The sequence below is a fragment of the Capra hircus genome, chromosome 16 (assembly GCF_001704415.2).
Source record: "Capra hircus breed San Clemente chromosome 16, ASM170441v1, whole genome shotgun sequence".
Classification (NCBI taxonomy): Eukaryota; Metazoa; Chordata; class Mammalia; order Artiodactyla; family Bovidae; genus Capra; species Capra hircus.
Window position 1 is genome coordinate 35,688,879 of NC_030823.1, and position 288,358 is coordinate 35,977,236.

Here is a 288,358-nt window from a genome sequence, read left to right on the forward strand (position 1 = left end):
ATTCTAAGTGAAGTAAGCTAGACAGAGAAAGACAAGTACTGCAAGGTATTACTTACATGTGGAATCCTTTAAAAAAGTCAAGCTTATAAGGAGTAGAATGGTGGTTGCCAGGGGCTTGCTGGTAGAGGAAATAGGAAGAGGATGAAAGGTACTGTTAAGATGATTAAAATTTGAGGACCATCATTATAGCATGGTGACTACAGTCAATAACATTGTGTTGTATAATTGAAATTTGCTAAGATGGATCATCAAAAAAGCAAGAGAATTCCAGAAAAACATCTATTTCTGCTTTATTGACTATGCCAAAGCCTCTGGCTGTGTGGATCACAATAAACTGTGGAAAATTCTGAAAGAGATGGGAATACCAGACCATCTGACCTGCCTCTTGAGAAACCTATATGCAAGTCAGGAAGCAACAGTTAGAACTGGACATGGAACAACAGACTGGTTCCAAATAGGAAAAGGAGTACGTCAAGGCTGTATATTGTCACCCTGCTTATTTAACTTCTATGCAGAGTACATCATGAGAAATGCTGGGCTGGAAGAAGCACAAGCTGGAATCAAGACTGCTGGGAGAAATATCAGTAACCTCAGATATGCAGATGACACCACCCTTATGGCAGAAAGTGAAGAGGAACTAAAAAGCCCTAGAGGATTTTTTCATCTAGAATGAAAGTGAAAGAGGAAAGTGAAAAAGTTGGCTTAAAGATCAACATTCAGAAAACGAAGATCATGGCATCTGGTCCCATCACTTCATGGGAAATAGATGAGGAAACAGTGTCAGACTTTATTTTTGGGGGCTCCAACTTGAGAGTCCCTTGGACTGCAAGGAGATCCAACCAGTCCATTCTGAAGGAGATCAGCCCTGGGATTTCTTTGGAAGGAATGATGCTAAAGCTGAAACTCCAGTACTTTGGCCACCTCATGCAAAGAGTTGACGCATTGGAAAAGACTCTGATGCTGGGAGGGATTGGGGGCAGGAGGAGAACGGGATGACAGAGGATGAGATGGCTGGATGGCATCACAGACTCGATGAACGTGATTCTGAGTGAACTCCGGGAGATGGTGATGGACAGGGAGGCCTGGTGTGCTGCAATTCATGGGGTCGCAAAGAGTCAGACAAGACTGAGCGACTGAACTGAACTGAACTGAACATCACTTCAGATGGTGATTGCAGCCATGAAATTAAAAGATGCTCTCTCCTTGGAAGGAAAGTTATGACCAACCTAGATAGCACATTAGAAAGCAGAGACATTACTCTGCCAACAAAGGTCCATCTAGTCAAGGCTATGGTTTTTCCAGTGGTCATGTATGGATGTGAGAATTGGACTGTGAAGAAAGCTGAGCGCCAAAGAATTGATGCTTTTGAACTGTGGTGCTGGAGAAGACTCTTGCAAGTCCCTTGGACTTCAAGGGGATCCAAGCAGTCCATTCTAAAGGAGACTAGTCCTGGGTGTTCATTGGAAGGACTGATGCTGAGGCTGAAACTCCAATACTCTGGCCACCTCATGGGAAAAGTTAACTCATTGGAAAAGACTCTGATGCTGGGAGGGATTGGGAGCAGAAGGAGAAGGGACAACAGAGGATGAGATGACTGGATGGCATCACCAACTCGATACACATGAGTTTGGGTGAACTCCGGGTATTGGTGATGGACAAGGAAGCCTGGCATGCTGCGATTCATGGGGTCACAAAGAGTCGGACACGACTGAGCGACTGAGCTGAACTGAACTGAAGATTAGATCTTCAGTAGTCTCTTAAGAAAAAAAAAAGTAACTGTGAGGTGGTGGGGATGTTAATTAACTTAGTGGTGGGAATCCTTTTACAATGCACACATATATCAAACCAACATATACACTTTAAATATATTTCTGTTTTATTTTTCAACTATGCCTCAAAAATGAAAATTTTTAAACATAAAAATGAAAGTCAATGTTTTGTGGATGTTTGAAGCTTTTGAATACATTCATAATGCTCACCCCAGTCAGAGGGGCAATAGGTAACTCAGAGTTATTATCTGAAGAGGCTCCCAATGACTTACATCTCCTAGAAACACCTTTGTGTCGTGACATCCTACATTGAATCTAGACTGGCCTGTGACTTATGTGAATGAGTAGAATACAGCAGTAGTGAGGCTGTGCCGTTCTGGGCTTAGCTTTAAAAGGACTGGCAGCTTCTGCTTCCTACCTCTTGATCTCTTGCTTTGGGGAGCCTCTATCATGGTATAAGAAGTCTAGCTCAAGTGTTGGAGGCACCAAGTGAACAGACCATGTGGATAAGCCATGTAATGAGAGAATCTGAAACTACCTGGAGAGGGACAATGGACCAGCTGTCCCAACACTGAGGTCAGTCTCCTGATGACTAGAGACCCCAAGTAAAGTTAACTGTGCCGAGTCAGCCTACAGAATCAGGAGCAATAATAAATCCGTGGCTGTTTTAAGCACGAAGTTTTGGGGTGGTTTGTTCCACTAAAATAGATACCCTCACCAGTGATTCTCTCTCATGTGACTTAGAGGCTACCAGAAGGTTACCCAGTCTCACAGTATCTGTAAAACCGTGAGATGCCAAGTTCCCAAGGAAGGGAGTGCTTGAAAGGGGAAGGGAAAGGAGGAGGAGGAAGTGAGAAGTAGAGGCTGGGGCCATAAGGAGAAGGGAACTGAGAATTTCAGCTGTTTGCCTGGAGCCAGGTCTAGCAGGAACAACTGCATTTGGGCCAAGAATTCCAGTGATCTGTTCAACGGGTATTTGCCTTTTTTTAGGGGAGACTGGTTCCAAGTAGGAAAAGGAGTACATCAAGGCTGTATATTGTCACCCTGCTTATTTAACTTATACGTAGAATACATCATGAGAAATGCTGGGCTGGAAGAAGCACAAGCTGGAATCAAGATTCCCGGGAGAAATATCAATAACCTCAGATATGCAGATGACACCACCCTTATGGCAGAAAGTGAAGAGGAACTAAAAAGCCTCTTGATGAAAGTGAAAGAGGAGAGTGAAAAAGTTGGCTTAAAGCTCAACATTCAGAAAACGAAGATCATGGCATCTGGTCCCATCACTTCATGGGAAATAGATGGGGAAACAGTGGAAACAGTGCCAGACTTTATTTTCTTGGGCTCCAAAATCACTGTAGATGGTGATTGCAGCCATGAAATTAAAAGACACGTACTCCTTGGAAGGAAAGTTATGACCAACCTAGATAGCATATTCAAAAGCAGAGACATTACTTTGCCGACTAAGGTCTGTCTAGTCAAGGCTATGGTTTTTCCAGTGGTCATGTATGAATGTGAAGAAAGCAGAGCACCAAAGAATTGATGCTTTTGAACTGTGGTGTTGGAGAAGACTCTTGAGAGTCCCTTGGACTGCAAGGAGATCCAACCAGTCCATTCTGAAGGAGATCAGCCCTGGAATTTCTTTGGAAGGAATGATGCTAAAGTTGAAACTCCAGTACTCTGGCCACCTCATGCGAAGAGTTGACTCATTGGAAAAGACTCTGCTGTTGGGAGGGATTGGGGGCAGGAGGAGAAGGGGACGACAGAGGATGAGATGGCTGGATGGCATCACTGACTCGATGGATGTGAGTCTGAGTGAACTCCGGGAGTTGGTGATGGACAGGGAGGCCTGGCATGCTGTGATTCATGGGGTTGCAAAGAGTTGGACAGGACTGAGCGACTGAACTGAACTGAACTAAACTGAGGGAAGCCTATGTTTGAAACAGTGTGCCATGTATTTAATAGTACCAGCTAGAATGCAATTAAGGTTACACATTCAGCCATCCCATGTTTATTTTAGACCTGTCCTATTAACCTAACCCTGAACATCAATGTATGCAATCAGTCCCAAGGGAAACCAGGCCAGAGTCACAAGTCTGGCGGGACCGCTGAAAACATGCTTACTTTTATCTTTACTCCTGGAGGGTCAGAACAATCATTGTCATGTGAGGAAGACAGGGCATTTTAAATACTTGTTCTTTCATGCAGTAAGATTTTTTTTTTCCTCCATTGTCAAGATAAGCAAAACATTTAGAAATACTGTTTTTTTCCTATACTCTTAAATCATAGCTCTTTTAAGGGAAAATGTAGGAATGAAAGTTATCCGGGTTTATGAGTGGTTTAAGGAAGTAATACTTCTTTTATTAATGTGTATAGCATTTAAGAAAACTATAATGAAGAATGTTAATCATATGAATATTACTTTAGATATAATTTTTAATCAGTGAAATAAAAGCCTTTTCTTGTTGGTTCTTGGTGTTTTCCTATCTATATTCAAATTAATGCAGAAATAATAGTCATCATCTTACTTAGTGTTATCAGGAGTTATATCATAAAGGTTTCACATATAAAATTTTATTCTCTAATAGAAAAAAGAGAAATAATGGAAAATTTTTAATACTTAAAATAGCTACAAAATGCATTGCCCACTCTGAGTGGTTTGATATCATTAAGTCCCTCCTATCTTTTAAAATATTCAATTCTAGTAAATATCACAGCCAAAGAGTTCCAAACGAAGTGCAATACTCTGATTCCACGTTTTAGGAATGATGCGTATAAACCTGGAGATGATTGGTGGGCTGAAAAAGTTCTTCACATGTCCTCTGACATTATTATTTCCTTCAAAAATCTGAAAGCAAAATATGAGAAACTCTTTAATGATGGCATAATGAGTATGGAAATCTTATAACTGAAACTAACATAATATTGTACATCAACTGTATTTCAGTTAAAAAAATCTTACAGGTAATTTTTTGTCTATCAATGAACACATACAACTTATCACAAAGATGATCCTCAGTCAGTTATGAAATCTCACTCCAGACATGCCTCTTTAGGGATATCACCTCTCCAATGATCTGAGTTGAAATAGGAAAAAATAAAGAAATCTGATATGGTGCTGTGAAGCAGCCACAAATACATCTCCACCTTTAGCCTCCTTGTAGTTATGTGACTTTGAGCAAATTACTTATAGACTTTGATTTTCTGTTTTTTCCTCATTGGCCAAATGGAGATAATAGATTTTACCTAGTAGAAGTTGTTGTGAAGATTTTAAGAGCATGTCAACATATGACAAGTGTTTATTAAGCACCAGATAATAAGCATAAAAACGCAGGGTTGCATTTTATTTTAAATGTTAGTAATAGCTAATGATTATGGTTAGTTATTACTAACATTTCAAATAAAATGCAATCACACATTTTTATGTATTAATATCCTTTCTGTCATATGCCCTACATCCTCAACTAAACTGAGTTTGAGGTGTGCTTTTGTCATTCCCAGAAAGTTCCCCAAGATGTACACACATCAGAGACTGAGTCACTATTTGTTTATCAAAATGATGCTTACCCTACTATGAGAACATCCTGATACAGTGAGAAATAAACCAACCCAACAGAAACAAACCAGGGGTTTAGAGAGAGAAAGAGAGATTCAAACCCATTAACTAAGATAAGGGCCGGGTCCATGATGAGCACCCAGTAAACATCCATCCCCTACTCCTGTGTTCCCCTTCCTACTGGTTTCAGCCCAGTTCCCTTTCCTGGAATATTTGGCTCATCTCCTTAGCTTTGCCTCTAGTAAGATTTTAAATCCACATAGCTAGGAATTTAAGAGTGTGATGGAGTAGTTCATCTTGCAAGAAATTAATCTCCTCGTGGGGAAGGATAACAATTGTTTTCTGCCTAGTAACAGTATGGCACAGAAAGGAATATGGCCATAGGTATTTGATCAGACGTGAGTAACAAGTATAACTAAGCTAATGCTAAGATGGTAGGTTTTCTGCTGCTGCTAAGTCACTTCAGTCGTGTCCGACCCTTAGTGACCCCAAGGACTGCAGCCTACCAGGCTCCGTCCATGGGATTTTCCAGGCAACAGTACTGGAGTGGGGTGCCAATGCTAATATGGTAGGTTTTGTAGACCCCTGTTATAGATTGTACGTTTTTGTCCTTCCAAAATTCATGTCTTCAAACCCTCGTTCTCAATGAGGTGATATTGGCAGGTGGGGCCTTTGAAAGGTGATTAGGACTAGGAATGGGGGTAGGGCCTTCATGGCATCTCCCTCTGTGTGTGCACACACCGAGGAAGGCCATAGGAAGGCACAGCAAGGAAGACTGCCTGCACCAAAAACCTGCCCATGGTGGCACCCGGATCTAGGATTCTAGCCTCCAGAACTGTGTGGAATAAGTGCTTTTTGTTTGTCACCCAGGCTGTGGTAATTCATTACACAGCCCAAGCAGGCTGAGATGACCCTTTCTTTCACCATCTTCCTCAATCAGAGACAGTTAAACTTCACACCATCCCCTGTCGTTCTCATTATTTTGCAGGTGGCTCAGTCAAAACAGAAAGAAAGTATACATGGTCCCTGTCCCAAGACCAGGTCCAGGACTTAGAAGACGTAAGGAGTGATGCACATCAATGCACACTTATCAAACACAAGAGCTAGTTGCAAATTTGAGGTATTGGTCTCATCACAGCAGTTTTCAAATTGTTTTCTTTTTGCCAAGATCTCTCTGTACCTTGTCCACCATGGAGGATTTCTCCCTGTAAGGTTTCCAGTCCATGCCCTGGTCACTGTAGTGGATGGTGTAGCTCTTCACATACATTTCAGATGACAGAGACTTGCAACCTTGTGTTACAATCGCAGTTATCTTCTTGATTTTGAGCAGATCAATTTGTAACCACTGATTGTTGTTGTTTGCCTATGAAAATGATTAGAACAATGGGTAAGACAGAGGTTAAAACCTTTGCTTTTTTTTAGATCGAAATACTCAGAAATGCATTGAGGTCAAAGGATTTCTTTTCTGTCTCATCCCTGAGAATTCCCTTTCTCCTAGAATCCTCCCCTGTTCCTTCTCATTTATCATCAGCATGTTTAGAAACTTCTGAAATATTTTACCCATTGGACAATAGTTATTTGTTTACTTGTATTCCTTACTCTTTGAGGGCAGGGACTTAGCTTTGTTTCCAGGTACTAAACACAATGTATGGCACACAGATGGAGCTCAAAAAATAAATATATTTTATCTGAGGAAAAAAGTCAATTGCTAAATTATCTAAATATTTTCCTCTTAAGCAAGTTGGTTTAAAATACTATGATGGTATAGTATAAAATGCATTGCAGTATACATTAAGTGCAAATACTGTTTGATTCCCCTTACACGAGATGCCTAGAATGGTCAAAGTCATAGAGTCAGAAAGTATATTGATAGATGTCAGGGGCCATAGGGTGAGGAGGGGTGGGGAAGAGAAATAGGGAGTTAGTGTTTAATGGGGACAGAATTTCAGTCTAAGAAGGTGAAAAATTTGGGAGCTGGATGATGGTGAGAGTTGTACAATTATGTGAATGTACTTAGTTCACTGAACTGCACAGGTAAATACGGCTTAAAATAGTATGCTTTATATTATGCAACTTTTACCCCAATGAAAAGAAAAGAATTAAATACTATGATGATATTATTGACGTTATTTGGGAAAGAACTAGATAGTATACTTTCTCTTACTTATTTTAGAAAAGCCCCAGTTTTCTTTCCATTGATAATGTCAAATGTCAATAGGAGAAGAGGTCCAATTTCTTCTTTTCTGATATTTCAAATAAACATGTTATTTGAGAGACTTGATAAAGCTACACCCAGGGCTGGACATGCCATAGTAGTTGTCTTGTCTCTGGCCTAAACAAAATGCCTAATCACATGTTTGGCATTAGGTGCTTAGAGAAAGAAGATCAGAAAGACTAATTGAGTTTTGGAATAACTTGAGATTAATTTTCATCTTTGGGAGATTTATCCTGGCCCATAGTCTCATTTGGGCTTCCCTAGTGGCTCAGTGGTAAAGAATCCTCCTGCCAATGTGGATCGACGCAGGTTCAATCCCTGGGTAAGGAATATCCCCTGGAGGAGGAAATTGCAACCCACTCCAGTGTTCTTGCCTGGAGAATCCCATGGACAGAGGAGCCTGGTGGGCTGCAATCCCTGGGGTCTCAAAGAGTCAGACACGATTTAGCAACTAAACAACAATGTAGTGTTCAATTCTATATGAAATAACCAATATATATTTTCTCAACATCACTCATATATATATGGCTGTATGTGTATACACATATGCTACAATCACGTTACTGTATTTTTAAAGCAAATTAATTAAATGTACTGTATTAGATAATTTGGGCTAATTTTGTAACACACTGTAGTGACATCTGCTGGTGTTTTAGTGTGTTTTCAAGGTTGTGTAGAATTGATGCTTTTGAACTGTGGAGTTGGAGAAGACTCTTGAGAGTCCCTTGGACTGCAAGGACATCCAACCAATCCATTCTAAAGGATATCAATCCTGGCTGTTCTTTGGAAGGAATGATGCTAAAGCTGAAACTCCAATACTTTGGCCACCTCATGTGAAGAGTTGACTCATTGGAAAAGACTGATGCTGGGAGGGATTGGGGGCAGGAGGAGAAGGGGATGACAGAGGATGAGATGGTTGGATGGCATCACCTACTCGATGGACGTGAGTTTGTGTGAACTCTAGGAGTTGGTGAAAGACAGGGAGAGCTGGCATGCTGCAATTCATGGGGTCACAAAGAGTCGGACACTACTGAGCAACTGAAATGAACTGAAGGTTGTGTGAATGATACAGCATGCATATAAGTAACTAGAAGATTTTTGTAGGTATATATCTTTTTGTCTCTACCATAAAACAGATAGAGACACTTGTGCACATACCTGCACATGCCTGGTTTGGACTTTCAGCCTCTCTAAAGGAGCTCTATAAAAGACATTTTATACTAATTGATGGTTAAGTGAAACAAATAGTTCTGACCTAAAATTCCCTGGCTGCCTTGCATGGCATGTGGGATCTTAGTTCCCTAACCAGAGATCAAACCCATGCATCTGCAGGGAAAGTACAGGGTGCTTATCACTGGATTGCCAGGGAATTATTATTTTTTATTATCTTATTTATATTATGGGGCTTCCCTGGTGGCTCAGAGGTTAAAGCATCTGCCTGCAATGCAGGAGACCTGGGTTTGATCCCTGGGTCAGGAAGATACCCTGGAGAAGGAAATGGCAACCCACTCCAGTATTCTTGCCTGGAGAATCCAATGGACAGTGGAGCCTGGTGGGCTACAGTCCACGGGGTTGCAAAGAGTCGGACACGACTGAGCGATCTCACTTTCACTATTTATATTATAGGGCTTTTCTGGTAGCTCAGCTGGTAAAGAATCCGCCTGCATTGCAGGAGACCCCGGTTCAATTCCTGGGTCAGGAAGATCTGCTGGAGAAGGGATAGGCTACCCACTCCAGTATTCTTGGGTTTCCCTTGTGGCTCAGCTGGTAAAGAATCTTCCTGCAATGTGGGAGACCTGGGTTTGATCCCTGGGTTGGAAAGATCCCCTGGAGTAAGGGAACAGCTACCCACTCCAGTATTCTGGCCTGGAGAATTGCACTATACAGTCCATGGGGTCGCAGAGTCAGACACGACTGAGTGACTTTCACTTCACTATTTATATTATAGAAATTAAATAAAAATGTTATATAATACTGTCACTTTTATTAATTTCTGTGGGTCTCAGTTCTCCCCTTTTGCAAAATTGCAAAATGAGTACTTGGGTTGCTTCAGATGGTACAAGGACCACAGATCTGTTTATTTGGAGAGTGGGATTCCTGATTCTGCCACCAGGCTAAACTAAAATTATTTAACTTCCTTTGTGGTTAGGCTTGGCTACAATCCGCAGAGTCACAGACTGCAACCCATAGAGTCACAGGGTTGCACACGACTGAAGCAACTTAGCATGGATGCATGTGTTTAGACCTAAGAGGAAACTCTGGGCCAGATGCTTTGTAAAAACCCCTTGCCTTTCTAACATTCTGTGACTCTATGGTAGTTGAGAAATGAATTTCAGGGCACAGACATTGGTCCCTGAGACTATCCAAATGGAGTCTGTGCTAAGTCTCTTCAGTGCATCTGACTCTTTGTGACTCCATTGACTATAGCCCACCAGGCTCCTCTATCCTTGAGATTCTCCGGGCAAGAATACTGCAGTGGGCTGCCATGCCCTCCTCCAGGGGATCTTCCCAACCCAGGGATCAAACTTCCATCTCTTATGTCTCCTGCACTGGCAAGTGGATTCTTTACCACTAGGGCCACCTGGGAAGCCCTAAGATGGGGTCCAAACTCTTGTTTACTCCACTTGCACCAGACAACTCCCTTTTCCTTTCTGGTGGCCTAATTTAAGATTAGGACATGGGATTCTATAGAGAGTCCAGGGAACTGGAGTGTAGCTTTCTTAAGAGAGGGGCTTTCCTGAGCTATCAACTGATAGCTCAGTTGATAAAGAATCTGCCTACAATGCAGGAGACCCAGGTTCAATTCCTGGGTCAGAAAGATCCACTGGAAAAGGGATAGGCTACCCCCTCCAGTATTCTTGGGCTTCCCTTGTGGCTCAGCTGGTAAAGAATTTTTCTGCAACGCAGGAGACCTGGGTTCGATCACTGGGTTGGGAAGATCCCCTGGAGAAGCGAAAAGGCTCCAGTATTCTTGCCTGGAGAATTCCATGGACTGTATAGTTGGACATGACTGAGCGACTTTCACTTTCTTAAGAGAGAGCATTGCTGCTGCTGCTGCTGCTAAGTCGCTTCAGTCATGTCCGACTCTGTGCGACCCCAGAGACGGCAGCCTACCAGGCTCCCCCGTCCCTAGGATTCTCCAGGCAAGAACACTGGTGTGGGTTGCCATTTCCTTCTCCGATGCATGAAAGTGAAAAGTGAAAGTGAAGTCGCTCAGTCGTGTCTGACTCCTAGCAACTCCATGGACTGCAGCCTACCAGGCTCCTCCATTCATGGGATTTTCCAGGCAAGAGTACTGGAGTGGGTTGCCATTGCCTTCTCCAAGAGAGAGCATTAGGTGGATAGAAAATAGGGAACTTGGCTTACGTTGATTGACCGGACTGTTCTGATTTCTTATGGTTTTCTGATTTTCCAGGTCAGTTGAAGAATGAAATAAATATGAGTCAATATTAATAGTTACCCTAGAACTAAGTTACCTTAATTGCTCAATGGGCTAACATCTAGGGCAATATAACTCTCTGTGAGGTGTTTATAAAACTTAGATCACAGATTTAAAAACCTGGTTTGGCAGCATTTTATCATGTCACCATTGTAAAAGAATGTTACAGAGTTCTGAAAATACAGGAACAAAAAAATTTAAATGACACTCTTAAGAAAATAAAGGATAGTGCTAGATTGTGGAGGGAACCAAAGAAGAGAAGATGGTACAAATCTCAATCATTTACTGATAATGTAAGTTGTCTCAATCAGGAGCTGGCAAAATACAGCCCAAGGCCCAGTCTGGCCTACTGCCTGATTTTGTAAAGTTTTATTGGAACGCAGCCATGCTCATTCATTTACATATTGTTGATGACTGCTTCCTGCAACAGTGGTAGAGTTGAGTAATTATGACAGAGAATGTATGACTCACAAAGCCTAAAATATTATCTGGCCCTCTGCAGAAAAGTTTTGCCCGTCCCTAGTCTAAATCAAGACCACACAGATGATAACTTCTCTCTGAGCTAAAACTGTCAACACAACACACATCTTCGTTTTCAGACATAGTATCATACTCTGTAGAAACAAGGGAGGATCTTCTGGCTTCCCAGGTTCCCATGTTCCCTGGAGTGAGGGCCTATGCTTTCTTCAGAAAGACTAAGAGAACTCCATTCACAGGGGACAGTTTACCTTAGCTTGCCAGGCATTTACACGGCCCTGGGCATTAAGACGAGCAAGGAAGGGTCCCCAGTAATTTCCCCACCAAGACTTTTTAAACGAAGAAGCAGTGATTTGCTTGTTTTCTATCTTTCCACTTTCCATACCCAGCGGTGTGGAGCATCCTGTCAAGAGAAAAGTAATGTGATTATTTACATGCCACCGATAGTCCTTTGCTGTATTTTGTACTTCAGCGGAGACAAATAATATTACTGCTAAGTAACAACAAAACAACCATCACAGCAATGTTTTCCGTCTATACATGTATTACTTAATGCTCTTAAATAGCTCCATTTTACAAATGAAAAAACAAGCACAGCAAGAAAAAGAAACTTGACTAAAGTAACACTGGTCAAAGAATCAGAAACTAGATTTGAGCCCAGGCAGTCTGACATCAAATGCCATGTTCTAAACATCTAAACTCATTTCCCTCCTTCAGAGAATCATGGAAACTTTGGTCTCTGCTTTCAGGTAGACAATATTCCTAAGTTCAGTTCAGTTCAGTCGCTCAATCATGTCTGACTCTTTGCGACCCCATGAATCGCAGCACGCCAGGCCTCCCTGTCCATCACCATCTCCCGGAGTTCACTCAGACTCACGTCCATCGAGTCCGTGATGCCATCCAGCCATCTCATCCTCTGTCGTCCCCTTCTCCTCCTGCCCCCAATCCCTCCCAGCATCAGAGTCTTTTCCAATGAGTCAACTCTTCGCATGAGGTGGCCGAAGTACTGGAGTTTCAGCTTTAGCATCATTCCTTCCAAAGAAATCCCAGGGTTGATCTCCTTCAGAATGGACTGGTTGGATCTCCTTGCAGTCCAAGGCACTCTCAAGAGTCTTCTCCAACACCACAGTTCAAAAGCATCAATTCTTCAGCGCTCAGCCTTCTTCACAGTCCAACTCTCACATCCATACATGACCACAGGAAAAACCATAGCCTTGACTAGACGAACCTTAGTCGGCCAAGTAATGTCTCTGCTTCTGAATATACTATCTAGGTTGGTCATCACTTTTCTTCCAAGGAGTAAAACATCCATGTATATACATGAAAGTGAAAGTGTTAGTTGCTCAGTCATGTCCTACCCTTCACCAATTGGACTGTAGCCTGCCAGGCTCCTCTGTCCATGGGATTCTCCAGGCAAGAATACTGCAGTGGCTAACCATTCCCTTCTCCAGGAAATCTCAACCCAGGGATCAAACCCGGGTCTCCTACATTGCGGGCTGTTTCTTTACCATCTGAGCCACCCAGGAAGCCCCTATGTATAAAGTATCACAGAGACAAGACACTTTGTTCTTGCTAGTAAATCATGTAGACATTTTCTTGAAGTGATACCTTAATTTCTTCAAGAAAAAAGAGGCTTAAAAGAAGAATGTCTATCATAGATACTAATTATATAAACATCAAGAAAGTGAAGAGATCTTATAAGGAATGCTTCTTGTATAGAAAATGGAGGTTTTAAACAGACTAGCATTGTTGAATGTCACATTTTAGGGTAGCTTGACTCTATGACCTGAACAAACGACCAGTTCACATCATAGACCATATGGAAAGGAAAAAAATAATGACTTAAAGAGCTGTTTCAGGGCTTCCCACGTGGCTCAGTGGCAAAGAATCTGCCTGCTAATGCAGGAGATATGGGTTTGATCCCTGGGTTGGGAAGATCCCCCTGGAGGGAGAAATGGTAATCCACTCCAGTATTCTTGCCTGGAAAATTCCATGGACCAAGGAGCCTGATGAGCAGTTCATGGGGTCGTAAAGAATCAGACACAACTGAGCATGCACACGCTATACTATGGAGCTGTTTCAAGTTTTCCTGCTTATACAAAATTTGCATTTTATGTGGAGGATGTTATATACCATGGTTATCTGGGCATGGGTAAAATACCCTTTCCATATCCCTCATGAATATCAAGAGTTTATTGTATTATTGTCTGCTTTGATAAGAAACTGATTCCAAGGTTCAGTTACTTTCTCCACTGTGAGCTGTACTTTTCCCCTCTACCCTGAGAGAAGGTGCTGTACCTTCCCAGTAGGTGTGCTGCAGCAAGTTTTAGGTATGTTTGTATATTGATCTCCCTCCTCCCTCAGCCCTTGAGCAACTTGGTGGTGCCTGGATCAGCCAAGCCCAGGGTGGTCTGTTTCATTCTTTAACTGCGGACTGTGAGACTAAGGTTATATTCTATACATGCTTTTAAGTAAAAAATGTCAGAAAGTACCACTTTAAGAGAGAAGAATGTTTGATGAGCACCTTAAACATCTTATTATATATAGAAGAATTTTATTATTGCCATTTATGATTGCCTAGATTTATATGTACCACAGGTCACATTACATCCCTTGAAAAACTGAAACTTACTTAGAAAAGGCTTGGGTACCTACATAGAATGTGAAACAGAATACAGAGTTCAACCAACGTTTCAGGAAGTTGGGAAGCAGATTTAGTTCTCAAAAACAATTATTGAATACCTAATATATCCAGTAATGTTGCAAGACACTTTTATTATATTAAAGTCTGAGTGACCTGGTTGGAAGGCTTTTAGAAGGGTCAGACCCAGTTTGACTCTCAATTCTTATTGAAAGTGGGCTGGTGGAGGTCATGCTTTGCTAGGGTCCTTCTTTGGAGGGTCAGAGCAGTGTCCATATGGTCCAAACATTGTTCAGAGAGATGGTGCCTGCCCTCTGGCTGCTAGAACCAGCCTCAGTCTAGATCATTCCTTGAATGGAACCTGTGTTTTCTAGGAGCCTTAGTAATTGGAGAAAACTAAAAATTCTACTCATTCTCCCATATGCCCCAATTTTTGATTTGATGAATAGCAGTGAAAAAATGTCCATGGGGTCGCAAAGAGTTGGACACTACTGAGAGACTGAACTGAACTGAGCAAGAAAATAATGCATCTGTGTTCCTTACCATTAACCTCACAACCTTGCAGTTCCAATCGAAGGGCAGGTTTGTTATAGGATCTAGTTGGAGAGATCCTAATGTATCTAGCCACAACAGGTGGGTCAATCTGATTCTCTTTGATTGTAGAAGCATCTGAATTGCCACCAAAATACTAGAGGAAAAGAGGAAATTTTAGTTATGTAACAATTATCCATAAAGTGATTTTATAATAAAATTTCCATCCAATTTAATATTGTAATATTACGTTTTCAGGTAGCCTGAGTCAAATTAATTTGGTCTTAAAAGATAATTGGGAAGACTTCTACTTCAGGAAGATAGTATAGATGAATTTTGCCCTGTTCCTCCTACTGAGTACAATTGAAAACATAGATAGAAAGACTCTGAAAGGTGGAGAAGAGAAGGCAGACTGGCTAGAGTTCTCAGGACCCAAGGAACAACACGTTGTCAGTCCCCTGGGTTTTCTTTTTGCCTCATATACAGACTTATAAGTAAGGGAGCCGGGAATCAGGAGCCACCAATAGGTACAGACAAACATACAAACAAAAATAAAATAAACAGCGAAAGCATTTTTTCTCTGGCCTCAGGACCAGGAAAAGGCAGTCTAGCAAGACTGAAAACTTGTAGGCAACAACTGTTCTACTTTAAGCCAAACACCATAGGTCAGAAAACACTGTGTCCCCTTCCCTGCCAACAGCTGCAAAGGCTAGATGGGGAACCTAGACCCGCATGCTCATGAGACTGTAATGAGGCACCCCAACACTGTCACTGGAGTTGTGTCAGAGAAAACAAAATAGAGACCCCGGATTTCCATCTCTTCTGTCCTATAATAAGGCTCTCACTCTTGTAGTGTCAGTGGAGACCATTCCATCCCTACCTATTTGCAAGGAGGAGAGGGGTCCCAGCTCACGTGTCAACAGAGGAGGCCAAATGGAGAATGGACTGTGACCTCTACCTGGCAGTAAAGAGGCTGTGTCCCATCCCCCTTCCCTGGCAGAGCAGTGTCAGAAAGAGCCAAGGAAAATCAAAGATAAGAGCAGATATCAGTAGCATTGAAAATAGAAAAGCAATAGATAAGAGCAATCAAACAAAGGGCCAGTTCTTTTAAAAGATTAAAGAAAATTGGCAAATCTGTAATAAGACTGATAAAGCAAAAAAGAGAAGAGATTCATGTTACCAGTATCATAAGTGAAATAGGCAATATCACTACAGACCCTACACAAATCAAAAGGACAGTAAGGGGATAATACAAATAACCTGTACATGTATATTTAACATCTTAGAAGAAATGACTCAAGTGACTGAGAAAACACAAACTATCCCAATTCGCCCAAAATGAAATAGATAATCTGAATAACATGTAACTATTTAAAAAAATGAATTCATAATCTAAAAAGTCCCAGAAAAGAAATCTCCAGGTCCACGTGGCTTTTACTGGTGAATTATACCAAAAGTTTAAAGAATTAACATCAATACTAGATAATCTCTTCCAGAAAATAGAAGAGCATACCTAATTTATGTTATGAAACTAAAGGACAGTAGAAACAAAACTATGCACAGATAACCCTCGCAAACATAGATGCAAAAATCTTTAAGCTTTAATCTGTGTTCTCTCTGCAATACTGATTGCTAAGACTCATAATTTAAGGTTTTCATGATCTCTTCTGAGGTTATAGTGCAAATGATTTATTATAAGAAATAGCTAAATGATGACATAGAAGATAGTAAAATAGTAAACGATTCACAGAAAAAAATGAAAGTGATTCAGGGTTATTAGTATAATAATGGTGGACCGATCCTTGTACTCAGATAGCTTTCTTTGGAGAGAGGGGATAGGGAGGAGGGGAAGGATTGGGGTTGAAATAATTGGGTCATTGGGAATAACCCAGTGAGAAGATCCTTTGGAAGATCCAGCAGGGGAACGTCACTCCTCGGGCATGGCAGCAAAAAAAAAAAAAAGAAACATGGGAATCACTACCTCACAGCATTGCTCGTAGTAACACTACTATTTCCTTCACTTGGGGCTTCCTTCAGTTACACTGAACTAAAGAACAAAATAAAATGTGAGAGCGAAATCAAAAATCGGTGGCCCAATTTTAGCATGGGCTCTTTAAGGCACACAACCAGATATTCTGCTATATATCATCTGCCAATCTGAGAAGTTTGGATACTTAGTTTGATGATAAAGAGATTCTTCTTGCAAGTTTTATGGAGTTTTGAAATTTTAGAAGTTAAGGTTATTTTTTTAGTTTATAATATACAAACGCATCACTTTACCACTTTTCTTCATAAAACACTAAAAATGCCGTTTGTATTTATAACACCCAAAAGGTATTTTTCAAAAAGATATAGTAACCCTAGGCTTGGGAAGAAACAGCAGTGCCCACAGACCATCACATTCTTTGTGCTGTTCCCTTTGAAGATCCGCCAGTTTTTCTGATCAGAGCTGTAAGCCACACAGAACTCGGTAGTGTAGTAGGGCTTCAGGTAGTGTTTGGCGCCCTGGGTCTGGATCCCTGTGAGCAGGACTTCCTTTTGCATGTCTACCTGCAATATAGCAAAGCCACTGAGCAGAACTATCCTTGTCAACAAGTCACATACACACTGCCTGAAGTCACTGTACAGCTAACTTTCTTTAAAACAAAATAACAGCAATCAAACTAATAAAATGGCTAGGTGCAATCCATATTTGAACACAGGATACCTGAATTTGAACCCAAACTCAACCAGAAATTAGTTGTGTGTGACATTGGGAAGTTAGTTAATCCCTCCATATCTTAGTTTGTTTCATCTATAAAACCGGATATTGCTAGAACTGATGTCACAGGTTTTGAGTATGTAAAGTACTTAGAATGCTGCCTAGCACCTCGTAATTGCCATTTCCCCTAACAGCATTGCAAGAACGACAAGAAGAAATTATTAAACCACTGTCATTTTTATTATTACAATAGTAGTAACTATTATCAGGTTGGGGCTTCCCAGGTGGCTCAGGCAAGGCAGGAGCCAGGGGTTCAATCCTTGGGTCGGGAAGACCCCTAGAGGAGGAAATGGCAAACCACTCCAGTATTCTTGCCTGGAGAATCCCATGGACAGAGGAGCCTGGTGGGCCACAGTCCATGGGGTCGCAAAGAGTTGGACATGACTGAGCATGCATGCATTATCAGGTTAGTAAGACATACCTGGATCCAAGGTTGAGGGTTAAATTCTGTTGAAAGTTTTTCTGCGATCCAAGCATTGTATGATCCACCATTGTTTAATCTTGCTAATTTGGGTTCCCAATAACCTAAATACAAAGGAAGAAAATAATTTATTCAGAATTAAAATGAACATCCAACTAGCAATTTCTCAAGTGAATTTAGTCCCAGTGGAAAATCAGATTTCTAAAGGAACGTCGGTTTTAGTTAGGAAACCAGGCAATGGAAACAGGCCTCAGCTACTAAGTCAATCCCTGATGATGAAATCTTGGTTTCAGGCCTGTGCTTGGACAGCTGTCAACCACCACCCACCCCCTTTTCTTGAATATAGGTCATGTTTATTTTTTCTCAGTTTTGCTCATGTGGTTTCTGCTGAGTGTGCCTGCCTAACAGAAAGATATGGGGCAGATTTATGGGAGCCTCACAATCCTTTCCCCCTGGAGGAGGAAATGGCAACCTACTCCAGTATTCTCCAGTCCATGGAGAATCCCATGGACAGAGAGAGGGCTACAGTCCATAGGGTCACAAAGAGTCAGACATGACTGAACAGACTTAGCTTGTACACATGCATGATCCTTTACATTTGACCTCTTGATCTTGGCAAGAGTTTGAAGGCAAAGAGAGGAAATTGAGGAGTTTGTGATGCACAGTGGGTGAACAAAAAATTTCTTGAACAGATGAATGGTTGACACAGCAAAGAGGTCTATTAATGGGAGCTATATTATGTTGCCTGTAAGACCCTGTGGTTCTGGCTGGAATATTACACAGTTTAGTCCCATTGACACCTTTACAGTCTATAAAAAAATCAGTGATGAGTAAATTCTGCTTAGAAAATACACATAACAAAGTAAAGTTCCATGGCTAGAGATTATATCTCTGGGGGGTCAGTAATTAGATATTTTACTGCTCTCTTACTATCAAAATGTGGTAGAAAAAAGCCTTGAGGGGAGCAATGACCCATGGAGGAAGGGTCATCACATATGGTTTTGCAGGCTGTATACAGCACAACTGTGGGAGGTCCCTTTCACAGGCTATGACGCTACTACTTACCCCAAAACTCAGAAGCCTGGATCTGTGAGTCAGCTATCAGGCCAGTGCTTAGTCCCATTGGCATCTTACATTCTACAAGAAATAGAACAATGAATAAACTTTGCTTAGAAAGCACATATAACAAAGTAAAATCTCCATGGCTAAAGATATACCTCTTCTGGGTCAGTAATTAGTTTGTTTTCACCTATCTGTGTGGCAGCTGACTTAAATATGTCTGATCATAAAATCATAAACGCACTGGCAAGACTGATATTTAATAGAAATGAAAATTAATGACACCTTAGTGGAAAACAACTTATCCGGAAGTGCAAATAGTTTTTAAATTGATTTTCCATCTTTTTGTATCTTAAAATAAGCCATTTTACAATATTAAGTACTACCCTTCATAAGACTGTGTTCTCAAAACAAAGAAGAGAATGCTAGCCACTGAGCTATTTGGATGTTGACACAGTGCTTGGTACTCAACAGGTGCTTAATAAGTGCTGGCTAACTGGCTGGCTGGATTAGTGGATGGACAGATAGAAACTGTGTTTCTTGAATACCAAAATGCCAAGTTCAGTGACTATCTTGGTCATAGCTGAATTCCTGGTATCTTTCCCTTCCTCTACTCTAGAAATCTGGAGAATTTCTCACATGTGCTTTCCCATGGTTCACGAATCACAAAGGAGGATGCTTTATTTCGCTTCAGCAAATGAGAGGGATGCCTTTGGTTTGAACCATTTAGTTTAAGATTCCTGGCAGACTGATGTTTGCAGTATAGTCAGACTCTAGGTCAGAATAAAAGCAATTACTGCTACAGATCATGCCTCTGTTATGTCAGAGTTCTCAGAGTTGAATATTTCCAACCTAAAACTTGGTGATATTCTAGGAACAGGTACTCTTCTGCTAAAACAAAAAAATAATGTGGCTCTTAGATGATACCTCTGTCTACGATGAGAAATGGTGTCTGCATCCCTGCTCTCTGAATTTCTCCAACTTCTGTGTCTAGGAGCCACCAGCCAGGTTTTGATGCCTTCATTTCAAGAGTTTTAAATGAACCTAAAATAAAAGGCAACATTGCATACCCAAAGATTAACAGGCTAACACTGGTTGACTCCTATCAAAGAATCCTAAAATCTCTGCATAGCAAGTGATTTAGAATATAACTTGAGTTAGCCGTTTCTCTTTAGACAATATTACAGGTGTATCAAAACAAACAACAACACACACACACTCACTAAAAACAAATTGCCCTGGGACCTTAAAAAATCTCCAATACCCCTTACAAAAAGAAATTTTTCATTTATCTAAATGTCATGTTACAAGTTAACCCATACATAATGCAGTTTATCAAAGCAACCTTGAATGATAGTCATTGGGCCTCACAAATATTGTACATTTTTCCTTCTCTTCATTTTTCTAGTTTTTCTTTTTTACGTGAGAAAATAAAAATAAAACATCCTTCCCTCATGTTTCATTTTTTTCTATGAAGTTTACATTTTAGATAGAGGTGTACAAACATTGTTTCAAAAAAGCACTGAAAGAATGAAATTTCTGAAACCTCTGATTATTCATTCTGGTATTTAACATTTCCTACCACCAGTTAATACTTATATTCTATCGACTATGATTTGTGACCATTTCCTAGATTGTGAATAAAAAGTAATAGCTGATGGCCCTCCTCCTCAGACACACTAAAAAAAGATCTCCAGCCTTCTAATCTCTAATGCAGGTGTTAGGTGTGAAGATTTAAGTGGGCCAGTTCCCTGACCCACTTCTCCCAGGCTTGTGGAAGGGATAACTGATCTGGTAATACTTGGTGAGAAGTTAGGGGTGAGCCTGACCTAACCCTTTCTGTCCCTGATTTTAATAGAGTGGCTTCTGATAGCTTTGTTAATGAGAAACTGGTGTGTTGCAAACAGAATCCCCTTTTCCCCCCGTGTGTGAGAGTGCTAAGTCGCTTCAGTCATTCTTTCTGTAGTGTCCTATTGGGGTGTGTCAAACTAAAGGCTGAAGGGCCTGAGTTTGCTAATGACCCTTAGCAGCAGGACAATCCCATTTTCCAGGGTGTATGCCAGCAATAAGTACATTCCTTATTCCAAACACAAGAAACTACATACACTGTAATTATTTTTGTTTGTTCAGCAGATTTGTTCAGCACTTGTTTCACGTGTTCAACCCTTCTGAGTGTGCGCAGCCCCAGATAGGCAGAAGTTTCAAGGAACCTCCTGCTGTGAGGCTCCAGCTTACTCCGTGTGTGATTTGTTGTTGTTTTAGTTGCTCTCCTGCTGCTGCTGCTAAGTCACTTCAATCGTGTCCGACTCCGTGCAACCCCATAGACGGCAGCCCGCCAGGCTCCCCCGTCCCTGGGATTCTCCAGGCAAGAACACTGGAGTGGGCTGCCATTTCCTTCTCCAATTTTAGTCGCTCAGTTTTGTCCAATTCTTTTATGACCCCATGGACTGTAGCCCACAAGGCTCCTCTGTCATGGAATTCTCCAGGCAAGAATACTGGAGTGGGCTGCCATGCCCTCATCCAGGGGATCTTCCCAACCCAGGGATCAAACCCATTTATCCTGCATTGGTAGGCGGGTTCTTTACCCCTTGCGCCACCTGGGGAGTCTCTCTTCCCCCATCCTTAACCACATCGGGCCTGTTTGGACTAGTGTGCCTACTTCTGAGGCTGATTCACACAGCAACTTCCCCACTCAAAATCCTATCAAGGAATTGCCTTGACTAGCTTCTCAGATACCATTTGTGGAAGGTAGGCTGCTTATTAAAAATGCAGACTGCTGGGTTCCTGCTCAAGTTCCACCAGATCAAAGCATCTGCATTTTAACCAGCTTTGTAAGTTTTTATTATGCCTACTACAGTTTGAGGATCAATGGCACCAAACACACTCCTACTCACACAGCTACAATCAATACACACCTACAAGCAATTCGCTGGGAAATAAAAATCATTTTTGATGGTTGTAGTTTGTTTAAATCTAGTCATTATTTTGCATATGAAAAGATTTAAATACTAATTTTTCTTTGGCTTTTATAATCATTTAAAAATATATTCTTCACTTCATAAGTCAGTTTAAGATTCAGATTTCGACAGCCCAAAGATATCAGAGTGATAAGACTGAGGAGTAGAATTCAAGAACACTGAAATCCTGGTTAGTCTCTGATTTCTGCCCAACAGAATGTTTTAGATGCCTGATCCTTGTGGGATTCATTTTGTAATCTGCTTAAGACCCGGCCTGCTTGACACATAATAGCTTGGGAGAACCTGCACTAAACACAGCATCTCTGTAGAACCAAGCTGGTCTGGAGATTTAGTCTGCGCTGTGCTGCAAACAGCGCAGACGCTGGCTGAGTCTTCTGTACTCTGCTGCAGTTTTGGAATATAGCTTTGCCCAGGATCCATGTCAGAGCCCATGCATGACTGCTTTGGAAGGAGATGCACAAAGAGGGAATGGGAGAGAGTTACAGATGCTAAGTTACAGCCTCGCCATTTGTTACTGGGACCTTTTTCCACTGCCAAGAATTTTACCAGGCATAAGGGGCCAAACCCCTAACTGGTGCTGTTGAGTGCCGTTTTCTAGCAAGGTCTGGCCATGAAAGTGAACCACGTGAATGTCTCGGGAGCCGCCTAAGTTCAGCAGGTGCAGCCTCACCCACTCTTGCTCATACATTCTCAGGCCGGGCAAGTTGTAGATCATCCCATTGATGGCTGAAAGGACAGAAAGTTGCAGTCAATTAGAAATCTGTGTCTACCAGGAGAGAGGCTGGTAAGGAAATATAGGGCCTTCCACTCACCACCCATCTTCTTTATTAGTCGCATGCTACCCACCCCCCAACCCTGCCCAGGCATGGTAAGGGACCTCCTACAGTTCCTAATATCAGTGAGAGACTGAAACGGAACCACTTCTCCTCCTCACACCAGCCTGAGGCAGAAGTGTGGGTGAGTCCCCTTTCAAAGCAGTTTATCACTCTTTTCCTCAAATTTACATGTTTCCTGTTCTGTGCTTTATCCATTTATTCTTTACATTTATAATATGAATTCCCCTGGGCTACTTAAAAAGATAAGGACTAATCTGGGCAGATAAGTGAAGTCTAGTCTTCAGAGAAAAGAAGGTAAGTAAGGGGATATGCAGTGTATCACCCTAAGGCCTCTGAAATTCAGAAAGAGTTCCAGGCAAAGTTAGGAAGCTGCACTTTATCTCTGTTGGACCCACCAACCTTAGAGATTCATGTTTATCCTCTCATTTGTCTGCGTGCTCCTCTGCCCCTTTCCCAGCTGGGATGTCCAGGGTTCTCAGACTTTATCAACTCTCCCCTCACTGAAGGGTGTATGTTTTTAAGCATCTGATAAACCTGGTCATCTTAAAAAAGAATGCATATAAAATTTTAATGATAAAGCTTAGGGCCACCTTGCACTTAATTGGGACTGAAGTGAGGGAAGTTTTGCTGGTGGTGATAGCTGTTGTTGTTTATTCTTCTAAAGTTAAAGGAACTATTGTGGAATTTCAGGAACCAAGCAAATGAATTTTTGGAGGGAGAAGAGTTGAGATCATTTTGGCCCCCTTAAAATTATATCAGGTATGAGAGCACCTGTCTACATCCTCATGACATCAGCCTCACCTCCTCATCTTAGTGACTAGATCTCCTAAAAATAAAGGTTATCTCCAGCAGTTATTAGGTCAAACCATTACATTAGGATAGAGAAGAAAAGATGCTCAAAGTATCAAGTGCTCAATAAACATTTGCTGAATTTAGCTGAGTGATAGAGTTCATTCATTCGTTTATTAATTCAGCACATAGTTACTTAGTGCATACTGCAGAGGCCAGGCATAGGTGGTCTGCTTATCAAATACCCTGATAAGTTCGACAGTAGAAGATTACCAAATTACAGCAATTTAGATGACATTACATTTAAAACTAAAATTAAACAGGATGCATTTTAGTCTTTCCTTGAATAATCAGGAAGCAGGGCCTCGAGGGTACTCAGCAAGTAAAGGACATAACCACAAGACAGCCTGCCTGCTTCTGCAGTCTGTGCTTTCCCACTGGGTTGAGAGGTTTTCAGAGGAAATGCTTCCTACCTTGAGACCAAGCACCTTGGGCTGAAAGGCCTAGAGATGGTAGGAGAAGAGAAAAGAAAGCTCTGCCTGGAGTCTCTTGGTCAGCTCTCAATCGACTCTATTCTAGACTGCATAATAGAATTTTTTACACTTGTGTGACAAGCAGAGTCCAGAGGGTGGGGTTTTGGAGCAGATTGTAAATCATATTGTTTTCTTACAGGTGAGATCAGATTGAATTCTACAATTGTAGAAGTTTAATTAGGAAAAATAAGCTAAAAAGGGGTAGCCTAAGTAGGTAAATGGAGTGGGAGAGGGAGCATAGACCAGCTTAGCCTTGATAACTGGCTGGGAGAGGTGGCAGTGAATTGAATATTGCTTATAATGTCTTTTTTTTTTTTAATTCTTGAAGCAATAGCAACTTTCTTCTTTACTATTACATTGAATAACTGACCCATCACCCAAAGCACAGGACCTTCCTGATCAGAAATCTCATAGCAATCACCTCTATTCATCAAACTCTGAAAACAGGATCTTCATTTGTTTTCTAATTCCTAAATTCTTTAGAAATTTAGGATTTCTAAATCCTAATTACTTAGGATATCGTTGTTCACCATATCCTAAATTCTGCCTTTCCCTAAAACTGTAATTCCACTGCCAATTTACTGACTAAATTCCCAAATGGATTTCAGAGTAAATATACTTTTCCCTCTTTTCCCACCCAAATGCTGTCTTGGCACTCTTCCTCCATTACCTGGCTACCTAGTTTCCTAAATCGCTTTCTTCTCATATTCTTTGAGTTCCACCTGTGAACTGCTGAGAGTTACAAATATGACAGCCATTCTTATTTTGGAAGTATGTGTGGGCGATCACTTCTACATAAATAATTGATCCCTTAGAGATCAAGAAACAGATTTATTAACTGTTTAATTGCAGAACAATACTAATTCCTTTCCCGTCTATGTTACCAGCTGAAGCCCAGTGACTTCTGTTGTTTGGTTTGGGTTTGTTTTACAGCAGCGTTGTGTGCTATCTTTCAGATTTTGTCTGCTCTCTTTCACCTACACTGCCACCTGGCAGGTGACATCAGCCTCGTAGACATTTAAGGATCTGGTTTTAGTTAGAGCTCCTGTTTCCACAGAAGCATCTTATATCTGATTTTGAGAAGACCTGTGGGCAGGAATCACTGTCACCCAGTAAATTGGTTCAGAGATGAGATCAAAGTCAGAGGAAAATACCATGAAACTCATGGGAGTTTTTGACTTCAGAGGATGCGTGTCTCCAAGACCTTGTGGGCTTCTTGTCATAATACCAGCTCTTCTTTTCATCAAAGACCATAAAAAGTAGGACAAATTCTCTCATGTCCACAGGCATGTTGGTCTCCTTATGAAGTGTCCCTTTCCGGCAGATCAGAAGAGGCCCTATCAAGCCTGAATGGATATCTTTTTCCTGGAAGACAGTAAGAGCAGACAGCACACATTCACGGTTTCTCACGATTTTCTTTGCTCTTCTGACAATCACCTTCTCAGAGGCTCTGGAAGATTATAAATGAATTATAGCTTAATAAACCTGGATATTTATTGTCTTCATTCTGTGCTCATATTGCCTTCCTCTGATTAATCCCTTATTTCAACATGGTAGTAATGATAACTATGGTGACGATAATGATAGGGATACTATTATAAATACTATTTATTGAGTATCTGTTAGGTTAAATATTTTCCCTGTAGTATCTTATTTAATTCTGACAACAATCCTATATGGTAAAAAATAAATCCATTGATTGAACAAATATTACCAAGTGCCTACTCTACATGCTCTGTGCGGCTGCCTCCTTTTTAACTCTGGGAACAGTGGCTGAGAGAGATCAAGTAACTTTCCTAGGGCTACACAGTAAGTGATAGGACAGAAATTGAAATCTAAGTCTATGCTGTCTCTGCCACCATCAAAATGGAGGAATCTTGAATTTATAGTTCTTTCATTTAAAAACAAGAAAAAGCAGGAGATGGCTTTCTCAAGGAAAGCTTCTTCAAGGAAATTGCAGATAAACATCTTCCTCCGTAAAGCAGTCACTCTAACTGGGGCTAACCATTTAAGTAATCCTTCCTCCTTTCCACTGAACAAATGCTTCTCACTGTCTTCTGAAGATCTGCATGGTGAGTCCCTGGTTTTGGCAGCAGTTGACTGTGGACCCTGATCCTTACACATGCCTCATGTAAAGCAGGACAGATATTTACTAGGAAATCGTGACATTCCATTTGATGGACTCAACGTAGGGGAACGACAAAAATTTTCAGTGGCTATGCTTACTGGGTTCACTGCTGAGTAGTAGGCCCAAGCCCGACAGGCAGATCCAGGGTTTTCTGGCCCGGATCGTGTAGTGGCGTGCCATACATAGGTATAAGTGCTATTGGGCTGAATAGCATTGTCTTCCTTAAACCATTCAGGAGAGTCATCTTCATAAGTCTTTCCTTCTGATGATTTTTCATAGGAAAGCCCATGGGCATGAAGAGAATATGGTCTGGATGCTAAATTTTTAAAACGAACCTAAAAAGAAAGGGATGATTCACAAATGTATTTAAGCTTAATAAAGCCCAACCCCCCAGATGTCAGCATTATGGGCTAAACTGGATGGCTATTCAGTTGAATCTAAGATATATTGAATGCTTAGAATTGCAAAGTAATTTTTGTGTATTATTTAATCTAATTTTACAACCATCCAATGAGATAGGGCCCATGTAGTTTTCTCCAGAAACACCAAAACAGGTTTGTTTTTAGGCTCAAAGATTATCTACAAATGACATGATAAAGATAGGTGCTACAGATCTGAAAATGAATGAGGCTTTGGTTTTACTCACAATAAGATTTCAAGCTACTGGTGTAAAGAGATATGTACATGTGAATTCCAGTTAAAAATATGGAGACAAAAGGTACTGTAAACAAAGTATGGATGGGATTTGGTGGGAATGCCTGGGAGGAGCAATTCAGTTGAATGTTTAGGAGAGCTTGGGAGAATTAAAGAAAGTTTCTTCAGAGAGATGGAATTGGCCTATATAGAATGAACAGGAACTTGGCAGGGGAAGAAATAAAATTGTGAGATCATTTTTTTTCTTGAAGAGTGGAAAGTGAGTTGGTAAGCAGTCTTGAAAAGAAATGTAGTTATTTGTTAATTGTAGAAAATAAATAAGTCACCTATAGCTTTCTTGCCATTTCCATCTCTACAGCCCTCTGGTGCTTGTGGAAATTCCTCTGATGATCTTATCAATGCTCGAAAGATAACTTACTTGTATAACATCATCCACTTCAGCTCTAATGACTGGACCAAGTATGCCAAGATGTTCTTCATACTCCCCCTGAGGATCAAGTTTGGTAAAAGTGCTATCAAGGTACTTTCGGAAAACTACTTTCTTGTATACGGTGTCCTCTGGAACATCATCAGTGTCTTCACTGAAATGAAAGTAATAGCATTTGTTTAAAAGAACAAATTAAAGACCATTCAAAGAATTGAGGACATTCTCTGTTTCTGAACATAGCATCTAGTATAAACAAGATATTTGAAAATATTTAATGAACAAATGAATTAAAATATAAGTGACTAAAATCATAAGCCAGTAAATATCATTTAGCTCCCATCTCACATATTGTTTCTAAGCATATTCTCCTATGACCCTTTAGACTGGATCAAATCTCTCTCTAACACTCCCTAAATTTCTACAAAGTTACTGTAGTATATATAGTAAATCCCTGTAGTATTCTTATAGGGTTTCTAGAGTATATATAGTAAATTATATATTATTTATTTGTGAGATTATCTATTAAAATCTGACTCTACCATTAGAGTGAAAGCCCTGTGAGATCAGGGACTGTGCTTATCTTGCTTATAATTTTTATTTCCAGTGCCTAGCAAGGTACCTGGCTAATAGTAAGCAGATATTTATTTTATGTATTAATGAATAAGGCTTCCCAGGTGGCTCAGCAGTAAAGAATCTGCCTGCCAAAGCAGGAGAAGGGGCTGTATCCCTGGGTTGGGAGGATCCCCTGGAGGAGGAAATGGCAACCCACTCCAATATTCTTGCCTGGAAAATCCCATGGACAGAGGAGCTTGGTGGGCTACAGTCCATGGATGTCGCAAAGAGTCAAGCACAACTTAGTCACTAAACAACAACAACTCCAATTAATGAATGACAAATATAATCAGATATCAACATAGCAGATTTTAATTTTAAAAGTAGAGAAAGTCATGCAATGGAATAGTGCCAGGGTTTGGGACAGGCAGATGATAATGGTCAGTTGATTTAGAGGGTCACCTCTGTAAAGGCCACTGGATGGGTAGGTGTTTTATATTCTGAAAGTAGCCACTCTCCCCACATTTGCTTTTGCTAGATCACATCATTCTGTATGTGGTTTACCAGCTCAGTCTGGGGCTAGAGCATATCAGATTTTCCTACTGAATATTAAATTTCCCTAGAGTCTGGGTGGTTTAGTCGCTAAGTTGTATTCAACTTTTGCGACCCCAGATAGAGGAGCTTGACAGGCTACAGTCCATGGGATTCTCCAGACAAAAATACTGGAATGGGTTGCCATTTCCTTCTCCAAGAATCTGGGAAACAGGCCAGAAGCTCACCCATGAATCTCATAGTATTTGTTATACAATACAAGCCATTATTAGAGAATCCCATTCTGCCTACTTTCTAGTCTTGCTATACTAGTAATCCCATGCTTCCAGACTCTAAGCATGGTATACAGTCCCCTAGAACATACATGAATGTGTGTGCTAAGTCGTTTCAGTCATGTCTGACTCTTTGTGACCTGATGGACTGTGGCTGGCCAGGCTTCTCTGTCCATGGGATTCTCCCAGGCGACACACATGAGGTTTTGAAGGAACTGGTTTCATGTCTTTACATTCTAGAAAACCTTACTCCCTCAGGAACTTGCTTAGCAATCCCCAGATAAACTACTTATTCTCATATAGTAAAGGGTGTTACAGTTAAATAGGAAGTCACGGGAGAAAGTCTCTTAAACTCAGAGTTTTAATATGGAAATGTCTGGCACCAGACGTTAACTGGCACCAGATTAATGAAATAATTTCTCTGAATCACACCATGTGTTGTGTTTGCTTACTCTAGTTGCATTCTGATTTTAATTTATTAGGGTAACAGCTAGCTTTTGTGAAAGCTATGAGCTATATTTAGACAGTATAAATATGGCCATCAGCTACCATGTCATCAGCTATACCCAAGAATTTGTAGTTGCTTTTTGTACCCCTTTCTCTTCTTTCTCTGTCTTGTCATCCCAGAATATAGTACCCAGTCCAATGTGGTTTTCCATAATTGAGAAAATTAAAATGAAAACTAACTTTAAAAAATGCATGTCAATCCATTAAAAACTCTCTGTTGTAAGTCAGTCCACTTAAAAAATTGCATCAACTTCTTCAACTCTATGGTTGAAAAGTGGCTAGAACCCTAAAATGTTAGAGCTGAAGCAGATCTTGGGACCTACTTTGTGTAACTGCTTGTTAAAAAGACTGCAAATATCCCAATCACCTAGGAGTGGCTTAAAACTTTTGAAGGTTTCTCACTGCTCTTGGAAAAACATTGAAATTCTTCCCAGGGCCCACAAAGCCTAGTAGTATCTTATCTCTGCAGAGCTAGCCAAACACTTTCTTAGCACACACCCTCATCTTGAGCTCCAGCTACAGAGGCCTTTAGTCTCAGGGCTTCCTCCTTCCCCAGGGCCTTCATCATGCTGTTTTCTCTGTCTAGAATGCTCTCCCCTCTCCACTTTCTGTTCATTTTCAGATCTCAACTCAAATGTCACGTTTTCAGTCAGACTTCCCACTTCTCATATCACCATTGATCACCTTTCCTTATTGGTCTTCATCATGGTTAATTTTTTTACACTTATTTATATGAGTGCTTGGTTCATATCTACCTGCCCAACTAGACACAAGTTCCATCAGAGCAGGAATCATTTGCGTTTATATTCTCTTTTACCGTCTCAGCACTTAGCACAATGCCTAGGAGAGAATAAGCCCTCATTAAGGAGTTATTGGACTTCCCAGGTGGCACTAATGGTAAAGAACCTGCTCGTCAATGTAGGAGACATAAGAGATGCAAGTTCAATTCCTGGGTCGGGGAGATCCCTTGGAGGAGAGCATGGCAACCCACTCCAGTATTCTTGCCTAGGGAATTCCATGGAGAGAGGAGCCTGGCAGGCTACAGTCCATGGGGTCATAAAGAATCAGACACGACTGAGCACACACACACACACAAAGAATTATTAACTGAGTGATGTTATAAACCAAGTTAAAATAAAAGTTCCAATCAAGATGAATCATAATCTAATGAATGGCTCAATCGAGGGCATAAACTTGCTTTTTGCTTCTAAGCTACTTTATACCCTTTACCTCTGCAACTGGAATCACATGGAATTTGACTTAATCTTCATCAAGATGGTATATACTTCATACTGATCAGTTAACAATTTAAAAATATTTTTGTTAAGTAATGGCAAAAGGAGATTTCTACATCACAAATTTAGATTTGAAGCCAACTTCAGTGAAATCATATTGATTATCCTATAGCTATTGATAAGTCGCTTCCCAGGTGGTGCTAGTGGTAAAGAATCTGCCTACCAAAACAGGAGACACAGAAGATGCAGTTTCAATCCCTAGGTGGGGGAAGATCCCTGGAGGAAGAATGGCAACCCACTCCAGTATTCTGCCTAGGAAATCCCATGAACAAAGAGCCTGGCAAGCTATAGTCCATGGGATCACAAAGAGTCAGACATGACTCAGCAACTAAACAACAACAACATCGATAGATTGGGCTCTGCACTGGAGCAAGAAGGAGTAGGAATATATTTGATGAGAAAAGAAAAGAGAGGAGGGTGCTGATTTAAGTACAGCATATCAAAGACTTCTCACAGAGATGGCTCTTGTGTTGTCCAGATGTCACCTGAAGTGGAAAAGCTTATCTTGACATTGACAATGGAAACAGTATAAGCCAAGTTGCACTGTATAGGGGAACTAAATTATACTTAGCACGATTTGTCCAAAATCATCTTCTTAGACTGTTGTAATTACTTTTTTTAGCATTAGTGGAAAAAATGAGAATATAAGAACTGGTCAAACCTTTGCGCAAATTTTGAATAATCCCAGGATATTTCTTCAGCTGCAATGTAATAATTTTTTCTGTTTCCATTGTTGCTGCGGAGGTACCATGCTGCAATGTTGTCAGGATTTCTGGAGGAGCTGATATCTGTCCTAAGATCAGTTTGGTAAGGGTCATTATAGGCTACAAATTCAAATTCACCATAGCCTTCTTCACTGCTCTCTTCCTTCTGCCCTGGAATAATTTCAATATAATCTCCATCATCTCTACTGAGGCCTACTACAACCAGTGGATTAAATTCTTCTGGTATAAAAGTGTTATTTAGTGTGGAGTCTGGTGGAGGAGATGGCATCTGACCAATATCTGCATAAAGGAAAGTCTGACCAAATTCTGGAAGAGACAATGACTGACTTGATTCAGAAGTGTGGGATGTCTGATCAAGATCTAGAGGAGGTGATGTCTGCTTGAGATCAAGCTGGCCAAGGTCTGGAGAGAGAGACTCCTGGCTGAGGTCTGGAGAAAGGGCTGTCCGGCCTAGGTCTGGAGAGAGAGACTCCTGGCTGAGGTCTGGAAGGTCTGGAGAGAGAGACTCCTGGCTGAGGTCTGGAAGGTCTGGAGAGAGAGACTCCTGGCTGAGGTCTGGAGAGAGGGCCGTCTGGCCAAGGTCTGGAGAGAGAGACTCCTGGCTGAGGTCTGGAGAGAGGGCCGTCTGGCCAAGGTCTGGAGAGAGAGACTCCTGGCTGAGGTCTGGAGAGAGGCCCGTCTGGCCAAGGTCTGGAGAGAGAGACTCCTGGCTGAGGCCTGGAGAGAGGTCTGTCTGGCCAAGGTCTGGAGAGAGAGACTCCTGGCTGAGGTCTGGAGAGAGGCCCATCTGGCCAAGGTCTGGAGAGAGAGACTCCTGGCCAAGGTCTGGGGTAGGGGCCATCTGGCCAAGGTCTGGGGAGATGGATGGTTGACTGAGGTCTAGAGAGGTAGCTGTCTGCCAGACTTCAAGTTCCAAGGAAGGGAAAATTTGACTCACATCAATAGGGATGGCCTTGTTTCTTAGGTCATAGTTGGGTATCTGGCTGGGCTGTGTGGGAGGAGATCTGTTACTGTGGGCTGTAGTAGAATGTGTTGGATCAGAGTCTTGAATAGGGAATGTTTGATAGTGTTCCTCTGGGCTCACTGTCGGATTAAGATCTGGAGGGGAGCTAGTCTGACTGGTGTCATTTGGTGAGGTCTGGTCATGATCAGGAAGTGAGGCTGCAAGGCTAAGATTCATAGAGGGGAATGTCTGATTGAGGTCTATGGAAAGAGATGTTTCATTGGACGCATGGAGTAACAATGAATGATTATGTCTTCTGTCTGAAAATGAGGCATTGACCTCTCCTCTCAGAGGGTGAAAACTCCTTGGAGATAGAGGAACATGGTATGCAGGCTTCTCTTCCTTTTTCTTTCTTCGTGTCCTAATTAATGGAAGGCCTTCCTTCAGTCTACTATTTCTTCTATCCTGTCTGTCTTGTAGAGGTTTACGTCTAGTTACCAAAAATGTTGGGTGGCCACTCTGCTTTCCATGACTGTTTTTGAAAGGGATGTTTTCTCCCCAAGTCCTTGAGGCATTCTGGGGGCTGTTTGGCAACTTATTAACAGTCTTGTTTTCATTAGCATCTTGGATTATTTCATAACTGCCTTTCTCAGAAACCAAATGCCATTCTCCATTCAGAATCTTAGATGGATCCTTTTGTTGTAAGAGTAACAGATCACTGGGAATGTCCTCCCAGAGCCCCATTCTGGAAGCAGAAGAGTTGTCTTGGCTTAAACGTGTCCTGGTTTTATGTGCTGGGGATTCTGTCTGGGAGAACCTGTGCTTTGCTGCTCGGCCTCTTCCTACCTGGAATCTTTGATGTTTGGCAGGTTTTTGATTTTTGAATCCTGTGCCAAATGGAAGTAGGCTTATCCCTGTGACATCTGAGAGTGGAAGATCTTCTCTATGGTCTTCAGAATAAGGGCTGGAATGCTCTGCCATGGGAGGGTTGAGAGTTGAGTTCTTATCTAAGCCAGCGTGTTCCAGCGCGGGACCAGCCGCAGGGGCTTCCAGGTGCAGAAGAGTTTTCAGAGGTTCTGCAAAGTTGTTGGCAATAAGCCTGCTAACATTTCTTGGGGAAGAAGAATTTGAACCAAGATATCTGTTGGCACTTGGAGGAATGAATTCAGAGTCTTTCTCCAGAGCTAGGGCGGTAAGATTGAGCTCATCTTTCTCCTGATTCAGTGATGAATTTCTGAATGACCTAAGACCTAGAATTGAAGCCAGTTCTTCCTGGTAATCAGAGTCAGCATCATTTTCATCTTTGATTTCTGAAGAATCATGCATTTTCCTTGTAGTCATGGCTGTAGATCCTGAAGGTTCATATATAATCTCATAGGAGTCATCATCATCATTCCGGATACACTTAGCATCCCTGAACCTCAGCCGTAGTTTTTTGCTTCTTGGATTGGAATTCATGGTGGTTAACATCCAAGTTCCTACAAAAGAGAAACAAACAGAATAGAGAACTCTGAGGACAGAAAAAGATATTTAAAACCCTATGGTCCATTGTAGCAGATAATTTCCTGTGAACTTTCATCAGGGATACTGTGGTCTGTGGACTGCAATTGGTCTGTGGACTGCAATTGATCTGTGAACTGCTGGTTACTGTTCCACAGTGACATAAGGAATGAAATCGAGAGGAAAGGGTATAGGAAACCTTTTTGTAATCTGACATTTCCATGACATCCAACCGTGTGATCAGCACATTGATCTCATTTGACAGAATATGGACCCAAAATATTGGTCGGTGCAGATTAGGGAGAAAAACTTTCAGCACAAATAGTTTGAGAGTCCCTGTTTTAGAATATATTCAAAAAGAGATGAATCAAGAATGAAATGTGCGTGTATGCTAAGTCACTTCAGTCGTGTCCGACTCTGTGTGATGCTATGGACTATAGCCTGCCAGGTTCCTCTGTCCATGGAACTCTCCAGGCAAGAATACTTGAGTGGGTTGCCATGCCCTTGGGGGATCTTCCCAACTCAGGGATCAAGCCCAGGTCTCTTATGTCTCCTGCATTGGCAGGCGAGTTCTTTACCACTGAGCCACCTGGGAAGCCCAAGAATGAAGTGGTCTTTGAATATCAAAGCTCTTGTGAGTTGCACATTTTGTTAGAGAGCTGAAGTTAGGTGAAAGATGATGAAATAAGAAACATCTTATTGTTTCTATTGTTTCCCAAGAAATAAGAAACATCTAGATATTTCTAAGGAATAAATAATTCAAGTGGATCCAGGACAATACTGAATCTCTTTGAAATGGTATGCGATTTCCTGGCAAACCTTCCATAGATATAACATGTTGATTGTCTACTGAGTCCTAGGCGTTTGGTGCATATTACAATGAATGTCAGAGCAACTCTGTAAAGTGTTATTATTCTGTTTTTCAGATTAATAAACTGAGGCTCAGTGAGGTGGAGTAACTTGTCCAAGGTTAAACAGATATCAAATGGCAGAGCAGGTTTTGAACCTGGATCTGATGAACTCCAAAGCCCATGACAGCTATCGTGAAGCCCACCTCTAAGGTACTATATTGGATTATTGCTAACCCTAGTGTGGGATGGCTGTCTTAAAAAGCTGAAAAAGGCATTTGGTAAAAGAAATGTGCTGTGGCTGAATGCTCACACTTTCTTCTGAAAGTGATGCCTGATCCTTTTATTGTTATTATCTTTGCTTCTCATTCAGCCCAGAGAAGGATAAATGAAATGCACATAAAGAACTGGACCCATTTGAGTAATCAATTCCCCCAACAGAAATCATGAATAGTATTGAAAGGAAAGCCCATCAGGAATCAGAGAGAGAAGCCCAGGAAGTGTGGTAGTCTGAAGAGCTGCAGCAGACCAGGCAGAGCAGAGGATCCCCTCTAAATATCCAAGTCTTACCAACATTATCCATTGTGACAGTCACGGACTCCCCCTGCATGGGGAAAAGGGTCAAGGTGTCCTCGTGCCTCTTTCCATAGATGAATGAGTGCCCAGTGAAGTGAATGGTCAAAAGGTCATTCTGGGTTCCCACACTGCAGAAGTGCCACTGGACGGTGTCATCAAAGCAGAACCCTAATGTGGGTATACTCTCAGGCACATAGCCATTAATAGCTGAAAGAGTGAAATCTGTTAAAACATCAGGCCTATACCAACAAAAGGGAATGTGGCTAATGATAACCCAATGATACTCTGGTTGTGTCTTAGTGATTATATGGGATAAGCTTTACCAGATTGAACATCAAACACAGACTTTTCAAATGAGAACTTATTCTTTAAAGTTAGCTAAGGGAGAAGGGTCAGGATAAAAACAAAGCCTTTCATTCACATTGATTTATTCATTCATTTGTTAAGTGTATATTTTATACTCTAGGTCTGCTTTCAAAGATATTCTGAGGGTCAACTTAGAATATTATCTAGAGTAATTTTACCTGGAGAAAAAGCATAATATAAGAAAGTCAAATTCTTGAAGCATTAGTTATTGAATACAAGTAATTATCCCTAAAAACGAAGACTGTTTAGCATATTTTGCAGTTTTTATTGCTCCATCTTAGCATTTATATAATCTCTAGTTTGCACTCAGCTATCAAGTTCAGACATTTTCATCCTCTTTCAATGGGATACATTTTTAGGCAGTATCAGTATTTACATATATACTAAGCATGTTAATAAAATCACAGATGATTTCTGTGAGGGCAGGGTCTATGTCTGCCAGGGTTACCACTATAACCCTCATCCTAGTATAATTCATGGCACTAAGTGAGTACTTAAATACTTATCACATAGCTGACCTAATATGTTTTTACTTTGTACCTGATTCTGGAAGCTTTTCTAAATGGTCTATAGCTGCACTAATATGGTAGCCACTAGCCACTCGTGACTATTGGGCACTTGAAATATGGATAATCTGGATTGAGACGTGCTGTGAGTATAAAATACGCACTGGATTTCCAAGACTTAGCAAGAAATAAAGTAAATCTCTTTAATTTTCATATTGATTATATGTTTAAATGATAATATTTGCAATATATTAAATAAAATGTATTACTAAAACAAACATCACCTTTCTCTCTTTAATGTTAACATGTCTACTAGAAAATTTTAAATTGTATTTATGGCTCATATATAATTTCAAATGGACAGCACTGGTCTAGAACTATGACAGGTTTGCTGCCAAAATGAAATTAAGCTAAAAAAGCTGAGGCTGACTCCCTGTTCAGAGTTATTTTCCTGGTAACTGCCAGTTCTAATAATCGTCAAATGTCAGTCATCTGAAATTCTATGAACAGATTGTGGAGAAATTGTCCTCCTTTCTGTGATTACTTATGAGAGAAAATGAGTTCAGTGACTCCCAGCTCTGAGGAAAGGGACCCTGGCCCTTGTGGAGAAGTTTGCTTCCAGCTGGCTCAGTGAAATTTCTCCCAGACTTCCCATAGCAGTGGCTTTGAGCACGGACTTTAAAATTACAGAAAAGCCTGCTGAATCTTGACTCAGATTATTCTTTCTGTTCTGTGCTTCTTGCTGCTCACTTCAAACCTCTTCACGGATTGGCTTTCTAAGACTCTTGGCTCCCTGTTTGCATTTTGCTTAGTTTGATTTGACAGTCTAGCTTTAGATCATTTCCCTTGTTTCTGCCCTGGGCATAAAGACTGTTCACCTTGCCCCCAGTCTAAAATCCTCAGACACCTCTGACCAAGGCCTCGTCCCTCACCCACCCCCACCCTTCACCCTGTTCTTCCCAGCTCAGAGCATGTGTTCATGCACATGTGCTCATGCACCCACAGACACACATGCACAGACACACACACACACACACACACACACACACACATTTGAAGCAAGAAACCAACAGGGTGTCGAAGGATAACAAGCATTGACCTCCTGCTATAAAAAGATTTCTTTATCACCCAGTAATTTCATCACCAAATTCCTGGACTGGAAGTGAGACTAAGAGGTGAGTGGATTCTAATTCACACCTCTGCCTCTTGATACAGTCACACTTCAGCCATGGGAATAAAAAACTGATGGACAAAAAGAGTGCTCCGACTTACTACTCATGATGTTTGACTCATAAAACTTGGGGTCATCACGTTTCACCTTCTCAGGATTTTCACAAAACTTGTAGATGTTGTCTTCAATGTACCAGCTCTTGTTCTCATCAAACACAGCAAACACAGCCTGCTGCTCAATGTCTGCTGCCCTCTGGAGGATAAAAGTGCGGTGTTCAGTGATTAGCATCCTAGTCTATGGATTCCCTACAATACTGAGTTCTCAGAAACCAAAAGTACACAGGTCTCGGGGCCCGTGGAGCCACAAATTCAGACATCTGTGGGCCCATTGTGAACAAAGCCCTGTGAGAGTCACTTTTACCAGGCGATGTCTCACTGAGCCCCGAAACAGCTCTGCAAAAATTTTTGGAAGGAATAACACGGTTTTGATGAAAGGAAAAAATAAAGAGAAACTAAGTGACTTGCTTATCATGTAGCCAGTATGGACAGATCTGGAATTTGAAACAAACAAAAAGTACTGTTATAGCACTGTAGACTTGTCTTCTCCAGTAGAGTCCATATAAGACTTACCTAAGAAATAAATAAGCCAATAAAGTAACTAAAGGAATAAGCCTTGTTATATTCACGCTAAAGAGGGACTACTAAATATTCTCTGTTCTTCAGAAGCAAAAGCCCCGTTATTTAACAAGGAGAACTACTCTATTCCCATCAGAAGTTCTCAATTTCTGAAAGGTTACTTCAGAGACAAAGTACCTGTATGCCTCGTTTATCCAAGGATCTGCTCTTACAAATTAGAAGAAGCCCTATCAGTCCAGAAGCAAGGTCCCTTGTGACGTCCACATTACTGTAGTATGGTCTTGTTAAGCACTGAGCATCGTTTTCTGTGGGTTCATCAGATTCTAGGATGTTCCACTTATAAGTGTAGGTTTCCCCTGGTTGAACTGCTCTGATCATGGTGTTGCTGCCTAAAAGAAAATACATTCAAAATTAGTTTTGATTATTCAAAATTATTTCATGGAAAAAATAAATAAGTAGAAAATGAATGAGTAATTTAAAATAATTGAGCTCTGAATAGAATCAGTGTTGAGAAAGGGATATACTCTTTATATTAAGCTCCATTTGATAGAATTCTGAATTGTTGTTGCTGTTTAGTCTCTAAGTCATATGCGACTCTTTTATGACCCTAGGCCCACCAGGCTCTTCCGACCATGGGATTTTCCAGGCAACAATACTGGAGTGGGTTGCCATTTCCTCCTCCAGTGGATTTTCCTGACACAGGGATTGAACCTGTGTCTCCTGAGGCTCCTGCATTGGCAGGCACATTCTTTACCACTGAGCCTCCTGGGAGATGTCCAGAACTCAGGGTCAGTCAGTTCAGTCAGTTCAGTCGCTCAGTCATGTCCGGCTCTTTGCGACCCCATGAATCGCAGCACGCCAGGCCTCCCTGTCCATCACCAATTCCTGGAGTTCACCCAAACTCATGTGCATCGAGTCGGTGATGCCATCCAGCCATCTCATCCTCTGTCGTCCCCTTCTCCTCCTGCCCCCAATCCCTCCCAGCATCAGGGTCTTTTCCAATGAGTCAACTCTTCACATGAGGTGGCCAAAGTATTGGAGTTTCAGCATCAGTCCTTCCAACGAATACCCAGGACTGATCTCCTTTAGGATGGACTGGTTGGATCTCCTTTAGGATGGACTGGTTGGATCTCCTTGCAGTCCAAAGGACTCTCAAGAGTCTTCTCCAACACCACAGTTCAAAAGCATCAATTCTTCAGCTCTCAGCTTTCTTTACAGTCCAACTCTCACATCCATATATGCCCACTGGAAAAACCTGACTAGATGGACCTTTGTGAACAAAGTAACGTATCTGCTTTTGAATACGCTATCTAGGTTGGTCATAACTTTCCTTCCAAGGAGTAAGCGTCTTTTAATTTCATGGCTGCAATCACCATCTGCAGTGATTTTGGAGCCCCCCCAAAATAAAGTCTGACACTGTTTCCACTGTTTCCCCATCTAATTCCATGAAATGATGGGACCAGATGCCATGATCTTCGTTTTCTGAATGTGGAGCTTTAAGCCAACTTTTTCACTCTCCTCTTTCACTTTCATCAAGAGGCTTTTTAGTTCCTCTTCACTTTCTGCCATAAGGGTGGTGTCATCTGCATATCTGAGGTTATTGATATTTCTCCTGGCAATCTTGATTCCAGCTTGTGCTTCTTCCAGCCCAACATTTCTCATGATGTATTCTGCATAGAAGTTCAATAAGCAGGGTGACACTATACAGCCTTGAAGTACTCCTTTTCCTATTTGGAACCAGTCTGTTGTTCCATGTCCAGTTCTAACTGTTGCTTCCTGACCTGCATATAGGTTTCTCAAGAGGCAGATCAGGTGATCTGGTATTCCCATCTCTTTCAGAATTTTCCACATTTTATTCTGGATAGCTTGTAGCTATTAGATATTGGTTCACTTGAGGCTGCTTATTACACTAACAAAGGACACCATACTTTATAGTCATCAGAATAAACAAAATCCCTGAAGTGAGCAGTGTTTGGTTATGTTTCTGAGGATACCCCTACATGTATACTGGGGCTTCCCAGGCAGCACTAGGGGTAAAGAACCTGCCTGTCAATGCAGGGGACACAGGAGATGCGGGTTCCATCCCTGGGTTGGGAAGATCCCCTGAAGGAGGGCATGAAAACCCACTCCAGTATTTTTGCCTAGAGAATCCCATGAACAGAGGAGCCTGGCAGGCTATAGTCATTAGGGTCACAAAGAGTCTCAGACACTGAAGCGCCTTAGCACACACACTACATGTGTACTATCTGATGGTACAAGTTATACTAACAGGCAAGAAGGATAGTAGGACTAAATATGACAGTCTCTCAGAGGTCAGTATTTCATTCAGTAGACGTGAAAGATTCACACCTGAGGTTGAGGAAGCGTTGACTTCATCATCATAAGGAGAGAAGGTCACACCGTGAGGGTAAATGCTGTAGGCGCGGCTGGCCATATTTTTGAACACGATCTACAAAATTAATTCAAATCCATTATTTCAGGATTTAGGGTCAATCATGAGAATAGACAATGCTAGCTTTGCATATTTACTTGTGGGATGGTGCGTATGTGTGTGTGTGTCTTTATGTGAATGCAAACTAATAACTGTGTATGTGAGGGGCAACCTCTCCCCATCACCTGACAGATGCATTTGAGAGAGCTCCACTTACATAGTAAGGTGGAAAACGGAAAGAGAAGTCTGACCTTTGGAGTAGCGTTTTCCTCACGGTACATCACCCTCTCCAAGTTGAGCCCCATCTCCCTTCCCTGTCCTTTTGGCTTGGACCACATCTGCCTTTGAATCTGCTCCTTCCCTTCTCCAGTCTGCCAGATCTCCCAAACCCGTGTCCTTGATGCCATCTTCTTCTTTCTTTAATACTTGTTTATTATTTACATGGCTGCACCAGCTCTTAGATGGGGCCTATAGGATCTTCAGTCTTCTAGGCATACAGAGTCTTATAACTGCAGCATTCAAACTCTTAGTTGTGGCACATGGATTCTAGTTCCCTGACCAGGGATCGAACCCGGGTCCCCTGCACTGGAAGTGCTGTGTCGTAGCTACTGGACTACCAGGGAAGTCCCTCAAAAAACATCTTCTTGATGGGGCATAGCAAATAGCCAGATCTTGAATTTCCAATGAGGCATCTTTATACTTTCTAAGAGCACCTAAAAGGGATCAGAAATGAGGGAAGGAAGAGAGAAACAGAGAAAGGTGGCTTTCTGCCCTTTGGTTATTATTATTTTTTTAATGAACAGAATTGGCTTTGTCTGCAGATATGGCTCAGATGGTAAAGCATCTCTCTACAATGTGGGAGACCTGGGTTCAATCCCTGGGTCGGGAAGATGCCCTGGAGAAGGAAATGGCAACCCACTCCAGTACTATTGCCTGGAAAATCCCATGGACAGAGGAGCCTGGTAGGCTACAGTCCATGGTGTCACAAAGAGTCAGACACGACTGAGCGACTTCACTCATCCTCTTAGTTCATTTCCATGAAGAGATGAAGGAAGCAGCTTCATCACACAGGAGTCCTAATTAGCCTCCTTAATCTGAAAAAACAATGTTAATCTTATCTTCTACTTGGTTGCTTGCCAAAGCATTTGGGTCATCCTTAATCTGCAGATTATATTCATCCTAGAATCTAGCCAAAGATTGCAACTTTTAATTCTCTGCTGTCTAGTTCTTACCAAAAGATAAGATGATGACATGATACAACATGTAAAGAAATCAGCCTGAGGAACACTCAGTGTTCCTGACATACCAAAATTTACGTTCATCAGAGACCAATCATCAGAGAACTACATGCTTAGACCACATTGATGAATTGTTTTCATTCAATTTGGTTATGTTCTCAGCTATAATGAGAAACATTTTTAAAAGCTATGCAACTTTTAGGAAGTGGAAGAAGATGGCCGAGGAATAAGCAGGGAGATCACCTGTCCCCCCAACAAATACATCAAAAACTCATGAAAATATGGAACAACTCCTACAAAGTAACCTCTAAATGATAGCAGAAGACCCCAAGGCCTCCAAAAAGAAATCAAACCAATATTGTAAAGAATCATCAATCAATTAAAAACAAATATAATTAAATAAAAAGCTATGCAGCTTTTAAATTTATCATACCAGTTGTAGATGGGTCAAGGATTCCATCTGCCACATCACACAGCATGCTCTTTTTAAGCATCCATAGGATAACTTTCTCTAAGTCTCAATAACAGGGGAAATTGTACTTCTTTTATGACTACTGTGAATCTTGCCTGACCTATTTACCTGTTTATTTTGGCTGCTAGAAAGCCTAGGACAAAATTTGCAGATATTGTAGGAGCATATGGTATGTGTTTCATCATACTTATCCTTGGCTTTATTTTCTTTGTCCCCACATTATCCTTCACCTCAGTTACATTGGCTCCTTGGTTTATTCCTTTATAATCTGATCGACTATTTTAGATGATTTGTATTATGAGATAGGCTACAATAAACGCAAATATGAAAAAGAATTAAAACCACATTTGAATTAAAAATTACATGGACACGTTAAAAAAATAAATAACCAGTACTTATCATCTGTTTTTCACTATTCAAGTTCTTCCATGGTTCTGTATTTCTGTGACTTACTTTCAGTGTGTCTCTGACCTGGGCTCTGATAATAGGGCCCAAGATCCCATCTCCTTCACTACTGGGATCCTCCAGGCGTTTGGTGAAGGAGTCATCTTGGTACTGTTTGTAGACAACCTTCTTATAATGTTTTCCAATTCGGTTTGAGAAATTATCCAAATGCAGAGATCTGTATTTTCTTAAAATGAAATAAAGTTCAAAAGATTAAACAGTTTTCTCAAGTAGAGACCCCAATAGGATGGGAGACACCCTTATGTTTAGAAGTTCTGCTCTTGAATTAGATAAAATGCTAGTTTTCTTGGCGGGGGTGGGGGTGGGGGTGGGGGTGGGGGAGGGTGGGGGGGTGGGGGAGGGTGGGGGGGTGGGGCAGGGAGGGAAACCTTAGTGTGATTTGCAAAGTCCTGATAGCTTCTCTCTAGTTGGAAAACTGGAAACCTCTTATCTGTCTCCTCCACCATTGATAAAGTCATAATCTTGGTTAGAAGCAGCTACTTACATCTTCCTATCTCTCCAGTTTCTAGAGTAGCTATCTCTGAAAGGTCTACTTGGATGAAAGGATAAGATACACTATGAATTTTTCTTAGGTATCACTTAATTTATAGTATCCTGCTGGCTTTCCTACGGGCTCGCATGGTGGCTAAGAATTTCAGTGGTAAAGAATCTGCCTGCCAATGAAGGGGATGTGGATTTGATGCCTGGGTTGGGAAGATCCCCTGGAGAGAAATGGCAACCCACTCCAGTATTCTTATCTGGAAAATTCCACAGTCAGAGGAGCCTGGAGGGCTACAGTCCATAGGGTTGCAAAAGACTCAGACACAACTTAGTGACTAAAACAACAAGCAATTGGCTTTCCAGGTATTTCTCCATCTCTAAAAGAACACATTCCCACTCTGGGAAGCTTCTCCTGTCTTTATTAAACATAGTTCTGTACTGTTGGGCTATCCCTTCTACCATCCACCCAATCCTGGTGCCAACTGAAAACCAACTGCCTTCACCTGTCTTCTGTAGCTACTGCAATAAATGATTTAGGGGAGGTAACATGAACTACTTTCCCCCTTGGTCCTTTTTATTGCCTTTGTTTGTAAAGGCAGATTTCCATAATAGAGTTTATCCATTTTATGGATTTATTCTATACAACATTTTCTAAATACTTATCTGCATTCATTTCAAGTAAATAATTCCAGAGCATCTTTATGCAAATATGACTTGCAGATATAACTATTCTTATCCTCTCATGCCTCTAACAAAAGGGAGCTATTTGCATATTCTGTACCATACCTTGAATTTTTTGTTGCATTTTCCAGCTTTATTGAAATATAACTGACAAATGTATGTATCTGAGATTTACAACATAATGATTTGTATATGAGTATATGAGATTATCACAATCAAGCTAATAACCACTTCTATCACCTCACCTAGTTGCTTATTTTTTTAATTTTGATAACACTTAAGATCTACTGTCTTAACAAATTTCAAGAATATTATACAATGTTATTAACTATGGTGTTACTAACTATAGTTAATATATTATGCTCTATATTAGGTCTCCAGAGCTCATTCATTTTAAAACTGAAAATTGGTATGCTTTGATCAACTTCTCCCATTCCCTCTCCCCTCTCAGCCCCTGGCAACCACCACTATACTCTCTGCTTCCATGAGTTCAACTTTAGATTCTGCATACGTCATTCTGTGTCTGGAGTATTTCACTTAGCCTAATGTCCTGCAGGTTCATCCATATTATTGCACATGGCAGGATTTCCTTCTTTTTTAAGGCTGAATAATATTCAATTATTACACAGATAATTGTAACATACATACACATCTATATCTCCACTGATAGGCACTTAGGTTGTTTCCACGTTTAAGCTGCCATGATTAGCACTGCAGTGGACATGGGAGTACAGGCATCTCTTTGATAGTATATACATTTCCTTTGGATATATACCCAGAAGTGAGATTGCAGGATCATACAGTAAATCTATTTTTAATTTTTTGAGGAAGTTCCTTACTATTTTCCACAAGTAAAAGTGTTAGTCACTCCGTTGTGTCTGACTCTTTACAGCCCCATGGGCTTCCAGGTTCTTCTGTCCATGGGGATTCTCCAGGCAAGAATACTGGAGTGGGTTGCCATTCTCTTCTCCAGGGGATCTTCTTGACCCAGGGATTGAACCTAGCTCTCCTGCATTACAGGCAGTTTCTTTACCGTCTGAGCCACCAGGGAAGCCTGTTTTCCATAAAGGCTGCACCAATTTATATTTTCATCAACAGTATACAAGGATTCCTTTTCTCTGTACCCTCGTCAACACTTGTTACCTCTTTTGCGTGCTAGTCATCCTCACAGGTGTGAGGTGATGTCTCATCAAGGATATGATTTTTCCCTGATGATTCGTGATGCTGGACACCTTTTCATATACCTATTGGCCATTTGTATGTTTTCTGTAGGGAAAATGTCAGTTTAAGTACTTTGCCCATTTTTTAATCAGGCTATTTTCATTTGTTTATTTTGCCATTGAATTACATGAGTTCCTTGTATAGTGTGGAAAAACCTGAATAAGCTTTTTGGCCAACCCAGTATTTTGGCTATTAACCTGTTATCAGATACATGGTTTGCTGAGATTTTCTCCCATTCTGTTGGTTACCTTTTCATTTTGTTGTTTCTTTTGCAGAAGCTTTTCGGTTTGATGTAGCTCCGCTTGTTTATTTTTGTTTTTGTTACCTGTGCTTCTGGTGTCGTAGCCAAAAACATCATTGCTGAGACCACTGTCAAAGAGCTTCTTTGTTTTGTTTTCTTCCAGGAGTTTTATGGTTTCAGATATTACATTTAAGTTTTTAATTTATTTTTACTTAGCTTTTGTATATGTTATATGTAATAAGCTAAGGGTCTAATTTTATTCTTTTGCATGTGAATATCCAGTTTTCCCAGCATCATTTATTGAAGAGACTATCCTTTCCCCATTGTGTATGTTTAGTGCCCTTGTCAAAGATTAATTGACTATACATGCATATATTTATTCTGAGTCCTTGCTTCTGTTCATTTGGTCCATGTGTCTGTTTTTATGACTTTATTTTTCTGTTTGATAACTATAGCTTTGTGATATAGTTTGAAATCAGGAGGTGTGATCATAGTTTATGGTAATTTCAATGTGGTACTGAATTCAGTTTACTAATATTTTGATAACTTGGCATTTATGTTCATCAAGGATATTGGCCTGTAATTTTTTTCTTATAAAGTCCTTATCTAGCTTTGGTATAAGAGTAATGCTGGCCTTGTAAAATAAGTTTGGAAATGTTCCCTACTCTTTAATATTTGGAAAGAGTTTGAGGATTCATGTATGATATACTTGTGAAGCCATCTGGCTCTGGGCTTCTTTTATTTCAAGGTTTTTGATTACTGATTCGATCTTCTTACTTGTTGATCTGTTCAGGTTTTCTGTTTCTTTTTGATTCAGTCTTGGTAGAGTGCATGTTTCTAGGATCATTTTCCCTTTCTGCTACTGATCCCATTTGTTGGCATATATTGTTTGTAGTAGTCTCTTGTGTTCCTTTGTATTTCTGTGGTATCCCCTTGTTGGGGGATACAAGTAGGGGAATCTGCTCTTCTACCATCTTGTTCCCTCGACTTATTAATTTAAAAATATCTCTTGGAGAACTTTTTGTATTAGTAGAGAGAAAATGTTTGCATCCTTTTTAAAACAGATACCTAGTATTCCATTGTGTGAATACACTCATACATTCCTATTGAGGGACATTATAGGCTGTTTCAGGCCTTCCCTGGTAGCTCAGATGGTAAAGAATCTGCCTGCAATGCAGGAGACCCAGGTTCAATCTCTGGGTCTGGAAGATTCCCTGGAGGAGGAAATGGATACCCACTCCAGTATTCTTGCCTGGGAAATCCCATGGAAGGAGGATCTTGGTGGGCTACAGTCCATGGGGTCACAAAGAGTCAGACACGACTGAGCAACTTTCACTTTCATAGGTTGTTTCCAAGCCTTTGCTACTACTGACAGTGCAGCTGTGAACATCCTGTACATACTTCATTTCATCTGTAAGCAACTATATGAATCTGTATAGTAAATTCCCAGAGTGGGATTGCTGGGTCAAAAGATATATGCATTTGTAATTTTAATACATACTGCCAAATTATCTTCTAGAATGGTTTTCCAGTTCACTCTTTCACCAGTAATACATGATAGAGCTTGTTTCTGACAGTCTTGCTACTAGGTTATTTCATCTGAACTTGTGAGTCTGATGCTAGGTGAAAGACAATATTCCACAGAAGTTTATTAATAATTTGCATATCTCTCTTGAGTGAGCTTGAGTGTTTTTCAAGTGTTTAAGAGCTATTAGAATTTCTAATTTTCTTAATCCAGCTCTCCCATTTCCTAATCTCTAAAATAAATACGAGCTGTTTCTAATTGTGGAGTTAAAGCTCTTAGACAGGTTTACTACACTGCTTGACAATAGGAAGCATTCAACAAGTGGTAGCTGCTATTATTGTTGTTGTTGTTCCTATTACTATAGTTATTATAGTTATTATCATGCTGAGTTCTCTTGGTGAGTATGGAGTAATTTCAGTTTGACTTGAAAATGAAATCCAATACACGTATTTCCTTGAAAGCTGTCAACTCATGACATTTCACCCTATGGATCAAGGACCCTATGAGTCTAGGACACTATAGACCATGTCATGAACATTTGCACAGTAGTAAGAACCCCTCCAAACTCACTTGTCCATGCTTGCTGGTATTATAGGTGCATAGTCCCAAATGACTTCCTCTGCAGCGATGAAGTATTCCCACCTCTTAATGTGCCGCCTCTGGTCTCGAGTTAGTTTCCTAGGATTTCTGGTTTTCTTTGCACAGTTTTTAATGTCTATGAAAGCCTGCATTCCAGCTGAGTTAGAACGTAAGGAAAATGGAAGAATTTGAGAGAAGAAATAAAGGCTGATAGAAATGCAAATCTTTGAAATAAATTTGTGGAAGTTTTCAATAATAACAGTGAATATAGTACTTAGAAAACTTTTGAACATTTTGGTTTGAAACTGTTTTAGTACAGTGAGGAAAGCAAGAATAAAAAGCAAAGGAAAGAGAGAGAATGAGTTAGGGGGAAAAAACTGGAAAGGTTTTCTTTCTACTTCTCAAGGGAGAAAAATTTTGTGTAATTTCCAGACTCTTATTATTATTATTATTTTTACTTTACAATATTGTATTGGTTTTGCCATACATCTTAAAACTTCATGACTTAGATCTTATCAATTTCTCACTTTTCCTATCATCTGTAAAATTAAGATAATATTAATACTAATATATACTGTATGAAATTGTAAAAAGACAAAAGTACCTAAACTCAGTAATGTTAGTTTTATTATTTCATTGTTATTTGGGACTCTATCTTCCAGGAATATTGTGACAATTCATTACTTCAAATATAATTTTGACCACTCAGTTTGAACAAAAACTGAAATGATCCCAGAAGTGTCTCTTTTTTGTATGTCTTGCTTTTATACACATTATTTTGGAAACACAATGATTTCCTATAGTGATATTTACTTTTATATACAGGAACCTTTCTCCTAACAGTTTTAAAGCAACAATGTGCAATAGAGCATTCTTTTGTTTACCTGATAGCATATAACAACCTAAGTTGATTTTTTTTCCCACCAGAATTCACTGATGTCCTTTAAAATCTTCAGCTGGTTAGATTCTGCTTTGTGCTCATCTTGTTATGAAAGACAATGTTTTCATGTTAAAACTTTTGCACTATCCATAACTTGGTCTTTCTGTAAATTTACAGAAGTTTGGCTGGAATACCCCAAGAAAGAATATCTGCACGTATGTTTCTGTTTCCTTCCTCTTTTCTCCTTTCAAGGAAGTAGAGATCTTGTTGGCTTTTGCATCATTTTAAAAAATCTTTGTCAATTTTTCTACTTCCTCCATCCCCAACTAACAAGTTATATGTCTAAGAGCAAAGTATCTAAATTTTGTTTTGGAGGACCAAGAAATGTTATGTCTGGAGCGTGGGCAGCTTGTAAGGAGAAAGAAGAATGAGAGAGTTAGTGCCTAGGTAGGAAGAAAGAAGGATCCTGCATTCATAAGCAAGACTTGTGGAAGAATTTCTTGCCTTGAAAATGTTTGGGGATGAGAGAAGCTATGGTCCACCTTCCCTCAGGGCTCACGGTCATGTTCGCAGTTGTGGACGTGGCGCTGACGAGAGTGATGGCTGAGATCTTACGACGGTTCTGCTCCAGGACCTGACCATTGAAATGGATGGAGAACAGTTCTGGCCCAGAGCTCATTCCAATCAGATGCCAACTGATGTGGTCATGGGCACAGACTGTTATATCTGAGGGAGAGATGGGGGCCGATACAGGTCATCAGCAGTCTGTGATCAAAGAATTCACTCACCAGATACATTTTGAGCATCTGCTTTGCATCAGGCCTTATGCAAGATTCTGGGGGTATAAACACTCCCACTACGGTACCTTCCCTAGAAAAGCAGACATCTGAGTCACGAGCAAACAAGCAGTCCCAACTCACTGCAGTAAGTGGTACTAAGAGCCCAGAGATGGGGGATGTTAGCTCAGAAACACAGGGACTGCTAAGATCCAAAGAGAGAGGCAAGTAGGTGACCAACACTTCCGGTTTACCAAGGACAGAGGGATTCCCAGAATACAGAACTTTCAATTTTAGAATTGAGAAAGTCCTGGGCAAGCTTGAGTAGTTGGTCACTCTACAACCAACCTGGGCTCAGCTGGAGTTGCCAGAGCCTCCAATAGGGCTGAGTTTAAGGGCCAAACCTCCAATAGGGCTGAGTTTAGGGGTCAAGTTTAAGTGAAGATACTTTAAGGAGTTTATACTGTTTCTTTGGGCTTCCAAAGTGGTGCTTAGTAGTGGTAAAGAACCTGCCTGCCAATGCAGGAGACATAAGGGATGGAAGTTTGATCCCTGGGTTGGGAAGATCCCCTGGAGCAGGGCACAGCAACCCATTCCAGTATTCTTGCCTGGAAAATCCCATGGACAGAGGAGCCATGGGGTCACAAAGAGTCAGACACGACTGAAGTGACTTAGCAAGCATGCACTGTTTCTTTACCCACTGATTGATTATTTTAATGACAAGGCAATGAGTTACTCTGTGGGTTATAGGATCTCCTTAATATGCAGTGGGTAAATCCTCATTATACTGGGTCGTTGGGAGTGTTTCATGGATGGAGTAATGAGAACTGAGTACAAAAGCTGTTTGGCTCCTTCTTTGCTCCCACAGTGACCATGAAAATGCTAATTTGCTCTGCAGGAGATTCCAACCTTGGCATCTATCCTTGGCTTGGGTTTTAAATTTCAGGTCTATAATCACTTGATATTAGATTGTGGGGCCATGATTCAGTCCCTTACACAAAGAGGGGCTGAGGGCTTGTCTGTTTTAGACCATTGTAACAAGACCATTTCCTGGTATCATGGGTGAGAACAAGAAGCTGGAAGGTAGGAGGCTTTGGTGGAGGAATTTATCTATCTCAAATCAATGCTCATATTGGTTTGAGCCTTTTATACATCTGTGCTGGCATTTATCATCGTTTTTCAATTTATACTGCTCCATAAGGCAGTTTAACAAGCATTAACTTTTCTGTTTCTACTAATGACATTTCCCTATGTTGCCCTTCTTAACCCCAACTACTCTGTCTTTTTCAACTATAAGTTCTTAAGTTCTATGCCCACATAGAGTTATTAATCGCTATTTTTTTTCATATGGGTTACTTTGGCTTCTCTGCATTTGCACAGACAATTTACTCTTCCAGGACACAGATACAGTTTCTCTTTTTACCACTCCCCTTAACGCCCATAGTACTAGACATGCTATGTTATCTGTAAAAAAACATTCTTGAGTACCCTCTGCACCGGGATAGATGATTAACTCATTTTTGTAAGAAAGTACATTGAGACAGTTAACTGCCAAAAAAACCGACACTAAGGTAGAGAAGTGAGCAAGGTGTGAGGTCAGATGTGCTCAGTTAACTAAGTTTAAACTCTGAATCAAAACCCAGGGTCACCTGAGTATAAAGACCTGACTTGGAAGATGGAATCAAATGAAATGGAACACAATTTAAAAGCAATATCCAGACCTCAACTCTTGACAAGTTTTATTTTTAGTAAGAGAAGCCGTTTGTGATTTTCAGATATAGAGAGTAGCTTCTGAGAAGCTTAGTGCTTTGAAACATAGTTTATTTAATAAAGTAATATGTTCACTTCTCCCATTTTTCCTCCACAGGGTCTTTGATTCTAGGTTATTTCTATCAGAGAGAAGCAGAGGTGGTTTAGATGAGGGTCAATTTTTTTTCTCTTAACAATAGTTATAATTTTGCTTTTTCATAAGAGTCTACATGCAAATGAAGAGAAAAATATCCCACATGTCACTGAATATTATTCATCGTCTTTCGCAATGCTGGTAGTATGTTCATATACTGGATCTTTCTCCTAGTCGCCTAGTCATCTTCACTGTGTCTTCATTGCATGACTTTTCCTGCTGGGGACTGACCTTGAATTCTGTCCTCTAAGGCTTCCTCTCTGGAGGAAGGTATGGTCACTGTGCAGCAGGAGCCACACAATTCACTGAAGAAGACCAAGGTGATATCCTGGAGGTCTTCTTGGAAATGCAGGTGAAACCTGCTCAGAGCATGATATCTAGTAAGATCACATGCTTCTCTTAGCTTCTAATTTGTCTGTTGTACTTGCTAGTTTTTTTGTTTTCTTTTTGTTGTTTTTAAATAGGATGATAAAATCTTGAGAACTACTAAACTAGATACATGACCTTTCAGATCAGAAGTTAAAAAAAATAGTACAGTCAACTTCCCTAGGGCCTTAGCGAAACAATGGGACCAATGTTTCAACTAGTTTTTCAGCACAGCCTGTGTATTACCTGGTATCGTCCCATTCACATAGCCATTGACTGTGTACATTAAGGATGATGTCTGGTTCCAGCTTTTACTTTCATCAAACACAGCAAACATCAGTACATGTTGCTTGTCAAACATTTTCTGAATTCCATCCTCGGTTAGGGCGCCTGTGAAAAAAGACATAGTTTTAATAACATCCAAGTTAGAAGACTCTAGCTATTCCTAGATGGCAGTGTTTTAGATAAGCAGCCAATCATACTAATGTCTACTGTGAAACATTCTTATTAAAAATAGCATCCATCAAGTAGTAATGATTGAACACTTATTAAAATCCTGGTACCACCTGTTTCCTCTGACATCTGATAGCCTTGAGGAATGGGACTTTAAAGGTCAATTTGATCTGACACAGAGAGAAAACATTTGATGACTGTCAAGACTTTAGTAAAGTAGCCATTTCTTCCAGTGTCAATAAATCAATACATAGGTCCCATAGCTCATCTGGTAAAAGCATCACACTCTAAGTTTAATAGAGCCATCTTGCTAGTATCTGTAATGAGACATAGAGAATTGGTTGAGAGGGTCAAGATTAATCTATTCTCATGAGGGGAAAAAATGCAGCTGATAATAAAATGAAATAAGAGACTTTTATAAGTTTAAAATCTTTTCCAGTGTCATCACAGTATCTTCTGTATACCAGGCAATGAAAAAATATATTTGTGTACTGAATAAATGAATTAGGAATGTTATATAGGTTTGGTATGTGTATATGGATAGACAGATGGTGAATCCATAATATTGTTTTCCACAGTGAAATTTGTTGTGGTTGTTTATTTTAATAAAAGATGGGATAAATTCTTTGGGGTAAAATAATCCAAGCTTACTCCTTAAGACTCCCAGCCAGTGAAATTTCTTATAAAGTCAATTGAGTGTGTTTGAAACCTACCACCCAAAGTGTTCAGCTTGTTTACAAGAAAGAAACTTAGAGTTTTGTGTATTTATAGACCAAATTACCAACCCAAACCTCAGGTATATTAATTGAAATTCTTTCCAAGGACTCTCAGCAGAGTATATAGGCTGCTGTATACTTTCAGAAAGAGTTGGCCTTGAGGTAAATGTTACAAATCGTATGGGCATGGCAGCAGAACACACTCTCAGACAAAGATTTACCTGGGAGAGACTCCCAGGACCAAGATGAAGGAAGGATTGAAGAAAGAGAAGATTCCACCCTTCCAATACCAGAGTCAAACAATGATCTGGCTTCTGCACCCTTCTCTTAATTTATGAAAAGATCCCAAGGCACTTTCCAACCTCATTTCATGACAGTGCTCCTTACCAGTCCAACATCTTTGTTGTCATTGAATTTTTTTTTACCTTTCTTACAAATAAGCAGAGGTCCAATCAGTCCAGAGTTGAAGTCCTCTACCAGATTTACATAGGAGTAATAGATGTGTGTGAGGCATGGAGGGTCATCGTGGGTGGGCCCACTGTCCTCACTGATACTCCACTCATAGGTATATTCTTGGCCTGGAGCTACAGCATCATCCATCTTCTCCACGGGGAGTGTGTGGTCAGAGTAAGACGCACCTGGAGAAGTAAAAGCCATGAGAACATCTGAAGAGTTTCTGAGACTTTTGCACTACTCTCAAGCTGCAGGAACATAAGCTTTCAATGAAGATGTTTGTGCCTTTCTATAGTAAACCTTCATCATGTGGAAAGATTCACTTAGATCCACTTCTATGTCTGTGTAATTATAAAAACTCTGAGTCTATGGTGATCTGAAGTGAACAAGAAATTTTACTTGTACATTATTTAAAGGTTAGCAAGTTAATTTTCCAGTGTGTCGAAATAATTATTATTTAAATGTAATCAAAGAATTAAGTAACCTTTGATCAGGAAATCATCACAGAATATGAGGATGGGCTGTATCTTCTCTATGATGCTTGACAAGACAGCCAATATTTTTAAAATTCTTAAATTTTTCATTGAAGTATAGTTGATTTATAATGCTATGTTAGTTTCTGGTGAATAGAAAAATGATTCTGTTATATATGTATGTCTTTTTAAATATTATTTCCCATTATAGTTTATTAAGGATATTGAAAATAGTTATCTGTGCTGTACAGTAGGACCTTGTTGTCGTATTTATTTTATATATAGTAGTTTGTATCTGCTAACCCCAAACTCCTAATTTATTGTTCTCCTACTCTCTTTCCCCTTTGGTTACCATAAGCCTGTTTTCTGTCTGAGTCTATTTTGTAAAAATGTTCATTTGCATCATATTTCAGATTTTCACATACAAGTAATATCATATTTGTCTTTCTCTGTTTGACTTACTTCACTTAGTATGATAATCTCTAGGTTCATCCATGTTTATGCTGATGACTTTCTTTCATTCTTTTTTATGGCTGGGCAGTATTCTATTGTATGTATGTATAGATAGATAGATGTATATATACCTCATCTTTATCCATTCTGTCAGTGGACATTTAGATTGCTTCCATGGCTTGGGTATTGCAAATAGTACCTCTATGAATATTAGGGTACATGTATCTTTTCAAATTAGAGTTTTATCTGGATATATGTCCAAAGTAGGATTGCTGTATCATACGGCAACTCTATTTTTAGTTTTTTGAGGAACCTCTGTGCTGTGTTTCATAGTGGCTGCACCAGTCTACACTGCCACCAACAGTGTAGGTGGGTTCCCTTTTCTCTAAACCCTCTCTAGCATTTGTTACTTGTGAACTTTTTGATAATGGCCACTTTGACCTGGGTGAGGCGATAGCTCAGTGTGTTTTGATTTGCATTTCTCTGATAATTAGTGATGTTGAACACCTTTTCATGTGCCTATTGGCCACTTGCACATTTTCTTTGGAAAAATGTCTATTTAGGTCTGCCCATTTTTTGCTTTCTTTTTTTTTTTTTTTAATTTGGTCATTGAGTTGTATGAGCTGTCTATACATTTTGGAGATTGCAGATATTTTTGCAAATATTTTCTCCCAGTCCATAAGTAAGATATATTCAGCTGCCTGTTAGCATGGGTTGTAAGTACACTCACATCTACTTATACACTGTTTCACTCTGTGTTTCATGTCTTCTTTCCGAATGATGCCACTCTGAGCCCTTTTATCACATCTCTATCATCTGATTATCCCAATTCTTTCCCCGGAGTCTCAGAGTCTAGCAGTCGAGTTGTTCTTGTGATTATGAAATGTATCTACCCTCTGAAGTTTACATGCTTTACTTCAGTCCTTTGTGTACCTAGAAGGCCCACCAGTAAGACTTTCATGTGTATTCAACGTTCCATACTGGTGGGAGATGGGGGAGGATGTAGAAATGGTCTTCCTTATTGAAGAAAGGGAACTGTGATGCTCAAGAGTAAAAGCAGAGCAGAGGTTGGGTGGTGTTTTCAGCAACAAAAGGAAGATGTGGCTAGAGATGGAGCAAGTGAGGACAGGAAGGGCAGAGGTAGATGTCGGACAGCAAGAGGGAAGAGCAGTTTCTTCTGAGGAATTCCTCATTTAATTAGGTGACAGTTTCACATCATCGACTGGTACCAGAATTTCTCTTTGGGATTCAGTTATCTTTGTTTAGTACAACAGTCAATAAATTCCTTGAGGTGGAAGGTAAGACCATTAGAGTGTAAATGTGAGTAGAAATTAAGGATCAGAGAAAAGGGCTAAAATGTTTAACATGATGGAGCAAAAGGCCAGTGGAAACTACTCTAACTGAAATGGCTGCACTTTGGGAAAACAAATGGTTAATTTCTTTTCTTCCCCTCCCCCTTTCCTGTTCCTTTTCTTCTCCTCTTTATTCCTCCCCCCTTCTCTCTCTCCCTCACTCTTTCATCATCTTTACCGAGGTATAAATTACAAACAATGCAATTCACCAATTTTAAGTACAATATTTGCTAAATTTGGATAAATATGTACAGTTCTATAGCTACCATCACTATGGAGGTCCAGGACAATTCCATCACTCCAAGAAGTTTCCATGTACCATTTGTAGTCAATACCTTCCCCTACTCTCTGGACACAGGCAACTGCTGATTTGCTTTCTGTCTCTACGTTTTGCTTTCCTCATGTGAATTTGCATGGAATCAGCATATATTTGGGCTCGCCAGATGGGTGTGGGAAACAGCATCTGCGTTCATCAGCAGTGGGACATTCAGCTGCTGCAGGAGCATGTACTGCTGTACCACGTGAGCTTCTAAGCATGGAAATCATAAGATAGAAGAGTTGAGTAGTTATATCTAGATTTACTGACCCACTGTCCACAGGACACCATTCAATGTATGAAAGATAGTGCAACCAAATGAAATAATATCATAGTCATGATTTCATTTGCCTTAGAGATAAGAAATAAAGATGTACTTTAATACCCTTAGAAGCTGCCAGTTATTGTTGGTGATTAAGCTTGTGTCATAGAGGGGAAAAAAAGACTAGTTGTGGATGGACCATAAAGTCTTTTGAAGACGGAAACTGAATCAGTTACTATAAGCTCAACACAAATCCAATTGTGTCAACTCATTCCATCAAACTTTAAAGGGTTTTGTCTTACCCACAGGATAAAGACTAAGTGTGTTGCTAAGGCAGCTGAAATCATCCATGAGTTTACCCAGTCTGCCTATCCAGTAACATCTCCCTTTATACCTCTATGTTGTGCATATTTTATAATCCACAGCAATGTACTATCTCTAAAATATACTCCAAGTTTGCACTTTCTCTGTGTCTCTCTACAGCCATCACTGTAGGACAAGTCTAGACTTGAGAATTAGCCTGTTAACTGGTCACTGGGATTCTGGCATAAGAGGAATCCCACAATCTATTTCCCAGCCTGTACACAGAAGGATCCCTTAAAACCACAGATCTTACTTTGCCATGTTCCTGCTTAAAATCCTGACAATGACCTCTTATTTATCAAAATCCCTAACAGCAACCACAGGTCCATTTATCATCTAGCCCTCTTTTCTCTCCATGCTCAACATGTGTGACTTTGCTCCTTGCTTACTGTGTATCAGTCACACTCGGACCGTCTTTTAGCTTCCCAGACATGCCAAATCGTGTCCTAGCTCAGAATCTTTGCAGATATTATTCCCTTTGCCTAGAATGTTCTTCCTCCCTTTCTTTCTTTGGATAAATGTGCGCTTATCCTTCAGATGTCAACTTAAATGTAAGCTTGCTTCTTCCTTGATTTCTGATTGTACTGTGTCTTTTTTTCTTTTATAGCACTCATCACAATTTATAATTAAATATATGTATAATTATATGATTAATTTCTTTTTTCCTAAGAGATAATAATTAACTGTACCATGCACATTTCTATCACTAGAATATGAACAATTCAAAACAGGTGCTGGATTATACTTCTTTTAGTATCTCTGATGCTTTTATAGTACCTGGCATGGAGCAGGTGCTCAATGAACTTATTGAACTCTTAAGATTTAAGGTTCCTATGGGCTAGAAGCAAGATCATCAAGTCTAAGCTCATGTGTACATCTGTTAAAATTCCATAGTGTTAAAACAAATCAGATATCAACTTTAACTATATGGAGATATTATGTAAGAATCTGGATTGCTTGTTTCTGTTAAAGAATAGAGACTTCCTGGTAGCTCAGCTGGTAAAGAATCCACCTGCAATGCAGAAGACCCCAGTTTGATTCATGAGTCAGAAAGATCCGCTGGAGAAGGGATAGGATACCCACTCCAGTATTCTTGGGCTTCCCTGGTGGCTCAGCTGGTAAAGAATCCACCTGCAATGTGGGAGACCTGAGTTTTATCCCTGGGTTGGGAAGATCCCTGGAGAAGGGATAACAACAAATAAAACCTAGAGATCAAGGTGACAGTGGGACAAATTTCTGCATAGAATTTGGCTGGATCTGAGTCCTGGCTGCCCCCTGCAGTTGGACACTGGCTATCTGATCACCAGTCTCTACTGGACTCAGTTTTTCATTGAATTTCCTTCCTTGCTGCTGTTGGCATCTATGTTTGTGACCCTTGGGCTAGTGAAAAGTTTAACATAGGACTCTTGTATCTTTTGCCCCCGCTCCCCACAAAGGATATCCTTTTGACACTGATAACCAATATTTAATAGGTTGAACTTTCATTCTGTTGATACAAAGGATGTGAGTGTTAAAATTATCAAGAGTTGAGATGTTAAAAGCTGAAATAGCTTCCTGTGAGTAATCATTATTCCAGCCTAAAGCCAAAAGAAAAAAAGACTTTATGGGGAAGAGTCTCTGCTAACGAACACAATGAACTACCTCTGGAAAGTTGCAAAACAGCTTTGGTAACAGAGCACAACCAGGACTGATAAGGAGATTTGCCATCTCAGGTCAAACTTTGTCTATTGACCGGAATTTGCATGGCAACTTGTTGACTGACACTATGTTGAATCAAGCATGATGACCCTTATTCAATGCTTCATGCTTTGTGACCTCAGGAAGTGAAAAAAATGAAGTTTCTGGACATAATGCTTCCCCTGTTCCAACTGTGATTCTACTGTATGGATTTCTCTAGTGGAAAATAGCATTCATAAGCTCTCGAAAGGATAAAATGTGATATTGTTTGTAGGGTGAGAGAGAACTTTTGAAGTTTTTCCTTTCTTTCTCTGGATCAACATATTTCAAACTTCAGATACCAACCTATATTTCAGCTTATTCATTCCATGATCTCTGATATATATCATATAATTTCACAAATACTTATTTAAAATTGTGATGATACTATAATTAAAATACTTGTGAAATTATATGATTAATGGTATCATCTCCCTGCTAGGTTATGGGAGAAAATACATGAGTTTAGGAGCTAGACTTGAAATATCTTGGTTGCACCACTTGCTGTCTGAATTTGGGGAAATTGCAGCCTTAGTTTTCTCATTCATAACTTAATGTAATCATTTTGTAGCAATAATAGTTCTTTGTTGATGGGTTCTGAGGACTGAAAAATACATGCAAAATATCTGGCACTTAATCAGTGTTATGGCAACCTGTGCTAATATTTTTGAATTTTGGTTATGTCCTTTCTCAGCTATTTTTTTTTAAATTGGAGGATAACTGCTTTACAATATTGTATTGGGTGCTGCTGTATGTGAATCAGTCATAATTATACATATATTCTCTCCCTCTTGAGCTTCCCATCCCACTCCTGCTGCTGCTGCTAAGTCACTCCAGTCGTGTCTGACTCTGTGCGACCCCATAGACGGCAGCCCACCAGGCTCCCCCATCCCTGGGATCCTCCAGGCAAGAACACTGGAGTGGGTTGCCATTTCCGTCTCCACTGCATGAAAGTGAAAAGTGAAAGTGAAGTCGCTCAGTCGTGTCTGACCCTCAGCGACCGCATGGACTGCAGTCTTCCAGACTCCTCCATCCATGGGATTTTCCAGGCAAGAGTTCTGGAGTGGGGTGTCATTGCCTTCTCCGCATCCCACTCCTAGGCATTTTTTAAACTGACATTGCCTCTTCCACTTTTGAAGAAATGAACTTCATAGTTCTGATACAATTTATCTTGTTCTTAAAGTCTCTTAATATATTAATCAGCAAATTTAGTAAGTTTCAGAGCAAGCAGAAAATAACATGTAGTCTTTACTTTCTAATCTGGTCCTCAGTTTCTCAGTTTAGTTCAGTGATTATTGCTATCATAAACATCTATGTCCCAGGCTCTGGGTTAGGTGCCAGGGCACAAATATAAAGAAGATAGCTTGGGACCCTAAGGAGCTCACAGCCTAGTTAATAGCAGACTACAAGCAAGTGCCCTGATTGTGTTGGATTTCATTTCTAGGTTTCTTCTAGGGCCACTTCAATGGAGAAACCATGATCAGAATACCATGATCAGATAAGTTCATCCCTAATGAGACCAATCATAAAATTATCTAAGAATCACTGAAGAGGTTCCAACACATGCTAGATAGAGCAGTGTAACTGATTATCCAACAATATCACACTTAATTTAAAATGGTCAGGGTTTCATATCTAAGTTTATTTGAACACATGGTGGTTTTTAATGTCTGCTTTGTTGACCAGAGTAAATTACCGAAAATTTCAGATTCACTTGTTAGTTAAACACAGGATAAATTTCAGGTAACTGAATGAATGATTACAAGGTGAAATATGGGCATCTTGAAACAAATCTGTATATAGGAATAGATCCTGTAATTAAACTGAGTGAGGATTACGAATGTGATAGTTTGGGGATAATTTTTCACTGCTTTAATTCTTTTCACTTTAAAGTATTTTATTTTACTTTTCATCTAGAATAAAACAAGCAAGTTGTATCTTTGATTTTTGTAAGGTATATACCATGACATATGAAATAGAAATGGCTATATAAAGGAAGCATTAATGAACTATATTTTTGGCAAATCTGACTTTGACTTTATAATCAAAATAAAAAGTTTAAAACTCTTAACCGAAAGGAGGAGAACTATCCAGCAAAGACTATTAGGCTAGAGGACAAAAAGCCCTTGTTCAGCTTCCTGCTAGAATAAATTCTTTACACAAGGGTGACCTTTTATTTTATAGTTTTCTCAATTCTGTTCATTTCCTGCTCCATCTATAGTCAGCTTTGTGATTACACTTGTCAAGATGAACTAATTATTTGCCAAGAGACTCTCAGGATTTTTTTTCTCCAAATGTAAAATAGTGTGTACAAGCTTTGGAAAAGTGAAGTTACATAAAGGGCCACTTTGGTCACCCACTAGGGAGCCTTTCCTCTCCATTTAATAAACTCAGTGAACTGTCTGGTGTGCACTTAAATATTCAGAACATTCTTTTAGAGACTATAATTTAGGCACTGAGCACATTAGAGTGCTGATGGTTTGTAAAGAGCCTGATTTCATTGCACAGGGCCTGCAAGTCTTTTGAAGGAGAAAGACTTGCATGCTTGTCACATTTTTTAGACTTACAAGAATTATTATCAATATATTAGCCCTTACAATTTGTTTCAGATATTTCCTATATACTCAAAGAAGCATCTGCAGGAGGCCAAAATATCCAGAGCAAAGTGAAAAATGTAATTGACTGCATTATGTCAAGCATTGGAATGTTTTGAAAAATTTGAGAGGACTAAGTTTTCACATAGAGAATTTGGCAACACTTAGATGCAAAGAACAATCTCTGGTGGAAAAGTTACTTACTTGTTTATGTATTATTTGAGAAATTAGCTTACCAACAGATAGCTGAACATTATAGAACTCATTTTGTTGTGTAGTATTCACAGTGCAACTCACACATTTAAATTGTGAGCATATAAGTCAAAGAATAATATTAATATTCCCTCAGAAACAAACTGTTAAAGGGAACTGTCCAAAACAGCTTCAGAAATCTTACTGGACAACAAAATTTGCTCAAGGGTGTAGCACTGTGATCAAATAGTTCAGCACGTACTAGCTACAGAATTTCTGATATTTTAGCCTCAGATTGAAATTCTTTTAGTGATAAAAAGTTTAAAATCAGGTACAGTTGCAGATATTAATATTTTCTTTACTGGTTTAAAAACATATCCCTATCAAATACATTTCTAAAAGAAATTTTCTTATAAGTATTTTTATAAATCACAATTTATCCTGTCAAAAGAGCTGCCCATCCTTGCCCTACGTAACGTTGTACACCTGGGGCGGGGGGGGCATGCAACTGGAAGTAAGTTGAAAACACCATGCTGCAACTTGGCGTTTATGTCACATGCCATCAGTTTTTGGAGGAAAGGCCATCATGAGACTTCCACACTAAATACAGTAACGTCTTTCCTGGCCTGGACTCATATTTCCAGTCATCTCCTAACAAAAGCATAGTCTAGAATTTAAAAAAGCAACGAAGTTCCTGGACAACCGAAATAAATGTAACAAAATCCATGAATGAAAGCACAGGTCTTTATCTGTGACAATGCCATAGACAATGCGCTTCCCTGGTGGCTCAGCTGGTAAAGAACCCACCTACAATGTGGGAGACCTGGGTTCAGTCCCTGGGTTGGGAAGATCCCCTGGAGAAGGGAAAGGCTACCCGCTCCAGTATTCTGGCCTGGAGAATTCCATGGACTGTGTAGTCCATGGGGTGGCAAAGAGTCACATACAACTGAGCGACTTTCACTCACCATAGATAACATAGGTCTTCATTTCGAGTCTGTTTACTCTTAGAATACACACAATTCTAAAATTTGTGAATATTTGTAAAATCTCATAGTAGATTGGAAGTAATGGTTTAGGAAGGGATTAGAATTTTACTCCTCATCTTCTGTTTTAAAAAAGTCTGGGAAAGTATAACATTTAGAAAGAGTTCTATCCAGAGTGATTTTATTTTTTTATTATTTTTTTTAATTTTACAATATTGTATTGTTTTTGCCATACATCAACATGAATCTGCCACAGGTATACACGTGTTTCCCATCCTGAAGCTCCCTCACTCCTCCCTCCCCATACCATCCCTCTGAGTCGTCCCAGTGCACGAGCCCCAAGCATCCAGTATCATGCATCGAACCTGGACTGGCAATTCAGGCATTTCATATATGATATTATACATGTTTCAATTCCGTTCTCCCAAATTTTAAAAAGTATCTTAACACTTAAAGTAAACCTCAAACTATCCGGAAAATGTTATTACTCAAAACAATTCATGCCTTATGCACTCTGGATAACTGAAGTTTTCTGTGCAATTTTAGTTCCTTCTGTCATCTGAATTCTATTATAGAATTTTATTTCATTTGCTTAGAAATAAAAAGATGAGTACTATGTGCCAAAAACTTGACATATACTGTGACTAATCCTTGCAATAACTTTAGTTGGGAGGAATTGCTACCTCCTTTTATAGAAATGAAACCGAGGCTTAGTGATAAAGGCAATTGCCTAGTCAAATTTAGGGTTCAAATCCAGGGGTTATTCTGGCTCTAAAGCCAGCATTCTTTCCATGGCTCTTTTTCTTCTAGCTAATGTCAGTAGGTCTCCAAATCTTTGGTGGGGCTCAAGGATTAATTTCCAGATAAAGAAGATTTCTGTCTAGGTTGGATCATTCACTGGTTAGCCCAAGCAACCACAAAGACTGTCTTCTCTTAAGCCATTTATATTGTTTCAACCTCCCACCATTCATCTCTCGAGTATCTACCTCTGAGATAAGGGAATCTGGATTCTCTTGTAGTTGACTCAGCATATGGTTAATTTATTTCCACTCCTGAGAAAATAGTACAAACCATAGAAGGAGGCTATAAGACGTAGGGTAAGTGTCAGACATGAAAAAAGAGAGGTTTTATTCTAACAGAGGACACAATAAAATGAATAGAAGGCTTGCCTTTTTATTTTTTACCACAAAGGACAGACCAATCTTTTTAGTCTGTTTACTAGATTTGTATCTCATTTCCAAGATAAAATTGGACTTTTCCCATTAATCTGTGTTTACCTTTCTCAGATTCATGAAACCAGGGGCAATAACCAAGTGACCAATGGAAGTGGTGGGAACATTTTAAAACAACTGCTCATAAATTATTCTGGCAGGAGGGGAGTGCAAGGACAAATAAATAGTAAAGAAAGAGCATAATGTTGCAAGGTTCATTCTCTGTGCAAACAGCTTAGGTGGAGTACAAAGTCTGTAACACTTAACTCTTCCCACATCTGAAATAGAACCTGCCTGGAACATTTTGAGTGTTCTCCCCTTGTGCATGGATTGCCGAATTCCTGATGCAGTCATCTGGAATACTTATAAGTAGGTGAAATTCTTCTTCACTATGTCATTATGCCATTACGTGCTACCTCACCCAGAGTTTTGCAAAGTGGCTAAGATGCCTGAAATTTCAATTAATGCTTCATTGTTTTTCCTCAAGCCAAAGATGAAGTGATAATGCCAATGGTCCTGGGGAGGTTAGTTCATTGACATTATCAGGATGAGTTTGATAGGAATTTACATAGGAAATAATAAATAAAAAGTCACTTTCTAATCCATATGTGTTGTGTGCTTAGTCACTCAGTCCTGTCTGACTCTTTGTGACCCCACAGACTGTAGCCTGCCAGGCTCCTCTGTCCATGGAGATTATCCAGGCAAGAATACTGGAGTGAGTTTCCATGCCGTCTTCCAGGGGATCTTCCCAACCCAGGGATTGAACCCAGGTCTCCCACACTGCAGGCAGATTCTTTGCCATCTGAGTCACCAGGGAAGCCCAAGAATACTGGAGTTGGTAGCCTATCCCTTCTCCAGGGGATCTTTCTGACCCAGGGATCAAACCAGATCCCCAGCATTGTGGGCAGATTTTTTACCCTCTGAGCCACCAGGGAAGCCCTCTAATCGTATACTGTCAGGTAAATATTAAGTTATTTGAACATATTTCAAATAACATTTTTAATTGAGATAAAATTGACATTATAACATAATTTAAAGACATTTTAATTGAATTACTTCTATCATCATAAAATTATCAAGTGCTTATTATTTGTTAATGTTTATCAAGTGCTTATTTTATATACAGGGCTTCCCAGGTGGCCTGGAGAAGGAAATGGCAACCCACTCCAGTATTCTTGCCTGGAAAATCCCATAAAGGAGAAGCCTGGCAACCTACAATCCATTAGTTCTTAAAGAGCTGGACATGACTGAGCAACTTCACTTTCTTTCACCTTCCCAGGTGACACCAGTGGTAAAGAACCTGCCTGCCAATGTCCAGTCCCTGGGTGGGGAAGGTCCCCTGGAGGAGCGCATGGCAATCCACCCCAGAATTCTTGCCTGGAGAATATGCAAGGCATTGTTCTGATATTTCTTGACCACAAACATATATGAGATAGATACGATTACAATCTCCATTTTACAGATGAGAAAGACGAGGCACAAAGAGGTAGAGTTACTTGCCAAAAGTCACACAGCTAATAAATGTCTGAGCCAGAATGTACAGGGTGTCTAGTTCCAGACCTACAATGTAAACCGCTCTCCTACTTAGTTCTTCTCTTCAAAGGTATAATGGCTGGCATACATGGGGAAAAGATTTGTGAATCATGAAAAGTTAAAATTTATTTTTAAATGGTGTTATACCAACATCTATTGTAGTATGGATAATTTTACATTAGTCCCTAACAAAACTCTACTCTGCTTATTGTGGTCTGAACATCAGCGTAATGGAAATAATCAGAACAATATCAGCAATAGGTACTTACCATTCTGTAGCTGATGTGGTCCCTTTAATTTCCACCATATCGATGATCTTCACCATCACTGTCATCATTTACCAGGGACTTACCAGGTTCCGGGGAACCATATTTAGTACATTACCTAAATGATCTCATTTGTTTCTCAAAGCTATCTTATGGAATAAGTATAACCATTCCCATTTTAGAGATGAGAAAACTGAAACTCAGAGATGCTATACTCATAGAATCAGAAATTGTAAAGCTGGAATTTGAACCTAAGTATGCCTTTAAAGTTTATGTTCTTAACCACTTCAGTATGTCCAAAATTTCGATACTACATCTATTACCATCATCACCATCGAATATCACTTATTAGATGCTACCTATGTGCCAGGGTAGCCCTGTGTCAGACTAGCCCTATGTCACTGTTTCAAACTATGGCTCATGGACCAAATCCAGCCAGCTGCCTATTTTTTGTAAATAAAATTTTATTGGGACACAGCCATGTGCATCCATTTACATATTGTCTGTGGCTGCTTTTATACTAAATGGTAGAGTTGAGTAGTTGCAACATAGATTCTATGACTCTCAAAGCCCAAAGTATTTACTGGCTCTTCACAAAAAAGTTTTTGAATCCCTGCCTTAACCCATCTTGCAATATTATTATTCTCATTTTGCAGAGGAACATATTGGAGTTCATAAAGATTAGATAACCTACCCATCCAACTATTCAAAAATAAGAACATAGCAAAAAAAACTGAGGTCTAGATGACTCCAGAAGTTTTTCACTTTCTCCTCAGAAATCTACAAAGGCACAATTTTTATTATTACCAGTTATAGGAAAGGAGATTTCTCTTAACTTAGTTAACAATATGGTTCAAAATGTTTGACACTGGTGGTAAAAGAGTTGTACATTTTCCCATGTCAGAGGGATATGATGTTAAATTCCTCTTACCTTCTGAGAATTTAGTGTACTTAATTCCTTGAGGATGGATGCTTAAGGGCTTGTGTGCTTTATTCTTAAAGTGAACTTTCATGATGTCTCCAACTTCAGCATACAAAGTAGGCCCAAGAAGTCCTATGAAAACAAGGATTTAAAATATGTCTGTATTCAGGATTACTAAGACAGCTGCTCGGAGAAGGCAATGGCACTCCACTCCAGTACTCTTGCCTGGAAAATCCCATGGATGGAGGAGCCTGGTAGGCTGCAGTCCATGGAGTCACGAAGAGTCGGACATGACTGAGCGACTTCCCTTTCACTTTTCTCTTTCATGCATTGGAGGAGGAAATGGCAGCCCACTCCAGTGTTCTTGCCTGGAGAATCCTGGGGACAGGGGAGCCTGGTGGGCTTCTGTCTATGGGGTCGCACAGAGTCGGACATGACTGAAGCAACTTAGCAGCAGTAGCAGCAGCAAGACAGAGCTGCTAAGCAAGAAAAGCGTGCAGAAAACCCCACAGGTGATTGCTATCATTCCTCTCAGTCTTGAGGCTGACAAGCTTATCTTCAATCTAGAAGGCTTTCCCAGCTCATTACCTCTGTATTCCATGCAGGCAGATAAGGATGGGAAGGTAGAAATACATGGCTTGGGCCCAAAGCCAGTTAAGAAAATAGAAGAAATAGTTCTGATCATGTCCACCCATTCTGATTCACTGTCATTCCTGGAGAGACTGCCATCTTGAGTCAAGAAAGGGTGAGGTGAGAGAAGGCACCTGACTACTTCAGATCTCTCTGAGGTGGGAGACCTCAGAGACCTAAATGAAGTCAGGGAGCAGAACCGACCATTCTCTGGCCCTGAGGCAAGTTCAGAGTCCCAAGGCAGGAGTGAGCTTGATGTATCCAAAGAACAGACCATTGGTGTGGCCAGAGTGAGAAAAGTTAGGGTCACCCCCTATGGGCCATGGTAGGGACTTTGGATTTTCTTCTAAGTGAAATGGAAAATTACTGAGCTTTGTGCAGCCGAGAGACATGGTCTCATATGTTTTAAAGTTAATCCTGCATGTACACACCGCTATATTTAAAATGGATAACCAACAAAGACCTACTGTATAGCACAGGGAACTCTGCTCAATATGATGTGGTAGCCTGGGTGGGAGGGGAGTTTGGGGGAGAATGAATACACATTTATGTATGGCTGAGTCCTTTTGCTGTCCACTTGAAACTATCGCAACATTGTTAATTCCCTATACCCCAATACAAAATAAAAAGTGGTTTTTTTTAAAAAGTTCATCCTAAAAAAAAAAAATCGCAAGAAAGATTTGTCCTAGCTGCTGGGTAGAAAATATTCTGTGTAGTGACAACAGTGGACACAGCCCAGGTGGAATAGACTAGAGATAATGCTGTGTTGGGCCAGCATGTGCAGCAGTGAAGCAGGAAAAAGAGGTTAGATTCTGGGCATTTTGACAGTAGAGCCAGCAAATTTGCTGAGGGGTTAGATGTAGCCACTGAGAGAGAGGTCAAGGGTGATCCTAAGGGTTTTGATCTAAGCAACTGGATAAGTGATGTTAGCAGTTATTTGATGGGGAGCACAGCAGGGACAGCAGATTGAGGTGCAGAAATCAGCAGTGAGGCTTCACTTACTACATGCCAGGTGCTGTGCTAGGTCCTGGGGACACATGGATTAATATGTGACTGTCCTTGTCCTCAGGAGCTCACAGGCTCATTTGGAGGTAGACGTATGGTAGGAGCTACTGCTGAGATATGGGCAAAATGCTACAGGAGAAGAAAGGATGAAGGACCAACTCTGTCTGTGGAGTTAGGGGAAGAGTTGATATTTGACTCAGCTTTCTGAAGAGTCACATGTTACAGTTTCCCAAAGTGTAATCCTTGGATGTTTCTGCATCAAGAATCAGCGAGGGCTGAACTAAAAGGCAGATTCTCAAGTAAGTACTCTCTCAGCCCCAGTGAACCTGAGTCTCTCTGGAGGTGGGGTCCGGGAATCTGCATTTTAGAGGTGTGCTCCTGAGTTGATTCTGATGTCCTTCAAAGCTTGAAGACTTGTTGCCAAAAGCCCTTTTCCAGACAGTTGACTGTTCTCACTTCCAAGCCATCCATAAGCTCTCGTGGGGTTGGCTTCTGCCCATTAGGAATCACGGGAGCAGGAGAAGGAAGTTACGGTAGTCATGGAATTCAGCTAGCATTTGTCTACCATGGAGATAATTGTAACTGTCCCTCTTGATATATTTAAGCATTCTAAGTCTTTACATTAAACCTTCCAGCATATCTTTAAGGTTGTTATTAAGATACTTATTTTACAGATGAAGAAACTGAACCTCAGAGCATTTAAATATCTCGCCCAATACTATACAGCTAATTAGAGGCAGAGCCATAATTTAACCTTAAATCTGTCTGACTCTAAATGCTAAGCTTTTAACCACCTCTTTTTATTGCATCTTGTAGTTATTCATTCTTTTAAGAAATATTGAGTGCTCACATTATCCTAGGTGTCAGAATTGGAATGGTGAGTAAAACAGATGTACCCCCTGCCTTCAAAGATAATAGAAGGCAAGATAGATTTTAACAAATGGTCACACAAGTATTTAATTGCAAACTGTGGTTCATATTGTGAAAGAAAAGAATAAGATTCTCTGCAGGGCATTTGACAGGGGCTTCTAGGCTATTCTTAGAGGAAAGAAGGGGATCAGAGTTGGAAAATGCTTCTCTAAGGAAGTGAGGTATGAAGATATAGATGTTGTTACTTTCTCAAGGCCCTGTTTTCTGGAGACTGTTCTGTCTTACCCTTTCCCTGTGTGCTCTTTCTCATGCCCTTAGGACAGATATCTTGGCTGACACGTCAGCCTCGATAGGCGGTGTTCTGCACGCAGAACAAACTTCCTTATCTTCAAAGCCTTACTATATGACTCCCTTGTCCAAAAAGGGGACTTTATAAACATACACTCAGCGTTTTCTCGGACAAATGCTCTTTCGTGAGCTGTCTGCGTACACCGTCTCTTCTAATCCTGTGTAGTTGTGAAAATTAATTCAATACGACACCACCACAGTGAGACGTTAACTGAAGCCCAAAGGCAAAGAGGCAAAGGGATGGACAAGAGTGGTCCAGGGAGTGGGACTAGCGTATACAAAGGCACTGAGGTGCCAGCACACTGGCCTATTCAGAGAACTGGCAGATAGCCACGGGAAGGCAGAGCTTTGTTGGTAAGAGAGAAAGGCAGAAAGTGAAGCCAAAGGCATGATCAGAGGCCTCATCACACAGGGCCTTGTAGACCTCTCAGAGTTTTGCCTCTGAATAGTATCTGGAAGCAGGGGTGCAACATGGACCAGTGACCAGCTGCATTTGTGAGAAACCAGAGTGAAGGTTGAGAGTTAAACGCGGAAGGCTCCAGGAGAGAGATGTTGGTAACTTAGTTCAAGGTTAGGACAATGGAGATGATAAGGAGAGAACCTATTAGAGAGCTGTTTAGATCACACTGTCAGGACTTGATGGGTTGCATGTAGAGTAGGGGGTGAGCGAGATCAAGTAGCCATGGATGGCTGCTGAGGTTCTGGTGTGGAGGGCTGGGTGGATGAGAAGGCCATTTCCTGAAACAGAGGACACTGTGGCAGAGTTTTATTTAGGGGGGGCGGGTGGGGGGGTGTAATAGGCAGGATAATGCCCTCCCACATCCTAATCCCTGGGACCTGTAAATATGCTATCTTATATGGCAGAATAGATTCTGTGGGTGTGATTAAGTAAGGAAATTGAGATGGGGAAGGTTTCTTGGATTATCCAGGTGGGCCCAACGTAATCATAAAGGTCCTCAGAAAAGAGAAGCAGGAGTATCTGAGTTAGCAACTAGAAGATGCTACCTGCTGGCTTTGAAGAAGGAGGAAGGGGCCATGAGCCCATGGAAGCAGGTGGCTTCTATCAGTAGTAACGGGGAAAGGAAAGGAAGTAATTCTCCCAGAAGCCTCCAGAAGGAACAGAGTTCTTCAAACACCTTGATTTTAACTCAGTGAAACTCATTTGGACTTCTGGCCTCAGGAATTTTAAGATAACAAATTTGTATTGTTTTAAACCACTAAGTTTGTGGTAATTTGCTACAGCAATGATAGGAAGCTAATTTTCCCTTAGCAATGAGAAAATGATCTTTGAGACAGTCATCCTATGTTTCCACCCACTGTTGTCTTATTCCACTCCCTGAGCTCCAAGTCCTAGAGTTTACACTGACCTTGTGCCAGAAGCTTTTTGTTTGTGTTTTTATGTTAGTTCTGCATAGGACCATGGAGTCCACAGAGCTGAATCCTCATCTGAGAGATAGTTACAAAGCCTGGGAAGCGGGTGGGAAGAGTGGCATGTCCAAGGCCAGTCAGTGATTGGTGGCATTGCTAGCACTAGAACTCAGGTCTCTAGACTCTTGAACCAAAGCTTTCTTTTACCACCTTCTGCAGGGCAGGTCATCTCCCTCACTTTCTTGGAATAGTACCCATGTCTGCACTGTTCTTCACTCCTGGCCATAGCTGACTCCACTGACTGACCCCTCTTTTCTGGCTGATACTCTCAGGCCTAGCTCCCAACAGAAGCCCCCACTGGCTACTCCCACCTGCCCAGAATGCCCATGAGCCAAGTCAGGTGCTGACTGCTGTCACATGGTCCACTGCAATTTGTTACCATGGATGCCTTGCTCGGTTGATTTGTTTGTTGGCATCACATGGCTGCACATGCTCGATGCCCAGAATAAGTCTTCTAAGTTATTTAACCTCTTACTGCAATGAGTGGTTAGGAATATTTGTTTAGCCTCCTTATCTACTTCTTCAGAATTAAAGCAAAACAAAGGGGTATTTTTATAAATGCAAACCAAATACCTTCATGCATGGAGGCAAACACGGCTGAATGTTGTTTGAGCTGCCATTTAGAGCCTCCATAAACCAGATGGTCTAAGGCCTTCCCTGCCTTTTGTTTGGTGCCCAGTGTCAAATTGGGGGAAAGAGTGGCCTGTCTTGGGATCATAGGAAGGTAGCACAACCTGTACCCAATTTCATGCAGTTTTGGAATGAAAACTGCAGGAGGTAAGCTAACCCAATCCCTTGCTCTCAGGTGAATAATGTGTTGCAGAACACAGGGCAGCCCATTGTTGCTACTATTATAAAACTCCTTTGGGGGACAAACATTTCATAATCCTCCTTGAAAATACAGAGACTCAAAACTAGTCATTATAAAGCCCCAGACAGGATTCCTAAAAATGAGCCCGGCCCCTCCACCTGTCCATGTGTCTATAAACCTCACTGCAGAGGCATCTCTTCAAAATTCCTGTCCAGCAGCTTGACCCCACCTGCAATTACAAAAACTTCTGGGCTCATGCTACAGAAATGCAGCACATGGCTAGAATCATACCCACCAGATGAGTGGAGCAGAAAATAAGGGAAAGACACAGAGAACACAGAACTAGGCAATGGAGGGGGGAAGCCCATGCAGTCAATGGCAGTGTTCACACCAGATCTTATTAAAAAATCTGAGACTTTTCATTTACACAGATTTTCCCTCTTGTATCCACTATTAGTGGAGAAGAAAATGGCAACCCACTCCAGTATTCTTGTCTGGGAAATTCCATGGACAGAGAAGCCTGGCGGGCTATAGTCCATGGGGTCACAAAAGAGTTGGGCATGGCTTAGCAGCTAAACAGAGTCTTCCCTGGTGGCTCAGATGGTAAAAGCATCTGCCTGCAATGCGGGAGACCTGGGTTCGATCCCTGGGTTCGATCCCTGGGTTGGGAAGATCTCCTGAAGAAGAAAACGGCAACCGACTCCAGTACTCTTGCCTGGAAAATCCCACGGACGGAGGAGCCTGGTAGGCCATAGTCCATGGGGTCGCAAAGAGTCAGACACGACTGAGTGACTTCACTTTCACTTTCACTTTAGCAACTAAACAACAACAGGCAACTCTTATAGGGATATAGAAGTGGATAAGATACAACCCCTGTGCTCCAGGGGTTCATAATTAAGCAACTTTGGGCTTTCAGGAAGAGGTTACATAAAAATAGATATTAAAATTGCTCAGAACTCACATAAAACAAATATGAGATATACAAGTGTTGACAGAAAAGTAATGTTTTAAGTGTCCTAGGCTTAAACATAAATCAGCTATCAAGCTCTACTTCTAATGAGATTGAATCAGGAAATCACTACAAAATTAATCATCTCAAAGGATTTAGACCACAGTATTCTCCTCTTCAAAAATAATCAGTGCCTACACATTGGGCTTCCCTGGTGGCTCAGAGGTTAAAGCGTCTGCCTGGAATGCAGGAGACCTGGGGTTTGATCCCTGGGTCGGGAAGATCCCCTGGAGAAGGAAATTGCAACCCACTCCAGTACTCTTGCCTGGAGAATCCCATGGAGGGAGGAGCCTGGTAAGCTACAGTCCATGGGGTCACAGAGAGTCAGACACGACTGAGCGACTTCACTTTCTTTCACTTTTCACACATCACCTAAAAGACAGCCTCCAGTCTGGCACTGGTCCTTCTACCCCTTACTGCACTCAGCAAGTGGCTAACAAAGCTTAGACAAATTCAGTTCACTTGGCAAAAGCCACAAAAAAGAGAACTCTGAATATCTGCCCAATTTCTCTTTTTCCAGGCATAATGAGTATGTTTCCCAGCTCGTTTTCCCTTACCCACTACAATTTAATTTCATTAAATAGTTCTTAAGTATTTATTGTACGTACTAAGCTTAAAGCTGGATCTATTAAAAAAAATATTACAGAGTCTATAGAGGACAGAAGATTCTTTAAGTTCCTGCCCCAAAACTACAAGCAATTTTTAGTAAACTTATTAATAAAAGGTTGCTTACCTAGTCCCCCCCCCAGCCAGTTCCCCCGTGAGAGCAGTATCTCTTCTTCCTCAGGCCGATCCAGCCCAGCTTTGAATCCCATCGCTTCCTGTTTCTTCTGAGGCTGGTTCTTTCAGTTATTCTCCCTCAGATGTTTTATCCTCTCCTTTTCTTTAGGATTCTTCCCTTGGGCACTTAGAGATTTTAAGTCACTCTCATTCTTTTTTAAAATAAAACTCTTGGACTTCCCTGGTGGTTCCATTGCTAAGACTCTGCGCTGCCAATGCACGTGGCCTGGGTTCAATATCTGGTCAGGGAACTAGATCCTCGTGCCGCAACCAAGATCTCGCATGCTGCAAAGAAGATCAAAGAGCCCTCGTGCCATACCTAAGACCCAATGCAGCCAAATAAGTAAATTAAAAATGAAACAAAACTCTTAAAATATCCTTTAACCTCTCATTTCCTCCCAGAACTACCCTATCTCTCCTCCCATTTGGAGCCAAGTTTCAGGAAAGAATTGTCTATGTAAGTTCCTCCTCCTTCCATTTCCTTATATTCCAGTCACTTCCATTCGATTTCTGTAACCAGAGGAAGTGGCACCTGGGACACCAGGTAATGACAGAGTTTCGAGAAGGGAGAGCATTACATGTCCTAGTAATGCTAAGTGGTAAAATAAGTGGACAGCACCCAATGGTCTGGTATCTCGAGGTCATTATTGTTGTCTTCAGTGTCTCAGTTGTTTCCGACTCTTTGTGACCCCACGGACTGTAGCCCTCCAGGCTCTTCTGTCCATGGGGTTTCCCAGGAAAGAACACTGGAGTGAGTTGCCATTTCCTTTTCCAGGGGATCTTCCTGCACCAGGGATCAAACCCACATTTCCTCATTGGCAGGCAGGTTCTTTACTGCTGAACCACGGGCGAAGTCCCATCTCAGCGGTCATGGGTGCCCTTTTTTGAGAGTAATTTCATATGATAGAGAATGAAATGCACTAATCACGCAGGAAGTTGGTAGTAAAAGAGGGAAGAAAAGGCAGGCAGAGTCAAGGGCAGACTTTTTTTTTCTTCTAGGTGGTGGTTAACCTGGACAAAAATTGTGTCGTTTGATTTTTGAGGATTTTTGACAGAAGGGAAGGCTCCAGCTAGGAAAAATTGAATATGAAGAGAGATCTAAAGAGGAGGCATGACAGTGAATAAAAGATGTACAAGGATCAGTCTGGGGAAAATGACAGGTCTTCACCTGGTTGGGGGTGGGGGGAGTGAAGTGAAGTCTCTCAGTCGTGTCTGACTCTTTGCGACCCCATGGACTGTAGCCTACTGGGCTGCTCCGTCTATGGGATTTTCCAGGCAAGAATACTGGAGTGGGTTGCCATTTCCTTCTCCAGAGGATCTTCCCGATCCAGGGATTGAACCCAGGTTCCCCGCAGGATAGGCAGACGCTTTACCGTCTGAGTATGTGTGAATTATCAACTGGGGGACCTAACTGGAGGACGTTGTCTCTTAATGGCCTTTATCAGTCCTGTGAACTATGTTACCATATTCACCACGTTTGAGATCCCAGAAACCCATTCAGCCTACTTAATTGAAAAAGAGTTGAGGAAAAGAAGAAATTTTTCTTTAAAAATTATAGCTATTATGCATATCACACTAAATAAAAAAGAGATGGGAAGGATAGATGCAAAAAAAAAATCAGCCATATACAGTTCCTTTAAATGAATTTCAGGACCCACCAAATAATCATTTGCTAAAGTTCATTTGTGCTCATTAAACTAGACCTTAAGCTCCACGAAGGCAGGAGATGCATCTGTCTTGTCCACCATGACATCCATAGTGCCTATTTCAATGCCCAGCCCACAGTAGGTGCTCTTTAAGAGTTTGCTAGACAAATGAATAAAAATTCAAACACTTAAAAGTTGTGTTTAGCTTTTTTAAATCAATGTTAAAAACAGTTGTCTTCATAGGCATGTGACCCATGAAATTGCGCAGGGCCCCATGCTCAGAAGGGCCCCCAGCTTGGCTTAATGCTTTGTTGTCACTGTTTTGAAATTCTCAATACTGTGAATAAGAGCCCTACAAATTATGTAGTCACACTGGTTAAGAACAACAAAAACACATTTCTGTAAAATATCTCTAAATGTATATTTTAGATATATGTGAATATCAAATTAGCCATAGAGTTTTATCTTTAAAATTTAAAAATATATTTCAGGCTTACCTGAAGTTCTGGATTGTGGTTTTTCTTTCTGAAAATATGCTTCATACTCCCTGTAGACAATTTTCTTAAAGGAGGTTTCAAAAGGTTTCGAACTGGAAAGAAAATACATTTGAAAGGCTTTGTATGACATCTACTCACAGTACAACAAAATAGATCTCTCATGTCCTCAAACCTTTACTAGAAATAACAGTATTTTTTAACTGCATTTCAGAAACCCCAGGTCTTATAAATATGAACAATAAGTGAAGTTAATAAAATAATTATTGATGTCTTCAAGAATATTCTATTGTGATAACCATTCTTCCACAAATTTAGCTTGCATTAACCAACCCTATTACTCAGATCAAACTTCTAAAAAAGAATCCAAACTTTAGGCTTATATTTTAAGTGATTAAAGATATGGCCAAATTCCTTATGAATAAATATATGAGCTGCTTTTCAACTCTTCATTCATATACAGTTTTAAGCTGCTGGTGTTAGTTGCTCAGTCATGTCTGACTCTTTGTGACCCCATGGACTGTAGCCCAGCAGGCTGCTCTGTCCATGGAATTCTCTAGACAAAAGTACTGGAGTGGTTTGCCATTTTCTTCTCCAGGATTCTTCTCAACCCAGGGATTGAACCTGCATCTCCTGCATTGCAGGCAGATTGTTTACCACCTGAGCCACCAGGGAAGCCCAAGCTGCTGGAGAACACTGTCAAAAGCTGTCGATTTAATGGACTCTTTCTTGCTCAGAAGTTGAAGATGGCTAATGGAGTCAAAGCCCTGGGATTCATATAGGAAACAAACAAATGACAAAACTAAGTTTAAGTAACTTGCCTGAGGAGAAACAGTTGATAATGGCAAAACCGAGATTCAAAAACTACTGTCCGATCGGTCATCCCTGGTATCTGTGGGGGTTGGTTCCACAACACCCCTGTGCCAGCTCTAAACCCTTTGTAGGTATCAGTTTATTTAAAACTGCAGATGTTCAAGTCCCTTCTATAAAAGTACAGTTAGCCGGCTGTACCTGCAGCTTTCATATCCACAGATGCACAGGGCCAGTTGTTTCCATGGTTAAGAATTCAGAGAGGAAAGCAGGGAGAGTACTGGGATAATATCCATCCTTTCCTTCTGTGTCTCTAAAGATGGACACATCATTGCCATCCTTGTCTTAAACTCAAAGGCAAAGGGAAAGATAATAGTAGTAGTGTTAGTTGCTCAGCCATCTCTGACTCTTTGCAACCCCATGGACTGCAGCTCACCGGGCCCCTCTGTCCATGTGATTCCCCAGTCTAGAATACTGGAGTGGATAGCCATTCCCTGCTCCAGGGGATTTTTCCAGCCCAGGGATCAAACCCAGAACTCCTGCATTGCTGGCAGATTCTTTACCATCTGAGCCATCAGGGGAGTCCAAAAGGAAAGATAATTGGGGGAAATTTCTTACAGATGTGTAAACCAGTTGCCCATATTGGCTTTTAATCCAGAGAGTGGCCCAGTATAATTAGGTCTTAACAGAGAAAGATACTAATCACATTTGCTATGATGTTTATGTAGCACAGAGGCTAAGAAAACTTTTTTTATGTTCAGAGTGTCTGGGTTTGAATCCTCTATCTACCCCTTGTTACCTGTATAACCTTGAAAAGTTTATTTAATCCATTTTTGCCTCTGTTTCTGTAATTGTGAGCTGGGACCACCAGTAAAACCTCCTTCAAGGATTATTACGAGTTTTAAATAAACTGATACCTATAAAGGGTTTAGAGCTCGCACATTGCAAATATTCAATGCATGTTAGCTAGTAATATCTTAAAAGTGTAATTAAAGTTGATTTTTCACTTTCAAGTTTTCCCAGCAAGCAGAAAAATCTGTAATTTTAGTAGTTCTCATAATTTTAAAATGTGGGATACAAGAACTGTGTTAATATTTGAAGGCAGAGTTAAAAGAGGCATGCGTAAGTATTTTTGGAAAGGCTAGCTATAGAAGGTGGTAAGTTCTCAGTCACTGGAAGCATTCAAGTAGAAACTAGACAATTATTTACTAATTGCTTTGGGTGCTTTGAGTTTGGGGAAAAGTAGGAAGTTAAAACATGCAAGTTTAAAATTAATTAAATGACCTCTTAAGAGTTTATAGAGCCCAAGAACCCTAGGATTGTATGTTAGTGTCCAAATGTGGAGGTCCTTTTTCTTGGAAGGGTGCAATTGAAACGTGTTTCCTGTCCCTAACCATAGATCTTTAAATACAGGAGTACAGGTGACAGTATAAAATCTTTACTAAGAAAAATCAGTCTTTTATGTAATTTTAATAGAGGTGTGCATCCTACTATGTTTCCCTGTGTATATTGTGTGTGCATACTGAGGTATATTTATTTTTAATTTGAACAACTGAATTGCTATTGGAAAATAATCAGTCTGAGCAGAAAGTTAAAGATGAATTCAAACAATATGCGTGATGAATTTTCCATTTATGAGAATTCTTTAAAGATGATTTATTAATAATAAAATCATATAAAGCTTAAACCCTTGACAGACCAATGTACATTTATTTTTTTCAATATCTGTTACTATATGCATGCAAGTGATTGAACATATTTCCTTAGGGAAATTTTCAAAAATATTCACTTTAGCTCCAGAGCAAGAATAAAAGATATATTTCACCACTAAAAGGCACTGCCCTGCCAGTATTACATGAAATAAGGAAAGATCTTTGCTTGGTGCTAAAATACACTTTAGGAAAGGATGGATGTTGATTTCTTTATAGTGAGTATCATTAGCTCTCAGTGTAGGACAATTCAAAACAAGTTCTTAGTTTAAGCAGCCAGATATACAGGTTTAATTTTTCACATAGATGTACTAGACCAACACAATACTGTAAAGCAATTTTCCTTCAATTAAAAATAAATAAAATTTAAAAAAAGAAATACTAGAAAGAAATGATATGATTTGAGGTTTGAAAATAGTGACAGTTGATCTGGATTATCACTGTTTGGTTTTGACTCAGTAGTTGATACCAGAGGAGTAACTGTTCCCAGAATTCTGGAAACTCAATCACAGAGTGAGAGGATAGGATGACCAATCACAGCTTCTTTTGAGAACTCACCATGTAAATCAGGGTGTTGCCCTATGTGATTCTGCCTCCTCCAACATTCAGCTTGTTATTGCCCTATGTGATTCGGCCTTCAATATTCAATTTGTTATTCTCATTGTTGATTGCAGAAGAAAGAACAAACTCCCAAGTATAAGCAGGCATAAAGCATGACATAGGAAAGCCAGCATCCAAGCTAGTGTTCTACCCATCAGCAGGAAAATAGATGTTGGAAAGACTATTTCTTTTGGGGTTTTTGTTAGTATCACCTTTCTAAGGGTGTGGGTGTGACCTAGATTATCACCTTGAAATACAATATTTTAAATGATTTGTTTTTAAGAGGGACTTACTACTACAAGACCAAGCTGCCACACCCTCCAAAATAATCCAGTTACAGAGAAAAGATTTTGAAAGGGTTAATGTTATGCACTAAAAGGCTTAAAACATCACAATACTTTCCTGGCAGATTGCTTTGGTTTCGAAATTGTAAAAGAGGAACACATCTTTCACAATCATTTAAACTGTGATGTTAAGTTAAAAAAAAAATCTTAGTTACACTAAGAGGTTTACTATTCAGAGAAATACTGAGTAGAAATACTGTGATTTGTTTAATTTCTGGGAAATCTTATTTCTAATCTTTCAGTTAGGAAAAGAGTTTGCAACTCAGATACAGATTTATTATTTAACTCTTGTCTTAGTTACATAGGCCTTTTAATAGTGACTCTTATCAAAATAGCCAGAGTAGACCATATCCCAGGGACTGATAAAGAATGAGAGAAGAATGAAGAGTCGTGTGAAACAGAAAAAAAGGTAAAAGAAAAACAATGTTGCATTTTTATGAATCGATGATGTTTTGAAAGTCATTTATAAGAAGGCAACAAAAGTTTGGCAGTTGTTACTGAATAATCTGTTTATAATAAAGTTACAAGGTACACATCTTTAGTTTTAGAAGATGAAGCTAAGTGCATATGGAATAAATAGTATGTACCTAGAAGTTTTGTGTTCGACTCTTTTGAGACTGGATGGACTATAGTCCAGGCTCTTCTGTCCATGGGATTTCCCAAGCAAGAATACTGGAGTGGGATGCCATTTGCTTCTTCAGAGGATTTTCCCGACCCAGGGGTCGAAACCAAGTCTCCTGCATTGCAGGAAGATTCTTCACCATCTGAGCCACCAGGGAAGCCCTTCCTAAAAATACTAAACTACTAAAAATCTGGAACAGGAGTTTGCAGCAAGGGCTAATGAAGAGGTAGGTGCCTGGTGCTTTTGAATCAATCAATATATGAAACCAACAATCAATGATACTAACTAAATTATATCAACAACAAGCTCTTGAAAGCAGTATCTAGGCAAACAATATTTTCTGTAACCACTGTATTATTTATTAGAGGCAAAATGAACACCCACCAATTTTATTCATTAAACCCTCCTATTAATTGTATTTACCTATCTGAAGTTAACCACACACACACACACACACACACACACAGCTATGGAATTGCAAAAGGAATGTTCTCTAAAAGAAACAGATTATCCTTCCCGGAGAAGCCCATACAGACACCCCACCTGCCTTACCTAAGGTGTGTGGACTCGGGTCGGTAGTTCCATCTGATGCTCTGAGCAGCTACGTAGAACTGCCTTAGCCTCGCTGCTTCAGCCCCTAGGTTCCCCCAGCCTGCCCAGCTGGTGCCTAGGACCACGAGGACCCAGAAGCCAGGGCAAGCGAGGAGCATGGTTCCTTTCCTTCTCTTGCCTGCCGCCGCCACCCCGGGGGTGGATAGGGCTGCCTCTGCGAGGCTGTCGGCGGTCCGAGCTGCAGTGAGCTCCCGGAGGCTGCGGGTGGCAGTGTCCTCCTCCTCGTCAACTCCCCCAGGCGCCGCTGATGGCTATAACCCGGGCTGTCCCCACCTCCTCAGACCTTTCTAGGCTGAGGGTTGGCTAGGTCACTGCCCCAGATGACAGGAGGTATTAGGAAGAGCCAGCGAGTTAGTGACTGTTTTACCACGGGTGAAGGAAATGCGGTGATGGAGGTTCTATCAGCCAGGGCAGTGCTCAGGGATTCATGAGAGGGGGTAAAACTGTCTCCCACACTTCCATCTGCTCAGCCCACTGCCCAGGAACCCCTCACCAGCCCCAGCCACCAAAAAAGCTGCCTAGGGCAGAGTTCACACTTGCCAGACCGTCTGCAGTTCCCATCGTGGTGGGACCCAAAATCCTTAACCACGCTACTCTCCTTCTAATCTGAGGAAGAGGGCATTATGCCCTGTTACTGGGCACAGATAGACCGTATTTTCAGGTGGTGAGGAAGCAAGGGGGTGATCACATGAATGGGGCCTGATGGCCTGGCTCACTTCACTAACTTCTACCCATGCACAGTTCTGTCTTGATTCAATATTGTGTTCGTTTCAGCTGTACAGCAAAGTGATACATATATGGGTTTCCCAGGTGGCTCAGCAGTTAAGAATCCGTCTGCCAATGCAGGAGATGCAGGTTCAATCCCTGGGTGGGGAAGATCCCCTAGAGAAGGAAAATGGCAACCCACTCTAGTAACTAATTTCCATGCCTGGGAAATTCCATAGACAGAGGAGCCTAGCAGGCTACAGTCCATAGGGTCACAGAGTCAGATACAAGTTAGTGACTAAACAACAGCATAAATGTATATAATCTCTTTTAGATTCTTTTCCATTATAGGTTGTTATTGAGTATGGTTCCCTGTGCTAGGCAGTAGGTCCTTGTTGTTTATCTATTTTATACATGGTTAGTTATATATTTTAATCCCAAATTCCTAATTTATCCCTCCCTTCTCCCCTTTTGGTATTCATTGTTTGATTTCTGGGTCTGGGGGTCTGTTTCTGTTTTGTAAATAAGTTCATTTGTGCCATTTTTTTTTTAAGATTCCACATGTAAGTGATATTATATGCCATCTGTCTTTGTTGCACAGTTCTGTCTTGATAAGGGCCTGTGGCCACCTAAGGCAGAGACAAAAAAGAGGGTTTAAAGAGTTTCACTGGGAGAATCAGACCAGATTTCAATCCCACTTAGTAGCTGTGTTCTCTTGGTTAAGTTACACAGCCTCTCTGATCTCAGTTTTGACATCAGGAGAATAAGGATGATAATAATAATTTTCCCCAATAGGGTGGTTGGGAGGATAAAGGAACACTGTGAAGTATGTAATTCCTAGCAGTTGGAAAGCACACAGCACATGTTGTTACTATGATTATATCTTTTCTTCCTCCAGGGCTCCTTACATATTTCAAAGGATCTGGCTGTTTCTCATGGCTTTAAGATATGATTTTGCTATGTATAGAGAATCTGAGAATTATCTTGTCTGAAGCATCATTATGACTTACCCCGGGCTCCCTGCATCTACTTGCCTCCAAGCTTCTATGACTTGTCTCAGGGGCTTCCCTGGTGGCTCAGTGGTAAAAAAATCCACCTGTCAATGCAGGAGACGTGGGTTCAATCTCTGGATTGGGAAGATCCCCTGGAGAAGGAAATGGCAACCCACTCCAGTATTCTTGCCTGGAAAGTCCCATGGACAGAGGATTTGTTGCAATAGTTCTCAATAAATTGTAATCTAGCACCTCCCATGGAATCTCCATGATGTCAGGCTCCTCAACAACCTCTGTCTTTGCTTCTTGGCTGACATTATTTGATCTACTAAGAATGCCATTCTCTTACTCTTCACTGTCCACTCTGTAAATTGCAATCAGAGTCTCACCTATTGCCTTGATTCGGGGACAAACTGACTTTTCCATTTTATGAATTCTTACCACACTCTTCAAATAACATACTTATTACTCTCAGTCACTTTGTATTGGTGTCTCTTGTGTCCCCAATTACATTATCAGCTATTGAAGAACAGGAACGGTGCCATATCCTTTTTCATCTAAAATATCAGTGCTTTACAAAGCTGGTAAGCCATCAGAATTCCCTGGGGGGGGATTTTTACAAAATATAGATTCTGACTCAGGACACAGGGCTGATAATCATCCTCCTATAATACTGAGCCTAAGTAAGTAAGTGTTAGTCGCTTAGTTGTGGCTGGCTCTTTGCCACCCCGTGTACTGCAGCCCACCAGGCAATGATACTGGAGTGGGTTGCCATTTCCTTCTCCAGGGGGTCTTCCCGACCCAGGGATCGGACCCGGGCCTCCTGCACTGCAGGCAGATTCTTTACCAACTGAGCTATAAAGGAAGCCCTAATACTGAGCCTAGTGATCAGCATAAAGTGAGCAGTCAGAGGTGCTGTGGGCACTTTCATGTGAGTGAAACCTTTTAAAAGCAGTGTGTCCCTGAATCTTGAGGTTACTACCAAAATTCTTGCAAAACCTTGTAACCTTTAGTTAGACTGTTTCACCATTTTTATTTGAGTGTTTTATTTGCATTTTTATTTGCATGTTTACCTAGTCTGTGTGACATGTTCATTGCCTCACTTTTCACAGAAAGGACAGCTATATTGTTTGGCTCTGTATTTTTTGTATCAGTTTCAGATAAGTACTGTGTACCTTTTAATAACGTATTTATTAAATATGTGAATCAAAGAATGGGTGAAACACATTCAGGTGATGAAGACTTTTCTGCTTCTCTAATTTTCTTCTTGTGTGTTTAGGGCGGTGGTAAGATACGTATTTGCGATCCTAGTCTCGAGTTTGTAATTGGGACAACCGTGATTGTGTATTACATTAATGTCAACAAAGTGATGGATACAGACTTTATTCAGCAAAATATCAAACACTAGAACACGGCATTTAGGGAATCCTTTTAACTAGACATTCAAGGATTGGTCTCTGGGTCCTCAGGGGGAGAGTGACAGCGGAGTTCCCTGTCACTGACATGTACCTTCCTGTCTGGGGCACCAGTCTTCTGCGGCATCTGCAGCCTCTGGTGCCATCCAGAGGCCTCTCTTGGAGCTTCAAGGAAGTCCAAAAGGCTTCACCAACAGCAAGCACTGAAGACCCAGGAAATCCTATAGAAATTCCCTTAAGTCAGAGACACCTCCTGCCTTCCAGCAAAGTAGAGGAGAACCTCCTCCAGTCCAAAAATAAAGAGGCATTTTTATTTTTCCAGTTTGGTCTTCTGCTGAGTCAGATGCTCTGGACTCTAGCTAATTAGTACCGCAAGTGACAGCTAGGCCAAAGCCCACAGACCATCGCAGGAAGACTCAGTCCCAGCTTCTGAGGCTTGTGTTGGAGGAAGAGGAAATGGAGCAGGAAGGGGTGGTGGGTGGAGAATTGGGGCTTGTGGTCCAGTCCTTCTGCTCTGGTGCAGAACAAATCTAAAGGAAATTCCATGTCCTTTATTCACAAGTATTTACAGAAAACTGCAGCAAATACTCAACAGTTATAATCAAGTCTTTTCGGGAAAGCTGATGTTCAAGAATAGGATCCTGTGGGGGTTGGACGAGGTCACCAAGACAAGGACAGGTCTCTGAAAATGACAGCAAAAATTCAAATTATCGTATTTTCCTGAAAAAGATCAAAGAAAGCTCTCATTATATGTACCCTCTACAGCTTTGTATAATCTTTTTCTAGTTTACAGATATTCTGTCATCTAGGCTATTTAGGAAACTTAATCACTCACTGAGCTTTTTGGGAGAAAGACGGTATTATCATATATGGTATATATGATATTATATGATAATATAACATTATATGATAATATGATATTATTTTTGATAATTATATGATAATATCATATTTTTTCCCAGCAGGTTGCATAGGGAATTAGCTCCATAAAGTTCATAAAATTTTTCTAATTGTCATGATTTCTGGTGATCAAGCAAGGCTACAGTATCAGTACCATCTAGCAGCCAGTAATGGGAATGTCATACATCCTGAAATAAGTTATGTCTATTTAGAACATTTATATCCTGGAGTAAATGGAAATCCTCCTGTATACTCACTTTCTATTGTCACTCTTCTGCTATACCTGTCTCCCACTGCCAACACAATTTCCTGCATAGTTTGAACTTTAATACACGCTTAAAGTGTAACTCCTGATTATATAAAGAAAAGGCAACCTTTATATTCTTCCTTTTTCTACTGTCTATTTCCTTCAAAAATACCTCCATAGGCAACTTACCTTAAGGGCTTGGGTCAAATGCAGCATTTGTAAAAACTCCGTATGTTCCTAGGTGGCTAAAGAACAGAAACACAAAGATGAACTTGCCATGTGATGGTTTTTCCTTGACCCCAGTCCTTCACATAGTTCATCCAGAGACCGTGAAACACCACCCACCCCCGAAATTCTCTGATTTTAGAGGGAAAGAAGAGGAAAAATCAAAGAGATTTTCAAGATCCCGATTAACTGTTCTGGGTAATTTTCTTTGCACTTCATACCCAAGTTATTGTTGATACTTTAGGTACTGAATACCTGCTCTGACCCCTGCTGTAGCCTCTTCCCAGTGAGAGGAAATCCTTTTAAAATTCTACCCTTAATACTTGATCATATGGCAATAGTTTTCAAAGAATGATAGTACTGCTCCCTATAGCACTTTTTTAAAAATTTTCTTAATGAGCAAGACTTATTATTGACATTTAGGCAGGGGCTAAGGATGCTGGATGTCCTAAAATGCCCAAGGCACAAAAGAATTGTCTTATACACTCCACACAACTTTAGAAAAGCTACTCAACATTCTTGGAGGTGAAAAATCTCTGAGCCTAGAACTGAACGGCTTTGCATATAGATGTTAAGTTTTTTGTGTGTATCTTTTAAAATGCAATTACCATCTGAATTAAGAGAAGATGATAACAGGTTTTCTGACTCTTTGCCAGAATAGTTCATCATTTTAAAAAATCAGGTTGGTGTTGACAACACTTCTGATACTGTTTGACTCACTAATAGAATATTCCTGTCCCCTGACCTTTATGACTGTTGCCTTCATAGTGATTCTATTTGAATGAAGGTACAAGTATCTGATGGATGACCTCATAGCATCTGCTAGTGTGGTGCCCCAGTTCCAGTGTGTTATTTCCATGTCACTTTCCCTTGTATCTTGTATTTCTCCTTTATATTATCATTAGGGCACTTAGTGATTTTTTAAAAATATTATATATTGCTGGGACATATTACTGGTAAATTTTGCTTCAGAATTAGTCTAGGGGACGTTGCCAGAGATTGTTTCATAAAAGCCATGTCTGTATAGTCATTCTGACATACAGTGAATTAATAATTCATAGCGTGAATTAAACAGTCAAACTAGAAAAACTTAACCATAAAACATTTCCATCTTACCTTTGAGGGTTCAAGGGGCTTTTTCCATCATCTGAAATAAGCAAGAAGACACAGAAGATTGGTTTAAAAGAAGAAAAATGAGATGAAGGGGAAAGGTCATCAGCAATAGGGATTATTGGGGTAAGTCAGCAGACTGATTTCCAGGCGGGCTTATTATAAGAGACTTATTGGGAACAATCCCTCCCTGACATGTGGGACCTGTTTTAGGCTAAATTAAACATTCAGCAGTATGCAATTCCAGAGTCCACTCATCTTCTTCTCTTCTCTTTCTCTAACAACCTGTCCTCCTACCTCTGGTCCCTGACTTCATCCCCTTGGCTACTCTTGGTGTCGTTGAGACCGTCGGTTCTCAAAACCCATTTTGTTGGCACTTGAGGCCCTCTATGTTTGCATTCTGTCCATACTCTCTTAATCATTATTTGGTGGTGGTTTAGTCACTAAGCCGTGTGCGACTCTTGTGACCCCGTTTACTGTAGCCTGTTAGACTCCTCTGTCCATGGGATTTTCCAGGCAAGAATACTGGAGTGGGTTGTCATTTCTTTCTCCAAGGGATCTTCCCGACCCAGGAATCCAATCCGGGTCTCCTGCATTGCAGGCAGATTCTTTACCAACTGAGCTTGGGCAAGATAGTTGCATAAACAAACCCAAACCAACATAACAGTGGGTGTTTTCCTTCCCTGATCATATATACTATCGAGGGCCTCCTGTCATAATCCAGACACTGAACTCTGATCATGGAAACTTTAAAAATGGCAGCATGTTTGTCAATCATCCCATGGGTAGATAAAAAGGGGAAAGGATCTCATGCCTAAATACATTTAGAAAATATTAGGTGAAATGAAAAAGAACAAGTGTATTTATTACAGGGCATGATTGAGCTTTCAGTGTGATAATGAGGGTGCACTTTGAATTTGCAGGAGAGGGACATAGTATGCAGGCTTTTCCTAGTATTTGAACTTGGAATCCTAGAAAGTTTAAAATCAAAGTGGGACAGATCAGAACATTCCATCCCCACAAATGAATTTTTTTATTATATAGATATTAGAGGATGGGTGGTGGCTGATCCCTCTCCATAGTTTAGAGGGTTCACTGGAAATATCTCAAAACTAAAGAAAGAATTTGGGGAAGATGCAGGAACAGGATTCTTACATGGTGATGGAGATTAGGATCAGGGTCTTAGGAGCTCTTGCCTCTGCCTTCTGGATTAGGTTAAGCAGGCACAGATGTTGCATGGAGGGACTGGCTGTAGATTTTTGGTCTTTAAGCAGAGTTACTGTTAATCTGTTGTCCTATTCACTCACTCACAGGAGAGTATATGAAGGAACTTTGGAAAATCAGCCTAATGCAATGGTGGCTTTGTGAAGGGAGAGAGCATGAGGATAGGGAACAAGCAGTTCTTCTGAGCAGTGAAGAATAGGTGTTGAAATTTCAATTCCAGGAGAGTGCTGGCAAGCGCTTTTAACATAGCCACTTTCTGTCCCTGGATTTGAGCATTCCTGACCCCTTTGATACCCCCAGTTTCATGAGGAAAGATGGGCAGCCTCATTAGCTTATTTGAAGAGGCTTCTTTATGTCAGAAAGAGACAAAACCATATTATATCACTTAAATGTGAAATCTAAAATATCACACAAATGAACTTATCTACAAAACAGACTCACAAACATAGAAAACAGACTTGTGATTGCCAAGGGGGAGGATGGGAGGATAAGGGATGAACTGGGAATTTGGGGTTGGTAGCTGCCAACTATTACATATAAATGAATAAACAACATCCTACTGTATAGAATAGGGAACTGTATCCAATCTCCTGGGATAAACCATGATGGAAAAGGATATTTTAAAAAGAATGTATATATGTTTAAAAATGAGTCACTTAGCTGTATAGATTGGCACAACATTGTAAATCAACTGTACTTCAATTTACAAAAAAGAAGAAAAAAAAAAAGAAGAGGCTTCTCAACTTACGGACAGGTTGAGCATCTCAGGCAGACAATGAAAGGATGTTTGAACTCTTAAGGGAGGGTTCTCTTTTTTTATTCCTAGGCTACAGCTATCTTTTGATGAACAATCAGAGAAACAGTTTCCCTTACAGATAATCTTCATCCATTTGGGTCACTTTCTTGCGTCAATCCTGAATTAGCTCTACAAGTTTTCATGAGCACATATACATCTCTTAGCTTTCATACCGAGTCATTACTAAAGCAGCAGCTCTTTTGCACTTCCAGCTTTGTTTTTCACTTCCTCCACTAGTGGTTTTTTTTTTTTTTTTTCCAATTCTGGTGCAATAAACTATTGAACGTAGTATTTTCCGTTAGTTTGACCTTTAAGATCTTGTAACATGCCATTTTCTCTGCTGTAACTCTATTTTGACTTTTTCCTTTGACAAAATCCATCCCTCTTAGTCTTCAAAGTTAAACTTAAAAGAGCCTTTTCTGCCCAATCAATCTGGGTGGGACCCTTCTATTTTGTATTCCAAGAGTAGTCAGGTAGCACTTTTGCTCTGATGCACTTGATACACTTCAGTACTAGCATTGATTTAACTTGTCCAAGTCACCTACTGAATTATACACTCCTTAATATCAAGAACCATCATTCTGGGTTACACTACCTAATCAGTTGACCAATAAATGGCTATTGTGTGAAAGAATGAATGAATGAAGTATAACTCCTTTCTAGTTAGTTTTGGCAATAACTAAGGTTACGTAGACCAGAAGCCCCCAAGTGTCAGTATGCACACTGGCCTCATAAAATCTTAGTAGGTGGAGTTAGGGTGAGGAGAAACTTTTAAAAAATTCAGACTTCCAGGCTCATCTCCAGATCACCATTATATGAGGATCTGTGTTTTCTTTTTTTTTTTTTCCTCCCTAAATTTGACTCTGATGGGAGTTGGTTCTCAAGACCACTTAACTTGGCCTTGTTTTTTTTTAATGCAAATGTTTTCAGACATGAACTACTGAAGTTGTGCTTTCACTGCCTTGCCCCAAATCACAAGAAGAAAATGAGGAGAATACTGTTTCCAATTTACCTTTTTGTCTGCGACGCCTTCTTAGCAGAGCCAGGAGTATCGAACTCGTCACTAAGCCTGTTGTACCAGCTGCTGCTCCACCAACATAAGTCAGGGCTTCCTGGATAGTCAGTGGCCCTGCTGCAAAACAGACACACACACACGTGTGAGACATAAGAAGTGTTTTGTGCAGAAGACCATCATTCCCCCAGAAGGGCCCCAACAACGCTAAGGTGTGAGATCGAATAAGTCCTCCAAGGTCCTGGCAGTGCTAACAACCCAGCACAAAAAGCCTGGAAGTCATAAGTCACTTCAACAGAATGGGACACAAGCAGGACTTGATTTTCTTCCTAATGCTTAAATATCAAACATAATTTCCAAGGAGTCAAGGTACGGAATCAAGAAATGGAATTAGATGATTAAATGGGAGTTTGGACAAACAAAATAAACTGGGTAATTTGAGGGGGAAGGTAATTAAAGATTCATTTTTATGACAAAAAGTAGTTACAACAAGCTACTAGAGGGGAAAAAATGGGAGGAGATGAAATAAACCTTACAAGCAGAGCTTGATTAAGGAAGACATATGACACAACTGAGCGACTGAACTGAACTGAACTGAACTGAACTGATGGTATTTGGGGAAGGTATATGGTAAACAAAGGTCTTCTGAGATAATGAGTTAGGATTCTTCATTAAATAACCTTCAGTTTAAAACATCTTGAAACTTCAAGATATATTAGGTTGGCCAAGAAGTTCATTTGGATATTTCTATAAGATCTTATGGAAAAACCTAACTGGACTTGTTGACCAATCCAACACTATACAAAGACTATAAGGAAATGAGAGGATTCATTTCACATTGAAAAAGTAGTGGTGATTGTTTACACAGAGTCACTACATTTGATTCCCACTGCACTGCATAAGATTCAGAGATTCTGTTTGATTCATTGTGAAACAATTATTAAATGCAGGGGAAACCCAGTGATAGAAAGTGAGACCACTGTTAAACACACAGAGGAGAAAAACTGATTTCATTATTTTCCATATCAAAGCGACTTCCTAACCTGTATGAGACATATACCTTGGCAGGTTGGCATGGTCGTTGACCACTGACCATTCTCTTGGCATGCTGTTCTTTCTGAGCCATTAAGTAATTGACCCTCGGGGCAATGGAAGCTGCAGGTCGATCCATAGCTGAAATTTCCCCAAGGGTTGGAGCAGTTCATCACTATTGGCTCAGTAACAGGTAGCTTGGAGCATTTGACAGCTGCAGAAGAAAAAAGAATGTAGGAAAAGCGAACATACAGAGTGAACATAAAAGAGATTATGGTTTCATATGAAACACGGCTAGGGTTGCCCAGAGATGTGGTGCAATACAAAAGATCAGAAAGGACAGGAGCTGTTTTTGACATTCCCACAAGTTCTTCCAACATCAAACGTACTGAGATATACACCCAAAGAATGATAGCCGAAGAACCAAGGAGGGCACGAAGTGCCGATTCAGTAAATAAACTTCCAGGGCATTGATCAGTCTTGCCCACGAAAATACTATTTATAGAATTTTGCTTCTCAAAAATACTGTTGTCCTAAATATTATTATTACTACCACTGGCAATTAACTTCCATGTCAGCACATATTTCTTGAGATAACAATTGTTCAGCATACCTGGCCTCTGAAAGTTTGAAAGAAGTAGAGACCACCATTCTCTTTAAACTGTTTTTCAGGGCATTTCAGGATACTCTCCCAAATTTGTGTACAGAGAATGAAATTTAACTCAAAGTTGACTCAGGAAACTGAACTTAACAAATGTTGTTGGGCAGTACTGACATTTGCAAAGCACTCTTCTGTGCTTCATAGAGAATACAATGAAGAGACACAGTGCTTCATGCATGGGGTAAGGTAACATTCATAATTTATCTTTTTAATTGGGTTCCAGTTATGAAATATAGAATGTTTACAGGGCCATATCCTTAATAGAATTGTACCTTGTAACTCACAATTCATATAGCTGGTTTCATGTTCAGCATGCTAAGGCTCCAACACATTTTGTCATTTCCATGTTTCTTCCTTTAGGAGTACCAGAGCATTAGCTTGTGAAGAAGGGGAAACATGATATGCCTGTTGCTCATTACTTCTAACTGGGATTGGTATGGGTTTCATGGAGGAGCTGACACTTGAAGTGGTCACTGGCACTGGATAGGATTTTGACAGGCATGGACAATGCCTAGCATGCTAGAAGATAGCATTGGAGCTGCCTGCTATGTTTCGCCTTACCTCTGCACGTGGGAGCTACTGCTGTCCATTGTCTGGAAGGTCTGCATTGGAGAGCACTCTCTCCCATGAGTGTGAATCCAGCTTTGCATCCAAAGTGGCAAGTGGTATTCAAACCAAAGTTCCTCAGATGATGCTGACAGGACATTGTTCCCTGGTTTGGCGCGATGAGGGATGGGCATCGCACCCCTGGAGCAGGAGCTGATACCGTGTCCACTGTGAAAAGAAAATGTTTCAATTTGCAGAGTTCCCAGCTAAGAGGAGCACAACAGAGTTAAGACTGACATACAGTAACTGTCTTCTGGTCCTTTCATAATCAGGGAGGTTCTGGCAATAGCTCCTTAAGGAAGTTAAGGAAAACTATTAAAATCAGGAATGGACAGCCAGTAGCTTCCCTGGTGGCTCAGCAGTAAAGAATCTGCCTGCAATGCAGGAGATACGGGTTCCATCCCTGGTGCGGGAAGATCCCCTAGAGAACAAAATGGCATCCACTCCAGTATTCTTGCATACAAATTCCCATGAACAGAGGAACCTGGCAGGCTACGATCCATGAGCTCACAAAAGAGTCAGACAAAACCTAGCAACTAAACCATCCACCACCATAGAAAACCAGATGAAAACAATTATCTAAAATTGCTCTTAAAGAGACGATTCTCCTGGCCAGAAGAATTTGGGGAGAGGATGTCAATGTTACTTATATTAAGAAGAAAACCAACCCCCCCTCAAAAAAAAACCAGAATAATGGGTGTAGAAATATGAAAATTCGGCAAAATATGCATAGACCAATTGCTTGCCCATTGCTGCTTTATTGGGAGGTGTTCATTATCTTCAGGCCAAAGGTCAACATGAAATGTGAAGTGAGAAAGATGCCACTGGCTCTGTCGTTAACTTGCCACGTGGCAGAGAGATGACAACTGACCTCTCCCCACTTTAGTTCCTTGATTTGAAACATTTGACCAGTAACTCCACCCCTAGTGCTCTGCTGGTGACGAAGAAATGGAAACCATTCAATGGACCCAACAAAGCTCTTTGAGAAAAAGAGGCCCAAAATTATGAAAGAAAATTTGTGCTTAAAAATCAGTATATCTTTTATTCACAAATATGAAAAAGTCCTGCCACTCCTTGTATATTTTTAAAATCCATAGGCTATGTTTCCTGTATCCCAATAGATAACCCACTTCATGACAGAAGTGAAACTTTCACAATAATAATAATAATATTATGTGTACCTGCCACATAGTAAGAGTGTATGTATTTGTTATTTTTGTTGAGGAAATTTCTAGAAGAAGTGCTGTCTTGCAAGGATACAAGGCATGTATCTTTTACCTTTGCAGGTTGGTGGGGGTGCTGTCCATCTCCCAGAAGCTGTGCACTCAACATGGTTGGACCCCTCCAGCTTCAAGCCCTCGTTACAGGAGAAATGGCAGATGGAGCCAACGATGAATTCTCCACGAGTGTCAGGACAGTCCAGGCTTCCCTGCTCAGGGGCAGATAGTTCCGGACACTTGCTGGCTAGAGAACCAAATCAAGAATGTCACAATCTCCAAATTGATCTGGAAACCCTGTTTTACACCCAATTAATTCATTCATGTTTTCATCAAATTGCACTACCACTGTGTTTTGCTAGGTAGCAGACATTTCACAACAGGCACAAGTCATGAAGTGCAGAGGGCAGGGGGAAGGATGGTGGGTTTGCAAAGAGGAGTATAGGGAGAGATTCTAAAAATGAGTCAAGGGTTTAAGCAGTCAGACTCAAGAATTCACCATTTCATCCTCTTTTCTCTAAACCTTTTGCTTCAGAGACCTTGTGGCCTCCCTGACTCTCACTATTCTCTTTGTATAAGGGCAGTCCAGGGTTTCATTTCCGTCCTTCCTTCTGCCTGAAACTCCTTCCAGTTAGATATCCTGCTGTCTCCAAAAATTCAGCACATCTACACCTGCAATGATCATGTTCTGTCCTAAACTACTATTCCTTCTATTTGGATCCTCAGGCTTTCTTTTCTTGGCACAGGTAAGTGCAAAACCTCCTGGTCAAGCTAAGATATTCCCTAGGAATTCCCTTAACTGACCTCATGTGTTCTTGCCTCTGGGCTTTGGCTCCCACTACCCTAAATTTCTTTCAATTTTCATTGAATAAAATCCCCAGCCATCCTCTGGGATCCAATCAAAGACAGCCTTTCCAAAGCCTCTTCTGATCACTGCAGCCTGAAGTCTTCTCCTCTGAACACATCAGTGTTTCTGTTTGAATTCTCATGCTATCATATCACATGTCAACTCTTCCCTCTTCTCCTGGATGGAAAGCTCCTAAACCTGAGAATCATAAATCTTTGTGTCTCCCCCAATCACACCAAGAGGTGGTGCTCAACAACCATATGCCAAGTGTATGAGTAAATGAATTTACTATTTCCCTCAAAAACTATTTTTATAAATTTATTGAAGTTACATATTTGTCTTAGGATCATGTCTTTCTCTCAGTGACATTCTCTGACATGAGACTATTATTTATCTACAAATATTGGGTTATTAGAGCTTTCCTGGTAGCTCAGCTGGTAAAGAATCTACCTGCAATGCAGGAGACCCCAGTTTGATTCCTGGGTCAGGAAGATCCCCTGGAGAAGGGATAGGCTACCCACTCCAGTATTCTTGGGCTTCCCTGGTGCCTCAACTGGAAAAGAATCCACCTGCAATGCCAGAGACCTGGGTTCGATCCCTGGGTTGGGAAGATCCCCTGGAGAAGGAAACGGCTACCCACCCCAGTATTCTGACCTGGAGAATTCCATGGACTGTAGAGTCCATGGGGTCGCAAAGAGTTGAACATGACTGAGCAACTTTCACTCACGTTGGGTTATTGCCAAATTAAGTGACTGTTCTTTCTTTAAATCCGAGGCTATCTGAAAGCTATGCCTTGGTCAGATAAAGCTCATTTTGCTTAGCTGTTTTGCTTTTTTTAAAAAAAAAAAAAAAAAACCCTCTTGAAGCCCTGTGCAATGCCTCATGGAAAAGTATTGGTTTTTACATGCTGGCCTACGTTTTTTGGGAGTGGGCTGTTCACTGAAGGACTGTGGATCCTGATTGTGTGAAACCATTCAGATAGCCAAAATGACATACTTAATTTCAGTTTAGAACTATGAAATTTTTGAGTAATTAATGAATCCATGCCTGGCAGATCAATTATGTTTATTAAACATTTATTATCTACTGGTATATGTCATAGATATTAAATCATTTATGAACATTTTCCCTCAAATAGCTTTTTCAGAATCTCCCAGAAAATACATGTCAGCTATACCCCAAACAAAAGTGCCTAACACAGAGTAGAGGGGGTCTAAAAATATTTGTTAAAAGAATGAACATTAGTAAGCACAATTTAATTTGGATGCATTCTGACAAGTGTTTTTACATGATATGAAAAGAAACAAGAGGAGTTCCTGTTTTTAAGAATTGACTTAAATGACCCCTAGCATACAAAGAGAATTCCACAGCATTAAATCTACTTGGGGGATATGCTTTGGTCTCAGTTCTATGAGTCTTTTTCTGCCAAGGTTATAAACACAGCCTTTTGTGTCTAGGAAAGTTTCTGAACCCTCTTCTGTAAACATAAACCTTGTCAAATCAAAGGCCCCTAAGGAGGATTTGACTCACTTGCACAAGGAAGCCTGTTTTCCGGTCTGAGGGGCAGACTTGATGAGGTACGTGGAAGCCTATTCCAGATCTGGAAAGTGGTGGGCACTCAGCAATCAGGGGCTGAATTAAATCTGAGGAAGTTGGTGGAGTGAAGGGGCCTCATGCAGAGGTAGAGGAAGAGATTTTTACCAAGGGATGACCTCTCTGGGTAACAACAAAAAGTAGTCATATTCTTGAGCCTACTCTGGAGCTTTATTAAAAACTTAGTACAAGAATAGGAAACGGATAAGAGCTGCTTTTATCACTATACTTAAAGCTCTATTTTCATGGACTTCAAAGCAATGCTGTCTATTGAAATGGTCTTCACTGATGTTTTCTATGATTGGTGATGCAGGTGAATGTGATGGCATGTGAATTCATGATTAGTGGGTTCACTGACATCCTATCATCAACTGATAAAATATTGCTTTATATTATTTTAATTTTAATGAATTCTTTGTCTCTGTATATTATTATTATTTTCTAGCTTGAGTCAAATGTAGTTTTGTCATGAAATTTTTGGAAAGAAAAAATAGTGTACATAATAATATTCATTGGGTTGGTGGTTCTAAACTCAAGCTTTGAAAATAAAGACTGGGAATCTTCACAGAGTCAGATAAAGGTTGGAGGAGTGGAGAAATGAAACAGAGACATGAGCCAGGCCGGAGCTTAGAGGGCACCAGTCTGCTGTATTTTAGATCTTGGATGAGCAGGGGTGTGGCAGAAGGACAGCGCCAGGATTGGACTCAAAACCAGGACCCACACCTCCCCATCAAGGTGAGGTTGGTCATTAGGGGTCAGGTCCAGCAGTTGAACAGGGTCTCCAGAGAGTCAATGACAACGTGATTGAGGGAACAGTCATCATATCAGGATAGTGGCCCAACAGCCAGGAAGGTAGGGAACAGAGCAACTAGATGGGAGCAACTCAGTACCGTTTATGTTCAGGGAAAGGAATTCAGGTCCTGGTGGGTAAAGGCAAGGGGGAAGATTAGGAAATGCAGGCGGAGCTCAAGTCCTAGAGAGCCCAGGAAACTGACATTCTAACAGAAAGGGAAATATCTGTGGACTCACTCAGAAAAATGGAGCCCCATTTTGCACCATGAGACTGTGCTCCACTTGCCACACCACCCCTATGTACTTGGTAGCCCTCAATCCCCTCTGATAAGAGTCCAGGACTCTGCAGAACACCATGTGAAAATCAGAGTTCACTGCTGAAAGTTTCAAAATTCATGGACTCAGGCATATGGGAAAAGAAGAGGAACTCTTTGCCTAAATCTAGAGCCTAAATTTGGAGAATGAGATAGAAACACAGGTCCAAAAGCCAGAGCTAACTATCAGGTTCAGACCAGGTTGGCAGTTCCAAAGCCCATAGCTCACTAAAGCTGCTGCCCATGGTCAAGTTTGGTTTTAGACACTGGGCAGGGCCAGGCCTGAAATGTCACCTCTTGAGGAGAAAAGGAGGTAGAAAAGAGTCAGGAGAAATGGGGGCTTCAGAGATCACAGATTTTACAACCATGTTGATTGCAATGTATGATTTAAAACTTTCATGAGAAAAACAAAAACAAAAAACTTCAGTGAGGTATTTCTTATATCTCAGGGTTTTCTTTTTTTTTTTATTTTAATTTTTTAGCCTTAAAACAGAATGGGGAAAAATAGAACTCATGATAAATGCCCATGGAATAAACAAATGAGTGATTGAGAAATCTGTGATGAAGCACAAGCCCTAAAGATATCAGCTATCAAAGTCCTAGATTCCTTGGATGGCTTGTAGTGGGCTTCTTTTTTTTTTTTTTTTTTGGACAATAGATGATAGCATTTTGGACTTCCCAGGTGGCACAGTGGTAAAGAATCTGCCTGCTGATGCAGGATACACAAGATACATGGATTAGACCCCTGGGTTGGGAAGATCTCTTGAAGGAGGAAATGGCAACCCACTCCAGTATTCTTGCCTGGAAAATTCCATGGACAGAGACCCATGGACAAAGGAGCCTAGCAGGCTACAGTCCATGGAGTCACAAAGAGTCAGACAAGACAGCACACGCGTGTGCACAGTAGCGTTTTATGTGCTTTAGCCTGCAGAATCCTTGTCCAGGGGAAGAGCCTCAGAGGTGTCCTTGTCCACTCCTCTCCTTTTGGAATTGAGAATATCAGGGTGTGGCATGATCTTCTATGTGACTCCATAACTTCAGGGAAGAGCAATACAAGTCTTTGGATATTAATCTAGTGCTCATTCCACAAGAAGGAATAAGAAAGAATGAATATTTAGCTCTTTTCACTACTAGATTTCTAGAAACATACTCACTCATTTGATCACTCATTTTAGTTCATTTTAGTTCAACTAAAGTTCATTTTAGAACAACTGCTACTGCAGTTGCTGCTGCAACTAGACAAGAGCAGTGGAATTTATGAATGACTATCATTGCAGATGGGGACTGCAGCCATGAAATTAAAAGACGCTTGCTCCTTGGAAAAAAAGTTATGACCAACCTAGACAGCATATTAAAAAGCATAGACATTACTTTGCCAACAAAGGTCCATCTAGTCAAAGCTATGATTTGTCCAGTAGTCATGTATGGTTGTGAGAGTTGGACCATAAAGAAGGCTGAGCAGCAAAGAATTGATGCTTTGGAACTGTGGTATTGGAGAAGGCTCTTGAGAGTTCCTTGGACTGCAAGGAGATCCAACCTGTTAATCCTAAAGGAAATCAGTCCTGAATATTCACTGGAAGGACTGATGTTGAAGCTGAAACTCCAATACTTTGACCACCTGATGTGAAGAACTGACTCATATGAAAAGACCCTGATGCTGGGAAATATTGAGGGCAGGGGGAGAAAGGGACAACAGAGGATGAAATGGTTGGATGGCATCACTGACGCAATAGACATGAGTTTGGTAGGCGCTGGGAGTTGGTGATGGACAGGGAAGCCTGGTATGCTGCAGTCTATGGGGTCGCAGAGTCGAACAGCACTGAGCGACTGAACTGAGCTGAGCTGACCTGGGATTTAGAAACTGGCCACTGGGTGGCAGTGTAGTGTAGAGGTAAAAGCTCTAGTCCTGTAATCAGGCTAAACCTGGGTTTGAATCCTAACTGCACACTTTGTAAAAGCTAAGATGTAGCACACACATCTTTGCCAGCTATTTATCTTCTCAAGCCTCATTTCTTCATCTTTAAAACAGGGATAATGATAACCATGTTAAGGATTGTGTGTATTGAATGCAAAAATGCAAATGTAATTGCTTGTACTTATGCAAACAATAAAAATTAGCTATTATTGCTGGTTTTATTATTCCTGACTATAGTACATGGAATAATAGAACAAAAGAACCAAAAAATGGTGACTTTTTTTTTCCTTTGAGTATATTGCTTTTATTCTGGGTTTCATATGTTACAGGTAAAAAAATGCTGTATACTTGCTTATTCCTGCAACTTAAATTGTGTAATGTCTATTTTTAAAAATTTATTTAATTGGAAGATAATTGTTTTACAATGTTGTGTTGGTTTCTGCCACACATGAATCAGCCATAGGTATACATAATGTTCCCTCCCTCTTGAGCCTGCCTCCCGTCTACCACCCCATCCTAGCCCTCTAGGTTGAGCAAAATGATGATGTTTGAAAGTAAACATGAGCAATAAATGCATCAGTTTGCAAACTTCTACTTTAGAGCACACTATCTCTGGTGGCTCAGATGGTAAAGAATCTGTCTGCAATGCAGAAGACCCAGGTTCAAGCCCTTGGTTGGGAAGATCCCCTGGAAAAGGGAACAGCTACCCACTTCAGTATTCTTGACTGGAGAATCTCTGTAGACAGAGGAGCCTGGCAGACTACAGTCCATGCGGTCACAAAGGGTCAGACGCAACTGAGTGATTAACAGTTTCACTTTCATATACCAGATATGTGTCAGCCAGATGTTTCAGGGGAATCAGATAAGATCTGGCCATTGCCTTTGAGGATCCACTAATTCGTTGTCAATAAGGCTTGGGTTTGAATAAATTTAATCAGCAAATGAGAAGATTCAGTTCAACAGATACTTGTCACACACCTACATTTTTTTTTCTGTCTAGCTGCTGTAGGACATGCAAAGGTGAAGTTGGGACAGTCCCTGCCCTCAGGGAGCTTGTAATCCATATGGAACTGGAGCAAGGAGAGGCTATACACAAATCGTTAGACTGAGACCCTCGAGGGGCTGGGATGGAATCACACCCACTCTGAGGTCAGCTCAGTGTCTGGAGCTTAGCAATGCTCAGTGAAGGAGGATGTCGGAATGAATAAGAGTGTAGTACGAAAATTCTTTACAATGAAGTAAAAGTCCCAGTGACATAGCTGAGCTTCGTCACTAATAGTATGAATTTCCATAAATTACCTAATCTCTGAGCCTCTATTTTCTCATCCATAAAATGGCGATAATATTGCCTATCCTCATTATTTCAGGATTGTGATAAACATCAAACATCACAATGACACTGAAATACATTATGGAACTATGAAATGGTTAAAGTTATTGTAACAAGAATACTCGAGGTGGGGAAGCTTTTGGTCTAGATTGTTATGCCTTGAAGAGAAGGCTTTCTTTAGCTTGAGGTTTACATGAACTCCTGATGATGAGGCTCCATTCTATACTGGTACCTGAGGAGCCATAAGAAAGGGTAAACCCATGGTCCTACCTTCACATGTTGGTGGGGAGCCCGTCCAGTGTCCAGATGGAGTACAGTCCAGTCTTTCTGGTCCGGATAAAGAGAATCCCTCATGACAGGTGAACCAGCATGTGGACTTATAACTGGAACCTCCAAGAGGTTGGACACAAGTCTTTTCTCCATTCTGAGGGTTTGGCAGAGGTGCACAGGTAACAGCTAGCATGGGCATAGACAAGGAGGAGAGAGGAGATTGTTTTAGAACACAGCCACTTAAATCAGTGTGTGTGTGTGTGTGTGTGTGTGTGTGTGTGTGTGTGTGTGTGTGTGTCCTTAACAGACCAGTGCAGTACTGGGTTAGAATGATTGTTTAAATTGCATGATGCTAGTCACCAGTTAGACGTCCTGAATGTGTGAAACGGCAGCTGACAGTGGGTTGGTATTCTGAAACGCTTACCCCTAAAGAGATTTAAAGGAGCTTTAGGGGTGATTTAAAAGGATGCTGGCACTTTGTTGGGAAAGATGGTGATGGTGATGCAGCTCATGTTAGTTACCCCTGGATGAGAGTGGGAGTGACTGCTTCCTTGACACTTTCTTCAGAGGTAGACCCAATAACATTGCCAGAAAACAATGACAAGTGATTGGAAATAGGGAAATGGAGTGAAATACTTTCTCCTCTTCCAAAATTTCCTTCCCCCAACCAAGTGATGAACTCTGGGTCCAAAACTTGCCTCTGTTACTCACTGGCAGTGCATCTCTGGACAATAAACATACTGAACCTCAGTTGCTTCATCTATGAAATGGGGAAAATAACAATCTTTGCTTTGCGGAGAACCTCAAATTTATTATATAAAATAATAAGTTAACAAAATATAGGCAAAAATTAAATTAAAAAATCATGACACAAGGTAGGCAAATAATGGAACTGGCCATCTGCAAATGCTCTTTCCACCAGTCTCATCCTGTAATGACCAGCAGCAAATGACTCTACCTGTCTACTTACAAAAAATGGTCAATAAGATATCACAGTTCTTTGCCACAGTTTATCCATGTGGAGTTTGTGGTGCTAGAGGATTTGATTTGGTTAGAGATCATGCTCTGTGACTTTCGGCCAGTCCCTTAACCTCTCTGAATTTCCATATGTTTATTCACCTTTAAAATCTGGATAATAGCATTACATAGTTCTCAGGATTTTTATAAGGTTCAAAAATGAAAACACTATGTATGCAAATGTTAATGGCTGCCAAGATATCCCTCAGCCAATTAATGAAATAAAACTCAATTAAACACGCTAGCTTTTAAAAAAATGAAAACATGGTTTAAGGTGTTTCTTCTGCATTCTTTGGCCTGATTGGGTCGTGTGTGGCTTTAGACCAGAGACAGTGGTAGTGTGGATGAACCAGGGCTGTCTTTCAGCCACAGATTTGAACTGCTTGAGGCTTTGTGAGCATTTTCTGCACCTCTCTCTTCCCTTCTTCTCTCCAGCTACATCCCCCATCTCATCCATTTGTCCAAAGACCTGGTATTTTCCACCGCTTGAAAAGTCTTTCTGTATTCGGTGTGGGGGTGAGGAGAGGGGAGAGGAGACAAGCCAAGCAGGACAAGTGTGGTGCGATGAGTGTTGGTGCATGAGTCTGTGTGCTGCTCTATTGTGACTCTGCCTTCTGATAGCTGGGGTGGGAAGGTGGGTGTGGGGGTGTGGCATTGGAAAAGGAAACTGATAACACATTTGGGGCACATTACAACAGCTAGTAGGTTGCAAGCCTCATGGTACCTTCCTGCCCAGACCACATTTGGGTATTTCACATGATGCTCGCTCAGCAGCAAGAGGAGAAAGTTCAGTCAGAGTAAACAAAGAACTAAAAGCGGAAGGGAACTAGAAGGTCACAGGAAGCCGTGGTGAGTGTCAGCCTCCCTCCTGTGAAACACCCACAGGCAGGCCAGTATGGAGCAATGAACTGTAATCTGTGCCCTGCACAGCCCAAGGCTGTCCGGAAAGGTGCTGTGCACTGGAACGCCCTCAGGGACTCCCAGGTTCTTCCCTACAGTCGTGCGGACTTTGTAGTGTATCCAGGCTTCAGCGTAGCCAGGGTGAGAGCTGAGGGGCCAAGGTCACAAGCCTCAGCCTGGTCTCTGCAGACCCAGCTCGGAAGGTGGGCTCAGCCTTAGCCCCCGGGGCTTGCCAGGCTCTCTTGTGTCTGGGGATAAAGACCATGCAGCTCTGTTGAGCTGGTCAGCCCCTTTGCTCATTCATTGGTTCACTCTGTGTTGACCTAACTTAATAGTAGTGTGCGTGTATGTGTGCTTGTGTGTGCTTATGTGTGACCTGAATAGCAAGTGGTTTCCTTTTTATTAAAAACATGTATCTGTCTGCTTTTACTCATGTTGAAAGCGGGCACAAAGCGAAAAGCAAAGGCAAATGATGCAGAATTGTCTAGTATTTTACCTATCTAATTTTATTATTAAGCTTATATATGCCTCATAAAAATACTAATTGTGTGGAGGGGAAAGTGGGAAAACATTGGAGGAATTTATACAATAATAGAGAAATATAACCAGTGTCTATTTTAGGGTGGGGTATTTTGGGGACAGTATGTAAGAAGATTTTTTTGTTTATTTTTCTAGAGCTTTTATAAATACAAATGTTATCTTTTAAAGGTAAGTAATGTTAGTCGCTCAGTCATGCCCAACTCTTTGCGACCCCATGGACTGTAGCCCACCAGGCTCCTCTGTCTCTGAGATTTTCCAGGCAAGGATACTGGAGTGGGTTACCATTTCCTTCTCCAGGGGATCTTCCCAACCCAGGGATCGAACCCAAGTCTCCTGCACTGCAGGCAGATTCTTTACCTACTGAGCTACAAGAGAAGCTTTTATAAATACAAATGTTATCTTTTAAAGGTAGGGTTTGACATAAATATAAGTAAATAATTGGATAGAAAAAGGAATGGGGAGTATAAAAAGTATACATCTATCTTTCAATTTCCAAACCCAGATGATCAGAACCAGTTCCATTTCACTCAATAACTGGCTTTATTTTATATCAGGTGAAATGCAGACATATATGATTATAGTGAATAGGTACTTTTTTTCTTCCGAGAATCCTGTGACTTTGCATGTGTAGATTAGTTTCTTTCTGTTTTAATCACTCTTCACTTTACTCTAAGTGGGTTTCTCCAATCTTGTTTGCAGCCAGGCACCTGTAAATGCTGCCCCTCCCCTTCTCCTATTAAACCCATGCGCTACCTGCCATTCCACCACTACACTCTGTGTTTCCTAGGATTAAAGTGCCAGATTACTCTTGGAACAACATCATGGGACTGTCTTTTTCCCTGGCCTTGTTTCCAGCGACTATCTTTAGCCAAGTGAGACCAGCGAACCTAGTTCATGATAGGGACCTTCAGCCCATGCCCCTGTCCTGCCGTCGGACATCCTGTCGCTTGTGGTATCTGCCAGCCCCTCAAGGCCTCTGCGCGTGGGATCCCCATGTGACCTGATAACAAGGGCTTCCTGATGATAGTGTTTATTCATTTTCTAGTCCATTTCAAGCTTCTGTCCCCTAGACAGTTACTACCTTTTAAATATAGCTTTTAAAAATAACTACAATTTGTTTCTAAGACACTGGAAAGAGTTCATCCTACCTTGGCATTCTGGAAAAGGAGCATCCCAGTTCCCTGTATCCAGGCATTGCAGCACACTTGCTCCCACCAGGAATGAACCTTCATCGCAGGTGAAGCTACAGGTCGACTGGTACCTAAAGTCACCAAAGGGATGCGAGCAGTTCACCCGGGCCTTGTTTGAGGTCGGAAGATCCTGGCACTGCAATGCTAAGGAGGGAGGAAGTAGGGAGTGAGGAAGGAGTAATACACAAGTACTCATTGATTCCCACCCCTTAACTCTTTCTAATGCCGACAAGAAAGATCTCTGAATTGGGCATGTTTAACCAGGAGGATGAGAAAAGTATCATATAGTCACAATGCCAGTTGAATGACTTTATGAGGAAACGCTGAGTCATTGTTAAGCATTTGATAATATGCATCCATAGTTTTAAAAATATTGTAATTTTGGACCCAAGAATCGATGCTAAGTATGTAATAAGATGCATATCAAAAATCATTTTGGAGAAGTTTTATCATATCATTTGTGAGAGCAAATACTGAAAACAAACATAAATACCACTAAATTTTTATCATTTATCATAAGTGAAAGTCACTCAGTCATGTCCGACTCTTTGTGACTCCATGAACTATACAGTCCATGGAATTCTCCAGACCAGAATACTGGAGTGGGTAGCCTTTCCCTTCTCCAGGGGATCTTCCCAACCCAGGGATCAAACCCAGGTCTCCTGCATTGCAGGTGGCTTCTTTACCAGCTAAGCCACCAGAGAAGCCCTTTTTTTTTTTTTTATCATATGTGAGAGAAAAATATTGAAAACAAACATAACTGCCACTAGTTAGAGGCTGAAAATTAACTATGGTGGAGCCATGAAAGGAATATGATCTATTGCACCTTGAAAAGATATGAGACGTATCTCAATGTACAATGTTAGGTGAAAAAGCAGAATAAAAATTATATGTACACTATGATCTCAGTCATATGAAGTAGATGGCTTTAAATGGAGAGAACACCTGTATTTTATATATAAGTCTTTTCTCATCTTTAAAATGGGAGCAATAATTTTAACAACCTCATGGAGTTAAATTAAAATGCTCAATAAATATTGTATATTGCCATTATTACTAATAGTAGTAGTAGCAGCAGCAGTAGTATCAGTAGCAGTCATAGTCTTAAAATTGTTCTAGCTATGCGTCAGGTGCTGACCCAGCCTGTCAGAGTGGAGAATGCTAGGAAGGCCTATCAGGGGAGTTACTGCAGCCATGTAACTGGATGCTTAAGAGAATAAGCCCGTTTTCTATTATCTGCCTGCAGACAAGAATGGCTCCAGTGACCCCTAAAGAACCCCTCCCTTTTTTTTTAATTCCAGTACATTTTATTCTGAGAAAATAGCCCATACAAATTTCCCCAGTATTTGATTTTAAAAGGATAGGAGTTTTGAGAAAGTCTGACTCTAAATGTGGATGTCATCTATGATATATGTGACTAGTTGGAACCTTCACTGCTTTATCTCAGGAATCAGTTCTTTACTGAGAGCTCATTGCATGTCAAACATAATATGAAAGTAACACTTTAATTAAAGACAAGGTTGGAGTATTCAACCTTATATTTTAAAGATACCTATCCAACTAAGAATACAAGTGATTACACTTCTTGAGTACTTAAGAATCATAATGTGTTTATTTGTTCGTTTGCTTGTTCAATCGCTAAGACGTGTCTGGCTCTTTCAACTCAATGTTGAAACCCATCAGGCTCCTCTATCCGTGGGATCCACCACGCAAGGACACTGGAGTAGGTTGCCATTTCCTTCTCCAGGGCGTCCCCCCGAATCAGGGATTGAACCCCCATCTCCTGAACTGCAGGCTGACTCCCCACCACTGAGCCACCTGGGGAGCCCAGTTTGCTTATTATTGTGTATTACATAATGACAGAATGAACTTATCTCTGATTTTGAAAGAACGAACAATATGGTATTACTGTCTCTGCTCTACTTTTTAATGTAGATATTGAGCATTCGATATATTTTAGTACAGTTATCTCTAGAAATATTTTACTGCTTTGCCACATTATTATTACTTATGTGCAGGAGCAGTCTGGTGCTAAAGGACATGCCTCTTGACCAGATAAAGAAAAATTCTAGAAACAAGTGGAAACAAGAAACTTCAGCTAATGCATTTTCATCCCTTTAGATTTTAACCTGGCTTGTTCATTAAAAATAGATGGGACAAAAGTAACAAACATATATTTGGTAACCACTCCCTTTTAAGCAAGTCGCAGTGCTCTCTGTGTCTTTGTCTCTCAGACAATAGATCGATCCCATTGCCCTCCCTAAGCCTCACCATCATAGTGCGTAGTGATCTAGTCCTCTACTGCCTCACTTTTTTTTTTCCATTTTTTAACTGTAGTAAAATACACATTGCATAAAACCTATCTTTTACCAGTGAACCATTTCTAAGTGTAAAGTCCAAAGGTATTAAGTATATTCATAGTTTTGTGCAACCATCAACACCATCCATCTCCAAAACATTCTTCTTTACCTCCAACTGAAACTCTGTATTCATTAAACAGTAACTACCTATACCCACTCCCTCCAGTCCCCAGCAACAACCATTTTAATACTTTTTGTCTCATTGATTTTGACTACTCTAAGTACCTCCCATATGTGGAATCATTGAGTACTTGTCTTGGTGACTGGCTTACTACCCTCAGCTTAATGTCCTTGAATTCATCCACATTGTAGCATGTGTCAGAAAAGTGAAAGTGTTAGTCACTCAGTCATGTCCGACTCTTTGTGACCCCATGGACTGTAGCCCGCCAGGCTCCTCTGTCCATGGGATTCTCCAGGCAAGAATACTGGAGTGGGTTGCCATTCCCTTCTCCAGGGAATCCCTACCCAAGGATTGAACCTGAGTCTCCTGCATTGCAGGCAGATTCTTTACCATCTAAACTACCAGGGAAACCAGAGTCTCCTTCCATTTTAAGGCTGAATAATATTCCATTGTATGGATATATCACACTTTTCCTTATCCATTCATCTGTGTGAGACACTTGGGTTTCTTCCATATTTTAACTATTATGAATAGTGCTGCTATGAACATGGGTGTATACATCTCTCTTCAAGATCTTGCTTTCAAACCACTGCCTCATTTTAAAATCAGGGTATACTTCGACCCAGGAAATTCACATAAATTGCTTGGGATCTCACATAAGATGCTATTAATAGTATTTCACTTCTGGGACATAAATTCTGTGTGGGGTTCCCCCTTGTAAAAGAAAATAATCCTAGTGGCTTCCCTATTTTGTTCTTCAAGAGCCAAATGTTGAGAACAGGAGCTATTTAAAGGAGATGATTTTGTAAAATCAGATCAGAGACATATGATTTACAAAGTAATGTTATTATCATTATTTTACCTACATTTATGAAGCTCATGCAGTTTTAACCTTGCATTTACACACTTTAATCCACAACCACTAGTGAGGTGGGTAGGTAAGGCAAATGTTAGTACCTTTACTTTGCAGGTGACACTGAGTTTCAGAGAGACCAAGAGCTTGTTGTCAGGACATGATGGAACTGGACTAAGTCTTGTCATTACTCTGGCACTGTACCAGCTGTTCCTCATGTATCATTCCTCTGTCTCAACCCCCTCTCCTTCATGCTAACTCACCACATCTGTGTCGATCAATGTAGCTCTCACCTTGCATTTCAGGATGCTGTAATGAACATGTCCCCAAGACTGCCTTCACCCACTACTGCATCTGAGTGCCCAGCACAAAGGGTCTGGCACAGGATAGATGCTCAGTGAACGTTGGAGCAATAACTGAATGACAGAACTAAATGCAGATGCTGACGCCTGTAATAAGCTGAAAGGCATGGAAGCAGCATGATGATGTCACAGTATACCTTGACAGACTGGGGCTGGAGCTGTCCACTCTCCTGAATCAGCACATCGAACTGTGTCAGCTCCTCTCAGCGTGAAACCCTCAGCACAACGAAAGCTACAGCTGGTGTTGTACTGAAATGCTCTCGGAGACGGGGAGCAATCCATGCTTCCATGGACAGGACTCTCCAGGGGCTCACAGGCAATGGCTAAATGGAAATAGTGATTGTCAGAAACTGGGCAGTGGAAGGGCTCAATTCTTTTGCGAAACAGCCCCTCAAGAGATCGTGCATCTTTTTGACTCACATTGTCAGTATATTCAGAACCCCAAATCATCCTTTTTCCAAATGGGGAATCTTCCTGGAGCACCTTCCCTTCCCCTCCCCTTCTTTGCCTGGATTTCTCACCTGCCCTTCAAGTCTCAGCTTACACTACACTTTGCTTAAGAAACCTTCCCTGCCCATCCCAGCTCGGGGTAGAACCCCTTCCAGCATGCTAACACAGCCCCTGTGCTTGAGCTGTTCATGCCCTATTATAACTCTGCCCCTTAGACTGCAGTCTCCTTGTGGCTGATGTCAATCATCCAGAGTTGTATCCCAGAGCCTGGCAGTGTTTGGGACATTGAAGGTACTCTTTAAATATTCATTGGAAATATTTGTGAAAATTGTATCTGTACGGAGGAGATATAGCCAGACTGAACTTTTAAGGAAAAAGCTAAAACAACATAGCTTATTGTTGACACTCTTATACCCAGCCCAATAAAAGGATTATAAATGAGCCTTGTTTCTGGAACACAGGATGTCATCCTAAACAGACTTCGGTTGCCAAGTGAGTGTGCAGCCCAAGGTCAGTTCCTGAGCATAATTAAGTCCCAAGTGACCTCAGTTCTGATAAAGGCTGATTTCCTCATGCTCTTCCTTGACAAAGAATTTCATCTCCAGAATATTCCTGGAGTTTTTCAGAATACAAAGACTGCACACACTGACCTTAGACCTCTAGGCTTTACAGAATCAGGGTTTTTAAGTTCCAAAGATCCTCTAGCGTTTCTCTCTAACTTTGCAGGTTAAAAGTGAGGTTTAGAAATTTTAAGTGACATCCCTAAGGTCTCACCGTAGACAGTAATAGAGCTGGGCTTATAATTCAGGTCTTCCAGGAATTCACTTATCCAGTATTTAATTTCCAGCTATGCTATTCCCCATTTTTGCTTGATAAGATACAATTGGTGTGAGGTGTGAGGCAGTTGCGCAGAACGCAGTTTTGTGGTATTAGATACCTGCCTTGGATTGTATCACAGCCTCTCTTTCAGTGCGGTGTTCCTCTGATCCTTTGTTAAAGACTGCCACCAGGGACTATGATGAGCAATCTGTCTATGTGTCCTGATAGCCAGTGTTCTGACTCTGTCTGAAGTATAGCAGGGACACTGACCCACAGCTTCTAGACACGTGAGCCAGGCAGGGAAAAAAGAGGCAGAAACAAAGGCTCTCTTCGAGGTACTTTATACATACTATTTAATTGTATACTTTTTATATGCTTCACCCTTATTAAAGCTCCTTGAAATTCATAGTTCATTTCACAGAAGCCGCTTACAATTCATAGCTCATTTTACAGAGGAGAAAACCATCCCTCCTGGGGGCTGAACAACCCATTTCAGGATCAGAGCCTGGAAAAGATCATACTGATATTAAAAGCGCTTGATCCTCCCTGCTGTGTCATGACTCCTTGCCTAAATACACAGCATGAACTTATACTTCCCAGTGGACTGGGGGCTGCTGATGAAAAAATCCTACCCTTGAAGGCTGGCAAGGGTGGGGTCCCCCAGCCAGGGCCAAGGCAGAAGTTTGTCCTTGCCTCTCACTCGATGGCAAGGTTTGCATTCAAATTTGCAGCTAGAGCCACTGCAAGGGAAACGAGGGGATGGACACAGTCCAGGATTCCTTCGGTAGGGGCTTCCAGGAACTCGCACTGCATAGCTGGCCAGAATCACCAAGGCCATAGAGAAAGGTACTGAGGAAGGAGAAGAACCATGCTCACAGCTGGGAGAGCAATGGTAAAACCACCTCTGAAAATCTAAGTGGATCTAGGAATCTGTAAGGGTCAGGAGATCCTAATGATGTTTGTCCAGACTTGTAGAACCAAGCTTCAGGAGGACCTTAATCTCTTTAAAATAAAAGTTTCTTTCAAGACTCCTTTGTCAAATGTCCTCTAACCCCTTTACTGCTAGAAACCTCTCCTGGTAGGTCTTCTAGCATCTTCTTACAGATGGAGATGTCTCCGTTCCATCTTGGGTGAAATTTATGAATGAGCTCATTCTGAAATTACTTGAGGGCAGTGAGTTTTGGGGAGAGGAGAACTTCTAAATTTTGTTTACAGTCAATAGTAAAATCAGCTTCTTGTTCTTCTAGAGCCTGACACTCCTTTCCTATCCCAGATGAACCCAGTCTAGCTGTGTGTGTGTGTGTGTGTGTGTGTGTGTGTGTATGTGTGTGTGTGTATGTGTTAGTCGCTCAGTCGTGTTGCTTGACATGACTGAGTCTCTTGACTCTTTGCAACGCCATGGACTGTAGCCCATCAGCTTCCTCTATCCATGCAATTTTCTAGGCAGGAATACAGGAGCGGGTAGCTTCTCCTTTCTCCAGGGGATCTTCCAAGCCCAGGGATCAAACCTGGGTCTCTTGCACTGCAAGTGTATTCTTTACTATCTGAGCCACAAGGGAAGCCCCAGTCCAGCTGAGTGGTAGGTAAAAGGAGAGTCAAGTTGTGATTCAGGCTGGTTTCATCTGTGCTCCCAGCAAGAACCAGGTGCAGTGAACATTATACATACCCAACCTTTTGGAACTTACCTTTACACACTGGAGCTGGGGCTGTCCACACCCCCAAGGCTGTGCAGTGCACTACCTCTGGCCCAACTAATGTGAATCCCTCTTCGCAGCTGAAGCTGCAGCTGGACTGGTGCTGGAATGCTTTTGCGGAATGGAAACAGCTCATGCTTCCTTGCTCCGGAGACTTCAGAGCCGGGCACTGGACAGCTAAAAACAACCACGGAGCAATAGCATGAGGCCTGGTGTCCTGCCCAGCACCTTGGAAACCTTAGGATGCTGCAACAGCTGTGCGTGTGTGGTGTGTGTGTGTGTGTGTGTGTGTGTCTGTGTGCATGCACTCAGTCATGTCCAACTCTTTGTGACCCCATGGGTGCTCCTCTGTCCAAGGAATTTTCCAGGCAAGAATACTGGAGCAGGATGCCGTTTCCTATGCCAATGGATCTTCCCAACCCAGGGGTCGAATCTGTTGTGTCTTTTTCGTCTTCTGCATTGGCAGGCAGGTTCTTTAACCACAGCACCACCTAGAAAGCCAGCAATAGCTGTCTACATCTTCCCGAAGTGTTAGGCAAGGTGCTGAACTTGGTTGGTAAAATGGTACTTTCAGTTGCTGTTTGGAAAGACCTAAACATCCTTGCTCTGTTTACTTTTTAAAGAAGCAAGGTGAAATTCTCAAATTAATAATACCCAGCCCTTGAATCATTATTGTATCTGTTCACTTTGCAATGAAAAAAGGGAGAGGGACCTTTTTGTAATGCTTTTGCATGAGAATCAAGAATTAAACTCCCTCACTCCTCAGATGAAAATTGAAACTAGTGTGACTCTGGTTGATGGGCCATAGTAATAAGCCCAGTGTCCCATTTAGTGTAGATCTTCTTGTTTTTCAAATGGTGAAAGCCTCTTGTCCCCTCTGACATTTTAGTTGTCAACGAGGATGGAAAAGAATTGGGTGTACATACCTACACACTGTGGGGGTGAATTCGTCCAGATTCCAGAAGCCAAGCACTCCAGCTCCCTAGGTCTGTTCAGCGTGTACCCTTCAGCGCAGTGGAAGCTGCACTGTGATTTGAAAGAGAAGTTTCCAAGAGGGTGGCTGCAGTTCATGTGCACATTTTGAGGAAGGTCAAATTCGCCACACTCTCTGACTGTAAGGACAAAATATAAATTTCCTTCTTTGCATACTGAAAGACAATGTCAGGTTTGCTAAAAGCTGAGACTGTTTGTATAACCCATCTGAATCAATCTCCCTGGACTTCTAACCTAACCTGTTCATCTTTACTTTGTTCCTTTGTATTGATTTGTTTTGTTTGTTTAGTTGCTCAGTCATGTTCGACTCTTTTTGCAACCCCATGAACTATATTCTGCCAGGCTCCTCTGTTCACGGAATTTTCCAGGCAAGAATACTTTTGCAACCCCATGAACTATATTCTGCCAGGCTCCTCTGTTCGTGGAATTTTCCAGGCCAGAATACTGGAGTGGGCTGCCATTTCCTTCCTGACCCAGGGATTGAACCCACATCTCCTGCATTGGCAGGTTGGCAGGTGGATTCTTTACCACTGAGCCACCTGGGAAGCTCTTGTATTGGTTGCATCTTGGGAAATGATCATATTTTCACTGGTGTTTATTCCCAGCAAACAAAATTAGCCTGAAAGAGTTCTCTTTGTTTTACTGCCCTTACATTTTCCTTTTAAATTTTGAAATTTTAGGAGGACGTGTTCACTCTAAAAATAAAGTAGTTTAACCCTGAGTGTGTGATTGGCCAGTCTGAGTGGGGCAGACTGACAGATGGTGAAGAGAGGACTAGCCTGTACCCACTGGAGAGCCTCCAACATGACAGTTTACTTCCTGGCATCACCTCTAGCACAAGACCATGGACCACGTTGCTATCAACAAAATAAGGGGCTCACCATATTCACACTCCGGTCCATAGAATCCAGGGTAACAGGAGCAGGTGTAGTTCCCAATGGTCTCAATGCACTCTCCTTGCTTGCTGCAGGACATGTCCTGGCAGGAGGCTGCATGGATACAGAAGGGTCAGAATCACAGGCATTCCTAGGAGGTACGAAGAAAAGCTGGTTTCTTATTCCAAGTCTTACCCCAACTTGGGTAACCTCAAGCTAGCCAGACAACAGAAAACCACAACCTCCCCCGGAGAGCCAGCCTGTTCCCTGTGAAGCGTGCCGTAGGAGCCTGCTGGAGCATTGCTTGGCTTCTATTTTTTAAATTTTTGATTAGAGGATAGTTGCTTTACAATGTTGCATTGGTTTCTGCCATACAGCAGTGTGAATGAGCCATAAGTATACATATGTCCCCTCCCTCCCGAGCCTCCCTCCCATGCCCCACCACCCCACCACATCCCACCCCTCTAGGTTGTTATAGAGCACTGGGCTGAGCTCCCTGTGTCGTACAGCAACTTCCCACCAGCTATCTATGTTACATATGGAAATGGATATGTTTCAGTGCTACTCTCTCAATTTGTCCCCCCGCCCCCCACCACCATGCCCCCACTGTATCCACAAGTCTGCATCTCTATTCCTGCCCTTACTGGTTCATCAGTACTGCCTGACGTCTGTTTTAGGCTGTATTTAATGTGGCCTAAAGAGGGGTTGCCATTTGGGGACACAGAGGGACAAATGGAGCTACCAGTACATGGATAGACAGAGAAGCTCCTCTGTGTGGTACAAAATAGGTTGTGGCTCTTAACCAATCACATTCATAAAGTTGTATTATTATGGAAGCTCCTATCACAGATATCACAGCATGGAGGTTAGGAACTGGATGAGGGGTGGCAGGGGTCACACTTACACGATCAGAACCCATGCCCCATCCCCTACTATTATGTGACCTCAAGCAAGTTCCTTATTTGAGTCCAACCTGTCCAAAGTTAGGGCCAAAGCCTTTCCACTTTTTGCCTGCATTAAGTCTATGCCCAGCACCACACGGCAGAGGAGTTGAATGGGATGTTTACGACCTTCTCATGATCAAAGACAAATGATCTTATAGGGAGCTGTGTCATAGGTCTGAATATATGAGATTTAGGTGGTGCAGAGCATGACTGGCCTGCCAGGCCCTCCTCCCTAAGTCTATGCCACTCGGACGACAGAATGGAGAAGGACAGAGTTTCCCTCCTGCAAGAGACTCTTTGAGGGCATAGGCGCTGTGCACCTGTGCACCTGTGGCGGATTCGTATTAGAAATGATACTACAAAAGCACTGAGTGTCTGTGTGGATGAGGTCACAGCTGGGAACAGGTCTGTGGCTAGGCTGTTTCCTGATAGTGTTTCCTAAGCCTGGCCACACGCTTGTCCACACTGGGGTCTATCACAAGAGGAAATCCATATGTCACACAGTGGGTTGTGCTGTTTGACCTCTATGTTCCCTCTCAACTCTCAGACACTGTAGCTCTCTAAGCTGTGCAAGGTTCTACAGCAGTAAGTTCCCACGGCAGCCAGTGAGTTTGATGAAGCTGCACTGAACCACTGGGAAGCATTTCAAGTAACGAGAAGATGCAGAAGGGACTTCCCTGGTGGACCAGTGGTTTAAGACTCTGTGCTTGCAGTGCAAGGGGCCTGGCTTTGATCCCTAGTCAGAGAGCTGATCCCTCATGCCCTAGCTAAAAGATTCTGCATCCCACATTTAAGACAGCATTCAGCCAAATAAAAAATAACGACAGAGAGAGAAGATGCAGAATGCAGCAGTAGCGCCTAGGTAGAAGTTTGGGCCGTGTTTTCCCTCCTACTCACCTTGACCTACCAGTGCCCTACAGTGACACCTGCCTGCCCTATGCTCTTGAAACATAAAAGTTTTGTTCTGACTGTAGCTTCCTCAGGCTCTCAGAACTCTAGGAATGCAAAAACAGCCAGGTTCTGTATTCTACTCCATGTCAGGGTTTCCAGGCACATTAGTAACGTATATACTTCTTGGACCTCCAGGAAAGAACATAATGGCGATTCAATGAATCATTCTTTTTTTTGACACCTTGTTCTGAGGTGTAGCAAATCATTCAGGGAATTATTCAACTTAGTTCTCTTGTTGCAGGGTAGCATATGTATCTATTTCTCATCTATCTCCCACAGAGAACTGATGGTTCCCTCCATGCTTTACTTCTTGGATGGAAAAATATCAGTGATAGTGGCTGCCTAGCGTATTGTGTTAGTAGAGATGGAGGCCACCTGTGTTCAGGTGAAATGGTATCAATTAGTGACATCTGCCATCATCGCAGGCTAGACAGTGGCATTGTTCCATATCATTCATGCCAGTAATGTTCAATCTCTGTTCTTACTTGTAACATTTTGCAAGTGTTTTTGAGGAAGACTGTCTTGCAGATATGGATGCTGAAGTTCGAATAGGGAGGGGAAGCAGTGGCATATTGCAACATCCTCGTGGCAGCCAAGACCATCTGATCAGAGTGGGTTTAGGGAGCTAAAGCCCAGGAAAAGTAGGGAGCTGACTAGGAGATCAGTAGGATGAGCTAGCATTCTGGTAATGTCCATCTTGGCCTATAAAAAACAGGTCATTGTTTTCTTTGCTAATATAATAATAAATAAGTTACTTATAAAATGAGATCCGTCTACATGACAATGCGTGTATGGATGTGTTTCCCCTTGGCTAGAAAGCTGTGTGAGGAAAGAGAGAAAGTACAGGGAATACTCTATACTCTGTGTTCTGTTCCATTACTGCTGAGGGCTTCTGAGGGGAGGTGTTTATAATCTAACATAATTTAGAACATACACAGCAGAGGGTGTGTCTGGTAGATCATTTATTGAGGAAGAAGCTTCAGAGTACTCAGTACTCACTTGCCCAGGGCAACCCATACTCTCCCGGGCTATAGTGTTCCTGTGCTATCCAGGGCAGGGGATGGGAAGTCACTCCATCAGAGATATGGAGTCATTTCTGGCATGAAGTGTGTGACTACCGGAAGACCAAGCTTTCACACATGTCTGCTCACTCTGGAACCTGGACGGTAGAGGACCAAATATATTCACAGGATCTCACCTTCAGTTACCTCTTACCTTTCCTCACCTCTCACCTCCTAGCAAAGTCAAATAGACCCGGAGATATGCTGTTGTTGGAGGGAATCTGTAAAGCATCGTCATCCTTGGTTATGTTCTCAAATTGTCTCCCAAGAATGTCAAGCCAAGGGTATGGTCACATATGTGGCTAAAAATACCACCTTGGAGTCAATGTGAATTTGAAACTGGCTCCATCATCAAGGGGACTTCCCTCGTAGCTCAGTTGGTAAAGACTCTGCCTGCAGTGCAGGAGACCCAAGTTCAATTCCTGGGTCAGAAAGATCCCCTGGAGAAGGAAATGGCAACCCACTCCAGTGTTCTTGCCTAGAGAATCCCATGGACAGAGGAGCCTGGCAGGCTACAGTCCATGGGGTCACAAGAGTCGGACATAACTTAGTGACTAAACACCTCCCCCTCAACATCAAGGAACTTAGAACCTTGGGCAGATTCCTGAATAGCTCTGAGCCTTTCCCTCATTGGCTAAAGGAGAGCTGTATCTGGAGCTGATTGGTGAGGTTTTCATGAGGAAGAAACACAGCAAATACTAAATGGACTAATGACATAAACGAATAATAATGCTTGGAACATACTGATGATCTGTAGGTATTAGTTCCAACTGTATCTCCTAGAGACAAGGCCAAATTCTCAAACTATACAGTCTCTTATTCTAGGGCCCAGTGATACTGAAAAGCTCTGGACATAAATTTTAGGAGACCAAAACTTCCTGAGCATCTGTTTTGGCCATTATAAACTATAAGGGTGGACCGAATGATATTAAAATTTCCTTCTGGCTTCAAAAGGCCAGTTCTGTCTAATTCTGATCTTATATTCTTCAAGATGCTCAATAATGCTGCTTGACCGACAGTTCACTCTTTGTTCCCAAGTCCCTGACTTTCAGACTCAATGTTATTGATTTGGGGGCTATATTAATGAACCAGGGAAGGCATTTTTTTTTTTAAACAGGTAGATTTTAGAGTCAAGAAGCCCCTACCTCTATAGCAGAGTGCTCGCTTTCTTTTCCCGCAGGGCTCATCATTCCACTTGCCGGGGGCTGACGGACTCTTGATGTAGATCTCCACACAGTCCTGGTTGTTCTTCTTGTTGTTAGGCTCGTTGTCAGCCCAGTTCTCAGCCTCCTCAGTGAGAGTCTTCTTGGTTCCCACCCAGGTCCATTTATTGTCGATCTTTCGAATACCAATCCAGTAGTAAGAGTTGTAGTAAGGTATGGTCTCATTGAGATAAGCAATCTCATTTTTATTCTGGATGGCCACTAAATCCGTGTAGTACTTCTGGCAGAATGCCCGGGAATAATTCCATGAATATGGTTTATCACTGTAGTGGTAGGTCCATGCTGATACTTCTTTCTGGGTCATTAGCTCTAAGTAAAGGAGAGTGAGGATCAAGTTAGCATCCCTAATGAGGAAGAGGTTGTGAGCATAAGCGTACTTCTGTATAGTCAGATGAGTCTGACTAGACGAGAAATACCAAAAGCATGATCCTTTTATGTCTAATCTAGTTGTTTTTAGGAAAAAGAATGGTTTCCACCTTTTAGTTAAAAGCGTTGATACACTTTAAGTCAGAATAAGAAAATGTGCTCTTCTAGATGGAGAAGGCAATGGCACCCCACTCCAGTACTCTTGCCTGGAAAATCCCATGGACGGAGGAGCCTGGTAGGCTGCAGTCCATGGGGTCGCTAGGAGTCGGACATGACCGAGCGACTTCTCTTTCACTTTTCACTTTCATGCATTGGAGAAGGAAATGGCAAGCCACTGCAGTGTTCTTGCCTGGAGAATCCCAGGGACGGGGGAGCCTGGTGGGCTGCCGTCTACGGGGTCGCACAGAGTCGGACACGACTGAAGCGACTTAGCAGCAGCAGCGGCAGCAGACTCGTGGACGCAGTGGAGGAAGGAGAAGGTGGGACGAATTGAGAGAGTAGCATGGAAACATACTCATTTGTGTGTATAAAATAGATTGCTAGTGAAGTTTCTGTATAACACAGGGCGTTCAGCTCAGTGCTCTGTGATGATGTAGAGGCGTGGGAGGGGAGGGGTGGGAAGGAGGTTCAAGGTGGGGGAGGATATATGTCTATTTATGGCTGGTTCACATTGTTGAATGCCAGAAACCAATACAACATTGTAAAGCAACTATCCTCCAATTAAAAATAAGTTTTAAAAAAAGAATAAGAAAGTGTCCTCTCCTGAGGATCTTTAGTATTAATATTAAAGATTTGGAATCACAAAGTACCGGCATTGAAAGGGATCTTAGGGGCCTTCTAACCTCCTTTTAGAAATGGAGGAGATGTTAAATACTTTGCCCAAGCCCAAATTAAAGTGAAAGTGAAGTCACTCAGTCATGTCCAACTCTTTGTGACCCCATGGACTGTAGCCTACCAGACTCCTCCATCCATGGGATTTTCCAGGCAAGAGTACTGGAGTGGGGTACCATTTAAATGACATGTCAAATGTCTTGATGGCTGCCCCATATCTACAGGTACTACCTCTTCACGTGGGAAATAAGATGCTTTATGATCTGGAGCCTACCTGCTAGTCCAGCCTCATCACCCACCATATTTACTTTTCTTTAGCAAAAACAGAAGTCACCCACTTCCATGCCTTTGCACATGCTCTTCCTTCTCCTCTGGCTCCCCTTTTCTGCTTAGGCTGGGTAAACTTTTCCTCCACCTACTTTCCATGACTCCTCCGGGGGGCTTGGTGTTCCTTCTTTCAGGCACCCTGTCTCTATCTGCACCTCTCTTACTGCCAGGTGTTATAACATCTGTTTGTATGACATGGGCCACACCTGCTAGATTGTGAATCCTAATAGGGGTCTCTTTTTACCTCTGGATTCTTAACACCAAGCAAAGAGCTTGGCACTACTCAGGCATTCCCTGCATACTTGTTGAGTAAAAATACCAGGTTTGTGGCGGAGGCTCATGGTATCTCCTGGGTTGCAATTTTACACTCATCCTACTATGCTGGGCTGTTTCCCTTTGATAAATTACTCTACTTCCTCCATCTCTGCTTACTCACTTGTTAAAATAGTGCTTAAAACAGGCCTTTAAAAGAAATGTATATGAAATCAAATGAAATAAAGAATGTGCCCTTCCAAAGTATAAAGAGGGTTAGGACACAAAGTAGTGTTAACCTAGCCAGTGGGAGCTCACCCCCACCAGAAGAGGCCAGTTCCCAAGTGAAGAGGTGCACAGGGTAAGCAATCAGGCCTGGAAATGGCTCTTTTTCCTGTTTATGAGGGCTTGCTCCTAATCAACCCTCTCCTCAGCTGCCCACATGAGAGTCGGTTCTGTTTGCCTTCCCTCACAGGCACCTCTATTGCATTGTTTTGCTATAAGACTTTATTCTGATATCACCAGGGCTAGATTCTGACTTGCATAGAATTTTGCCTTCAGAATCCCCTTCCTCAGTAATAAAATTAAAACTTTTATAACTGCATTGGTTTAAAGATGAACATATTAGTATTGCACATGAAAACATTTTCTTTGACCTAGAAGAAAATTATTTCTAAAGAAATTACAGCATTTTTGTGGCTCTCTAAAAGTAATGCAGGCCTGTGTCTATTGAGTCTAATGCATAAATTGGCCATAGGTGTATTTTTGTATGTTCTCCCTGAAGCCTTTTCTACCAATATGGTGGTGTTTGTTGGGTGCATTTCCCCTCATCCAGGAATCTGGGCTTGGACAGTTTTCCCATGCCTCACAACTGGCTACCATCCTTAACTTTGCCCATTTGGAGAAGTTACCCTAATCTCTGAGGACCAGGTGAAAGGTGAGCATAAAGTTTACCGAAGATCAGGATACTGAAGCAAAGGAGTTGGATAGATCTGAAGACCACTCTCTGAAATCTCCAGCTCCAGATGGCTTTGGGGCAGCTGGCCTGAAATAAGAAAACTTCCTTTTAGTGTCCATGTGCGATCAATGTGGCCAACCACTTCTACTTAACAAGGATGGTCTTGAGTGACCTGTCCGTTTCCATTAGTGGGCGGCTCAAGCCTTCTTCTCAATTTTTATTTCTCGCTGCTCTGCTTAAGTCCTCCCCTAGTTGAAGATTGCATCAAGGCTCAGAACAGACTTAATTTCTCATTCATTCAATAAATATTTATTGAGTAACAACTGGTTGCCACTAGTATTTTCTTTTATGATGTATTTTGCAGTATCATGTTAAAAATGCTATCATTATTATTATGCAATAATCTCCCTTTAAAAACTGGTATGCCATACTCAAGAATAATAGGAAGTCTCACAAAACCTCCCTGATCCACACAGCTGTCTGGCCTGTACTCTGATGCACAGAACATCAATTAATCATGCTGCACTATGCCATCTATTCTGTATTATTGATCTATGTTTTCTTCCTTTACTGTTTTAATATATGTCTATAATATTATTCAGTGCTTAATGCATGTATGTAGACATATATAATTTTTATTAATAAATGAATAATAAACTTACTCACCTTGAATCTATAGCAAGGATGACTTCTCATAACCTCCCTTATGTTGGGATTTCATCAAATCTGTTAACATGTTTAAAGTGTTTTTGACTGTGTGGATCACAACAAACTGTGGAAAATTCTTAAAAAGATGGGAATACCAGACCACCTGACCTGCCTCCTGAGAAATCTGTATGCAGGTCAAGAAGCAACAGTTAGAACTGGACATGGGACAACAGACTGGTTCCAAATCGGAAAAGGGGAATGTCAAGCCTGCATATTGTCACCCTGCTTATTTAACTTATATATAGAGTACATCACACAAAATGCCAGGCTGGATGAAGCACAGGCTGGAATCAAGATTGCCAGGGGAAATATCAATAACCTCACATATGCAAATGACACCACCTTTATGGCAGAAAGCAAAGAAGAACTAAAGAGCCTCTTGATGAAAGTGAAAGAGGAGAGTGAAAAAATTGGTTTAAAACTCAACATTCAGAAAACGAAGATCATGGCATCTGGACCCATCACTTCATGGGAAACAGATGGGGAAGCAATGGAAACAGTGTCAGACTTTATTTTTCTGGGCTCCAAAATCACTGTAGCTGGTGACTGAAGCTATGAAATTAAAAAGAGCCTGATCCTTGGAAGAAAAGTATGACCAACCTAGACAGCATATTAACAAGCAGAGACATTACTTTATCAGCAAAGGTCCACCTAGCCAAAGCTATGGTTTTTCCAGTAGTCATGTATGGATGTGAAAGTTGGATCATAAAGAAAGCTGAGCACCAAAGAATTGATGCTTTTGAACTATGGTGTTGGAGAAGACTCTTGAGAGTCCTGTGGACTGCAAGGAGATCCAACCAGTCCATCCTAAAGGAAATCAGTCCTGAATATTCATTGGAAGGACTGATGTTGAAGCTGAAACCCCAATACTTTGGCCACTTGATGCAAAGAACTGACTCACTGAAAAAGACCCTGATGCTGGAAAAGATTGAGGGCAGGAGGAGAAGGGGACGACAAAGGATGAGATGGCTGGATGGCATCACCGACTCAATGGGCATGAGTTTGGGTGAGCTCTGGGAGTTGGTGATGGACAGGGAAGCCTGCTGTGCTATGATTCATGGGGTCGCAAAGAGTTGGGCACAGCTGACTGACTGAACTGAACTGATAGTGTTTTTAGACAAATAAGTTCTGGAGATGCTCACCCAGCACCCTCCTGTTACACATGAGAATACTGAAGGTTGGTAGTGTTGAAAGCAACACATGGAAAATGACAGAAGCAGAGCCTAACTTTGAAATAAGAACTTTTGCCACTCTACTTTTTTGCTTTTCGAAATCTCCAGGTTTTCAAACCCACCCTGAGTTGCTGTTGTAGATGATGGAATATGTGACATGCCCGAGCCTGGTTGCCACATCTGTGCTCATCCAGGGCCACCCCAGCAAAACCACCAACATAAAAATCATGTATTTGTTTTCTACTGAAGCTATGCTGCTCTCCCAGCCAGACTGCTAACTGAAACCCTTCCTAGATAGAAATTCTCAACTGCCACAGTCAGGCTCCAGAGATGGATGATGTAGGGTCTATGGGGTAAGTGGTGGTTGCGGTGGTAGCGTATGTGTGTGTGTGTGTGCGCACGTGCACACAGTGTATATGTACTGTTGACTCCAGCCAGACCAGACAGTGTGGAGCATGTAACACAAATCAGTGCAAATCTTCCAGACAGTGGAGTTATCTTTGTATAAGAAGCCTGGCACTTTTCTATCTAGAGTTTCTGAATATTGGCTTTGATAAGCAGGCATGCTTTGTGTTCTTACTAGAATGCTAATCAACTGGCCACTGCAGGACCTATTATCAGGCGTTGACAGTATCATAATGTTATGATTTACGGTGCTGTTTCTTTGCATAGGAAGTATGGTGATAATTCCCTTAGTAGGAACTTAATCCCATAGAGGTCTCTGTGGGTTATATTGTATCACCAGTTATTGTTACACCACTTTCAATTCAGTACCCATTGAGTGTCATGCCAGGTGCTATAGCAGCAATCTTCAAACCAGAATGAGCCTGGCTTCCCAAGGGGTACATAGCAGGGAGAATTTAAGTAAATCTCTGTTCAGATTCCCAACTTTATCTTCAACATGTACTCTTCCCTAAAACCAATCTGCCTACAAATGTATCTACTTCTTCCATTTTACAAAAGAAATCACACCTTTTGTAACCTGACTCTTACTTATCATTAGGCCTGGTCTCTGTATGTAAAAGACATCCAGTATGCCAAACAGAAACCATCCAAAGTATCGATGTAGATCTGACAACTTGAATGCTTCAAATGATAGTGAAACAAATCCTTTTCATGTCAAGGAGTCTTCCATTTTTCTCTTTTCATTAACTTGATTGGGACATGAAACTTGGAAGGAGTTCAAAAAATTGAGAGACATCATTATAAGAAGATTCCATTTACTTATTCAAATGAATAAAGGTCCTTAATGTTTAATAAAGTCCTTACAAAATGAAATATAGGAATAGAATTGAGGTGAACTTGTTTGATTATATCAATAAATAATATTCACACAAGGTTACATGGATAGGGAAAAAGCCCCTCTCCTTATGTAGAGATGTGTCTTCAATACCATTTTAAATATGGAAGTTTAAGTTACTTATTAAAACTTGCAGTATGTTTATGCTATTTTAAAATTGTGTACTAAAAGTAATTGTCATGCTAACTCGATCAAAAAGGAAAACATTTAACACATAGAGATTTATGATTAAAATTGAATCTTTTACATTTCAACTTAATTATATTTTTATTTATATAAAAATATATGATATAGTTATCAATCAAATAAGCTTAAAATGTATTAGGTTAAAATTCTGTACAGGAAATGAAATAGAAATAGATATTAAAGAAGAGACAACAAAAAAGAAAAAAATATTAACTTCCCTATTATTAGGAACTAGTTTGTGTTTTTTTTAAGTGATAAGTGTTATCAGATCACTGTGGTATTTTATTCCATTGGATAATCTCTAGGAAATGATGTAACATTTATTGTGAAAGGCCAATTTTTAGAATTCACTGGAAATTCCATCTTTTATTTTAAAACTTATGATTAAAAATTTAGCTCTCCACTTAGAAGGGTTCAAGAGGTTATATAATTTTCCAGGATTTTGATGGGGGACAAGTACAGAAGCAAAAATATTGCTGGTGAAGAGTGCAGTAACGTAGCTAATGAGATTCAATATTTGCCTTTGAATCTGCTGGCTTTCTCCCAGGTAGACCAGAGGGTTGTAGTGTTTATCATCTAGGGGCTGCTCTTCCTGTGCCCCGAGAAAGTGGTTTTCTTCCTGTAGAGAGTATTTCTACAGGTTTCTCTGGCTTTGGGGCCAGCTCAAGGAAGAGTGTTGGAACAGTGAGCCAGTGAGGCTCCTACCCCCATCTCCATTTCCAAGTCCACCCACTGTCCCAGCAGAACCATTTTATGTCTTAAGTTGTTTGTATAAACTTTCAATATGGTTTGGTTTAGCAAAATAGAGACAGAGAGAGAGAAAGAGAGTGTGTGCTGGTTTTAAACTTTTTAAGATTTTAGAGGACTGGCAATTGCTTCTGATTAAGACACATCACCTGAGAAAGGAAAACGCAAGTCATTGTGTGTCTCCCGCTTCAATCTGACTATGCTTTTCTGTGTTCTAAAATCAGGATTATACCAAGAATCACCTCTCATTCTATAAGAGCGGCAGGAGACTGTAAGGATGACTACCAAGTCAATTAAGGATTTCTCCAGCCTTCTCTAGCAGGTCTGGGACTACCGTCACTGCCTACCACTGAGACTCAGTGAGTTCAGATGACCTGCCGATGCTTGCTCCCTGGAATGTATGTTGGCTTAGCACAGTGATTCTTTTTTTTTTTCCTCCTAAATTTAATTTTTATTTTATCTTGGAATATAGTTGATTTAAAATATTATGTTAGTTTCAAGTGTACAGCAAAGTGATTCAGTTATGGATATACATATATCCCTTCTTTTTCAGATTCTTTTCCCATATAGGTCATTACGGAGTACTGAGTAGAGTTCCCTGCGCTATACAATAGATCTTTGTTGGTTATCCTTTTTATATGTATAAAGCACAGTGATTCTTATTCTTACAGAACTCATGAACTCCTTTGAAAGTCTGATAAAAGCCATAATCAGGATTCTTTTTTAAAAATTGCACACTTGCAATTTTTCAGACAATTTCAGAATAACCTCTGTGATATCTGTAAGACGGCTCCTTGACTCATTGGCAACTCCTTGACTCCTTGACTCCTTGACAAGCATTTGGTGTGTGGGTGTGGAAGATGAATGATGTTTAAAAGCCCTCCTTTGAGCAATCATTTTCCTCTGAAACTGGCTTGGGGTGAGGACGCTTTCTCACATTTGTCCCTACTTTCATTGTCACCTTTACGACAAGGCAGCGCTAGATCGAGGATGGTGAAGAGTTAAGGGCTCTGTCTTGGTGTCTGTGACTAAACAAGTGCTGAAACACCAGGAAATACCTCCTGAGGAGAAGCAGCCGTGTGCTCTGTTCATTTTTATTTTAATATTCTTTGGCAGCCTACATCAAATCGGAAGTCACTGGGAAGGAGTCTGAGACCGGGTTATTGGAATAATATCCTGTGCCTGTGTAAACCTTCATGAAAGCTGCTTTCCACTGTGCTTGTCTTTAATTTTACTTTCCAAAGAATTAAAAGTGAGTGTGGGGTGAAGAGAGAGGCAGAGACAAAGTAGAAGGAGCAGGAAGTGTTTCTTTTCCCTCAACCCTTGCATAGAGCTTTTAGATGCCAGTAGTGATCCCATGTCTGCCAGCATGCTGGGTGGCTGACAAAGTTGGCAGGAAAGGTACCGCAGAAAGGTGGTTCTGTTCTCCTGCCTATGTTGTAGACCACAGCCTTGCACTTTAGAGGCAAAACCTTCAGGGTCTCTCCCTAGACCCCCTGTCTTCTGCTTAGGTCCTGTCTGATTCTTCTCCTTCCTCTACATTTCAGTTTTATTAATTTCCTTGCCTCCTCTTTCTTCCTCAACTCTTAGTCCCCTCCAAAACTGCTCCTGCTGACTTTACCACTGACATCCCAATGACCAAACCCAATGCAGTCTTTCCATCATTATCTTCCTTGACCATTCTGTAGCAATAAATATCACTACTTCCTTTTGCTTAAAATGCTTCCCTGATTCTTCTCTTGCTTCTATTCTGACATCTTAAGTGATTGTTCTCAGTCTTCTCCTGAATCCACGTCAACTCTGCCTTCACTTACAGAGACAGAGATTACCCTGGGTTCCTGTCTCCAGGACCCTCTTCTCATCAGTCTTTTGCTTTCCTGAGGCCTCCTTATGGTCATCTGCATGTCAGTGGCTCTCCTTCAGCATCTCCACCTCGACTTTCCTCCTGAGCATGAAGTCTGCAATCCAAATGCAGAAGAAACCTATTTGCACTCAGCTGGAGGGAGCAGCTGGCAGAGCCATCTTAGGACAAGGGCTATGACTTACATCTGAACCCCAGCCATAGTAGAGAACAGATGCTTACTGCTTAGTAAATGTGTTATGGAGGGCTCCCCTGGTGGCTCAGTGGTAAAGAATCTGTCTGCCAATGCAGGGATTGAACTAGGAAGATCCCGCATGCCACGGAGCAACTAAACCTGTGTGCTGCAGTTATCGAGCCTGTGGTCTTGAGCCTGGGAATCGCAACAAGATGAGTCACTACAATGAGAACCTGTGCACTGCAGCAAAGAGTAGCCCCCTCTCCCCAACCTGCTCTCTGCAACTCGAGAAAAACCTGCAGAACAACGAAGACCCAGCACAACCATAGATAAATAAATAAAATGATATTAAAAATATGTTACAGATGAATAAATGAACGAATAAGTGAAAAAATAGCAAGGGAATGACTGAAAGTAAAATGGAAGCATGCTGAATGGAAAAATGTTGGGAGAATGTGATAATTAGAATTAAGTACAATAGGGTTACAGCAGTGATTGTATCAAATTTAAAAGTGTATTGTATGGGAGGTGGGAGGGAGGTTCAAGAGAGAGGGGACATATGTACACCTGTTGGCTAATTCATATTGATATAGGGCAGAAATCAAACCAATATTGTAAAGAAGTCCTCCTTCAATTAAAAAAAAAGTGTGGTTAGATAGAGTATGAGAAGGTTGTACAAAAAATATGTTCTAGGCACTTTGTCTCATTCTCTTGGAGTGTTAGAGAAACAAGGGCATGATGGCTCACGTCCCATGTGAGAGAACAGAGGAGCAGGACTCACTCACTGAACTCCATGTGGGTGGCTTTGGGGCCAGCTCAAGGAAGTGTGTTGGGACAGTGGCCAGTGGAGGAGAGGTAGAGATTCAGGACCTACCATAGCTGGTGTGTCTCGAGAAAGCCTGGAGAAGCATCAGATAGCAGCAGCTCTTAGAAGAGGGAGAGGAGACAGCAAATTCCATGTTAACTTTCTGGAGTGGGTGTGTCCCTTTGAAAGGCTCCGCACCAAAGAGGGCTCATATAAAGTATGCATGTTCTTATCATTAACAGTATCCCTGACCCAAGCCCCACAGCCTACTTGCCCACAGAGACCCTCAAGTCCTCCATCAAGTAGGACCGGGGAAGGAAGACCAAGGATCCCTTCACATCAATCTGCCATCAGACCCGATGGACTCTACCTTCTGGCGAGCTACCTGGCCATTCTCCAGGTTTCCACTCTACTGCTGCTGCACTAATTCAGACCTTATCACTTCTTTCCCGGACCAGAGAAATCATCTTCCCCTTGATCTCTTCTTCTCAAGTTTACCCATCTCCAGTTCTTTTATCTCTAAGGCCATCAGAATGATATTCCTAACACAAAATCTGATCGTATTGCTTCACTACTTAAAGTCCATCAGATGTTTCTATTCCCTGAACAAATTCTTAAGATGACATTTCGAGGCTTTTCAAGATGAGGCTTCTTCTTATTTATCTAGTCTCATCTCCTGCCATTACTCCTCAATTACCCCTCTCCTCCACCACAATTCTACCATGCATTAATAACAAGACATCTTGTACTTTTCAGAATACACTGTATGTTCCCTATGTTCTTTTTATGCCCAGAGCACCCTCTCCCTCTGTGGGTGCCTAGCTCTAGTAGACCAGGAATCTCCTCCTTAAAGGAGCCTTCCCCATACTAACCTCTTCCTCCTCACACCAAGATAGGCATGTCCTTGTATTGCCTGTGTTCTTTCCCAATACTTATTTCAATAACTATCGATTTATTAAGTGCCTACAATGTGCCGGGTACTGTTCCAGGCAATGGTATTAAAATGATTAAAAAGATAGAGTTCCTGTCCTCATGAAATGTACATTCTATGGAAGACAGACAATGAAGCAAACACGAATACATATACAACAGTGCTGAACAAGTTAACATAAAAAACAGAAGATAGTGAAAAGGGGTAGTTAGAGACTTAAAGCCAGGTTATGTGATGGAATGACGGGGTAGTGATATTAGACAGGAGGGAGGTCAGGGAAGACCTCTCTAAAAAGGTGACATTTAGACTGAGAGCAGAATGCCTGGAAGAAAGCCGAGAGAAACAGGAGGAAGAGCATTAAAGCTAGAAGGAAATGCTAATACAGAGGCTTTAAAGTGGAAGGAAAGTGTGGAGTGTTCAAAGGACAGGAAGAAAGCAGAGCAGCTGGAATGGAATGAACAAGGGGAAGCAAAGGATGAGATGGTGCTGAGGACAGATCACTCTGGGCTTTGGCAACCAAAACAAGGAGATGAAATTTTTGTTCTAAGTGCAAGTCAAGTGGGGCAGCAAGCAGGTTTTAAGAGTGGGAGTGATGTGGTCTGATTGCTGCTGAAAATTGGGAAGTCCTGGGGGTTAGCTGAAAAGGAGTTGGTTCATGGCCAAATCGTGTGAGTCAGAAATATTGGTTGCAGAAGGGATCCAACTGCCAGGCTTTTGAACAGAGAAGCATCCTGAGTAGATGGTGTTTCTCTCTTTCTCTTTGGAAAAATTTGTGGCAATAATCTGTAGACTTTCAAATTGAAAATGTAATAAGTCCGTGCTCAGTCTCTGAGTCATGTTTGACTCTTTATGACCCCATGGACTTCAGCCCACCAGGCTCCTCTGTCCCTGGGATTTCCCAGGATTTCCATGGGATTTCCCTTCTCCAGCAAGTCTACAGGTGATTTTAAACAAATTATTTCTCTTCAACATTTATTTACATGTATTTCTAGCATACTGCTAGGTACATGGTGGGGCACCAATGAATATTTGCAAATGTTGGGTATTATCTACAAAATCAGTCGGTTTTGTCTTAGAAATTTCCTATGGGAAGGAAAGAAAATTAAAGAGGGTCAATAGGAATGGAAAAGCGGTAGGAAGATATGAGAGTCATTGAGGAAATAGAGTTATGAAAGTTCTTGGTGGCAGAGTAGAGATTTTCTAGGTAGTACAGCTGATCATATAATTTCCCTTAAGTTTCTGGGTGGTGGTGGTAATATAGCATAGCTTTTAGTGGCCCTAGCCTAAAGGCAGAAAATGAAACAGTGAAACAAAGAGATCTAAAAGCCAAATAACCAATAGAAATAAAGACAGGAAGGAACCCAGGACATCAAAACTAAGAATCAAAGCATACGTATATATTTAAATCAGACTCCTGATCACCATTATATAGGGTGAAATATTAACATTAAAAATAAAGTAGCATAATTAAAAGATTTTAAGTCATCTGGACCATCACTGAACTATATCTCTAAAATACAAAGGATTCATTTTGTATATTTGACTTTATAAAATTTCTATTTTGCTTTTCAATCCGGGAAATGAATTACTTAGAAGACAATGTAATAAATACCATTTATGAAACACCATATGCTACCCTCTAGGGTCAGGTCTAGGGTCTTTTCCCAGGGCTGCCTGTTGAGTAGTAAGTCACTTTGATGTTTGGGGGTTTGATTAATAAGTTTCCATTTATAAAATTCTGAAGCTGAACTTTCTAAGACCTAGCAGCCAGCCCAGGAGAATGTGAACCATTTATTTATGTTTTGAAAAATAGGTAATGAAAGGAAGAGTAAGAACTAGAGTTAACAGACCTAAAATGGTTAAAAGGCATAGATGAAAGTGAACCCAGACCTCTTCTTTAGCCTACTGATACTCTAACGCTGGCATAATTTAACTGTAAGTTCCCCATTTAGAGCTCCCACATTCTGAGATCCATCTGGTTGAAAATGCACCAGCAGATAAACTTTAATATGTTTCCTCATGTCCTAGGGTTAATTGAAGCCATTCTGGACTTGAAGTTGAATTTACATGCAGAGTTTGGTGTTCCCGAATCCCAGGAGACAAATGTTCTCCAGGGCAAAGAAAGAGGTCTTGTCTCTGGAATGTTTAAAACAATTCCAGGGCTGGAGTTGTTAGCACTTCATTGCAGAGTCCCAGCCTAGTTTCAAGAAGCCAATGGAGAAACTTCTGAGCTTAAAACACAGGAGGTGAAAGGATGGGGTTCTTAGACATGGAAGTTTGGGGACCCCCTGCAGTTATCCATAAAGCTCAATGTTTATGTGGATGTCTGGCATTTCATCTGGGAAAGGATTTGCACCTTTCTTCAGAATCTCAAAGAACTCCATGATTTAACATTCCTCTAAAATGAGGATCCCAGGGAGAATAGATGGAAGAAAGAAATAGCTGTTCATTTGTTTAAGTTGACCAATTCAGGAAAAATATGCAAGAGATAAAGAGATAAAAGAAATCTACATTCTTACATCACTGGAGTTCACACTCAGAACAGACTCAAACTCCTTCCTCTTCTTTTCATCATCCTCTTATTGCTGTTCAACCCAACCTGGAAAATCCTCACTAAAGTGTTTAAAAATCGTTCTATAGTAAAGCAAAGAAATGGAGCTGAAGTGAATATAAGCACTACTTTCTTCTGGTATTCCATAGAAAGGGGCTCAAAAACAGGGACAGTCTGCTTCCTCTCTAGCCACAGACTAAAGGATTTTAGACCCTAGGACTGTATGAGATACACCTCATAAGTCAAGGGTAAAACTATGTGTTTGTGTCTTATTTAATGAGTTAAGAATGCCCTTTTCCTTGGATCTTTCCTGGATTTCAGATCCTACAAAATCCCGAGATCTTCTCTTTCTCATAACAATAATATCTAACATCTGCTAACCCATAACTATGTGCCAGGCTCAGACCTACTTGTTTTTCAGCTTATTTAATTCCCACAGTGATGCTACAAAGTAAAGTACTATTATTCTGTCCATTTTACAGATGAGAAAACTGAGTCACTAGCAAGACTGAGAGTTGTGGCAGAAACAGAAACTGTGTGGCTAGTCCACATCAGTCCTAGCAGACTCCTAGGGTACAGAAAAAGAAATGGGAGAGCTGGGATGAGAAACCATTTGACTGTAGCCTTATACCAGGGCACTTACTCAGCCTTGCCTTCAACCCAGACAGAGGAGCAATCCTGGAGAAGAGTTGAGGGTTAACCAGGATTTGCTCCAAGAGAGTCCCTATAAGCCCTGCTAGGAAAGACAGTAGCTGTGGAGCAAGAGGACAGAAATTCAGATCCCGACCACATCCAGTCCAACAGTGCACCTTAGGTCAAACACCTAGCCTCTCTGTAAGGCACAGCAGCTTCATTTGTAACATGGACATAGCAACTCAAAAGGTTGCTGGGAGTGTCAAAGTGGGCAGCAGGTTTTGAAATTCTTACAAACTCCATGGGGCTACTCAATGCAAACATCCATAACTACTGCTATTCCACATTTTAGGAATCTTTATCTGCCTGTCTCAACCCCAAACCTCTTCCACCCAACCACTTCCCGTAGCAAAAAGAAATGAACTTACCATCTCTCTTGTGACACGGCTGGCTTTCTGCTGTCTGTCCAGCCCCGACTTCTTATAATCTCGCTGCCACCCCTCAGCCGTCAGGCTGTTTAGAAAAGCACTTCCTATTCACTTTCCTGAAAGTCACCACAGCCCTTCCCACGAAGTTAAAATGTTGATAATATGGGAGCAATGTTGGCAACTTAGAAATAACAGTCACTGAGGAAGGGGGAGGGAGGGGGGTACAGACTTCCATGGGAGGTGGTCTGAAGACAGACGGGGGCAAGTGTGAATCACTCCTGGACATTCCAGGATGGGTAGTGCAGGAATCATACCCACGTTCCCCAGTGGTCAGGTTTCCTTGATATGACCTGTGATAAGTTATCCAATTTAAGGTCATATATCAGAAAACACACTTGGTCTTAATCATTAATGTAAATTTTCCAGTTACTGTAAAATCTCAGTAAATGTTTTCTATTCCAGCAGCTTTCTGAGCAAAAATAGTTACCGAAAAAAAAAAAAAAAAAGGTGGAAAAGGGAAAGCCACTGAGGGTTTTCTGGCATCTGGAGGGATTGTTAGAGTTTTGGAGTAAGATATAAAACAGACATGGGTCATTATTAGAAGGGAACTTCTGCTTCTTAAATTAGAAAAAAGAAAATATGAAAATGGTTAGTGTTGGGCAAGTAAAAGACTCTGTAGCAGAGTGGTTAAGACTTGGGCTCTTTGGGTCAACTGCCTGAGACCCCTCTTGGCTCCATGTGTGGCTGTCCTCTAGGCAAAAATGCTTAAACTCTCTATGCCTCTTTTTTTTTTTTTAAACTGTGAAATAGAATGGTACTAGAACTTACCTTACAGAGTTGTTATGTGATTAAATGAGTTGATATGTGGAGTGTTTGAAATAATAACTAGCCCACAGTTGGCACTCAATGAATATAGGCTATTATTACTTTCAGATATGCCATCAGACAGTAAAACCAAGTATCAAGCATTTAATGTCAAGTCAGAAAACTATAACTACAGTTTATCCCTTCAGAATTCAGTTGTGCAGTAGTGGGTGTTATTTTTCATTCACTACATGATTATTATGCCGTATATTATTATTATACTACATGGGGCTTCCCTGGTAGCTCAGATGGTAAAGAGTCTGCCTGCAGTTTGGGAAACCCAGGTTCGATCCTTGGGTCAGGAAGATCCCCAGGAGAAGGAAATGGCAACCCACTCCAGTACTCTTGCCTGGAAAATCCCATGGATGGTGGAACCTGGTAGGCTACAGTTCATGGGGTCGCAAAGAATTGGACACGACTGAGCAACTTCACTTCACATGATTATTACAGCTTGTAAGTAGGCATCTCATGGACTGATTGAAAGTGGAATAAAATGGAAAAATCTGGAAGTGCAACGATAAAGATGATTTAAGGACCTTGGAGCTGCATTTGAATTTAGGAGTTTGGAATGAAGAGGAAAGGGTTAACACATGGTAGAAATAGAAAGCCTAGTAAAGGAGGCAGTGATGGAGGAATGGAAACAGGGGAACAAGGGATGTTGAGAGATAGGAAAGCACAGGGATCTTTGAGGAGCGTGATGCAAGGGTTCAGAGCCAGACTGCCTGGCTCCATCACCAACAATCTGTGTGACCTGAGGAGGTATTTTCCTCCTGTGACTCAGTTCCCTCAACTATACTAACAAATAAGGATAACAGTCACCAGTCATCATCACCACATGGAATTGTTTGGACAGTTAAATGGATTTACACTTGAAGTGCTCAAAACAATACCTGGCACAGTGCAAGTGCAGTGGATGCGTTCACTATTTTTTTTCCTAGACTTGCCTTGCCTTCCTCCTATTCTTATTTTTACACTCTAGACTCTCTTTTTGACATTGCTTCACTTAAAAACATTTCTCAGAAGAATGTGAGGGAAGACACTAGATAAACTCTAGGTTCTATCAACAATATGTTTTAAGTGGGATAATGTTAAATTGTAAGGGGTGTGAGGGAAGTAGAAAAGACTTCCAAGGAATAGGAATGGAAGGAAAATACCATTGACTGTTTAAAAGCTGTTCAAACCGAAACCATTTGCTCAAATGGATTTAGTCTAGCAGAAAAATCTATATTTAGTGGCCACTAAAAACATGATGATTCTAAGATAATCTGATTAATAGTATTTCTTCTATGTTCCATACATGTTTTCTCGTCTTGTATTGTACTAGAAATTCCCAAAGGATGGAACCTCTTTTTATATTAGCCTTGCTTCTCCTGTAGTATCTAGCAGAGAGCAATCAGACACCTAACAAATACTTGTTGATTCATTGATTAGATCTATGACTCTGGGTAGACACAATAAAAGTGTCCCCTTCATCTTCTTCTCTAATTTCTGTTTATATTATTTCAGTGATGCTTTTATATACACAGTAAATAGTTGAACTGTCCTGGTGGCACAGTGGAAAGAATTTGCCTGCCAAGGCAGGAGACACAGGTTCAATCCCTGATCCAGGGAGATTCCACATGCTGCCAAGCAACTAAGCCTGTGTACCACAACTACTGAGCCTGCACTCTAGAGACTGTGCTCTGAAACAAGAGAAACTGCTGTGATGAGAAGTGCGTGCACTGAAAGGAAGTGTACACCTTGCTTGCCACAAATAAAGAAAGCCCGTGCAAAGTAACAAAGACCCAGCACAGCCATAAAATTAAAAAGAAAAAAACAAAAAAACTCAAATCCTGGATACATCAGGAGTACACCTTAAGACACAGAAGTGCATGCAGGACACCAGCTGAGAGCAGACAGGAGTACCTGACCAGCAGAAAAGAATATATAGACCCATGCAAAACTCGAGATCAAGCCCTGAGCCTTTGGAGTGGGAGCACTGACTCCAACACCCTAGACTACCAGAGAACTAACCTTAGGGAGTATGAAATAGTGAGAAATCACACAAAGGAAACCTCTTGAATACAAGACGTGGCATCACCCAACCACCAATAGCACCCTGTGCAGGACACTGCATCTAAACAACAAACAAACCAAAATACAAACCAAATCATCAGCAGACAGGATTACCATCTCACTCAGGCTTGCCCATCAGAGGAAAAACAAACAAACAGAAACAGAAACGCTCAGCATAAATCTCACCCTAGACAAAGCTTACACAAACCACTGGACCAACCTTAGAGGGCAGAAACTAAAAGGAAGCCTGGGAATAGGAGACCTCAAACACAATACATTAAAAAAAAAAAGTGCAAATGCAGAGAAATACTGCACAAATGAATGAACCAATCAGAAACACAGAAGTCCAAATAAATGAAGAGGAAATAGGCAAACTACCTGAAAAAGAATTCAGAATAATTCTGAAAAAGAATTCAGATAATAAAGATCATCAAAAACCTTGAAAACAAAATGGAGAAAATGCACGGATCAATTAACAAAGACAAAAAGAATTAAAGAATAAACATACAGAGACAAATAACACAGTTACTGAAATTAAAAATACTCTAGAAGGAATCAGTAGCAGAATATCTGAAGCAGAAGAATGAATCATTGAGCTGGAAGATAAAATGGTGGAAGTGACTTCTGAAGAGCAGAATAAAGTAAAATGAATAAAGTAAAAAGAACTGAGGAGAGTCTCAGAGACCTCTGGGACAATATCAAAGGCACCAATATTCGAATTATAGGAGTCCAGAAGAAGATGAGAAAAAGAAAGGGAATGAGAAAATATTTGAAGAGAATTATAGTTGAAAATTTCCCCAACATGGAAAAGGAAATAGTCAATCAAGTCCAAGAGGCACAAAGAGTCCCATACAGGGTAAGCCCAAGGAGAAACACACCAAGACACATACTAATCAAACTAACAAAGACTAAATACAAGGAAAGAATATTAAAAGCAGCAAGGGATTAGCAACAAGTAACATTCAAGGGAAATCCCATACACTTAACAGCTGATCTTTGAGCAGAAACTCTGCAGGCCAGAAGGGAATGACAGGATATATTTACAGTACTGAAAGGGAAAAATCTATAACCAAGATTACTGTACCTGGCAAAGACCTCATTCAAAATTGATGGAGAAATCAGTCAATTTTGCTTCTCAGATGAGCAAAAGTTAAAAGAATTCAGTACCACCAAACCAGCTTTACAACAAATGTTAAAGGGACTTATATAGTCAAGAGATAAAGAGAAGAAAACAGATCTACAAAATCAACCCCAAACAATGAAGAAAATGGCAATAGGAACAGATATATAAATAATTACTTTAAATGTAAATAGACTAAATGCTGCAACCAAAAGACAGACTGGCTGAATGGATACAAAAACAAGACCCATATATATGCTGTCTACAAGAAACCCACTTCAGACCTCAAGACACATGTAGACTGAAAGTGAGAGGATGGAAAAAGATATTCCATGAAAATGGGAAGCAAAAGAAAGCTGGAGTAGCAATCCTCGTATCAGACAAAATAGACCTTAAAATAAAGAATATAACAAGAGATAAGGAAGGGCACTACATAACGATCAAGGGATCAATCCAAGATTTAGACACAACAATTGTAAATATCTATGCACCCAACATAGGAGCTCCTCAATACATGAGACAAACACTAACAGACATAAAAGGAGAAGTTGACAGTAACGCAATTATAGTAGGAGACTTTGACACTCCACTCACACCAATGGACAGATCATCAAAACAGAAAATTAATAAGGAAACACAAGTCTTAAATGATATGTTAGATGAGATGGATCTCATTGACATCTTCAGGACATTCCATCCAAATGCAGAAGAATACACCTTCTTCTCAAGTGCACATGGAACATTTTCCAGGATAGACCACATCTTGGGGTCACAAATCAAACCTCAGTAAATTTAAGAAAATTGAAATCATATCAAGCATCTTCTCCAACCACACGCTATGAGACTAGATATCAATTACAAGAAAAAACCTGTAAGAAACACAAACACATAGAGATGAAACAACATGTTTCTAAGTAACCATCAGGTTACTGAAGAAACCAAAAGGGAAATCAAGACATTTCTAGAAACAAATGACAATGAAAACACAACTCAAAACCTAAGGGGTGCAGGAAAGCAGTTCTAAGAGGAAAGTTTATAGCAACACAATCCTACCTTAAGAAACAAGAAAAACATGGAATAGACAGCCTAACTTTACACCTAAAACAACTGAAAAAAGAAGAACGAAAAACCCCCAAAATTAGCAGAAGGAAAGAAATCATAAAGATCTGAGCAGAAATAAATGTAAAAGAAATGAAAGAAGCAATAGTAAAGATTAAAAAAAATAAAAGCTGGTTCTTTGAGAAGATAAACAAAATTGATAAACCTTTATCCAGACTCATCAAGAAAAAAGAGAGAAGAATCAAATCAACAAAATTAGAAATGAAAAAGGAGCGGTTACAACAGACAATGCAGAAATACAAAGGATATAAGAGACTATTATGAACAACTATATGGCAATAAAATGGATAACCTGGAGGAAATGTACGGTTTATTAGAAAAGTTCAAACTTCCAAGACTGAACCAGGAAGAAATAGAAATTATGAACAACCCAATTACACATACTGAAATTGAAGCTGTGATCAAAAATCTCCCAAAAACCAAAATCCCAGGACCAGATGGCTTCACAGGAGAATTTTATCAAACATTTAGAGAAGAGCTAATGCCTATCCTTCTAAAACTCTTTCAAAAAATTGCAGAGGAAGGAACACTTCCAAACTCATTCTATGAGGCCACCATCACCCCAATACCAAAACCAAAGAAAACCCCTCAAAAAAACTACAGACCAAAATCACCAATGAACATAGATGCAAAAATCCTCAACTAAATTTTAGCAAACAGAATTCAGCAACACATCAAAAAGTTCATACACTATGATCAAGTTGGATTTATTCTGGGAATGCAAGGATTCTTCAATATAAGCAAATGAATCAATGTGATACCCCATATTATCAAATTGAAAGATAAAAACCATATGATCATCTCAATAGATGCAGAAAAAGCCTTTGACAAAATTCAGCACCCATTTATGATTAAAACTCTTCAAAAAATGACCATAGAAGGAACCTACCTCAACACAGTAAAAGCCATAAATGATAGCCTACAGCAAACATTATTCTGAATGGTGAGAAACTGAACGCATTCCCCCTAAAATTAGGAACAAGATGAGTGTGTCCACTTTCACCACTGTTATTTGACATAGTTCTGGAAGGCCCAGCCATAGCCACCAAGAAGAAAAAGATGTAAAAGGAGTCCGTATTGGAAAAGAAGAAGTATGCTCTCACTGTTTGCAGATGACATGATACTGCCCATAGAAAACCCTAAAGATAGTATCAGAAAATTACTAGGGCTAATCAGTGAATTTAGCAAAGTCACAGGATGCAAGATCAATACACAGAGATCACTTTCATATCTATATACTAACAATGAAAAATCAAAAAGCAATGTTAAGGAATCAATCCCATTCTTCATTGCAACAAAAAGAATTAAATATTGAGGAATAAATTTACCTAAGGACAAAAAAGAACTGTAAACAGAAAATTATAAGACACTAAAGAAAGAAATCAAAGACAACATAAACAGATGAAGAGATAGTCCACATTCCTGGGTAGGAAGAATCAATATTGTGAAAATGACTGTAGTACCAAATGCAATCTAAAGATTCTATGCGATCCCTATCAAATTATCAAAGGCATTATTCACAGAACTAGAACAAAAAAAATTTCACAAATCATATGGAAACACAAAAGACCCTGAATAGCCAAAGCAGTCCTGAGAAAGAAGAATGGAGCTGGAGGAATCAACCTTCCTGACTTCAGATTATACTACAAAGCTACAGTCATCAAGACAGTATGGTACTGGCTCAAAAACAGAAATATACACCAATGGAACAAGATATAAAGCCCAGAAATAAACCCATGCACCTATGGGTACCTTCTTTTTGACAACGGAGACAAGAATATACAATGGGGCAAAGACAGCCTCTTCAATAAATGGTGCTGGGAAGACTGGACAGCTACATGTAAAAGAATGAAATTAGAACACTTCCTAACACCATACACAAAGATAAACTCAAAATGGATTAAAGACCTAAATATAAGACCAGAAACTATAAACTCTTAGAGGAAAACATAGGCAGAACACTTGATGACATAAATCAAAGCAAGATCCTCTAGGATCTACCTCCTAGCATAGTGGAAATAAAAACAGAAGTAAACAAATGGGACCTCATTAAACTTAAAAGCTTTTGCACAGCAAAGTAAACTATAAGCAAGGTGAAAAGACAGCCCTCAGAATGGGAGAAAATAATAGCAACTGAAACAACTGACAAATGATTAATTTCCAAAATATACAAGCAGCTCATACAACTCAATGCCAGAAAAATAAACAACCCAATCAAAAAGTGGGAAAATGATCTAAACAGACATTTCTCCAAAGAAGACATACAGATGGCTAACAAACATGAAAAGATGCTGAACATTGTTCATTATTAGAGAAATGCAAATCAAAACCACAATGAGATATTGCCTCACACCGGTCAGAATGGCCATCATCAAAAAGTCTACAAACAGTAAATGCTGGAGAGGGTATGGAGAAAAGGGAATGCTCTTGCACTGTTGGTGGGAATGTAAATTGATACAGCCACTATGGAAGACAGTATGGAGATTCCTTAAAAAACTAGGAATAAAGTCACCATATGACCCAGCAGTCCTACTCCTAAGCATATATCATGAGGAAACCAGGGTTGAAAAAGACACATGTATCCCATTGTTCATTGCAGCATGATTTACAATGGCTAGAACATAGAAGCAATCTAGATGCCCATAGACAGATGAATGGATAAAGAAGTTGTGGTACATATACACAAAGAACATTCTGGGCCAGTTGAGGCTTGGAGCAGCCTGGGAGCTACCAGACAAGCACAGTGGTTGGACGGTGGTGAAGGAGTCTGGGGACTTAGGGAGCACCTAGACCATGCCAGATCTCACAGGCCATGTTAAAGTTGTATCATCATGTGTAGCATCTGTCATTGGGTCAAACAGAAGACAGTTAATTTCTCAGGGAAGTTCCACCTGCACAGCTGGTCCTCTGCACAGAGAAGGGTCCTTTCTACAGAATAGTCCATAGGATGACAAGTTAGAACTTCAAAAAAGAATATATTACTTTTCCCACTTTTGGTTAATATAATACATGTTTGTTGTAAAGAAAAGCATGGAGAAGGGGAAAATATCATCCAAAGTACTGTCACCAGTGGAATTGGAATCACATTGTATATTTGGCACAGTGCTTTTTTTCATTTGATAATATATCATACTCTTTTTTGATGTAATATTTTTTCTCTAGTTACAACTAAAAAGAAAAAAAAAAAAAACCCTGCATGTCTGTTACTCCCCTGATGGCTGACGCAGTCAGGGACAAAGATGTTATCTCTCCTCACATAGTTTTTGAAAGATAATCTGACACACATTTCATGAACAGCTAACTCTTCCTGCTGAAGTTCTATTTAATTTGGTCTGTGGTATTCTAAGTATTTTGTGTCTCTATCTTGCTCTCCAGTTTTTGAAAGGGAAGGAAAGGCAAAGGAATCAGTCATCTGGGCAAAGGTCTCAAACAGCAAACATGAATGTTCATAAAACTGTCTACCCTGCTGCTGCAAAGTCGCTTCAGTCGTGTCTGACTCTGTGCAACCCCATGGACTGCAGCCTACCAGGCTCCTCTGTCCATGGGATTTTCCAGGAAAGAGTACTGGAGTGGGTTACGATTGCCTTCTCCTGTCTACCCACATAACCTTAAATAAAAGTCAGCGTCTCAGGACACACTCCACATTACCCTATTTATAACTACTTAGCCCCATCCAGGGTTTCATTTATTTGTTCTACACATATTTATAGGGCCTATTCTGTGTAATCATCTAAGCTACTCTCTGGAGACATACAAATAAGATACAGTCCTGGACTTCCCTGGTGATCCAGCGGTTAGTAATCCTCCTGCCAATGTGGGGGGCATGAATTTGGTCATTGGTCCAGGAAGATTCTATATATCAAGCGGCAGCTAAGCCCATGTACCACAAGAGAAGCCATTGCAATGAGAAGCCCATGCTTTGAAACTATAAAATTGCTGCTCACCATAACTAGAGAAAGCTCACACACAGCAACGAAGACCCAGAGCAGCCAAAAAAGAAAAAAAAAGAAGCCATATTAAAAAAAAAAAAAAAAAGCAGTCTTGGTCCTGATGGAACTCAAAGACCAAATGAAAAGATGAATATAGAAATTTAATTGTAACAATATGGAGGAGACTGTGTATACATATGTGCGAGTCCCACAAAAGGACATCTACCTCAGTCTGATGGTGGCAGTGGACAGGTAATTGGAAAGGATGCTTAGAGAAGGTGACCCTTGAGCTGAGTAAAATAAGTCAGATCCTTTTGTGCAAGCTCAATGGTTGGACATGCATGTACAAAAATACTCTAAACCCAGCAGATGAATTAGGAAGTGGTTTCTGTATTAAAAGTATTTTTATTCTTCGAGGAGCATATGTGTCTGGGGCCCTTTGATTACCAGAAGGCTGTGATAACCACAGAAGGGTTATCACCCTACAGTTGAACACTAAAAACACAATTAAATGGGTGACCTGTCTGTACATAAATACCATGGATAGTCTCTCACAGTCACTGAGGAAGTGAAACAGAGATATTGTTACATTTTTAGTTACTATTATGGAGCCCCTGTTTTAAAGCCTGTATATCATTGAATTCCCATAACAGTCTTATGGGTTAGTTCCATCTGAAGAACTGGCTCATCTACTCAGAGATTATGATATACATTTTGTTAAAAAGTAAATTGCAACTTAGAGGATTATAGCATGCCAGAGCTGATAAATGAAGAAGAGGGGGTTCAAACTCAAGTTTAGCTGAAATGACCATACTAAAATGTGGGTTTTCTATTAAATTCATTAAAAAGCACTTTCTGGAAAAAGAAGTGGTCTTTCTGACCCCCTTCTCTTGATTTTCTGGTGAATATTCCATGCATGAACTCTGGTAATTAAAGATGAATCAAGAGTAAAACTAAATCAAGCTACTTCTTGTATCAAGATAACAGCTTCACACGTTCTCCAGGTTGATTTCCCCTACCATGTTCTAGAGACAAGAGCACCAAATCCAGAATAAAAATACAAATTTAGCATTCAAAATACCACCTCTAGTTCAGAAAAGTACTCCTCCAGTTAATTAAGTTTTTTATTTAAGGATTAAGCAATTTGTGCAGTCAGGCCTCTCAGACTAATATCCAGCATTCCCATCAATACGCATTTATTGAATGTCTGTTACATGTAGGATGTTGTTCTAGGACTTGGGACTTCACAAATTTATGACACTTGGTCTGCTAAGTCTGCATGGAAAGCTGCCTCTAGGACCTTTCAATCTAGCTGGAGATATAAGCCAGATGCAAAGAAAGGAGAAAAGCCTAAATGAGAGAGTGCATGCCCAGGAGGATAATTAGGGCCACCGGGGTTCAGGAGAGAGCAGCTATGAGCTAGGGAGCATGGAGGATACAGAACTGGAGATGCATCTTGTGGTTTCTGCTCCAAACCCACAAGTTGAGGTGAGGTCAGCCTCACATGGCTCACACAAACAGACAGCTTGTTCTATCACATTTGACTCTGAACAACTGCAAAGTATTAATTCATGTTTCATGTGTAATTTACCATTGGCTCTTGGTATCCATGGTCCTTCCACATTCGGTTGGGGATTCAGCCAACAACAGTCCATGTAACACTGTAGTATTTACTACTGAAAAATATCTGCATATAAGAGGATCCAGCCAGCTCAAATCTATATTATTCAAGGGTCAAGTGTATTTCTTAAAGTGCTAATATTTATTGGGTTTTAGAAATTTAACAACTTCAGATTAAGAAGAGAGGAATTGCAGGGGAGAAATGTGTTCTACACTTCCAACACAGATACAGACAAACACACACATATGTACACACACTGTACACACACTTTTTTTTAATTAAAGAGTATTATTTTTAACTATGGGAGCTTCCCACATGGCTTAGTGGTAAAGAATCTGCATGCCAATGCAGGAGACGTAGGAGACATGGGTTCTATCCCTGAATCGGAATGACAACCCACTCCAGTATTGTTGCCTGGAGGATCTGATGGTCAGAGGAACCTGTTGGGTTACCGTCCATAGGGTCACAAAGAGTCAGACACAACTGAAGTGACTGAGCACACACATACACACATTTTTTACTGTAATGAATGTATGAATCTGGTGAATATACAAGTTTTCCTTTTTCTTTATTGCTTGCCCCTCTTGTAAGTTCTTAAAGTCAGATTCAAATGTATCTCCTTCTTTGAGACCATAGACGTGTACTGGCAGGAAGAGTCTGAACCCTATTAAGGGGCCAGCGTCAGGCCAATTCCAGCTTAAGGCTGAGTGCATGTAGACTGAATGAGGGAGACCCTAGGGGGCAGAGACTGGGAAGTCTGGGACCAAATCCTGGAGGAGATCAGGAGCCAAAACCCTGAGGCTACCAACAGCATCAAGGCTAAATGGTAGGAGAGGAGGCCAAGAGAGACTGGGCAGACAGACTAGAATGCAAGAGAGGAGCCTACAGTCTTTCTTGGTTGGCTTAAGTGCAGGAAGGTCAGAATGGGCAGGCAGGTCAATGAAGGTAAACACCATCTGCTTCACTCCAAAAGGAAATTTTCGCAAAGGATTTGGAGAACAGGAGTGATTCTGGTTTGGCGTCAGCAGTAACTCTTCAAGTACTTGAAGGACTGCTGTGTGGAAAAGGACCTATATTTTCTGTGACACCTGACGTGACCGGCATGGGACCAGCACACAGCTAAAGGCTGTATAGGCAGCGGCAGGCTCTGTAAGAAAAGCAAGGCTATGGCCTTTCATCTGAGTGCCAGGTACCCTGGGCAACCACAAGTCCCTCCTCTGCTGGTTGGGCCTGAACCCCATCCTCCCTCAGAAGGCTGTAAGTTTCTCCAGTGAGGCACCGTGTCTTAGTCACTTTTGTAACCTCTGGCTCTCAGTGTACTTACTAAAAACCTGTTCAAGTCACGTCAGATTCCTGGCATCTGAGATGCTTTCTCTCTCAGCCAGCCATCTATTCAGAGCAGTAATACCGTCTTTGCCTGTAACACTCAGCGCTCTTCCATAGCCCTGGTTGGACGGGCACCCTCTCCACAGCCTGTGTTAGCCCATAGCTCACAGAATGTTCTTGCATTCAGAGCCATGAACCCCTTGTCCTCTCCCACCACACGCTTTTCAGTTGAACAAAAATATATAGAATTGAAGAAGTACTAGGTCTTTTTTCTTTTTCTTTAACAGATAGATTGTGTGTGTGTGTTCAGGTGCTAAGTTGTGTCTGACTCTTTGTGAGCCCATGGACTGCAGCACACGGGTATTGTGGGAAATGACTCCCTGAACAGTATCTCTGCTCTGAAACTGGGACTCAGAAGAGCCTGCTTGTGCAGTCTGACCAAGCGAGTTCTTACACAGAGAACGTAGATTTCCCAGGCATAATTAGAACAAAGGCAGCTTTAACTGTGGCTTCCACTGGTCTGAGGGTCCCTGAGTGAGTCCTATAGGTAATTTTGAATTATGCTTCAAAGTTATTTACACGTAAATTTTAAAATTGCTTCCTTTCCTTGTGAATATCTTTGTTATAAAAATATGTAATTTATTGAAATACATGTAAATTCTGGCAGTGGAATCTATTAAACAATAGATTATCATAAAATAGAGAAATGGGAAAAAGGCAGCTGTATAAAATCATTTAGCTGGAAGTAATCAAATCAAGTCCAATTTTTTAATCTTCAAATAATCCCGTTTCTGGCTCCTGATAAAAGGGAATTGTCTTACCAAGAGTTATAATAGTCTCCTAGGGATTTTGCTCTCCTTTAACAATAAAGAGACAGGAAAAGGTGTCATTTGAGGTTTTAATTTGGCTGACTCATTCGTGAGTAAACTATGTGTACTAAGTGTTCTCTTTCTATAGCTAGAGCTTGTTGTTTTACTCTGTTATTACAGTAAATTATGATTTTTAGCTCTTCTGTCAATGTAATTAATAAAACTTTCCACAGGAAAAGGCTTTTCAGTTCAGCTCAGTTCAGTCGCTCAGTCGTGTCCAACTCTGCAACCCCATGAATCGCAGCATGCCAGGCCACCCTGTTCATCACCATCTCCCAGAGTTCACTCAGACTCACGTCCATCGAGTCCATGATGCCATCCAGCCATCTCATCCTCTATTGTCCCCTTCTCCTGCCCCCTATCCCTGCCAGCATCAGAGTTTTTTCCAATGAGTCAACTCTTCTCATGAGGTGGCCAAAGTACTGGAGTTTCAGCTTTAGCATCAGTCCTTCCAATGAACACCTAGGACTGATCTCCTTTAGAAGGTACTGGCTGGATCTCCTTGCAGACCAAGGGACTCTCAAGAGTCTTCTCCAACACCACAGTTCAAAAGAATCAATTCTTCGGCGCTCAGCCTTCTTCACAGTCCAACTCTCACATCCGTACATGACCACAGGAAAAACCATAGCCTTGACTAAACGGACCTTAGTCGGCAAAGTAATGTCTCTGCTTTTGAATATACTATCTAGGTTGGTCATAACTTTTCTTCCAAGAAGTAAGCGTCTTTTAATTTCATGGCTGCAGTCACCATCTGCAGTGATTTTGGAGCCCCCCAAAATAAAGTCTGACACTGTTTCCACTGTTTCCCCATCTGTTTCCCATGAAGTGATGGGACCGGATGTCATGATCTTTGTTTTCTGAATGTTGAGCTTTAAGCCAACTTTTCCCCTCCCTTCTTTCACTTTCATCAAGAGGCTTTTTAGTTCCTCTTCACTTTCTGCCATAAGGGTGGTGTCATCTGCATAGCTGAGGTTATTGATATTTCTCCCGGCAATCTTGATTCCAGCTTGTGTTTCTTCCAGCCCAGCGTTTCTCATGATGTACTCTGCATATAAGTTAAATAAGCAGGGTGACAGTATACATCCTTGACATACTCCTTTTCCTATTTGGAACCAGTCTGTTGTTCCATGTCCAGTTCTAACTGTTGCTTCCTGACCTGCATACAGATTTCTCAAGAGGCAGGTTAGGTGGTCTGGTATTCCCATCTCTTTCAGAATTTTCCACATTTTATTGTGATCCACACAGTCAAAGGCTTTGGCATAGCCAATAAAGAGAAATAGATGTTTTTCTGGAACTCTCTAGCTTTTTCCATGATCCAGCAGATGTTGGCAATTTGATCTCTGGTTCCTCTGCCTTTTCTAAAACCAGCTTGAACATCAGGGAGTTCACGGTTCACGTATTGCTGATGAAAATATAAAAGTAATATATTCTCTTATAAAGGATCCCTGCCATGCTGCTGCTGCTATTGCTGCTAAGTCGCTTCAGTCGTGTCCAACTCTGCGCTACCCCACAGACAGTGGCTCCCCCATCCCTGGGATTCTCGAGGCAAGAACACTGGAGTGGGTTGCCATTTCCTTCTCCAATACAGAAAGTCTTTAAAGAAAAGTGAAAATCATCCATTATATCACCTCACCCAAAGACAACCACTATTAACTTGGTAGGCTTTCAGAATTTTTTAATTCATATATTCAGAAAAATTTTTTGACAAAACTAAATTACAGTTGTATTTTTATATTTTGGTTCTCAAAACTAAATCATTAAGGACATCTTTTCTTAGTAATAAAATATATACCTACATCAGCCTTCATAAGGGCTGCATAATATTCCATTATATAATATACCATAACTTATTTAAAATATCCCATATTGATAAAAATCTTGCTATCATAAATAATACTAAAAAGCATAGTAGGATATTTATCTTGGCTATATTTGTCCTATAATTTTTCTAGGAAAATTACTAGAAGTGGATTTACTAGGGCAAAACCTATGTGCATTTAAAATGTTGACAGAAACTATTTCATCATTCTCCAGATAAAAATATAAATTTGAATTCTATCACTAGTAGTGTATGAAACTTTTCATTTCTTCAGTTTTGCTCTAATGCTCACTTTATCAATTTTATAATTTAAGTAACTTGGCCAAACTGATAAATAACTACCAATTTAAGAAACTTCACCAAACTGGTAAATAACTACAACAAAAATCTAATTTTTCTAATTTTTATGAAAATTTTAAAAATTTTCTAAATTTTATGAATTTTTCTCATTTTTCTAATTTTTATTTTAGATTACTGTGAGTTTACCTAATCTGTAGTATTTTGAGACTATAATACAAAAAACTGGGACACTTTCCACTTAACAAGCTTGGGGACTTTGGTACAGTCACTGGCAGTGAGGTATGAATGGTGGCAGGCTCAACAGAGATGAAAAACATCAGAAAATATATATGTCCAAGACATAAACATGAATGAACTGCTCCATGGGTTTTTGGCTGCTGCTTTTGTAGTTATTCAGTTCTTGCCCATTTTTAAAAGATTATGTTATTTCTGGGGACTGCATTGTTAGACTTAAAGAGGAGAATTCAGATAAATGTGTGAACCTGAATAATTAAAAAAAACAAAACTCCATAAATACTCTGGAATACTTGGCACCCAAATATCTTGGTTATCAAAATGAGTCATTGAACAAAATACATATTAACTCCAGCTGTGATATTAAACAACAAAATATAATAAAGAAATGGAAAAACAGCAACTATATAAAGTCACTTAGCTGAAAGTAATCACATCAAGTCTGAGTTTTTGAGGCTCAAATAATTCTATGGATACTGGCCCTTGATAGATGAGATGGAATTGTTTTTCTCAGAGATTTCTCAGAGGTTTCATACCTTCCCTGAAGATTTACTTATGAGATGATGGGGACCCTGCATAACTCTAAATGAAACACTGGGGTCCTACTACTGCAAGGCAAGTTTAGGACTAGATGTTATTATCCGAGGGATGGAGTGGTTCTTTCTGAACAAAGTGGTCTGCTGGTAATCACTAAACACCTTTTAGGTTGAATCCATTTTTTTCCAGTCTACTTTACTCAGAATGTCGAGCTTTCAGTAGTCGGTTTTCAATAAATACCTGAGTTGTGTGGCCTTGGGCAAGTGGCTCATATTCCCTTAGTTCAACTTTCCTTATGTGAACTATGTAAACAATGAAGAGGTTACATAATGCACCGTGACCAACTGGGATTTCCCCCAGGAAGGCAAAATTGTTTTAACATTAGAAAATCAGTTATGAAATTCTCCGTATTAAGAGATTAAAGAAGAAAAGCATGTAAACTTCTCAATATACACAAAAATGTTCAGTGAAATTCAACATCCATTTATTTAAAAACCATTAGAATATTAGGAAACTTCTGTAATGTAATGTGTTATCTAAAAGAAAATCCTTAATAAGCATTATACTGAGTAGTGAAACACTGTAAACCTTCCCTTTAAGATCAGTAGTAAGACAACATCCCACTGTTTCCACTATTCAGTATTGCACTAGATGGCTTAGACAAGAAATAAAAAACAAAGATTACTCTAATTTCATTCTTTTACATGTAGCTGTCCAGTTTTTACAGTACCATTTATTGAAGACATTGTCTTTTCATCATTGTATATTCTTGCCTCTTATGTTGCAGATTGACCATAAATACATGGGCTTCTTTCTGGGCTGTCTGTTCTGTCCCATTGATCTATGTGACTGTTTTCCTGTCAGTGCCATACTGTTTTGATTACTAGAGTTTTGTATTATAGTCTGAAGTCAGGAAGCATGATTTCTCAGGCTCTGTTCTTCTTTCTCAAAAATCTTTTGGCTATTCAGGGTCTTTTTGTTTCCATACAAATTTTAAAGTCAGTTCTGTGAAAAATATCATTGGTCTTTTGGTAGGGATTGCACTGAATGTAGGTTGCCTTGAATAATAAGGTCTTTTGGCAATATTAATTCTCCCTATCCAAGAACGTGGTATATCTTTCCATCTGTTTATATTATCTTAAGTTTCTTTCATCAATGTCTTCCAGTTTACCAAGTATAGGCCTTTTACCTCCTCAGGTAGGTTTATTCCTAGATATTGTATTCTTTTTGACCCAATGGTAAATGAGATTGTTTTCTTAATTTCTTTTCCTGACAGTTTGTTGTTAGTGTATAGAAATGCAGCAGATTTCTATATATTGATTTTTTAATTTTTTTCTTGAAGGATAATTGCTTTACAGAATTTTGTTGGTTTCTGTCAAATCTCAATATGAATCAGCCATAGGTATACATATATCCTCTCCCTTTTGAACCTCCACCTATCTCCCTCCCCATCCCACCCCTCTAGGTTGATACAGAGCCCCTGTTTGAGTTTCCTGAGCCATACAGCAAATTCCCGTTGGCTACCTATTTTACATATGCTAATGTAAGTTTCCATGTTACTCTTTCCATACATCTCACCCTCTCCTCCCCTCTCCCCATGTCCTTAAGTCTATTTTCTCTGTCTGTTTCTCCATTGAGCCCTGTAAATAAGTTCTTCAGTAACATTCTTCTAGATTCCATATATATGTATTAGAATATGATATTATTCTTTCTCTTTCTGACTCACTTCACTCTGTATAACAAGTTCTAGTTCATCCACCTCATCAGAACTGACTCAAATGCATTCCTTTTTACGGCTGAGTAATATTCCATTGTGTATATGTGCAACAGCTTCTTTATCCATTCATCTGTTGATGGATATCTAGGTTGCATCCATGTTCTAGCTATTGTAAATAGTGCTGCAGTGAACAATGGGATATATGTGTCTTTTTCAACCCTGGTTTCCTCAGGGTATATGCTTAGGAGTGGGATTGCTGGGTCATATGGTAGTTTTATTCCATACCATCTTCCATAGTGGCTGTATCAATTTACATTCCCACCAACAGTGCAAGAGCGTTCCCTCTTCTCCACACCCTCTCCAGCATTTACTGTTTGTAGACATTTTGATCATGGCCATTCTGACTGGTGTAAGGTGATATCTCATTGTGGTTTTGATTTGCATTTCTCTAATAATGAATAATGTTCAGCATCTTTTCATGTGTTTGTTAGCCATCTGTATGTCTTCTTTGGAGAAATGTCTGTTTAGGTCCTTCTCCCACTCTTTGATTGGATTCTTTGTTTTCCTGGTATTGATTTGTATGAGCTGCTTGTACATTTTGGAAATTAATTCTCTATCAGTTGTTTCAGTTGCTATTATTTTCTCCAGTTCTGAGGGTTGTCTTTTCATCTTGCTTATACTTTTCTTTACTGTACAAAAGCTTTTAAGTTTAATCAGGTCCCACTTGTTTACTTTTGTTTCTATTTCCGCCACTCTAGGAGGTGGGTCCTAGAGGATCTTGTTTTGCTTTATGTCACCAAGTGTTCTGCCTATGTTTTCCTCTAAGACTTTTATAGTTTCTGGTCTTACATTAGGTCTTTAGTCCATTTTGAGTTTATCTTTGTGTATGTTGTTAGGAAGTGTTCTAATTTCATTCTTTTACATGTAGCTCCATCAGTTTTCCTAGCACCATTTATTGAAGAGGCTGTCTTTGCCCATTGTATATTCTTGCCTCCTTTGTCAAAAACAAGTCACCCATAGGTGCATGGGTCTATTTCTGGCCTTTCTATGTTGTTCCATTGGTGTATATTTTTATATTTGTGCCAGTACCATATGTCTTGATGACTGTAGCTTTGTAGTATAATCTGAAGTCAGGAGGGTTGATTCCTCCAGCTCCATTCTTCTTCCTCAGGACTGCTTTGGCTATTCAGAGTCTTTTGTGTTTCCATATAAATTGCAAAATTTTTTTGTTCTAGTTCTGTGAAAAATGCCTTTGGTAATTGGATAGGGATTGCGTTGAATCTGTAGATTGTGTTTGGTAGTATAGGCATTTTCACAATGTTGATTCTTCGTACCCAGGAACATGGAATATCTCTCCATCTGTTTATGTAGTCTTTGATTCTTTCATTAGTGTCTTATCATTTTCTGTGTACAGTTCTTTTGTGTCCTTAGGTAAGTTTATTCCTAGATATTTAATTCTTTTTGTTGCAATGGTGGATGCAATTGATTTCTTAATTTCTCTTTCTGATTTTTCATGTTAGTATATAGAAATGCAAGTGATTTGTGTATATTGATTTTGTATCCTGAGATTTTGATAAATTCACTAATTATCCCTAGGAATTTTATGATGCTATCTTTAGGGTTTTCTATGGGCAGTATCTGAGTATCATGTTATCTGTTATTGCTGAGCTAGGACTTCCAGAACTATGTTGAATAACAGTGGTGAAAGTGGACACCCTAATCTTGTTTCTAATATTAGGGGGAATGCATTCTGTTTCTCACCATTGAGAATAATGTTTGCTGTAGGATTATCAGAGTAGGCCTTCACTATATTGAGTTAGGTTCCCTCTACACCCATTTTTTTAAGAGTTTTAATCATAAATGGGTGCTGAATTTTGTCAAAGGCTTTTTCTGCATCTATTGAGATGATCATATGGTTTTTATCTTTCAATTTGATAATATGGTGTATCACATTGGTTTGTGTATATTGAAGAATTCTTTCATCTCTGGAATAAACCCAACTTGACCATGGTGTATGAGTTTTTGATGTGTTGCTGAATTCTGTTTGCTAAAATTTTGTTAAGGACTTTTGCGTCTATGTTCATGAGAGATATTGGCCTGTAATTGTGTGTGTGTGTGTGTGTGTGTGTTGTCTTTGTGTATCAGGGTGATGGTGGCCTCATAGAATGAGTTTGGAAGTGTTCCTTCCTCTGCAATTTTTTGAAAGAGTTTTAGAAGGATAGGCATTAGCTCTTCTCTAAATGTATGATAAAATTCTCCTGTGAAGCCATTTGGTCCTGGGATTTTGGTTTTTGGGAGATTTTTGATCACAGCTTCAATTTCAGTACTTGTAATTGGGTTGTTCATAGTTTCTATTTCTTCCTTGTTCAGTCTTGGAAGATTGAACTTTTCTAAGAATCTGTTCATTTCCTCCAGGTTATCCATTTTATTGCCATATAGTTGTTCATAATAGTCTCTTATAATCCTTTGTATTTCTGCATTGTCTGTTGTAACCTCTCCTTTTTCATTTCTAATTTTGTCGATTTGATTCTTCTCTCTGTTTTTCTTGATGAGTCTGGATAAAGGTTTATCAATTTTGTTTATCTTCTTAAAGAACCAGCTTTTATTTTTTTTAATCTTTACTATTGCTTCTTTCATTTATTTTTCATTTATTTCTGCTCAGATCTTTATGATTTCTTTCCTTCTGCTAATTTTGGAGGTTTTGTTCTTATTTTTCCAGTTGTTTTAGGTGTAAAGTTAGGCTGTCTATTCCATGTTTTTCTTGTTTCTTGAGGTAGGATTGTATTGCTATAAACTTTCCTCTTAGAACTGTTTTCCTGCACCCCTTAGGTTTTGAGTTGTGCTTTCATTGTTATTTGTTTCTAGAAATGTTTTGATTTCCCTTTTGATTTCTTCAGTAACCTGATGGTTATTTAGAAACATGTTGTTTCATCTCTATGTGTTTGTGTTTCTTACAGTTTTTTTCTTGTAATTGATATCTAGTCTCATAGCGTGTGGTTGGAGAAGATGCTTGATATGATTTCAATTTTCTTAAATTTACTGAGGTTTGATTTGTGACCCCAAGATGTGGTCTATCCTGGAAAATGTTCCATGTGCACTTGAGAAGAAGATGTATTCTTCTGCATTTGGATGGAATGTCCTGAAGATGTCAATGAGATCCATCTCATCTAACATATCATTTAAGACTTGTGTTTCCTTATTAATTTTCTGTTTTGATGATCTGTCCATTGGTGTGAGTGGAGTGTCAAAGTCTCCTACTATAATTGTGTTACTGTCAACTTCTCCTTTTATGTCTGTTAGTGTTTGTCTCATGTATTGAGGAGCTCCTATGTTGGGTGCATAGATATTTACAATTGTTGTGTCTAAATCTTGGATTGATCCCTTGATCGTTATGTAGTGCCCTTCCTTATCTCTTGTTATATTCTTTATTTTAAGGTCTATTTTGTCTGATACGAGGATTGCTACTCCAGCTTTCTTTTGCTTCCCATTTTCATGGAATATCTTTTTCCATCCTCTCACTTTCAGTCTACATGTGTCTTGAGGTCTGAAGTGGGTTTCTTGTAGACAGCATATGTATGGGTCTTATTTTTGTATCCATTCAGCCAGTCTATATCTTTTGGTTGCAGCATTTAGTCTATTTACATTTAAAGTAATTATTTATATATCTGTTCCTATTGCCATTTTCTTCATTGGTTGGGGTTGATTTTGTAGCTCTGTTTTCTTCTCTTTATCTCTTGACTATATAAGTCCCTTTAACATTTGTTGTAAAGCTGATTTGGTGGTACTGAATTCTTTTAACTTTTGCTCACCTGAGAAGCAAAATTGACTGATTTCTCCATCAATTTTGAATGAGGTCTTTGCCAGGCACAGTAAGCTTGGTTATAGATTTTTCCCTTTCAGTACTGTAAATATATGCTGTCATTCCCTTCTGGCCTGCAGAGTTTCTGCTCAAAGATCAGCTGTTAAGTGTATGGGATTTCCCTTGAATGTTACTTGTTGCTTCTCCCTTGCTGCTTTCAATATTCTTTCCTTGTATTTAGTCTTTGTTAGTTTGATTAGTATGTGTCTTGGTGTGTTTCTCCTTGGGCTTACCCTGTATGGGACTCTTTGTGCCTCTTGGACTTGATTGACTATTTCCTTTTCCATGTTGGGGAAATTTTCAACTATAATCTCTTCAAATATTTTCTCATTCCCTTTCTTTTTCTCATCTTCTTCTGGACTCCTATAATTCGAATATTGGTGCCTTTGATATTGTCCCAGAGGTCTCTGAGACTCTCCTCAGTTCTTTTTACTTTATTCATTTTACTTTATTCTGCTCTTCAGAAGTCACTTCCACCATTTTATCTTCCAGCTCAATGATTCATTCTTCTGCTTCAGATATTCTGCTACTGATTCCTTCTAGAGTATTTTTAATTTCAGTAACTGTGTTATTTGTCTCTGTATGTTTATTCTTTAATTCTTTTTTTTTATTTTAAATTTTTATTCTTACTTTATTTTACTTCACAATACTGTATTGGTTTTGGCATACATTGACATGAATCACCAGTCTATGTTCGATGCAGGATGCAGGATGCTTGGGGCTGGTGCACGGGGATGATCCGGAGGGATGATGTGGGGTGGGAGGTGGGAGGGGGGTTCATGTTTGGGTGCTCATGTATTCTTTAATTCTTTTAGGTCTTTTTAAATTGATCCTTACATTTTCTCTGTTTTTTTTTCAAGGTTTTTGATGATCTTTACTATCATTATTCTGAATTCTTTTTCAGGTAGTTTGCCTATTTCCTCTTCATTTATTTGGACTTCTGTGTTTCTGATTGGGTCGTTCATTTGTGTAGTATTTCTCTGCCTTTTCACTTTTTAAAAAAACTTATTGTGTTTGAGGTCTCCTATTCCCAGGCTTCAAGGTTGAATTCTTTCTTCCTTTTAGTTTCTGCCCTCTAAGGTTGGTCTAGTGGTTTGTGTAAGCTTTGTCTAGGGTGAGATTTGTGCTGAGCTTTTCTGTTTCTGTTTGTTTATTTTTCCTCTGATGGGCAAGAGTGAGTGAGATGGTAATCTGTCTGCTGATGATTGGGTTTGTATTTTTTTCCTTGTTGTTTAGATGAGGCATCCTGCACAGGGTACTACTGGTTGGGTGATGCTGGGTCTTTTATTCCAGTGGCTTCCTTTGTGTGAGTTCTCACTATTTGATACTACCTGGGGTTAATTCTCTGGTAGTCTAGGATCTGGAGTGAGTGCTCCCACTCCAAATGCTCTGGGTTTGATTTCTGGTCAGAAACGAAGATTCCACAAGTGGTTATGGCATTAAGTGAGATTAAAACAAATATCAAAAACAAGAAACCAAAGGTGAACCCCAAACAAATAACAGTTACAAAATCAGGCAAATAATAATTAAAATAATGCTGCTGCTGCTGCTGCTAAGTCACTTCAGTCGTCTCTGACTCTGTGCGACCCCATAGACGGCAGCCCACCAGGCTCCTCCATCCCCAGGATTCTCCCAGCAAGAACACTGGAGTGGGTTGCCATTTCCTTCTCCAATGCATGAAAGTGAAAAGTGAAAGTGAAGTCGCTCAGCGGTGTCCAGCTCTTTGCAATGCTATGGACTGTAGCCTACCAGGCTCCTCCATCCATGGGATTTTCCAGGCAAGAGTACTGGAGTGGGGTGCCATTTCCTTCTCCAATTAAAATAATGGAACATACACATATACATATACGCCCATGAGGAAAGTCAAAACAGTCCAACAAAAATAAAGTAGAGTAGATTGTCTCAGTAAACAAAGGAAATCAAAATTTATATTTATCAGTTAACAAAACTAACTAAAGTACAAACTGGAAAATGAAACTAAAACAAGGTACAAAGTAGGGAATAAGGCAATGAAAACAAAACTAACAAATATGTTGAAAGAAAGAAAAGAAAGAAAGAATAGATGTCCAAAATTAAATAGAGGTAGATAAAGAAGACTCAACGGACGTGAGTCTGAGTGAACTCAGGGAGAGGGTGATTAACAGGGAGGCCTGGCGTGCTGTGATTCATGGGGTCACAAAGAGTCGGACACGACTGAGTGACTGAACTGAACTGAAAGAAGATTTATATGATTAAAGATTAATTGCAAGGAGGAAAGAACAGTAGGAAAGGCAAACAAAGGAATAAATGTAGAAAAAATATATGTTTTAAAAAATGAAAATTATAAAGTAGAAAAAAAGAAAGAAAAAGCGGGGAAAAAGAAGAAAAACTCCACAGAACTGCAGAAGCCCAACGTAGAGGCAGAGGTTTATAACAACATAAAAAGTGTTGCTGAACATACACATATATATAAATTCCCATATGGAAAATCAAAACAGTCCAACAAAAATAAAATACATTAGGTTGAGGCGGTGAACAAAGAAAACCAAAAATTGTATCTATCAGAACAAAACTAACTAAAGCACAAACTGGAAAACAAAACTAAAGCAAGATGCCAATTGGGGAATAAAACAATGAAAATAAAACTAATAAATATGTTAAGAGGAAAGGAAAGAAAGAAAAGGAAGAATAGATATGAAAATTTAAACAGAGGTAGATAAGGAAGTACTGCACTTCAGACTCTTTTGTTGACCATGATGGCTACTCCATTTCTTCTAAGGGATTCCTGCCTACAGTAGTAGATATAATGGTCATCTGAATTAAATGCACCCATTCCAGTCCATTTTAGTTCACTGATTCCTAGAATGTCGATGTTCACTCTTGCCATCTTCTGTCCCTGCTTATTTAACTTTTATGCACAGTACATCATGAGAAACACTGGGCCGGAAGAAGCACAAGCTGGAATCAAGATTGCTGGGAGAAATATCAGTAACCTCAGATATGCGGATGACACCGCCCTTATGGCAAAAAGTGAAGAGGAACTAAAGATTCTCTTGATGAAAGTGAAAGAGGAGAGTGAAAAAGTTGGCCTAAAGCTCAACATTCAGAAAACTAAGATCATGGCATCTGGTCCCATCACTTCATGGAAAATAGATGGGGAAACAGTGGAAACACTGTCAGACTTTATTTTCTTGGGCTCCAAAATCACTGCAGATGGTGACTGCAGCCATGAAATTAAAAGACCCTTACTCCTTGGAAGGAAAGCTATGACCAACCTAGATAGCATATTAAAAATCAGAGACACTACTTTGCCAACAAAGGTGCATCTAGTCAAGGCTATGGTTTTTCCTGTGGTCATGTATGGATGTGAGAGTTGGACTGTGAAGAAGGCTGAGCACCGAAGAATTGATGCTTTTGAACTGTGGTATTGGAGAAGACTCTTGAGAGTCCCTTGGACTGCAAGGAGATCCAACCAGTCCATTCTAAAGGAGATCAGCCCTGGGTGTTCATTGGAAAGACTGATTCTGAAGCTGAAACTCCAATACTTTGGCCACCTCATGCAAAGAGTTGACTCATTGGAAAAGACTCTGATGCTGGAAGGGATTGGGGTCAGGAGGAGAAGGGGACGACAGAGGATGAGATGTCTGGATGGCATCACCGACTCGATGCACATGAGTTTGACTAAACTCTGGGCGTTGTTGATGGACAGGGAGGCCTGGTATGCTGCGATTCATGGGGTCACAAATAGTCGGACACGACTGAGCGACTGAACTGAACTGAAGATAAGGAAGATTTATATACATTAAAGATTAACTGCAGGGAGAAAAGAACCATAAGAAAAGCACACAGAGGAATAAATGTAGAAAAAATAGTAATAGGTTTTAAAACAGAGAAAAAAAGAAAAAGAAAACTCCACAGAACTGCAAAAGCCCAACATAGAGGCAGAGGTTTATAACAACAATAAAAAATGTGACTGAGGAAAAAAAAATCTCAAAAGCTTAATTAGATTTAATCGTGCCAACAAAATTGACAACTACAACAGAGGGGGGATAAGGGGGTGGGGAAGAAAAAAATCCGAACAATCTACAGAACAAGTCAAAGCATAAGCATAATGAATGTTTTTCTTGAGTCATTGCTGTTAGAGTCCTTTCCCTTGCTGGGAGTCATAGTCCACCTCACCTCCCTAGGGTGCCCTCCAACACTGTGTTGATCTCTGGACCTGCTATGGGGGCCGCTCAGATTCTAATCTGGTCCTACTCCTATGTGTTCTTGTCTTCAGTGTTCACAGATATCAGAACTAGTACATTTTCTTTTGTGAGAGCTCTCAATGACTTTTGTATATTCCTTAGACAGAGTCAGCCTAGTTGATCATGTGAATTTAATCTGCAGCTTATACAGCTAGTAGGAAGGTTTTGGGTCTTCTTCCTTAGCCACACTGCCCCTGGGTTTCAATTGTGATTTTATTTCCACTTCTACATGTGGGTCATCCACTGGGGTTTGCTCCTGAGGCTGCCCTGGAGGACTTGGGTTTGCCCCTGTGAGGGCCAGGTGTGGAGGTGGTGCATCTACTTGGGTCGCAGGGGTTCTGGCAGCACCAGGTACTCAGGGGAGTTGGTGGCTAGGGCAGCAGGAACTATAGTGCTCTAGAAGGGTATGGCAACCAGTATTTGCCAATACACTCCAGTATTCTTGCCTGGAGAACCCCCCTCCCTGACAGAGAAGCCTGGCAGGCCACAGTCTACAGGGTCTCAAAGAGTCAGATACTACTGAAGCGACCCTGTGAGCAAAGATGCAAGACTTTTTTTGCCTGTGGCAGCTCTGCTCTAGTGAGGGTTGAGCACAGAGGTGGCACAGCTGCTTGACTTGCCAGGACCCTGGCAGCGCCAAGTGTGCAGGGACACAGACTGCCACCGCCGCAGGAGTTATGTCTCTATCAGAGTCTTTTTTCAAGCCTCTTGTAGCTGGAGATAGGAAGATCTCTTTGGCCAGTCTTTCTCCATAGCTCCTCCTGTTCAGGCACTTTAGATGGCTCCCTTGCCTGGGGTCCTTCTCTTCTTCAGTGCGTCAGGCACTTAGAGGGCCCCCCTGTGGCTGGGGTTCCATTCTGTAGATCGGCTCATCAGACACTTAAAGGGGCACCTGGGTGGGGTCCTACTTTGTAGTTCATTACATCAGTCACTTAAAGGAGCACCCTTTAAGGGCAGACACTTACTTAACGGGCACCCTGGGTGGGGTCCTACTCTGTAGTTCAGTGCGGTCAGGCGTTTGATGGGCCAGCCTCTCTATTGTTCACTGCGGATGCTGGTGTGTGGATGCAGAGAAGCTGTGGTGATGGCTCCACCCACTACGTGTGACTCAGCAGTATTGCCTTGCTTCCATGGCTGCCCAGCTTTCCTCTACAGGCATCTCCCACCACAGTCTCCTCCTTCACATCCCCTCTATCCGTCTCTCCACAGTCAACAGCAGCCTTTGCCCAGGGATTACTCCACAATCCCTAAACTCCAGCTCCCAGCTGCTGCGCCTTCCAGGGAACCTGTGTCCCTGTCTGGGGTATGTATGGCTGCGACAAGTACTATCTGATTCTCATTCCATTTAGGCTGCCACAGATCAGCTGTTGCACTTTCAGCCGTAAATGTTTCTCCTCTGACTCAGACAATTGCCCCAGTGTTGGGATTGGACCCCTGCTTCAGTGCCCCCACCAGTGGAGGGCTGGTCCAGTCCTACTAACACTCCTGTTTTCCCCTACTTCCTTCATCCTACTGAGTTTTGCATGACTCTATATATTCTTTTCCACTTGTCAGGTCCTCCTGTCTGCTCTCATCTGGTGTTCTGCATGCACTTCTGTGTCTGCAGGTGTATTCCTGATGTATCCATGGAGAGAGACGTATTCCACGTCCACCTGCCCCTCTGCCATCTTGTTCTCTCTTCTGTATATTAATTTTGTATCCTACAACTTTACTGAATTCATTTGTAAGCTCTGATAGTTTTCTGGTGGCATCTTTAGAATTTTCCATGTGTAGTATCAAATCATCTGCAAATAGTGACAATTTTACTTCTTCTTTTCCAATTAGAATTCCATTTATTTCTTTTTCTTCTCTGATTGCTATAGCTAGGACTTCCAATACTGCCTTGAACAAAAATGGCAAGAGTGAACATCCTAGTCTTATTCCTGATCTGAAAGGAACTTTTCACCATTGAGTATAGTAACTGTGGGTTTGTCATGAATGGCCTTTATCTTGTTGAAGTATGTTCTTTCTATACCCACTTTCTGGACACTTTTTATCATAAATGGATGCTTAATTTTATCAAAAGCATTTTCTTTATCTATTGAGGTGATCATATGATTGCTGTTCTTCAGTTTGTCAATGTGATCTGCTATTTGCAACAATGTTGAGGGACTTGGAGGGTATGGTGCAAAGTGAAGTCAGGCAGAGAAAGACAAATACTGTATGATATCACTTACATGTGGAATGTTTAAAAAGTACAGTAAACTAGTGAATGTAACAAAAAAGAAACAGACTCACAGCTATAAAAAACAAATTAGTGTTTACCAGTGTGGAGAGCAAAGAGGGGAGGGACAACATGGAGCTAGGGGGTTAAAAGTAAAAACTGCTGCTGCTGCTACTGCTGCTAAGTCACTTCAGTCGTGTCCGACTCTGTGCGACCCCATAGATGGCAGCCCACTAGGCTCCCCCGTCCCTGGGACTCTCCAGGCAAGAATACTGGAGTGGGTTGCCATTTCCTTCTCCAATGCATGAAAGTGAAAAGTGAAAGTCGCTCAGTCCTGTCTGACTCTTAGCGACCCCATGGACTGCAGCCTACCAGGCTCTTCCATCCATGGGATTTTCCAGGCAAGAATACTGGAGTGGGGTGCCATTGCCTTCTCTGAGAGTTGTCCCAGGCCCCACTGTACATGAGGAGCAGGGTTTGGCTTGGTGGCCCTCCCCTTACCTCATGCCCCACTGCCTTAAATAGGTCTGCAGAACCTAACATTTCTGTTCTTCAGACATTTCTGTGTTAAATACTAATAAAAGCTTACAAATCCACAGGGAAATCAAAGTAAAACAATTCTGGTTTAACAGAAATAATCTAGTAACAATAAAAGTTCAATTAAATAAGCACACTAACGGTTCTGGGTGCTACCATAATAAATGTACATAGGAACAGCTTTTTGTCTTCACTGTACAAAAGCAATGTATACATGTCTTAGGAACCTGGTCAAGACTCAGCTTTTTATTTTCCTGATGTGTTATTCTGCTGTTGCTGCTCTGCCAGGGCTTGCTGAAAGTGCATCTGCTTCCAGGAATAGTGCTGCCAGTGCAGAATTTGCTGCTCATCAATAAATTTCGCACACTGAGCATTCACCAGCTCCTTGCAGAAGTGTTCGTACTGGAGCAGTTCTAACATGTGAAACTACCAGGTATCAAATAAGTTGCAAGGATATATTGTACAACACAAGGAATATAGGCAATATTTTATAATTATAGATGGAGTATAATCTTTAAAAATTGTGAGTCAATATATAATAACAATAACTATATAATATTGTACATTATAGTTTTTAAAAAGACCGGGAATAAAAGGAAAAAAGATATAAGGACTTGAGAGTGAGAAACAAAATCATCTTTATTTGCAAATGATATAATTGAGTAGAAAAACCTCAGTGAAATTACAGATAAGTTATTAGGACTGATGACAATTTTAAGAGGTGACTCAATAAGCAAATAATATACAAAGTTAAGCTGCAATTCTAAGCATCAACACAAAGAACCAGAAAATGTGATGTTTTTGTAAAAAGGCCTTACAATATTATAAAAGTTTTCGATTCCTAGGAATAAATCTAACAAAAGATGTGTGTAGCCTTATAGCAAAAAACTATAAAGCTTTATTGAAAAAATTACAGAAAACATAAATGTATATTTGTGAGTCATAAAATATAAATACTCCTAAAATTAATCTAATCCTATATAACTCTAATTTTAATAAAAATCTCAGTGGATTTTTTTGTTATAGAGCTTTTATTAATTTAATAACTGTTTACTGATTACCTAGTCCTTGCCAGATGCTGTACTAGGCATGATAGAATATAGCAATCCTTATCCTTATGGACCATCGTCTAGAGGGAAAAACTGACTTAGAACGAGCCAACATTAGTATGCGATATTGATTTTAGGCTGTGTGCATGACATTTTGCTGATGATAAAATTGAAGCTTAAGCACATTAGTTGCCTTGTTCAGGGTTGTAGAGCTGATACCAGACCCTCTTCTTAAATCAAAGTCATGGAGTCTGACTTCAAAGATCCAGTTCTCCTCATGTCACCACACAGGTTTCCAAGCTCCCCTTTGGCTAAAAGTTCAGCCACTGCATATTCCCCTGTATATCTTTATGGAGCCACAGATGCTCCTGAAACATCCACAGAGTATACATGACCTGGGCACAAAGCTGTGTAAGAGTTGGAGCAGCAACAAAGTGCATGCAGTGTTCACGTATGCTGGCGCCACTGGGCTCTATGTTTAGACATAGTTGGCAGCTGCCGTGATGTGATTTCAAGGATGTTCCTCTAAAAGCTCTCCTTCCTGGATTATCTCAGTTTTTGAAAAATTCCACAATTGGAGAGTCAGGCTCTAGGATTTCTAGGAAGATTGTGCAATAAGGGAAAATGTCAGCAACCTTCTTGTCTCCAATGCTGTTACTTTAGTGGGGCTTTTTTTTTTTTCCAGTAACTATGGTAATAATGACACAAAGGCTCAACCTTATATCATAACTAAGATTTTGCCACAGCCTGGCTTTATCTCCTGTAACTTGCCTAACCTTAGTACCCAAATGCATTGTGAAGGGAACATCTTTGCAAAACCATGCTTCAGAAATGGGATCTGAGACCTGTTCCCCCAGTCCTAACTAAAGAAACCCTGTAATTCACCTGGCTGCAGTCCTGGGCTACTACCCCATCTCACCTTCTACCTTAACCTTGCTGTAGGAAGCTTCAGTAGGTAATTTAAGGCAAGTGCTTAAAACTCTCTTTTCAGGTTTCTGAATGACAGTGAATACCAATAAGTCAAATTGATGGAGACTAAATAGGAAGGAGAAGAAATGCTTCTAATAAATAAGAATCAAGCCAAGAGCTGAGAAAAGCCTTTCTCTAGAGAGTGTTTTAATTCATAAACCTGAAAAATCAGGAGATTATTTTAAATAACTGGTTGTTTATTATGTCCAGTGAGAAAAAAGGAGAATATGGCATCAGGGACAGGTGTGAGAAAAAAACAAGCTCAGCAACATGTGATGGAGCAAAGAAAATAATGGCTGTAAACTGTAAAACTGTAAAAAGCAGAATTGTTACTGCAGAAAAGCAAATCCAAAAGACAATGTCTAGATTGTAATGATCAAGAAGTTGTCTCTTCAATCAGACAGGTTTGGCTTTAATTGAATTACAGTTCTGCCACTTGTCAGCTGTCTGACCTTCTGAAATTTATTAGAGCTCCACACATCATTCATAAAATAAAAATAATGGAGGATTAAATAAGATAATGCATTTACAGTGCTTCATGTAGTACCCAGCACATAGCAAATGCTCAAAAAACTAATGCCTATTATTATTTTTATTCTAACCAGTAAAGTTGACATTTATTCTTTGGATTTAGGCATTCAGGATCCACTGCTAAAATGCTAATATCCCTGGGAAAGGTAGGTATTATTATTATTGTTGAGCATCTGCTTTGAACAAGGCAAGTTGATCAAATAACTAACTAAAAAGGAGGAAGAAACACCAGTATTTTGAAGGCCTGTACCAGGCAGCCCGGGACTCCCACCAGGTGAGCTGCAGGGTTTCATTAGCCTGCAGTTGGGGTACCAGGGTAAGGTGTGTTTCCCTGATGTGACCATGGTAACATCAGGTCAAGGAAGACAGAGGGAGAACACCAGTTTTCCGGCTCTTCCCATGACCATGCACGTGACTGCCCTCACCATTGTGGAAGAATGCTGATGGTATTAGCAGACCACACTCTTTCGTGTGGAATTACAAATTTTTTTCCATCCCCTATAGAAGATTCATAGTCTCACTAGGGTTTCCTTCATCTTACTAGGTTTGTCAACGCATATTTCCCTCCCTGGTGGTGGTGGTTTAGTCACTTAGTCGTGTCCTACTCTTGCGACCCCATGGACTGTAGCCTGCCAGGCTCCTCTCTGTCCATGAGATTCTCCAGGCAAGAATACTGGAGTGGATTGCCATTTCCTTCTCCAATCCTTCTCCTTATGGAGATAGTTAATCTCCAAGTATCTCTGACAGAAAGACACAATTTCCCAAGAAAGGTCATAGCATGGTCTAGGAAAATTGCCTTATTCATACTAGCTCTAAGATCCCAACTGGGTTGATAAGTGATGGAGAAACAGTGGGAAACGACTGAGTTAAGTAATTTTTAGGTGGTGTGTATCTACTGGTAAAGAAGAGGGTCATAATCCCAGGCGTCTCAGTGAGCAATAGGAAACTGCAGATGATGATAAGGAGACTGGGGCGGGACTAGAAGCCAATTTAAACCACGTCACACCTGGGCCTGGTTCCAACTTTCTCTGGAGCAGCGAGATGGCAGCATCTTTTCCTGTCTTCAAGTACCTAGGGACTTACACAGGAAGTTAGTTACACTGGCCTGGCAAACTTGGATGACAAACAGTGGATTTGCTGTGTTTCCCCCACAATGTTATATTTCCCCTGCTAACATCTCCCATTGTGGAAAACTCCAAACGAATGAAAATTAACGGGAATCCAACATTTTCCTTTCTATAGTGAAAAGTTTCCTTAATAAACTCCTTTAGGAAACTCCATGTCAAGGGGTTAGGGAATTGGAGAAAGAAAGCCTAAACACCACTACAAAATTATTTTTAGCTCTATGTGTTGAAAATGAATATATAACGAAAAACTGTTGTGCATACAACATGTTGCCTATAAAGCAATGACAATGAGCAATCTATACACCACAATATGGATGAGTCTCATAGATGAAATGCTGAGTGAAAGAAACCAACTGAAAAAGAGAACTTACTGAAAGATCCTATAGATAGAAATAAAAAACAGGTTGGAACAATCTGTGCTGTTAGATGTTGGGAGAGGGTTTACCTTGAGGCATTACCTTTTACTCTTAAGAGGTAATGAAGGGAAGATCCTCGGGTCTGGTAATGATGTTTCTTGATCTGAGTGCTAACTACACGGAAGTGTTCAGTTGGTGAAAATTCACCAAGCAGTACATTCTTCGGTGTGTCTGTGTGCTAAGTTGCTTCAGTGGTGTCTGACTCTTTGCAACTCTATGGCTGGAGCCTGCCAGCCTCCTCTGTCCGTGGAATTCTCCAGGAGGGTTTCTGTGCCCTCCTTGGTACATTCTTGACATGTACCCATTGTCAGGTGTATTTTATACTTTGAAAAAGTTCAAACAGTAATTAAAAGTCAAAACTACCTAAGTTAGCCTCAGCATTCTGGCTTGATCATGGTTTCATCTTTCTAAAAGAGAAGCCATCAATCACTTGAAGAATGGGCAAATTTAGGGGGATATCAGAAGGGGAAATTTTCAGAATTTAGGTTTATTGGATCATTTATTGAGTCATTAGGTTTATAGGATTATTTTCAACAGATCATAGCAACATGGGCGTATTCCTCTATGCCAGCCCTTAAGGAATCAGAGCACTTTGTCCTTTTCTTCTGAAAAACAACCTCTGCTTCTATTACCTGAAAAAGCATTTAACCACAATTGGTAAACAGGTGGGCTTCCCTGGTAGCTCAGCTAGTAAAGAATCCTGATAACTCAGCTGGTAAAGAATTCACCTGCAAAGTGGGAGACCTGGGTTCGATCCCTGAGTTGGGAAGATCCCCTGGAGAAGGGAAAGGTTACCCACTCCAGTATTCTGGCCTGAAGAATTCCATGGACTGTATAGTCCATGGGGCCTCAGATTCAGACACGACTGAGCAACTTTCACTTCTGAATGGTTACAAGGCTTTGGCTTTTCCTTGTAACATACTTCCCATGAAGATAGGTGTTTACTGCTGTTTATCTTATTTGTTTTAAATCAAACTTTTTGAATTAAAAAATTTGAGTGTAATGTGAGATCTTCTGAAGCCAGAGGACTCATTCAATTTAGTGATTTTTATGTATTTTCACACAGAGGTGAATCATGGAAAGGTTTTTTCATTGTGAATTTTTTTTTCCCCTTGGACATCAGGTTCTCCCCACTCCTGCCCCACAAAGCCCCAGTGAAGGATAATTTCTTAATCAAAACCCAGTTTTTATAGCATTTTCTCAATTAAAAGGATACTAGCATTTTTTATAATGATAAAATTAATAGATGATTCTTTTTTAAAAAAATTATATATTACAAAAAAACCACAATAATAAAATTTTTAAAGTTGCTTGAACTCCTAGAAAATAGTGGTTAAGAATTTGATATAAAATAAATATGCATACATATTCCTAAACTTCTTTCCCTTTTAAATGCATGTATGGATTTTAATAAAAAGTGAGTCTAATGCCCTTTGAATTAAAATGCATACATTACCTGCTTTCACACTGTGCCTTTCTTTTATAGCCTTTATTATAGCAGTCATAAAATAGTGATTTACATCATCATTAGTGTTGCTGGTAGTTAAGTGCCCTTTAGAGCTAGACTCCCTGATCGTTACTCCCAGATCTGTCATGGACCAGAAATGTCATCCTGGACAAATTATGCTTGCTCCTCAGCTTCTTCATCTGTAAAAGAGAAAAATAATATCTACCTCACAGGATTAGTGTGATTATACCAAGGGAATATTTCATACCAAGAAGGGCTCGATAAAGGACAGAAATGGTATGGACCTAACAGAAGCAGAAGATATTAAAAAGAGGTGGCAAGAATACACAGAAAAACTGTACAAAAAAGATCTTCATGACCGATAATCACAATGGTGTGATCACTCTCCTAGAGCCAGACATCCTGGAATGTGAAGGCAAGTGGGCCTTAGTAAGCATCACTATGAACAAAGCTAGTGGAGGTGATGGAATTCCAGTGGAGCTATTTCAAATCCTGAAAGATGAAGCTGTGAAAGTGCTGCACTCAATATGCCAGCAAATTTGGAAAACTCAGCAGTGGCCACAGGAAAGGAAAAGGGCAGTTTTCATTCCAATCCCAAAGAAAGACAATGTCAAAGAATGCTCAAACTACTGCACAATTGCACTCATCTCACACGCTAGTAAAGTAATGCTCAAAATTCTCCAAGCCAGGCTTCAGCAATACGTGAATCATAAACTTCCTGATGTTCAAGCTGGTTTTAGAAAAGGCAGAGGAACCAGAGATCAAATTGCCAATATCCAGTGGATCATCGAAAAAACAAGAGAGTTCCAGAAAAACATCTATTTCTGCTTTATTGACTATGCCAAAGCCTTTCACTGTGTGGATCACAATAAACTGTGGAAGATTCTCAAAGAGATGGGAATACCAGACCACCTGACCTGCCTCTTGAGAAATCTGTATGCAGGTCAGGAAGCAACAGTTAGAACTGGACATGGAACAACAGACTGGTTCCAAATAGGAAAAGGAGTACGTCAAGGCTGTATATTGTCACCCTGCTTATTTAACTTCTATGCAGAGTACATCATGAGAAATGCTGGGCTGGAAGAAGCACAAGCTGGAATCAAGATTGCTGGGAGAAATATCAATAACCTCAGCTATGCAGATGACACCACCCTTATGGCAGAAAGTGAAGAGGAACTAAAAAGCCTCTTAATGAAAGTAAAAGAGGAGCGTGAAAAAGTTGCTTAAAGCTCAACATTCAGAAAACGAAGATCATGGCATCCAGTCTCATCACTTCACAGGAAATAGATGGGGAAACAGTGGAAACAGTGTCAGACTTTATTTTCTTGGGCTCCAAAATCACTGCAGATGGTGACTGCAGCCATGAAATTAAAAGACATTTACTCGTTGGAAGGAAAGTTATGACCAACCTAGACAGCATATTAAAAAGCAGAGACATTACTTTGCCAGCAAAGGTCTGTCTAATCCAGGCTATGGTTTTTCCTGTGGTCATGTATGAATGTGAGAGTTGGACTATAAAGAAAGCTGAGTGCAGAAGAATTGATGCTTTTGAACTGTGGTGTTGGAGAAGACTCTTGAGAGTCCCTTGGACTGCAAGGAGATCCAACCAGCCCATCCTAAAGGAGATCAGCCCTGGGTGTTCATTGGAAGGACTGATGTTGAAGCTGAAACTCCAATACTTTGGGCACCCAATGCAAAGAGCTGACTCATTTGAAAAGACCCTGATGCTGGGAAAGATTGAGGGCAGGAGGAGAAGGGGACGACAGAGTATGAGATGGTTGGATGGCATCACGAACTCGATGACATGGGTTTAGGTGAACTCCGGGAGTTGGTGATGGACAGGGAGGCCTGGTATGCTGCGATTCATGGGGTTAAAGAGTGGACACAACTAAGTGACTGAACTGAACTGAACTGAATCCTAATTTCCCATTTGTAAAATGGATATGGTAATTTCTTCTTGCAATATTGCTACGTGGATTTAAGACAATTGTGTTAACTTATCAACAAAGACTATTTCTTATACAAATATCACATTTTAGTGTCCAAAGTATCACACTGTGTATAACCCAAAGGGGCACAATTCATGTGGAATACAACGGAAATGGTGTTCTCTGGAATACGCACTGCAGGATGTATCATAGTATACTTTATAGTCGATAAGAATAACAAAGTGGCCCTGTATTAGAGTTTCTCAGGGTAGGATATTTTGGGTGTCCAACAGCAATCCCACTGCTGGGCATATACCCCCAGGAAACCAGAACTGAAAGAGACCTATGTAGCCCGATGTTCATTGTAGCACTATTTACATTAGCTAGGACATGGAAACAACCTCTATGTCCATCAGCAGATAAATGGATAAGGAAGTTGTGGTACATATACACATGAAATATTACTCAGTTACAAAAAGGAACCCATTTAAGTCATTTCTAATGAGGTGGATGAAACTGGAGCATATTATACAGAGTGAAGTAAGTCAGAAAGAGAAAGACAAATACTGCATATTAATGCATATACATGGAATTTAGAAAGATGCTACCAACGATCCTCCATGTAGGGCAGCAAAGGAGACATAGATATAAAGAACAGACTTTTGGACTCAACGGGAGAAGGCAGGGGTGAGATGATTTGAGAGAATAGCATTGAAACATGTACATTACCATATGTAAAATAGACGACTAGTCAAAGTTTGATACATGAAGCAGGGCACTCAGAGCTGGTGCTCTGGGACAACCCAAGGGATGGGAAGGAAAGTGAAGTGTGGCGGGTAGGAGTTCAGACGAGGGGAGACACATGTATATCTATGGCCGATTCATGTTGATGTAAGGCAAAAGCTATCACAATATTGTAAAATAATTATCCTCCAATTAAATTAAAAAATAAAAAAAGAAAAATTTAGGGTTAACATTAGCTGCAGAGACCTTCTGAAGGTGATATTTTCATTTCCATGGAAAACAAAGACATAGCTAAAATTCAGGCATATATGCATGCTCAGTCATATCCAACTCTTTGCAACCCCATGAACCAAAGCCCACCAGACTCCTCTGTCCTTGGAATTTTCCCAGCAAGAATACTGGAGCAGGTTGCTATTTCCTCCTCCTCAAGGGGATCTTCCTGACCCAGGTATAGAACCTGCCTCTCCTGCTTTGGCAGGTGGATTCTTTACCACTGAGCCACAAGGGAAGCCCAGGACCTGGGGTTAAATTCAACCCTTTTAAATTCCAAGTTCACTATTTTTTAAAATAAATACAGAAACATTTAACACTCTGTAACAGAGAACAAAGGGCAAAAATAAAACAACTGAATAGGGGTTTCCCTGGTGGCTCAGTGGTAAAGAATCCACCTAATAATGCAGGATTCAGGAGTTTGATCCCTGATCTGGAAAGATCCCCCATGCAGTAGAGCAACTAAGCCAGTGAGCAGCAACTACCTAAGCCTGCACGCCTAAGCCCATGCTCTGCAGCAAGAGAAGCCACCACAATGAGAAGCAACTGGAGTTCGGTTCAGTTCAGTGGCTTAGTCGTGTCCAACTCTTTGCGACCCCATGAATCGCAGCATGCCAGGCCTCCCTGTCCATCACCAACTCCCAGAGTGCGCTCAAACTCATGTCCATCGAGTCGGTGATGCCATCCAGCCATCTCATTCATTGTCGTCCCCTTCTCCTCCTGCCCGCCAATCCCTCCCAGCATCAGAGTCTTTTCCGATGAGTCAACTCTTCACAGGAGGTGGCCAAAGTACTGGAGTTTCAGTTTTAGCATCAGTCCTTCCAAAGAACACCCAGGACTGATCTCCTTTAGAATGGACAGCTTGTATCTCCTTGCAGTCCAAGGGACTCTCAAGAGTCTTCTCCAATACCACAGTTCAAAAGCATCAATTCTTTGGCACTCAGCTTTTGCACAGTCCAACTCTCACATCCATACATGACCACTGGAAAAACCAAAGCCTTGACTAGACGGACCTTTGTTGGCAAAGTAATGTCTCTGATTTTTAATATGCTATCTAGATTGGTCATAACTTTCCTTCCAAGGAGTAGGCATCTTTTAATTTCATGGCTGCAGTCACCATCTGCAGTGATTTTGGAGCCCAAGAAAATAAAGTCTGACACTGTTTCCACTGTTTTCCCATCTATTTCCCATGAAGTGATGGGACCAGAGGCCATGATCTTCATTTTCTGAATGTTGAACTTTAAGCAACTTTTTCACTCTCCTCTTTCACTTTCATCAAGAGGCTCTTTAGCTCCTCTTCACTTTCTGCTATAAGGGTGGTGTCATCTGCATAGCTGAGGTTATTGATATTTCTCCCGGCAATCTAGATTCCAGCTTGCGCTTCTTCCAACCCAGTGTTTCTCATGATGTACTCTGCACAGAAGTTAAATAAGCAGGGTGACAGTATAAGCCTTGATGTACTCCTTTTCCTATTTGGAACCAGTCTGTTGTTCCATGTCCAGTTCTAACTGTTGCCTCCTGTCATGCATATAGGTTTCTCAAGAGGCAGGTCAGGTGATCTGGTATTCACATCTCTTTCAGAATTTTCCACAGGTTATTGTGATCCACACAGTCAAAGGCTTTGGCATAGTCAATAAAGCAGAAATAGATGCTTTTCTGGAACTCTCTTGTTTTTTCGATGATTCACTGGATGTTGACAATTTGATCTCTGGTTCCTCTGCCTTTTCTAAAACCAGCTTGACCACCTGGAAGTTCACGGTTTACGTATTGCTGAAGCCTGGCTTGGAGAATTTTGAGCATTACTTTTCTAGCATGTGAGATGAGTGCCATTGTGCAGTAGTTTGAGCATTCTTTGACACTGCTTTTCTTTGGGCTTGGAATGAAAACTGCCCTTTTCCTTTCCTGTGGCCACTGCTGAGTTTTCCAAATGTGCTGGCATATTGAGTGCAGCACTTTCACAGCATCATCTTTCAGGATTTGAAACAGCTCCACTGGAATTCCATCACCTCCACTAGCTTTGTTCATAGTGATGCTTACTAAGGCCCACTTGACTTCTCATTCCAGGATATCTGGCTCTAGGTGAGTAATCACACCATCGTGATTATCTTGGTCATGAAAATCTTTTTTGTACAGTTCTTCTGTGTATTCTTGCCACCTCTTCTGCTTCTGTTAGGTCCAGACCATTTCTGTCCTTTATCGAGCCCATCTTTGCATGAAATGTTCCCTTGGTATCTCTAATTTTCTTGAAGAGATCTCTAGTCTTTCCCATTCTGGTTTTCCTCTATTTCTTTGCATTGATCACTGAGGAAGGCTTTCTTATCTCTCCTTACTATTCTTTGGAACTCTGCATTCAGATGCTTATATCTTTCCTTTTCTCCTTTGCTTTTCACTTCTCTTCTTTTCACAGCTATTTGTAAGGCCTCCTCAGACAGCCATGTTGCTTTTTTGCATTTGTTTTCCATGGGGAATGGTCTTGATCCCTGTCTCCTGTACAATGTCACGAACATCCGTCCATAGTTCATCAGGCAGTCTATCTATCAGATCTAGTCCCTTAAATCTGTTTCTCACTTCCACTGTATAATCATAAGGGATTTGATTTAGGTCATACCTGAATGGTCTAGCTGTTTTCCCTACTTTCTTCAATTTCAGTCTGAATTTGGCAATAAGGAGTCCATGATCTGAGCCACAGTCAGCTCCCGGTCTTGGTTTTGCTGACTGTATAGAGCTTCTCCATCTTTGGCTGTAAAGAATATAATCAATCTGATTTTGGTATTGACCATCCGGTGATGTCCATGTGTAGAGTCTTCTCTTGTGTTGTTGGAAGAGGGTATCTCCTATGACCAGTGCGTTCTCTCGGCAAAACTCTATTAGTCTTTGCCCTGCTTCATTCTGTACTCCAAGGCCAAATTTGCCTGTTACTCCAGGTGTTTCTTGACTTCCTACTTTTGCATTCCAGTCCCCTATAATGAAAAGGACATCTTTTTTGGGTGTTAGTTCTAAAAGGTCTTGTAGGTCTTCATAGAACCATTCAACTTCAGCTTCTTCAGCGTTACTGGTTGGGGCATAGACTTGGATAACTGTGATATTGAATGATTTGCCTTGGAAATGAAAAGAGATCATTCTGTCATTTTTTTAGGTTGCATCCAAGTACTGCATTTCAGACTCTTTTGTTGACCATGATGGCTACTCCATTTCTTCTTTCTGCCCACAGTAGCAGATATAATGGTAATCTGAGTTAAATTCACTCATTCCAGTCCATTTTAGTTCGCTGAGTCCTAGAATGGCAACGTTCACTCTTGCCATCTCCTGTTTGACCACTTCCAATTTGCCTTGATTCATGTACCTAACATTCCAGGTTCCTATGCAATATTGCTCTTTATAGCACCGGACCTTGCTTCTATCACCAGTCACATCCACAGGGTATTGTTTTTGCTTTGGCTCCAGCCCTTCATTCTTTCTGGAGTTATTTCTCCACTTATCTCCAGTAGCATATTGGGCACCTAGCAACCCAGGGAGTTCCTCTTTCAGTGTCCTATCTTTTTGCCTTTTCATACTGTTCATGGGGTTCTCAAGGCAAGAATACTGCAGTGGGTTGCCATTCCCTTCTCCAGTGGACCACATTCTGTCAGACCTCTCCACCATGACCCACCTGTCTTGGGTGGGCCCACACAGCATGGCTTAGTTTCATTGAGTTAGACAAGGTTGTGGTCCATGTGATTAGATTGACTAGTTTTCTGTGATTATGGTTTCAGTGTGATGCCCTCTGATGCCCTCTTGTAACACCTACCGTTACTTGGGTTTCTCTTACCTTGGACATGGCTTATCTCTTCACTGCTGCTCCAGAAAAGTGCACCCACTGCTCCTTACCTTGGACGAGGGGTATCTCTTCAGTGCTGCCCCTCCTGACCTTGAACATGAAGTAGCTCCTCTCGCCCTCCTGCATCTAGAGAATAGCCCCCATTTACCACAACTAGAGGAAAGCCTGTGCAGCAATGAATAGGCTGACCAGAACAGCCAAAAACAAATTAATTTTTAAAATTATTTAAAATCCCACATTTATCTTTTAAAAAAGCAAACTGAATAAAGTAGTGTCAATGGTTGTGCTAACTGCTGGTTTATCCATCAACATCTACCCGACGTTCCAGAGCAAAGGAACATCAACTCAGTTCTACACCCCCATCTCTGTCCTGCATCCTGGGGTAGATTCTGTTCAGCTGATATCCACAGTCAGGACAGAGTCTCAGAATACAAAGAGAATCTCCTCTTCAATCAGATGAACAGGATATTTGGCAATAACAAGCTGCTTCTGAGGAAAAGTGAGTTTCTGGGCATGTTCCTTGTCAGTATTACGAAGCTGAAAGTTAAATTTCTCTTCGCTTGCAGCAGCACACCCTGTTGCCCCAACATCTTGGTTGTTTGCCTCTGCTATTGTTGCTGGGGGGGTGGTGGTGGTATGAATCAGGATTTCAGCCCCCAGGTTTTCCCAGGACTTTCTTACAGGCAAAATCTGAAAGTGTTTGATGAGTAGTCACAGGCTGACACACAAAGGGCCAGCCTAGGGGCTGGAGAGCACTTGCTCAGGGAGTCCTCAGCAGAGCCCCAGGAACTGCATTTCAATAGAGCAGGAAGGGGAAGTGGTGGCCTATAACCTCAGGGAATATTTCCAGATGACCCACCCAATCTTTGTCCTGCTTCTAGGAAGTGGCTTAGCCCAGAACAGCACCACCCATGAAAGAAATGCAAATCCTAACTAGGAGAAGCAGACCCTTACTGGGGAAGGAATAATTCAGGGTCATCACCAGATGCTGTTACAATTTTTAAAAGCACTCAGGTGTTGGCAAGAATAAATGAGCTTGGGTTAACTGTAACTACAATATTGGCTTCCTCTGTGTGGAAGTTTCAGTTCCCCCAAAGAACAGAAATATACTGAGGTTACAGCAAGAGGAATTTAAGCAAGATATAAAGGAGAGCTTCCTGAATACCAGTTTAATTACATTTGGGACTTTTTTTTTCCCAGGGAAGAACTGTTCAGAGTCCTTCCTGAAGAAGGAATGTTAGAATGATCTTGTAGTTAAATAGACCTCTGCAAGGTTTGGATCTGTTAGGTAGTTAGACAGGAAACAGGAGTCCAAAATGGCGGTGGCTAAAAGACAAGGAAGGAAAAAGCCCGCAAAAATAAAACAAAGGAAGGTCCGAGGACCAGAGTGAGGACTTCAGGTAGAACAAACAGCACTCCTGGCTGGCCCAGTTTGCATAGGGCAGGCCCAGAGGGAGGAAAAAACATATAAAAGGAGGAGCCAAAGCGCTCTCTCGCTCTCTCTCTTTTCCCCTGCGTGTGTGCGCGCTCTTTCTCTCTCTCTCTCCCGCCCCCTCCACGTGCGTGCACTCTCTCTCTTTCTCTCTCTCCTGCGAGCTGGGGCACTCTTTACGTCTTTGGGTCGACATGCCCTCATGCCTGGAGGATGGATTCTCCTGTCATTTTCTAAATAAAATAGAGCTGTAACACTGATTTGTCTAAGAGCTATAACACGGTTTGTCCAAGACCCGAGAGCTGTGATGCGCCGAGGGCTTTAATGTCCATCGTTCCAAATCTTTGTTGTGATGAGACAGAACCGAAGAGCATATACTCACCTGACAGATCCATGTTGATATGTGCTCTGTTATTCCTGTAACTGGGACTTCTCTGATGGCTCAGTGGTGAAAAATTTGAGTGTGATGCAGGAGACCACCTGCAGTTCAGGAGCTGTGGGTTCCTTCTCCAGGGAATCTTCCCCACACAGGGACTTTCAATGAATATCCAAGACTGATTTTCTTTAGGATTGACTGCTTTGATCTCCTTGCTGTCCAAGGGATTCTCAAGAGTCTTCTCCAGCATCACAGTTCAAAAGCATCAATTCTTAAGCACTCACACTTCTTTAGAGTCCAACTCTCACATCCATACATGACTACTGGAAAAACCATAGCTTTGACTAGCTGGACCTTTGTCAGCAAAGTAATGTCTCTGCTTTTTAATACACTGTGTAGGTTTGTCATAGCTTTTCTCCTGAGGAGCAAGCGTCTTTTAATTTCATGGCTGCAGTCACCATCTGCAGTGATTTTAGAACCCATGAAGATGAAATCTGACAATGTTTCCACTTTCCCCCCATCTATTTGTCGTTAAGTGATGGGACCAGATGCTATGATCTTTGTTTTCTGAATGTTGAGCTTTAAGCCAACTTTTTCACTCTCCTCTTTCACTTTCATCAAGTGGCTGTTTAGTTTCTCTTCACTTTCTGCCATAAGGGTGGTGTCATCTGCATATCTGAGGTTATCAATATTTTTCCCAGCAGTCTTGATTCCAGCCTGTGCTTCATCTAGTCCAGCATTTCACATGATGTACTCTACATATAGGCTAAATAAGCAGGGTGACAATATACAGCCTTGGCGTACTCCTTTCCCAATTTTGAACCAGTCTGTTGTTCCATATTCAGTTCTGTTCATCTGGTTTTTAAATCAAGGATATTTTGGCCTCTATAAAATAAGTGGAGGATAGCTCTTCTTGTCATCTCCCTAGAAAATGTTGAATATATTTGGAAAAAGTCTGATTTTTCTTTTTAAATTGATAGAGCACACCTGTAAAACTATCTGAGCCTGATATTTACTTTGTGGGAAACGTTTTAACTCCAGATTCAAATCCTTTATTGATTATAGGAGACCATTCAGGTTTTTAAATTCTTTATTTCTTAAAGAATTAATAGAAATAGAAAAAATAGAAAATCTGGCAAGTACATTTTTTACAGCAAATTTGTTAGACTCTTACAAATATATTTTTATTAAGTGGTTTTTAGTGTCAAAAAGAAAATCATCCTTGATACCACTATATATATATATATCTTTTTGCTACTCCTGAAAATTTTATGTATTTGTACCATTTTTTTTTTTTGCTTGATCAGTTTGTCTACTTTTGGATCCTCTTTGTTTCTCTACTTCAATGCTGTGAAAGTGGTGCAATCAATATGCCAGCAAATTTAGGAAACTCAGCAGTGGCCATGGGACTGGAAAAGGTCAGTTTTCATTCCAGTCCCAAAGAAAAGCACTGCCAAAGAATGTTCAAACTATGGCCCAGTTTCACTCATCTCCTACACTAGCAAAGTAATGCTCAAAATTCTTCAAGCTAGGCTTCAAAGGTACTTGAATCGAGAGCTTCAGATGTTCAAGCTGGATTTAGAAAAGCCAGAGGAACCAGAGATCAAATTGCCAACATCCTTTGGATCATAGAAAAAGCAAGAGAGTTCCAGAAAAACATCTACTTCTGCTTTATTGACTATGCTAAAGCCTTTGACTGTGTGGATCACAACAAACTGTGGAAAATTCTTAAAGAGATGGGAATACCAGAGCACCTTACCTGCCTCCTGAGAAATCTGAAAGCAAGTCAAGAAGCAACAGTTAGAACCAGACATGGAACCAGACATGTTCACATGTTGCATTCAGGAAAGAAAGGCTGCCACTACCAAAACAACCCATAACCCATGACAAGGGATAGGAAAATTTTTAAGATAAGTTATGAGATTTTAACTTTCCTTTGGCCTTAGTCTTGTCTATCTAGTGACATTTGGCATTTCATGAGAAAGAGCCTTCCCTGTGTGACTCTGAATGGTTTCAATGGAACTAAGGTTTATTCCTAGACAGTGTATTAAAACGCCAAGACATTACTTTGCCAACAAAGGTTCGCATAGTCAAAGGTGTGGTTTTTCCAGTAGTCATGTATAGATGTGAGAGTTGGACCATAAAGAAGGCTGAGGGCTAAAGAATTGATGCTTTTTGAACTGTGGTGTTGGAGAAGACTCTTGAGAGTCCCTTAGACTGCGAGGAGGTCCAACCAGTCAATCCCAAAGGAAATCAGTCCTGAATGTTCACTGGAAGGACTGATGCTGAAGCTGAAGCTCCGATACTTTGTACACCTGATGTGAAGAGCCGACTAATTAGAAAAGACCCTCATGCTGGGAAATATTGACTTTGGGGAGAAGAGGACGGCAGAGGATGAGATGGTTGAATGGCATCACTGACTGGATGGACATGAGTTTGAGCCAGCTCTGGGAGATGGTGAGGGACAGGGAAGCCTGGTGTGCTGCAATCCACAGGGTCGAAAAGAGTTGGACACAACTGAGTGGCTGAACAGCAACAACAAAGGTTTACTCAACATCTTGGTATGAAGCTTGTTCCAAGTATCAGATCAAGTTGTATTGTGTCCAATACAAACAGTTCTAACAGCAACAGTAGTTATGGTGATGATACTAGCAGAATAACAGATTCTTTTTTTTTAAAGCTTATTATTTTAAACTTATTTTACTTGCATCCAATTATCTGATGTGGCATCCAAATCAAAACTGAGAAAAAACTTTCTTTTCTTAGGAATCCTCTAAGGCTGAAGGTGAGACCCTTCCGATTCAGACTCAGTGTTGGCAGAAACTTGAGCAGTAGTAATATGTAATGAGGCTGCTGTACATAAAAATAATGCAAGGAAGTTAGTTTTTTTTTGCTCCTGTGAGGGTGTGACAAGGAAAAGGAGGAAGGTAATGAAGATAGAGAGGAATGAAAATAGAAAAGTTGTGAGAAGCAAGAACTCTGTAGGAGCATCCCAGCCTGTTAGGATCAATATGAATATTAAATGGTATGATTCCCCCCGAGTTACGCAAACCTGTAATCATGCTGGGGCTTCCCTGGTGGCTCATATGGTAAAGAATCCACTTGCAATGCAGGAGACCCAGTTTTGACCCCTGGGTTGGGAAGATCCCCTGGAGAAGGGAATGGCAACTCATTCCAGTATTCTTGCCTGGAGCATCCTGTGGACAAAGGAGCCTGGTGGGCTATAGTCAGTGGAGTAGCAGAATCAGACACAACTGAGTGACTATCACTGCCGCTGTCACTGCAAACGTTCTAAACTGCAAACATAGACCCATATTTAGATTGCTTTCAAGGAGGGGTTTAAGGTGAAGGGACTGCTTCCTTAGTTTGGGAAAACAGCAGTTATGAAAAAGTAGTCACAAAAAGCAAAGCTGGATCAAAATAGTTTGGCAGGGACTTCACTGGCAGTCTAGTTGTTGAGACTTCACCTTCCAATACAGGGGATTCGTGTTTGACTCCTGGTTGGTGAGCTAAGATCTCATATGCCTTGTGACCAAAAAAACAAAACATAAAATGGGAGCAATTTGTAACAAATTAAGTAAAGACTTTTTAATTTGATGGCCCACATTAAAAAAAATCTTTTAAAAAAATTAATTTGGCAGAAGCAAAATTTTTAGAAGAAAATTAGTACCATGGTAAGCATGAAAATTAGGGGAATTTTGAGAGGTTTCAGAGAGGGTTTTGTGCTTCCACAATAAGAATTTTGATGCATTGTATAATCTATTAATGATAATCCATAAAATCCATTAATAATTGGGATTTTCAGGGGCAGAGAGACCCTACTTGACATCTGGGTTACACTCCTCATAGAATTCAATCCTTGGCCACAGGTATTATTATCCCTATTTCAAATTTTAGGAAACTGAGACTCAAAGATGTTAAATAACTTTAGTCCACATGGCTAGTGTCTGTTTAACAGGTAAGGAAAGGTGATACTAAAAAGAGCTGTGTGGGACTTTGCTGCTGGTCCAGTGGTTAAGAAGCCACCTGCCAATGCAGGGAATATGAGTTCAATCCCTGGTCCTGGAAGATCCCACATGCCATGGTGCAACTAAGACCATGCACCACAACTACTGAAGCCCACGAGCCCTAGAGCCTGTGCTCCACAATAAGAGAAGCCACTTCAATGAGAAGCCTGCACATCGCAACAAGAGAGTAGCCCCCACTCACCTCAAGTAAAGAAAGCCCATGCTCAGCAGCGAAGACCCAGCACAACCAAAAATAAATACATATATATTTTTTAAAAGATAGCTGTGTGTGACAAGGACTTAATTTCCAAAATATACAAATAGCTCAAACAACTCAATACCAAAAACAAACAACACAATTTAAAAAATGGACAGAAGACCTAAATAGACATTTCTCCAAAGAAGGCATACTGATGTCTAATAGCCACCTGAAAAGATGCTCAACACTACTAATAATCAGAAAAATACAAATCAAAACTACAATGAGGTATCACCCCACACCAGTCAGAATGGCCATCATTAAAAAGTCCACGAACAATAAATGCTGGAGATGGTGTGAAGAAACAGAACCCTCCTCCATTGTTAGAGGGAAGGCAAATTGGTTCAGGCACTATGGAAAACAGAATGTACGTTCCTTAAAAAAACTAAAAATAGACTCACCATATGATCCTGAGCATACATCCAGAGAAAACTAGAATTTGAAAAGAAACATGCACCCCAGAATTCATAGAAGTACTATTTGCAATAGCCAAGGCATCAACATGAATGTACATTGACAGAATGGACAAAGAAGATGGTATATATATATATACACACACACACACACAGTCTATGCCCCAAGCAGTAACGCTGAAGAAGCTGAAGTTGAACAGTTCTATGAAGACCTACAAGAACTTTTAGAACCAACACCCAAAAAAAGATGTCCTTTACATTATAGGGGACTGGAATGCAAAAGTAGGAAGTCAAGAAACACCTGGAGTAACAGGCAAATTTGGCCTTGGAATAAGGAATGAAGCAGGGCAAAGACTAATAGAGTTTTGCCAAGAAAATGCACTGGTCATAGCAAACATGCTCTACCAACAACACAAGAGAAGACTCTACACATGGACATCACCAGATGGTCAACACCGAATCAGATTGATTATATTCTCTGCAGCAAAAGATGGAGAAGCTCTATATAGCCAACAAAAACAAGACCAGGAGCTGACTGTGGCTCAGATCATGAACTCTTTATTACCAAATTCAGACTGAAATTGAAGAAACAAGGGAAAACCATTAGACCATTCAGGTGTGACCTAAATGAAACCCCTTATGATTATACAGTGGAAGTGAGAAATAGATTTAAGGGACTAGATCTGATAGATAGAGTGCCTGATGAACTATGGAATGAGGTTTGTGACATTGTACAGGAGACAGGGATCAAGACCATCCCCATGGAAAACAAATGCCAAAAAGCAACATGGCTGTCTGGGGAGGCCTTACAAATAGCTGTGAAAAGAAGAGAGGTGAAAAGCCAAGGAGAAAAGGAAAGATATAAGCATCTGAATGCAGAGTTCCAGAGAATAGCAAGGAGAGATAAGAAAGCCTTCTTCAGTGATCAATGCAAAGAAATGGAGGGAAAGAACAGAATGGGAAAGACTAGAGATCTCTTCAAAAAATTAGAGATACCAAGGGAATATTTCATGCAAAGATGGGCTCAATATAGGACAGAAATGGTCTGGACCTAACAGAAGCAGAAGATATTAAGAAGAGGTGGCAAGAATACACAGAACTGTACAAAAAAGATCTTCACGACCCAGATAATCATGATGGTGTGATCACTAATCTAGAGCCAGAAATCCTGGAATGTGAAGTCAAGTGGGCCTTAGAAAGCATCACTACAAACAAAGCTAGTGGAGGTGATGGAATTCCAGTGGAGCTGTTTCAAATCCTGAAAGATGATGCTGTGAAAGTGCTGCACTCAATATGCCAGCACATTTGGAAACCTCAGCAGTGGCCACAGGACTGGAAAAGGGCAGTTTTCATTCCAATCCCAAAGAAAGGCAGTGTCAAAGAGTGCTCAAACTACTGCACAATTGCACTCGTCTCACACGCTAGTAAAGTAATGCTCAAAATTCTCCAAACTGGGCTTCAGCAATACGTGAACCGTGAACTTCCAGGTGTTCAAGCTGGTTTTAGAAAAGGCAAAGGAACCAGAGGTCAAATTGCCAACATCTGCTGGATCATGGAAAAAGCAAGAGAGTTCCAGAAAAACATCTATTTCTGCTTTATTGACTGTGCCAAAGCCTTTGACTGTGTGGATCACAATAAACTGTGGAAAATTCTGAAAGAGACGGGAATACCAAACTACCTGACCTGCCTCTTGAGAAATCTGTATGCAGGTGAGGAAGCAACAGTTAGAACTGGACATGGAACAACAGACTGGTTCCAAATAGGAAAAGGAGTGCGTTAAGGCTATGTATTGTCACCCTGCTTATTTAACTTATATGCAGAGTACATCATGAGAAATGCTGGACTGGAAGAAGCACAAGCTGGAATCAAGATTGCTGGGAGAAATAGCAATAACCTCAGCTATGCAGATGACACCACCCTTACGGCAGAAAGTGAAGAGGAACCAAAAAGCCTCTTGATGAAAGTGAAAGAGGAGAGTGAAAATGTTGGCTTAAAGCTCAACATTCAGAAAACGAAGATCATGGCATCTGGTCCCATCACTTCATGGGAAATAGATGGGGAAACAGTGGAAACAGTGTCAGAGTTTATATTTTTGGGCTCCAAAATCACTGCAGATGGTGACTGCAGCCATGAAATTAAAAGACACTTACTCTTTGGAAGAAAAGTTATGAGCAACCTAGATAGCATATTCAAAAGCAGAGACATTACTTTGCCGACTAAGGTCTGTCTAGTCAAGGCTATGGTTTTTCCAGTAGTCATGTATGGATGTGAGAGTTGGACTGTGAAGAAGGATGACTGCTGAAGAACTGATACTTTTGAACTGTGGTGTTGGAGAAGACTCTTGAGAGTCCCTTGGACTGCAAGGAGATCCAACCAGTCCATTCTGAAGGAGATCAACCCTGAGATTTCTTTGGAAGGAATGATGCTAAAGCTGAAACTCCAGTACTTTGGCTACCTCATGCAAAGAGTTGACTCATTGGAAAAGACTCTGATGCTGGGAGGGATTGGGGGCAGGAGGAGAAGGGGACGACAGAGGATGAGATGGCTGGATGACATCACTGACTCGATGAACGTGAATCTGAGTGAACTCCGGGAGTTGGTGATGGACAGGGAGGCCTGGCGTGCTGCGATTCATGGGGTTGCAAAGAGTCAGACACGACTGAGTGACTGAACTGAACTGGTACTCAATAGAATATTACTCAGCCACAAAAAGAATGAAATAATGCCATTTGCAGCAACATAGATAGACCTAGAGATTATATTAAGTAAAGTAAATCAGGCGGAGAAAGACAAATATCATATATCACTTACATGTGAAATTTAAATTATGGTACAAATGGATTTATTTACAAAATAGAAACAGACTCACAGACACAGAAGACAAAGGGGGAGGGATAAATTAGGTTTTTGGGATTAGCAGTTACAAACTACTATATAAAAAATAGACAACAAAGTCCTACTGTGTAGCACAGGGAGCTATATTCAATATCTTATAATGAAAAAGAATATATATATACATACATATGTATAACTGAATCACTTTGCTGTACAGCAGAAACTAACACATTTAAAATAAATAATATAAAAACACATTAAACTAACATTTAAAATAAATAAAATAAATTTTAAAATAAATAAAAGGAGCTATGTTTCCAATGTTGAAGAAAAAAGATAATAAAAATTACCCAAAATAGATTTAATTTTAAGTACTAATGCTGAGCTGCTTGGGTAGGCTGAAAGAATGTGGCCATTCCCCAGTTCACGCCAAAATCACCCAAGAAAGTGACTTTGAGAAGCCAGGCTGTGTTTCTTGATCTCGGCATCCTTAGAACACACCCATATATATGGAGGATGACAGATGCTCAAATGGGTTGGTTTTTAATTTTAGTTACATGGGCATGTTTAGAGTAAAGAGCAGCCGGCAGCATAAGATTGTGGTCTTTAATTAACTGATAAATGTCTACTGAAAAGTCACTATTGTAAAAAATGTTACCAGGGGCCAAGTCCTGCCCTGAGGGACCCAGCATCTGGAGGGGAGGGAGGAGAATACCTCTAACTGCATGTGGAGGCAGTGTGAACTCTGGCATGCTGAGTGTGCAAGCTCAGAGGTACCGCAGTCCAGAGGAGAGAGGGGCCACTTGACAAAGGGCAGCAGAATTTACAGATAAAATAAATCTTGAGTGAGGTCTAGTTAGGAACCAGAAGGTGAGTTAACTATCTAAGACATAGGTGTGGAAGTCAGAGATATCAGACAGGCCTACGGGCTTAGCAGAGAATCAGCAATGAATAGGCACAGGATATCTTTAAACTCCAGACTAACACATGTAAAGTTTATCTGGTAGTTTCTGGGAAAGCTTGAGCAAGAGAAGGATAGGATTACAGTGATATTCTGGCAAGATTAGTGCTCCTAGGGGTTTAGGAGTGGAAAGAAAGTGAAGCAGGGAGACAGGTCAGTAGATGTAATCACTCAAGCATGATAATGAGGGTGGATCCAGGAAGATTCCAAAGTGAAACAGAATTAGGTTTTGGTCTCCGACTAGCTGGGGCCAGAAAGGGAATTGCAAGGGAGTATAACAAAGCATTCAGAAAGGAAAGACACAAAACAAAGACACTGGTTAAAAATGGTTTATGCAAATATTCTTTTTTTTTTTCAAAGATCTTGTAGGAAAGTCCCTCCTTTGTTATATTTCCTCTACATGAACATTTCTCCTTTATTCTTAATTTAGGACTGAGTCAAGGATATGACAAAATGACTTTGGATTCACGAAGACAAGTGGTGGAGTCTGAGAATGGAAAAAGTCCCCAGACTAAAGAGCTCTTACAGAGAGAGAGACGTGGGTTTGAATCAATTCTGAACCCTTAAGGGAAGTGAAGTCACTCCATCGTGTCCAACTCTGCGACCCCATGTATTGTAACCTGCCAGGCTCCTCCATCCATGGGATTTTTCCAGGCAAGAATACTAGAGTGGGTTGCCATTTCCTTTTCCAGGGGATCTTCCTAACCCAGGGATTGAAACCAGGTCTCCTTCATTCCAGGCAGACTCTTTACCCTCTAAGCCACCAGGGAATCCTTAACTGAAAGCAATCCGTGTTTAGTTTCCACAAAGCAGTTTTGACAGAAACCCTCATGCAGACTGGCCTCCCCTGTCTTGGTGTGCTGGGACCTGTCCATTGGGTTCATCTTTGATTACATAGTCAGTTTCATATGGATTTAGAGTTAACAGGCAGGAGGCAAGTTTGATGATACACATGAGACATGCACAATTGTGCTAATTACTTCTGAAGCACTGTGTGAATGTTCTCGAGAAATCAGCATATCTTTAGAAAGCATATACCCGAGGAGTAGTTTCCAAACTTTTTTGTTATAAGGAACATTCATTAATGTTTAACAACTGCAGGATGGTAGTTATTTTCACTATCCACTAATTGAAAAAAATACAGATTATATATGGATGATAAAAAATAAAGGTTCCTTACTCAGAAGGAATTTAAGGCCCAAAAGTTAGAAACTACTGCTTGTTCCTACACTGCAATGTGTTTAAAGAGCCCAACTTTATAGATATCAGGCCTCTCATCTTCATCAAAAAGTATATTTACCCACAGTCCTCATGCAAAAAACACCTATGTATGATTTCATGGACCCATATAGAATACAACAATTAATCAATTCTATTACACATGGAACATGTATAGAAATAGATCATAGAATATAAAGCAGGTGTTAATAAGTTTTGAAAAATCAGAATTATACAGAAAAAAGCCTTTTCAAAGTTAAGAAGAAAAACTTTTAAAATCCCAGTATGCTTAATAATATGAAAGTATTTAAACAACTCAAGTCAAAAAAATCTCAAAGATAATTTTGAATTATTATTAATTGAATAATATTTAAGGTACTACATGTTGATATTTCTGAGTACAGCCAAATAAATGTCAAGGAAATTTTATCATTTTATTGTTTATTTATTTATTTTTTAATCTTGAATGCATTTTATTTTTATTTTATTTACTTTTTTTCTTTTTACTTTACAATATTGTATTGGTTCTGCCACACATCACCATGAATCCTCCATGGGCGTACACATGTTCCCCATCCTGAACCCCCCTCCCACATTCCTCCCCGTACCATCCCTCCAGGTCATCCCAGTGCATCAGCCTCAAGGATCCTGTATCAAACCTGGACTGGCGATTTGTTACTTATATGATATTATACATGTTTCTATGGCATTCCCCCAAATCATCCCACCCTATCCCTCTCCCACAGAGTCCAAAAGACTGTTCTATACATCTGTGTCTCTTTTACTGTCTCACATACAGGGTTATCGTTACCATCTTTCTAAATTCCATATATATGTGTTAGTATACTGTGTTGGTGTTTTTCTTTCTGGCTTACTTCACTCTGCATAATAGGCTCCAGTTTCATCCACCTCATTAGAACTGATTCAAATGTATTCTTTTAATGGCTGAGTAATACTCCATTGTGTATATGTACCACAGCTTTCTTATCCATTCATCTGCTGATGGACATCTAGGTTGCTTCCATGTCCTGGCTATTATAAACAGTGCTGCAATGAACATTGGGGTACACGTGTCTCTTTCAATTCTGTTTTCCTTGGTGTGTATGCCCAGCAGTGGGATTGCTGGGTCATAAGGCAGTTCTATTTCCAGTTTTTTAAGGAATCTCCACACTCTTCTCCATAGTGGCTGTATTCGTTTGCATTCCCACCAACAGTGTAAGAAGGTTCCCTTTTCTCCACACCCTCTCCAGAATTTATTGTTTGTAGACTTTGGATCACAGCCATTCTGACTGGCATGAAGTAATCTCAAAAATATACAAGCAACTCCTGCAGCTCAATTCCAGAAAAATAAACAACCAAATCAAAAAATGGGCCAAAGAACTAAACAGACATTTCTCCAAAGAAGACATACAGACATACCTATGGCTAACAAACACATGAAAAGATGCTCAACATCACTCAGTATCAGAGAAATGCAAATCAAAACCACAATGAGGTACCATTTCACGCCAGTCAGAATGGCTGCTATCCAAAAGTCTATTGTTTATTTTAGAAAAGTAAAATGACAAAAATTAAACACTTAAAAGTTATAGGGAAAAAATTATATTCAATAGAATAAGCCATAAGAAAGTAAAAAAGGAAAATAATAAATTTGAGCAAAAATTAACATATAGAAAAAAGAACAATAGAGAATCAGTTCAGTTCAGCTGCTCAGCCATGTCCAAGTCTTTGCAACCCCATGGACTGCAGCACACCAGCCTTCCCTGTCCCTCACCAACTCCTGGAGCTCACTCAAACTCATGTCTTTTGAGTCAGTGATGCCATCCAACCATCTCATCCTCTGTCATCCCCTTCTCCTTCTGCCTTCAGTCTTTCCCAGCATCAGGGTCTTTTCCAATGAGTCAGTTCTTCATATCAGGTGGCCAAAGTATTGGAGCTTCAGCTTCAGCATCAGTCCTTCCAGTGAACACGCAGGACTGATTTCCTTTGGGATTGACTGGTTGGATCTCCTTGCAGTACAAGGGACTCTCAAGAGTCTTCTCCAATACCACAGTTCAAAAAGCATCAATTCTTCAGCCCTCAGCCTTCTTTATGATCCAACTCTCATATCTATACATAAGAAGAACTAAAGAGCCTCTTGATGAAAGTGAAAGAGGAGAGTGAAAAAGTTGGTTTAAAGCCCAACATTCAGAAAACTAAGATCATGGCATCCAGTCCCATCACTTCATGGCAAATAGATGGGGAAACAGTGGCAGACTTTATTTTTAGGGGCTCCAAAATCACTGCAGATGGTGATTGCAGCCATGAAATTAAAAGACGCTTACTCTTTGGAAGGAGAGTTATGACCAACCTAGATAGCATATTCAAAAGCAGAGACATTAAGGTCCATCTAGGCAAGGCTATGGTTTTTCCAGTGGTCATGTATGGATGTGAGAGTTGGACTATAAAGAAAGCTGAGTGCTGAAGCATTGATGCTTTTGAACTGTAGTGTTGGAGAAGACTCTTGAGAGTCCCTTGGACTGCAAGGAGATCCAACCAGTCCATTCTGAAGGAGATCAGTCCTAGGTGTTCTTTGGAAGGAATGATGCTAAAGCTGAAACTCCAGTACTTTGGCCACCTCATGTGAGGAGTTGACTCACTGAAAAAGACTGATGGTGGGAGGGACTGGGGGCAGGAGAAGGGGACGACAGAGGATGAGATGGCTGGATGGCATCACCGACTCGATGCACATGAGTTTGGGTGAACTCTGGGAGTTGGTGATGGACAGGGAGGCCTGGCGTGCTGCAATTTCTGGGGTCACAGAGTTGGATACGACTGAGAGACTGAACTGGAACTGGAACTGAAACTGGAAAAACCACAGCTTTGACCATACAAACCTTTGTTGGCAAAGTAGTGTTTTGGCTTTTTAATATGCTGTCTAGGAGTAAACCTTAGTTCCACTGAAACCTTTCAGAGTCACACAGGGAAGCTCTTTCTCATGAAATACCAAATGTCACTAGATAGACAAGACTAAGGCCAAAGGAAAGTGAAAATCTCATTACTTATCCTAAAAATGTTCCTATCCCTTGTCATGGCTTAGGGGTTGTTTTGGTGGTGATTCTTTCCTGAATGCAACGTGTGAACAGAAGGAAGAACCAAATTGCTAGAGTCAAGAGAAGGGTAATTGCAGGACTTTGCACAAAAGGGGAAATAAAGAGTTGAGTCAGCTGGCAGAGAATAGGAACCTTGATGGGGAAGAACATAGATGTCTAGAGGATAACTTTATTAATTTTCCACAGTATGACTTCAATATAAAACCTCTTTCTTGCCTCATCTCTTTCTCATTAACTTATTATGGAGTTAGGTCTGTTTCAGACGTGTGACAAAGAACACAGCACAGTCTGAGGGAGGCCAAGGGGTGGTGGGTAACATTCAGGGGACAGATTTATCAGAGCTCAAGTCATAAGATTAAACCTTAATTTAAGAAAATATTTCTTGAGGCAACTAAAATAATATAGCACAGGTCCTCCAAGCTCTGGCAAACAAATCCAGAGGAATGGATCATTCTATGTCCCTTGGATTCTATCAGTTTCACTAAGGCTGGTATTCTGGGTTATAAAAGAAAGGGGTTATTTCATTTAATCTGGAGCATAACTGTGTGAGGAAGATGATGGTATCCCTATTTCAAACTAAATCTGAAATTCAGAGAGGTTAATCACTTACAGGTTCACCCAATAGAGGTAGAGACAAGATCCCAACCAAGAGGGTCAGATTCTCCAAGCCATCCCCTCCCATCTCACCCCAGCAAGGGCACAGATAGTAGAGCTGACCTGTGGGGAAAATCTGAGCACTGGGTTGTGAGTGGGACACAAGTGAAGGATCCCCTCCAGTTTCTGATCTCAGGAGAAGACCTCAGATCTGCTTGTGTTCAAGCCCTTGCCTAAGGCCAGAATCCTACACCACTCAATGCATGTAAGACAAGATTTGGGTGTAAAAAAAGTCTACGCTTAAGGTTCAGTTCACAAAGCAATTTCATACTCAATCAGTGCAATAACCCTGTGAGGTAAGCAAGGCATACTTCATTCTTATGACTAAGTCTTAGGGAGGTTAAACCCAAGGTCTTTGAGGAATTTATTTTGTGAATCTTTATTTATTTATGAATCTTCATGAAATGTCATGTGACATAATTCCTAAGATCATATAGTAGCCTCAGGGCTTAAACATAGGACTGTGTTTTTAAGTCTATGTATCTTACCCATAAGTAGCCACCTCTACTTGTGTTCTTTGATCTTGATATCTTAGTTGAATAAGCTCTTGCAATCAGGACTGCCCTGTGAGTCTGTGCAGGCTGTGCCCTGGACAACTTTGAAGGATTTATTCTAAGCTACATGAATGGGAATGGCACATCCTCAATTTATGGTGCACATCATGGAGAATTGTTTGCAACAGCCCTGACATAATGCAGAATCTGAGGTGGCTTTAAGAAAGGAAAATGTAATCATTATGAAAAAATGATTCTCATAACATGTACAAGTTTGTATGAAAGTTGTATAGGCCATGGTGCAAGGAGTATTTCCAACTAGTTTTTACACAGGGGCCTATTCTCTTATAAGAATTAAGCCCTTGACATTAGATGAGTATCTGTATGGGTCATAACATGCCATGGAGAAAGAGTTTGCTGTAACTGATATTGACAGTACACTGTATTCTCTTTCTGATTTATTTGATGCACATTTACTAAGCATCAAGTTATGAATGAGACATTCCAGGGACATGGCACAGTGTCTGCCTAAAAGGGGGTTAGAAATTCCCTGGGGAGAAAACACACTTAGGATTTAATTTAAAAAATAACAAACTAGGTAGTATTTTATTTAAAAAAAAATTGTATTTAAGTACAAAAAATGCATGTTACTAATCTTGCAGTAGGAGGCCAGGAAGGGGAGATTTCCAGTTTGGACTAGTTAAGGATTAGTTATGAAAACAGTGGTAAGGGTGGGGGATGCCTGAGATGAATCAGAAAGAGTAGATAGAATCGAGGTGGATACATAAGAGGATTGAGGGTGAGGAAGGAGGGGCATTTCAACCATGAGTTGAGACATCTCTTTCCACTTGCTTTAGCTCTTCTGTATGACATCAAAGAGATGCCTGCAGCTGCCATTCTAGTGATGAGTGGTCATAAGAGAAACATCTGGATGGAGCTAATAAAAAAGAAACATTAAAACCCCAATCCAAAAATAATTAAAAAAATAAAACCAACAGTGCAGGCTTTCTCTTCTCTTCTTTTGTTAGGTGCTCATGAGCTGCTATATGTGGAAATGAGCCAACTGAGGAGAGATGGCTGAAGAAGGCAGGCGACTGGAGGCAGGTAAATGGGATGGCCTCTAATTATAGAGGCTGGGGCTACACTGCAAATAGGGCTTTTCCTAGTTGGAGCAGATCCCCAGTACCACTCGAGCTGGAAAGCAAGGGTAACATCATTTTATGAACTGCCCCCACAGTACACTGGAAGGACTAGCGAGATAAAGTGTGTTCTGTAACAAAAGTGAGCCTATGCTTGCATATGTATCAAATTTTCACTAGATTTAAAAGTATATGTCATCAGGCACAGCATGGAATTGAAGCTGGAAGCCAGAATCAAGAGAGAGAATGAAATCAGTGCATTTACATTCCATAGTAATCCTTTTTCCCGTGGTCTTGGTAGTCCATGGAAAAAAAGAACAAAAGGCTGAGCTATTAAACTCCCCGCCTCAGGCTGAAAGTTGAGGGGTGGGAGATGGAGCAAAGAGGGAACAGAAGGAGAAGCTGGTCGTGTTGAAAACTCTTCAGCTGTTCTGGGAGAGACACATTTCCTCTTCAATGTAGAAGATGCCACCAGCAAAACTTCACGAGAGGATTTGAAGGATCCACTGACACGTTCATATCCGAAGAATTTTCTTTCAGAGCAGGTCGTTTAATAGGCATCAACCGTGCTGAATGAAAAACCAGAGAAAATAAACTCAGAAACCGAAAAACTGCAAAACTTAAAGTGTTGGTAGTAAAGAAAAATGTCACTAAAGGTCAGAAGTAAAGGAACTCCACATTTCAGATGAGTTACAAGATGCAAGACATTCAATGAGGCACAGGAATGAGAAGTCAACCCCAAAGCCAGGCTTCTCACCATGTCAGGTGCTTACCACTCAGACATGGTGCTAAAACACAGACCCTGTTCAGGTCTGGGGGGACCTGAGGTTCTGCGTGTCTAACAAGCTCTTGGGTAATGCTCAAAGCAGCCAGACCTCAGAACCCACACGGAGAGAAATGTCGATGGTACAGACTTTGTCTTCAGATCTAATGAATATGAAGGGCACTTTGATAGAATTTGAACAGTGGAAAGTCAGAAACGTAGAATAAGACATATTTCAAGGGAAAGAAAAATCAGAGAGAATTGAAACTCATGAAAGGCAGTACAATCGTGATTCTGAAGGCCTGATGCTGGTGGGATATGATTTGAGGAGGTGATTAGTTTTGTGAGAAAAAAAAAATGACACTTGTGTACGTGTGAAACAATTGTCTTATTCTTGGAAAGAACAAGGGAGAACCAAATAGGGTATGTCTTAATAACACCCTTCAAAAGAAGAACCAGATTCCGAGACTCTGCTCTCATGATGAACTGCCAGGGTAAACCACAGTTCAGCAGCTGCAAGCACGCTTGCCAATTACAGAGATAAAAATGTTTCTGAAAACAAAATTTTACGTATTCCCCCCCACCTCAACCCCCCCCCCCACCTCTGAGGTTGGCATCATATCTTCCTGTGTATCTTGGGTGTAGCTTTTACCAGGCAGAATTTAGACACTAGAAACCAAATGAGGTGATAAACAGAGCCAGTTTGCAGAAGAGTCAAAATAACCCAGCAAGAATTGAAACCACAAATGCCCTAAGAGTCCGTCATTCACCAACCGAATGCTAATAGGAATCGGCACAAAGGACTATGCAGGTTAGCTCAAGGACTTAAAAACTGCTAGGCGGTGTTGTGTGTGATAGTGTTCATTTTACCTTTGGCTTGTTTTAGAAACACATCCTACTTCTGCCACCCCACCCTTCCTCAGTGTCATCACAAAATGGTTTCAGTGCAAAAAAACTTACAACACTAGGGGGAGGAGGGTATCTGGGACTTATTGTGTTGGTCAAAAAGTTCGCTTAGGTTTTTCCATAAGTCTTTATGGAAAAACTCAGATGAACTTTTTTGGCCAACCCAATACAACTCCAACCTGGGTGTCAAGAGACCTGAGTTCTAGAAGCATGGATGTTAAGATCTTCGGATCATAATGGGTGACCTAGATCATGGTCTTTAGATCTAGATGGGTGCAAATCTCAGCTCTGCCATTTATTCAGTGACCTCAGGTAGTTAAGTTCATTGGCCCACTACTTTAAAATGGAAATATTAATAGTACCTACATTCACAGGCTTGCAGGCAATCTTTAATGATGTAAGACACTCAGAACAATGCACAGCATGGAATTAATGGTTGATAAATGTCTGTTATTATTGTAACTAACTCTGTCACTAATTCAGGCACTGTAAGAAAGATATTTAATAAAAAGGGAAATAAAAAAATTCCTAGAAACAAATGACAATGAAAACGTGATGACCCAAAGCCTATGGAATGAAGCAAAAGCAGTTCTAAGGGGGAAGTTTATAGCAATACAACCCTACCTCAAGAAACAAACAAACAAAAAAAACCCCATCAAATAGACAACCTGACTTAACACCTAAAACAACTGGATAAAGAAGAACAAACCCCAAAGTTAGTAGAAGGACAGAAATCATAAAGATCATAGCAAAAATAAATGAAAAAGAAAGTTAATTAGCTCAATTATCAAAAGAGTATGAACATCAAAATCCTTTCCATAACTAAAATTCTATGATTGTGTGGTCATTTTGGCCAATAAATTTTTAACATCCCAAGGCATCTGGGCAAATAATTCTTCTCTGCTAGGTCCTTATAGAATGTCTGGTAAAGCATTCAAGACCTGTGTTGATGGAGCAAACCTTTCCTTCCAACTTCTGTTCACAGCTCCTGTTCACAGCCCACACTGTGGGCTCCAGGTAGCTCTACTCACTGGCCCCAGAATGTGCTTTCAGAGTCCCAGGACCATGCCATCTACATCATTTTCTCTCCAGACTGCCTTCCCTGCTTTCTGTCCATACCCCTAAATCCTATCTATCCTTCAAAAACTAACCCAGGTTCCAGCTTCTCTATAAGGTTTTCTGCGACGGTGATGGTCATTTCTGTCCTTCTACTAACTTTGGGGTTTGTTCTTCTTTATCCAGTTGTTTTAGGTGTTAAGTTAGGTTGTCTATTTGATGGGGTTTTGTTTGTTTGTTTGTTTCTTGAGGTAGGGTTGTATTGCTAAGAAGAAGTCTTGTCTTCAATACAGAATTAGTTGACCATTACCATATTCTGCCTTCATTCTTCTGAATTTGTTTTCCTATATTTGTTAACTTTCTCAACCCACTCCAGTATTTTTGCTTGGAGAGTTCAATGGACAGAGGAACCTGGCAGGCTAGAGTTCATGGGGTTGCAAAGTCAGACGAGACTGAGCTGTCACTCCTTAGCTTTTCAACTAGATAATAAACTCCCTGAGGTCATGCACAAGGATTTGCTCTTGGTATCTCAGTCAAGCCTAGTATTTCCCCAACACAAAGGTGTTTTAATAAACAGCTATTGATTGGTTCCTTGTAAAAACCTGTGAAGCACTTAATAAGGCAATTAGCTTAATATGGAACTTCACTGAATGCTAATACTCTTCCTGCCAACATCTCTTTCTGCCCCTCAAAGACATCTGAAAAATTGATCTGCTTCCATCTAGTGGCAATTAAAACACAGGTGGTTCCTGTGGCCAGAAAAGACTTTCACTCAGTGGGTATGAGCATGAAAAAAATCTTTCTGTCTTGTGGATTTCCTGCCCACAGAGACAGGGAGGTCAGCCTAGAGAAGGGTCAAGGACTCCCATCTACATTAGCTAACAAGAGACAGAGAGGGCAATAAAAGAAACTTCATGGGCCCTATGTCCCCATCCTGTTACCCCTCCTGACTCTCTCATCTCACCTCCTTCCAGCCAAGTTTTATAAAAGAGATGATGTATATACTCTGCCTCTACATTTTCATCCCCACTGATTCCTCAACCTCTGGCTATAGGACTTGCATCATGAGCTCAACACTGAAAACAATTTCCCCACTGATACCCTTATTATATCTAGTAGAAACTTACTGGTTCTCCTTGCAGTATTTGAAATCATTTTCATTTCCCACTTTCCTTAGGTGGAGAAGGCAATGGCACCCCACTCCAGTACTTTTGCCTGGAAAATCCCATGGACAGAGGAGCCTGGTAGGCTGCAGTCCATGGGGTCGCTAAGAGTCGGACACGCCTGAGCGACTTCACTTTCACTCTTCACTCTCACGCATTGGAGAAGGAAATGGCAACCCACTCCAGTGTCCTTGCCTTGAGAATCCCAGGGACGGGGGAGCCTGGTGGGCTGCCGTCTATGGGGTCACACAGAGTCGGACACGACTGAAGCGACTTAGCAGCAGCAGCAGCTTTCCTTAGGATCATGACCCCATACTCTCCTCATTTCCTTCTACCTTTCTGGCAGCCTCTCCCTGTTCTCCTTTACCTTAGCTGAAGTGTTGATATTGACCTTCCTCTGGCTCCTATCCTCTCTCCCACATCCTCTTCCATTCCCACACTGTATAGACTCCCTTGGTGACTGTACGTGTTCCTAAGATATGGTTACCTCCTGTAATGTGAGGACCTCCAGATCCATTTCTTCTGCCCCAAGGTTGCCCCTTTGAGGCAGAAGAAACGGGCAGATAGAACCAACAAACTGTGGTTGAACCACAGACACCTAAACCTTAACAGGTACAAAACTGAACTTGTGATCATCACCTCCAAAACTTCTCATTCTTTTGTGTTCCCATCTCAGTAAATAATAAAACAGAGATGGTAACCATCCACCAGATCCCAGATCAGAACCATGGCAACTTATTTGAGTCTTCTCTCTCTCTTAGTCAATTAATAATCACAGTCAGTTGATTCTACCACCAGTTATCTCACAAACTCATCCTCATTGCTATTGCCCTAGACAGGCATCATTGGCTTTAACCTAATAACTTCAAATGCCTCCAAAACAGTTCTTTGCCCTCAGACTAACTCAACTCATGTTTACAAACTTTTATGGATAGTGATCCTCCCAAGATGCAAATTTCAGCATGACATTCACCTGCTTCAACCCCTGTTGGTAATAACTCAATGACCTCAAGTCCATACTCCTTTGTATGGCTTATAAATTGCTTTATAATAGCCTCTGTTGCCCTCTGTCTCCCCAGGTTTTCTTTTGTACCCTAAGCTACAGCTCAGTAAACTATTAAGAACTTCTCAATAACAATCTGTGGTTGGTAGGATGGTTGCCTGAACCAGAAACCAGCCTCCTCAGGGACCATCTTGCTTCATTTCCTCCAGCATTTGAAAAGGAGCCCAGTTGTCTGGCTGGGCACCTAGTCTGTCACCAAAATCTCATCTCTGTTGTTCGTTTGACTTATACTTTCCTTCCTAAAATTTCAAAGCAAGTCACCAAACTCTGAAACTGAGAAATGTCTTGTTGTCTTCATTTCTGCCAGGTGGGGCCTTGTATTTTCATATGTATGTGTTTTTGCAATTGAAGAAATATGAGATTCAAGACCAAATCAAACAACTTCCCCTTCTTTGGGGGAAGCTGTAGGTAGAATTAATGCTCCCCACCTTTCCCACATTTCTGAAGGTCAGTGCTTATCAGAGGTCTTTTACCCTCTCGTACTAGGTGCTGCAGGCTCAGATCTGGAATTATACCATTTTCTTAGAACCTGGGATTCATTAGTTTTTCAATAAATAAATCCTTGTTGACTTGATTGTTCACTGAATACTATATTTAGCATTGCCCTCATGTTCAGTCAGGATAAGAAGAAAAAAACCATAATGCTTCCAATCCACAAAGAAAATTCTGAAGCAATCAGAAAAAGCTGTCTTTACATAAACTGTCCCTTCTTAATAGGGTGGTACTTGTTCATTCATTCGGCTCCACTAGCACTGAAAAACCTGACAGCTATTAAGGAAGGTTATTAGATTTATTACTTTGTCTGGAGACTTTATTTGGATGAGATCCCATGTAAATAACTGTGGGCTTGCATGCTCAGTTGCTCAGTCATGTCCGACTCTTTGCAAAGCCATAGACTGCAGTCCATCAGGCTCCTCTATGTTAGTCTCCAGACAAGAACACTAGAGTGGGTTGCCATTTCCTCCTCCAGGGGCTCTTCCCAACCCAGGGACCAAACCCATGTCTCCTGTGTCTACGTCTCTCACATTGGCAAGAGGATTCATTATCACTGAGCCACCTGTGAAACCCATGTAAATAACTCCTAAGGAGTTAATGTCTCTAGCTATAACAGGAAGTATCTCACAGAGGTAGAGAACAGATCAACAGATGTAGAAACTTCTTTCTGATCAAACTTACCTTCTCCGAGACTTTTTACCTAAAAATAGAAGAGAAAAATGGTATCAGCAGAAATAGGCAATTTCTCTATTTTACACTTAGAAGAGAAGGGAGATTCCCTATCTCAAAACAATTTTTTGAAGAGTCTTATGTCAGGTGGACCTCATCGGTGTCTAAGGGGATTTGAGGTCCTGGCTTAATGTTCTCATTTGAGCTTTGGTAGATACTCATTCGGAACAGACCCATTAATGCAGATGCTTCTTAGAGCACCATTTCATCCTTGATGCTGCTCATAAAGACAGAAGGCTAGTCTGAACTGTCTGATGATCAAGGCCCCATGTATCCATTCTTGTGTTTACCCATTCTGATCTGCCATCTCATCCTACCTGCAGAATCTTCCCTAAGAGACTCAGCTGCAAATACTGTAAGAATATGTATCATTACACCTCATGTCATCTTCTCTGTGAGAATATGCAAGAGAAATTTCACTCAGGTCTCAGTAGTTGGAACTACACACCTCATCTGTGTAACCATTGTGTTCTTATCTTACAAACATACTGAATAGCATTACGGCTTATGTGTCCTTCTTTGGCTGGGTGCAGGAAAACAGGCGTATCTGAAGCCTCTTTGTCCCTGGCTTTGACTTATTTGTGGTATTCTAAACCTTGACCTTCTTTTTCTTATTTTTAAACTAATTTTCATTTGCTGTGTTGAATGCGTCTGAGAAACTATCTTACATTCTTTTTGAAAAAAGCAGAGTATTAATAAGTGAATGAAACTGCAGGGTTAGGCTTCAGAGGAAACAAAAGCAAAAAATGCTTTTTGAGGAGGAAAAATATGACTAGGAGCCAATGTATTTCTGTGACTGTTAAGCTGGAGCACTAGATGATGAAATCTGGGTCCAGGTCCCTTTTTGCCAACTTAACTACTTTCTCTCTCTAAGCTACCATTTCTTCATCTGTGAAAGAGGCTGGTAATTGTTTTCCTCACTGAGTTGGTAAAATATACTCAAATTATTTAAGCCAGGGCCTAGAGCATAGACAGTGCTCAATTCTTGTTTCAAACTTTTAAAATGTTAGAAATTGCTATTTTAAGTACTTCTTCCAAAATTTAGCCAGCCAGTGACATGAGCCAAAAGCATTTGAGCAGGGAGAAATAAATCTGAGTGAATTTCAGATTCTGTTCATTTTCATACAAATATATTTTTCTCTCAGGAACAATGAAACACATAGCAATACATGAGCAACAAGCTGTTCCTATTGAGAGAGTTTCTTTTTCAAGAAAAAGGGAACTAAGGGGCATCTGTTCAGTTTTGTGCCCAGTTCTCAACCTGTGTGTTGGTTCAGGTGGAAAATTCTTCTCAGGGGGGAGGTGGAGGGGAGGAGGAGAAAAATAGAGCCTCATTAATCTGAAGACCAGTGGTTTTAAGGGGCATATTTTGATGGAAGTCTGATCTCTGACCCTAGCCCCTGGTGATATGAAATTTTAGAGATATGGTCGAAAACAGCATTGCCTCAGTTTCCTCATTTACTGAATAGGGCCAGTGATGCTGACTAATCATAAAATGATGATGCTAGGAGAAAATATATATATATATATTTCTAGACAAGCCCATACACATGGAAGCATGTTTCTGGAGCCCACCCTTACTCCTTTCTTAGGAAAAAAATAAAGGAGCTGAAGTCTGGATATTAAGAAAACTCAGGCAGGGGCCAAAGTATAGGTTCAGAAGATCTATCTGAGGATAGGATGGGGGTCAAGACTCTGGTCATTTTATTAGCTACTCTGCTCAAAATATTCACTTGTCCCTTTTTTCCAGCTTTCAGAACCCCGAAAGCCTATATACAGTTCTCAGATTGATGAATACTGGATGCAGGCAGATTTATTGGCTTTGATCTTTCTTCTTATACAGGCATAAGCTCTATTGTATTAGAAAAGCTCTAGGGGCTTAACCCAGGAATCTATCCATCATTTATAATCATTGTCTCTACAGGAAAAACATTTCTTTTTCCAAGAACTAACAGCTAAACTTTTTTAGAAAATAAAGTCACTTGAGAGTTAGCAATATCAGAAGGCATTTCACCAATGAGGACGACTGAGTGTGAGACTAAAGATGCCCTGACTTCCCTACAAAGTCAGTGATCTCTTAGGGCTTCTGTTCGCTAGTGCTTTTTGTTGGCATAACTGTAACTACCCTAACTGCCCGTTATCTATTTCCTGTTTGCCCCACACTGATTCCCACAGTGGGGGCACGAAGTTTTCAAGGTATCAGTTTGAGATCTTGTACAGAAATGACTCCAAGGTAAAAAAAAGAATAATTAAAAACAACCCCACTGCTTTTCTCATCTGGTTAGAACACAGCCTTAGGTAGAACCTGCCTCCTGCACCCCACTACTAAATACGCACTTCAATTCTGTTTTTTTTTTTATTCCATTAGCACTTATTGAAATATTTAGCCATTTGAGAATATCTCCTTACTAAGGAAACTTCCAGCCCCACTATCTTTAGTGGTTATTTAAATAATAGCCCTCTTATCCCAGAGGGCAGAGCTTAACTACCCCATCTATTCTCTACCACTTCACTTCTGCCAATGTCACCCAAAGAAGGAGGAAAGAAAGGATGATTGTGAGACAGGCTTTCAGTCTTAAGGGAAAGGATAATCAACAGTAGGAGAAAAATCTCATTCTTCTCTTGCCTTAGTGCAATATTTAAGTAAATAGCATAGTACTATGAGATGGTGGGATCCAGTCTCAACTGAAGTTGCAAAAGCAGGAGCAGAGACCCTTTAACTGCTCAAGACTCTTCACTTTACAGTTAATGAAGTTCTTGTACACCAGGAGCACCCCCTTCCATTGTGTTTCTGGGTTGGTTACAAAACTGATCTAGTACCCTTGGTCTGGGCTTCCCAGGTGGTGCTAGTGGTAAAGAACCCACCTGTCAATGCAGGAGATGCAGGAAATGCAGGTTTGATCCCTGAGTTGGATAAGGGCATGGCAACCTACTCCAGTATTCTTGCCTGGAGAATCCAATGGACAGAGGAGCCTGGCGGGCTACAGTCCATGGGGTCACAAGAAGTCAGACACAACTGAAGCAACTTAGCACGCAAGCACCCTTGGTCTTCAGTTTGGAATGAAAGATCAGATCATACCAGAGGACCATTAGGGATTGGCAGATAATATTCCGGCATTTGCCAGTGAGAATGGGTGGTATAGCAGTCTTTACATACTATATTCATGGAATATAATATATACTAATTAATTTGATGGAAGTGAAATTAAATGGTACTCAATTGACCCCATAGAGGTAACACAGAAAAGTTGTTTAGCCATTGTTTTGAGGTCATTGATGGCCCCTAAAGTTGAAGCAGGGTTATGTTTAAATCTGCCTAATGTCTACACTCGTCATAATCTTCAATGTTTCTGCCTGATGTCTTTGGCCAAATGTGGGAGCACATAACCAAGACTTGCCTGATTATGGGCCTATAACCAGCAGGTTGGTTCCACTTGAGGGTTTGGACACACTCAGAAGGGCAGTGAAGAGAATGATGCTTCTGTTCTTCACTGATGGTGTTTTGCCTACTATGCTAAGCAGCAGACACTAACTTCTTGAGGCAGTCCTCCTTATTATCTTTTCTTTTCCAGTCCAGAGTGGAGGGGAAGCATAAGTATGGGGTGCATTTGGTTAAACCTGTGACCTTGGTGAATAGACACAGGGAAAAAAATGTGGGGATTTCCCTAAGGGACAATGCAACAGCTCCCACACATTAGGAGTCAGACAAGTGTCTGACTCTTGACAAAGTTAGGTATTTGAGAGCAGTGCTTTGAAAACATTGCCTGCGTGCTCAGTCGTGTCCAACTCTTTGCAGCCACATGCACTGTAGCCCACTGGGCTCCTCTGTCCATGAGATTCTCCAGGCAAGAACACTGCAGTGGGTTGCCACTGCCTACTTCAGGGTATCTTCCCTATCTAGGGATCAAACCTGCATCTGCTCCTTTTTTTACATTGGCAGGTGGATTCTTTACCACTGCGCCACCTGGGAAACCCTGTGGGACATTAAATTCACTTCCTAGTAGAACTGCACTGAAATCAAAAGCATGTGGGCTCTTATAGGACCAGATCACACATTCTTTTTTTAAGAATTAAATAATAGCAAACCATTACAATTTCTCATTTGTCTGTTAATACCCTAGCAAGATGGTCAGGTAGTAACAGGTACTTGAAGATAGTAGGCATTTTAAAAGGCCTTGTCAGATGAAAAGAAAAAATTAGTCAACTTATTGTAATCAGAGTGTGTACTGGGCTGCTTCATGCATCTCTAGGGACTGATGTTTATAGAACCCAGAACTTGGTATTCTGCTTTAGTCAAAGCTCTCATACTTAATTTTCTGTGGCTTTGCACATTTTCTTCCACTTGAAAGTTGTGCTATTTTTACAGGAAGGTAAACTCACATACTTTTTTTTAGTCTCCTTGCCAGCCAAATGATAAATGCCAACCCAAAGAATGCGGTCACCATGACTGCCACCGGGATGAAGAGGGGGTTATAATCACTCTCTTCGTTTATTGAGATAGTCCTGTTTACTTCTGAAAGAGAAATCAGTAACGCATTTAGATGAGGCCACAAGCATTATTTCCTTAGTGTCTTTTCAAAACATTAAACTTTATTCCTCCTTACATCTTCTAATAATTGTCCATTTGACACTATTAGACAGATGAGGAAACTGGCCTGGGAAAACCCGTGATGAGTGTACAGCAGAAGCAACGACTAAACTAGCTTTTCTGGCTCAATGCCTACAGAATCTCAGTCCTCAGATTTGTGAGTCATAGAATTCCTGGGAGATGTACCTAAATATTTTGGTAAAAAGTGGTCATTATTGTATTTAGCTCTATGATCTTGATCACTGCCTAGGACTCAAACACAGAGAACAAAAAAGTCTAGTACAACTACAGAAAAAATAAAAGCCAGTGATCTGAACCAGGTAACTTTTCAACCAAAGCAAAGTATTAAGGCTTTGAAGCAGCTATGCAAATGCAGGCACATACAATCACATGCCAAGGACTTGCAGTAATTTGTCTTTCAAATGCTGTAGTCCTACCATTTCCCTCTACTTCCTTCACAAATCAATAAAAGGATACATTTATATATCCTCTCATAAGGGTGAACTAAGTTTATGTGGGGACCTTTATTGAAAAAACACTGATACGAAAAAATTTATCTTCTGATACCACCAGTTGAAGAAAATTACTTTTGCATATTGGCACAGGGTCTGACTGTCCCTTATTCTTCACATCACTTTGATGAACCCTTTCAAGGTGTTTTCATCCCCGCACCCAAATGTATAATGGAAAAGAGGTGCAATTCCCAGAGGGTTGCATCTATGGACTGTAGGAGGTTAAGGAGGCAGACACTAGCCCAGCCTTTAAAGGAAATGCCCCATAAGTCTGATGTGCAGTCTTCCTCCAAAGACCTCATGCCACCTCCCCAGCTCCCTACCCCACTTCCTGGCCCTAGACCACAGAGAGATCAGCTTCTCTGTGAGCTTCTACAGATCCTACCACTTAAGGACTGCTGCCACGGGATGAACTGGGAGAGCAGCACTGGCGTATTCACACTACCATGTGTAAATAGCTAGCTAGTGGGAAGCTGCTGTATGGCACATGGAGCTCAGCTCGGTGCTCCATGGTGACCCAGAGGGGTGGGATGGGGTGGCTCAAGGGAGGCTGAGAGGGAGGGGATATGTGTATACTTAGAGCTGATTCACGTTGTTGGATAGCAGAAACTAACACAACATTGTAAAACATTTATACTCTAATAGAAATAGAGCCTTTAGAAAAGACAAAAATAAAGCATTCTTTCATTGGTGTAGTCTTGGGGCAGACATGGGTAAGTGTTCTGTCAAATGCTAATTGAACATGGATTAATATAGCACCTATTGCCAGGCGCTGTGTCAGCTGGAAGGTATACAGAGATGAGTAAGACACAGTTCTTATGCACAGACAGATTTGGGAGGAATCAACTTTGTGATAATTGAGAAGTATCCATTACTTTGGGAATTAGGTGGACACTGGTGACTTTTGTGGAGATATTTTAGTAGACTAGCCATCTCATGCGAAGAGTTGACTCATTGGAAAAGACTCTGATGCTGGGAGGGATTGGGGGCAGGAGGAGAAGGGGACGACAGAGGATGAGATGGCTGGATGGCATCACCGACTCGATGGACGTGAGTCTGAGTGAACTCCGGGAGTTGGTGATGGACAGGGAGGCCTGGCGTGCTGTGATTCATGGGGTCGCAGAGTCAGACACAACTGAGTGACTGAACTGAACTGAACAGAGAAGTGAGATTGTACTGGAATAGAAAAATGTATAAGAAATAAGTCAGTAGAAACAGTGAGTTTAGATGTTAAGGGAGGAGGAGTTGAGAATTGGCTGAAAAGTAAAAAAAAGCAATCACTGTCATTGAAGGAAGAGGAAAGAGCAGCCAAAGATTTTATGGTAAATCAATGTGTATGAATCTTTTTTTAAGCTACATATGTCTTAGCAACAAAACTTCAAAGTTTAATACTTTTTCCCACCATGTGCTTATTCATCAAATACCTCTTTAAGTCTTGAACATATTGGGCCAAACTTACTCACTTTGACATTTTGGACTAGGGCTGGACCAATTTCCGGACAATCCACAGATAGTTTTTTTCTCCCCAATTAACTCAGCTTCTTCTGAACAACTGAAGGTGCACGTGGAGGAAAAGCCGAAGTCGACAAGGGGGTGATTACAGTCCATGGTTCCCAAATCAGGTTCTGTTAGAGGCTCACATTGAATCACTTCAATGAAGAAGAAAAAAAAAAATCAGTATTTCTGAGCAGAGAACTTCTGTGAGGAACAGCTTTTAGCCAAACTGCCTAACTTAACTGGGGAACCATTGACATGAATCTAGACATTTCTAATTTCTAGAAATTACTTCTGATGGTGCTTCCAGGCTTTCTTGTCTTGAGAATGATGGAGAGTGGTGAGTCAGAGGTAGAATGAGGAGAACCCAGAAAGCCCATGGTGGGAGGGGAGCAGTGGGGTTGGGGAGAGGTGGGGAGACCTGGCTGATGTTGCTTCCCCAGCCCTGGTAACTCTCTAGCTCTTCTGGAAGCACCATGCTATGTGGCCTTGGCCTCAAGAGCTCTTATGGTGCATTGTCAACAAAGACAGAGAATTTCCTGCCTTTGGGCTTCCCTGGTGGCTCAGAGGTTAAAGTGTCTGCCTGCAATGCGGGAGACCCGGGTTCAATCCCTGGGTTGGGAAGATCCCCTGGAGAAGGAAATAGCAACCCACTCCAGTATTCTTGCCTGGAGAATCCCATAGATGGAGGAGCCTGGTAGGTTACAGTACACCCGGTTGCAAAGAGTCGGACACGACTGAGCGACTTCACTTTCACTTTCACTTTCACTTTACCTGTTCTAACATCAGTCCAAGAAGTTTTGAAAAACACCGCCATTCTCTGAAGCAAGTCCCTCAAATTTTTTAAAATTTAGCAGGTTGGTCAGTTAGTTCTATGATTCCAAAAATGATTGAATGGTTTTTTCGAGAATTAAACCACTTAAACTAGTGAGTCAAAAGCATAAAAGTTGAATATGTAATCAAAACTTCACAAGTTTAGATGCCACCAGTTTTTTTCCCCTAAAGAGATGATCTTGACAGTAAATAAGAAAGAAAGAAAAAAAAAAAAACCACCATGTTTCAAATGAAAAAAAAAAATCAAGAGATTGTATGTTTGTTTTTCACAGAATTTGCTATTCTCCTGAGAATACATGGAGGAGGAAAGGTAAAACATGATTCTAAGGATAAACCAAATAAAACAATCAATAAAGACCTCTAACCCCACCACCCCACAATAAGGGGTTATTGAAAGGGAGAACAATCAAAATTCAACAGCAGTTCAGCAAGACTGATTATTCCATAGCAATGAGAAAAATAAAAATAAGATAAAAAATACAGTATAACCACACTGTTCTGCTGAACAGTGTGTATATATATATATATATATATATATATATATATATGCACATATATAGTGACATAGAATCAGAGATAATTGATTGTTATTTTTTGTTTGTGGTTTTTCTTTTAAATTAGAAAAAATAACCCCTTTGAAAAGTATCACGGTAAAATCTAAGTTAGGTTAAATTATGTTTCAAAAGAGGACACAGAATTCTTAGTAAGGCTCCGCCACATTTTCTTAGTTTATAAATCCAGGATTGCCATGATAAAGCCTCTGGTATGAACATAGGCTCACCTTGACAGGTTGGTTCTGGAGATGACCAATTTCCAAATGGTCCGCAAGTGGTTTCTTCAATCCCAATTATGTCTGTTCCCTTAGAGCAGTTGAAGGCACACTGCGACATGAAGCTGAAGTTTCCCAAAGGGTGAGTACAGGTCATGGTACTCAGCTTTGGGGCCTCCAAAGGCACACACTGAGTCACTTCAATGAAAAAAGAAACAGAGTTAAGAGGACCTGATGAGCCGGTTGAATCTTAGCTCTGATACTTAATAAACAAGTATCTTTAAGCAAGGTGATTTAATCCTTCCAGCTTTAGGTTCTTTATCTATAAAAGAGGGATAATGATAAATGTATTGACTTCTCAGAGTTTGGGAATTAAATAATTTAATGCAAGTCAAGGATTTAAAGTCTGGTTCATAGGAAGCTTTCAATGAAATATTAGCTAATCTGCATGCACACAATCTTATTATCTTTGGCATTACCTGGACAGAGAACTTTCAAATGTAGACAGGTTTAAGTGGGAATGACCAGCTCAGTTTGGAAACAGCTGCCATATTAGAGACCCTAAGTATGCCAGAGTGTTGGAAGTAGGAGGTTCACAGAAAGACTGGGTATCCATAACTGTCTTCTTTACAAGGGGAGAAGATAAAAGCTTTCAGTTCAGTTCAATTCAGTTCAGTCGCTCAGTTGTGTCTGACTCTTTGCAACCCCATGAATCCCAGCATGCCAGGCCTTCCTGTCCATCACCAGTTCCTGGAGTTTGCCCGAATTCATGTCCATCAAGTCGGTGAAGCCATCCAGCTATCTCATCCTCTTTCGTTCCCTTCTGCTCCTGCCCCCGATCCCTCCCAGCATCAGGGTCTTTTCCAATGAGTCAACTCTTCACATGAGGTGGCCAAAGTATTGGAGTTTCAGCTTCAGCATCAGTTCTTCCAATGAACACCCAGGACTGATCTCCTTTAGGATGGACTGGTGGATCTCCTTGCAGTCCAAGGGACTCTCAAGAGTCTTCTCCAACACCACAGTTCAAAGGCATCAATTCTTTGGCGCTCAGCTTTCTTCAGAGTCCAACACTCACATCCATATATGACAACTGGAAAAATGATAGCCTTAACTAGATGGACCTTTGTGGGCAAAGTAATGTCTCTGCTTTTCAATATGCTGTCTAGGTTGGTCATAACTTTTCTTCCAAGGAGTAAGCAAGCGTCTTTTAATTTCATGGCTGCAATCACCATCTGCAGTGATTTTGGAGCCCCCAAAAATAAAGTCTGACACTGTTTCCACTGTTTCCCCATCTATTTCCCATGAAGTAATGGGACCAGATGCTATGATCTTCGTTTTCTGAATGTTGAGCTTTAAGCCAACTTTTTCACCCTCCTTTTTCACTTTCATCAAGAGGCTTTTTAGTTCCTCTTCATTTTCTGCCATAAGGGTGATGGCATCTACATATCTGAGGTTATTGATATTTCTCCCAGCAGTCTTAATTCCAGCTTATGCTTCTTCCAGCCCAGCATTTCTTATGATGTACTCTGCATAGAAGTTAAATAAACAGGGTGACAATATACAGCCTTGATGTACTCCTTTTCATATTTGGAACCAGTCTGTTGTTTCATGTCCAGTTCTAACTGTTGCTTCCTGACCTGCATATAGGTTTCCAAAGAGGCAGGTTAGGTGGTCTGGTATTCCCATCTCTTTCAGAATTTTCCACAGTTTATTGTGATCCACATAGTCAGAGGCTTTGACATAGTCAATAAAGCAAAAATAGATGTTTTTCTGGAACTCTCTTGCTTTTGCGATGATCCAGCGGATATTGGCAATTTGATCTCTGCTTCCTCTGCCTTTTATAAAACCAGTTTGAACATCTGGAAGTTCACGGTTCATGTATTGCCGAAGCCTGACTTGGAGAATTTTGAGCATTACTTTACTAGCGTGTGAGATGAGGGCAATTGTGCAGTAATTTGAGCATTCTTTGGCATTGTCTTTCTTTGGGATTGGAATGAAAACTGCCCTTTTCCAGTCCTGTGGCCACTGCTGAGGTTTCCAAATGTGCTAGAGTATTGAGTGCAGCACTTTCACAGCATCTTCTTTCAGGATTTGAAATAGCTCAACTGGAATTCCATCACCTCCACTAGCTTTGTTCATAGTGATGCTTTCTTAGGTCCACTTGACTTCCCATTCCAGGATGTCTGGCTCTAGGTGAGTGATCACACCATCATGATTATCTTGGTTGTGAAGATCCTTTTTGTACAGTTCTTCTGAGTATTCTTGCCACCTCTTCTTAATATCTTCTGCTTCTGTTAGGTCCAGACCATTTCTGTCCTTTATCGAGCCCATCTTTGCATGAAATGTTCCCTTGGTATCTCTAATTTTCTTGAAGAGAGCTCTAGTCTTTCCCATTCTGTCGTTTTCCTCTATTTCTTTGCACTGATCACTGAGGAAGGCTTTCTTATCTCTTCTTGCTATTCTTTGGAACTCTGCATTCAGATGCTTATATCTTTCTCCTTTGCTTTTCACTTCTCTTCTTTTCACAGCTATTTGTGGCCTCCCCAGACAGCCATGTTGCTTTTTTGCATTTCTTTTCCATGGGGATGGTCTTGATTCCTGTCTCCTGTACAATGTCATGAACCTCTGTCTATAGTTCATCAGGCAGTCTATCTATCAGATCTAGGCCCTTAAATCTATTTCTCACTTCCACTGTATAATCATAAGGGATTTGATTTAGGTCATACCTGAATGGTCTAGCGGTTTTCCCTGCTTTCTTCAATTTCAGTCTGAATTTGGCAATAAAGAGTTCATGATCTGAGCCACAGTCAGCTCCCAGTCTTGCTTTTGCTGACTGTATAAAGCTTCTCCATCTTTGGCTGTAGAGAATATAATCAATCTGATTTCAGTGTTGACCATCTGGTGATGTCCATGTGTAGAGTCTTCTCTTGTGTTGTTGGAAGAGGGTGTTTGCTATGACCAGTACATTTTCTTGGCAAAACTCTATTAGCCTTTGCCCTGCTTCATTCTGTACTCCAGGGCCAAATTTGCCTGTTACTCCAGGTGTTTCTTGACTTCCTACTTTTGCATTCCAGTCCCCTGTAATGAAAAGGACATCTTTTTTGGGTGTTAGTTCTAAAAGGTCTTGTAGGTCTTCATAGAACCATTCAACTTCAGCTTCTTCAGTGTTACTGGTTGGGGCATAGGCTTTAGGAAGCATCGAAGCCTGCATTCTGTCTTCATATCTCTAGACCAATTCCAGAACTTTGGTTCTTCTGATTTTGACAGTCCTCTGCAGAACGTATGTCTACTTCCTTTCTCTCATCAGTGGCATAATAGATTAAATTAAGACTTGGAATTCAGTCTTCATGTTTTAGGTCCTGCCACATCATTTAGGCAAATATTGCAACTCTTGTGTCTTATTCCTTATCAAATGTGAGCTATCATTTTAACCTTGTTCTTAAGAAATAAATGAAGAATTGAAGATTGAATTCAAGAAATTAGAATAATTTTAGTATTTTCCATCTACAATACAAGTCCAAATGAAAGTCACTTATGTTGTCCATATCAGTGCATGCCCACAAGCAGGTGCCTAAGTCTCAATCTTACAGTTACAGTGATAAATAAAATACTGACTGATCCCAAGTTGCTGTCAGTCTGCTGAGGCATGCAGACAACTAAATGGATGATTTCAACAAATGCCAGATAAATAAGAAACAAATATGTGGAGCTATTGGAACACAGAATAGGGATGCTTAACCTGTCTTGGCATCCAAAGAAAACTTCCAGATAGAAATGGTCCCTGAACTGTTATCTTCCAGTTGAATACGTATTTTATCCATGTGCAAAATGAGGAAGCCATGAGCAAGTCAATGAGCTACAAAGCAATCTGGTAAGTGTGGAAGACTACAAGGATTTTGATGTTAATACTAGAAGGAAAGAGGAGGGATGATGTGAGATGAGATTAGATAGAAAGACAGGTGCTAAGGCAAAATGCCCCTATCTTTTCATCAATTTAATGAGTATCTACTATAGATCAAGCATTATTCTATGCCTTGAGTTCAGAGTTCAGATTTCATCCTATGGGACAAATGATAGGTAGAAATTAAATGGTGGATGGCCACATATGTGTGATGTTTACTTGATTTTTTAAGTTGATCAGACTGCCTATAGTATGAATAATATATTTGAGGTGAGCTAATTTAAAGATGTAGAACTCAGCTCAGAAATTATTGCAATAATCTAGGAGGAAGATAATGAAGGCAATAGTGTAGAGTTAACAAGTAGAAGACAAGTTGGAGAAACATTAAATTATAAAAATGAGTAGTGTGTTACTTTGCAAAAATGTAGGAGGAGGTGAGAGAATTTTATACCAGTGTACCCATATAAATGGTGGTACCACACACTGAGATAAGGAATACAAAAAGGAAAGCTGGCTGGATAAAATTGATTTTTCAATATTTGGGGCATCCCAAAGATTATGCTTAGCATATTTGGAGTTCAGGGCTGGAAACAGATTTGTCTGTCCAAAGCCCACACAGATGTGTGTGTCCACAGAAGTTTCTAGGTTTGACCAAAGGGGACATGTAAAGCGAGAAGAGCAATGGATGAAAGATGGAAGATAAGAAATAACAATAAATATATGGGCTTGAGTAAGTGCCCATGAGGAAACCCAAGGAGAAACAATCATAGGTAGAAAGAAAACCAGGGAAGAGTTGTATGATGGAAACCAAGACAGAAAAAAAAAGAATAAAACATTCAAAAAGGAGTGAAATGGGCATGCTGATGAGATAACAATTTTTAAAAATTTAGAAATGGAGTGAGTGTAAAGTATTGGATAGAAGTCAGGGCTTAGGAATTGAGTGAAATGAGCCAGATCTGTTCCAGTTGGTTGATCATTTAAATTTGTTTGGCTTTAATTCCTTATTCATTGCAAACACTGCTCTTTTCTTATTATATTTTTCTATTTTATTCACCAGATACTTCAAATATAGTTTTGAAACTTCACCAATATCAATCAAAGGACTTGAAGTTTCTTTCAGTAGTGAGTTGACTAGGTCAAAGACTCCATGTCTTTCAATCTATGTATTCTTTCCTTTCTGTTTCTACCACCAGGACTCAGAATGATTTCAACGGACTCCTAATGATGCTCTCCATCATCCCATCTTCTCTTTTTTGTTCTCCGGTCCATCTTATGCACTGCTTCTAAGATAATTGCCCTAAATTCTGGTGTTCAGATACTAAGTGGTTTCTCACTATCAAATAAAGGCTAGAGATTTTTATTAGGCAATTTTGAGTCTTTACAGGCTTCCTCCAGCATATCTGGCTTTCCATCAGATTAAATTATAAGCATGTGTAATTTCCACTGTGTGCATGCTCAGTGGCCATGTCATATTTGACTCTCTACGACCCCATGGACTCTAGCCTGCCAGTCTCCCCTGTCCATGGGATTTCCCAGAGAAGAATACAGGAATGAGTTGCCATTTCCTCTTCCAGGGTCTCAAACCCCTGTCTCATTTCCTGCATTGGCAGGCAGATTCTCTACTGCTGAGCCATCACGGAAACCCATAATTTCCACTAGTTAACTGTAAATCCTTTAAGGTAAGAATCTGTAATAGATTTATCCTCATCCCCTAAAATGCCAGCCAATGTGTTGAATTTATTATTCTATTTTCTGATAGACACTATATATCAATATGTGAATTTTTCTTTTTGGTCTTGCTTTTCTGATGATCTTGAAGATAATGTAAAAAGCAAGGTGGATAATTCAGCCTCCTAATGATAAATGGTATTGTTTCTTTCAGATTCAGTGTTCTAATGCATCCAACAAGCTCACTAGCTTATGCATTCCTTAACAGCCAGAATCTATCCTGATTCATTATTGTAATCCTTACAGCTTTTATTCCAATGCCAATGCTCTTGTGGTACTCAAAAGGACTTGTTGAGAAGTGAATTGAAACTTCATGCTGACTTATGAAATCTTTACAGAAAAGTAACAATATTGTGCAAGCATGGCCAACTGATCAAAACTTCTCATTTCTCAGAATGGCTAGTATCATTTTCCCCCAACCAACTTCCATAAACTATAATACTTTACATAGGAAGAAACAAAGAAACAAAAGCAGCTTACCAAACTGACACTCGGGCCCGTAGTACCCCAAATCACAGTTGCAGGTGTAATTATTGATGACTTCCACACATTGTCCATGGCCGCTGCATGACCAGGGTTTACAAGAAGCTTTAAAGGGGTCAGAAGTTATTTTTAGATGGATACTTTTTTAGTACTCCTAGTCATTTCTTTAGATAAAAACAACTTTTTGGCTGTGACTATTTTAACAAACAGGGAAAAGTATATTTGTACATTCATACCATTTTTGCATAAAAATCATATCCTAAAATTTTTATTTATACAATAAAGTTGTCATACAGCCATAGACATTTGTTTTTAGAATGAATTTACTGAAGCTAATACTCTATAACATTTAGGGGAAACAGTGATATACATTGAAACTCTTAAAATTTCTTTTTGTTTTGTTTTTGATGCAGTAAGTGGGTTAAATGATAACCTGACCCCAATCACTTCTGTAGTATGCTTGGCAATCCCTCTCATTATAGAAAGTACTGAACAAAAATTAGAGAGTCTGAACTTACTGAATTAGTATGCACATGCATGCTCAGTCATGTTCAACTCTGTGACCCTACAGACTGTAGCCCATGAGGCTCTTCTGTCCATGGAATTTTCCAGGCAAGAATACTGGAGTGGGTTGCCATTACCTACTCCAGGGGATCTTCTCGACCCAAGGATTGAACCCCAGTCCTGTGTATTCTGCATTGGCAGGCAGATTCTTTACCACTGAACCTCCTGGGAAGAAGCCCTGCTAAATGGGCAGAGAGTCCAAGTGAACAAGAGACTGAATGAATGTTTCACTGTTAAAAATAACTTGGAAAAATACTGATTACTTTTGAACTGTCACCGTGGTTTCTACAGAAATTTTCACATACGACAGATAATGAAACACTGCAAAGTTTCATTACATAGAATTCTATAAGATTAGTGCTCCCCAGATGACTCAGTGGTAAAGAATCTGCCTGCCAATGCAAGAGATGCCAGAGATGAGGGTTCGATCCTTGGGTCAGGAAGATCCCTTGGAGGAGGAAATGGTAACCACTCCAATACTCTTGCCTGGATTAGCCCATGGACAGAGGAACCTAATGGGCTATATAGTCCGTGGGGTCACAAAGAGCGGGACATGACTGAGCACTATAAGATTAGGCCAAAAAGGAACCACGTAGCATCAAGTCGCCTACTTCATGAGGAGGAAACAGTGACGTGAGCATCAGCTCTTGGCCCTCTGCTTCCGCTTCCCTGCCTTATTATCAGGGACACTCACTGTCTAGCTCTTCCTCCTTGCTTTCCACATGGATTTGTCATCTTAATGTAAACTGATTCAGGCAGATAGATTTGGGGCATAGGGCCTAGTCTCACCCACCAAAAATGCTCAGAAGTGACATGATTCAAGCTTAGTTAGAGGACTGGCCCTGTTTCAGAATGCCCTAGCAGCTGCTCTGTGGCCCCAGGTTCCCATGGGGTTAGCGCATTCGTCCTCTGCACTCTGCCCTCCCTGAGCAGGGCAGCAGTCTGGTCAGTCCCTACCTGTGTAGCAGAGGGCTCTCTTTGCTTTGTGGCAGGCATCATCGTTCCATTTCCCCGAGTCTTTGATCCTCTTGATATAGATTTCCACACAGTCCTCCTTACTCTTCCTGTTGTTGGGCTCCCCTTCACCCCAGTTCTTTGCTTCTTCAGTGAGAGATTTGTTGGTTCCCACCCAAGTCCACACCCCTTCTACTTTCCGGATTCCAATCCAGTAGTAAGTACGACTGAAGGGAAGTGTCTTATTCAGGTATTCGATCTCTCCCTTGTTTTGTATGGCAACTAAATCTGTGTAATTTCTCCTGCAGAACGCTCTAGCCTCTTCCCAGGGCATGGGTCTTTTAGAATAATGGTAAGTCCAGCAATCGGTGCCACGATGCGCAAAGAAATCTGAAAGACATCAGTGTGAATTGTGTAGCCGCATGGTTATAGCTGAAAAGAACCTAGAACTAATCCAAGCTGATCCTGACATTTAGAGACGAGGAAGCTGACACCTCAAGAGGGTAAGTTACCTGCTTGAGGCTGTGGAATTAGTCACCTGCAGATCTGAAGTAGAACCTAGAACTTCTAGTCCCAATCACTTTTCACCATAATATGGAATACTTTTGCTCATAGCTCTATTTTAGATGAATTTGGTGGCTTTCTAGATTTATTTTCATAAACTAGTTTTTTTCTCAAAACTTATTTCCAGTAAAATTTAACCAACATATTTTAGAAATTCATATTTCTTAGTGGCTCTCAATCATTTAAAGTTAATTTAATTACAGTATCATATAACTCTAAAATTTATTGCCCACTCTTTCATTCTGGGATAATTTCCTAAAGACCAATATTTATGTTTCTAAAGGAGAAGTAAAATAAGAAGAGAAATAATGGCACACTTTGAAGTAACCTCTTTTATGTCAAAAAGATAATGTTTTACCATGAAAGAGCTGCTTCTGGGAAAACAGACAGTCCAAGCCTTATATACAAAATAGAAAAAGAACAATTTACAAAACCAGATGAGGTAGGATTATGAAACTAATTTTAGATTTTGTTACACACACAAAGATATTCAGCTGATGGTGTTTAATAATCACATGGGTGCTTCAAATATGAGGTCTTTGAAGAAATCAAAACAAACACATAATTACACAATGACACTATAATAATACATGCCATTCTAAGCATGGTATGGTCTAAGTGAAGCACTATTATAGCACAAGGTGAAAGTTTTCACAGCCATCACCATTTGCTGAGTTTTCACTGTGTAGGGCAAATACTATGGAGAAATACCAAAGAAAACACAGATTCAATTTTTATAGTTTCCTAAGGACTCTGAGCAGGGAATAACAGATGCAAAGAATACATAATTAATCTTGATCAAATTAAACAAATATAAAATGTACAGAGAACTGGGAAACAGTTATGATTAAGGAATAAATCATGTCATAGAATAAACCCTGCAGCAAAAGTTGGGTCAAGGCTAGGCGTTCTCTGGGGAAGGAAATATTAAAGGTGAAAGGAAGAAAAGGGATGTTTGCAGAAAGGGTAGAATTAGCAGCCATCTACCTAATACTTTTACCTGCCACTTTTACCTGTGTACACTCAGTAGATATTTACCAAAACCTGAACATATGTTTTTTAAAAAGCTTAGCAATATAAAAAAAATCATAACATACCGCAACAGAGCATAATCCAGACCCACAGTTGAAAGACATTCCACAAGCCCCTCTGAACATTTTGACATTTCCATGGACATAGCTGCAAATAGAATACAAAATTTTACTCAGATTTATACTCTAAATCACCATTTTACAGGTACCTTGAAGAGGTACTTACAACTTTCTCAAAGTTCAAAGTATAACGCATATGCCTACTAACCTTGTCTGAGGTAAGAGATTTCTCAGACATGGGTGAAAAAGTAGAGTTAAATTTGCTTCAAAACTGGTGTATAGTTGTTTTTTTTTTCCTCCTATTTTAGCCTCAAGCTGCTATTGCTGCTGTTCTGATATTTTTTTCTACATTTCAGTAACTTTTTGCATCTACTTATCTGCTGAGCTGTCAGATAAAGCTATGTGATAGTTAGTACATATATTTTTTAAGTGTTCTTTGGTCCTTAATTGGAGAAGAAAATGACAACCCACTCCAGTATTCTTGCCTGGAGAATCCCATGGACAGAGGAGCCTGGCAGGCTGCAGTCCATGGGGTTGCAAAGAGTGGCACACGATTGAGCAGCTAACACTTACTTACTTAGTCCTTAATGAACTATTAGTGTCTAGATTTAATATTAAAAACTCACACTTAACTATGATGGGTCAGTACTCCAAATTCCTAAAAGAAGTAGGTAACCAAACAGACACTACTGAAAGAAAGGAGTTCATTTTTTCTCAACTAAACAGAAATACATTTTGAGCAACTCAGATGACAAGACCATAAAATTTCTTCACATCTTTACATCATATTTTCTGAAATGTATCAATTCTCAAGATAGTGTCAGTGTTCAGTCACAAGAGTGCTAATTTCCGCAAGATTGTAGTACTTCTTCAGGAACCCTCAGTAGAGACAAGTCAAGGAGAAGAAATCAGCACACGTGGGAAGAGAGATTCTAGGAACACTTTTTAATTTAGACTCAGCAATTTTAGTTTTGGCTTTTTTAAACCAAAAAATAAATGTGCTGCTTCTTGTCTTCTGCCACCTGCCTCTGCATTCCAAGACGAGGTTCTATCTGAGCATCTGGACATATTTTAGGCTGAAAAGCTTACCATGGCTTTGCTCCGTCCTTTTGCAGCCCTTCAGCCTCTCAGCTCAGCACCACAGGTCTCTGGGTCCTTGCCCAAGGCTGGGTGTGCAGGAAGACTGCACTCACTGTCCCCAGAAAGGCTTACTTTCTTTCATATCTCTAACCAAGGCTCACACCCTCCCCTTCCCCTTCTTCCTCCCCTTCCTCCACCTCTCTGCACCTCTTTCTCCACCCCTTTCCTAGTCTGCGCTCTAGCACCAACCCTAAGAAAACAAGAACTGCTGATCCAAGACATTAGTGCTGGATCTTCCCTTCTTCCCTCCTTTGCTCCCTCCCTCTTCCTTTCTCCCTTCCTTCCAACCTCCTCCCCACCTTCTCCTCCCCTTTCTTCTTCCTCTCCTCCTCCTCCTCCTCCTTTCTCTGTCTCTCTCTCCTTTCTTTTTATAAGCATTAGACTAGCTCCTGGCGATCCATGGTAGAGAGCCCCTGACAGTTTCAAGCACCACACATTCAAAACATTATTATTTTGGCCAGATTTATAAAGTCTTAAACCTCAGGGTTTGTGTGCTCAGCTGTATCCGACTCTTTTCGACCCCGTGGACTGTAGCCCGCCAGGCTCCTCTGTCCATGGAATTTCAACCAGCAAGCATCTCCTTGCATTGGCAGATGGATTCTTTACCCCTGAGCTACATGGGGAGGCCCTGTTAAACTCCAGGAGAGCTAACCCAACAGACTGGATTAATGGTAGCTCTTTCTCCTCCCTCTTTCCTTGCTCACCCCCTAGTGGACGTTCTTATTAATGGCACCTCCTGAAGATCGGCGACTCTAGCTTTTTGCCCTAGCAGGTGTCAGGGCCTACAGGTACCTTTATATTTCTAGACCTAAGATGTAAAGGAGATAGACTGCATACAAAATTAGGATCCGTATGGTGGAGGGAAATGTAAAGGAAGAGTTACTGACATAGTCAGATTAACATTTTTAAAAAGATAGTAACAACAACAATTGTGTAGGGCTCAACACTCCATATTTATCACCTTATTTAACCTTTATAAAGCTTAACATCACAGCTCTCCAGTAATTATATCAAATAGTACTGCTTAAATTATTATATTTAAGCAGTAATATTAAAACAATAATCCAGTAATTATATTAAGTATTACTGCTCTCCAGTGAATATAATTATTATCCCCGTTTTTAAAAGTCTCAGAGAGGTTAAAAAAGTTGCTTTAGTCACAAAAGTAGTAAGAGACAGGGCTGGAGTTTTGAACCAGGGTCAGTCAGTCCTGGAAACCATGCTGCTGATAGTTAAGCTGCAATTCTGAAAGGAACCCAGAAGACATGCTGAAGTGGGAACCAACCTGGGAGCTAAGAAGATGGAGAATTGCCAGTGCTCCTGCTATGTATACTCCAAAGACATGTCTAGACCTGTGTTTCTAAGTCCTTCCTTTTAATTCTCTCAACCCTTGTCCATCCAACCAGGCTTCCAGCCACACACATCCCCAGACACTGCTCTTGCCGAGGTCCTTCACTTCACTGAAGCCAAAAGCCAGTTATCTGTCTTCATCTTATTTGACCAATCAGCTCCTGGATTTCACTTCCCTAGTGACTCAGCAGTAAAGAATCCAGCTGCCAATGAAGGAAACTCAGATTTGATCCCAGATTTGGGAAGATCCGCTGGAGGAGGAAATGGCAACCTACTCCAATATTCTTACCTGGGAAATCCCATGGACAGAGGAACCTGGTGTGTTACAGTTCATGCGGTCGCAGAGTCGGACGTGACTGACCAGTGGTGCACACACGCACTCCTGAACTTCCTCCTGCTTCCCTGGCTAGTCCCTCTCTATTTCATTTCTTGACTCTCCCTCATCTCTCCAACCACCAGACCTTTGGAGTGCTCCGCTGCTCACTGCTTTTTCTCTTCTTATTTACCTTCATGGACTTGACAACACAATCCAGTCTCTACACTTTGATGACCAGCTAGATGCTGATGACTTTGTGGAGAAGGAAATGGCAACCCACTCCAGTACTCTTGCCTGGAAAATCCCATGGATAGAGGAGCCTGGTAGGCTACAGTCCATGGGGTCGCAAAGAGTCGAACACGACTGAGCGACTTCACCTCACCTCAAGCCTCTCAAATTGTGCATGTACTGAATTGAACTTCCTCCATACCTGGTGGGTTCTTCCCACAGCCTTTCCCATTTCAGTAAATTATAACCCCATCCTTCCAATTACTTAAGCCAAAGCTTTGGAGTTAACTGGGACACCTCTCTTTTTCTCACAACTCATATCCAATATGTCACCATCTTTTGTCTTTCTCATGAAAATATTTTCAGCAATCACTTCTATTTTATTATGAACCCAAACCATCATCATCCCTCACCTATATTATTGTTGCAAAAGCCTCCTATCTGGACTCCATGTTTCTACTCTTTTCCTCTTATGGCCTGTTTTCAACAAAATAGTTTAAGTGATTCGGTTAAAATGAGTTTCATTCAGGGGCCCATCCAGAAACAAAGCTGGCCCCAGATGAGTGAATTCTTCCCCCCTGAAAAGCCTTTAATGGAGGGGCCACTTGCAACATGTGAACAACAAGGTTAAGAAAACAAACAAGAGAAAATGAGTATGCAGAGACTGGCAATACAGGAAGCTATTGCATCCTTGGGACTGGAAAGTCAAGGAGAGGACATAGTGTATCAGTGAGGACTAGGACCCTGGGGGGAAGTCCCCCATCAGAAGATGTAGTAGAGGAAGGAGGCAGCTGCTTCCAGAAATAGCACCAGAAAGGGAAAAGAGTGAGTAGGAAATAACCTGACCACTCTCTCTTCTCATTTTCTGGTCTGCTTTTGTTGTTGTTTACTCATTCAATCATGTCCAACTCTTTGCAAATCCATGGACTGTAGCCCGCCAGGCTCTTCTGTCCATGGAAAATTCTCCAGGCAAGAAAAGTAGAGGGGGTTGCCAGTTCTTTCTCCAAGGGATCTTCCCCGACCCAGGGATTGAACCTTCACCTCCTCCATTGACAGGTGGGTTCTTTATCACCGAGCCACCAGGGAAGCCCACTGCATTGCCTCTTAATCCTACCTTATGGAACCTCTAGGATATTACCTAGTTCCTTTATTTGTAGCCATCAGCTTTCTCCTTTATTTCCATTTTATGCTGCACTGTTGCCAAATATATTTTGCTCCATAACTGGATTTAAACTTTTTGCCTTCGGAGACAACTCATTCCATTTGTGAAAAGCAGTCCTGCTTCTTAAGATGAGCCCAAATCTGCTTTTGTTCATCCACTTATTTATTCATTCATTCAATAAATATTTGTTGAGTATCTACCATGTGTCAGGTATAGGCGAGGTTCTAAGATTATAGCAATGAATAACATAATAAGTTCCTACTCTTAAGAAACATAGAATCTAGTGGGGAAAACAGATATTAAACAAATAATTATTTAATACCAATCAAAAAAAAAGAAGAATATGGGCTATGAGAGCATTAAAGAGGGGACCTGGTCTAAGGCGTCAATTGTCATGAAGCGAAATTTAAGCAGAGAACCTGAAAGATGAGTAGGAATCAGGGACGCAAAGAGTAGAGGCTGTCTAGATGGGGAGGGGGAGTAACTGCAGACGGAAGAAGCTAATGTCTCCAAGGCAGGCAGAGAAAGTTCTCCATTGTGGATGGAGTACAATTCCTGAAGTGCTGGTGTGAAATGTGGTTGGGAAGTGAGGAAAGACTAGATTTGTGTGCTTGTTGTGTCAATGACTTGAAACCATAGTACATCCTAACAGCCAACTGAGAACCTAGAAACTAATGAGTTTGTGGGGATTTTACCGTATAATCCAGGGGTGGTAATAAAGACCCATTCTGAGGGCTCTCAGTGGGAATCAGTTGATGAAAGTTATTAAAATAGCTATTGATAGGATTTTGCACTATTGGGAGATCAAGGAAAAGAAAACATCTTCTTGATTTTAGACTTTAATCTTATAAACCAGCAGCATGACTACATATGTGCATAACTAAAGAGAGAAATATTTTAATTTCTCTTGGCTTAGAATCTTTCGGGAGAGGGCAGTTAAAGTTTTAAGGTAGAAACTATATCTTTTCGAACTGAAAGAGGACCATGAGCTCTTCCTGTTTAGGTAGATTTTTGTTTTCTTTCATCAAAAACTTCTTTTCTAATCTTTTAATCTGCTGACACCAAGAATTTTTCCACTTTGCACTACTATGTGTGCGCTACTTGTCTATGTCCGTTTGACTTGGGTATCTTCTGAATACATTTAATTTGTCTAGTTTTCTCTTTGGGGGAACCTGGGAAAGCTAATATTCCTGCTTCCTCTGCATTTCTAGCTGACGTCTCAAGTGTGTACCCATTTCAGTCCTACATGAAAACATCCCTAATTAGCAGGATCTATACTTGTTTTTTGCCTTTTCTTTAATTTTATCTTAAGTAGTACTTTGAGCTAAGAAGAAGTATAAAATCAAAGTGAAAAAAACTTTAGCCTGTAACAATGTTATAGCCACATTTCTTTTTTAAGTCTGGCTAACCAAGCCAAACATTAAACCCTGTTTTCTTAGGAATTTCAGATATTCCAATTCTTTGATAACAATGAGATTCACAAGATGGTTTTTAGCTGGGTATACACAAGGCACTTTGCATTGACATTATTTTAGCAAAGAGAAGGCACACATCCTCTGTAGGAAAAACTACTGTCTCTAACCCTGGAGAATAACTGAGTCTGGGAGATAAATCAGGGTGAATTGGTTGACTTGAGTAACCTAGAATTGAAGCTAGCATGATACACAGACTCCAGAAGTCTTTGTTTCATCGTGCTTAATGATTGTTTTTAGATTATTAATATTTTTCCAACAACTGATGCAAAAACCCATATGTATACTATTTCATACACACTAGGGTGGTGATAATCAAAATGACAGGCAATAACAAGTATTGAAATGAATGTAGAGAAATAGGAACCTTCACACATTGTAGGTGGGATTGTGAAAGGGTACTGCCCTTTTGGGAAACAATTTGGCAATTCCACAAAATGTGAAGCATGAAGTTACCATATGACCCAACAATTCCTCTTCTGGGTATATGACCAAGAGAACTGAAAATATAAGTCTACTCCAAAACTTGGGCATGAATGTTCATAGCAGTGTTAGTCACAATAGTCAAGAAACAGAAACAATCCAAATGTCCATCATTTGATGAATGGAAAAAGAACATGAGGCATATTCAAACAGTAGAGTATTATTCAGTAATGAAAAGGAATAGAATACTGATACATGGCAAAAAAAAAAAAAAAAAAGGCTGAACCTTGAAAGTTCACTTCAGTTCAGTCACTCAGTCATGTCCAACTCTTTGCGACCCCATGAATTGCAGCACACCAGGCCTCCCTGTCCATCACCAACTCCCGGAGTGCACTCAAACTCATGTCCATCGAGTCCGTGATACCATCCATCCATCTCATCCTGGGTCGTCCCCTTCTCCTCCTGCCCCCAATCCCTCCCAGCATCAGAGTCTTTTCCAATCAGTCAACTCTTCGTATGAGGTGGCCAAAGTATTGGAGTTTCAGCTTCAGCATCAGTCCTTCCAAAGAACACCCAGGACTGATCTCCTTTAGGATGGACTGGTTGGATCTCCTTGCAGTCCAAGGGACTCTCAAGAGTCTTCTCCAACACCACAGTTCAAAAGCATCAGTTCTTCAGTGCTCAGCTTTCTTCACAGTCTAACTTTCACATCCATACATAACCACTGGAAAAACCATAGCCTTGACTAGATGGACCTTTGTGGGCAAAGTAATGTCTCTGCTTTTGAATATGCTGTCTAGGTTGGTCATAACTTTCCTTTCAAGGAGTAAGCGTCTTTTAATTTCATGGCTGCAATCACCATCTGCAGTAATTTTGGAGCCCAGAAAACATTATGCTAAACAAAAGATGCTAGACATAGCAGGCCACATATTGTAGAATGATTCTATTTTTATGAAATATCTAGGAAGGTAAATTTATAGAAGGAAAAAGTAGGTAAGTAGTTATCAGGGACTGGGAAAGATGGAGAGTGACTCCTGTTGGGTCCTGTGTTTCTTTTGGGGGGTGATAGAAATGTTCCAGAGTTAAGATAGCAGTGATGGTCACAGGATCTTGTGAATATACTGAAATCCATTGGATTTTATATTTATAAACAGTGAATTTTATGGTATGTGAATTTTGCCTAAGTAAAATAGATTTTTAAGAGCCATTACACAGGATAAATATAAACATGTTTATTACCAAACTTTACAGTGCCATGTTACGTACAATAGTTGTGATTGTAGACATTTGTTATTTAGTCACTAAGTTATGTCTGACTGTTTTACCACCCCATGGACTATAGCCCACCAGGCTTATCTGTCCATGGGATTCTCCATGCAAGAATTCTGGAGTGGGTTGCCATTTGCTGTTCCAGGGTATCTTCCTATCTCAGGGATCGAACCCACATCTCCTGCTTGGGAGATGGATTCTTTACCACTGAGCCACCTGGTAAGCCCAGGTATGACATAAGCTTAATAAATATGTACATAAAACATTTAAAATAATAACTTAAAATACTTGCACTGAATTAAGACTTATGCATTTATACTACATTCAATGCAAGCAAAAAGAACACAACCTCTAAAAGCACTTTAGTGCTTAGTCACTCAGTCATGTCCGACTCTGTGACCCCATGGACTGTAGCCCTCCAGGCTCCTCTGTCCATGGGATTTCCCAGGCAAGAATACTGGAGTAGGTTGCCATTTCCTTCTCCAGGGAATCTTCCCTACAAAGGTATTGAACCTATGTCTCTTACATCTCCTGCAGTAGCAGGCGGATTCTTTAACACTGTGACACCTGGGAAGGTAAAAATACTTTAAAAAACACTGAATCCTACAAGGATCAGAGTGATTGAGACTGTACTTGCTGTGCTAAATAGAGTTTTCACTATTAACAACTTTTGAAATGTCATCACCCCGTAGCATTAAACTTTTGTCATTTCCCCCAAGTCTATTAATAGAATATCTATGACCAATTAGCTTCCTCTAAATTCTTGACACTTATTATTCATCCCCATGACAGCAACTATAGAGTCAGCAGCTGAAACACGATGACGGACAAAAGAAAGAAACAGTGCCACTAAATATTGTATTACCCCCACAAGATTTCAAAGTGAGTGAAGGGTGAGTTAGGAAAGGAATTCTGAGATTCTAGAGCCTTAGGCTCTTTGCTTTTGCATGGATAAGAATATGCTTTCCTTCCAGTAGCCAGCACTGGAAAGTAGAGAATTGAGTCTTTTTTGGTGGCAGACTGGACTAGTGCATTGGATTTTGTCCACTGAAGTCCTCATGAGCACCATGGCCCCACCTGTAAATGTAGCCAGTGGATACAGTAGGAGAGAAGAGCTGGAGACCCAAGCAGACCTCTGTCTCTGCCATCTTCAGGGTATTGCTCTAGTTCCTTAATTTGCTTGTGCTCCTGCAATGAGAGTGCATGACATCAGGATCCTTAATATTTTGCATACTAACAGCAACAACAAAATTCTCCTTCTAGCACAGACAACTGTGTGTACTCTCACAAGGCTAGTCCAAATATGAACAGCAAATATGAACATTATCTTATTCAGTTGGTGTAGGGAAACTATTCTGTATGATACTCTAATGATGGATACATGTCATATTTGTCAAAACCCATAGAATGTACAGAACCAGGACTGAACCCTAATGTAAACTGTGGGATTTCATTAATAATGATGTATCAAAACTGGCCCATCAATTTTAACAAAATACCATTCTAATGTAAATGTCAATAATAGAGGAAATCAGAAGGTATGAGGGAGGTATGTTAGAACTCTGTTCTTTCTACCGATTTTTTCTGTAAACCTAAAACTGCATACACAAAAATGTCTATTAATTAAAAAAAAAATCTATTCAGAGGCAACTTGAACCTTCCAAATTCTCACAAAGCAAAGCAGAGTGTTTTTAAGAATACAGATTTTAGAGCCAGACTGCCTGAGTATGAATCCTGACTATGTAACTTAATAGTTTTGAGATTTTAGGTATTACTCAACTTCCCTGTGCCTCATTTTCTTCATATATATAATAATAAACACAGTAGCCCTTATCTCATAGAATTCCTAGCTTAGAGTGTTTCCTAGAATATAGTAAGTGCCATAGAATGGTTAACTATCATTATTATTATTAATGTTCAGAAATGAAATGCCTCATTGAAGGCAAGATTCTTGTTCCTTTCCTCTCCTACAAAAAAAAAAAAAAAGGAAAAGGAAAAGAAACAACTTTCCATAAAATAACACCAAGGTGGTGATTTCCCCCCTAGAAACTAGCAGGTTTGGAGGGTTCAAGGAACAATAGAATATGTGGAGAAGATGTCTTTTTTCAAAACCGTATGTGATGTTCAAACCTTACCTGATTCCTTTGGACTTAAACTAACTCGGAAGGTGCTGAGTAGCATCCATTTGATTTCAGGCTTGAGCAGCTGCTGCGGAACACATGAGAACACCAAGGTAAAGCACTGGTTTCCCACATGAAGAGAAGAAGTGTAAAATGTTCAATGGCATGCTTTACAATTAGGTTGGTACAAAAGTATTTGCAGTTTCAGACTGTGAATTTTAAATCATAACTAGGCTCACACACATCATTAGCAATCAAAATAGGAATGTTACAATCAACACGTTTTTGCCAATGAGAAATAAGTTGCTCTGTTCCTGTAGCATAAAAATTTGTGCTTTGGTATTCAGTCAACTCTTGGCAAGGATTTTCTGCCTCAGGCTGGCTGTAGAAGCGTTTTCCCTGCAAAAAGTTGTGAAGCTGCTTAATGAAGGGCTAGCTGGTTGGCAAGAGGTCAGCTGACTATGGTGAATGAGGCAAAACTTCATGGCCCAATGTGTTCAACTTCTGCGATGTGTGGTCCAGCTTTGTGCAGAAGAACTGGGCCCATTCTCTTGACTAATGCTGGCTGCGGGCATTGCCGTTTTTGGTGCCTCTCATCAATTTGCTGAGTATTCTTCTCAGATGTAACGGTTTCAGTGGGATTCAGAAAGTTGTAGCGGATCAGACAGGCAGCAGACCACCAAACAGTGACCATGACTATTTTTTATGCAAGTTTGGCTTTTGGAAGAGCTTTGGAGCTTCTTCCTTGGTCTAGCCACCGAGCTGGTTGTCATATAAACTCTACTTTTCATTGCATGTCACAATCTGATTGAGAAATGGTTTGTTGTTGTGTAGAATAAGAGAAGACAACAGTTCAAAATGATGATTTTTTTTTTTTTTTGCAGTCAGTTCACTTATTGAGCCTTTTCACCTTTCCAATTTGCTTCAAATGCCGAATGACCATAGAATGGTTGACATTGAGTTCTTTGGCAGCTTCTCACGTAGTTAGTTGTTGGAGGATCAGCTTTGGTGATACTCTCAGTTAGCCACTGTCAACTTCCGATGGCCTGCCACTATGCTCCTCATCTTCAAGGCTGCCTTCTTTGCAAAACGTCCTGAACCACCACTGCACTGTGTGTCCATTAGCAGTTCCTGGGCCGAATGTCTTGATGTTGCAAGTTGTCTCTGCTGCTTTACAACCCATTTTGAACTCAAATTTTTAAATCGCTTTAATTTGAGTTTTGCCGAACATCATTTCTATAGTCCAAAATAGCAAGTTTGATGCATGAAGCAGGGCACTCAAAGCTGGTGCTCTGAGTAGGGGGATTCAGGATGGGGGGACACATGTGCACCTGTGGGTGAGTCATGTTGATGTAAGGCAAAAGCCACCACAGTATTGTAGAGAAATTACCCTCTAATTAAATTAATTAATTTTAAAAAGAGAGCAAATAGGAACAGAGTAGGAAACTATTACTCTTCATTATAAATAGATAAATAAACAGCAAGTAATGCCATTAGTGGGGCTTTCCTAGGGGGCACTAATGGTAAAGAACCTGTCTTATGTCAATGCAGGAGGCATAAGAGACTCAGGTTCGATCCCTGGGTTGGAAATATCCCCTCCAGTATTTTTGCCTGGAGAATCCCATGGACAGAGGAGCCTGGTGGACTATTGTCCATAGGGTTCCAAAGAGTCAGACACAATTATAGCGACTTAGCACACACAAAGTCATTAGCAAAAACACATAAAGTGAGAAATGTGCATTAAAATAATGTATAACATAAGCACATTTATTTAAGAACGTATTCCAATATCAAACAGCAAATTTCAACAGTGCAAAACCACAATTACTTTTGCACCAAACTAAATTCAAGAATGCAGCTTACCTGGCAGGAGAAAATTTTTTTGCTGCAAGAGAAAGAGAACTATTAATTTGGACTAAATGACTTTCAAGTACATTTTAAATCCTGAAACAATAAGTCTCTATTTATCACGGATTGCAAACTCAAGGCCTTCAAGTCCCCTATAATTATCAGAACACAAACATATCTTGGTGACAACAGAGTAGGGTGAATGCAAAGTGCATATTCATGCAGAGGGTACAGCAGCTTCCAAAGGCAGGCAGATAGCCTACAGGCTCCACCTGCCAAGTTTGTCTGTCTTCCAGTTGGTCATGAGAAATCTCAAATCTGATTTGATATGAAATTTCCTATTTCGTAAATGTCAGAATTTAGTTCAAAAAAATTTAAAGACTCTGTAGGCCAAACAGATCAAGAGTGTGGCTAGATGTGTTTGCATATTCTCTGTGTGTGCTTAGTTGATCCATCGTGTCCAACTCTTTGTGACCCTGTGGACTGTAGCCCACCAGGCTCCTCTATGATTTTTTTCTGGCAAGAATACTGCATATTTCCTGAGATGCTCCAAAATTTAAGCCTATATTCCAAATACAATTTTTGGAAACATTTTCTTCATTTTCCCATGAACACTAATTATGGCAGCCTCAGTGCAGCAACTCCTCAGACCACAGGGTTCAAAGTGAATAGCATCCCCTGGAGCTGTACAATGTTAGCATACTAACATTTGTATTAAAACTCTTTTCCTAAGAGTTCTGCTTATTTACCCTGCTGTTTATTCATATTTATCATTAGATGACTAGTGATTTGATTCTAAGTACTTTTTAAATCTGTGAAAGACAACATGATTCATCAATGAGAAAAAAAATTTTTTTTCAAAAACCTTTTTGGAGTACATTCATAAATGCCCTCACCTTTCTTCTGAAGGCGTTTCAGAAGCCAGAAGAGAAATGATGGTATTGTCACAAGGGAGACTCCAGCAGTAGAAAGTCCAACTGCCAAGGGAGTTTGGGACACAGTGGGAGCTAAGGAAACAGAGGGTGAACGGTCATGAGAAGAAATTAAATTTAAAGTCTTTTGTTCTGTCCATTTGCCCTTTTCTTTGTACACTGGTTATAATGTGCAAAGCAGAAGTCATCTAGTCCAATACATGAGGCAGAGACATGGTACTAAGGGCCTTTGAGATCAGCCCAAACCTCTTTGTGAGCTTATCTCCCAGCACGGTCAGACAGAGCTCTAACTTGCCAAGCTTTTACAGCACACCTTGGTTAACCTCTGTCTCTCTTTCTCTCTTTTTCACTCATTTTCCTTTCCCTCCAATTTCTCCCACTAGCTTTCCTTTCTCCAATTATCAAAATTCCATCAACATGTCACTCCTGTTTTCTCTCTTCCCCGTAAAACGAAATATCCATCCCTTAAATGTTAACCTGGGCAACCTTTCTGACCTTTCTGGTTTGGATATACTGAATAGTTCATTATTGTAGCCAGATAGCTTCCTTTCTTCGCTTGCTTTCTTCTCTCTTATTCCCCCACTCCAGACAACCACGATCACTCAGTGCTTCACCTTCACAGGTTGGCAGCATCCCAGACCAGTGCCCTGTAGCACCACAGGTCAGCGCTACAGAGCCATTGAGCGTCCATCCTTCAGGACATGCAAACATGCACTCAGTGCCAAGCACAGGCTCCCCATTGCAGTTCATGTTGAGCTTTCCAGAAACGTCCAAACGTGAACATCGTACCACTGAAAATGATAGGATATGGGTAACAGTTAAGAAAAATCTACTGGAAGACTTCTGAAACTGACAAAAAGTCACCAATACATTTCAGTGCTAAATAGTTTTCAGTATGTAGGAAATTAGAATCAAGTCCTTTGGGGCAATTTGCAAAGCAGATAAATTTTATGTGGCTGCCTCTTCACTGGGCTTCCCTAGTGACTCGGTTGGTAAAGAAACTGCCCTCAGTGCAGGAGATCCGGGTTCGATCCCTGGGGCAGGAAGATGCCCTGGAGAAGGAAAAGGCAACTCACTCCAGTACTCTTGCCCGGAGAATTCCATGGACAGAGGAGCAAGGCAGGCTGCAGTCCATGGAACTGCAAAGAGTCGGACACAACTGTGCCTCTTCATTAGTCCCTGGACAAATGGGAAGATGGCTGTGTTTTCTTTGAATTCCAGTCCATCTGTTGATAATGGTACTAGACAGCCTTTTACAGGACCAATGGTTCCTGAGCTCTGTTCTGACATGTGATGAAGTTAGGGTCAGGAGAAAGATTTTAGGTAGCCAGGGAGCAACTTATGAGTCTTGAGTACTTACAGATGAGGCTAAAAAGAAAGGAAGATAAGAAGGCAGCCACATCAAATTTATCTGCTTTACAGTTTGGTTTTTGTCTTGTGGTTTTTTGCCACTAGAAATAACTCTGTGCTGTATTTGGCTACAAAAATGTTAGTACCTAATAGTGAAACCTGTTTGTTTTCAGTATCCTCACTCTTGCTTTATTAAACTAAATTTTAGTGCTTATGTATGTTTTAAGGGTGTCTCTTTAACTGAGACCATTCTTGAAACATTTTCCTCACTGCTAGTTATGAGCAGTTTCAGAAGAAGGGCATGACAAGAGTTTTAGAGTCAAATCATAAGGAGAAGGGGGTGGCAGAGGATGAGTTGGTTAGATAGCATCACCAACTCAATGGACACGAATTTGAGCAAACTCCAGGAGATAGTGAAGGACAGGGAAGCCTGGAGTGCTGCAGTCCACGGGGTCTCAAAGAGTCAGACATGACTTAGCAACTGAACAACAACAGCAACAACATGTTCTATATTGTATAGAATATATAATTCTATATTGTAAATTTTCTAATGCGATTTCCCTTTAAGATTTCTGCTTACTTGATGCTAATGTTATAAAATTATATATATTTATATATATGCTTATGTGCTCAGTTGTATCAGACTCTTTGCAATCCTATGGACTGTAGCCCCTGGTAACTCAGCAATAAAGAATCTACCTGCCAGTGCCAGAGCCCAGGAGATGTGGGTTCAATCCCTGGGTTGGGAAGATCCCCAGGAGGAGGGCATGGCAACCCACCTCAGTATTCTTGCCTGGGAAATCCCATGGGCAGAAGAGCCTGGCAGGCTATAGTCCATGGAGTTGCAAAGTTATATTAGCCCAGGACAGTTAAGAAACCAGCAAAGCATCCACTCTTATTCCACACAGTCCTTTCCCTGGACAAGCATCAGTTATTTTATATGCATCTCAGAAACATAAGATGATTGTTGCCCATCAGATCTGATTATTATAGTTAATGTAGGCAGCTGGTTTCATTTTAAGTGCCCCCATTTGCAGACTGCTGTTCTTTGAGAAAGGAGACTCTTAGGCTTACCTTCACAAACTGGGACCTGCTGTGTCCATTGTCCCTGGGCAGTGCATTCAACCTGGGCTGGCCCCTGCAACGCGAAGCCCTCTGCACAGGTGAAGTGGCAGGATGACTTGAAGGCAAACTCTCCAACCAAGGAGTGGCTACATTTCACAGTGCCGTTCTGAGGATGGCTGATGGCTGCACAGGTTACAGCTGCAACACATGTCCCAAGTTATATTAGCAGGTCAGACTTGCCCACTTGGAGAACAGGTTGAGATGTTACAGTAAATCTTGATGTGGAACCACCTTACCTTTACATGTTGGCTGCTTGTTGTCCCAAATCCCAGAGGAGGTACACTGTAAGTGCTGGGGTCCAGTGAGTTTATATCCTTCCTGACACTCAAACGTACAGGTAGTGTTCCATGGGAGGCTTCCATGGTTTTGGGAACAGTTTACAACTCCGTTGTCTGGATTTGACAAAGCATCACACTTAACCACTAGGGATTTGAAAGAACACCATGAAATTTTAAAGATGAGTGAGATATTCACTTCTTGAACTGGAGTTTATAACACAGTAAGGAAACTACCATCAGAGAGTAGAACTCAAAGCCTGAGGTTACCTTCTGGGGACATGCACACCCACAATAAAGTTGTTATGTTTTTTTCTTGAAATTTTCATCCTCTCTGATTGACTTTGACTATGCTAAGTGGTTCCTGATCGTTTTACCTGGCTTATTTTACAAAAGGCAAAAACAAAGGAAAATAGCAGATTCTAGATCAGGATTTATGACTAGTTGTGATTAAAAAAAAAAAATCCCAGCAGACACAGAACATTCATTTCTTTTATCCCAGCAAGACCTGGAGGATGGAGAAGGAAATGGCAACCCACTCCAGCATTCTTGCCTGGGAAATCCCACAGACAGAGGAGCTATAGTCCATGGGGTCACAAAAGAGTCAGACATGACTTGGTGACTAAACAATAAGACCTGGAGGAAAGAGTTTTTCTGTCTTTTCCTAAGAAGATAAAACAGAGAGAAAAGGATATATTGAGGCTGCTTGGTTATCATGATCTTCAATGGTCCAATTGCATGGATGAAATTCAACAGAGACAGGAGAGAGGAAGTCATTCAGAGTTTGAGAGGGCAGTTCCACAGTTCTGTGTTCCCTTACACATCACGAGAGCCTCAGAAACACTCATGCCAAATACAGGATCAAAACTTTTCTCAAAGCCAGCTGGTACCATATTGGCCCTATATACACTGGCTGAGAGAACAAGTTGAATTGGAATTTAATTAGAATAAGTTTAGAAGGAACTTTCCCTGAAGTGCTGAAAATGGCATAGTGAAGTGAAATGAAGTTGCTCAGTCGTGTCTGACTCTTTGCGAACCCATAGACTGTAGCCTACAAAGCTCCTCTGTCCATGGAATTTTCCAAGCAAGAGTACTAGAGAGGGTTGCCATTTCCTCCTCCAGGGGATCTTCCCCACCCAGGGATCAAAGCCGGGTCTCCTGCATTGCAGGCAGACGCTTTACCGTCTGAGCCACCAGGGAACCAAGGGGATGAGAGATGAATTGGAGAATGCTCTATGCTTTCTGAGAGAGACTTACCGTTGCATTTTGGGAGAGGAGTGCTCCATTCTCCAGAGGACATGCACCGAGCAGCCTCTGTGCTGCTTGGGAGGTAGCCCTCTGCACAGCTGATGGAGCAGGAAGAGTTGTAGGTGAATTTCCCCAAAGGGTTGCAAACCAGATGTCCATGCTCAGGATGTTTCTGTGCCTGACAGGTCACAGCTGAAAAAGGAAAACAAATCAGTTCTGCTCCTCTCTCACCCTGTAGCACGTGGGAAGAACCCTGGAAACCAGAACTACTATTTATCAAACGTCAGGCACCAGGCTTCCCAGGTGGCACTAGTGGTAAAGAACCTGCCTGCCAATGCAGGAGACAAAAGAGACCTGGGTTAGATCCCTGGGTTGGGAAGTTCCCCTGGAGGAAGGCACAGCAACGCATTCCAGTATTCTTGCCTGGAGAATCCCATGGACAGAGGAACCTGGAGGGCCACAATCCATGGAGTCGCAGAGAGTCATACATGACTAACGGGACTCAGCGAAGAACAGGCACTATGAAAATGTCATGTCTGCATTTGTTCACATCATCCAAACCATAAGCCTATGAAGTTGGTACTCTTTTGTCCTCGTTTTACAATGAGAAACTTGGGACTTGAGAGTTTACCTCGCTGTTGTCAAGGTGCCATAACTACTAAGAGGTGGATCTGGGATTCAAACACAGGAGGAGCTGATTTCACAGCTTCAGCTCTTAACCTCCTTCTGACTCCGTATGCTCCAGCGAAGGGAAAGCATGCAGACCTGACGCCAAAACCAACTGGGACATAAAGTGCTCCTACAATCTCAAGTGAAGGAAAAGGTGAGACCAAGCCTTACCTTGCTCACACCTGAGGCCCTTGAAGCCAGGGTGGCACTGGCAAGTGTGGTTGTTGATGGTCTCCACACATTCACCACGGCTGCTGCAGGATGTGGGGGTACAGGCAGCTGTGGAAAAGACAATCCGTGGGGACTGCTGTTATTATGCTTCAACTGAGTTTCTTTGAATTTAGGATCGACGATGTGTAACAGGGATGTCACCAATGATACAGAGTGTCAGAGATTTTAATAGAGGTGCTTGATGAAATGCCCAAGCTGAGTTTTAAGCTCAAAAATTTCAAACCCTGATGTTAATATCAGAGGTAGAGCTGTAACTGGCACCCAAAATAGAAAAGTCACTTTATCACAAATTCTAAAGAGAATTCTCCTACTGCAAATAAATAACAAGTAACTAAAAAGTGTGTTATACGTGTGCATACACACTGTATATAAGTATGTGATGGTTTAGTCGCTAAGTCATGTCTGACTCTTTGAGACTGCATGGACTGTAGCCTGCCAGGCTCCTCTGTCCGTGGGATTCCTCTCGGCAAGAATACTAGAGTGGGTTGCCACTTCCTTCTCCAGGGGATCTTCCGCACCCAGGGACTGAACCTGAGTCTCCTGCATTGCAGGTGGTTTCTTTACCACCTGAGTCACTGGGGAAGCCACATATGCATATATTTAGGTCTATACTTATATATAGCTTCCCTGGTGGCTCAGTAGGTAAAGAATCTGCCTTCAATCCAAGAGATTCAGGTTCAGTCCCTGGATGGGGAAGACCCCCGGAGAAGCAAATGGCAACCCACTCCAGTATTCTTGCCTGGGAAATCCCATGAACAGAGAAGCCTTGTGGGCCACAGTCCATGGAGTCATAAGAGTCAGACACGACTTAGCAACTAAATCACCACCACACATAAATACATACATTCTTAACTACATTCACACAAAGAAGCAAAAAGAGGCAAATTTCAGGTGTTTAAACATTTCAAATAGAATGTGTACAACCTGTATCTTTTTAGAACATAAAATCCACACAATAGAGACCAGTCTTGGTATACAGTCAACAATCTGTCAAGATGTTCACACACAACACCTCCCTCCCACTGCTGCCGCAGACTCCCTACCTTTGTAACACAAGGCGAACTTCTTTTTGGTGCAGTTCTCATCATTCCACTTGCCTGAGTCCTTTTCTCTCTTAATGTAGATCTCTACACAGTCCTCATCAGTTTGCTTATTGTTCGGTTCACCTGGAGCCCAGTTTGTGGCTTCTTTAGTCAAAGACTTATTGGTCCCTATCCAGGTCCATGTACCGTTGATCTTTCTGATTCCAATCCAGTAGTAACTCGGTGAGTGGCTGAATGTGGAGTTCAGGTATTCAATCTCTTCCTGGTTTTGAATTGCAACTAGAGCTGTGTAAGTTTTCTGGCAATAATCTCTGGCCGCCTCAAAAGTCATGATTTCCGTGGATGCGTGGTAAGACCAGGTTCTACTTTCTTTAAACAGAAGCACTAAGGGGGAAAACATGAGAGGAATGGGAAAGTTTAGCCCTGCTGTGGTTTGACTCTGTTAGCTGAATCTTTTGTTGTCTTTTTTTTGGAATCTAGTGGCCTTTGTGTGCGTGCCTGCTCAGTCGCTTCAGCCGTGTCTGACTCTTTGTGGCCCCATGGACCATAGCCCGCCAGTCTCCTCTGTCCATGAGATTCTCCAGGCAAGAATACTGGAGTGGGTTGCCATGTGCTTCTCCAGGGGATCTTCCTGACCCAGGGATCAAACCCACGTCTCCTGCATTGCAGGTGGCTTCTTCACTGCTGAGGCACCAGGGAAGCCCCTTAGTGGCCTTTGGGATGATTCAATTTTTTTTTCCAAAGTAAGAATTTCTTGGAAAATTTTTTTCCAAAGTAAAACGGGTACAAATGGAGAAACTACCATTTACTGTGTTTCTCTTTTGTAATTGACCTTCCACTTGGTGCTTCACCCACTATAACATATCAATACACCTACCTAATAGTAGAATAATAATCAGAATAACTAAGCTTTTTTGAGCACTAAATATACGCCACCAAGCACTGTCTGAGGCACTTTACATGAGCCATGATATTGAATGGCTCCTCAAAAGGCTTCTGGGAAATAGATTATTTATGATCACTGTTTATACCTAAGGGAGCTGAGACACAAAGAGGTAAATGGCTCCTAGCCCAGGGCACAACACATTATGAGGAGGAGCCCAAGATGCTGCTAAACAACCTACATTACACTTGGCAGCCCCCCACAAGGAAGACTTACCTGGTCCAAAATACCAGTAGTGCTAAGGATAAGAAATTTTAGTCTATCAACTGACATTGACTTACCGAAAGTGAGAGCAGAGAGATACTGTGAAGCAATCATGACTTCAAGAGTTCTTCTGATCCAAAGATTAGACTTGAAAATGCTTTTCTGGTGGGGGAAGTACAAAATTAATTATAGAATGAACTCCCAGGCTACCAGATACCCAGATCATTCTACAATGATGTGTAGAGTGGCATCATAAGATGTTTAGATTAAAGGATTATAATCTTGTGCCACAAGGTTTATTTCAAAGAAGTCTGCCCAAGGGAATCAGTACAGAAGTTAAGATTTTCATAATTTCAGTCAAAAATAAAAGTCAGGTTTTAACTAGTCTGAATACAATAAGAGCTTGCACAGATCTTCTATGGAAGGCTTTTTGCATATCTGTTCATATTCATGATCTGTGCTTCATGGTCAAGACTGCTCTTGTAAAGATTTCTTGCACTTACTGTTCAGTATCAGATTCCTCCCGTGTTGCTGCTGCTTCTGTTTTGTGCCACTCCGCAGATTTTGATGTGAGGTCAGCCAAGAATAGTAGAGCCTTGCTCCTGCTGGAACCATCCTTTATAGGATAGCTCGCTTCCTGTGAGTAATACAGATATGTCCAAACCCAGTAAAGAGGAATTCCCAGCAATTCCACAGTGCTAAAAATTACAATGATGTCAAAATGAGTTCTCCTTTTTAATGTGTCTTTTTATTTTAGATGAATTCTATTAATACGACACAAAGGCATGGTTTTCATTCTATTAACATAAAATCCATGTCTTTAGAAAGTTTTAAAATGTGGCTTATTAGCAGTCCCTTTCCTGAAATTGTGGTAGTAATCAGAATTTTATCAACTGAAGTGAACTAAGAATAGTTTTGTCATCTATGGGCTATTACTCTTGATTTTCTTACTGCATACCAGTCAATAATGGGTCATCACTCACTTTTTTTCTCTTTCTCACCTTCCAATTCAACTCATTTTAAGGTACATTGTCTCACAGAGGTAATGTTAATTATTAAATAAATGTTAATCCTCAGATTCTATGCATAGTTTTGACTAAATTACTAGAAATAGTATCTCCCACTTACATGTCTGAAATAATTCCTTGTTTCTTAAATATAAGAAAAATGAGAAACAGATATGCCATCTGGAAAGTGTTCATGATTTGTTCAGTGAGAAAATAAAGATGAAAACTATACATATTTGTATTTAATTGAACCAAATTTGGTTTGAAAAATTTAAATGTGAATTGCAAAAAGAAAAAAAAATTTAATGTATCAAAATGTCAACAATAGATTTCTATAGGGCAGGATTTAGGGGTTATTTTTATAAGCTTCATGATTATTTTCAGCATTTTGCAGTTTTTGCAATGACCCTCTATTACTTTTATAGTAAAATGAACACAGTTTAAAGAATTCTGTGTCAAATATAACTATATATATAGTTATCACCTTCATATATGTATATATAATATCACTGATTCCTGCTCTTTATAGTGGCATTTCTTTGGGGGGATTATATACAATACAATCACCATTCCCTATCTCTGCATCCCATCTAATTCAAATGGTAGAGACAGTAAATGGGAACCTTTTAATTTTCATATCCTGTAGAGATCAAGTGAAGCTAATCTTCTACAGTTACAGCTTTTAAAAACAGGACATCTAACAATGTACTCTCAGCAGACATGAAGTAGTCGTGAGGGGGTTGAGGGGGACATAACAGGTTTATTTCTCTCATTACTTGTTATCACCCTGGTTCTTTCTGTGTACATAAAGACCTAAACCAAACAGGAAAAGAGGAGAAAAATTCCAACAAATACAACTGACTTAAAAAGTAAATGAATAACCCACTTAGCTAATTTAACTCCTAAATATGCTCAACTTTTAACAGAGAATATATACCATCCACCCTCCCACTGTCCTATATTTTCCAGATGTTAGCATTATTTTAACTTTTTATCAAACTTTACTTTTGTAAATGTGGTTGTTGTTGCTCAGTAAATGTGAAAAGTAATCGGTCACAGTGTTTGTTTAGATTTTAGAGAAAGATGTGAAGCTGGGTTAATATTAATATTGTTAATCTATATGTATGTTAATTTTCAACAAGTTGTGAACACATGATTTGTCACTTAAAAATGTGTACCGTAGGCAGATCTTTATCTGACACAATAATAAAGTACCTAATAATTATTTTGAAAATAGAAGTTAGTCATAACAGCCAGAGATAACTACATTTACTATTACAATTTTTCATAACTAAATTAAGTTTGTCTTTTTCCTTTCTCATTAGTTCACAAATATCTAAAAATATCTCCAATGGTGGTACAGTCCCTATTTCATTTACTATATATGTCCTGGACTCCCCAATTATAATCTGTAACATATATTGAACCTTCACCATGTGCCAGGCCTTGTTCTAAGTTTTTTACATATTCATCTACATATTTATTTAATTCTTACAATAGCCTATGAAATAGGCATTCTTATGATCCCCGCAATACAGATGAAGAAACTGAGGAACCAAGGATTTTACGGGTCTCAGCTAAAAGCACGGAGCTAAGGAGTTGAAACCTGGGCAGTCTCCGGAGCCAGCTTCCTTAACTGCTATATTCCAGTCTTTGGTTTCTCTTGTTATTTTGCCCCACGACGAGCCTCCCTATTCTTCCCAAGTCTCCAGTCTTCCCCTTGCCCTCTTTTTCCCAAGCCTCCAATCTCTTCTTCCCAAGAGCGGTGTGATAGTCCCAGCTCTCCCTCAGAGTGGCTGTGTCCTGCGTCCTGAGACATGAAGGCAGGAAGGGAACTAAGGGGCAGTAAGCAGTAGACAGAAGATACAGTCAAAGTAGACTCTAGGTTCTCAGCTCCGGCAGGAAAGTGGATGAAGAAAGAAGCAAGGCAGGCTGAGTTACACCAGGGAAAGTTTTGATCCCTGTATCACACTTTCCAGGAGATCCTGATTTTAAAGCAGGTTCTCTCTGTGGCTAAAGGGTACAGGGACATACCCCAATACCAAAAAAGAGGGATATGAAAAATAAGGAATAGAAGCAATAGTGAGTAAAGGTAACTTATTATTATTGTTATTACCACCAGAAGTATAATATTCCAAATTCACTCACCCTTACAGTTATCCTGCATTCTCCCAGAATATTTTCCACATGCCTGTCCCCTGAGGTTGGGACCACAAATCAAGTACCTGGCCACTAAGAGTGGAGGGGCTTTCTTTTGACTGTAGAGTTGCTGAAAGAGGCCATAGACAGACCTCATTTGCCTGTCATAGAGAGATGCCAGCACGGTGAGGGCCAGGAGTGGGTTGACAGATGGACTGTAGCTTCTTCACCTGCTTTTTTTGTATCAGAGTCTGATGAGGGGGCACCCTCACTTGGAGGATCGAAGAATGAGTTGAAGGGGAAATCAGGTGAGCACTGAATAGCTGGGGGTGTTGAATATTATCTCCCCTTCCCCAAATGAACTTAATGCCCCCACATAGCAGGCTGATTAGAGGTGCCTCAAGGCCACCTGGAATCTCCCAAGCTTAGAAGATGCAGCTGGCTATCCCTGAATAGCTCCATTTTCAACCCCGGCCTCATATGGACACCCTCTTACAATCTCCAACTTGGGGAGGCAAGGAGAAAAGGAAAGAAGATAATCCAAAGACGGGCACACCTCGGGTGCCGCCCTTCCTGGCGTCATCATCACTTTCCTGAAAGTGCGCTGCCTGGCCTCTCCACATCCTGTAATGGGGCACCAAGGACTTTAAACACTTTTCCTGCTGCCCCCCAGGCAAGCTCATTCTCATCTTTATGGCGAAGGGACATCCCTGCGGGAGTGAGGGAGAGCCGGAAAGAGGATGTCAAGATTCCCAAGGCAAATGTTACAGTTTTACTCAAGGCCATCCAGTTCATCTTCTATAGTGAGGGACAATAAAAGCTATGGACAGGGGATTATTGGGTTGAATGGGAAGTAGCATGGGCCGTAAGTACATATGGCAAGACCACCTGTTAAAAAGTGTGAATTTAGCTTTGGTTCCTCAGTTCCCTCAGCTGAAAGGAACTATGACCCATGGGCAGTGGCCTTCCTGAGGTTCTGGGTTCCCTCACCTCTGGGCAGTGTTGTGAGGTGCTTCTTTTTGAAAGCCTTGGTAACTTGCCCCCAAATTTGACTCTGCTAACATCTAAAGTACTTCTGTAGAGTCTAAGGTAGGGAGTGCATGCGGGCTAAGTTGCTTCAGTCGTGTCCAGTTCTTTGCGACCCTTTGGACTATAGCTCACCAGGCTTCCCTGTCCTTGGGATTCTGCAGGCAAGAATATTGGAGTGGGTTTCCATGCCCTCCTCCAAGGGATCAAACGTGGGTTCGATGTTACCTGCTTTGACAGGTGGGTTCTTTACCACTAGTGCCACTTGGGAAGCTGAAGGTAGAAAGGGGAAATCCTAATAAAGATTCAATCCTACTTGGAGTATACAAATATGATATTTCTTGCACACTCAAAATTGTGAAGTAAAATTAATCAACAATGCGCCATCATGGTGTAGAATGGCATTTCTTGCATGGTTGAAACATGGGTATATTTGATAGAAAATGAGTCTGGTTCCCTCTAAATTCATTCTGCAGAAAGGCATGTTCACTTTTTTGGGATGTGTAGCCGTCTCAAAACACCTGGGTCAGGTAGGAGCCTTGGGCTCTCAGTCTGCACTCCCAGTCCTAGGGAGAAGTGGAGTTTTCAGACTTCTCTCATATGAAGAAGACTCACCTGAGCAGCTCACTTAGAATGTGTATGTGGGGTTTCTTGGGTGGGTCAGTGGTAAAGACCCCTCCTGCCAGTGCAAGAGACAGGGGTTTGGTCCCTGCTCTGGGAAGATCCCACGTGCCACTGAGCAGCTGAGCCTGTGTACCACCACTACCGGGGCTGTGCTCTAGGACCTGGGAGCTGCTACTGCTGAGCCCACATGCTGCAACTGCTGAAGCCTGCATGCCTAGAGCCTGTGCTCTGTGACAAGAGAAATCACCTCAGCGGGAAGCCAATGCACCATAACCAGAGCATAGCCTCCACTCATCACAGCTAGAGAAGCCTGAATGCAGCAATGAAGACCCAGTGCAACCAAAAAAAAAAAAAAAAAAAAAACTAATGTCTTTTGAAAAATAAAATGTGTATCTTGGGCTTCCCTGGTGATCCAGTGGTTAAAAGTCTGCCTTACAATACTGGACACATGTGTTCAATCCCTAGACCAGGAAGATCCCACATGCCAGGGAGAACTAAGCTTGTGCACCGCAACTACTGGAGCCTGCAACCCTAGCGACCAGAGCTGGTGCTCTGCAGCAAGAGAATCCATGGCAGTGAGAAGCCCGTACACTGAAACTAGAGAGTAGCCTCCACTCACTGCAACTAGAGAAAGCCCGAGTGCAGCAATGAACACCCAGGGCAACCAAAAAATAAATAAGCAAAATAAAATAAAGTGCATTATCTTCAAGCCCAACACTCAGAGACTCTGACTCAGTGGGTCTAGGGTTGGGACCAGGAATCTGTAGTTTAAATGAATATTCAGGTGATTCTGATACAAATGCCCCAGTTCTACCACGCTTTGTGATATGTTAGTCCAGGGTCACCTAATTTGGGAAAGAATACCAAGAAGACCCTGTGGCTGGTGCTCAGCTCTCAGTAGAATTTTGACCCAAATGTCAGTATGGTTACTAACACACTCTCTACTGGAAGACTAGAGGCATCAATGGTAACAGTGCTGGGCAAATACAGAAAATAAGTAGGACGAGTCGCTGTTTTGATTTCTCATACATGGAAAGTAATTTTTTTAATTTTTAATTGAAAGATAATTGTGTGATAATGTTGTGTTGGTTTTTGTCATACAACAGCATTAATCAGCCATAAGTATACATATGTCCCCTCTCTCTTGAACCTCCCTCCTACCCCTCACCCCATCCCACCCCTCTAGATTGTCACAGAGTATGGGGTTGAGCTCTCTGTGTCATACAGCAACTTTCCACTAGCTATCTATTTTACATATGGTAATGTTTATGTTTCAACACTACTCTCTCAATTCATGCCACCCTCTCTTTCCCCTGCTGTGTCTACAAGTCTATTCTCTATGTCTGCTTCTCTATTCCTGCCCTACAAATAAACTACTTAGGAGTAAACCTACCTAAGGAGACAAAAAAAAAAAAAAAAAACCTGTATACAGAAAACTATAAGACACTCATGAAACAAATCAAAGACGACACAAACAGATGGAGAGATACATCATGTTCTTGGGTTGGAAGAATCAATATTGTGAAAATGACTATACTACTCAAAGGTATATACAGATTCAGTGCAATCCCTATCAAATTACCAATGGCATTTTTCACAGAACTTGAACAAAATATTTCACAATTTGCATGGAACCACAAAAGACCCCAAATAGCCAAAGCAACATTGAGAAAGAAAAAAGGAGCTGGAGGAATCAACCCTGCTGACTTCAAACTATACTACCAAGCTACAGTCATCAAGACAGTGTGTTACTGGCACCAGAACAGAAATATTGACCAATGGAACAAGATATAAAACTGAGAGATAAACCCATGCAAATATGGGCTCTTTATCTTTGACAAAGGAGGCAAGAGTATACAATGGAGAATAGACAGTCTCTTCAGTAAGTGGTGCTGGGAAAACTGGACAGCTATGTGTAAAAGAATGAAATCAGAACATTTCTTAACACCATACAAAAAAATAAAATCAAAATGGAATAAAGACCTAAATGTAAGGCCAGAAACTATAAAACTCTTAGAGGAAAACATAGGCAGAACATTCTGACATTAACCACAGCAAGATCTATGACCCATCTCCCAGAGTAATGGAAATGAAAATAAACAAATGTGACCTAATTAAAGTCAAAAGCTTTTGCACAGCAAAGGAAACCATAAACAAGATGAAAAAACAACCTGCAGAATGGAAGAAAATATTTGCAAGTGAAGAAACTGACAAAGGATTAATCTCCAGAATATATAAGCAGCTCATGCAGTTCAATATTAGGAAAACAAACTGCCCCATCAAAAAATGGGCAGAAGACCTAAACAGACATTTCTCCAAAGAAGTATATGGTTTTTAACCAAAGAAAGCAAGTTGCTTTAAAGAAATACCATAAGTACGTATATGTTTATTCTCCCTTCTCTTCTGATTTAAGAGGACTCTATATTCCCCTAATTTCCCTTTCTAAACTTCTGACATGATTCTGAGATTTCAGGTCTAATGTGTTTCCTTGCTTCCTGCTTGGCAGCACCTTATCTGTTTATTGTTCAGTCGCTTAGTCATGTCCGAATCTTTGCAGCTCCATGAGCTGCAGCACACCACGTCCTTCACTATCTCCTGGAGTTTCCTCAAACTCATGTCTGTTAAGTCTCTGATCCCATCCAACCATCTCATCCTCTGTCATCCCCTTCTCCTGCCCTCAACCTTTCCCAGCAACAGAGTCTTTTCCAGTGAGTCAGTTCTTCGCATCAGGTGGCCAGAGTATGAGAGTTTCAACTTCAGCATTAGTCCTTCCAATTTAGGGTTGATTTCCTTTTGGATTGACTGGCTTGATCTTCTTGCAGTCCAAGGGACTCTCAAGAGTCTTCTCCAGCACCACAATTCAAAAGCATCAGTTCTTGGCTCTCAGCCTTCATTGTGGTCCAACTGTCACATACATGCCGTTGAAAAAACCATAGCTTTAAATATGTGAACCTTTGTCTCCAAAGTGATGTCTCATACACTATCTAGGTTTGTCATAGCTTTCCTTCCAAGGAACAAGCGTCTTTTAATTTCATGGCTGCAGTCACCATCGACAGGGATTTGGGAGCCCAGATAAATAAAATTGGTCACTGTTTCCCTTTCTGTTTTCCATGGCGTTATGGGACCGGATGCCATGAACTTAGTTTTGAATGTTGAGTTTAAAGCCAGCTTTTTCACTCTCCTCTTTCACCCTCATCAAGAGGTTCTTAAGTTCCTCTTCTTGTTCTTCCATTAGAGTGGTATCATCTGCATATCTGAGGTTGTTTATAGTTCTCCCAGCAATCCTGAAGCTCCATTTTCTGTTTTGGAATCTAAGAAATAACTAGCGGGAATATCTTCAAACTGAGCCAAGCCCAGTAAGTTCCCAAAGCAGAAGAAATAAGGGCAGATGGGCTGATAGACTGACGGAATCCTTCCTGAACATAGCCAGGCTGTTTGCCATCTGTCATTAACAAAGAAGGGAAAATCCTCCTGGATTTTAGAAAACTTTGCTTGTTTTCCTTGGCCATTGTGCTGCTTGTTTTGTAATCAGAAATTTCCTAAATGATTATTATTAGCTTTGCTCTCAGAGCCCTACATCAGGAGGAAAACCTGGCCTGGTCACTTTGGGAATAAAAAGATCTACTCTGTTTCCCTTGTATATTGTAATTTTTGAGCATATGAATGTACTATCAAAAAAAAAATCTGCTATTTTACACCAACACTGTGACTTGGAGCAAGCTTCTTGTCCTAGTTAAGTCTCAGATCTCTCATCTAGAATTAAAGGTGTTTGACCCCAGTCCCTGCCAGCTGTAATATATTATGATATAACGTAAATACAGGAAGAAACTCTACATCCAAGTGTTCATCACTTTTCCTTGCTGTGATGTTTATAGCTGATGATTAATAATGATATCATGTACTATTGGCATACACGTGTGCCTAGTGTGTGCCAAGCACTTTACCTGCATTACTTCAGGCAAATTTCACAAAATGAAAAGTAGATATTATTAATTCCATTTGCAGAGGATGAAACACAGATCTCAAAAAGTTAAGTAACTGGCCTATGTTTTTTCAGCTGATATGTGGTCAAGCAGGGAATCAAATCCATGTCTTTGTTATTCTAAAGCCCATCTTTGTGTTGACTCCATGCCTGCTCAGATTAAAACCTCAGAAGGAAAATATACTATAGTTTTTCCATTAAAAAAATGTTATAGCAACTTCCTTGGCTTCCTGTACCTCCAATCAGCCCTGTAAGTTCAGTGTCTTAGATTGAGTTCCTTCTGAAGCAGACCCGGCCACAAGCATGTAGGTGTAAGTCAATTATTTGCAAGGTGATCCTGGGAAGTACTAGTAGGGGAGTGAGAAAGTGAGACAAGCAAAGGAAGGAATCTAGTAAAGGGTGTGCTAATCAGCAGGTAACCACTGTGGAAACCAGGATTCAGCCCCACTAAAGTACTGGGAGATACCTCAGAGTATTCTCAAGGAAAGGCAAGGGAGCTGGGGGATGTACCTATTAATTCCAGTCATCATTGGCTAGAGGCTGATCCTAGTGGGAGAGAGGCCATGGTTAATTCTCCTGCTCTTCCAAGTGGATTCCTGAGGCCAGAGAGAGCCCTCCACAAAGAGATGACAAAGAGATGCAGCTGCTTGTGGTTTGAAATGACATGATCTGACCTGGGTTTTTAAAGGATGGTCTATAAACTGTATTGGGACATAATAGGCATGTTAGTTTTCTATCACTGCTTTAACGGAATACTACAAATATAGTGGGTGAAAACAACCCCAACTGATTATTTCATTGTTTCTGTAGGGTGAAATTATGGGGTGCTCTGCTCTGGGTTTCACATCGCCAAAGTCAGGAAGTCAGCCAGTTGGGCTCTTCTTGGGGTAGTCTGGGGAAAATATACTTCCAAGATCATCCAACTTGTTGGTAGAATCTAGTTCCTTGTGGTTGTCAGACTGGGATCTCCATTTTCTTGCTGGCTGTCAGGAGTCATTTTCAGCTACTAGTGGCAATTTACATTCCTTGGTTTATGGCTCTCTTCACTGTCCAAAATGGCAATTTGTCCTCCTCTCTTCAAATCTCTCCGACCTCCCCTTCTGCTTCATCACTTATTGGCCTACAACTTCTGCTGCATTTCTCTGCCTTACCCTTCTGCCACCACTTTACCACTAAGGGTTCATGTGATTACACTGGGCTCACTCAAATTATCCAGGATAATCTCCCTATTTTAAGGTCAATACATTAATAACTGAATTCCATCTGCAAAATCCCTTCCCGACAGTACCTAGGTTTGATTGGATAATCAAAATATTTGATTAGATAATCAAAGAGGAGAAGGGAATTTGTTGGGATGGAGGAGGACATCTTTAGCATTTTGCCTACCAGAATAGGGACTTGGTCACAGGGATGCAGTACAGGAACCAGATAAATGGCTAGCCTAAATTAGTGCTGCTGTGCTGAGGCCAATTCTGTTGTGACGTTTTCTCTTCTATAGTAAGTCCCCTATATACAAATAAGTTCCATTCTGAGAGCATGTTCATTAAGTCCAATTTGTTTGAAAGTCAACAAAGTTAGCCAAAGTCCCCCACTAACACAGTTGCCTATATATTACTGTATTGTAGCATGTTTATAATACTTTTCATACAACTAATACATAAAAAATAAACACTAAAAATAAAGAAAACCTTTTAAATCTTATTTTAACTTTGAAAAGTACAGTAGTACCAGCTACGTTACCACTGCTTTTATGCTTGCTTCTGGACTTACTGAGCTCGAAATAATAAAGAATCTGTACTACTGTACTTGATACATTACTGTTCAGTAAAGGACACAAATGTGCAACCACTTATAGAGAATGCACATGTTAGGTAAAAGACCAGGACACCAAAAGAGTGTCCAACAGGCTTTTTAATGGCGAAGCGCTCCAGCGCGGGGTTCCCGGACCCGAACGAGGCAGGTCGAGGAAGTCTGCACCCGGACCGTGTTGGGGGTGGTTTTTGTACGTTCGTTGTGAGGGATGGTCAGGCTAGATGGATGGGGGTTTGGATAGGTCACCAGGCCGAGGTGTCGCTGGCTGACAGGTCCTTCTACGTGGCTGGGGTGGGGCGGCTTTAGCTGGCGAAGTGTGCTGTCATTGGTCCCTGGGATCTGGGAGGCTCCTTCCGTTAGAGACCTCCCTGGCTGGCGGGGGAGAGAAAGGGGCAGCCCATCATGGCCCCCGGGGTCCGACCTTACAGCACATACTTGACAGTGTACACCATACATATGAACTAACTTACATGATTGGTCATGAGAATACACTTTGAATCTTTGAAAGTCCTCATGGAGGGGAATTACTGTACTTAGAACTGGGACTAATTCCCTGAATCCAAGAATGTTCCAGACCTTTAAGTGGGGATTAAATATAAATAGAGATTTGTAGCCTGTAGAATCCAGGACTGGCTCACTTCAGACCAAACAACTAAAAGGAAGGGAGCACAGCCCCATCCATCAGCAGACAATTGGATTAAAGGTTTACTGAGCATAGCCCTTCCCACCAGACCAAGACCCAGTTTTCCCCATAGCCAATCTCTCCCATCAGGAAGCTTGCACAAGCCTCTTATCCTCATCCATCAGAGGGCAGACAGAAGACACAAGAACTACAGTCCCACAGCCTCCAGAACAAAAACCACAACCACAGAAAGCCAACCAATATGATCATATGGATCACAGCCCTGTCGTGGCGAAGGTGCTTACATAACTCAGTGAAGCTATGAGACGAGTGGTGCAGAGCCAGTGAAGACAGATGGGTCACGGTGGAGAGTTCTGACAAAAAGCGGCCCACTGGAGAAGGGAATGACAAACTACTCCAGTATTCTTGCCTTGAGAACCCCATAAACAGTGTGAAAGTCCCCGAGGTCTGTAGATATCCAATATGCTACTTGGAAACAGCAGAGAAATAGCTCCAGAAAGAATAAAGAGGTTGGACCCAAATGGAAATGCCACTCATTTGTGGCTGTATCTGGTGGTGAAAGTAAAGTCCAATGCTATAAAGAACAATACTGCATAGGAACCTGGAATGTTAGGTCCATGAATCAAGGTAAATTGGACATGGTCAAGCAGGAGATGGCAAGAGTGAATATCTACATTTTAGGTATCAGGGAGCTAAAACGGATGGGAATGGGCAAAATTAATTTAATTCAGATGTCTATTATATCTACTACTGTGGGCAAGAATCCCTTAAGAGAGATGGAGTAGCCCTCGTAGTCAACAAGAGTCCAAAATGCAGTAATTGGGTGCAATCTCAAAAATGACAGAATGATCTCAGTTTGATTCCAAGGCAAACCATTCAGTGTCACAGTAATCGAAGTCTGTGCCCCCAACCACTAATGCCAAAGAAGCTGAGGTTGAATAGTTGTATGAAGACATACAAGACCTTCTAGAACTAACACCAAAAAGTGATGTCCTTTTCATCATAGGGAATTAGAATGCAAATATAGGAAGTCAGGAGATACCTGTAGTATCAGGCAAGTTTGGCCTTGGAGTACAAAATGAAGCAAGGCAAAGGCTAACAGAGTTTTGCCAAGAGAATGCACTGGTCATAGCAAACCCCCTCTTCCAACAACATAAGAGACCACTTTACACATGGACATCACCAGATGGTCAATACCGAAATCAGGTTGTGGAGGTGAAACAATCAACAGTTACTTATTGAATGAATAAATGAAGTCACTTGAAACATGTAAAACATTTGGTAATGTGTCCTACTCATGAGTTTTAGAAAAGTTGGCATCCTAATAAAAGTGCATGCGCTATTCTTTCCACTTTAATTTTTTGTGATTGTAAAAACAGAAAAGCATCTGGGAAAAGCTGTCAGCCTCAGTGTCTCCTAAAAACAAATTGAGTGCTTGAGTGAGAGGGTGGCTGAGCCTCACCCACAAGCCTCACCATGCTGAGAGCCCTGTGGGTAGTCAGATCACATGAGATCAGAGAGCACCCCTCCAGGGGCACAGTTCCGCACTGAAAATAATTAGGCTCAAATATTAGATGCATGGGGCTTCCCTGGTAGCTCAGCTCTTAAAGAATCTGCCTGCAATGTAGGAGACCCCCGGTTCAATTCATGGGTCGGGAAGTTCCCCTGGAGAAGGGATAGGCTACCCACTCCAATATTCTTGGGCTTCTCTGGTGGCTCAGATGGTAAAGAATCTGCCTGCAATGTGGGAGACCTGGGTTCGATCCCTGGGTTGGGAAGATCCCCTAGAGGAGGGTATGGAAACCCACTCCAGTATTCTTGCCTGGAGAATCCTCATGGACAGAGGAGCCTGGCAGGCTACAGTTCAAGGAATCACAAAGAGACTCGAATGTATGGACTAAGCGCAGCACAGCACAGCATTAGATACATAGCTAAAATGTTTTTTTTTTTAAATATTTAAAGGCATAAAGAAGATTGTTCAATAAAGAATGACTCTGATTTATAACATCTGCAAACACTCTTTAATACTTTATTTATTTTTTGCCACAACTTTGGGCTTATGGGGATTTTAGTTCCTTGACCAGGAATTGAACACAGTTCCTTGGCAGTAAGAGTGGGCAGTTTTAACCACTGGACCACTAGGTAATTTCCTGAAACCATCTTTGAACTATCTTAATACAACTAATTATTAATCTAATTTATCCAACTAATTGTTGGAGGGCTAGCACAAAAGTTGGAAGCCTTTTTTTTTTTTTAAGGAAACCAATCTTTGGACATCTAGAAAAAAGAGTCCTGATCTGGAAACCCCACCTGAATCAACCATCCTGGTATTACCTCTGTGTGTCTTGTCTACACACAATAGTCATCTATGTAAAACATAGGAGTCAGGGTAATCAACCACATTCCTTTAGTCTAAATGGCCAGTGTTACAGGTTGAAAGGAGAAGGAAATGGCAACCCACTCCAGTGGAGGATACCACGGATGGGGGAGCCTGGTGGGCTGCTGTCTATGGGGTCGCACAGAGTCAGACACGACTGAAGCGACTTAGCAGCAGCAGCAGCAGCAGCATAGGTTGGAAAGTTAGTGCTTATGTGGGGCTATGAAGTGATAAACCTGACAATGAGGAGTTTGCATGCATTGTTCAGGAAAGAAACTGTGAAAGAAGATTTAGGGTTGACTTTCAAAATGGAATTTCCTTGCTCTCTGGGTGTTGGCTTCCTTGGCCTTTGATGGTTAGAAGTTCCTTTTGTTGTTCAACAATGTTGATTTTGGAGAGAAAACAGCATTCAAAAACCCAGAGGTCGTTTTCTAGAGACTGTTACAGGAATACAGAGGGCAGTTTCATGAAGCCGGCAAGGCTTCATCTCGGCTTCCAAAAGATAGGAAGAGAGGAAGAGATGAACAATACATTTTTAAGAAGTTCAGTTTTATTTCCTAAAAAGATGTCTCCAGTCAGTCTGGCTAAAGGTAATTGGCATGGGAGCATCTTTATGATTCTAAAAAGTAGAATGTTTTCCTTAATTAAGAAAGTCTTATCTGACTTGGGGAAAATGAAACACTTTCTCAGATAGGAGTGGACCATAATCCCCACTAAAAAAAACCAAATAAGGGCAGTTGTCTGGAGTATCAGAAATGAGTCATATTCAGAAAATTGAAATGAAAGTATATATATATTTTTGCATTTTCTTTGTCTAACAGATAATTTTTTGTTTAAAAAATATAATTTTATCTTTGCTACTCTGCTGTCATATAAGGCATAACATTTTCACAAAACTCTTTTGGACCTACAGTCAATGATTAGCAACACACAATAGTGGTCCAACTCTCTAAACAATAATCACATGCACAAATCTGCATGGAAAAGTACTAAAGTTTTAGACTCGGACTTGTGTACTTTAGCTTATTTCCCCTTTCTAGTGTATTAAGAAATGACATGCACTTCAATTTGCCAAAAGCAATGCTTGTAGTTTGACATCAACAGGTTACTTCTATTACCTGGTGAAGTGAATACCAGTACTCCAAAAGCAGCAGGTGTAAGTGAAGTGAATTTTTATTGGGAAGAGAAGTTGTCAACTTAAATAGCAGCAAATGAAGAGCGTATAAGGAAATTCTCTGTTTTCATAGATACACCATACTTCCATCATATATGACACAGGAGGCATTTCAGTTTGTGATTCCCCAGCCTAGAAATGTCGAATGATTTTCCATTCAATCTGATACTTTTGGATTCCTACCAGTAAGGAATATATTAACAGTATGGAAAGTTGCTTACTGAAAGGAAACCCTTGAAGAAAAGTAAGAGATGAAATATAGAAATTAAGAAGCTATGGGGACTTACCTGGTGGTCCAGTGGCTAAGACTTCATGTTCCCAGTGCAGAGGGTCTGGGTTCGATCCCTGGTCAGGTAACTAGATACTACATGCTGCAGTTAAGACCCGGGTGCAGTCAAATAAATAATTAAATATTTTTTTAAAAAAGAAGTCACGTAGAACACTCTTGACATTATAATTAATTGCATTTTCACATGTTCACAGTAATGCAAAACACAGTCATTAACAGAACCGGCTCGGATTACTTTAATACCAGACACATGTTTAGTCCTCTACATTAGCACTTGGAAGTAATGTTTATATGAAATAAAGCTATTAATACTTTCCTACAGCAATAACTGCCAAGGAAGGTCAAGACAAACACAAATCAAGTTTTCCCAAAGCTGCAACATGATACTATATGGCTTTACAGATGATGAACCTGAAGTTCAGAGAGATTTAATATCTAGGTCAAGGTCACAGCCAGTCTGTGTCAACACCAGAACTGTTTGTTTTGCTGATTTGCTTTATGGGCAGTATTTCTATTTATTTTCCTTCATTCAATCCAGAATCTATTTCTAAAGGAAAGGGTTTCATGACACCAGACCAGAAATTTCCCACCTGCCCAGGCCGATAGACTCTAATTTAGGATTGAGGCTTTGCTAAGAATTGTTTCAGGGAATTCCCTGATAGCTCAGTGGGTAGAGAATCCACCTGCAATGGAGGAGACCCTGGTTTGATCCCTGGATCTGGAAGGTCCACTGGAGAAGGGATAGGCTACCCACTCCAGTATTCTGTCCTGGAGAATTCCATAGACTGTATGGGGTCGCAAAGAGGCAGACACAACTGAGTGACTTTCACTTCACTTTCAAGAATTGTTTACTCCTGTTCTAAAGATGAAGCAAATTCTTAGTTGCCACCTGACATAGCTAGCCTTGGCTGACTATCTCTGAATAGCTAAGTCTAAAATTAGCATTTCTACACAAATCAAAACTACAAAGAGATATCACCTCACACCAGTCAGAATGGCCATCATCAAAAAGTCTACAAACAATAAATGCTGGAGAGGGTGTGGAGAAAAGGGAACCCTTTTGCACTATTGGTGGGAATGTAAATTGATACAGCCACTGTGGAAGATGGTATGGAGATTCCTTAAAAAACTAGGAATAAAACCACCATATGACCCAGAAATCTCACCCCTAGGCAAATACCCTGAGGAAACCAAAATGGGAAAAGACACACGTACAACAGTATTCATTGCAGCACTATTTACAACAGCGCTGGAAGCAACCTAGATGTCCATCAACGGAGGAACGGATAAAGAAGTTGTGGTATATACACACATTACTCAACCATAAAGAGGGACACATTGAGTCGGTGCTAATGAGGTGGATGAACATACGGCCTATTATACAGAGTGAAGTAAGTCAGAAAGAGAAAGATAAATATCTATTACTAATGCATATATGGAATCTAGAAAGATGGTACCAATGATTCATTTGCAAAGCAGCAATGGAGAAACAGACATAGAGAACAGACTTATGTACACAGGGAGGGAGCAGAGGATGAGATGTGTGGAGAGAGTAACATGGAAATTTACACTACCATGTTTAAAATATATAGCCAATGGGAATTTGCTATATGTCTCAGGGAACTCAAACAAGGACTCTGTATCAACCTAGAGGGGTGGGATGGAGAGGGAGGTGGGAGAAAGGTTCAAGAAGGAGGGGACATATGTACACCTATGGAGCTGAATCATGCTGATGTTTGATAGAAAATAACAAAATTCTGTAAAGCAATTACCCTTCAGTTGAAAAATAAATACATTTTTCAAAATAAAAATAAATAAAATTAGCATTTATAATAATATTTTACATGGTAGTATTTATTGAGTGATTATGCCAAGTGCTTGATTCATGCTATGTCATCTATTAAAATTTTTTTTAAGTATTTATTCATGTATTTGGCTGCACCAGGTCTTGGTTGCAGCATGTGGGATCTAGTTCCCTGACCGGAGATGGAACCTTATCCCCCTGCACTGGGGGTGCAATCTTAGCTACTGGACCACCAGGGAAGTCCCTATGCCATCTATTTTTACTTAAAAACCACAGAATTACAATATAGAAAGAATTCCCATTTTACAAATAGCATAGCCCACACACTACAGCTAGAGCGCAGCTGCAGCTCACCGTAACTTAGACAAAGCCCGCGTGCAGCAGTGAAGACCCAGTGCAGCCAAAAATAAATAAATATATAACTTTTAAAATTTATAATACCTTAAGACTGTAACCATTCAATTATTTCTCAAAAAAAAAAAAAAAAAAGAAAAAGAAAGAAAGAAAATAGTCCTGTTGCTAAAAGTAAGGAAAACACTTTATGCAAGAATAAAGTTCTGCTAGCCTCCTACCTATATAAGTAGAAATGTAAGCTGTTCTCCTATCATCTTTTATGTCTACCTTACAATCTTTGGTGCTGTCTTGGACATTCATTTTATTTTTTGCACATAATCATGTTAAAGTTCAAGGTAGGAATAAATTATACCAATATCTGTTTTGCCGAGTGATTAATCCTAAAAGAAATTCGGCTTTGCTTTTGTGAAGTTCAGCATGATATGGTGTAAATTTTTCATAGTTCACCATTTCTAGGAGTGGTTTGGCTTCTTTAGATGTTCTAAGATTATGAAGCAGAACCTTCTTGTCCTAGAACAGACTGGTTACAAATAAGCAACTTTTCTGTTAATGTTGTAAATGTAAAAACTCCAAAGCAGATAGGGTATATTCCTAGTCTGTGCTGTTTCTGGAGACTTGACAGAACCGAAAAAGGTCCTGACAAGCAAAATAAATTAGTATAAATACTATGAGAGATGGGAGGAAGAAAGAGAAGAGAGACCATAAGAGGCCAAACCATTTAAAAGGCAGTATCTTCACAAACTTTATAGCATAGACTCTCTTGGTGAGGCTGAAGGGAAGCCTTCACTTCTATATATTGCTCGTGTGGATGAGAAATGGTACCCCACTCACAAAATGGAATTTAACAATATGGGGCTTCCCCAGTGGCTCAGCAATAAAAGAATCTGCCTGCAATGCAGGAGATGCTTGTTTGATCCCTGGGTTAGGAAGATCCCACGGAAGAGGGCATGGCAACCCACTCCAGCATTCTTGCCTGGAGAATCTCATGGACAGAGGAGCTGGGCGTGCTACCATTCATAGAGTCACAAAGAGTCAGACACAACTGAAGCGACTGAGCATGCAGGCACAGCAAAACTACACATGAATTTACTCTTTGATCAAGGAACCCAATTTCTAGGAATTTGGGGTGAATATGCACTGCAACAATACAAAAATATATATGCACAAGAATGTTCATTATGCTCTAATTTTAATAAATAACTATTGGAACAATCTGAATGGACAAAATAGGAGACGTTAAACAAACTAAGGACTATCTATACAGTGGAGTGCTATTCAATTCCTTTGTTAGTTTTTTAAAAATCAAGGCACATATTTTACAATAAACAGGTAGAGGCATATTTACCCTGATTTTCCTTTCTTAAATACTTAAGTATGCTACCTTTAGTATAAAAAAAGGGAAATTGAGTAAATATGTATGCATCTGCTTATTTTGTAATAATAAGCACAAAAAGGGTAAATCAGAAATTAATGATATTGATTATCTCCTGGTGTTAGTGAGGAAAGGGTAGATAGAAGAGAATGAAGCATCTTTGGGTATACAAATATATATGGTTTTAACTTTTGAGCCATATTCATGTTTATACATTCAAAAATGAAAATTAACTTGAGTAGCCAAAAAAAAAAAAAAAAAAAGCCCTAAAATTGAATGCAAACAGGAAATAATTGACCCTACTGGAATTGATAACATAAACTCAGAGAAGAAAAAAAAAAGCCAATCTAGGTATCAGTGGAGCATACTGTTCTCCCTATACATGGTCACCAGAAACATTATAAGGACAACAGAATTGCAAAAATACCTTGAACTTTAGCTTGTAGGATTTTATTGGTAATGAAATTGACATACTAATCCTGAAATTGTTTTTCCTGTATTATAGGAGTGAGTAAATGAATAAATATATTGATGTCACTGGGAACTAAAATTATCAATATGTGAAAAGGGGTATTATAATATGGACTCAACAATCCTTATATGGTGACATATCTGTATAAGTGAAGTGAAGTGAAGTGAAGTCACTCAGTTGTGTCCGACTATTTGCAACCCCGTGGACTGTAGCCTACCAGGCTTCTCCGTCCATGGGATTCCCCAAGCAAGAATAATGGACTGGGTTGCCATTTCCTTCTCCAGGGGAATCTTCCCAACCCAGGGATCGAACCCAGGTCTCCCGCATTGGAGGCAGACGCTTTAACCTCTGAGCCACAAAATATATCTCCTAGCTCTGTGTGGCAGGGCCTAGATTTACTAGCAGTCCTAGTAGAAATAAATACATCTATTGGCAGAATCTAATATCTCATTACTATTCTTCACTAAAAGGAGAATAGTCATTTCCTTGGGGGAAATAACTGACCCCAGGTCTGGAGCAGAAAAAAGCACGATTTAAGCTTTGAATTTCTTGCTGGGCCAGAAATAAGTAAGTGCTCAAAAACTTATGGGAGTGTATCAGAGGATATATGAGGCAGCTTGATATAATCCTCATTGACCAAATATGGAGAAATTTGAACGTGAAAAAGAATATCAAGAACAATGAATTATAACACTTTGGTTAAAAAAGAATCTTTTTTTCTGTTAAAAAAGCCAACAGAAGGTGAAAGAAGGGGAAGCTCTTGTTTAGAAGAGTATCAAATAATAAATAAAGAGGAAGTGACAGAACTGGAGAAAAATTGTTTTGCAACCAATGATTGCAATAGTCAATTCAGGTAACTATTATATTTAAGTATTTGAATACGTATATGAAACTTTTATAAAAATAGACTATATTACATATCAGAGTGGTTTTTTTTTTGATGAGGAATCTTATTATTATATCTGTTAATAGATCAGGTTAACTTTATTTTTACCTATTGATTGACAACCTTACATTACACTCCTCTTGATATGATACAACAGGAAGTATATAGTATCACGTATGAAGCACCTTTGACTAAATAAATGAACCTGAATCTAGAACAAGCATCTAAATTTTCAGTTTATCAGAAATACAATCCCATATTCATTGCAATGCTAAAACTCAGTAAATCCAACCTTAGCAAGTTTGGTGCAGATGTGGAACATTGGAAACTCCTGTCTCACTAGTAGGAGTGAAAATTGGCTCAAGCGGTTTGAAATTGATATTACTTAAATTATAGGGTTTGTGACATTGTACAGGAGACAGGGATCAAGACCATCCCCATGGAAAAGAAATGCAAAAAAGCAAAACGGCTGTCTGGGGAGGCCTTACAAATAGCTGTGAAGAGAAGAGAAGCGAAAAGCAAAGATATAAGCATCTGAATGCAGAGTTCCAAAGAATAGCAAGAAGAGATAAGAAAGCCTTCCTCAGCGATCAATGCAAAGAAATAGAGGAAAACAACAGAATGGGAAAGACTAGAGATCTCTTCAAGAAAATTAGAGATCTCTTCAAGAAAATTAGAGATACCAAGGGAACATTTTATGCAAAGATGGGCTCGATAAAGGACAGAAATGGTATGGACCTAACAGAAGCAGAAGATATTAAGAAGAGGTGGCAAGAATACGCAGAAGAACTGTACAAAAAAGATCTTCACGACCCAGAAAATCAGGATGGTGTGATCACTCACCTAGAGCCAGACATCCTGGAATGTGAAGTCAAGTGGGCCTTAGAAAGCATAACTGTGAACAAAGCTAGTGGAGGTGATGGAATTCCAGTTGAGCTGTTTCAAATCCTGAAAGATGATGGTGTGAAAGTTCTGCACTCAATATGCCAGCAAATTTGGAAAACTCAGCAGTGGCCACAGGACTGGAAAAGGGCAGTTTTCATTCCAATCCCAAAGAAAGACAATGCCAAAGAATGCTCAAACTACCACACATCTCACACACTAGTAAAGTAATGCTCAAAATTCTCCAAGTCAGGCTTCAACAATACGTGAACCATGAACTTCCAGATGTTGAAGCTGGCCTTAGAAAAGGCAGAGGAACCAGAGATCAAATTGCCCACATACGCTAGATCATGGAAAATGCAAGAGAGTTCCAGAAAAACATCTATTTCTGCTTTATTGACTATGCCAAAGCCTTTGACTGTGTGCATCACAATAAACTGTGGAAAAAATTCTCCAAGAGATGGGGATACCAGACCACCTAACCTGCCTCTTGAGAAACCTATATGCAGGTCAGGAAGCAACAGTTAGAACTGGACATGGAACGACAGACTGGTTCCAAATAGGAAAGGGAGAACGTCAAGGCTGTATATTGTCACCTGCTTATTTAACTTCTATGCAGAGTACATCATGAGAAATGCTGGACTGGAAGAAGCACAAGCTGGAATCAAGATTGCTGGGAGAAATATCAATAACCTCAGCTATGCAGATGACACCACCCTTATGGCAGAAAGTGAAGAGGAAGTAAAAAGCCTCTTGATAAAAGTGAAAGAGGAGAGTGAAAACATTGGCTTAAAGCTCAACATTCAGAAAACGAAGATCATGTCATCTGGTCCCATCACTTCATGGCAAACAGATGGGAAAATAGTGTCAGACTTTATTTATAGGGGCTGCAAAATCACTGCAGATGGTGATTGCAGCCATGACATTAAAAGACACTTACTCCTTGGAAGGAAAGTTATGACCAACCTAGACAGCATATTAAAAAGCAGAGGCATTACTTTGCCAACAAAGGTCCATCTAGTCAAGGCTATGGTTTTTCCAGTGATCATGTATGGATGTGAGAGTTGGACTATGAAGAGAGCTGAGCGCCGAAGAATTGATTCTTTTGAACTGTGGTGTTGGAGAAGACTCTTGAGAGTCCCTTGGACTGCAAGGAGATCTAAGCAGTCCATTCTAAAGGAGATCAGCCCTGGGTGTTCTTTGAAAGGAATGATGCTAAAGCTGAGACTCCAGTACTTTGGCCACCTCATGTGAAGAGTTTACTCATTGGAAAAGACCCTGATGCTGGGAAGGATTGGGGGCAGGAGGAGAAGGGGATGACAGAGGATGAGGTGGCTGGATGGCATCACCAACTCGATGGACATGAGTTTGAGTGCACTCTGGGAGTTGGTGATGGACAGGGAGGCCCGGCGTGCTGCAGCTCATAGGGTCGCAAAGAGTCAGACATGACTGAGTGACTAAACTGAACTGAACTGAAATTATAAGGAAAAAAATCACCATCTTTCAGACAAGTGTTATGAATGGATGTATTACTACTGGGAGCCGAACTGAATTGAAAGATGCTATTCATAAAGAGAATGAGGTATTTATACAGTTTTAAGGTAACACACTAAAGATAACTTATTCATTACAGATGGGGAGAGGTGCCTTTACATGGGGGAAATCTGACAGATACTGCCTTAAATCTAGTGATCAAACTTAATGTCACCAATAAGGCATCAAATTTAATCATGTGTCTCTTTATATGATATCATGCTTAGGAAAGATAGAAATTATCAATGTGATACTCTTCTGTGTTGGGCAGTACTCTAGGTAAAGAAGAGCTTTATTAATTACTTTCTGGGGTTGTTGGTTTTAATCCATTTTGAGGATCTCAGACTCTGTATTTTCTCGTCAGTTCAGTAATTCATTTAAGAAAAAGGTTTTTACATTTTATTCAGTATCTTGGTTGTTCTAATGTGGAGGGTCTTTCAAAGTTTCTAACTCATCAAATTACTAGGACTGGGAAACAGGATGGTTTCCTTTGAAAATATCTGACTCTGCACTTACTTATGTGTGTCACTTAGATTCATAGAGCCCTTTTGCCTAATAATGTGGCACCATGTGGGAAGGGCTATTAAAAAAAAAAACCCTTTTATTCAGTAATATAGCTCTTGAGAATTTATTCTAAGGAAATAATTTAGTAGCAACAAAACACTTAGCAGAAAACATAATTTGATTTGGACAACCAAACACTGGAAACAACCTAAATGCCCACTGGGGAAATCATTTACTCTGAAACCAATAAAACACTCATTATGAAGACTGTGGTAACATGGATGATGGTTCTGATGCTAAATTTTAAAAGTGAACATAAAATTTGTTTATAGGCCAATCACAACTTCTAGAAAAACATGTGCACATAAGATTAAGATGGTACTGTGAAGTGGAATTTTTCCTGCCGTAGCGGTAAACAAGGATATCACAGTCTTCATCGGGATTCCAGCCTCCTAAACGTACATTTCCAAGCCCAGGAAGAACAATGCCACTATCCAGCAGCCACCAGTTATCCCCTGCAGAGGAGCTGGGTGTGGGAGCCAGCAGGATGTGAGAAAGCGCAAAGGCAGCCATCAGGCCACATCCGAATTTCTCATTTACGGTAAGGGGTGGCGGATGTGGCGGATGACTACCTCTTGTGTTTTTCACATCCCCCCAGCTCCGCAAGCTTATCGTTAGCGTGAGGTGGTTGTTAATATAATCATACATAATGGCCTGCCTCAAGGAACCCTGCCCCCCTCCCTGGCATTTTTAAATTTTTTATTTATTTTTTAGTTGAAGGATTATTGCTTTACAGAATTTTGTTGTTTTCTGTCAAACCTCAACATGAATCTATATAACTTCCTTTGTTCAGCTCACAGGGAAATAATCTGACCCTGCCCATCTGTGAATGGCTGCCAGAATGAAAAGATTAGCAGCCGTGAAGAGATACCCCATGTCCAAGGTAAGAGAAACCCAAGTAAGACGGTAGGTGTTGCAAGAGGCCATCAGAGGGCAGACACACTGAAGCCATAATCACAGAAAACTAGTCAGTCTAATCACACTAGGACCACAGCCTTGTCTATCGCAATGAAACTAAGCCATGCCCTGTGGGGCAACCCAAGACGGGTGGGCATGGTGGAGAGGTCTGACAGAATGTGGTCCACTGGAGAAGGGAATGGCAAGCCACTTCAGTATTCTTGCCTTGAGAACCCCATGAACAGTATGAAAAGGCAAAATGATAGGATACTGAAAGAGGAACTCCCAGGTCAGTATGTGCCCAATATGCTACTGGAGATCAGTGGAGAAATACTTCAGAAAGAATGAAGGGATGGAGCCAAAGCAAAAACAACACCCAGTTGTGGATGGGATTGGTGAGAGAAGCAAGGTCCGATGTTGTAAAGATCAATATTGCATAGGAACCTGGAATGTCAGGTCCATGAATCAAGGCAAATTGGCAGTGGTCAAACAGGAGATGGCAAGAGTGAACGTCGACATTCTAGGAATCAGCAAACTAAAATGGACTGGAATGGGTGGACTTAATTCAGATGACCATTATATCTACTACTGTGGGCAGGAATCCCTTAGAAGAAATGGTGTAGTCATCATGGTCAACAAAAGAGTCCGAAATGCAGTACTTGGATGCCATCTCAAAAATGACGGAATGATCTCTGTTCGTTTCCAAGGCAAACCATTCAATATCACAGTAATCCAAGTCTATGCCCCAAGCAGTAACGCTGAGAAAGCTGAAGCTGAACGGTTCTATGAAGACCTACAAGACCTTTTAGAACTAACACCAAAAAAGATGTCCTTTTCATTATAGGGGACTGGAATGCAAAAGTAGGAAGTCAAGAAACACCTGGAGTAACAGGCAAATTTGGCCTTGGAATACAGAATGAAGCAGGGCAAAGACTAATGGAGTTTTGCCAAGAAAATGCACTGGTCATAGCAAACACCCTCTTCCAACAACACAAGACTCTACACATGGACATCACCAGATGGTCAACACTGAAATCAGATTGATTATATTCTTTGCAAAGAGGGAGAAGCTCTATACAGTCAACAAAAACAAGACCAGGAGCTGACTGTGGCTCAGATCATGAACTCCTTATTGCCAAATTCAGACTTAAATTGAAGAAAGTAGGGAAAACCACTAGACCATTCAGGTATGACCTAAATCAAATTCCTTATGATTATACAGTGGACGTGAGGAATAGATTTAAGGGACTAGATCTGATAGATAGAGTGCCTGATGAACTATGGATGGAGGTTCATGACATTGTACAGGAGACAGGGATCAAGACCATCCCCATGGAAAAGAAATGCAAAAAAGCAAAACTGCTGTCTGGGGAGGCCTTACAAATAGCTGTGAAGAGAAGAGAAGCGAAAAGCAAAGGAGAAAAGGAAAGATATAAGCATCTGAATGCAGAGTTCCAAAGAATAGCAAGAAGAGATAAGAAAGCCCTCCTCAGTGATCAATGCAAAGAAATAGAGGAAAACAACAGAATGGGAAAGACTAGAAATCTCTTCAAGAAAATTAGAGATACCAAGGGAACATTTCATGCAAAGATGGGCTCGATAAAGGACAGAAATGGTATGGACCTAACAGAAGCAGAAGATATTAAGAAGAGGTGGCAAGAATACGCAGAAGAACTGTACAAAAAAGATCTTCACGACCCAGAAAATCAGGATGGTGTGATCACTCACCTAGAGCCAGACATCCTGGAATGTGAAGTCAAGTGGGCCTTAGAAAGCATAACTGTGAACAAAGCTAGTGGAGGTGATGGAATTCCAGTTGAGCTGTTTCAAATCCTGAAAGATGATGGTGTGAAAGTTCTGCACTCAATATGCCAGCAAATTTGGAAAACTCAGCAGTGGCCACAGGACTGGAAAAGGGCAGTTTTCATTCTGATCCCAAAGAAAGACAATGCCAAAGAATGCTCAAACTACCACACAATTGCCCTCATCTCACACACTAGTAAAGTAATGCTCAAAATTCTCCAAGTCAGGCTTCAACAATATGTGAACCGTGAACTTCCAGATGTTCAAGCTGGTTTTAGAAAAGGAACCAGAGATCAAATTGCCAACATCCGCTGGATCATTGAAAATGTAAGAGAGTTCCAGAAAAACGTCTATTTCTGCTTTATTGACTATGCCAAAGCCTTTGACTGTGTGGATCACAATAAACTGTGGAAATTTCTCCAAGAGATGGGGATACCAGACCACCTGACCTGCCTCTTTGGAAACCTATATGCAGGTCAGGAAGCAACAGTTAGAACTGGACATGGAACGACAGACTGGTTCCAAATAGGAAAGGGAGAACGTCAAGGCTGTATATTGTCACCCTGCTTATTTAACTTCTATGCAGAGTACATCATGAGAAATGCTGGACTGGAAGAAGCACAAGCTGGAATCAAGACTGCCGGGAGAAATATCAGTAATCTCAGATATGCAGATGACACCACCCTTATGGCAGAAAGTGAAGAGGAAGTAAAAAGCCTCTTGATGAAAGTGAAAGAGGAGAGTGAAAACGTTGGCTTAAAGCTCAACATTCAGAAAACAAAGATCATGGCATCTGGTCCCATCACTTCATGGGAAACAGATGGGAAAACAGTGTCAGACTTTATTTTGGGGGGCTCCAAAATCACTGCAGATGCTGATTGCAGCCATGAAATTAAAAGATGCTTACTCATTGGAAGGAAAGTTATGACCAACCTAGATAGCATATTCAAAAGCAGAGGCATTACTTTGCCAACAAAGGTCCGTCTAGTCAAGGCTATGGTTTTTCCAGTAGTCATGTATGGATGTGAGAGTTGGACTGTGAAGAAAGCTGAGTGCCAAAGGACTGATGCTTTTGAACTGTGGTGTTGGAGAAGACGCTTTAGAGTCCCTTGGACTGCAAGGAGATCCAAGCAGTCCATTCTAAAGGAGATCAGTCCTGGGTATTCTTTGGACGAACTGATGCTAAAGCTTAAACTCCAGTACTTTGGCCGCTTCATGTGAAGTGTTGACTCATTGAAAAAGACTGATGCTGGGAGGGATTGGGGCAGGCGGAGAAGGGGACCACAGAGGATGAGATGGCTGGATGGCATCACTGACTCGATGGACGTGAATCTGAGTAAACTCCGGGAGTTGGTGATGGACAGGGAGGCCTGGTGTGTTGCGATTCATGGGGTTGCAAAAAGTCAGACACGACTGAGAGACTGAACTGAACTGAACTGAACTCCCTGAGGTTGGCCATTCCGGGAGATATTTGCAAGATAATGGCCTTTACTTCCTAAGATCCTCCCTCTCTCTCTGTAAAGGAACCTGGCATTCAGGCCCCAACACATGGTTATTTTGAGTCATTAGTCTGCCATCTTCTCAGTCAGCTGGCTTTCCAAATGACATTATCTCAACGTCTTGCCTCAACAGCTTGTCTCTTGGATTCATTGGCCTGTCATGTGGCAAGCAGAGGGAACTTGGACTAGTAACAAAATGAAAGCAGAGGAAACAAAAACAAGTTTACTGTTAGCTATTCACTGTGCTGTTTAGTTGGCCTTTAGTCTTTCTCGTCAGCTCAAAGTAGGATGAGGGTCTGACTTTAAGTCCTTCTTTGGCCACTTAGAAAGTGACCCTTGGCAAGATACTTGTAGTCTCTGAGCCTCCATTTCTTCATTTGTAAAACAGGGATATTAATGTACACCCCACTTGTCTTGCAAGTGTTTTGCAAGGCCTCTAACCTAAACATAGTTAAGTCACTATTATCTTTATGTTGGTAAACTATTCTGAGATATGATAACAAAAATGTTTGGTGTAATTCCACTGGCATATTCCAAGTTCAAAAGATAGGATTAAAAAGCCTTATCCTTAAAAAGTGATTTCCTTCTTACTTTTGCATCCCCATTCATCACCACCAAGCCCTCAGGAAATGGCAAGTTTTGCATGGTTAAAAATAAATCTTATTGAGTATTTGACATCCACATATTCTAACCATATTTTGCAAAACTTGCTGTATTTGTGCTGTCCCTATAGAAATCAGGGAGATATTATAGAAGAGAGAAAGGACTGCACATTTTTCTCAGCAATTATTGCATCTTTTACAGAATGTCCCAACATCAATTCCTGTGAGAGAGATTAGTGGCCAAGGTTAATGGCTATAAAGAGTACTAAGATGTGGATGAAAGGGGCAGTCAAAATGGAGCTCCCTGTGTGAGGACAAATGGATGGTCTAAATGAAAAGATAGGAGGTTGTGAAAAATTGGTGGGTGTAAAAATGTTTACAATGGATTATAGAGGAAACTTTTTCAAATTTTATCAGATTTTTACCAACTGACCCAGCAATTCCATTTCTTTCTTCAGAAATATTCATGTAGATAAACATATAATAAGTTATTCATTGCAGTATTAACAACAAAAAGAAAAAAAATCAGAAACAACCTAAATGGTAGTACATATAGGTCATCAAAATACTATACCACCACTAAAAATGTTAATGTAGGCATACATTTTTGGTGAATTTAGCTTAGGTCTTCAGCAACTGACTTTTTAACATTGCTCACAGAATTGGACTTAGCCACTTACGTCTCTGACCTCACATGGCCAACACAAGGTTTGTCCAGCAGGGGCAATGCCTTATACCCTATATCACTGAGTAGGACACAAATTCTCTATGGACAAGCAAATCCCAAAGAGAAGAGAGGGAGGGACTGAAACACTGTGGGGTCAACTGCTTATCGTGATCTCTCCAATAAAAGAAGATGGACAGTTGCTGAAAAAATTTCTCTAGCGAACATCTCATCACAATAACACAATAGCCCTTTGCCTGAATCTCTAGTGTTGCACTCATTTCATGCCCTCTCAAGTATAATCTATTTCATCTACTTTCTACAACAGTTAGCACAGTAGCTGATACAAGAAAAACAAAATGTTCAATAACAACTGGGTAAGTTAACTAATAGCACCACTGAAAATGAGAACAGCAGACCTCATAGAATGAGCCAAGTATTGACATCATCCTGAAAGCTGATTTAGCGTATGAAGATAGCAGTTATTTAGAATGTAGGAAATGTGGGTGATGGTCAGTAAGAAAATATCTTTGTATTGTCTTTGTTGTCGTTTAGTTGCTAAGCATGTCCTACTCTTTTGCAACCCCTTGGACTGTAGCCCTCCAGGCTCCTCTGTTCATGAGATTTCCCAGGCAAGAATACTGGAGTGGGTTTCCATTTCCTCTAGGGGATCTTCCCAACCCAGAGACCCAAGCCTGAGTCTCCTGCATTGGCAGGTGGATTCTTTACCACTGAACCACCAGGGGAGCCCCTTTGTATTATCTTACCCAACTATATTATCAGTTCCACAAGTCACTGAGGCTTTTTTGTTTTTGTTTCTTTTGTTTTTCTCTGTTGTATGCAATCTTTCTGTTCTTCAGACTGTGTAATTCTTATTTAGCTAACTTCAAGTTCATTCATTCTATTTGGTCATTTCCAATGTACAGTTAAGCCCAGTCAGTGAATTTAAAAATTTTAGACATGTTGTTTTCTAGTTCTAGAACACCCATACTTTCTTGTAGTTTCCATTTCTCTGCTGAGATTTCCTATTTGTTTGTTAATTATGACCATATTTTCCTCTACAGTATTGAGAATAATTATAATAGCTAACCTAAAATCTTTGTCTCAGTTTCCAACACCTGAGTTATTTTGGAATCAGTCTCTATTAAATTGCCTTTTTTTTTAAAGTGTAGATCATATATTCTGGTTTATTCATATGTACAATAATTTTTTGGTGCTACCTAAACATTTTGAACTGTTCATTGTGAAAAATAAGTTCAGCTGGATTCCCTGAGGCATATAGAATATTTTTTTCTATCAGGCAGGCAACTCAGTCAAACTCACATTCCAAACTCACTGCTTCATAATGGGCAGCAGCAGAAATCTTTGTTCAGTTCTTTGAACCTTAGTCATATGCTTGACATCTGCCATTCACACAGTAGTTCATGAGCAGCTAGAGATGTGGGGACATTATATACAGAATTTAGGACTCCATTTCTCTGGATTTCTCCTTTTCTAGAATTTTTCCTTTTAGTTGTTATGGTTCCCCTAAACTTTGCCTTCCGATTCTTCAGGCCAGTAAGATTTTAGATTTCCTATCTAAGTTTTAGCCTTGTTTGAGGCAAAAAGTTGACAAAAATGGGAACATTTTTTATCTCGGTGCTATTCCCTTCCTCCAAGTATAGATGACACCTTTTCCCACCCCGATGTCTACCTGCTTTGGGTTGCTCTCCAGAGTCCAGAATTTATGGTTGTAAATAAATTCTTCAACTCTTGAAGAATTGATTTGAAAGGACTACTTCTCCATAATTGGAAGTTTGAATCCTCTAGCTATAACGGGCCTTTAAATTGTGTTCTTCTTTGGAAAGGACTTATAGCTACCTCCTGTGTACCTTCTTAGTTTCTGTTTTTCTCAGCCATAAACTTTTTATTTCCTAGTTTCTTAGTCAGGTATCTTTCTGCTTGAAGGTTCAGCGATTGTTATCAATCGTCCTCCATATCGTTAAATATAATTCCCTTCACTTTGTATTTATAAAAAGGAATATGTATTTTTGTTTATTAGAGAAGACAGTATGCATGCATGCATGCTAAGTTGCTTCAGTCATGTCTGACTCTTTGCAACCCTATGGACTGCAGCCCGCCAGGCTCCTCTGTCCGTGGGATTCTCCAGGCAAGAATACTGGAATGGGTTGCCCAACCAGGGATTGAACTGGAAGATGTCTCTTATATAAGTCTCCTGCATTGGCAAGCAGGTTCCCAAAGACAGTATAGTATAATTTTAAAAGTACCTGGTCTTCTCAGCCAGGGAATAAAGGTTAGCATCTCAGGTTCTCACTTATTAACTGAATGACTTTGACAAACTCATTTATTCTAGAAAGTAACAGTTTTCTAATTTGTAGGACAAAGTTCAGTTCAGTTCAGTTCAGTCGCTCAGTTGTGCCCAACTCTTTGCGACCCCATGAACTTCAGCACGCCAGGCCTCCCTGTCCATTACCAACTCCCATAGCCTACCCAAACTCATGTCCATTGAGTCAGTGATGCCATCCAACCATCTCATCCTTTGTCATCCCCTTCTCCTCCTGCCTTCAATCTTTCCCAGCATCAGGGTCTTTTCAAATGAGTCAGCTCTTTGCATCAGGTGGCCAAGTATTGGAGCTTCAGCTTCAACATCAGTCCTCCCAATGAATACCCAGGACTGATCTCCTTTAGGATGGACTGGTTGGATCTCCTTGCAGTCCAAGGGACTCAAGAGTATTCTCCAACACCACAGTTCAAAAGCATCAATTCTTTGGTGCTCAGCTTTCTTTATAGTCTAACTCTCATATCCATACATGACTACTGGAAAAACCATAGCCTTGACTAGATGGACCTTTGTTGGCAAAGTAATGTCTCTGCTTTTTAATATGCTGTCTAGGTTGGTAACTTTCCTTCCAAGAAGTAAGCATCTTTTAATTTCATGGCTGCAATCACCATCTGCAGTGATTTTGGAGCTCCCCAAAAAAGTTAATAGCATCTCTTTTAGGACAAGAGATAGCTTGCATAGATTGGCCTGCTATCTGACACAAAATAGGTGCTCAGAAAATAGTAGCAATGGCATTTTTTAAAATAGGCTTTATTTTTAGAGTACTTTTAGGCTCATAGGGAAACTGAGCTCAATGTACAGAGCTTCCATATAACTCCTTATCACTTCCCATGCACAACCTACCCCATCATCCATAGGCCCCATCACTCTAGGGTACATTTTTTTACAATTGATGAACCTACGTTGACAAATCATTGTCACCCAAAGTTGGTAATATACCTTCGGGCTCACTGCTGGTGCCATACTTTCTGTAGGTTTGGACGAATTTCTAATGATATGTATCTACCATTGTGGTGTTATACAGAATAGTTTCACCGCCCTAAAGAGCCTCTGTGTCTCCAAACCTGTGGCAATCAATAATCTTTTTTTTGGTCTCCATAGTTTAACCTTTTCTAGAATGTCATATAGTTGGAATCATATAATACGTAATCTTGAAAGATGGTTTCTTTCACTTAGTAATATACATTCAAGTTTTTTCATATCTTTTCATGGTTTGATAGTGCATTTCTTTTTAATACTTTCTACTTTCTGAGTGAACCATAGTTTGTTTATCCATTCACCTACTGAAGGACACGTTGATCATTTTCAGGTTTTGACAAATGTGAATAAAGCTGCTATAAACATTTGTGTGCAGGTTTTTATGTGGACATAAGTTTTCAATTCATTTGAATAAATACCAACAAGCAAGATTGTTGGATCATATGATAAGGGTATATTTAGTTCTGTAAGGAACTGCCAAACTGCCTTTCAAAATAGCTGTATAGTTTTGTATTTCCATTAGCAATGAATGAAAGTTCCTGTAACTCCACGTCCTCACCAGCATTTGGTTTTGTCACTGTTTGAGTATTATATTTTATGTAATTTTCCCTAGTTTTTTCTTGTGCAAGGAAGATAACAGATAACAGAGAATGAATATATAATGGCAATGCTATCTTTTGTTTGTAGTCCATCAATTAATGAGATGTTCTGGTCACAGCTGATATTACTAACTCTGATCCTCTTCTCCCACTACCAGAACCACCCCTGCTGATGATGAAAACAAGAAAGAAAGGAAGTTTTCCTGCATCTCAGGCTTGCATTGGTTGTGTCATTCTTAGGCTCCCTGTAAGCGAAGCGTGACTTTTGCTTCGATTAAATGACATATTGCTCTGCATTATTATCAAGCTATTTGAAGTGTCATATCTCCTGAATTAAATTATAAGTTCTTGTAGAGCAAAGCTTGTATTTATTGATGCTAGTGTCACACCATAAAACATACCATATGTCCTTAGGTACTGTTACATGAATTGATTCTTTCTGAATTAAAGATAACTCCCACAATAGTCCATATACATCATTAATTCCTCATCTGACACCCAGACCCTGATCTGTGGAAAGTGAATTGAATCAGCATAGCAGTTAGAGATGGATGACCATGTACCACAGTTGTGGTTGTTGGAGAGTCTCCTATGTCATCAGTTGCCTCCCAGGTCTCCTCTTCTTGTGGACAATATGTGGCACAAGAGAAAATTCGGCAGATAAATTTGGTCAATGCACAAATTCTTTGTCACCTCTTACAGTTCACAAATGAAAAAGGCCAGAACATCCAATGCCTTGCAAATTGTCTGATATATAAAAGGCACTAAATCAATGTTTGTTGAAAAAATACATAAATGAATGAATGAGTTCTTCAGTTCAGTCAGTCAGTTCAGTCGCTCAGTCATGACTGACTCTTTGCGACCCCATGAATCGCAGCACACCAGGTCTCCCTGTCCATCACCAACTTCTGGAGTACACTCAGACTCATGTCCATCGAGTCAGTGATGCCATCCAGCTATCTCATCCTCTGTTGTCCCCTTTTCCTCCTGCCCCTAATCTCTCTCAGCATCAGAGTCTTTTCCAATGAGTCAACTCTTCACATGAGGTGGCCAAAGTACTGGAGTTTCAGCTTTAGCATCATTCCTTCCAAAGAACACCCAGGGCTGATCTCCTTTTTTTTTTTTTTTTTTTTTTTAATTTTAAAATCTTTAATTCTTACATGCATTCCCAAACATGAACCCCCCTCCCACCTCCCTCCCCATAACATCTCTCTGGGTCATCCCCATGCACCAGCTCCAAGCATGCTGTATCCTGCATCAGACATAGACTGGCGATTCAATTCTTACATGATAGTATACATGTTAGAATGTCATTCTCCCAAATCATCCCACCCTCTCCCTCTCCCTCTGAGTCCAAAAGTCCATTATACACATCTGTGTCTCTTTCCCTGTCTTGCATACAGGGTCGTCATTGCCATCTTCCTAAATTCCATATATATGTGTTAGTATACTGTATTGGTGTTTTTCTTTCTGGCTTACTTCACTCTGTATAATCGGCTCCAGTTTCATCCATCTCATCAGAACTGATTCAAATGAATTCTTTTTAATGGCTGAGTAATACTCCATTGTGTATATGTACCACAGCTTTCTTATCCATTCATCTGCTGATGGACATCTAGGTTGTTTCCATGTCCTAGCTATTATAAACAGTGCTGCGATGAACATTGGGGTACCTGTGTCTCTTTCAATTCTGGTTTCCTCGGTGTGTATGCCCAGCAGTGGGATTGCTGGGTCATAAGGTAGTTCTATTTGCAATTTTTTAAGGAATCTCCACACTGTTCTCCATAGTGGCTGTACTAGTTTGCATTCCCACCAACAGTGTAGGAGGGTTCCCTTTTCTCCACACCCTCTCCAGCATTTATTGCTTGCAGATTTTTGGATCGCAGCCATTCTGACTGGTGTGAAGTGGTACCTCATTGTGGTTTTGATTTGCATTTCTCTAATAATGAGTGATGTTGAGCATCTTTTCATGTGTTTGTTAGCCATCCGTATGTCTTCTTTGGAGAAATGTCTATTTAGTTCTTTGGCCCATTTTTTGATTGGGTCGTTTATTTTTCTGGAATTGACCTGCAGAAGTTGTTTGTATATTTTTGAGATTAGTTGTTTGTCAGTTGCTTCATTTGCTATTATTTTCTCCCATTCAGAAGGCTGTCTTTTCACCTTGCTTATATTTTCCTTTGTTGTGCAGAAGCTTTTAATTTTAATTAGATCCCATTTGTTTATTTTTGCTTTTATTTCCAGAATTCTGGGAGGTGGATCATAGAGGATCCTGCTGTGATTTATGTCTGAGAGTGTTTTGCCTATGTTCTCCTCTAGGAGTTTTATAGTTTCTGGTCTTACATTTAGATCTTTAATCCATTTTGAGTTTATTTTTGTGTGTGGTGTTAGAAAGTGATCTAGTTTCATTCTTTTACAAGTGGTTGACCAGTTTTCCCAGCACCACTTGTTAAAGAGATTGTCTTTACTCCATTGTATATTCTTGCCTCCTTTGTCAAAGATAAGGTGTCCATATGTGTGTGGATTTATCTCTGGGCTTTCTATTTTGTTCCATTGATCTATATGTCTGTCTTTGTGCCAGTACCATACTGTCTTGATGACTGTGGCTTTGTAGTAGAGCCTGAAGTCAGGCAAGTTGATTCCTTCAGTTCCATTCTTCTTTCTCAAGATTGCTTTGGCTATTCGAGGTTTTTTGTATTTCCATACAAATCTTGAAATTATTTGTTCTAGTTCTGTGAAAAATGTTGCTGGTAGCTTGATAGGGATTGCATTGAATTTGTAAATTGCTTTGGGTAGTATACTCATTTTCACTATATTGATTCTTCCGATCCATGAACATGGTATATTTCTCCATCTATTAGTGTCCTCTTTGATTTCTTTCATCAGTGTTTTATAGTTTTCTATATATAGGTCTTTAGTTTCTTTAGGTAGATATATTCCTAAGTATTTTATTCTTTTCGTTGCAATGGTGAATGGAATTGTTTCCTTAATTTCTTTTTCTACTTTCTCATTATTCGTGTATAGGAATGCAAGGGATTTCTGTGTGTTGATTTTATATCCTGCAACTTTACTATATTCATTGATTAGCTCTAGTAATTTTCTGGTGGAGTCTTTAGGGTTTTCCATGTAGAGGATCATGTCATCTGCAAACAGTGAGAGTTTTACTTCTTCTTTTCCAATTTGGATTCCTTTTATTTCTTTTTCTGCTCTAATTGCTGTGGCCAAAACTTCCAGAACTATGTTGAATAGTAGCGGTGAAAGTGGACACCCTTGTCTTGTTCCTGACTTTAGTGGAAATACTTTCAATTTTTCACCATTGAGGATAATGTTTGCTGTGGGTTTGTCATAGATAGCTTTTATTATGTTGAGGTATGTTCCTTCTATTCCTGCTTTCTGGAGAGTTTTTATCATAAATGGATGTTGAATTTTGTCAAAGGCCTTCTCTGCATCTATTGAGATAATCATATGGTTTTTATTTTTCAGTTTGTTAATGTGATGAATTACATTGATTGATTTGCAGATATTGAAGAATCCTTGCATCCCTGGGATAAAGCCCACTTGGTCATGGTGTATGATCTTTTTAATGTGTTGTTGGATTCTGATTGCTAGAATTTTGTTGAGGATTTTTGCATCTATGTTCATCAGTGATATTGGCCTGCAGTTTTCTTTTTTTGTGACATCTTTGTCAGGTTTTGGTATTAGGGTGATGGTGGCCTCATAGAATGAGTTTGGAAGTTTACCTTCCTCTGCAATTTTCTGGAAGAGTTTGAGGAGGATAGGTGTTAGCTCCTCTCGAAATTTTTGGTAGAATTCAGCTGTGAAGCCGTCTGGACCTGGGCTTTTGTTTGCTGGAAGATTTCTGATTACCGTTTCAATTTCCGTGCTTGTGATGGGTCTGTTAAGATTTTCTATTTCTTCCTGGTTCAGTTTTGGAAAATTGTACTTTTCTAAGAATTTGTCCATTTCTTCCACGTTGTCCATTTTATTGGCATACAATTGCTGATAGTAGTCTCTTATGATCCTTTGTATTTCTGTGTTGTCTGTTGTGATCTCTCCATTTTCATTTCTAATTTTATTGATTTGATTTTTCTCTCTTTGCTTCTTGATGAGTCTGGCTAATGGTTTGTCAATTTTATTTATCCTTTCAAAGAACCAGCTTTTGGCTTTGTTGATTTTTGCTATGGTCTCTTTTGTTTCTTTTGCATTTATTTCTGCCCTAATTTTTAAGATTTCTTTCCTTCTACTAACTCTGGGGTTCTCCAACTCTTCCTTTTCTAGTTGCTTTAGTTGTAGAGTTAGGTTATTTATTTGACTTTTTTCTTGTTTCTTGAGGTATGCCTGTATTGCTATGAACTTTCCTGTTAGCACTGCTTTTATAGTGTCCCACAGGTTTTGGGTTGTTGTGTTTTCATTTTCATTAGTTTCTATGCATATTTTGATTTCTTTTTTGATTTCTTCTGTGATTTGTTGGTTATTCAGAAGTGTGTTGTTCAACCTCCATATGTTGGAATTTTTAATAGTTTTTCTCCTGTAATTGAGATCTAATCTTAATGCATTACGGTCAGAAAAGATGCTTGGAATGATTTCGATTTTTTTGAATTTATCAAGTTTAGATTTATGGCCCAGGATGTGATCTATCCTGGAGAAGGTTCCATGAGCACTTGAAAAAAAGGTGAAATTCATTGTTTTGGGGTAAAATGTCCTATAGATATCAATTAGGTCTAACTGATCTAATGTATCATTTAAAGTTTGCGTTTCTTTGTTAATTTTCTGTTTAGTTGATCTGTCCATAGGTGTGAGTGGGGTATTAAAGTCTCCCACTATTATTGTGTTATTGTTGATTTCCCCTTTCATACTTGTTATCATTTCTCTTACATATTGCGGTGCTCCTATATTGGGTGCATATATATTTATAATTGTTATATCTTCTTCTTGGATTGTTCCTTTGATCATTATGTAGTGGCCTTCTTTGTCTCTTTTCACAGCCTTTGTTTTAAAGTCTATTTTATCGGATATGAGTATTGCCACTCCTGCTTTCTTTTGGTCTCTGTTTGCGTGGTATATCTTTTTCCAGCCCTTCACTTTCAGTCTGTATGTGTCCCTTGTTTTGAGGTGGGTCTCTTGTAAGCAGCATATAGAGGGGTCTTGTTTTTGTATCCATTCGGCCAGTCTTTGTCTTTTGGTTGGGGCGTTCAACCCATTTACGTTTAAGGTGATTATTGATAAGTATGATCCCGTTACCATTTACTTTATTGTTTTGGGTTCGGGTTTATACACCCTTTTCATGTTTCCTGTCTAGAGGATATCCTTTAGAATTTGTTGGAGAGCTGGTTTGGTGGTGCTGAATTCTCTCAGCTTTTGCTTGTCTGTAAAGCTTTTGATTTCTCCTTCGTATTTGAATGAGATCCTTGCTGGATACAGTAACCTGGGCTGTAGGTTATTGTCTTTCATCACTTTAAGTATGTCTTGCCATTCCCTCCTGGCCTGAAGAGTTTCTATTGAAAGATCAGCTGTTATCCTTATGGGAATCCCCTTGTGTGTTATTTGTTGTTTTTCCCTTGCTGCTTTTAATATTTGTTCTTTGTGTTTGATCTTTGTTAATTTGATTAATATGTGTCTTGGGGTGTTTTGCCTTGGGTTTATCCTATTTGGAACTCTCTGTGTTTCTTGGACTTGGGTGATTATTTCCTTCCCCATTTTAGGGAAGTTTTCAACTATTATCTCCTCAAGGATTTTCTCATGATCTTTCTTTCTGTCTTCTTCTTCTGGGACTCCTATAATTCGAATGTTGGAGCGTTTCATATTGTCCTGGAGGTCTCTGAGATTGTCCTCATTTCTTTTAATTCGTTTTTCTTGTTTCCTCTCTGATTCATTTATTTCTACCATTCTATCTTCTATTTCACTAATCCTATCTTCTGCCTCCGTTATTCTACTATTTGTTGCCTCCAGAGTGTTTCTGATCTCATTTATTGTGTTATTCATTATATTTTGACTCTTTTTTATTTCTTCTAGGTCCTTGTTAAACCTTTCTTGCATCTTCTCAATCCTTGTCTCTAGGCTATTTATCTGTGTTTCCATTTTGATTTCAAGATTTTGGATCATTTTCACTATCAATATTCAGAATTCCTTCTCCGGTAGATTCCCTACTTCTTCCTCTTTTGTTTGGTTTGGTGGGCAACTCTCCTGTTCCTTTACCTGCTGAGTATTCCTCTGTCTCTTCATCTTGGTTATATTGCTGCGTTTGGGGTGGCCTTTTTATATTCTGGTAATTTGTGGAGTTCTCTTTATTATGGAGCTTCCTCACTTTGGGTGGGGTTCTATCAGTGGCTTGTCAAGGTTTCCTGGTTAGGGAGGCTTGTGTTGGAGTTTTGGTGGGTGGAGCTGGGTTTCTTCTCTCTGGAGTGCAGTGGAGTGACCTGTTTTTGAAGACAATGGTCTGCTTTTCTGGTTGCCTGATGTCCTCTGCCAGCCTACAGAAGTTGTTTTGTGGAGTTTGCTCGGCGTTGAAATGTTCTTTTGAGGAATTTGTGAGGGAGAAAGTGATCTTCCCGTCCTATTCCTCCGCCATCTTTCCCTCTCTCTGATCTCCTTTAGAATGGACTGGTTGGATCTCCTTGCAGTCCAAGGGACTCTCAAGAGTCTTCTCCAACACCACAGTTCAAAAGCATCAATTCTTTGGCACTCAGCCTTCTTCACAGACCAGCTCTCACGTCCATACATAACTACTGGAAAAACCATAGCCTTGACTAGATGGACCTTTGTTGGCAAAGTAATGTCTCTGCTTTTCAATATGCTATCTAGGTTGGTCATAACTTTCCTTCCAAGGAGTAAGTGTCTTTTAATTTCATGGCTGCAATCACCATCTGCAGTGATTTTTGGAGCCCCCCAAAAATAAAGTCTGACACTGTTTCCACTGTTTCCCCATCTATTGCCCATGAAGTGATGGGACCGGATGCCATGATCTTCGTTTCCTGAATGTTGAGCTTTAAGCCAACGTTTTCACTCTCCTCTTTCACTTTCATCAAGAAGCTTTTTAGTTCCTCTTCACTTTCTGCCATAAGGGTGGTGTCATCTCAATATCTGAGATTATTGATATTTCTCCCAGCAATCTTGATTCCAGCTTGTGCTTCTTCCAGCCCAGCATTTCTCATGATGTACTCTGCATATAAATTAAATAAGCAGGATGACAATATACAGCCTTGATGTGCTCCTTTTCCAATCTGGAACCAGTCTGTTGTTCCATGTCCAGTTCTAACTGTTGCTTCCTGACCTGCATATAGGTTTGTCAAGAGGCAGGTCAGGTGCTCTGGTATTCCCATCTCTTTCAGAATTTTCCACAGTTTATTGTGATCCACACAGTCAAGCCTTTGACTGTGTGGATCACAATAAACTGTGGAATGAGTTCTTACCTTTAGATAATTTAACACAGTAGTGGACCTCCCCAAATGCTCAAATTCAAAATCTTGAAATTTGTCTATTGCATCAAATGACAAGGGAGAATTTCCTGATGTAATGAAGGGTATGGACTTCAAGATTGTGAGATTATTCTGGATTACCTGTGTGGGCCCAGTCTAATCACATGAGACCTTAAAGGCAGAAAACATGCCCTGGCTAAGTTATAAAAGGATGAGATAGAGGGGAAAAAAGAAGAGAGTCAAAGTGAGAGAATGAGTTTACCCACTATTGCTGGCTTTGAAGATGGAGGAAGGGAGCCATAAACCTAGGAAAGTGAATAGCCTTGAGAAACAGGGAAAAGCCCTGAGTTGACAGCAAGCAAGAAATCAGGAACCTTAGTTCTAAAGCACAAGGAGCTGAATTCTATCAACAGCTCGAATGAGCAGGGAAGTGGATCTTCCCCTAGAACCTTCAGAAAGGAACGCAGCCCTGTGACACCTTGATTTTAGCCAGGAGAGACCTGTCAGACTTCTGACCTACAAGACTATAAGATAATACATTTATGATTATTTATTACTGCATCAATGGAAAGTTAACACAGAAAGACTTAAGCAAGAGTGAGTGAGCTCTTCCGTAAAAATTTTCCAGGTGTCTGGGCCTACACCAGATAAACTTCTCAGAAGATTAGCTGATTGTGCAGCAAACTATTATGTCTAGTCCTCCAGCTTCACTTTCTTAGGCTCACTGTATGTCCAGTATATCCACAGGAAAGTCAAACCTGGATACTGAGTAGCTGGGAAGAAAAGGATTGGAAATGAGTTGTGCTCCAAGCAAAAAGACAAGAGATAGGAGCCTGCCCTCTTTCTCATGTCTAAGGCTGCAGTCTTATGAATGTTTTCCCTTTGCAGCTGTTGGTGACAGTCCAGTAACGTGATGGGACCTGGTTATAACAGTAATAATGGCTCTGGCATCCAAGGACTCCAATATCCCATAGGACTCGTTGAACAAAACTGGTTGGAAATGAGCTTAAATGGGGAATTTCCTGAACATATTCCCCATTGTTACAAAGCTGCATTGGCTTCCTCACCTACAATTATACCAAGCAGTCACACTACACAGTCTCTAGGGACACGATATTACTAATTGCTTTCAATATAAGCAGTTTCTTAATAGACATTTATACTAAATGCAAAAGAGGTGATGGCTTTTCCACCAGAAGTGGAATTGGCTACCCAACTGGAAAAGAAGCCAGGAAGAGGGTAACATAGGAAACTCTCCAACAGTGATAACTGTGGTGTATGTGTTCTGGCCACAGTTGGTATTGCTAACTCTGATCCTCGTCTCCCACGTCAAGAAGACAAGGAAAGGGTCATCTCCAAGAAATGGACAGTAATCTCCAATAAGTGGATTGGCACCTGACTCTTCATTGTACATTTCTTTATTTTACTTCTCAGCACTGACAGGGCCTTTATTTCAGAATGTCAATTTGATGAGTGTTAAGTCATGTCTCTGAGAATTTGATCTAAGGATAATTTGTTCCTTGGACAAAGAAGACATAGTTTGGAGCCTGGGGTCATGTGGCTGACCTAACTAGGTAAGAAGAGTTAGTAACAGCAGTGAGGTATGACTCAAATTCTGTCAAATGTCCAGAGTATTGGCCAGAAACAAGTGTGCCCTGGCTCATCTCACAAACAACTTGAAAATTCCTTTCAAAAATTTTAAATGTAGATATTTAGTTCCTGAGCCATCAAGGCACAATTATTATTAATTATTAGCTAAATTCCTTGGTGACTTTTACACATTATTATGGGCTTCCCTTGTAGCTCAGTGGGTAAAGAATCTGCCTGCAATGCAGGAGACCCAGGTTCGATTCCTGGATCAGGAAGATCTCCTGGAGAAGGAAATAACAACCCACTCCGGTATTCTTGACTGGAGAATCCCACAGACAGAGGAGCCTGGCAGGCTACAGTCCATGGGGTCATAAGAGTCAGACACGACTTAGCAACTAAACCACCACCAAACATTATTATAACTGACAGTGGATCTAAGCCAGCAAACTGGGCCACATATGATTGTTTGACAGTCTCCACACTGCTAAAATACTTGTTTCATAAATATAGTAGAATTTATTTGCAGTTTTGACCCAGATAGAAGTCTAGAGCTCTTCCCAGAATAAATCTGTGTTTTCCAGTCTGCTACTATGCAGAGGGTTTTAAGTTCACTTGGCAATTTAGACCTACTTATATGTGACCAGTGAGTCTGTTTCACTTCTCCATACCATAAGCATGAATATACCTACCAACTCTAAAATACTTGTGCTTAATTTGACGAGGAAGTACCCCAAGCTAGGACATCATTATGTGAATGCTTAGATTGTTATAATTATTGGTAGATAATAATGATCTGTCTTCTCTGTTTGAAAGACAAGAGTTAAAAGGGGGCCTATCCAAGTTTTGGATTTAATATGGAGATAGATGAGAAAGAGGAATCCAAGGTGGCTTTCAGTGTCTACATTGGGTAGTAAATGATTATGTTAGTGAAGACAGAAAATAAAAGAGGGTTACTGGTATGTATGGGAAGATAATGAACTCACATTTTAACATGCTGAGCTTCAGGATAGGAGATACCCAAGGCAATTGCCCAATAAGCAATTGGAATCAAAGGTCTGGAGCTTAAGAGAGAAGCATAGCCTAAAGGTCGGCGGATTGTAAAATAGTATAGATGCTCTGGAAAATAGTTTGGCAGTTTCTTAAACTAAACATGTACTTACCATACAACCCAGGAATTAAACTCCTGAGCATTTACCCCAGGGCTGGGGGGAAACATTTTACACAAGAACTTGTAATTGAATATTTTTAGAAGCTTTATTCATTAAAAATTGGAAGCAATCCAATGTCCTTTAATGAGTATGGTTAAGCACATTTGGTATATCCATTCAGTATATACCATGGACTATTTCAGTTCAGTTCAGTTTCTCAGTCATGTCCAACTCTTTGCAACCCCATGAATCGCAGCATGCCAGGCCTCCCTGTCCATCACCAACTCCCGGAGTGCACTCAAACTCATGTCCATCAAGTCGGTGATGCCATCCAGCCATCTCATCCTCGGTCGTCCCCTTCTCCTCCTGCCCCCAATCCCTCCCAGCATCAGAGTCTTTTCCAATGAGTCAGCTCTTTGCATGAGGTGGCCAAAGTACTGGAGTCTCAGCTTTAGCATCATTCCTTCCAAAGAACACCCAGGGCTGATCTCCTTTAGACTGGTTGGAACTCCTTGCAGTCCAAGGGACTCTCAAGAGTCTTCTCCAACACCACAGTTCAAAAGCATCAATTCTTCGTTGCTCAGCTTTCTTCACAGTCCAACTCTCACATCCATACATGACCACTGGAAAAACCATAGCCTTGACTAGACGGACCTTTGTTGGCAAAGTAATGTCTCTGCTTTTCAAAATGCTATCTAGGTTGGTCATAACTTTCCTTCCAATGAGTAAGCATCTTTTAATTCAACGGCTGCAATCACCATCTGCAGTGATTTTTGGAGCCCCAAAAAATAAAGTCTGACACTGTTTCCACTGTTTCCCCCATCTATTTCCCATGAAGTGATGGGACCAGATGCCATGATCTTCATTTTCTGAATGTTGAGCTTTAAGCCAACTTTTTCACTCTCCTCTTTCACTTTCATCAAGAGGCTTTTTAGTTCCTCTTCTTTCTGCCATAAGGGTGGTGTCATCTGCATATCTGACGTTATTGATATTTCTCCTGGCAATCTTGATTCCAGCTTGTGCTTCTTCCAGCCCAGCATTTCTCATGATGTACTCTGCACAGAAGTTAAATAAGCAGGATGACAGTATACAGCCTTGACGTACTCCTTTCCCTATTTGGAACCAGTCTGTCGTTCCATGTCCAGTTCTAATTGTTGCTTCCTGACCTGCATATAGGTTTGTCAAGAGGCAGGTCAGGTGCTCTGGTATCCCACCTCTTTCAGAATTTTCCACAGTTTATTGTGATGCACACAGTCAAAGGCTTTGGCATAGTCAATAAAGCAGAAATAGATGTTTTTCTGGAACTCTCTTGCTTTTGTGATGATCCAGCGGATGTTGGCAATTTGATCTCTGGTTCCTCTGCCTTTTCTAAAACCAGCTTGAACATCTGGAAGTTCACGGTTCACATATTGCTGAAGCCTGACTTGGACTATTTACTCAGCCATAAAAAAAAAAGAATGAAATTTTGCCATTTGCAACAATATGGATGGACTTGGAGGGTATTACACTTAGTGAAACAAGTCAGATAAAGATAAATGTTACATGTTATTATTTATATGTGAAATCTAAAATTAAAACAAGTGAATGGATACAATAAAACAGAAACAGAAGCAGCTTCATTTGTAATAGCCCCTTAACAGGAAACAACCCAAATGTCCATCAATAAGTGAATGCATAAACAAATTGTTGTCATCTATAAACTGAAAGGTGGCTCAGAGGTTAAAGCATCTGCCTGCAATGCGGGAGACCCAGGGTTCAATCCCTGGGTTGGGAAGATCCCCTAGAGAAGGAAATGGCAACCCACTCCAGTATTCTTGCCTGGAGAATCCCATGGATGGAGGAGTCTTGTAGGCTACAGTCCATGGGATCACAAAGAGTCGAACACGACTGAGTGACTTCACTTCACTTCATAAAGTGAAATTCTACTCAGCAATAAAAATAATTAAATTATTGATAGACACAGCAAGGATGGATCTAAAAACAATAATGTGAAATGAATTAAGTTAGATGAGAAAGAATACACACTGTATGGTTCCATTAACATGAAACTCTAGAAAATGAAAACTAATCTATAGTGAGAAAAAGCAAAACAATTATTGTCTAGGTGGGGATGGGGGTGAGAGTTATAGAATTTTTGAGGTGGAAGGATGGATTAAAAAGGTAGCCTAAAAAACTTTGGGATGATGGGTATGCTTATGATCTTATGTGATGAGGTTTCATGGCTGTATACATATGTGAAAATTCACCAAATTGCAGACTTTAAAACATTCTGTTTGCCATATATCTATTCTTCAACAAAGCTGTTGGAAGGAAGGGAGGAATGGAGGAAATTCCCAACTTAAAGATCTTAGAGTCTTGATTTAGAATTGATGAAGGATATTGAGACGTGGTGTATATAAAGAATATAGGGAGAGGAGTCCACAAAGGGCACCAGAAGTTCAGCAACTTTAATCTTTTAAGGAAAGGACTTATGGCACCTTCCTAACGTGTGGCATCACCACCACTGGTGGCTATCCTTTGCCTCTGAATACTCTTTTCCAAGCCACTTGCCTAATCTAAGCCTTCCTTTTATATCTTATGAAAGATTCCAAACTAGTTTCTTTATCTCCAGTTTCTCCTCCTTCTAATAGATCCTGTATTCCATGACAAGTTTTTTTCTTAAATTGAATTTGCAGTATATTACTTGTACAGTGACAGATTTTTAACACTTTCCCACTATCTACAGGCAAAAGATTTTGACCCCTTAGGTGGGGCAACAGAGCTCTCCCCAAGCAGACCTCAAGCTGACTTTGTGGCAATAATTCCACTGCAGTACTTGTCTACTCACTGGCCCTGTGCTTCTTGCTTACATCTGCTCTGTCACAGTTTCTAGAGAAATGTCCTTTCTTCATCTTGGTTACTCAACTGCATTCAACCTCCAAAGCCATATTCTTATCTCAGCTCCTACAAAGCTTTCTCTGACTACTTCAGCCCACTGTGATTTTTACCTATTCTGAACTGCACGACATTCTTTTGACTATTTTTTAAAATTTATTGTCAATTGGAGGATAATTGCTTTGCAATATTGTGTTGATTTCTGCCATATATCAACATGGATCAGCCATAGGTATGTCCCCTCCTTTTGACTCTTTAATTCATATTTACTCACAGATGATCTTATGATGGGCTTCCCAGGTGGAGCTAGTGGTAAAGAACCCGCCTGGCAGTGCAGGTAGATGTAACAGATACGGGTTTGATCCTTGGGTTGGGAAGATCCCCTGGAGAAGAAAATGGCAACCCACTCCAGTATTTTTGCCTGGAGAATCCCATGGACTGACAACCTGGTGGGCTGCAGTTCATGGGGTCTCAAGAGCTGGACACGACTTAGCAACTAAACCACCACCAAGTTTTGTGATAGGAGAAGCTTTAGTGAACAGAGCAGGGGTAACAATCCAAATCCTTTCTGGGATTTGTAGAAAGACACTTGTGAGATTAGAGTGAACTTATATATATGATGATATTTGCTTGTTTTTTTCTCCTCAGCTGTCTGCCCTGAAAAAATGTTTTCTTACAAATGGCAAATTCCCATTCTTCAGTTCAAAGGATGTTTCCCAGTTTAAATTAATCACAAGTCTAATTTTGATTTAGAAATGTACTCATGAAACTTGATAATTAGAGCCTAATTCCTGAAAACGCCCATTCCTTAGAAAACATGCAGTGAAAAGCAAAGGGGCCCAAGGGCAGAGGGGTAAAGAATTAAAAGTCATCAGTTTGCATAGGAAACACCTTGCTTAACCTAACCTTCAAAACTTTTATTACTATATTAGTCACTACAACTGCTTTCTGATTGCTATGGTAATAGACTATTTAATGGTCTCACTGAGACCATTTCACTGAGACATGTTTCACTGAGACATTTTTCTTGTTATTGGCATTTGTGGAAACATACACAATTCCAAGAAGACAAGGAGACTTCTGAACTTTCTAAATGAGGACTTCAAACTTTCTGGTCTGAATAGGAAGCTGTTTGGGATGATTATCTATCAACCACCAACACAGAGGAACTGAACCCCAAGCTAAGAGTTAAAAGGTAAGTAGAAATGAGTCAGGCACAGATGAATACAGAGCAGGGAGAGAATCCAAAGAAAGAACAACAAATGTGAAACTACAGAAGTGGTGAGTAGTGATAGTACCTGACCAAAGCTAAGGAGAGTTCAGAGCATCTGAGTAGTGAATGATTAGACTAGATAAGGACGCAGGGACTCACTTGTAAGCCCTGTGGAGTTGCTGAATGTGAACCTGAAGTCACTCAGTCGTGTCTGACTCTTTGTAACCCCATGGTCTGTAGCCTACCAGGCTCCTCTGCCCATGGGATTTTCAAGGCAGAAATACTGGAGTGGGTTGCCATTTCCTTCTCCAGGAGATCTTCCCAACCCAGGGATTGAACCCGGGTCTCCCATATTTTAGGCAGACACTTTACCAGCTGAGCCATTGCTGAACCTTATCCTAGATGCACTAGGGAGCAGCTAAAGAGTCTTTCAGCCAGTTGTTCAACAAATATTGATTGAGAGCCTTTTAAGTGCAGGCATCCTCCTAAACATTGAGGATACAACAATGAATAGGATGAATAAAGTTCCAGATTCCTGACATTCCAGAGAGGGAGAGGAAGACAACAAATAAGGAAACATATAATTAAACAAGGTGATTTCAGACAATGGTTTCTATTGTGGAAAATACAAAACAAGGCTATGGCCAGAGAGAAAGTAAAGCAAGGAAAGGTACCTCACTTTGGATAGTCTCTCTGAGAAGGGAACCACATTTGAACTGAGACCCAAAGGATATCAAGAATGTGCAAAGATGTGGGACAGATGTTTAGAGTGAATAATAAGGGTAAATACCCTGAGGTGGGAGCTAGCTTGGTCTCTGCTCATGGAACAAAAGAGTCAGTGTGCCTTTAGTGTAGTGAGTTAGGAGGGGAAAAGTGGTATATGCTGAGGCTAGAATTATAACGAGTCCCTTACAGGTCATGATAAAAAAATTAGATTTTATTCCAAGGGCGTCTGAAACGATTAGAGGTTTTAAGCTAGGATGGATGGGATATTTGATTTATATTTTTAAAAGATAATTATGGAGAATGAATTATGAAGAGGCAAGTGTAAAATAAATTAGGGTCTATTTTTAGAATTATAGTAGTGGAAATAAATGAAAGTGGAACAAATTTAAGACACTTTAGAGTTAAAGTTAATACAGTTGGTTTATAAATCATTAATAGGAATAGGGAAAAGGAAGAAAGTGATAATGATTCCTAGGTTTATGCCTGAGAAACTGAATGAATGGGAGCTATGAATTGAGAAGGAAGTTGGGAAAAAGAAGAGGGATCACAAGCTTTGTTTTGCTACATTAATATTGAAAGCCTATAAATATTTGAGTGGAGATTTTAAGCAAGCAGGTGCTTGCCCACCAGCTGAGTTCAGATAAAAGGTAAGGGACAAAGGAAATAACTTGAGGGTCACTGATGTATGCAAGGCATAAGAGTAGATGAGATACTTACTCTGAATAGATGAAGATCAAGAAGTGATGAAGGGCTGGAACTCTGGGATGCATTTAGATGGTTATCAGAGCAATAGCAACTGGCAAAGGAGATTGAGACTGAGCAGGTAATGGAGTGGAGCAGAAAATTGGGAAGGAGTAGCATCATAGATATAATGGTCATCTGAGTTAAATTCACCCATTCCAGTCCACTTTAGTTTGCTGATCTTCCAGATGTTCAAGCTGTTTTAGAAAAGGCAGAGGAACCAGAGATCAAATTGCCAATATCCGCTGGATCATCGCAAAAGCAAGAGAGTTCCAGAAAAACATCTATTTCTGCTTTATTGACTATGCCAAAGCCTTTGACTGTGTGTATCACAATAAACTGTGGAAAATCTGAAAGAGATGGGAATACCAGACCACCTGACCTGCCTCTTGAGAAACTTATATGCAGGTCAGGAAGCAACAGTTAGACTGGACATGGAACGACAGACTGGTGCCAAATAGGAAAAGGAGTACGTCAAGGCTGTATATTGTCACCCTGCTTATTTAACTTCTATGCAGAGTACATCATGAGAAATGCTGGGCTGGAAGAAGCACAAGCTGGAATCAAGATTGCCGGGGAAATATCAATAACCTCAGATATGAAGATGACACCACCCTTATGGCAGAAAGTGAAGAGGAAGTAAAAAGCCTCTTGATGAAAGTGAAAGAGGAGAATGAAAAAGTTGGCTTAAAGCTCAACATTCAGAAAATGAAGATCATGGCATCTAGTCCCATCACTTCATGAGAAGTAGATGGGGAAACAGTGGAAACAGTGTCAGACTTTATTTTGGGGGGCTCCAAAATCACTGCAGATGGTGACTGCAGCCATGAAATTAAAAGACGCTTACTCCTTGGAAGGAAAGTTATGACCAACCTAGATAGCATATTGAAAAGCAGAGACATTACTTTGCCAACAAAGGTCCATCTAGTCAGTTCAGTTCAGTTCAGTTCAGTCGCTCAGTCGTGTCCGACTCTTTGCAACCCCATGAATCACAGCACGCCAGGCCTCCCTGTCCATCACCATCTCCCAGAGTTCACTCAGACTCACGTCCATCGAGTCCGTGATGCCATCCAGCCATCTCATCCTGGGTCGTCCCCTTCTCCTCCTGCCCCCAATCTCTCCCAGCATCAGAGTCTTTTCCAATGAGTCAATTCTTCGCATGAGGTGTCCAAAGTACTGGAGCTTCAGCTTTAGCATCATTCCTTCCAAAGAAATCCCAGGGTTGATCTCCTTCAGAATGGATTGGTTGGATCTCCTTGCAGTCCAAGGGACTCTTAAGAGTCTTCTCCAACACCACAGTTCAATGGCATTAATTCTTCGGAGCTCAGCCTTCTTCACAGTCCAGCTCTCACATCCATACATGACCACAGGAAAAACCATAGCCTTGACTAGATGGACCTTAGTCGGTAAAGTAATGTCTCTGCTTTTGAATATACTATCTAGGTTGGTCATAACTTTTCTTCCAAGGAGTAAGTGTCTTTTAATTTCATGGCTGCAGTCACCATCTGCAGTGATTTTGGAGCCCCCCAAAATAAAGTCTGACACTGTTTCTACTGTTTTCCCATCTGTTTGCCATGAAGTAATGGGACCAGATGCCATGATCTTCGTTTTCTGAATGTTGAGCTTTAAGCCAACTTTTTCATTCTCCTCTTTCACTTTCATCAAGAGGCTTTTTAGCTCCTCTTCACTTTCTGCCATAAGGGTGGTGTCATCTGCATATCTGACGTTATTGATATTTCTCCCGGCAATCTTGATTCCAGCTTGTGTTTCTTCCAGTCCAGCGTTTCTCATGACGTACTCTGCATATAAGCAGGATGACAATATACAGCCTTGACGTACTCCTTTTCCTATTTGGAACCAGTCTGTCGTTCCATGTCCAGTCTAACTGTTGCTCCCTGATCTGCATACAGATTCCTCAAGAGGCAGGTTAGGTGGTCTGGTATTCCCATCTCTTTCAGAATTTTCCACAGTTTATTGTGATACACACAGTCAAAGGCTTTGGCATAGTCAATAAAGCAGAAATAGATGTTTTTCTGGAACTCTCTTGCTTTTGCGATGATCCAGCAGATATTGGCAATTTGATCTCTGGTTCCTCTGCCTTTTCTAAAACCAGCTTGAACATCAGGGAGTTCACGGTTCATGTCTAGTCAAGGCTATGGTTTTTCCAGTGGTCATGTATGGATGTAAGAGTTGGACTGTGAAGAAGCTGAGCGCCGAAGAATTGATGCTTTTGAGTGTCTTGTTGGAGAAGATTCTTGAGAGTCCCTTGGACTGCAAGGAGATCCAACCAGTCTATTCTAAAGGAGATCAGTCCTGGGTGTTCTTTGGAAAGAATGATGCTAAAGCTGAAACCCAGTACTGTGGCCACCTCATGCAAAGAGTTGACCCATTGGAAAAACTCTGATGCTGGGAGAGATTGGGGGCAGGAGGAGAAGGGGACGACAGAGGGTGAGATGGCTGGATGGCATCACCGACTCGATGGATGCGAGTCTGAGTGAACTCCGGGAGTTGGTGATGGACAGGGAGGCCTGGCGTGCTGCGATTCATGGGGTCGCAAAGAGTCGGACACGACTGAGCAACTGAACTGAACTGAACTTAGCATCATAGAAGACAGGATAAGGAAGGATTTTAACAAGGCTGTCGTCAACTCCTGAGCTGTTGAGTAATGTAAGAAAAGACAAGTGACCACCACTGGATTTGGAAATATGGAGTAATGAGCTATTTGTGTAGAGTGATGAGTGTGTGCATGCTAAGTCACCTCAGTCATGTCCAACTCTTGTTGAGACCCTATGGACCGTAGCCTACCAGGCTCCACTGTCCATGTGATTCTCCAGGCAAGAACACTGGAGCAGGTTGCCGTGTTCTCTTACATGGTATCGTTCCCACCCAGGGATCAAACCCACATCTCTTATGTCTCCTGCACTGGCAGTCGGGCTCTTTACCTCTAATGGCACCTGGGAAGCCCATGGAGTGGTGAGACAGAAGCTCAATTAGAAGAGCTTGAGGAAATAGGAAAAATGAGGCAATATAGTGTGTGAGTATAAATAATATTTTGGAGACATTTTTCTGTAAAAACGAAGAGTGAGATAGAGTCTTAGCATGGCTTGTCTTTCCATGGGAAATGTAAACAGTTTGAGACTGGGAATAGTATTTTATTATTCATTTTATACTTCTATCCTGGGTTTCCTTGGTGGCTCAGATGGTGAGGAATTCACTTGCAATGCAGGAGACCCAGGTTTGATCCCTGGGTTGGGAAGATCCCCTGGAGAAGGGAATGGCTACCCACTCCAGTATTCTTGTCTGGAGAATCCCGTGGATAGAGGAGCTGGGGGGCTACAGTCCACGGGGTTGCTGAGTCAGACACAACTGAGCCAATACATCTTACTTAGCATACAACTATACCCCTAAGTGTGTTAATTCTTACTGGCTAAATGCCTGGATAGGTGGATAGATGGATGGATGACTTATGACTTGCCAAGAGGACACTTGCAACAGAAACAAAGCAACAATGGAGATAGGAGGCTTTAGATTTTTGTTCTAACTTTGATGCCAGTGAAACATGAAACTCAGCTCATGAAGGTTACCTAGGAATTTGTTGTTGTTGTTTAGTCACTAAGTCATGTCCAACTCTTTTGTGACCCCTAGACTATATCCTGCCAGGCTCCTCTGTCCATTGGATTTCCCAGGCAAGAATACTGGACTGGGTTGCCATTTCCTTCTTCAAGTGATCTTCCAAACCCAGGTATTAAACCTGTGTCTCCTGCATCGGCAAGCAGATTCTTTAGCACTGAGCCACCAGGAAAGAATATTAGATGCAATTATTTGCTTAGAATTTCAAAAAGTGAGCGTTGATACTAGCATGTTTCTCATGGAAAAGTTTTGGTGTTTCATTGGTTGCGGTTAGTATCTTGCAAAGTTGCTTCCTGTTCAGGATTAAAAAGCTGAAAGCCCCTTTTGAATAGCCCCAAGGTTCCCAGGGGTCCTTAATAAAAACTGTTTCCGAAACTCTGTCAGTAACAAGAAAATCATTGATATACTTGACTGGTCTAAACAATGGAAAGACAATTCTCAGACAAGATTTGTTTTAAGACACTTTCCATAGCAATCAGACAGTAGTCTCAGTGACTAACAAGGTCAGACAAAGGGTGTTAGCTGTTTGCCCCAACCTCTTGGCTTGCTGTATCTTACTTTTCCTAAAATTGTTTCTGAAACTGTCAAATCCATAAAGTTACCAGGGGTTGACTAGCCTCTGGGGAATTACATACACGCAGGAAATTTACAATGGACATATTTATATGCCATGGGGATAACTAATAGGAAAAAGTTTGAACTGAAAATAAGAGTTTTTTATTTGCAAACGGGTTCCCTTTCTCAGAGCAACTACTGGGGAAATTGTCATGCAATGAAAATGAATCTTTGGAGTTTCCCTTTCCCTATTTTTATGTGTGTTTTTTCCTTTCATAGGCACCAGACGTATTGTGTTCTCTGAATCTTACCTTCACAGTAAAAGGAGAAAGTGATTTGATAAAATAATTTACATGGAAGTATTATTGTTCTAATGTATTTTCAGAGATCCCAAGGAGAGTGATAACCTAAGTGTCCATCAACAATGAACGGATAAAGAAAATGTGGTAAACACACACACACACAGAGGAATACTACACAGCTGTGGAAAAGAAAATAAATCCTGCTATTTGAGACAACATAGATAAACTATGAAGGCATTATGCTGAATAAAATAAATGAGGCAGAGACAAATGCTATATGATCTCACTTATATGTGGAATCTTAAAAAAAAAATCTCATAGAGAAAAGGATCAGATTTGTGATTACCAGAGGTAAGAGTTTAGGGGGTTGGGGTTGGAGAATTGGATGAAGGTGGTCAAAAGTTACAAACATCCATTTTATACAAGGAAAACAAATAAGTATAGGGGATGGAATGCACAATATGATGGCATAGTTAACACTGCTCTACAGGATATTTAAAAGTTGCCAAGAGAGCAAATCCTGAAGGCTCTCACCACAAGGGAAAAAAAATAATTTTTCTTTCCTTTTTTCCAATATTTATATGAGATGATGGATTTTAACTAAAGTTGTGGTAATCATTCACAATGTATGTGACTCAAGTCATTATGCTGACAGAATAGGGGAACTTTTCCTGCAGTCCAGTGATTAAGACCTGTGTTTCCACTGTGGGAGGCATGGGTTCCATCCCTGGTCAGGGAACTAAGATACCACATGCTGCACAGCACAGCCAAAATATAAAAATTATCCAGCTTAAAAACTGATAGAAGAAATAAAATTTAAAAAGAGAGAAAGAGAAGGGAACCCAGGTGGTCATCATGCGGTGTGTGTTAAGTCACTTCAGTCGTGTCCAACTCTGTGCGACCCCATGGACTGTATGTAGCCCGTCAGGTTCCTCTGTCCATGAGGTTGTCCGAGAGAAGGAGGAGATTCTCGAGGCAAGCATACTGGAGTGGGCTGCCATTTCCTTCTCTAGGGGATCTTCCCGACCCAGGATCGAACCTGTGTCTCTTACGTCTCCTGCACTGGCAGACAGGTTTACCACTAGCGCCACCCGGTACATCCATAATGGGGTGAGTGACCTTTGATAATGAAAGATTGCTTTAGGAGGAACTGTTATAGCAGTGTTCTAGAGACAGCATGGACATGGTAGTTTGGGCTAAATTAAGGAGAGTCTTGAATGCAGACTAAGAGATTTAAACTTCACTCTTGAGATAATAAAGAGTTACTGAAAGTTTTTGAGTAAAGAAGTGATAAAATAAAACACTGACCCATTTCTCAAGCCCACAGGCCTTTCTCCAGAAGTAGGGGGAGGCTATCCTTGGAATAATCAAAGACACCAAAGTAAGTTCTTTTCAAAATTTCCCCTGAAAAGTCTCCCATGACATCCTGGTCCTCTTTTCTATACTTGAGGCTCTTATGATTCTGAGGTAATGTAAATAAGTGAAGTGAAGTTGCTTAGTCGTGTCTGACTCTTTACGACCCCATAGACTATAGCCTACCAGGCTCCTCCATCTATGGGATTTTCCAGGCAAGAGTACTGGAGTGGGTTGCCATTTCCTTCTCCAGGGGATCTTCCCAACCCAGAAATGAACCTGGGTCTCCCACATTGCGGGCAGATGCTTTACTGTCTGAGGCAGAGATAATTATGATAAATTATCAATTCATCATATTATCAATTATCACTTCTTTGGTGCTCAGCTCTCTTCACAGTCCAACTCTCACATCCATACATGACTACTGGAAAAACCATAGCCTTGACTAGATGGACCTTTGCTGGCAAAGTAATGTCTCTGCTTTTTAATATGCTATGGTGTAGGTTTATAAAACTGAACCCACTCTCTAAAATATTTTTTCTCCACAACACAATCTAAAACTAAAGTGCTAAACTGTATTGACTCATTTTAAAAGAAAGTCGATTTGTAAAGTGCCCATAGAACTTACAGTTTCAGTTCAGTTCAGTCGCTCAGTCACGGCCGACTCTGCGACCCCATGAATCGCAGCATGCCAGGCCTCCCTGTCCATCGCCAACTCCCGGAGTGCACTCAGACTCACGTCCTTCGAGTCGGTGATGCCATCCAGCCATCTCATCCTCGGTCGTCCCCTTCTCCTCCTGCCCCCAATCCCTCCCAGCACCAGACTCTTTCCAATGAGTCAACTCTTCGCATGAGGTGGCCAAAGTACTGGAGTTTCAGCTTTAGCATCGTTCCTTCCAAATAAATCCCAGGGCTGATCTCCTTCAGAATGGACTGGTTGGATCTCCTTGCAGTCCAAGGGACTCTCAAGAGTCTTCTCCAACACCACAGTTCAAAAGCATCAATTCTTCAGCACTCAGCCTTCTTCACAGTCCAACTCTTACATCCATACATGACCACTGGGAAAACCATAGCCTTGACTAGGCAGACCTTAGCCGGCAAAGTAATGAGGTTTTGAACAAATTTAATTGATGTCAAATTTTAACAGAGAAAGCATTGAATTCAGAAGCTTTCACCAGTCACCAGGAGTCAGTTTCACATCTGAGGTCATGTGGCGCCATTATTTGGAGTTTCACTTCTTATGAAAGTGAAAGTGTTAGTCGTTCAGCTGTGTCCAACTCTTTGTGACTCTATGAACTGTAGCCCACCAGGCTCCTCTGTCCATGGAATTCTCTAGGGAAGAATACTGGAGTGGTTAGCCATTCCCTTCTCCTGGGGATCTTCCTGACCCCAGGATCAAACTCTGGTCTCCTGCATTGCAGGCAGATCCTTTACCATCTGAGCCACCAGGGAAGCCCCTTGCTTTCTATGGTGCCATCCATAGTGTAGCAGCAGCTGCACCTGAGTTTGTTGGAAATCCAGAATCACCTCTCCCCACCCTCACTCCGCAGCACCTAGTAATGCGCTTGCCATATAAATAGTCAGTGAGTCAATGAATTAACATAATCTCAGCTTTCAGTTCTTTTTCACAGTCCTTTTGTCTCTCCAACCCCATTCCTCTCACAATCTGATAAAAATCTACTTACATTTGAATCTGAGAACAAGTGTTATCCTTCGGAGAAGTCTTTCCTCACTGGCTCAAAGGATTTTCTCCTCTGTGTTAGCACTGAGTCAACGGTGTCTACCATTATTGCTATTCTGCTGTTGCAAGTTAATGGTTTGCTTACATGTCTATGTAAGGAAACTGGTAACTTCCTCTAATAACATAAAATCCCTAGCCTTTTGGACTGGCAATGAGGAGAGACTAATTAGGAAGGGAGGTAGTACTCACCTAACATTCCCCTTCTAAGGTCTAGATTTCTCACCTTTAGCCTATGGTCCCCCATACCATGCCTCCACTTGGAAGAGGCTATCTGTCCCTACAAGACTGTCTCAATTTTGAAATTAAAAGTAAAAAAAACAAAGAAAGGCAGGATTTCCTAACTCTGTGACCCATCTTCCAACTTCTATTTCTGTCTGAAAAATTACCAAGTCACCATCATATCGTTAACATTTGGAAATACCCACCTTTTCTCGTTTCTATCCACTTCCTCCCTAATATACGCCATTACGGACAGATGGTCTTACTCTAGAACTCAAAAAGAAACTATCAGACATCTTCACAGTGGCCTATATGCAAAGGAATCTAACAAAAACTGAACCTATGTATATGTATAACTGATTCACAGCAGAAACTAACACCACATAGTAAATCAACTATACTCCAATACAATTTTTTAAAAGAAAAAAAGGAAAAGAAACCTGCAGTGTGTGTGTGATGTAAGCGGTTCACTAGTTGTGTTACTATTTCTACCCCACACTGGAAGCTCCCTAAAAGACAGAATATATTACTTTATCTTTATATTCCATTGTCAAGCTCAGTGTCTGACATATGACAGAAAGAGGTGCATTTTGCTTGATTCCTGGGTATAGGTTTTTTAAAAGACTGAACTTGGAAGTTAATACTGATTTATTGAGTGGTTTTTTTCTATTGTGACTTACTCCACAAAATTATAAGGTTAAGGATAGTGCTACAGGGTTGGTATAAATGATCATATCATTATCATTCAAATCAGGAGAGTTTGAGAATGCTAGAATGTTAAACCAGATAAGACGCTGGGGCAGTGGGTGTGGACCTAGGACTGTGTCAGGGCCACTTGGAGGTGTGGTCATTCTAGGTTTGAAGCTCAGCAGTATTGTCCCATAAAACCAAATCTCCAATGGGGATGAAATGCTAGGGGTATAGCCAGGTCACTTGGGGCTGCCATAAAATGCTTTTCCTTGGCCTCTTACCATAATCACATGACTTTGTTCCTTCATTATCTTTTCTGCTGTGAGTCACCAGGAATTCCACCTCAGTTACTTGTTTAAAAGTTCAGCTATTGTGCAAATTCCAGGAAATCTCTTGACTTTCTGATTGGTCTTTTTCCTTGGGCTCCACCATCTTAACTTTCCCAAAACCCTTTCTGGTTTCCTGCATTTTAGTTGATAGAACTCCATATTTTAGTAGATATAACTCCATGGGCTTCTCTGGTGGCTCAGATGGTAAAAAGAATCTTCATGCAATGCAGAAGACTGGGATTCGATCCATGGGTCAGGAAGATACCCTGGAGAAGGGAATGGCTACCCACTCCAATTCTGGCATAGAGAATCCCAGGAACAGAGGAGCCTGGCAGGCTACAGTCTCACCACAGAGTCAGATACAACTGAGCTACTAAGCACACAGGTACTCCTTTCTCTCTATCATTCTTCATTTCTGTCCTTTCCCTCAAACCCTCCCAGTTTTGGGTATTTGTTTTGCTTTCATACATCTCTCTTCTTCTGAGGCTTGAATTCTATCAGTTATCTATTGTTCTGTTTCCTGTTAGTTAATCTCTGACGTTTCACAAATTAAATTTGACAAAGTCTCTTGAATAACAAAGGAAATACACAAGTCATAGTAAAGGGGGCACACAGAAGTCAAATATACTTGGGGACTTGTTTATTCTTCGCACCACTTCTGGAAAGATACAGAAGAAATGGAGTATACCTGGAGTGTTTGGTTACCAGAGAACTGAAGAGTAAACTTTTATTACAAATATTACATGTCTTTAACAGAAATTATTAAAGATAGAAACAGTCTTTTCTACATAACAGTGAGTGCTTGATGAATTCTTGTTGGCATGAGAATGCATTTAGGCTTCAGAATAGAGCAGAATTCTATTTTATTTCCAAATATTGGACTAAACTAACCACGAAGGGACTGGCACCACGGAGGGGCTCAATTCTTCCTATTACTGAAACACAGCGGGACCCCGTAGTCCTTCCCCCCATGTCCTCTGCCTGCCCTTTGTCTGTGGAAAACTTTAGTCAAAGAATAAGTTTAGTCAGAGAAATGAGCACATTCACAAACAAAGGAAGACAGTCACAGGAGACCAAATAGTTAAGTACTCATTAAGTGTAATCAAAGACTTTTTGTTCCTTCTCAAGGGCTATACATAATATTCTGAGCCATATCCTTTCAGCAATATTATAAACACTGAAAGGCTCATCAGATGGAGAAATTGAATACATGAAGACCAGGCTGTAGCCATGTTGTAGGCTACCACAGTTATGAGTGAAAGTGCGAAAGTAAAAGTCGTTCAGTCATGTCCGACTCTTTGCGACCCCATGGACTATAGAGTCCATGGAATTCTCTAGGCCAGAATACTGGAGTGAGTAGCCTTTCCCTTTTCCAGGGGATCTTCCCAACCCAAGGATTGAACCAGGTCTCCCACCTTGCAAGTGGATTCTCTACCAGTTGAGCCACAAGGGAAGCCCAAGAATACTGGAGTGGGTAGCCTATCCCTTTGCCAGCGGATCTTCCAAACCCAAGAATTGAACTGGGGTCTCCTGCATTGCAGGCAGATTCTTTACCAACTGAGCTATGGGGAACTGGCTTCAAAGACATGGAAACAAACCAACCCTGGAACTGAAGATTAACTGTACCTAAAACAACTAGATGACACTGGTCAGACCACCGATGACCAATCTGAAGACGGCTGTCGGAGCTGACTGTACTGTTTCTGCTGTGGCCCCCTCCCTCAGCCTATAAAAGCTCTCACCCCCTGCTTGTCAGGATGGGAGTCCACCTTTGGACAGACACCCACCCTCCCAAGTTCACTGGTACGCACCCAGGCAACCCTCCCATCTCTGAGTGCTAATGCTATTTGGGCTTTCTCGCCAGTTGGTTCTGATATGTATACGATGTTGAGACTGTTTAGGGGCATGAGGTGCTATTTGGGCATTTTGCCAGTTGATTCTGATGTGTGTTTGATGTTGAGGACCGTTTGCGGGCACTGACTGCTATTTGAGCATTTTTGCCAATTGGTTCTGACATCCATCTACAATTGAGGACTGTTTGTGAGCACTGAGTGTCATTTGGGCATTTTTGCCAATTGGTTCTGATAACTGACTATCGTTGAGGATCATTTGTGTTGGGGAAGTGTTTGTTTGGGACTCCGTACCAGTCACCAATGGAGAGGGTTTATGACAGATCTGTTGTTTGATGTGTGACTGGGTATTCCATTTGTGTGATTGACATTATTGTTGCCTATGTAAAATGAGAAAATCAGGTTCAATTCATTAAGAAAAAGTCAAGCTATAAAACTAT

The 288,358-nt window shown here is 40.7% G+C and overlaps 4 protein-coding genes across 5 annotated transcripts; all 4 read right to left on the reverse strand.

Moving 5' to 3' along the window:
* On the reverse strand, window positions 4,106-79,114 carry F5 (coagulation factor V). Its single transcript, XM_018060286.1, has 25 exons — window positions 78,837-79,114; window positions 74,203-74,294; window positions 65,188-65,310; window positions 52,515-52,727; window positions 51,167-51,310; window positions 48,380-48,601; window positions 46,987-47,152; window positions 42,257-42,434; window positions 40,012-40,111; window positions 37,840-38,051; window positions 37,129-37,279; window positions 34,979-35,191; window positions 31,054-33,538; window positions 27,206-27,368; window positions 26,232-26,468; window positions 25,160-25,370; window positions 22,394-22,573; window positions 19,797-19,913; window positions 18,876-18,947; window positions 17,811-17,914; window positions 17,023-17,178; window positions 14,641-14,785; window positions 11,708-11,859; window positions 6,506-6,688; window positions 4,106-4,617 (listed from the first exon to the last, which is right to left on the reverse strand). The coding sequence occupies exons 1-25, from the start codon at window positions 78,992-78,994 to the stop codon at window positions 4,471-4,473; spliced, it is 6,324 nt and encodes a 2,107-aa protein (XP_017915775.1). The 5' UTR covers window positions 78,995-79,114; the 3' UTR covers window positions 4,106-4,470.
* Window positions 81,961-128,810, reverse strand: SELP (selectin P). 2 transcript variants are annotated; one of them, XM_013970187.2, is made up of 16 exons: window positions 128,684-128,810; window positions 117,183-117,273; window positions 114,375-114,761; window positions 110,280-110,387; window positions 109,332-109,517; window positions 108,397-108,582; window positions 105,580-105,765; window positions 101,705-101,890; window positions 98,100-98,285; window positions 91,100-91,285; window positions 89,777-89,989; window positions 88,583-88,768; window positions 87,523-87,642; window positions 84,497-84,527; window positions 83,345-83,400; window positions 81,961-82,690 (listed from the first exon to the last, which is right to left on the reverse strand). In XM_013970187.2, exons 1-15 carry the CDS (start codon window positions 128,684-128,686, stop codon window positions 83,346-83,348), a joined length of 2,310 nt encoding a protein of 769 aa, XP_013825641.2. In that variant the 5' UTR covers window positions 128,687-128,810; the 3' UTR covers window positions 81,961-82,690; window position 83,345. The 2 variants fall into 2 exon arrangements, with proteins under 2 accessions (XP_013825641.2, XP_013825642.2); XM_013970188.2 differs by having other exon boundaries at window positions 81,961-82,728.
* SELL (selectin L) lies at window positions 185,652-211,122 on the reverse strand. Its single transcript, XM_018060287.1, has 9 exons — window positions 210,964-211,122; window positions 209,881-209,962; window positions 208,223-208,609; window positions 206,699-206,806; window positions 200,602-200,787; window positions 198,956-199,141; window positions 196,777-196,905; window positions 192,345-192,363; window positions 185,652-186,786 (listed from the first exon to the last, which is right to left on the reverse strand). The coding sequence occupies exons 1-9, from the start codon at window positions 210,964-210,966 to the stop codon at window positions 186,768-186,770; spliced, it is 1,119 nt and encodes a 372-aa protein (XP_017915776.1). The 5' UTR covers window positions 210,967-211,122; the 3' UTR covers window positions 185,652-186,767.
* On the reverse strand, window positions 217,183-229,796 carry SELE (selectin E). The gene is made up of 12 exons (XM_005690626.3): window positions 229,726-229,796; window positions 229,300-229,384; window positions 228,076-228,459; window positions 226,973-227,080; window positions 226,142-226,324; window positions 224,846-225,031; window positions 224,559-224,747; window positions 222,749-222,925; window positions 222,099-222,209; window positions 221,218-221,239; window positions 219,370-219,442; window positions 217,183-218,422 (listed from the first exon to the last, which is right to left on the reverse strand). The coding sequence occupies exons 2-11, from the start codon at window positions 229,334-229,336 to the stop codon at window positions 219,385-219,387; spliced, it is 1,455 nt and encodes a 484-aa protein (XP_005690683.2). The 5' UTR covers window positions 229,337-229,384; window positions 229,726-229,796; the 3' UTR covers window positions 217,183-218,422; window positions 219,370-219,384.

Bases quoted from the DNA above. Each gene is read 5' to 3' on its own strand.
- SELP (XM_013970187.2), bottom strand. The intron at 98,286-101,704 runs GTAGGATGAACT...TGCCCATGCTAG, and splicing joins TCCTTTTCCAGAATGCCAAG to CTGTTACCTGTGCACCTCTG. The intron at 84,528-87,522 runs GTAAATTGGAAA...TGCTTATTTCAG, and splicing joins AAGGCGTCGCAGACAAAAAG to ATGATGGAAAAAGCCCCTTG.
- SELL (XM_018060287.1), bottom strand. The intron at 200,788-206,698 runs GTAAGCTGCTTT...TTTTCATTGAAG, and splicing joins CGGGCCCGAGTGTCAGTTTG to TGACTCAGTGTGTGCCTTTG. The intron at 199,142-200,601 runs GTGAGCCTATGT...TCTTCATTGAAG, and splicing joins TCCAGAACCAACCTGTCAAG to TGATTCAATGTGAGCCTCTA.
- SELE (XM_005690626.3), bottom strand. From the start codon at position 229,336: ATGATTGCTTCACAGTATCTCTCTGCTCTCACTTTCG. The intron at 227,081-228,075 runs GTAGGGAGTCTG...TCTTTTCCACAG, and splicing joins GTTCGCCTTGTGTTACAAAG to CTGCCTGTACCCCCACATCC. The intron at 221,240-222,098 runs GTGAGGGCATTT...TTTCTCTTGCAG, and splicing joins GAAACGCCTTCAGAAGAAAG to CAAAAAAATTTTCTCCTGCC.
- F5 (XM_018060286.1), bottom strand. From the start codon at position 78,994: ATGCTCCTCGCTTGCCCTGGCTTCTGGGTCCTCGTGGTCCTAGGCACC. The intron at 38,052-40,011 runs GTGTGAATCTTT...ATTTTCTTTTAG, and splicing joins CAACGCTTCCTCAACCTCAG to GCAGCAACACCATGATCAGA. The intron at 26,469-27,205 runs GTAAGTTATCTT...CTTTCTTTTTAG, and splicing joins AAGTGGATGATGTTATACAA to GTTCGTTTTAAAAATTTAGC.